This window comes from Micromys minutus (assembly GCF_963924665.1).
Source record: "Micromys minutus genome assembly, chromosome: 29".
In the NCBI taxonomy this organism is placed as follows: Eukaryota; Metazoa; Chordata; class Mammalia; order Rodentia; family Muridae; genus Micromys; species Micromys minutus.
The window spans coordinates 25,850,376-26,104,828 of NC_137964.1; the positions used below are offsets into that span (position 1 = coordinate 25,850,376).

General features: G+C 44.6%; 9 protein-coding genes and 2 pseudogenes across 15 annotated transcripts; 5 read left to right on the plus strand and 6 right to left on the minus strand.

Moving 5' to 3' along the window:
• Positions 1-37,387: 37,387 nt before the first annotated feature.
• Positions 37,388-82,662, plus strand: ATP2A2 (ATPase sarcoplasmic/endoplasmic reticulum Ca2+ transporting 2). 2 transcript variants are annotated; one of them, XM_080940819.1, is made up of 21 exons: positions 37,389-38,017; positions 38,553-38,570; positions 38,671-38,753; positions 47,437-47,541; positions 50,126-50,264; positions 64,325-64,405; positions 66,089-66,174; positions 67,820-68,284; positions 69,810-69,898; positions 70,479-70,581; positions 71,173-71,304; positions 74,255-74,377; positions 74,456-74,674; positions 75,360-75,695; positions 76,115-76,335; positions 76,673-76,875; positions 77,796-77,881; positions 78,045-78,178; positions 78,583-78,700; positions 78,785-78,905; positions 81,865-82,662. In XM_080940819.1, exons 1-21 carry the CDS (start codon positions 37,900-37,902, stop codon positions 81,876-81,878), a joined length of 2,994 nt encoding a protein of 997 aa, XP_080796945.1. In that variant the 5' UTR covers positions 37,389-37,899; the 3' UTR covers positions 81,879-82,662. The 2 variants fall into 2 exon arrangements, with proteins under 2 accessions (XP_080796944.1, XP_080796945.1); XM_080940818.1 differs by lacking the exon at positions 81,865-82,662 and having other exon boundaries at positions 37,388-38,017; positions 78,785-81,853.
• Positions 82,663-86,431: 3,769 nt separating this feature from the next.
• Positions 86,432-86,653, plus strand: LOC308439497 (small ribosomal subunit protein eS28-like; annotated as a pseudogene). Its single transcript has one exon. The product of its transcript is annotated as a small ribosomal subunit protein eS28-like (transcript).
• A 4,765-nt stretch (positions 86,654-91,418) lies between these two features.
• ANAPC7 (anaphase promoting complex subunit 7) lies at positions 91,419-115,156 on the minus strand. 2 transcript variants are annotated; one of them, XM_080940594.1, is made up of 11 exons: positions 115,005-115,156; positions 110,667-110,853; positions 109,899-110,018; positions 104,705-104,816; positions 104,024-104,177; positions 102,352-102,494; positions 99,823-99,940; positions 96,231-96,427; positions 95,482-95,706; positions 94,266-94,416; positions 91,419-92,084 (listed from the first exon to the last, which is right to left on the minus strand). In XM_080940594.1, exons 1-11 carry the CDS (start codon positions 115,103-115,105, stop codon positions 91,895-91,897), a joined length of 1,698 nt encoding a protein of 565 aa, XP_080796720.1. In that variant the 5' UTR covers positions 115,106-115,156; the 3' UTR covers positions 91,419-91,894. The 2 variants fall into 2 exon arrangements, with proteins under 2 accessions (XP_080796720.1, XP_080796721.1); XM_080940595.1 differs by having other exon boundaries at positions 110,765-110,853; positions 115,005-115,030.
• A 9,819-nt stretch (positions 115,157-124,975) lies between these two features.
• On the minus strand, positions 124,976-139,676 carry ARPC3 (actin related protein 2/3 complex subunit 3). Its single transcript, XM_080940622.1, has 7 exons — positions 139,548-139,676; positions 135,271-135,370; positions 130,756-130,832; positions 128,445-128,513; positions 127,583-127,709; positions 126,375-126,469; positions 124,976-125,711 (listed from the first exon to the last, which is right to left on the minus strand). The coding sequence occupies exons 1-7, from the start codon at positions 139,551-139,553 to the stop codon at positions 125,649-125,651; spliced, it is 537 nt and encodes a 178-aa protein (XP_080796748.1). The 5' UTR covers positions 139,554-139,676; the 3' UTR covers positions 124,976-125,648.
• A 1,297-nt stretch (positions 139,677-140,973) lies between these two features.
• On the minus strand, positions 140,974-150,067 carry GPN3 (GPN-loop GTPase 3). Its single transcript, XM_080940675.1, has 8 exons — positions 149,859-150,067; positions 148,352-148,460; positions 146,153-146,320; positions 144,991-145,115; positions 143,787-143,902; positions 143,561-143,657; positions 142,876-143,004; positions 140,974-142,789 (listed from the first exon to the last, which is right to left on the minus strand). Exons 1-8 carry the CDS (start codon positions 149,904-149,906, stop codon positions 142,727-142,729), a joined length of 855 nt encoding a protein of 284 aa, XP_080796801.1. The 5' UTR covers positions 149,907-150,067; the 3' UTR covers positions 140,974-142,726.
• Positions 150,068-150,263: 196 nt separating this feature from the next.
• Positions 150,264-158,992, plus strand: FAM216A (family with sequence similarity 216 member A). The gene is made up of 7 exons (XM_080940606.1): positions 150,264-150,593; positions 151,700-151,758; positions 152,588-152,709; positions 155,683-155,812; positions 155,892-156,063; positions 157,008-157,090; positions 158,468-158,992. The coding sequence occupies exons 1-7, from the start codon at positions 150,529-150,531 to the stop codon at positions 158,590-158,592; spliced, it is 756 nt and encodes a 251-aa protein (XP_080796732.1). The 5' UTR covers positions 150,264-150,528; the 3' UTR covers positions 158,593-158,992.
• A 1,185-nt stretch (positions 158,993-160,177) lies between these two features.
• VPS29 (VPS29 retromer complex component) lies at positions 160,178-168,358 on the minus strand. 2 transcript variants are annotated; one of them, XM_080940666.1, is made up of 4 exons: positions 168,275-168,358; positions 163,167-163,358; positions 161,150-161,385; positions 160,178-160,654 (listed from the first exon to the last, which is right to left on the minus strand). In XM_080940666.1, exons 1-4 carry the CDS (start codon positions 168,287-168,289, stop codon positions 160,537-160,539), a joined length of 561 nt encoding a protein of 186 aa, XP_080796792.1. In that variant the 5' UTR covers positions 168,290-168,358; the 3' UTR covers positions 160,178-160,536. The 2 variants fall into 2 exon arrangements, with proteins under 2 accessions (XP_080796792.1, XP_080796793.1); XM_080940667.1 differs by having other exon boundaries at positions 168,287-168,351.
• Positions 168,359-168,554: 196 nt separating this feature from the next.
• On the plus strand, positions 168,555-194,724 carry RAD9B (RAD9 checkpoint clamp component B; the record flags this gene model as incomplete). Of its 2 annotated transcripts, XM_080940664.1 has the most annotated exons (12): positions 168,555-168,591; positions 169,320-169,390; positions 170,149-170,298; positions 170,474-170,588; positions 176,024-176,123; positions 180,774-180,880; positions 184,626-184,732; positions 184,820-184,884; positions 185,814-185,933; positions 187,262-187,490; positions 194,149-194,247; positions 194,656-194,724. In XM_080940664.1, 12 exons carry the CDS (start codon positions 168,555-168,557, stop codon positions 194,722-194,724), a joined length of 1,269 nt encoding a protein of 422 aa, XP_080796790.1. The 2 variants fall into 2 exon arrangements, with proteins under 2 accessions (XP_080796790.1, XP_080796791.1); XM_080940665.1 differs by lacking the exon at positions 194,656-194,724 and having other exon boundaries at positions 194,149-194,259.
• Positions 177,949-178,380, minus strand: LOC308439066 (large ribosomal subunit protein eL29-like; the record flags this gene model as incomplete). Its single annotated transcript, XM_080940668.1, has 1 exon — positions 177,949-178,380. One exon carries the CDS (start codon positions 178,378-178,380, stop codon positions 177,949-177,951), a length of 432 nt encoding a protein of 143 aa, XP_080796794.1.
• A 1,070-nt stretch (positions 194,725-195,794) lies between the features above and the next one.
• Positions 195,795-234,609, minus strand: PPTC7 (protein phosphatase targeting COQ7). Its single transcript, XM_080941137.1, has 6 exons — positions 234,084-234,609; positions 209,945-210,124; positions 205,345-205,543; positions 202,147-202,270; positions 200,345-200,474; positions 195,795-199,291 (listed from the first exon to the last, which is right to left on the minus strand). The coding sequence occupies exons 1-6, from the start codon at positions 234,307-234,309 to the stop codon at positions 199,233-199,235; spliced, it is 918 nt and encodes a 305-aa protein (XP_080797263.1). The 5' UTR covers positions 234,310-234,609; the 3' UTR covers positions 195,795-199,232.
• On the plus strand, positions 230,365-230,632 carry LOC308439083 (large ribosomal subunit protein eL37-like; annotated as a pseudogene). The gene has a single exon. The product of its transcript is annotated as a large ribosomal subunit protein eL37-like (transcript).
• Positions 234,610-254,453: the final 19,844 nt, after the last annotated feature.

The window sequence follows — 254,453 nt, forward strand, 5'->3', positions numbered from 1 at the left end:
ATCCTTTTGGGGTTTAAGATCTCAAAGGGGCCAATTCAGAAACCAAAAGGAAGAAAAGCTCTTTTGGCTGAGCAATCTGAGGCCTGCCCAATGGAGAGCAACACCCATGATTCCACCTCTTCTAGAAGCACATGTAGACTTTGGCTTGGAGAGAGGCAGGGACTCCAACGGGAGTATGAAACCTGCAGAAGAGGGAGAATGCCCTGTGGTACTCGCCAGAGCCTGCCAGGGATGAGGAAGGGGCTGCTGGAAACCGGATGTCGAAAGCCCCGCACTGCAGCTCCTGAGCAGATCCTGTGATGTGCAGCTCCTAGACTCTTGTGGTCTTGGTCTCCAACTGTCCCAGCTTCCTTATGGGCTGTTAATGAAATGGGAGTCTCTCTATGTGAAGAAGAGCACGTGATCGTCTGGGTGCTTAACCAAAGTTGGGGGAAAGCAGTATAGACAGTCAGCCAATTAATTTGTTTATTATATTAAGGGGGAGAGTATTTTCACACCAATATGAAGACCCAGCCTTTAAGGAGGTATCAGCCAATCTTAAAAAAAAGAAAAGAAAAGAAAGAAAATGATACGTAACAGTTTGTTTTTTATTGTGTGTGTGAAAAAAGATTTGATCATTCTAAAGAATTTCGCTGAGGAACTATCTCAGAGGGATATTTTTGTTGGGAAAAGATTTTTATAAAGTTTATATGATTTCCTGTGTTTAAAAAAGCAGTCGGAGCTGGTGTTTCACAGTGCTTGGTTTCTTTCCCTTGAGAGTCAGGCGAGTTTTCACTGGGACAGTCACGGTGCTGCCAGGGACAGCCTTAGCCATCAAGAAGACCACTTGCCAGGAACTTGGCCGTGCCAAACAAATGTTCAGCCTCTATTCTGACACTTCTCGAAGAATTTGATTGAAACTATATATGTCCAGATAACACTCAGCAAAGTGGCCTTCTTACATTTGTTTCAAGATATATTTGGAAACAAGAGATGACCTTGGGCTCAGCTGCTTTTCCAATTTAGGACTTCTCCCTGGGTCTACTGAACGATACTCCCCAACACTGCAAATTCACCGAATGGAAAAACATTCTTGTTACTCTGTGCCGTAAGTCCTGGGATGAAGGACATTTCCCCCTAGCAATATGTTCTGCCTTTAAAGATAGGCTATATTTATCCACAAACTCTATATTAGCTTTCTAACTAACCATCTACTTCAAAATACAGTCAGGGAGCACATTTGTTCTTCATCAGAACACCTTTTTGTAATCTAAATTGAGCTGTCCTTGGTCTTTAAAATATTTTAGCTTCTAAGAAATAAGAAAACAGACAACCTTAACCCTCTGCATTTGCTTTCTGACATTCAAAATCTGGTTTGAAGCCAGAGTTCATTGAAGCTTGATGTAAGTTTGTCTAAAAGAAGACTTTGAAAGTATCAATGGCCCCTTCCAAGGCTATGACCACCTGTCCCAGATGGTGGTAGAAATCCCACTGGTCCAGCTTCCAGCTGTACCTGCAGTTAGCCCATGGAGGCGGATGGCTGATCCTCTCCTCACAGAGCCAGCCTCTCAGGTGCCATTCTGCATATTTTGAAGGCAATTACATTTTTAATTGTTGTCATGGCCTTTAAGACTTCTGTTTAGGTTTGCTTATTTTATTTTCCATGGTTTAGTGTTTTGCCTGCATGTCTGTCTGTGAACCACACAGATGGGATTGTTGGAGCTCCTAGTACTGGGAATCATGAGCCACCGTGTGAGTGCTGGGAACTGAACCCAGGTCCTCTACAAGAGCAGTCACTGCTCTTAAACTCGCAGCCATCTCTCTTGCCCCTTATCATGGTTCTAATTGGTGATATAGATAGCCTCCTTGATAAGGTGTATTTACTTTTAAGCAACTAAGAATTATTGTTTTATCTTACTTAGCGTATCATCAGGGATGGTACCATCTATTTCCGTATGGTTTCCTAGTGCTACAGGCAACCAGAGCATTTAAAGAGGTCGTTATGTTGTGAGCAACGGTCTCCAGCACACACAACATGTTAATTTCCACTAAGATGCTGTGCACACCCATATCACATGTGGAAATAAAGACGCTATATTATAATATTTTAAGGATAACTTGTTCTCAAGAATCCCCTGTTGTTTGCTTTGGAATCTAGCTTTACGTCAGTTGTTAGCCACAAGGTAAATGATTCTGACTGAAAATAAAGTCAACACAAAATTCATACCTACGATACTTCTGAAGATGACCCTTCCCATCTGATGACGGGCTCGTCTGCCGTGCTTAATTATTATGGATTGTTACATCAGCCTTACTTTGTAATTCCCTAACTCAAAAGCTGAAAACATTTCTCGTTTAATCCTTTCCTCCTTTGCCGAAACAAGCTTTGCATGGCGGCTGCCCTGTGTACATTTCCATTATTGCGTTGATGTTGAACCAGGGCAGCGGCTAAAGTCACTCCACTGACCCAATTAAGCAAATAAGAGCTTGGTGCCCGGGCTGATTGATTTGTACAGGATAAGCAGTGAAGTTTCCTTTTCCTGGTTCGAGAGAGTCTCCTCCTATTGCATAACTTCTGAACTGTGATTTTAGCGATACGGAAAAGAAAAATAAAGATGTTCTACAAAATGTTCCCAAGATCTGGAGTGCTTAAAGGAAAATTTTCCTAAGGAGAATGCCCCCAGAGGAAGAGTAGAGTTTCATATGACGTCAGAAAGATGCGACTTTACCAAGTATTTTCAGAAAATGTTGATTTTCAAAAGTATGAATTTTTCTCACCGAACCCAGGATTTCACACCTGCTAGGCAGGTGCCCTATAGTCTGAGTCACATCCTCAGTCCTTCTCATCCTTTCTCCAAAAATACACAGGGCTGAGGCTGACGTGGGTCTGGAGTGTTCTACAAAATGTTCCCAAGATCTAGACTTTGTGCCCAAGGTCCTGGGTTTGATCCCCAGAAATGGAATAAACAAAAAAAAAAAAAAAAAAAAAAAAAAAAAAAAAAACCCTTTAAGTCTAAGACTTGGAGCCTTACCGGCTTAAGAGGTTTGTCTGTTTCAAGGCCCCTTTCTTCAGCCCTCCTTGTTTTCAGATTCTTTTGGCCAAGTAGGTATTGTCAATATTCAAGGGGACCCTGCTCCTTGAGAACAAGCACCTCTCTGTTACCTCCCATCTTGTGATGGGGCAGTTCCAGAACCACAGGATGAACCCTGTATCTCTAAAGCCATTTAATGTGAGTCTTCCAGAGATGGAACCTATGCAGTCCTCCTCAGATCGGTGCAGAACCCGGTTTACCCAAATATTCAACACCCTGCCTAACCAATGGTGTCTAAAACGTTTTTAGATTTATTTTACATGTATGAGTGCTTTTGCTTATTGCGTGTGCATCACGTGTGTATCCAGTGCCTTCAGAGGTCAGAAAGGGTGTTGGATGGTCGTGAGCCACAGTGGGTGCTGGGAACCAGATCCTGGTCCTCTGGTGCTCTTAACCACTGAGCTATTTTCTAGAGCCCCAAAGGTTTCTCTCTCTTTCCCTCACCTTGCCTGTACATTTTATCTCAGTCTTTTGATACAAAAGTCCATATGTGTTTATTTAAGGAGGCAGACCTAAGCACGTTCATTTAAAAATATCCTAATTTCTTTTCTGACCCTTTCCATCTTTTCTCTTTACATGCAGTTATGGGTGGGTTCAGGTGAGGTCATGTGGGGGGAGGGTTGCATAAACATGCAAGTTGAGACCAGAGGTCACATGACTGCTGCCGGCCAGACTCAGGTCCTCAGGCTTGTGGGGCAAACCCTCTGCTGACAGACTGACCTCCCAGATGGAACATCCTTTGGTGGTGGTTGTTGCTTTGGTTGATGTTTTTGTTTTTTTACTCTTGTATTTTTCCTCCCTGTTCACATGTATCAACTGGTTTTTATAATTCAACCCTTTCTGACCTTCTCTCTGTATACACCCCCTTACAGCTTAAGTGACTCGAACATCTCTCAGAAATGTTTTCTATTTTTAAGGACATAGAAGCCATGTATGGTGGTGTACACCTGTAAGGCCGGCACGGGGGAGACCGAGACAGAAGGATTAGCACTTTGAGACCAGCACTGGGCAAGACCATGTCTCAAAAACAATAAACCAACCCCCAAAATGAATGAGATCCCTGAGGAGGCCTGTGCAGCTCTGACTGTTCGAAGAGCACAGCACATGTGCACATTAACAACCACTTTTAAGGGTGAGTCAGTTCTGTGAGGTGAATAAAACTTAAAAATATATGCTCTGTGTAACAAAGTTCAGATAGCAAAGAATATGTGATTTTTAAAAGGTGGGCTGTAGGCCAGGTGTGATGGTGCACACCTTTAGTCCCAGCACTCAGAAGGCAGAGGCGAATGGATCCCTGTGAGTTTGAAGGCTAGCCTGGTCTATATAGCAAGTTCCAGGACAGCCAGAACTACAGAGACTGTCTCTCAAAAGACAAACAAACAAACAAACCAGAAAAGAACCTGGGCCCAGCCACTCAACATTGCTGAGTGTCTAAGAAGTGTTTGCTGTGCAAACCTGGCAAGCTGAGTGGGATCACCGGAAGCAAGACCAAGGTAAGAAAGAAAAATCAACTCTACCGAGTTCCCCGCTGAGCGCTGTGCCCACGCTCAGCACTCCTGTCCACGTACACGCAGTATTCAATTCAAATTTAAGATTAATAAAATTCTAACAATGTGCGCACGGTGGCTCATGCCTGGATTGGAGAGATGAGGTGGTAGACCCTAGGTTTAAGAGCACCCTGTTTGGGAGGGGAAGGGGAGGTGGATCTGTATAGAGTTGGGGGACAGGCAATGTGATCAAAACAGATTCTCAAAGAATTGATAAAAATATTTTAAGACCAAGTGATGATGACGCAAGGCTTTAATCCCAGCACTCAGGAAGCAGAGGTAGCTGGATCTCTGAGTTCAAGGCCAGCCTGGTCTATGGAGCAAGTTCCAGGACAGCCAGGGCTGTGCAGAGAAACCATGTCTTAAAAAAAAAAAAAAAAAAAAAAAAAAAAAACCTTAAAAAATATTTTAAAAGGAGCATTCTGTCTCAAGAAAAAGATAAACATTGCCAAATTGCCACTCAGAAAGCTGGTGCCAATTTGCATTTCTGCCAACTGAGTATTACAGTGCCTCGTTCGCTGTCAGCTTGCCTAGGCAAGGTGTGCTAATGCTACAGTGCCTCTGTTAGTATCATAGGGTTACAGAATTGTAATCAGCCAAGTGTGGTAAGTCCTGCCTTTAATCCAAGCTCTTAAGAGTTCCAGGCCAGACCCTGTCTCAAAAAAACCAAGCAGAGGAGCCAGTGACCTGTAATCTGGCTCAGAGGTCAGCACAGTCTGCAGCTTTGTTCCCAGTATTCCTTCCATGAAATTCATTTTTAATAAATAATGAAAGTAGGTAGTGGTGTTGCATTTTCAAATAATGTATTTTTATGATAGATCTAAAAGAGAGAGAAAAGGTTACAACTGAGCTACTTGGTGAGCATTTTCGATTGAGGTGCCACGTGAAGGTTCCTCTGCTGAGCTTTTGAGATGAGCATTAACATTCTTGCCTGACACTGACTGTCCCTTCCCTCCCAGCTCTCAAACTAGAAGGATCTCCTAGGAGCCAATAGAATCCTAGGATCGGGTGGAGCCGTGGGTACACACGTGGAAGAAAGTACCCTGCCACATACATCCTGTTAAGTGTGTCCATGTGTGGTCATCACATGCAGTCGTAATACACACAGAGACATAGAACAGTAGACGGGGACGCCGGGAACTGTCATCAGACAGTTTGGTATAAACAAGGGAACTGTCAGCCAGTGGACTCGAGATCAGCCATTCCAAGCCCTGCCCTGTTTGGTGCCTGAGTGTTTCCTTATCTAACCCTTCTCTTGAATTATAAGCACAAAAAGCAGAATCGAATTCCTGGGTCTGAACAGGCAGATGGGCTGCTTGGTCAAGAAATACTGGTAAAATGGAACTACATGGCCTTCTCTTCATCATGTCTTTCCATGACCAAAAACTCACTGCAAAGATTAAGTCACGTAACCTATGATGGTGGATGAGACTGGATGCCCTGTGCCAGCAAACAGCATCATTATTCTTGCATAGCTAAATGCAGTTTTTACTCCGGCCCCTGGCCAGAGAGATCTAACTGTGTAACACACCCTAACAAGCAGTTTCTTGGCTAACCTAATGGGGAAAAATGTAAGGTAGCTTTATAATTAAAGAGAATCATCCCCGGCCTTTTATTTTCTTGCAGGTGGGGTAGTCTCATTGAACTCACTATGACCTTGAGCTCTTCCTCTTGCCTCTACTTCCCAAGCGCTTAGATTGCAGGCTTGCACCACCATGCCACAGCTGGTTTGTGTCATGCTGGGCATGCAGCTGGGACTTCATGCATGCAAGGTAAATACGCTGCCAAATGAGCTTCACCCCCATCGCAGTCAACCCCTAGTCTTTATAGGCAGTTGACAGCCTACATAGAAACACAAATTTATTCTCTTCCACAGAGAGAAGAGGCAGCCAATGCTCTTATTTACCAGAAAACAATTAAACAGAGTCCTGGTTCTCAACCCTCCTAATGCAAACACCATTTTTTTTTTTTTCTGGAGCTGAGGACTGAACCCAGGTCCTTATGCTTGCTAAGCAAGTGTTCTACCACTGAGCTAAATCCCCAACCCCTACTGTGACCATTTAATACAGATCCTCATGGTGAGAGGACCATAAAATTTATTGTGAGCCACCATGTGGTTGCTGGAAATTGAACTCAGGACCTCAGAGAGAACAGTCAGTGCTCTTAACCACTGAGTTATCTCTCCAGCCCCCCCCCCCCAAAAAAAAGTATTTCCTTGCTACTTCACAACTGTAATTTGCTACTGTTATCCACTGCAATGTAAAGATCTGTGTTTTCTGATGGCCTGAGGCAACCCCAATGAAAGGGTGTTCAACCCCACTAGGAGTCACAGGCTACAGGTTGAGAACTGCTGTAGTGCTATGTCCTGTGAACTTTGATCATGTCTAACAGTGTATATTTGGGGCTAGAGAGCTGGCTCAGTGGCTAAGAGCCCAGAGTGCTCTTTAGAGGAACCACGTTTGGTTCCCAGCACTTACATCAGATGGCACACAACCTTCTGTAACTCCAGCTCTGAGAGATCCTGTGCTCTCCCTTGGCCTCTGCAGGCACCTGCATGTTCACATGTATGTGTACGCACACGAGTACATAAAGACGTAGGAACATAGACCTAACTAAAAAGAAAATATTCTTTTAAACTATGTACAGATTTAACACTAGAAGACCCACCAGGCTTAGGGAACGTTTATAGAAATGGATATTACCATGTCTTTAAGACATTTAGCAATATGTAGATGGTTATTGTTCAAACACGGAACTGATAAGTCAGAAATTGTGTGGTATGTATCGTGTGATGTGTACAGAACATGGTAAGTGGCTGTTCCCAGAGTTCACCTACTGCCCTGGAGTCATGATCATCTGTCCTTTTACATGTGTCTTGGGTCAAGTATTTTGGGAAATGGTTACATTTTGAAGTCAATGTGACAAATTTTTTTCATCTAGGCAAGATTTTGTGTTTTACTGAAGATCGATTCTGTGACCTTTTAGGTTTGTTGAAAGGAGAAAGTATATCTAACAGTTCAAGTACAAGAAAGTATCTACTCCGGCTGGAGAGATGGCTCAATGGTTAAGAGCACTGACTGCTCTTCCAGAGGTCCTGAGTTCAATTCCCAGCAACCACATGGTGGCTCACAACCATCTGTAATGGGATCTGATGTCCTCTTCTGGTGGGTCTGAGAAGAGTGACAGTGTACTCACATACATGAAATAAATAAGTAAATCTTTAAAAAAAAAAAAGTATCCACTCTCAGATATGAAAGAAGAGCTCTTATCTAGTAGTGAACCCCCCAGATCCAAGTTTACTTAAAGAGAACTTTTTAATGAAAGCATCATGTAGACATGAGCATGGTGGTGCTCATCTGTCTATAATCCCAAAATCTGGGAAGCAAAGGCAGGACTGCCTCAGCTTTTAGTCCTGCCCGGGGCCTTAGAAGGCCAGCCAGACTACATAGTCCGAAACTGTCAAAAATCACCTTGGTGGGGGCTGGAGATCCGAGCATGCAGAGGATCTGAGTGTGGTGTCCAGCACCCACATCCCGTGTCTCGCTGCTGCCTGCGGCTGCAGGTCCAGGACATTCAAAGGCGTTGGCCTCTCGCAGCACCTGCACATATGCCGTGGATATAACCTCACAAAGGCACAGGCACACATGAATATCTTTTTAAATCTTGATGTAAGTGGAAACATTTCTCATTCCTCTTTAGTGCAGTACCATGAAAATAGTAGATTGGCACATGAACTTTTTTTTTCCATTTGTAACCCCCAGGATTGCATAATCAGGCAGGAATCGGGAAGTAAAAACAATCACAAAATTAAACCAAGTGGCCTGTTTCCATAACTCCATCACAAGTTTAAAAGAATGATTTAAAAAGACAAACACATCAGCAGGTTCATCACATGTAAGGATTCTTTCCAAAGAAGTCATAATGACAATGAAACCAAGCCGCTATTCAGGTTTCTAGCTCCGTGCTGCACTTTAAGTCCCTGTGAAATGTGGCAGAAACAAAATAGCCCAGGCTGGCCTCAACCTCACCCTCCGAAGTGCTGAGGTGACAGGCCTGAGCTCTGGACTCAGCATCTCCCTGCCTCAGCGTCTGCTCCCTCCCTCAGTGTATCCTGTGGACATGTCCTGCATGTCGACCCTCCAAACCTTCCATCTTGCAAGAAGAAACTCTTGAGATTTCACACCCTCGTTCCCTGCCAGCGCCAACCCTGTTGGTTTCCATCTTCCTGTTGTTGACACATGGGTATCTTGCAGGTGGCATCATGTGTCTTTTCTTGACTGGCTTCCCTCTCACAGTGTCCTCCAGGTTCCTTCTCGTTCATCAGTGAGACTGGACACTGTCCTTCCACTTTTCCCCTTTCCCCAGCTCCGTTCTCTTAAGCACAGTCAAGTCAGTTGAGGTAGCTGTATTCCTGCTCTCAGAGAGCACTCTTTCCTGTCCCGACAGCAACAGCCTCACGTTCCATCTTCCATTAAGAGAGAAAAGCTTGCCAAACAAAAACAGAGCAACATTTAAAGGAGACAGACTTCGTACTTCTGTGGTCTTCCTACTTTAACTTCAGCATATGATCCAATGGGGCTATGTTTTTGTTTTGTTTTGTTTTTCTCTTTTGTGAGGGTTTCCCTGTGTAGCCAGGGCTGTCCTGGAACTAACTCTGTTGACCAGGCTGGCCTCGAACTCAGATATCTGCCTGCCTCTGCCTTCTGTGTGCTGGGATTAAAGGTGTGTGCCAGTGGAGCTCCCCTCCCCCATGACATCAGTATTATGGCTCTCCTGTGGGGCCAGAGGACAATTTCAGTTTGCTTCTTCTATCACATGGTCTCCAGAGGTCATGAGTCCAACCAAAAGCACCCTTACCTGCCAGTGGGTGTTGTGTTTTTTCATGTTTGTTTGGGGTTTTGCTGTTTGGCTTGGGTTTCTGGTTTTGCCAGGTTTTTTTTGTTTGTTTGTTTGTTTGTTTGTTTTGTTTTGTTTTTTGTTTTGTTTTGTTTCAGGCAAGGTCTCATTTAGTACAGGTTAGCTTTGAACTGACCTTGGTTGTTGGATCTTCCTGTTTCTACCTTGGGATGGCAGGTTTGGGCCACCAGCCCAAGCTACTGATATTTGTCATTGCCCCTCTCGTCATTAAAAGTTGACTTGGGAGGCAGCTGTGTTGTACCTTGACCTCTCCCCAGATGTTGGTTTTCTTTTTCTTCTTGTCCAGGCTAGAAACCGTGGAACAATGTCAGACAGAAGTTGTGGGCTTGGGTATCTTTGCTCCTCTTTTGCCGTTAACTAGGATGTGAGCCGTGTGTTTAGTAGACAGCTTATCAGACTGGAGAACTCCTTCTATTCCTGGAGTGTCTCTCTCCTAAATGAATGTGTGCACACATGGGGTATGTGTGTGTGTGTGTGTGTGTGTGTGTGTGTGAGAGAGAGAGAGAGAGAGAGAGAGAGAGAGAGAGAAGGAGGGAGGGAGAGAGAGACTGACCTATTGCTATTGCCTCAAGCGTGTGGCCCTCCTATCAGCTTCCTAGGTGCTAGGGTTCCTACCTTACCTTTGATCCTTATTTGTCCCTTTTATTAGCTACACAGGATGGTTTTTTTTTTTTCTTTTTTTTTTTTACTCTCATTCATCAGCTTTTTTATGGGACATGTGGTCTATGTTGGTCTTGACTGTGGGTGCTGAAGTCTCGTCTAGTGGGGGAGGAGCCCTGTTCATCTCTGGAGCATCCTCCCAAGTGCAGCAGACACCAAGTGATCGGACCGGGTAACCCTCAGCCCTGTAAGTCCACATTCCCCTTATGCAGTTTCTCTGAAAATGGATCATTTAAACCTAGACGGTGAGTCATAAAACCAGCATGGGTAGTAGGTTGAGCCTTTCTCACAGGCGTGTTCTATCTGGTGCAGGGACTTGGAGGATGGAGGAAGTTCTGTGTGTGTAAGGACCAGCAAATGCCCACTGTGGCCAGGGCAGAGTCCGGATTATGAAGGATGAAGCAAGAGGAAGGGAATCATATTCATGGGGGAGGGGGTGGTAGCACCTCGCCGTGTAACCCAAGCTGCCTCAAACCCATGACAGTCGTCATGCTTATCTCCTCGGTGTGGAATTGCAAGCATGAGCCACCACACCTGTCTACACTTCATTTTTAACACACTGATGTGATATTAAATGCTCATGAGCAGAGGGAGCACATAATCTGGTTTGAATCTCATTTTTCTTATTCTTATCTTGACTTTCTCTTACATTTATGAGTGTTTTGCCTCATATACATGATGAATGTACACCACGTGTGTGCCTTGTGCTGCTAGAAGTTAGAGAGTGTTGGATCCTGTTCAACTGGAGTTAAGGGTGGTCATAAGCCATCATGTGGGTGCTGGGAACCAAACTCAGCTCTTCTACAAGAGCAGCAAGCTCTCTTAACCACTGAGCCATTTGTCTAGCTCCCTTGCCCAATGTTGAAGAAAAAGCTTTGCAAATCAAAAAACTGGATCAGAGGGTTGGAAATATTTGTGTCTGACCACAGAGTTTCAGTTATCAATAGATGTTAGATAACCTTGGTAATTAGAAACCCTGTGGGGAGCCCAGAAAGTCAGGGAAGATTCTGGGGTGATTTCACATCTCTGTGTGTGAGTAGGATGCCCTGCTGTCCCACTTTGGGTAGTAGTGTATGCATACTGTCAGATTTCTAGCGGGGGTGAGGTGGGGCACATTTCCTTCATTTGCTGGTAGAGTTCTGTAGTCTGATGAGAGGTTATTAAGTAAGGTTTAGTTTTCTTTTGTGGCCGCAGAAGTGGGAGCACTTAGAACAGTCTTGCTGGTGAGACATGGGCTGACATCCTCTCACCCCATAGGAATCCAAGGACAGAGTAATAATACCACCAGAACCCAACCTGGTGAACCAGGGAGTCTGTTAGAGGTTACTTATAGGACCATGAATGACTCAAAGACTGCTTCATCACCAAAGGCTTGCCCCAACTTGAGTGACAGCCAAAAACAAAAAAAAAAAAAAAAAAAAAAAACAAAAAACAAAAACAAAAAAAAACCCCTGCTATCCTGGAACTGTCTTTACAACCCTGGAGCTTTCAGTTTGGCAGAGGGGAGAATCTCTTCCCCTCAGCAGCCCTTGCTGCTTGTGTAACAATAGGAAGGGAGGAGCCTTGAGATTCTGGTTAGTTTTGGGTACTTCTTAATACTTGTGAGTTGTTTGCATCCCTATCAGAGGATCCCTCCTCTAGAAAAGACTTTTTAACTTGGAGGAAATTGTTACTCAACTAGCGTCTTGCCACAGTATCCATCCAAGAATGCGAGAAAGACAGCCCAGGAACTGGAGGCTCATAGCCTCCTCACCCACAACTCATTCATGATGTGTCTACCACAAACCTCTTATTTTTGGACTCTTTATCAGGTGTTTTATAGAGAGATTCTGGGGACATTTCCCACCTGCCCTTTTGCCCCAGTCCCCATTTTCCCATGTCCACTTCTTTATATGTGGATATGCGCACAGCATTCAAGGACATTCAAACGTGAATACTGTAAATACTTATGACCAACAGTGTCATCTGAGATCAAATTATTCCATTCTCTTGTTTTTGCAGTAAACAAAGGGGCATCCTTTCATGAGAGTCAGAAATGAAGGTGGCCCGACAGAGCCTGTCTAGGTCAAAGGTCAGAAGACTGGTGGCCATGAGCTGAGCTCCTTAACCTCTGTGTTGGGTGCGCTGGTTGCAGAGACTTAGCAGCTATTCAGTCCTTGGCATTGACTTTGTGGCGTCAATTAGCATTGCTTCTGAAGTTAGACTCCAGGATCTCTCAGAATAGTGGAGGAGGAAAGGCAGCAGATGCTGAGAGAGAAGCTAGAAAGGGAGCCATGTTGATACTGGTGGGAAACTCTCTGTGGGTTTATGTGCATGTATAGAGCACACCTGCCTTGACCCCATAGTTGTTTAGCAACATCCCTCCTCCCCTGACTGCCTTCTAAACACACACACACACACACACACACACACACACACAGAGAGAGAGAGAGAGAGAGAGAGAGAGAGAGAGAGCGCAATGTAGAACCCTCCTTAGCTTGCAAAAATCTTCCTCCTGAGACATCAGTAATGACTTGTAATGACAGATTTAATGGCTTATATTTCTGCTGGGACCACCTACCCAGAGGCCACTCCCTGTTGACCTGCACAACCAAAGACCAAGCCTGAGCTCTCCCGGGTCCTGTGGAGCTGGGAGAGCTGCAGTCTGCTTTGGTTCAGCCTAACTTGCCACGTGACTCTGGCCGTGTTACTCATGCTCTCCACAGTTCAGGACTCCAACTTGTAACACAGGACTGATGGTTCTCATCTCCTAGCAACGTAGGGAGAACAAAGTAAATTATGGTCTTCAAGTGCATACACATCCAGGGGACAAGGGGGCTCCAAAATTCCAGTGTTTTCCTCTTGATTTGGTTAAGGTGTGAGGGTTTTATGGACTCTCTAGTGCAAGTCCTTAGGAGGCATTTACTCAGCAGCCTGAGCAAAGGCGAGCCCGCTTACTAAGGAGAGGACCTGCAAGTCTCCCTGCTTGGAGAATCTGCAGCGACTGGCTAGCAGCCTGGAGTGGAGGTGGGGCTGGCTAGGTGGCTTGTTTTGCTAACTTCTGGTTTCCCTTTCCAGTCTGGTCTGTTTCTGGGTCACTAGTTGGATGGGTCACAAGTTGCAGGAGAAAACACAACATCCCAGCTGCCGAAGGCTGACAGGTGGACACTGTTGACCGGCCTGCCCTGCCGGCAGGTGAGAGGGAAGTAGTGAGTGAAGAGGGCGGGGAAGACAGAGCATTGTCTTTTTATTACTGAGAGATTCTTCAAGGGAGACCGTTGGCCTCTGTGAGTCTGCCATCTGTACATGCTAAAGAACGAACGACAGGTCTCTTGTCTTCATCGGAGTGCCTCGGGTTCTGCTTCTAGCATTGTGTTTGTCACCTGATGTTGCTATACAAACATCCAACTTGACGGTTTAAAACAGGACTGTAGCTTTAAATTTCTAAGGCTGAAAATCCAGAAGTCAAGGTGCCCGATTAGCTATGTTTCCTCTAGGGCCACAGAGGGCTTCCATCTTGCTTTTCCAGCTTCAAGAGGCTAGCACATTCTTGCTTGATACAAGAATACAAGACTCCCTATCTTGGAGCCTCCGCCACGTGATAAGTCACGACAAGCTCTGGCCCCAGACTGTCCTATCTCCTGCTCTCCATCCTGCCGGCGTTTCTTCCTTGGACTTTTTCTTTCTAAACTTGGTGTTTTGTCTTGTCTTAGTCTGTGTGGATCTCACTGTGTAACTCCAGGCCGGCCTCAATGTAGTGACCCTCCTGGGACACTTCCGAATTCCCGGGTGTGCATCCCTGTGCTCAGCTTCCTTCCTAGACCTGCGAGGGACACCTTGGCATGGGGGGTTATTTCATGACAAGAGACAAAGGGCAACTACACTGTTTGTCAGTCTTAGGAAGTTTCCCTAGAACAGAAGAGCATCTGAGTTTGGGGGCTGTGGGCACTGGAAAGACAGAGTCCAGGCAAAGGAAGAAGGGGGACCCAGTGTGTCTGGTCTATAGGAGACACGGAGAACTAGGGCACCCGTGGCCCACATGCTGATGTGACAGCCTTCTCCTTCTCCCCTTCGCCTTTCCTGCAGGGCAACTTCACCAGAGGCCACAATGCTTCCCAGTCGTGCCTTTATTTCTAGTTTGGGGTATTTTCTATTGTTTGGAGGTTGCCTTGCAACCCATTTGCCTGGAGGCTTTAAACAATATAGAGTTTCTCTGCTGAGCAGCAACAGTAGCCAAGAGAGACCGAATATAAACTTTTAAGTCTATTTTCTCAGCGTTTGTACATCAGCAATGGCTTTAAACAGAGGATTGCACGCCCCCAGCTTGCCTCTCCTGGGGGAGGGCAGAAGGGTGCCGGGTGCAGAACACTGTGTGTACTCTTATCGTCTGTGCAAACGAAGGGACAAGCACCAGAGCAGGAAAACAAAACATCTGCTATTAATACACCCAAGTCCTCTAGCACATGGATTGGATCTGATTGTTTGTGAAAGGGAAAGATACTCTTTGACCCTCCAGAGCTCTCTTGCCAGCCAGGACAGAACTGGCAGAGGCAGTGCCCTCTATGATGGGAAAGGAATAGGAACCCAAGCTTAGCTTTGGACTGGAAAGAGAAGCCTTCAGACTTGCCTGGCTCAGTATGTCTGAAGCCCTGGTGGCTTCATTCAGAATGAAGAAGGAAGAAGGCCCTGCCCACTCAGAGGAGAAGAATGGGGGAGGGAGGTCATGGAAGGAAGGATTGTGGGAGGGGGCAACCAAGAGAGGGGCAGTGAGCAGGATGTAAAGTGACTATGTTTAAAAAATGGGCAATAAAAAAATAAGCGGCTGGGGGGGGGCAGGCTCAGGCAGAAAGCTAGGCAGGGAAAGAGCCAGAGCACCCCACCTCTCCATCAGACAGGCTTCATCGACTCTGCCATGTCTGTATTCAACTCCAGGAGCCAGGGATCCAGGCAGCCTTGCCAGGATCCTTAACCACTTACTTGGCAGTGAGCAAGGCTAAAAGAGGACAGAGCTGGGAAGAGACAAGAATGCTGTGGGGAGCAGACACAGGGTCCCCTTAGCCCTTTCTCCTCCCTGTGACAGTGTCCAGGCTGGCAAGAGTTACCTAGGTGTCTAGTTAATGATAAGCCTTTAGCTGGCAAAGAGCCAGAGGGAGGGGGTAAGGGTGGGGGACAGGAGTAAACACAATACCTAGTCCAGTAACTGCTGTGTCACCCCAGAGGCTCCACAGTGTCCTAACTGCCTGAAAGGTCCCCACTTATCAACCCACCAAAGTTAGGCTGCTGTCTTGGGCCCAGAGAACATTTGAGCAGCCAAGAGCCCCAGGCAGACACTGAGAGAAGAGGGCAGCGCTAGGAGGGCCAGCCCTCTCCAAGAACAAACAGGACAAAGGTCACTGTACTCACAGCCGCCCCTCCCATCCTGCCTGGCTCCTGTGCCACATGCCGCAGGTCGCCCTGGCATCGACACGCCAGGCAGGTACCTGCCGTTTCCGTGCCTGTTCGTCACCCCAGATCTCCTTCCCCAAGTGGGTCACAGTGCCATCCTAGTGGAAGCGATGGTGTCCAATCATTTTAAAACAGGAAAGCCATCATGTGGGAACCTGTCGAGCTACGCTTGCTTGCGACACCTTTCGATGGGAGTATATATGAGAGGAAAGAGTCTTTTAACAAAAGCCAGCTCCCTGGCCTGCCTGCAGAAGTAGCTCCCTGTGGGAAGGCGGCTCTCTCCGGGCTCCCTTAGAATCTAAACTGACTGACACAGCCTTGTTCTGCCATCCAGGCAGGCTTAGATTTGTCTCTCCTCCAGCAGCTCCAAATATCCACCGGGCTGCTCGTCGAGAATCCAAATAAGTTGGAGGCCACAGAGTTTGGCAAGAGTAGACAGACCTGGCACTAGTTAGCCGGAGACAGAGTAAGGGAAAAAAGGCTTGGGCATTGTGAGCCGCTGAGGTCCTGGCCCACGGCCTTCTCACTGGGTGGGTATGAGGAGACTTGCTGCTTTTTCTTGTCTGAGGATGGCCTCCAGGCCCTGAGATGATATGGGCATGTAGCCACAACACTCACCAAATACCGAACACAACACACCATGTGAATTGTCTCTTTGTTCTGTTGTTGTTTTAATTTATGTTTTGGAGACAGGGTCTCCTGTAGCCCAGATTGGCCTCAAACTCACAACATAGTTTGACCTTGAACACCTGGTCCTTCTGTCTCCATTTCCCAAATGCTGGAATTACAGATTTGCCCCGTCATGTCCAGGGTGGCGCCTTGTTTAACTTCCATGCTACCTGTGAGTTAGGCATAGCACTAACCCACCAATGAGTGAGGACGGAGACTGCCAGAAGTGGGCCAGTTGCATATGTGCATGCATGACCTGTCACTGTGACTTAGCCCCCTCTCTGTGAGGACAGGATTGGAGGGCAAGTCTTGCTGGGCTGTGGCTGTGTGCAGGCTTCTTAGAAGCTATGGCTCCTGATTTATGCTCCTCAAAGCTGTCTGAGGAAGTTGTTTAGTTTCTAAGGTGACAGATGATGAGGGCTGGGTCTTCTGTTTGCAGAACCTAGGGCGAGGGTAAGTCAGGACAGTCTCTCTCCTCTGGTCCCCATCGGCTCCACAGGCCAACTGCTGGGCAGTGTTTATTTCATCATTTTTAAGGTACTGGTCTTAAGCACAACCACTCAAAACTAATTAACTCCCTCCCTCCCTCTCTCTCTCTCTTTCTCTCTCCTCTGTCTAGCTTTCTTTCCCTCTCTCTCTCTCTTTCTCTCTCTCTCTCTCTCTCTCTCTCTCTCTCTCTCTCTCTCTCTGTGTGTGTGTGTGTGTGTTTGTCGATTCCTCCAGCTATCCTCCTTGTGGAGAGAAACCAAACAGGAGCACTTCCCACCCATTCCCTTTGACGTAATCAGCACCAACCAGAAACCTAAGACCCAGCTGAAGCCTGGCTAATGCATGTTCCTGTAGACACAAACACCTCCAGTGGCCACACCACCTTGGGTGGAGGGGTGCTCTGCACCCCTGCTGTGACCCCCAAGGAGCCAGCTAGCTGAAGCACTTATTGTACAGATTGGAATGACCACAGCAGCTTGCTCAGAGCGTGGGAAGAGGATGCCTGGGCTTAGAGTGTTTGTGTTCAGGGCCTTCTCTTTAAAAGTCTCTTAGCAAAGGAGGAGGGCAGAGGCGTTTCTACAGATGGGGAAGAGCCTCCCTCATGGGTAGCTCTGAAAGGGAAATTTTAGTCAGGTACCTCATCCCTGCCAACAAGTGTGCCACCAGCTGCCCCAGAGCCACTTAGGGTACTCTTGTCCCCTTCTATGGGTATGCAATGCTGATGGAGGACCCTGGTTCCCCTGGCTGTCCCCAGGAGCCACAAGACCACAGTCTAATGTCCCAGCTGGCCTGTCAGCCTTGCCCACACTGCTTCTGAATTATACTCACTGGCCACAGGCCCCAGCTCTCCTGTCCCTGTGCCCTGATGTTCTCTGGTTAATAAGCAGCTCACTTAAAGACACTGAGGACGCTTTGGAGAAGCAGAGAAAGCCTGTGGTTCCCTGAGTGCAGACCAGGAAGCCTGGACTTAGCCCAGGATCTCGGGGTTTGTTCATGTTCTCTACCCTTTGTAGCCTTCCTTGTGGGCTACAGGGGATCCCCACCCAAAAGCCGCAGTAGACAGCTAGGTGAGGCAGTGAGGTAGTTATTAATCACGGGAGGCGTGCTGAAGCCTGAGGTCCCTTCCTGGAAGAACTTTAGTTCTCTTTCCTGAGATACCAGATCCACGAGCTCCCTGAACTTCAAGCACTAACCTCAATCTCTCCTCTCCAGGCCCTAGCAAGTGCTGGGGTGGCTCTTCCCACATGCCTACTCCCCACCATCTGCAATCCAACCCCAGGGCTTTTGGATATGACCTTGAGAAGTCTCCATAGAAGGGAACACTGGGAAATGTGTGACAGACAACCCCCTAGTTACCACTTGCTAGCCCCTCCCAGGACTTGCCTATTCTCAAGGTCTTGGTCACCTTTAACACCTCCTGCAGGGATCCGCATTGCCAGCAGAACTGTTTTGTTGAAGCCCAGCAACAGGACGGCTGAACGAGAGATCTCTTGACAAATGCGTCTTACTTAATCCTCCCTGACTTGGCCTCAGGTTGCTTAGCCAAATTTATCGGACTCGGCTCGTGCCCACAGGAAACATTGCCTTTGTTCCAGGCATTGTGTCTGGATATGGGAATAGGGTAAACAAGGTGAAGGCCCCCGTCCTTGAGGATGGACTGCTCAGGACAAGATGGTCCACAGGTAAAGACACTGGCCACCAAGCCTGATAACCTGAGTTTGATCCCCCGAGCCCACGTGTTGGAAGGAGAGAACTGGCTCCCAAAAGCTATCTCATTTTCATTCATGTACCTTGACATATGCACATCTAAACAGACACATCCACAAGAAAGATTTTTTTAAGTTGGCCCACTGGTTAAGAGCACCAGCTACTGTTCCAGAGGATTCAGGTTCGATTCCCAGCACCCACATGGTGACTCACATTTGTCTGTAACTACAGCAACAAGGGACTAACGCCTTCTCTCTTCTGGCCTCCACCAGCACTGTGTACATGTGGTGGCCAGACCTTCAGGCAGACCAACCTTCAGACCTTCTATACACACACACACACACACACACACATACACACACACACACACACACACACACACATAAGCTAAAAAAAATTTTTAAATAAGAAATGAAGGAAGGAAAAAAAGAAGTAGAAAGAAAAAAAGAAAAAATTAAATTGTTAGTAGAGTCTAATTATAAAGGCAACCTGGAACTCACTATGTAGACCAGACTGGCCTTGAACTCACAGAGATCCACCTCCTGAGTGCTGAGATTTAAAGGCATAAAGGCACCATTCCTGGCAGAGATGGCATACAGAGCTTGGTACATAGGGCTGGGCCAATGATGACTACATTTGTTTTCTCAGAAGGATAGCATTTGCCAGCGAGCAATGGGTTAATGAAATAATATGGGGTCCTCGTTCTTCTATACCAACAGCTGTACACATTTGGCCAAAGTACCTCCTCGAGCAACATCTTCATGGGTAGCAATAACTCACTTAAGAGTACCTAAGGATGGGAAGACGCTCAGTTAGTGGGATGCTCTCCTGGCAAGCATATAAAGACCTTGGTTCGGGCCAATGAGATGGCTCAGAGAAGTGCTTCTCAAACCTTTTGGGGTCAAACGACTCTCTCACAGATGTCGCATATCAAATATCCTGCAGGTCAGATATGTCTGTTAAGAGTCATAACAGTAGCAAAATTATGAAGTAGCAATGAAAATAATTTTATAGTTGGGGGGTCATCACACCATGAGGAACTGTATTAAAGGGCCACAGTGTTAGGAAGGTTGAGAACCTCTGGCTCAAAGAGTAACGGTTGCTGCCACTAAGCATGATGGCTTGAGGTCAGTACCCAGGACCCATACAGGAGAAGAGAACCAACACCAAAAATATTCTTTCTGCCTCCATACATGTAGCGTGGTGCATTCATGTGCATAAACGCATACACAGGTAAATATAATAAAAAAAAGTGTTAAAGGCCAAGGTTTAATACCCTGCACCAGGAAAACTAGATGTATCAGCCCATACCTAAGCCTGGCACTCAAGAGAGAAAGGCAGGAAGACCAGGCGTTGAAGGCCATTCTCAGTGACATATCAAGGTGGAAGCCAACTTGGGAAATAGAAGACACTGTCTATAAGTTTATAATAATAGGGTTGTGTTCTACAAAGTGTGAGATTCTGAATACTATCCCCAATACCACAGATAGGTTGGTGTATGTATGTATGTATGTATGGATGGATGGATGAATGTATGTATGGATGTATGTATGGATGTATGTATGTATGGATGGATGGATGTATGGATGGATGGATGGATGAATAGATGGGTTGATAGCCATTAAAACCCAAGACTCATAGCAAGAGTTCAAAGTGTGCAGCCCCTGGGAAGCCCTGAAGATCCTGAAGCTCCAGGAAGACAGAGATTATTAAAGAAGCCAGTGTGCCCTTTATTAGTAAGGGCCCCATTGTCTCAGCTAATCCTTGAAGCTTGACCCTCTCTGGCTTGGTTCACATTCTCCCAGAGAAGAGCATTCCCTGATAAAGTGTTCCCTCCCTTGGTCCTCTGTGCCTCTTTATGGAGTGCTGGGAGGCACTGGGGCTGTCCACACTTAAGCCTCACCTGCCTGAGATGGGCATTCAGCTCCCCCTAATCACACTGCACAGCTCAACTGGCTCCTGACCACCCCCCCCAACCTCCACCCATCTCAGGCTTTGTTCCCTCAGCTCGTTAATCAAATTAAGGGAAAGGAGGGGGTTTAGATAGGGTTACTAAATATATTTCTGCTCGTGGGATACAGAAAACGAAGAGCTGGGGAGGAGGGGGGGTGTGAAATTCCTTAATGGAATGTGTCCTGATCCTCCTTTCCCTAGAACGAGCCTGCTTGGATCACCTCTCTGTGGTAAAGTATGGCCACTATCTCCTGAGATAAGGCCCTGTGGCATTGAGCCCACCCAGGGAAAGGTCTACTGAGGCCAGCAGACCCTGTGAGCTGGTCTGACCCTGGTCTATATATTTCACAGGACACCTGGCCCTGCAGGGGTGACTGGGATCTCTGTGGATGTGACATCAGCAGAGAAACAGCCAGAGGGCACAGGCCACAGGGTACACTGTCCCCACATCAGATCTTTTGGAATTTCATTTGGAATGTCTGTTTCAAATACATTAAACTGTAAAGGGGGAGAGAAAAGCCACCATGATTGCTGCCTAGTCTCTAGTAATCTGTCTGTGAAATACCTGCATCTGCATGCTTATTGGAAAGTGGGCTCACACACACCCACAATGCCTGTATACTTCTTATATATTTACCTTAACACTTTTGTGTTCCGTTCGCCAACATTTCTTCAGAAATACCTCTTTCTGACTTTATTTCACATTGATCTTGGGGTGGATGGATCCATGAGCCACAATGAATGGGTAGTGCTACCATGACCTTTACCATGTAAAGGTCAGAGGACAACCTGAGAGTCCAGTTCTCTTCTTCCCCCACGAGGGTCCTGCGCATCAAACTCAAGCCCTGCAGCAAGCCCCTCTTTCTGCTAATCCACTTTGCCAGGCTGTGGAAATAATTTCTAAAAAAATCATACTTTGGATCCGTCCCTTATCAATATTGCTCACACAATCTAGTCTCAGAGGCCAGGGACTGGTAAGAATGTTACGTACCATGTGACATGAAATCTTACAGTGACTCAGGCTAAAAGTAAGATGGTGAGGCCCAGGGAGGTGAAGGAACTTGTCCTTAGTCCCTAGGATCCTGCAACATGGGCACAAACTTTTAAATTAACATACCAGTGGCTTTTTTGTTTTGTTTTTCCTTTCCCCAGTGTTGGAACTAGATCCCAGGACCTCATGGGTGTCAGATAAGACGGTTGATACCAAGAATCTGTCTCCAGCCTCTCATGGCCTCTTGTGATATCTAAGTAAAATTCTCCATGAGTTTTATCATGAAGAGTAATTCTCGTACTGTTGGACATTTAACCCCTACCCACGCCTCTCCCTCCCACCCCTGCTCCCTGCCTTGTATGATTATCTTAGCTTTAAACCACCACAGTTCACATCACTTGCTATTTTTTTTTTCAGAACCTTTTCTTAGACTTGAGATGACTGAACGGTCCCTTTAACAGCCTCGTTACATATTACCAAGTGCCCTTCCCAGAAAGCCAGGGTGGCACTCCCACTGACTTGCGAAGTGCAGAGGAGATGGCCTTCTTTAAAAGCAGTCCCATTTGGTAGGTGGAAGTTCTTCCCCTCCGCTGTGATTTGCATTTTCCTTGATCTCCAGTGAAGCTGAACTTGCCTTTGCTCATTCATTAGTCAGTCATCTCTCCAAGAGAGTACTTGCCACGAGGCAGCTTTGTCACCACTGCCTGGCTCTCCCTCTGTTCAGTCTGCACCCAGTTACTCTAGGGAGCCCTGTGAGAAAGAACCCTTTTCCACATTCCATATACCCTGCAGAACTTTGGTCATAATATGGACATGCGCCATGGTTTAGACTTCTATTTCCCCCAACCCCACCCCAGCCAGCCACACCTGACTCACTTCGGGGCTCCTGCTGCATTGACACACCTCAGAGACAAAAGGGTCAGAGTGCAAAATTTCCCTTCAGCCTAATCTGCCATCCCCCAGGCCATCTAGAGGAAGGATTGATTCCCCCCCTCCCCCCAGGCAGCGACCAGGCAAGAGCCAGCAGGCCAGTGCCCTTGGCTTTCTCTTCCCAGGAAACTTAAATTCCTATTGCTCTCTGGGGAGGTGAGAGAGCAATGGGGCCAAAGAGAGGACCTCAGTTTCTCATGAGCCTGTGGCCTCAGCTGCCCAACCTCCCTACTGAGATTCCAAAGGGCTCTCCTGATCTTTAGAGAGGCCTGCCGTCCTTGGCAACACAGGGGCGTGTGGCGTCATCTCCCTTGGGTGTGTGAGCCCCTTCCTCTGGCTGATGTACAGTTGGTACAGAAGACACCACCCAGTGCTGAGATCCTCAGTGTCCAGCAGAATACATAGGGATTCCCCCCTCCAGGCTCCAGCTGAATGCCTGGCAGTGTCCCCGTGGGTGTGGTTCCTAAGCACAGTCACCCAGTCTTGTCTGCTACACCTAGAATTGTTAGCCTCAAGATTGGACAATCCGACCTTGATCTCTGTGGTCTACCAGATATATCCTCTCAGTTCCTTAGGTGGAGTCCGGGGTCAAAAGCCCATTTCTGTTTTCCTCGCCTGTCCCAGCCTGAGAAGACGAAGGGACTGGAGGGTGTTAAGTGCCAAGAAAAAAAGAATGTCAGTTGGGGAGGGGCAGGAATTAGAGCATGACTCAGCTCACGATGGCACCATTTTGCCAACACAGCACCAAGAGTGTCAAACATCCGAGTCCGTTCTCTGGCAGAGCAGCCGTTACACATCAGGGAAACAAAGGCTCAAAGCTCCATTCTGACCTCAACCATACAGGACAAAGCTGGGCTGAAGGGGCAAATGAGTGGTCACACCGCAGTTTCGTGCAGCACACCCGTGAACTCTGGCTGACCCAAAGTGATTGAGAGGCCTCACAGGGCATGAGCTCTCACAGGTGGAGTCTGCAGGCAAGGATGTAGATGTGAGAGGGATTTGTGGGATCTGATGTCCTCACAGTCCCAAAGCTGGAAATGCAGCAGCCGTGGTCAGGATCCTTCAAGCTACTAAAGAAGGCCTAAATGGGCAAGGTACCTAGTAGACTGACGGCCTGCAGGAGACAAGAGATAAAGGGTCATCCCAAACGGCTGGTTTATGCAGTCTTGGGGATTAGCTGGGAAAGTCCCGTCCACTGGCCTGGAAGCTCCCAGAAGCTGTATCACACTGGTGACGTTCCTTCTTCAGGGAAGCCTTGATATGATGTCAGATTATAAATCCCTTAAACTCAAGTGCTTATAGACACTAGTCATCCACAAGGCACACGTGTGAGCGGCAGAGCAGCAGTTTGAGGCTGACATGGGCTGTGGAAGTCAAGGAGGAAGGAAGAAGGACAACCTTACATAAACTTGGAGCCTTAATCCCAGCACTCGGGAGGCAGAGCAGGTGGACCTCAGAGTTCAAGGCCAGCCTGGCCTACAGAGCAAATTCCAGGACAGCCAGGGCTATACAGAGAAACCCTGTTTCTACTAGACACTATATTCTAAGTGGAGATGAAGGGTGTAAATAGGATAAGCCAAGAGAAGGAAACCCAGTCAGTGTGTTAGACTTGTGCTGTGGAGTTACTTTTCCTGATGCCCATAGTCTCCAACTAGGACTGAGGATGTAGCTCAAATACTAGATTGCTTACCTGGCATGTCCCCCAGCTAGGCTTGACCATCCCACCCCCAGCCCCAACACCACATGAACGTGCTCTGTGGCAAAAACTGTCACAGCAGCAATCTGAAGGTACAGGCCAGAGAACCTCAAGTTCAAGGTCATCCTGAGCCAAGAGGCACAGCTTCAAAAATGATAGAATAGGTCAAACTCTCCATAGGAATGCTCCTTTGTTTTAACCTTGGGAACCAGGGAGGAAGATGGATTTGTCATAGATTTCTTCTGTGGTGACACCTCACTTTCCCAAAGCTGATTCAGGACAGATCAGTTTGTTGACAGGTCCCACCCACCCTTGTTTCCAGCTGGAGTCAACCAGCCGGAGAATCCTTGGGCCAAAAGGAAGAGGGAAGTTTCTGCTTGTCTCCTTCTCCTTCATTAATTCTAGCCATCACTGGGACCATAGGTAACGCTCCTAAGGAAGAAGAAGAATGACTGATGGTCTCCCATGGCTCCTTCCATGCCTACCTCCATTCCAGCAAGCACCAGGGAACCCCAGAATATCCAGAGGTCTAAACCCCTGGTAGGGGCTGGAGAAGATGCAGGTGCTGGCCTGACTGACCCGGGTAGGAAGATGAGTTAGAAACACCATCCCAGGACTAGCAATGAGCCGACTCACCTGTCCACAGGGACACTGAAAGCAAAGGGTCTCCAGCTTTCTGGTCTGATGTGACATACAAAGGGAAGGTGTCTTTCACACACCCTTTCCTGTGACTTGAAACACATGTGACCCCGGAGGACAGAGGCCCCGACAGATTCCTAGGGTCACAGGCAGCCCTGAGGCTCAAAAAAAGAACCAAAAAAACCCCAAGATGACGTTTCCACAAAAGATGTAGATTCTGAGCACCTGCTCCTGGCAGAGCCAGCTTCCTCCCTTCAGTGGCCCCAGGAACAGAATGACAGAATGAGGTCGCTAGCTCCTCCTGACAGTCAGATCTCCCTCCAGAGGAGAAAGAGGAGGGAGAGAAGGGGAAAGTGGCAGTACCTTCCAGTGTTAGGGAGCTGAAGACAACCAGCCCAGGACTGGAGAGGGTTCAAGCCTTGGACGCTCCATCCTGAGCCTCAGCTGGGCTCTGTCTTGAAGCACCCTGGGACGCCTGACTAAGGGATGCACAGGGTGGGGCTGCCAGACTCAGGGCACGAACTCTAAGGAGTCAGAGTTGAATTGCAGGAAGGCTAGGCTAGCCCTGGTGGTGGGGGTAAAGGTTAGAGGCAAGGCTTATAGCGAAGGGTGGGGTACGGTGTTGGAAATCAAGAGAGAAATATCAGCCTGGTGGCTCAGGACTGTAATCTTGGCTGCTCGGAGGCTGAGACAGGAGGATCACAAGTTCAAGGTTAGCCTAGGCTAAAGGCTCTGTCTCAAAACATTAAAAAGGGTTGGGCTATAGCCTGGTGATAGAGAGCTCACCTAATGTGTGAGAAACCAAGTTCAACACCCATGTTGATGATGAACATTATACACACACACACACACACACACACACACACACACACACACACACGGAACATGTGATCTAACAATCCCGTTACTGCATACCTGGACAGAGAACCTAAGAGCAATGCAAGCTGCCTTGGAGAGGTGCCCATATAACCACCTCCGTTACAGTACCACTCACAATAGCTCAGAGGGAGAAGCCATGTAAGTGCCCGTCAGCAGATGGTTAAATAATAAATACCGGGAGACTCCCTCCCATTACTCCAGGGAAAAGTGATTCTCTTACCCATGTTTTAGGGATAGGGTGCTGAGGGTGAAACCCAGAGCCATCCCCCAAGCCTCTCATCTTTTTTTTTTAATGTATATATGCATGTATGTGTGGGTGGATGGATGGATTTTGAGACAGGGTCTATGTATCCTGAAACTCACTGTGTAAACCAGGCTAGCCTCAAAGTCAGAGGTCTGCCTGTCTCTGCCCACAACATGCTGGAGTTAAAAGTGTGTGCCACCATATAGGGTCTGTGTCCAGTCTTACTGCCTCTTGTTATGCCATACTCAGGACATCCCTGGGAAGACTGGAGGAGCAGTGAATCTGGGGGAGAAGGGAAGTGAGGGGTTGGGGTGGGTGGGGTTAGGAAGAGTAGAGGGAGATGAGGCTGTGGTCAGGACATATGAGAGGATACATAGGGGGTGGTGAGGGACACAGGACTAGTTTTCAGCAGTGTGTCCTCTTTCCTGGCAGGGTCTCTTGTTATCCCGGCTGCAAGTCTGCATCCTCCAGCTCCCAGCTCATCCTCCTGTCTCTGTCTCCCACCTCACGTCAGGGTGCTGGAATCACAGACACAGGCGACCTCATCTGGCTCTCCCCGAGGGCTAGGGTGGGCCCACACGGTTGCTCCACAAATGCTTTTGCCGCTTGTCTATTTATTTATGATTTTAATCTGCTGGGCTATCTCACTATCCCCTCGGACAAACTAGGAAGTGTGAACAGGGTTTAAATCGCTTCCCAGGAGGACCACACACGGTCGACTTGCAATGACTGCCGTTCTCTTACTTTGTTTCTCTTAGCCTCCAAAAGGTGAGCGTTTGGGGTTAAATCACCCAGCTGAAGAATATGCAGCTCACAGGATCGAACACCCCTCTGTGGATGAGGGGACATCCTCTCTTGAGGCTCTCCCCCAGCCTGCTCTTCTCTAGGCTTTCCCCTCCTCCTCACTTGCTCTCTGGTTGACATTTGGCTGTCTGTCACAGCTGCATTTCTTCTGAAAGAAGTACCTAGGGCTCCTGACCTGGGGTCTCGGGGAGGTAGGGCCTCTCCTTTCTTGGATTTCTACCAGGTTCTCATTAAGGTATTGTTCCTGGGTACAATGGGCTCCATGCTCACACCTTGATGTACTTCCCTTTTGGGGGCACATGGAGCTAGCTGGGCATTCATCATGCCCCTTTTTCATTGTCCCCGGAGTGGGAGGTAATCAAACCCTCTACTGGAACCGCAGGGTGAGCCAAGGTCACCAAGATGTGGTGGCATTGAGATGCCACCCCGCGAAGAAAAAGGACTCCATGGCGGCTCACCTTGTTTGGGGCTTTGTTTGCGTTGCCGTGCAATTGTAATGGAAAACGAATAAAAATAAAAATCCCAGGGCCCTTTTTGGCCAGCGCTTGGGAAGTTAATCCCATTGTCCTGGCCAAATGCCAACTCAGGTCCACACAGTCTGTCAGCCACTCACCCCTCCCCACCCCCACTCCCAACCCCTAGCTGTGATTGCAACAGCTGTCCATGCCCCACCCTTGGAAGAGGCTGCATTTCTCCAGGACTCTAAGGGGACCTCTCTCTCCTGGCCAATCTCTGGGAGGAAGGACAAGACCTGGGGTCAGGAAATTAAACTGCTGTTTGCTGCAGGGGAGATCTGCGTCTGAACTCTTTCACACACCAGAGTCACTGGCTTCTGTAGTAAACCGGCTTTCTGGAATCATGAACATCTTCCCAGAACTTCAGCATGGAGTCCCTCCCTTTGTTTTAGGCAGATTTAAAATGTTTCTGTATCTAAAGTATTTGGAATTTTTCTCCATAGGGCGTGCTGTTGTCTTCTGATGGCTTCCCTTAATGCTTAGCTCTCTTTCCACTATGAGATTTGGTTTATGATATGAGGAATTGATCCATACAAATTCCATACAAATGATCATCACAAATTCCACACAAATAATTATTGTGTGTCCCCAACAATCGGCCTTGGAGGAAGCAAATAGAGAAAAATGGAGAAATATTTTTTTCTCTTTAAAAAAAAACACTTATTTTTATTTTATGTGTATGATTTATTTGCTTGATTATATTTCTGTGTATCACACACTCGCATGGAGCCTGCAGAGACCGGAAGAAGGCAGGGGATCTCCTGGAACTGAAGTTAAAGTTTCGTGTAAGTCGCCATGTGGAACCCCGGTCCCCTACAAGAGCAGCAGGTGCTTTTAACCACTGAGCCAACTGTCTCTCCAGCACCAGCCCCCATCTCTTTTTCTAAACAGGCTCTTACTCCGTAGCCCAGGATGGCTCGGAACTCAGAGAGTAGCTTAGGCTAGCCTCAGACTCACGACAGTCATCCTGCCTCATCTTAAATGATGTGACCACATGTGTGTACCACACCTGGCTCCTGGATAGTGAGTGGTTTTTAAGTATGGGACTTTGACAAATGGTAACCGATCTGAGAACTAATTATCAGATTCTGGTGGTGGCGGTGGGAGAATAGAAATGACAATGACACCCGGCACCTGGTCTTAAGGATGGAAGGACATGACACGTGACCCATGAGCCTACCGCATAAGTGGAGAGTTTGCTAGTGATAACATCTGTCTTCCCAGCTTCTTTTCCCTTTTGGTCTTAATTAGCCTGATTTCGTGCGTATTTGATTGTTTGCTAGAATTTATGTGTCATTGAAATCCTTGCTGGAATGTCCCGTTTCTAGCTCAGGTTTTATATTAAGAAGCCAGTAACTTAAAAAAAAAAAAGGGGGGGTGAGATGGGGGTGGGGACACAGTTCAGCTGGTGAAGGACTTGCCCAGCATTCACAAGACCCTTGGTTTAGTTCCCAGCTCTGTATGAGCTGAGAATGCTGGTGCATGCTGGTAATCCCGGCACTCAGAGGGTAGAAGCAGAAGGGTCAGATGTTAAAGGGTAGCCTTAGCTACCTAGCACCAGCCTGGGCTACATGAGATCTAGTTTAAAAAAAAGAAAAGAAAAAGAAATATGCAAATAAAATCAGGCTAGGGAAGAGGAAGTGGGGACAGGTATTTTTCTTGACAACATTCCTTATGTGGGTACATGCTTGTGAATGTTGGGCTGTACCTCCAGCTCCTTCTTGCCTTTCCTTGGGTCAGAGAAGGCTTTTCCAGGATGTGCTTTGGCCTCAAAAAAACGTCCCTTCCGTCAAGTTGCCAAGGCTGATCTTGGGGGGGGGATACCTGAGATTAGAAGAGAAAGGTCTGCGTGAGGACTGATTACTTGGGGGTGGGGGTGGGGGCTGGCCTTGCTTTTACTGCCTTCCAGGAAGAAGGAGGGGCTCTGCGCTCCTCTGATGAGTCATGGGAGAGAAACTTCCAATGTTTGCAAACATCCCCAGGCCAACCCTCTGCTTCCCAAGGCTCTGTGCAGCCTGCAGCAGGGCTCTCTGGGCCCACCTGAGAGGACCTCAGGAGGGAAAGTCAGCCTGTGAGAGGTTCTGTCTCCACCGGTGGTGGGAAGCAGCCAAGGGAACAATGGAACAGTTGTATATCTCGGGACTCCAGCATGAGAGGCACAGGAGAGAACCTTCTAAAGGCGGTTCCGTCTACAAATCAGGCCCTGCCTGGGGTGGTACAAGAAGGTCATGGGCAGGGAGTAGGCTTTTGAGGCAGCTCAGTTGGCGAAGTACCTGCATCGTAAATGAAAACCACAAATTACCCTGCCCTTTCCCTAGAGGCCTGCCCTTCTGCAGGTCTCCAGTGGATCCCAAACCCCAAAGTGGATGACTAGACCCACGGGTGAAGGGTATCACAGAAAAGAAGGCAGGACTCGGGAGGAGGAGTCTGCAGGGGTCTTCCTCTCCAGGGGAGATGAAGGAGAAGGAGACTAGAGAGGAGCTGGTGGTTTGCTGGGATCTGCAGTGCCTCAGCTCCACAGACTGCTGGAGCCAGATGGAGCTCATGATGCAGGCACCCAGATGGAACGGATCAGGCATGTCAGACACACTTCTCTCAGGATACACAGTGTTTCCCTCCTTCCCTCTCGTCAAAATGAGGAATCACAAGGTGACTCGGGCCGGCGGCCAGACCCCTGGGATTTGTGGAGAGCTATCGGGTGGCTAGAACAGGATTACAATAGACACCGAAACGCGCTCCCGGGTCTACCAATCACTCCGCTATTGTGGGACATCCAGGGAACCAGCTGGTCAACCTTGGGAAACTGTCCACAGCAACCCTATCTGTTGCTTGCTCTATCTGTCCTTGGGTTCCTGCCAGCCTGAAACTCTACCTGCTCACTATTGCTACTCCTGCTGGGGAGCAGGGCCTTGGCCTCAGCAGGGCCCCCAAGTCTCCAGCCTACCTTGGAGAGTCTCATCCTTCGCTAGCGACACACACGCTAGCGAGTGTGTTCCTTACTTTTCAGTTGGGCTAGTAGACTGAGTCCTCTCTACACTTAAAGAATTTAAACAGTTAAGGTCTAAGTACCCTGGGAAAACTAGAGGGGAACACTGGACCAGGTTTGGGGGGGCAGGATTGAGAGGGGCAGGGAGGACAGAGGAGAGAAACTTTAGAAATGTTTCCACAAAAATCAAAGAGCCAGCCGATGGAGGCGGGAATTGTCGCTATATTTAAAGTGCATTGCCCCGTTGGGAGCCAGAGCTTTAAAACCCGTCCCACAGTACTTTGCTTTGCACTGCCCTCCCCCCTTCTCCCCCCTCTCTCTTTCTCTCCCTCTCTCCCTCTCTCCCTCCCTCTCTCTCTCTCTCTCTCTCTCTCTCTCTCTCTCGTTCTTCTCTTTTTCTTTTTCTTCCCGAAGATGGCAAAGCTTTGGGCCACCCCACCCCCACCCCCAGAGCAGCAGCTGCAAAGAGAAAAGGATTTTATTGATTAATTAGATAAGTGCTGGTACCTGTGGCCCGATGGGTGCTGTGCTAGATGCTGAGGACACCAATGGGAGAGCAGTAAAGGCTCTCAGAAACAATGGTCATCATACTTTTTTTTTTTTAAGATTTACTTATTTATCATCACATTTTTAAAGAAAGATTTACTTATTTATTACATATAAGTACACTGAGGACACCAGAAGAGGGCATCAGATCCCATTACAGATGGTTGTGAGCTACCATGTGGTTGCTGGGAATTGAACTCAGGACCTCTGGAAGGGTAGTCAGTGCTCTTAACCACTGAGCCATCTCTCCAGCCCATCATCACAAGTTTATCTGACCACTTATTATTACCCACAGCTCCTGCTGTCCTGCACCTTAAAACTTATTGTGAGAGGTGACGATGGGTGACATGCTATATTATTATTCACACGTGAGTGTGCCCATTTGCTATTCCTTCTGCCCCGAGGAGGCTGAACTTCTTGGCCCCGAATATTCTGTATTATTTATGGTTTTCTTTCCTAAAGGACATGGCCTCTCACTTACCCTTGTCACCCTCACATGGGGGCCCATGGCTTGGATTCGTGGAGATGTAGGCTGGCAGCTGAGCTTCTCAGTCGGGACGTGGAAATGTGTGTGTCATGTGTACGTGGGTGGGGTTAAAGCAAAGTCAAAAGGAGGGGTTGAAGATAGTGAGGAATGGCAGGCCCCGGGCCTTGGGACACCAGATATTCAGAGTTAAGGAGGGAGAGAGGAGCAGGCTGAAAAGGAGGCTGAGTTAGTGTGTTGGCATGGGTACCTACTATTGTGTGGGTGAAGCTCTATGAGCCGAGGCTAGCCTGGTCTACACAGTGAGTTCCAGGATAGCTAGGGCTACCTTGAGGGGAATCCTGTTTCAAAAATAAGTAAATAAATAAATGTATAATTTTGCTAAACTAATGAGTTACAGACTGGAGTCCCTAAGAACTGCATCTGCCACCACCCGAGACAGCCAGGAGGTGGAGGTGACTTTGCCTGTGTAGTCAGTCTGGACTCCCAGGAAGTCTCACGTCACAAGCCTCAGCTGAGAGGTGGAGTTTCGAACACTCATCCATGAAAAAGACACTCAGTGATGCCCAGGGTGTGGGTCTGGGGATTCCAGAGAAGCTGTTCTGGTAAGTTGTTCAGATATCTTAGATGTTAGTTTTTGCGGCACGCAGAAACAACGGCGGTCACAAAGCGTGAGTGTGTGTTTGGTGGCACAAGTCATTCTCGAGCGAACATGTCTGTCTCCACACAAAGCCTGAGACAGTGGCGGTTTGGAACCTGCTGTGGACAAGGACTCCTGATTAAATTCTCTCGTTAAATTCTTACGGACACCCGAGAATGGTGGCACCCATTGTGAAACCTAGCATCCGGACCCCGAGTCCAAAGGACCTCGGATCTGCAGCCGGCCAGCGTTTCCCCAGCCACCATTTCACCCAAGCACGCAATCGAGAGGCAGCAGATGGGATCCCGTCAGAGGTCTTGGCTCCTTCTGGACTCTCAGTGTAAGCATTTTATGATGCCAAGTTTGGTCCTGGTGCTTAAATGGGTATTTGTCATAGAATATGACCTTCAAGTTACATCAACCAAGGGAAGGGCTCCAACATTATGTGACAGACCGTCAGGGGATAAGTAGGCAGAAACACTCTTAAGGATCCTTACTTTCTTGGCTTTGGAACTTCTGGTCAAGATGACTTATAACAACTGAATAATCTCATTCAGTTGATTAACTTTTTTTTTTTAATTTAACTTTCATTTTATTTGCTGTGGTGGTTTGAACATGCTTGGCCTATGGGAAGAGGCACTGTTAGAAGGCGTGGCCTTGTTGGAGGAAGTGCATCACTGTGTAGGTGAAGTTTAAGGGCTCCTAGTGCTCAAGCTCTGTCTATTGTGGAAGAGAGCCTCCTCTTCTTCCTGGTCCTTTCCTGGCTGCCTTCAGATCAAGATGTAGAACTCTCAGCTTCTTCTTACCTGTATGGTCCCGTGCTTCCCACCATGATGATAATGAACTGAACCTCTGAAACTGTAAGCCAGCTCCAATTAAATGTTGTTCTTTATAAGAGTTGCCTTGGTCATGGTGCCTCTTCACAACAGTGGAAATTCAAACTAAGACATAAGCATTGGTTTGAGAATGTCAGATCCCCTGGATCTGAAGTTACTGACAGTTGTGAGCTGCCATGTAGTTGCCGGGGATTAACTCGGGACCTCTAGAAGAGCACCTAGTGTTATCTTTCTAACACCTGATTAGTTATTTTTAATCTGGAATGAGTAGCTAAAAGATCTGTTGCATAGTGGCACAGTCATCCTGTTTGTTAAATTATATGTAAATCAAATTTGAGGTGTATCACTAAAACACTGTTTGGGGTTAGGGTTGGAGAGGTCTCTGAGTGGTAAAGAGCAGTTGTTGGTCTCTTCACAAACAGTAAAACCCTAAAAACACATCTTAAAGGCAAGACACGCATACACAAAAAATAAATCTTTTTTTCTGGTTTTTCTTTTATTGAGAATAGATTTTTTTTCATACAATATATCCTAATTATAGTTCTCTCCCTCTACCTCTCCCAGTCCCCCCCCACGTCCCCTGCTCTCCAGATTCACTCCCTTTCTGTCCCTCATTAGCAAAGAACAGGTTTCTAAGAAATAGCAACCAAACATAACAAAGTCAAATATAAGATGAAACTATCATTTAGAAAGTGGAATGTCTCACAAATTTGCATGTCATCTTTGTACAGGGGCCTTGCTAATTTCCTCTGTATCCTTTCTACTTTAGTATATTTGTTGCCAGACCGAACACAAGTCTAAAAATTTTTAGAGAGAGAGATAAACAATGTCTTGCAGAGGACTTTTAGTTCTTTTACCAGCACCCATGTTGGATGGCTCCCAACAAGCTGTCTGGAGGACCTGATGCCCTCTCCTGGCCTCCTTAGGTACCTGCACTCAATGTGCACATATCCCTGCACAGATACACACACAAACACTAAATAAACCTGGGGGCTTCAGACGTTAAGAACACTGACTGCTCTTCTAGAGGACCCAGGTTCTAGTCTCAGCGCCCACATGGCTGCTCACGATCATCTGTAACTCCAGTTCTGAGGACTCTGACACAGCCTTCTGGCCGTCACGGTGGTACCTAGGCATATGCGAGCAGAACATTCATTCCCATCTTTAAAAAATCTTTTTTTTTTTTAAAGACTGCTTGAAGATAAGACTAAAAAAGATCATAATAAGCACAAAAAAAACATTCAATTATAGGCAGGGCTCAGTGCCTGGGACAGAAAAATCAACAAGCTAAGTATACCATAAATAGATTTAACAAGACTGTGATTTGCACGAAGACTACTTGGTTGGAGTTCACTGCTAATACCGTGTAAGTGGAAGAACAGAGGTGGGTCAAGCTCAGGCGGGTATGCTCAGCATTGGCCATGTCCAGAGAGGCTGAGGGGCTACAGGAAAACAGCCCAGTGCCCAGCTGCTCTTTTTAGTTAGGAAAGATCTGGAAATACTCAAAGGGATCATATAAAGAGGGATTTAAGCTTGTTCAAGGTGGTTTCGGAGATCCAAATAAGAACGGATGTAGCTAGGAGAAGGTGGACTTGGCCCACAATGGGGCTGCTTTAATGATTGGAGCTGTCCAAATATGGAGCAGGCTGCCTCTTGTGGCCCCCACCACCTCCCAGGAGGCCTGCAGAGGGCTGAGACCTGGCCAGGCCTCTTTTGCAAGTCACCTCCTGGCTTTTCTATCTGAATGGCTTTTTTAACTAACCTGCTTTTTGTCAGCTAATGTCCTCTTTTATTCGTGCCTCTGAAGGTCTTTGATCACACTTCATCTTTCTGCATTGCATGCTGTGCCTTTCCATCTCTTCCTGTCCTCAAGTGATTAAGTATGTGGTTATGAGCCTTGTTGGAAGACAGTAACCTTTCTTATTAAACCCTTGCAAACAAGGAGCTGAATACAGCATTGCACATGAAACAAACTGAGCCCCAATTTGCTTGCTCTCTCTCTTTTAAAGGCAGGTTCTCACTAAGCTGGCCTGGAATTCACTATGTAGAGCAGGTTAATCTAAACCTTATCCTCACCTGCCTCTGCCTCATGAGTGCTGGGATTACAGGCGTGTGTGACAACACCATGCCCATTTCTTCTTCTTTTTAAGTCAGATAAACCCTTTAATTTGTTGCTCCCAACTTTATCTCTACATAGAAGGAACCAGGGACTCAGACTTTAGGAGTCTGGGTTCATGATCAGTTTTGCCAGCTTCTAAGCAAGAGGTCTCAGAGATAACAAGAGGCTGAGGAGACAAAGACCTAGCCCGTATGATCATAAGCCTGGGGCCGATGTTGAGCTAAAAAAAATTATACTATTAGTTTAAGAGAGCATTCCAACCTTCAGTAAAAAGAAACAACTTGCAAAGAACATTCCAGAAGGGTAATGGAATATGGTAGCAGTACCCATGAGACTATAGGCCTCGTTTTGGGGAGCCCGATAAGGCAGTTTTGCCTTCTTTTTGTTTTAAACCTAACCTTCACAGCCATTCTCATAGGCGAGTGGTCCAGAGGCCAAGATAAATAGTTTATTCATGAATGGAAAAATCAATAAGCTGGAGTTGAGCAGACATTTGCTGAGGCCTTTGTGCTGGCACAGCCCCTTTGCAAGTTACTAATGGGTTGAGGAGGGCGGACTCTCATTCATTTAAACAGTAGGTACTCAAGAAATGATGAGCAGATGCTGGGGACTATGCTTTGTACTGAGTGTGGACAAGCTTTGTTCTCATGGATCTCAAATCCTGATGTCCTACGATAGGAGGCAGGCAGTGAGCAACTAAATAAAATACACAGCATATATTCCATAGATAAGTGCTGGGGGAGGAGGGGAGATCCTTGGATAATGTGATAGTGGGCTTACTGGAGAGGGGAGCAGCTTTAGACAATAAAAGCATCTTTCAGGAGGGGACTTATAGATGAGGAGGATGGCCCCAGGGAAGAACCAGGAACTGGTGTTGTAAGGTGCACCCTACAGCCCGGAAAAGAGGGGGCTGCAACAAAAAACACACAAACAAAAAAGGAAACCCAGTGAGCATCTCAAACTGAGGGAGGTCATGACCTTCCTGCTCTCAGTGCCTCTTGCTCTTGGTGTGATAACCAGGAAGGCAGGCAGAACTAGGAGGAAGACCCACCAACTCTCCATCACCACACCCCCATCTCCCAGTCACCTGATCCTCCTGAAGAGGCTGTGACCCAACCAGTTTCCACCTTGCTTCTAGGGAGTGTATTGCTATACACTAGAATTTTTGTTTGTTTGTTTCGTGTAGGGTTCTGTTGGTCCTATTCCAAGTATCAATCAGAATGGCACGCCAGCCTCCACTCCTTGGAAATAATTAAATGAAATGACGTACTTGATTTTTTTTTTTTTTTTCAGCACCGTGATTTGCATCTGTTGAAGGAATCTAAAGTCTTGAGGCGGAGCCTTGTGGGACGTCTCAAGTGATGGGGGGGGGGGATGCGCGTTGCTAAACACTCTGCTTTATTTTGCAATCTATTTCCTTTGTGAAGCCGCTTTTTGTGAAGATATTCGTGAATTCAATTCAAAGGTCCTCCTCCCTGTTAAGTATGACTTCCCATCTTCCTTTACTTTTTAATTTTATTTATGTTTTAGACCAGGTACATCGTCGAAGGCTGGTTCAAAACTCCTTAAGTGTCTGAATATGACCTTGAACTCTTGATCTGGTTGCCTCCACCTCTGTGTGCTGAAATCACAGGCGGGCACTACACTTTGGCTCCGAATGGCCTCTTTATATTGGCAAAATTACCTTTCATGCTAGGTTCTGTACAGACCTCACCGACACAACAGATGATCTGTAGTTTAAGAACAGATTTGGGAATGAAGGTTCCTTCTCTCCAATTGGGGGAAGTGGAAGTCTATAAAGCAGCCTTCATTTTGAAGCCAAAGCCAAGCTACCTAGCATAGGCGTAGCTGCTACAGCATAACCTGTGACTTCTATGCAGACGTGTGTCAAAGGCTGTGTGAGCTACTAAAAACGAAATAAAACTTCCTCCTTCCTCCCCCAAGAGTGGGATTCCCTGTCGGGGCACAGAACCCACAGGGGAAGGAAGGTCTGGTGTTGGCGTGCGATGGAGATGGGGCTTTCTGTTGGGGGTGTGGAATGCGGTGTTCCCGAGGCGACAGATGAGCGCTTTTGGCTGTGTGGGAAGGGAACTGCGGAATTCCTCCCCTCGATTGCTGAGGGGGGCTCTGAAGAAGACATTAGGATGCAGAGCACGGCTCGCGCAGTCCAGGGCGCGGAGGCAAGCCAAGGACACCACTCGGTGCGCGCCTCAGCCCCCGGCGTTCCCGCGTCTCCCTGCCACCGCGCTGCCCCAGGCAGTCCCCCTCAGCGGCGGGACAACCAGCATAAAAAAGCGCCCACCCGTGAGCTCCGCGCTCTTCTCTTGCGCGCGTACTAAACGGGAAAGACACGACCTCGGAAGGTCGGGCTCGCCCTCCGCCCGCCCCGGCCGCAGCAAGCACAGCGCGGACGCGGAGGCGGCCTGCGCGCGCACATGCGCGCGGCCTCGATCCGGGTTACTGGGGGCGGCGCGCGGGAGGAGGCGGGGCCTGCCGGCGGCGTGGGCGCGCAGCGCGCGCGCGGGAGGGCGCCGGGGGAGGGGGCGGGGCTGCGCCGCCCGCGCCGCGCTGGGCTCTCTCGGCCAATGAGCGGCGTCCACATGCCGCGGCGGCGGCGAGAGGGGAGGCAGCGGCGGATAAATGCTATTAGAGCAGCCTCCGCGGAGCCGTCCCCGACGCCACCTCCCGTCTCCTCCGCCGCAGTTTCCTCTGCCGCTGTCGGGGGTGCAGAGCTGAGGGGCTCGGGCAGGCGCGCCGCGCAGCTCCTCTCCCGTCGCCTGCCTCACTGTCCTCCGCGCCGAGGGCTCGGCCGGGCGCCCCTCCTCAGGCGTGCGGGGTCTCCTCAGCGCAGCGCCGCGGCCTGTGCTGCCTGCGGCCGGCTGGTAGACACTCGCGGCGGAGCGGGAGGCTCGCAGCCCCTCGGACGGGCTCGGCGAGGCCCGGCCGCGTGCGGCGGTTTCTGGGGGTGGGGGCTCGGGTGATTCAGCGCTCGGTCAGGCGGAAGCGGCCGCCGCCGCGGAGGAAGAAAAAAGAAGAGGGGACAGCTGTCCGTGCCCGGGCGCCCGCGGTGGCACGAGCCCGCGGCCCGAGTGCGAGGCGGAGGCGAGGAGGCCGCGGGGACGCGAGGCGAGGCCGGCCGGGGCCCCCGCAGCCATGGAGAACGCTCACACAAAGACCGTGGAGGAGGTACTGGGCCACTTCGGTGTCAACGAGAGCACGGGGCTGAGCCTGGAGCAGGTCAAGAAGCTCAAGGAGAGATGGGGCTCCAACGGTAGGTGCGGGGCGCCGGGGCTGCAGCGGCGCGGCGCGGGCCCGAGCGCCAAGGAAGATGGCTGACCCGGCTCCACCTCGTGGGGCTCGGCTCGGCTCGGCGCCCGACGGCTGCGAGAGGCCGGGCGGTCCGCGCGCGGGTCCGGGCCATCGCTGACCTCTAGGGGTCTCGAACCGGTGACCTTCTGGCGCTCAGCAAGCCAAGGTGGGAGGGAGGGAGGAGGCTCCTCCTGCGGCTGGGCTGAGTTCCCCGCGGATTTATGAGGCGTCGGTGTTGAGAAACCCTCCGACCATTTCTTGTACTCCCCAAAGTTGCACATCTGGCAGAAGTGATGACCCAAGCTGAAATGACTGCATGGTCATTTCTCGGGGTATCAAAGTGGAGAGAGATCGTTGAACGTTCTTATCCCTATATCTGCCTATCAGACAACGATGGTGGTGAATTTAGCAGTTTTTATAGAAGAGCTAATAAAATGTCTTCATTTTTTTTTCCGTTTTCCTCCTGACACGTTGCCTGTCGAATTTCGGCATTCTAGAATTACCGGCTGAAGAAGGTAAATACATATTAACATGTTATTTTAGAGAGATGATGTGTGTGCAGACGCCAACTGATTGATGTTGGACAATGAAACTTTTTTTTTTCTTTTCTAACAGGAAAAACCTTGCTGGAACTTGTGATTGAGCAGTTTGAAGACTTACTAGTTAGAATTTTATTGCTGGCAGCATGTATATCTTTCGTAAGTATTTTTTAAAAATTATTTTATCTCCCCTAAGAGTTGAAAGTATTTCGTTGGTACACCAGAAAATAAATAATGGCCACTGAGTTTCCGTGTTTAAAAATAATAAAACAAAATAATCCAAGAATTAGAGGAAAAGATGCTAGAAGCTGTTTTGATAAGGTAATACATGCTTTTACAGCACAGTGAGAAATGGTCCCTGACTGCAGGGTCTCTGAAATTCTTTTGCCCTACCAGTTTTTAGTATCAGGAAGTTTCTCATTGCAAGGCCTTTTCATTGGGGTTCTTCCATTTGCTATCATGTAAGATCACACTAAGATGGTGTTGGGCACTTTGTAAGTAGAGCGTACAAAAGGAATATTCCAGTTCTGCCTTCCTGGTAGTGGCAAGGTGACAGTTGTTCCTGACAGTGACAAGAATGATGACGGCAGTGATGGCACCACTGTTGACCAAATTTGGTCACTGACCTTTAGGGTGGCATCTAACCTGGACCCCTGTCTTGAGTTATTCCTAGACTGAGAGAACAAAGTTCAGTAGTCTTGGTTTTAAATATTAAAGAGGGAATGAAGGCAGAGGTGGGGTTTTTTGTTTCTTTTTCTTTCTTGTTCTGTATGTGCTTGAGCCAGTGTGGTTGCTAAGAAACTAGTGAAATGCAGAGAAAAACTAAGAAAGGTGGCATTTTACTACCAGCATTTTTTCCTCTGGGTAGTGGACTTTATAGTTTTTTTTTTTAAATGGTGATAGTGGTATCCAAATGTTCTTAATCTTCATAACACACACAAAACTTCGTCCTTAGAACATTGTATTCTTATACTGTGACAGGAAGTGAAAATCATACAGTACTTGTATTAGGTTTCACAAAACTGGTAACTGTATAGTTTCAATTATGAAATCACACGTGAGTCTGACCCAGAGGTTCTGTGATCATGGCCTCTATGAAAACATTAGCATAGAGATTGCTTAGAGAACTTACTGAGCTCAGGTAAAGGGAAGATTAATTTTTAGTTATTTTTAAAATAAATATTGGCAGCAAAGGTGACCTTTAGGAATGATTGTGTACATGAATTTTGTCCTGAAACCTCAGTTTGTCCTGTTATCTAAGTGTTGTGAGGCCACTGAAAGTTCAGCTATTAAGACTCTTACGTGTGATTTTCACTGAATAAAATTTAGACTCCAATAGCAAGTTATTACTCTGTACTTCTTACATATGTCTTTTTGTGGTTAATTTTTTAAAAAATATAATTTTTAAATGGTTGATTCATTTGTAAATAAGATAAATGAAGCTGATTATAGTTTGAGCATGTTGCCATGTGCTACACTAAATTATATACTTGGGGGTTGTTTAAGGTTTGTATTTATGCAGGCTACATAATTCTGGAAGTCTGCTTTGGCAGTTAAATGTTGGCATTCACTAAGGCCATCAAGGACATAGAATTAGAAATTAACTAGCTTGGTAGATACAAGCTGTAGGCAAAATGCATCCTCGCTGGTTTCTTTCGTATTGTTATTTGAAGCAGCCTTAGAAATGTGCCTCTTTCTAGTGAACAAGTTACTTGCTATTGGATTTCAGAGGGTTTCAAATTCTGAGTAGACATTTTGACTTTTTATCAAGCAGAATTAATGATTATATATACATTTTACATTGGAGTAATTAGGAATTTATTACTTCTAATCATTTTCAAATTTTAAGTGTTTTGACTTTTTTTGTAATAGTAGACATTGCCTGTTAGTACTGTGTTGGTAGATATGAGTTCATTTTCAGTAATTACTTGGAATTCTTGCTCAGGAAATGAACTGTTACATTTTTGTGATATGAGTTGTTAAATGGCTAAAGAATAAGTGTTTAGGAAGTGCTTTTAATAGAATTCACTAATTTGCTTTAGTTTATTTGATCAAGGTTGTGGGTAGATGAAGATACTCTTGAGGCTGCTCTAAATTCTGTATCAGCTCTTGACCTTTAGTGTCCATGCTTACGTCTATATTAAAGCCTTTAAAAATAAACTTCAAGGTTGCTTTATTTCAAAAGAAAAAGTTCAGGAAGCTGAGGCATCAGTACAGCCTGGGCTAGAATGAGACTATCTTAAAAGATGGGAAAAATGAAAAATTGTGCTCTAGAAGATGGGTTTTGTTTGTGTTCTTTATTGAGGGTTGATGGTACTACATGGTACTTGATCTGTTCTTTCCTTTTTTTAAATTCTGTTACTGCCCATGTGTGTGCGTGCATACACACAATGATGGATGGGTATGCTTGCGTGTGTGTGTGTGTGTGTGTGTGTGTGTGTGTGTGTGTGTGTCTGTCTGTGTGTGTCTGTGTGTCTGTGTGTGCATGCAATGAATGAGTTTACTTGTTCGGGTATGTGGGTGTGCTTGTGTGTGAATGTGTGTGCAGAGGCCAGAAGTTGACATCAGGTGCCTTGCTTAATAATTCTCCTCACCTTATATACAGAGGCAGGGTTGCTGGATTAAACCCAGAGCTTACTGATTCAGCTAGTTTAGTAGCCAGCCTGCCTCTGCCTCTTGAATGCTGCAATTACAGCCAGGCTATCATGGCTTGCTGGCCTTTATGTGAATACCTGAGGTCTAAGCTCCAGGCCTTAAACTTATATTGTAAACACAGCCTGCCTAGTCAATTTTCAGTCCTTTTTGTTTTGTTTTTGTTTTTTGAGACAGGGTTTCTCTGTGTAGTCTTGGCTGTCCTTGAACTCACTCTGTAGACCAGGCTTACTGCCTGTGCTTCCCAAGTGCTGGGATTAAAGGCATGCGCCACCAGCATCTTAATATATCTTAGACTGGTCTCAAGCTCACTGTGTACAGCCTAGTCTTACTTGATCCTCTTGCCTCGCTTAGCCTCTTAGAAGTCAGGATTATAGCTTTGTGCCACCAAATTCAGCTTATTTTCATAGCTTCCAAATAAGAGCACTGAGTTATTTGTGGTAGTCAGTATATTCTTGCTGGCATAAAAGGAAAATCACAGTTGAATAGTCAGGTTCTTTTGTAGAAGTGAACAGGCAGTTCTCATAAATCATCAGATTCTCCTCAGGTTAAAAAGATATTAATGATTTATTTCAATTATCAGATTAGTAAACTGTTAACTACAGTTAATGTTTTGCTCTGGCTTAAAAAAAAAAAGCTGCATTAATGTTTTACACTTGTGGCCCATGGGGACATTTTAATTTTTAGTATCCACCAAAATTGTTTCTTTTAAAAAGGTCAATTCAAACATAGTAGTGTGTGCCTATAATTTTAATTAGTCTTTAGTAGCTAAGTAGGTGGGTTAAGAGTTCAAGGCAATCCTTGGGTATACAGTGAGTTTGAGGTTAGCCTGCAGTATATAAGACTGTCTCTGCAAAATGCATCTCCTTTTTCACATGGGTTAATTTGGAACCATTCATTATTTTTGTCTCATTTGGGTTTCCATTCTCTTAGGTTAGTAACCTTAAGTATTCTGCATATGGTTGCCTAATTGGAAAGCCTGCTCACTCTTCCCCTCCCCCAATTGAACACCTGACATACACACTAGGGATAATGGGGAACATGGGGTCTGTTGTCTTGAAGGGTACTTTTGAGAAAGTAAAGCAAAGGGGCTGTGACAAAGAAGTTGGCTATAGGGGAGAGAAATGCAGGCTTTTAGTGGGTGGTTGTGTAACCTTCAAGATCTGAAGGAGAGGCAAGTGTCTTTAGGGCTATGTTGGCATTAGCTGATCGGTCTAGACAGTAGTGGTACCAATGATGAAAATCTACGTATGTTTCTTTACTTGTTGCCCAAATTCCTATTTTACACTACTTAGATTCTAAAATACTCTTGTTATTGTTGAGATAGGATCTGTCTTTGTAATTCTGACTATCCTGGAGTCCAAGACTATAAAGACTATGCTGGCCCTGAACTCGAGAAATCCTCTTACCACTACTGGGTTGTATGTATCTTCAGAATCTTACATATAGAAATGAATTTGTTTCTAGGTTTTTGAGACATTGATGGAATATGCTATCTAGTTTTATTTGCTGGTTTCAATGATCTTCAGGAAACGTTTGTGCATTTTATGGTAATTGAAATTTTAAATTTTTCTTAAAATATTTTAAAAGTGGTTTGAAGAGGAAACATTAATGATTTTCCTCACTTTCCCTACTATAGGGATATACTCCAAGGACTTTGGTCCTCTGGGATCACAGGTGTGTATGGTCATGCTTAGCTTTTTGAAGTGTACAGAAGAAAATGAATTCTAATTCATGTTAGGGCTTTTGGTTTTGTTGTTTTGACTGAAGGGATTTTTGAATGTCACCCAAGATACTTAGCAAATCATTTATTGATAAATCTTCTGTGGTGTTTTTGTAAAGTTTTTAATTTCCATGTCTTTTTTTTTTTTTTTTTTGAGACAAGTTGTCTCTGTATAACAGCCCTGGCTGTTCTGGAACTCACTCTGTAGAACAAGCTGGTCTTAAACTTACAAGATCTGCCTGCTCTGCCTCCTAAGAGCTAGGGTTAAAGGTGCACCACTATGCCTGCCTTCTTACAACATTTTTAATATAAATTTTATTTACTGATTCAAAGTTACAGTACAAGTTTCCTAAGGTATAAGAAAAAAGTGCTTTTGATCTTTCTTACCCTCAGCATATGATGCTGCCATTTAACCTGAGTCCCTCCCTCACCTGATATGCAATTATTCTCCCACTAAATTATACTTCAGCTTCTGTGCTTTCTGGGTGGTCTTGAGAGTACAGCCTTAATTGAGTGTGGTGATACACAATTTTAATGCCAACACTTAGGGGGTAGAGGTGGTGGAATGGGTTTGTGGGAGTTCAAGGCCAACCTGGTCTATATAGGGAGCTCCTGGCCAGTCAGCCAAAGATATATAGACTCTTGTCTTGGGAAAAATAAGAAAGGGGAAATAAAAAAAAGCTCAGTCCACAATCCTGTCATACTATGACAACCCTCTTTCCCATGTATATAGCAGAACATGGCCCTTTTTGTATTAGAACAAAATTTGCTTTGTTCATTATTCTTATTAGAATTAGTAGTGCCAGGTAAAGTGTGACATGCACATAATACCAGTGTTGAGAAAGCTAATGTAGGAAGACTAATTCAAGTTAGAGGTCAGCCTGTCCAACAAAAACAGGGTAGTTAGGGGGTCTGGAGAGATGGCCTAGTGGTTAAGAGTACTTGCTACACTTATAGAACCTTCTTTAGGTGGTTCAAGCCATCTGTATTTCCAGTTCTGGGTGGTCTGACACCTTTGGGTTCCATAGATACCAGCACATATGATGTGCATATACATGTTCTCAGGCGCACACACACAAAAATGTATGGACATTAGTAGTGCCATAGTGTCAGGCCATTTCTTGTGATTTTGGATGGAATCCCAGACCCTCACATCTTCAAGGAAAGTGCACTACCACTGAGATAAACATTAATCCAGAGACTGATCTGTAAATTAATGTCAGTAGCAAGATCTCTGTCCTATACTGCTTCAGCTTAAAATGTGCTTAGTGACTTGGGATAGAACTGGCAAGTTTGAACCTTTGAATTTACTGCGGGGAGAAGGCACTGTCATTGTAACAACATAGTTTGGAGGGAAGAAGAAACTTTTTGTCTAAAACTACTGTTCCTCCTTTTCTTTCGGGTAGAGTGTTGGCTGCCTTTTACTCAGAGGCTAACCTAGCCTTTGCATTTAACTCTCTGAGCTCTTGTGTCATTGTTTCCTCACTTGTCTGGTATCACATAATGAGCATCATGAATGCACCAGAGCATCTTCTGAGCCCCTAGGGATGCAGCTGTAGACAAAGTCCTTAATGTCCAATCTAGACTCAAAGATTATTATAGACATCTTTCCTTTTTTGTGTAAATCTATTTTGTTTAACTTAGGAAAACCCATAATTATAACTAAACTGACCAAACCGTAAGAGAGCATCTGTCTGGTTTTTCTTATACCTCCTCCCCATCAGTCATTTGTCAGGACCGGTTGCTCGTGATTTCTTATCTATAGAGCATACTGTAGACACTGAAAAACACATTCTGAAAATAGATTTGTTTATCAGTTAAATGTGATTGATCTTCAATTTGAGGTGTAGGATTTGAGTTTCTGGGTTATTATTTTACAGTAGACTTTTTATCTTTAAGAACTTTTTAGATTATGTATAAGTTTGACTGTATGTCACGTTGTGGGCCCTCTGGAGGCAGGAAGAGGATCCCTATCTCCTAAAGCTGGAGTTACTGGCATTATGGGCTGAATTGGAGTCCTGGAAGAACAGCAAGGGGCTCTGAACCACTGAGCTGTCTCTTCAACCTCAGTTTTGTTTTTGTTTTTTTATTCCCTCAACCCTTGTACTGGATGTAGACTGACCCTAGGGCCTGGCATATATTAAGCAAGGTCTCTAGCCACTGAACTTCCTTGCCAGCTCTGAGTGGATGGTCCTTAAACTTTAAATAGGTTTGGGTGCCATTCTTAGTAGATTTGGCCACTAGTTTCTCACCCAACAATTACTGGTATCTGTAGACCGTTCAAGTGTGGGTAGCCTATGCTTTCTATTCAACAGGACACAAGGAAGGCAAATTTAGTGCACCGGTTAAATTAGGATTCTTGAGTTTGATAAATATTAGTCGTGAGAATAATTACATCTCTTGACTACTAAAGGTTTGTGTTACTCCAGCAATTCTGACACTGCTCACCCTTTCCTTTGAGCCAGCTGTTAAGGGATGGTGCCCTGAGTTGTCCCCAGCATTGGCTGCCAAGAAGGAAATTCATACCCACTTTAACAAGGTGTGAAGCTTATCTTAGAGTCACTAATGCCTCACTGACCTTTTGGAAAAGGCCCTAGTCACTCGTGAAGTTGAGCAATTTTTCTTCTTTAAGAGCTAATTAAATTTCTTATTCTGATATGTTCTCCTTGGCAAATGTTTGGAAGGCTGTATCAGCAGCTGTGATCCTGCATCTATCAACATTTATAACTTCCTAGAGAAGTTTTCATTTTGGCAGAGATCCTGGCCTTAATACTGGGAATGCCTTGTTGAAAGCTTGCAGTAGTTTATCGCATTCATTCTGGTTTCCTCCGGCCCTACTTGTCAATGATAATTGACATGTGTCAGAGCCTGTATACTTTTTCTTTGGTTTTTCTTTGATACAATTCTTTGCTAGTTCAATGTTATTTCTCTTTAGAGTTTCATATTGTCTTAATTACCTCTTGTGCTATTTGTGAGGTTTTTTTTGTTTTGTTTTTTTAAAAAACCCCATTGAGAATAAATGCTATATAGACTCATTATTTCAACTTTATTAATTTTACTTATAGCACAGGGTTATATATATATATATATATATATATATATATATATATATATATATATATATATATATATATACATACATACATACATACATACATACATATGTTTACACACACATTATGTTTGCTTGTTTGGAGATGGTCTCTTTATTATGTCCTGGAACTTGCCTTATAGACCAGGCTGGCCTGGAACTCAGAAACAGCAGCCACTAGCTCCTGAGATCTAGGATTAAATGTGATTGGAGGGGGGTTGTGTGTACACAGAGGTCACATAACTTACGGAGTTGGTTCTCTCCTCCCACTTCTATGTGGGTTCCAGAGATTGAATTCAGGTTGTCAAGCTTGTAGAATAAGTGTCTTTACCTGATCAGCCATCTTGCTAGCTCCTAGATAATCTTGTAAAGAAAGGGTCTTTATTGTGAAATGTGCTCATTTTAAGCAATATAACCTCCCACTGCCACAGGCAAAGCAAAGCCCTCCTCCCAGATTCAGTCATTCATGTTGGCAGGTTTCTGATAAAATTGCCACTGACATTTATCAGGTTCTGGCCCTGGAAAATGGAAGGGAGCTTATGTGCATATGTGACATGGACATTGTCGTATGGAGGTCAGAGGACAACTTTCAGGAGTCAGTTGTCAAATCCTTCCATTGTGAGTTTGAGAATTGAATTCAGATCATCAAACTTGCACAGCAGGTCCTTTTACCCACTCATCCTGGTTAACTTTTAACTCAGATCAGTGATTCTAACCTGTGGTCCTGACTCTCGTGGGGGCTCGGGAGGGGGTGAATGAGACCATCAGAAAACACAGTTATTTACATTATAATTCATAACAGAAGCAAAATTATAGTTATGAAGTAGCAATGAAAAGAATGCTATGGTTGGTGGTCACCAGAGCATAAGGAACTGTATTAAAGGATCGAATTGGGAGAACCACTGCCTTAGATGTTCTTAACTTAATTAACTCACGATGTCCTCTGGATAAGCAACCGGTGTTCTTAACCTGAGTCATATTCAGTGTTGGTATAGGTGTTTACCTGTTCACATTTTACTGTAATAAAATCAGGATTTTAAAGTTTTATTTATTTAAAATATTTACCTATGAAGTGAGTGAGATTCATTCTTTCCACAAAAAAAAAAAAAACCCTACTATTTGTGTTCTGAAATGCCATTTTTTAAAAAAACAAAACTTTTAGGAGTTGTTAAGAAGTTAAATAATCTTAACTCAGGTAAGAAAAGGATATAAACCAATTGTTTCTGTTACTACATTTTGCCTTATTTTTACGATGTAAGAACAAGGGATTTTTATTTTCTGTATAATAACTTCCATATTGTGAACTTCTTTTATTATGAAAGTAGCGTAATCTAAAAGCACATAAGCAGGTCTAATATGTGCCATCTTTCTTTTAGGTTTTGGCTTGGTTTGAAGAAGGTGAAGAAACGATTACAGCCTTTGTAGAGCCTTTTGTAATTCTGCTTATATTGGTAGCCAATGCAATTGTGGGTGTGTGGCAGGTAAGCAAAAACATTTCTGCAGCAGCATTAAGTGTTACATTGTAGTAATCTGGTCATTTTTCTAAACATTAGCTTTTTTTTCTTTTAAAATTTATTTTATGTATGTGAGTACACTATAGCTGTCCTCAGACATACCAGGAGAGAGCATCAGATCTATTACAGATGGTTGTGAGCCACCAGGTGGCTGCAGGGAATTGAACTCAGGACCTCTGGAAGAGCAGTTAGTGCTCTTAACCACTGAGCTATCTCTCCAGCTCCATCGTTTTTTTTTTTTTTTTTTTTTTTTTATTTAAAAAAGACAAGGTCTATTTACATAGCCCTGGAACTATATAGACCCAGGTGGTCTGAAACTCACAAAGAGTCCAGGTGTGGTGATTCAGGCCTTTAATCCCACACAGTACTTGGGAAGCAGAGGCTGGTGATCTTTGTGAGTTCAAGGCCAGCTTGGCCTTAAAGAACAAATTCCAGGACAGCCAGAGCTACATGGAGAAACCCTGTCTCGAGACCGGGAGTAGAGAACTGAAGGTAAAAGAAAACAGGAATGAATATGGATGAGAAGCTGGGTGTAGTAGATCTGACCTTGTAGTAGATCTGAAGAGCTGGAGGCAGGATCTTTTGAGACTTGACTGGGCAACAGTAGGAATACCCCATTTTCAAAACAAAGTTGGTAATAGAAAGCTTCAGAAAACCAAAGAATATGAGGAATAATCTGCCTTTATATTTCATGATGATTTTTGAAGATAAACTTATTGAAAATGACTGTTTTCCCCCTTAGATTGCAGAATAGGGAGGAGGGTATAAGAATTCTTAAAACCTAAATTGCTTTCAATTTCTCTCCATTGCACAGGCGTTGTCTGCACATAGGCTGAAAGCTTATTTACTATAGAACAGAAATTGTATTCTTGAAAATTGCACTACAGAGATCTACCTCAAAAAATGCCAATGTTTTCCCTAGAGTTTGACAAGGAACGCTAATGTTTCAAATTCCTTTTTGTTTTTTTATTAAACAAATTTATTTTAAAAAACAGATAAATGTACAAATTTTAAAAGAATTTTTGCATAAAACTATATGAATATATTTTTTGACAGTACTTGATTTTTTTTAAAGGTTTGATAGAATGTATTGAAAACTTACTAGTTACAATTAGCATAAAATACATATAAAACAAAACGTAACATGGAAATAGTCAAAAAATTTTTGGTGCGTAAAGATTAAACATGATTTTTAAATAACAAGGTTTGCCACCAGGCTGCATTCTTAGCTCTTAAATTATTAATGATTTAAGGTCTATCAAATTCACTTTCAAGTTGGGCTTTTCCCCTTTCAGGTTTATGGTGTTCTTACTTTTAGAAGTGAAGTAGAATACTTGACATTCTTTGGTTGACTTTAAAAAAAAATTTATGTATTTTTGGTAACAGCATTTTAGCCCAGGTTAGCTGCAAACTCAAGAAAGACCATTCTGTGTCAGCCTTCCAGGTATTTGGGATTACAGGGGGAGCACTGGACCACTTGCATTGCCCTCAAGCATACTTCACAAACATCCTGGGGTGGGTGACTTGTTTGTATCACCAGCTCTCAGGAGGTGCAGGCAGAGAGAGCAGTTTGCTGGCCTTTGTTATTAAAACAAACAAACCCATCCCCTTTCCTCACATGTTATAAATTTTGAGGTAGGATGGTGGCCAGGCAGGCGTACCTGTTTCATGAGACTCAGTTTCTAAGAATTTTTTTTCTTTGTTGTCGTTGGTGGTGTAGTCTTGGATGTTTTGAAATTCACTCTGTAGACCAGACTGTCTTGAACTCTGATATGTTGTGTTGTTTTTGAGGAAGTAGCTCATAATGTAGCCCAGGATGGCCTCCAATCCCCAGTTTTCTTGCCTCAGTCTCCAAACTGCTAGGATTACAGGTGTGCATTACCACATCATATTTATTTGTTTGTTTATTTATTTGTATAAGTACACTGTAGCTGTCTTCAGACCCACCTGGAGAGGGCATCGGGTCTCATTACAGATGGTTGTGAGCCACCATGTGGTTGCTGGGATTTGAACTCAGGACCTCTGGAAGAGCAGTCTGCACTCTTAACTACTGAACCATCTCTCTAGCCCATATTTATTTTTGAGACAGGGTCTTACTAGGTAATTCTGTCAGGCCTAGAACTCACAGAACTGATTGCCTATGCCTCCTGTGCTCATTAAATTAAAGGTATGTATCACCTTGTTTGGCCTAGCCTTTTACTGTATAAGTTTGTAAATGTTTGTATTAAAATGCCGATTATTGGGGCTGGAGAGATGGCTCATTGGTTAAGAGCACTAACTGTTCATCCAGAGGTCCTGAGTTCTATTCCCAGCAACTGCATGGTGGCTCACAACCATCTGTACTGAGATTTGATTCCCTCTTGGTGTCTCTGAAGTCTGAGCACTCATATAAAATAAATAAATGTTTTTAAAAAACCAGAATGCCAATTGTTTAGCACAGATGTCATTAATATGCTTTTTAATAGTAAGATTGTAAGTTTTAGTTTCTAATCTAGAAATACTTAAATACTATGGCAGGCTGGTTTATCATATTAGGTTTTTCTTTATACAGGAAAGAAATGCTGAAAATGCAATAGAAGCTCTTAAGGAATATGAACCTGAAATGGGCAAAGTATATCGACAGGACAGAAAAAGTGTGCAGCGAATTAAAGCTAAAGACATAGTTCCTGGGGATATAGTGGAAATTGCTGGTGAGTTGAGTTTGTTTTTATTTATTTTTAGATTCTATTTTTAAGGTTATTTTTTTCAGGGTTCAGAATTATATTTAGCTTTTTGTGTTTAAAGATTTTTTTGTTTTGTTTTTTAATTTTATGCATATGGGTGATTTGCCTGCTCAGGACTGCCTGTGCACTGCGTGTGTGCCTGGTGCCTGTGGAGTCCAAAAGAGGGCATTGGATTCCTAGGAACTGGAGTGAGTCGACATGTGGGTGCTGACTAGCCATCTCTCTAGCCCTGTTTTTGTTTTGTTCTGGTTTTCCATAATTAAATTTTTTAACAAGTGGGTCTCTAATTCTCGTGCCTTCTCCCTCCCACCTTCCTACTCTATCCCCCCTCCTCCATTTTATTTGTTCATTTTTCATGTGCTTGGTCTGCATGTTTGTCTTTGTGAGGGAGTTGGATCCACTGCAACTTTTAGTTACAAACATTGTGAGCTGCTATGCAGGTGCTGGGAATTGAACCCTGGTTCTAGAATAGCAACCAGTGCCCTGAACCACTGAGTCATCTCTCTAGCCCCCTGTTGGTTTTTTGTTTTGGAGTTTTTTTTGTTGTTTTGCTGCTGTTTGTTTCATTTGTTTTTGGAGACAGGGTTTTGATGTAGACCAAACTGGCCTTGAATTCAGATATCTATCTACCTGCCTCTGCCTCCTGAGTGTTGGGATTAAAGGTATTTTTAGTATTTAAAAAAAAAAAAAGGCAAGCTAAATACTCAAAAACCTAAGTTGAATATTCAAAAAAAATAAAAAAGATGAACTTTAAGATTTGAATAAATATAGTCAGTAGTCATTCCCTACATTGAAGGCTGTTTGTCTGACCTGTTTCTGAATCTTTCCTGGCAGTGCTAACACCTGCTTGGTGGCCACTTTTGCACGTGCATTGTGGAAAGCTTGGCCAGTGCTTTGGCCTTGTGCAATGTGCTTGCTTCTTGGATCTTGATCATTCTAAGAGATGTAGAACAGAGATTACGACTTTTTACATAGATATACTTTTTAAACCTCTTGTACTCCTTTATTTCTAGGCATGTCCTAAGCATCCTGTAATGTTGACCAAAGCATGTAATCATACGTATGGGGTAGATGCAGCTAATAAACATTTATCATTTGCTCTGCAGGACAGATCACAAATGTGTTCAGGAATAGGCACTTAAGTGAGTGGATGTTTTGACAATCATACAAATGTTTGGTTTATAGCCACCAGCCACTCCTGTTCACCTTCTATAGTTGAGGGAAATTAATCACTGTAGTTTCTAAAGTATATACATGATAAACATATAGTATGTACATAAGTTACATTTCAATTTGATGGTGGCTCAGGTCACTATTTTTTAGCATCTTAGTGATACATGGTTGACATGCCATACACCCTTCTCTTCCACATTACAAAGTTTTAGCCTGTTCAGAGTTCTGCAGCCACTGTTAGTTCCAGCTTTTCATCCATTCAGAGAAATTCATCTTTTGTAGCAACTGTTCCTTGTCTTTTTTCCACTATTCCCTAACAATAACTTGTTTGGATTTTTATGGGTTTACTTATACTAAGATGTTACACACAATATATGGTGCTTTTATATCTAGATATACATAGAAGTAAAAATAAGTTTTTTTAAAAAGAAAATGAAATTTTAATTATGAGCTAATAACTTTTGTAAGGAGGGTTTGTGTGAACATTACAGATGGCTTATGTAAACCTTTGAACTATCTACAACACATGGAGTCATGTGAAACTGACTTGGCAAAAAGTAAGACAACTGCTCTCATTCGCTGTTTCTTCACTATTAATACTAGGAAGATATTTCTGAAGTAAGGAAACAAAAAGTAGTTGAGCTGTATGTACTTCATCTTACAGTAAGGGAACTTCAGTGGTTTTACATTTTCTATATTAGTCTATATTACAAATGCAAATTGAGTGATAATAGCAAAAAAGTCTGAATTTAGAATTTGGCAGTGGCTTTGGTGTATTCAAGGGCACTGTTTTCATTACTGTTTTGGTAACAGGGCTGATGATAGCACAGAGCATAAATATGCTCCTGTCCTGGAGCATCCTGGAATGAGCTCTACTTTAAGGTTATTATGCAAGTGATAAAATGACACAATCTTAACAAAAAATTGCATTAAACCTTTCGTAAGAAATAGATTTTATATTTCCTAAAATGAAAACTAATTGCTCAGTAGTGGGGACTGCATGTTCCAGATTTATTCAGTAATAAAGAGGAATAATTCTTAAACCTGACTATTTAAAGAATTGTAATGAGATTTAGTAATATAAAGTTAGCTTCGTGTGAGGTAGCTCACACCTTTTCTTCTAGCACTTGGGAGGCAGAGGCAGGAGGAATCTCCTGAGGTTGAGGCTAGACTGACTGGTCTATATATTGAGTTCCAGGACAGACAGAGCTACATAGTGAGACTGTCTCAACCCCACCCCCACCCCCAAGCCACCTCCCTCTTGCCACACATACTTATATGTGACAAGGCAAGGTTATGGAATAGATAACCATAAGAAAACTAGCATCAACTTCCTCTGATTCACAAAGGACAGCGAAAATTCAACACTACAGAATTAGGCAGTTAAAGTGAATTGAATTTTTTAGAATAAAGCCTAGGTTAGTCATAAGTTCATGAATTATCCAAGTTGGGCCTTGAACCTCAGGTGCTGAAATACAGATATGTACTGCCATTCCTATCTCTATGCATAGATTCTAAGGAACTTTGTGAATCTAAAATACATCTAAATTGAATAGTTGTGACCATGAGGCTTGGTTGTTGGGTTTTTTTTTTTGTTTGTTTGTTTGTTTAGATTTGTTTCTTCAATTTCTTTTAGGAAGCTGTCAATGTTGTGCAGCCTAGCTTTGTATATTTAACAAACACCTAAGCCATGAGAGTAGAGAGCAGAGCTGGACATGGGATTTTAAGCTTTGGCCTTTTATAGGTCCTTACTGTAGCCCAGGCCAGGTTTGAATTCAAGATCCTCTGCCTGCCCCAGCCTCCTATATACTAGAATTACGTATGCGTGTGAGTATGCCAAATTGGCAGGCTTTGGGGAGTTTGGGGGGGGTGGTATAAAACCAGATGGTATTTTGAGCTTTGTGTCATTCATAGCAAAACCTTTTTTTTTTTTTCCTTTCTTAAATCACTTAAAAGGTGTAAAAATAACATGGAGGTTCATCTCTGTAATTCAAGCACTTAATTTACTACTAGTTTGGGGAGGGAGGGTTAATATTATTGTTCTTTGTTTTTTTCCAGACGGGGGTCTCTGCATAGGCCTAGCTGTCCTAGAACTCTCTATAGATGAGGCTGGCCTGTGAATTCACAGGTGCCTCTACCCCCAAGTGCTGGGTTTAAAGGCATAGACTACCATGTCCCACCTGTTGTTTATTTTGCATTATGAGTAGAGAGGTGACCGTTAAGATTGACTACAGCTTTTGCAGAGTACCAGAGTTCAGTTCACAACTTCCATTCTATGGATTCCTCTGGCCTTGTGGATAGATACCTGCATGTACATGGTGCATATAAATTCAGACAGGCATATATGCAAACACACACAGAAACACAAACAAAGGAAAAATTAGTTTTTCAAGATAAGATTCACTGTTTTGCCCTGATTGTTCTGGAACACAGATTATTTGCCCTTTCTAGAATATAAATGTGTGTTTCAGCGTGCATATCACATTAAAATTTTAAGTATAGTTTAAACAGTAATTATCCTGTTTAAGCAATTTGCAATTAAGCAATTTAATGAGATACCAGTTTTTTTCTTTTAAGAAGTTGAGATTTAGTTCTTTATGTAATATATATTATAAAGTGCATATATGTGTATTTTGTGTATATACATATGTATGTATATATATACCTACACACATGTATGCTCTCACACCAAGAAGGTCTTCTGATCCACCATATGGGTGCTTGGATTTGAATTCTGAATCAATGAAGGAGAAAACCGGTGTTCTTAACCTCTAAGCCTCCAGCATGCAGGTTTTTATGTGTTTATTAGTTGTCTAACTGGACCAGAGAGATGGCTCAGTGCATAAAGCACTTGCTATGCAAGGATGAGGACAGGAGTTAGATGACCTGCACCCACATAAAAACATGGGGGTGTGTGGCCTCTCCTAATCTTAACACCAGCAGGTAAGCAAAAGGAATCCCTATACCACCAATTGGCATGGCTGCATTAGTTGAGGTGAGCTCTGGGTTCAGCATGGGTTGCACTCGGTAAATAAAGTGGGGAATGGTTGAGGACGACATCTGATGTAAACCAGGTTTCCTCGCACATCTGTCCTATCCCCAAAGTTTTTTAAAATTTAAACTTATACTAAAAAACAAACAAAAAACGAGAAACAAAAGAGCACATTTGTTTTCCTTTGGCTTTTGTCCTCTGTGAAGTTGTTTTGTAGTGAGGGATGTGAGAGACCAGTTACCTAGAGATAAAGGTCTGGGTATCTAGATTCAGGTAACATTGGTTCTTTTTAAAAATCAAGTCCTAGTTCTTCATGTTAACGTATATATTAAGCAAAGCAAAGACTGGAGATGAGCTCAGATCAAGTCATACTCTTAAAAAGATCCACAATAATCCTAGCACCCAGCTCAAGTATGTCACAACTGCCTATAACTTCAGCTCCAGGAAGATACCATACCTCTGGTCTTCTCAATCACCTGCATACAACACATAACATACACATAAATAAAAATGAAGCTAAAAAAGAAGAGCTGGGACTTCCAGTTAGGAGCACTGACTGCTCTTGCAGAAGACCCAGGTTCATTTCCCAACATCCATATGATGGCTCAGGAAAATGTAACTCCAGTTCAAGGGGCTCTGACACCCAGTTTCAGAGGATCCAACACCTCTTGGCCTCTGCAGACAGACAACAGACATACATGAGGTACATATAAATACAGGAGAAACCCACCCATATACATGAAATAAAAGTGAGTCTCCTTTGAAAGGGCAAAACACTTAAAAATTAGTGTAGATATATTGAACAGAATGTTTTATGGTCAAGACCCTTTAACACTGAGGGTAGGTAATAAGACAGAGAGGTGAAGCACTATGGGAGGTTCTCCCACTCCCTCAGACCACGACAGACCAGTTGATCTTGAAGCTTGACCTGATTACATGGGGCTGGCATTTCCTGATTCCTGTAATCACTCCTCCCCACTGCCTGATGCAATAGCAGTCGCAGTGTCAGTCTTCCCATTTTTGACTGGGACTAAAACCACAGGAAAGGGATCACTTTTTCTAAGATTGTGACTTGAAAAGTACAGTGTTTAAGCTTTGCTTGTGCTAGAACATTTAGAGGATTGGGATTTGGGGAAAGTGGCCTGGATGAGAATAGAATGGTAATTCCTGCTTCCATGAATTATTTTCTCTCCAGAAGGAAAAGATAGCTTAACATTTGAGTTAGGGCTCTGCCTGCTGAGCTACATTTCCAGCCCACTGTTTTTATTTTGAGACAACTGTCTCACTCAGTTGTCCATGTATGCCTTGAACTTACAGTCCTTGTGCCTCCTGAGTAGATGTTGTTACCAACCTGTACCACCAGGCTGGGCTTCTGGAAGTCTCTTAAATGTATGTTGTATTCATCAATAAACTATTTAGTTTCCTCTAGGTGCCAGGTGTGGTGAAGCAGTAAGGATAGTAAGAAGCTATTGAAATATTTTTATAAAGCCGTTACTTCATATTTGTGTTTTTAAAAGAAAACTTCTCCCGAAAGCCATCGTGGGAACAAATATATAATGCTGTAGTAATTTGGGTCATTTCTTACCTGCTCCTGCTTAGATCTGAAACAGTTTTAATTAAGAAAATTGGGCTTTCAAAAGTAGAGAATTCCATTTTTTCTGCATAACTAGAAAATTTAAGAAATATAAATTAGCATTCAGGAAGCAGAAGCAGGCAGATCTCATGAGTTCAAGGCCAGCCTGGTCTACAGAGCAAATTTCAGGGTAGGCAAGACTGCAGTGAAACCTTGTCTTCAAAAAACAAACAACAAAAAATTTATTACAAGCTTATTTTAAGAGCCATTTAAACTCAACCAAGAATGATGTTTATAAGACAGTTTCTGACCTTTTTTTCTTTGAAAGGGCTTCTTAAAGTTATACATATACATTTTAGTGTACATAAAATTGATTAATAAAAGTTTGGTGCTGCTAAGCCTGACAACCTAGTTGGATTTCTGAGGCATGATAGAGAGAATTTACTTCTGTAAGTTGTCATCTGACTTCTACTTAAAGACACAGCACACAACTACATGATAAAAATTAATTAAAATTTGTTTTTCATCAATCAGAGTTACTTGGTGGAGCCCTGGCTGTCCTAGAACTCACTCTGTAGACCAGGCTAACCTCAAACTCAGAAATCCATCTACCTCTGCCTCCCAAATGCTTGGGACTAAAGATGTGGGACACCAAACCCATCTAAAATAAAAATACTTTTTTAAAAAAAAATTTATTTATATATTATATGTAAGTACACTGTAGCTGTCTTCAGACACACAAGAAGAGGGCATCAGATCCCATTATAGATGGTTGTGAGCCACCATGTGGTTGCTGGGATTTGAACTCAGGTTCTCTGGAAGAGCAGTTAGTACTCTTAACCACTGAGCCATCTTTCCAGCCCATAAAAATACTTTTTATATACCTCATATGTGAATACTTAAACTATTTTTCTGTGTGTATTATTATTTAACTTAAGTAGAAAAAGATGTTTAAGTGTCCTTATTTAAATGTTCCTTGTAATGTAAAGAAAACTTTAATTCATTTGTAAGTTTTTAAAACTGACTCTTAGCTGTATTCTTGTTAGCCTAACCTTTAAATTGTATTTTTGTTCAGAATGAAAAATCAGTATTGTTATGGAAAGGAAAGAGCTAAGAACTTCAGGAGCCAAGAACTACATGTGAGCAAGTATCAGGTGTTAAGCAAAGGGAAGGAGGTTTATAACAGATACTCATTCTTCCTGCCTCAACTCAAAGAGAGGAAAAAAAACGTGGAGGAAAAAATTGCAGAGCACTCCCTTGGCAAGAATAAGAACTTTCCACTACCACGTGCCCTTAGGCTCTGACAAGCCCATTAGGGAACATTACTGGATGTGATCAGCAGTGTTGCCTTGCCTGCTTCCCAGGCATAGCCATCTGAAACTCACAGAAGCCAGTTGTGTAAAGGAAATTGATATTTTTCCTTTGAAAAAGTATTAGACAGGTCTTTACTTTCATAGATGTTTTTTAAAAACTTCTTAGGAGATCTGTCCTGATATGCCAACCAAATTGGCCATTAGCAAAAGATGTGAAATAGTCAGTTATAGCAAGTTAGAGGAAGTCTTTCATTAATTGAGCTTCCTGAAATAAAACCTCTCTTTACTTCCTGGCCTTGGCAAAACAAGGTCATGGGTTGGCCAAGATGATGCAAAGGTTCTCTAGCTAAGAGAATGCTAGCACAGGATAGGTTATAAGAACTAACTTGGGCATACTTCTTTCCTGTCTTTCCACAAAGACAATCTTGTAATGTGAGCAGCACAATCATACAACTTTGAGATAGTCACTTTCTAAGTGCTAAGCAGTTGGGCTTTCACTCTGGAAGCTAGTATTTCTGGTATGCGAGAAAATGTAATCAAGACTATCCTAAACACGCTCTTTTCAGAATCTGTAGTTATGAGTAGTTTTCCCATATTTTTTTTTAATGTAGTGTGTGTGTGCTCGCTCATTAGAGAACAAGTTAGTTCATTGTCTCCTATAGTGTGGTCCTGGGGATTAGACTTCCAGTTGTCAGGCTTGGTGGCAGTCAATTTTAGCTGCTGAGTCATTTTGCTTGTCCACCTAATACTTGATCTTAGCTAAAAGGCTGAGAGGTGATGTAAAGAGTAAGTCGGCGGAGGAAAATGAACAGATTCAATTTAGCCCTGTCTGTCCTGAAACTATGTAAACCAGACTGTCTTTGAACTTCATGGAGATCCACCTGCCTCCCAAGAGCCGGGATTAAAGGTGTGTGCTACCATGCCTGGCATCAGGTGTTGCCTATCTATTCATGAGTCTGATGTATATTTTTATTTTCTCTTAAACTGTTAATTGAAGTTTTTTCTAGATCAAACCACTGTCACCATGATACTACACAAGATGAATTAAAAACAATACTCCTTTCCTAGTGTGATGATGCCTGTTTAATTTCAGCATGGCAAATGTAGAGTCTGGCAGATTTTTGTGAGTTCAAAAACAGCTTAGTCTACCTGGTGACACTTAGGACAGCTATGGCCCATGTCTCAAAAACAAACAACAGTGCTCATAGGAAGTGGTGAGACAGAAAACAGCACTCTATAGTTTTTAAATATGAAGGAGTTTGGAATAAAGGACATCCCTCACCCAATAAATGGGGCCATAAAACAGTCCCATGGCTTCATAAAATCTGCCACCCATGGAATTCTAGAAAGAATTAAATCATTGTTACACCCTGGAGTTTGGAGGTCCAAACCAGCCAACCTGACTTAGCACCTAATCAGCAGCTTACAAAGAAAGCAAGCAGTTTCTTTGCTTGGTGAGGTCAGCTCCCATACTCCCCACTACAAAACTGATTCTCTCTAGGTGTGATGGTCAAGCATATTTTTTCATTCCAGCAGTTGGCAGACAGGAAGGTGAATCTCTAGATTTGAGGCCAGCCAGGACTATACAAACAGACTGTGTCTCAGAGGGGAGAGGGAATTAGAGAGAGAGAGAGGGAGAGAGACAGACAGAGATATTGAACACCCAGAAGGTCAGTTACTCCAGTCTAGTACTAAAACAAGACACTTTTAAATAAAGTTTCATTATACATATGTTTTAGAAAGTGCATGTAATTGTTAATCTTTGATCTTAGACACGGATACCATATACATCACCTTAATTTCATCCTTCACATACCTTAAATAAATTACTCAAAGCTAACTACTTTTTCATTCTGGAAACATCCACCAGTATAGATTTTTTTTCTTCATTAAAATCTTTTATTAAAATATAGTCTTTTAAACATTTTGTTTCCTGGATTCCTTTCTTAACATCACAAGGAAATAGAATTAATTATTTCTGTTTTTGAGAATTTTTTTCTGGGGAGAGGAAGATGACTAAGCCATATCTATCACCATGTGAACCAATGTTAGGCTACTTAGAATTGACAAGAAGTTTACTAAGAGGAGTGCAGGTAACCTAAAAGTCATGCTGAAATGTATGTATCCCCCCAGGATGTAGTGGGGCTTTCTGATAGCCACATAGGGTAGTTCTCCTTTCTTTAGGCTTCCCAATCTATTACCCTAGATCCTCCTTAAGATCTTGAGGCTTTGTATGATTAAGGTCTAATTATAAAATTGGCTGGGATGGCCCTGTCCATGTTCTCCTTTAAATGTCCCAACAGTAATCATGAAGACAGCATTTGTTTAACTTAGAGCAGAAGCCCTGTGTTCTAAGAAATAGAAACGTTTACTTTTAACTTTATCTGTAGGACCGATGACCTGCTGTCAGAGTTTTACAAGTTTTCTATGTTAATGTATATATTAAGTATGATGTAAGCACTCTAAACACTCAATGTTACTTTGGTTTTTTTTATTTTTTAAAAAACTCAGTAACCACATAAAACGACCATTTTCTCTTGGGCAGGAGTGAAAGGCTCCTTCGAGTGAAAAGAGTTCCAGATTTCAATTGGACCTTTGGTGCAACAGAAAAAGATCAATGAGTCATTCATTTGATTCAGCCCTGAGGCATTGAGAGGGCAAGCTGGGGACAGGCAAGAAGAGAAAGAGCAATGTTAGATAGTGTAGATGGGGCATGAAGGAAGAAGTGTGGAGAAAGGCAACTAGGAGAAAAATTTGACAGAGAGGGGGCACATATATTGTAGAATGTGTCATTGGAGACCTTCAGTCAGCATTGTTTGCTCAACAGTTCTGTGAATACAATATAGCAGACTAACAATCTTGGGAAGAATAGTTGACTTTATAATGCTTTAAGAAACATTTTCATTTAGCATGTATGTTTAGGTATTGGTTTTACCTTTCTCTAATGTTGTTTGTGTTATTCAGAAATTTTACCGTGGGAATTTATTGCTAGGTGTGGAGGCACAGGCTTATAATCTCAGTATTCTGGGGGCAAACAAGAGAATCTGAACGGAGATCTTGTTTCAGGAAAGGATTTGTAGTGGTTCACTCAGCAATGCAGAAGAAAGGCCTAGCATATACATGGCCTTGGGTTAATCTTCAGCACTATTAAAATGTAAGTAAGTAGGGTTAGAGGTGGCTTGTCAGACACCACCTGCTCTAACAGAACCAAAGTTAGATTCCTAGCTGGCACCTATATTGGGTAGCTTCCAACCATCTGCATTCTAGCTCTAAGGGATCTGATGACTCTTCTTGACCTTTATGCACACACATACATAAGAGCATAGACACACCCCACTTCTCTCCTCTCACCTTTTTGGGGGCAGGGGAGGATAGGGTTTCACTATGGCTATCTTGGATGTCCTAAAACTCAATTGTGAGAAATACGTTGACCTTGAACTCACAGAGATCCACCTGCCTCTGCCTTCTGAGTGTTAAGGTTAAAGGCATGTAGCATCATATTTTGCCCTTCTTATTTTATTGTGATTATGTTTCGTGTGTGTGCGCGCGTGTGATGTCTCAATATGCTACATAGTGTGGAAGTTGGCTCTCTTTCTCTATTTCTAACATGAGATCCAAGGATTAAACTGAGGTCCTCAGCTTGCTCTATGAGAACTTTGCATGATGCCATCTTGTTCGCATTAGATGGATTTTTCCCCCCTTTTTTAATTATCTATATAGGTGTTTTGCCTACTCATATGCCTAATCATCATATTTCCAAAGAAGCCAGAAAAGGGCATAGGATCCCTTGGGATTGATGTTAAAAGCGGTTATGAGCGAGTCACCATGTGAATGTTGGGAATCAAATCCAGGCTCTCTACAAGAGCAGCCAGAATCCTTAACCTCTGAGTTCTAGCTCCCCTAGATGGAAATTTATAAATACAGTTACTGTGTACCCCATCAGTCACAGTGCAGAGTCATGAATGACATCAGCTATAGATTGCTAGCATCTCTGTACCTCATTGGACAAAAGTCTTGTCTGCAGCTCCCATGGGATCATTATATAAATCATCTCAGACATCAAAGGAGCATTTGAAAGTTTTCCATTTAGAATTATAATACTTCTAGTTGACCTTGTACTTATTTCACAATGTTGAAAGGCCCAGAGAATCAGATTAATTTATAATGTGCAAAAATAATATACTTAAAACAGTGGTGTTGGCATACCATAGTTTTTGTTTGATTTGATTTTTTTGTTGTTGTTTTTGCTTGTGGGGTTGTTTTTGTTTTTGAAAGAATATAAAGTTGGTGGGTAGGGAGCTAGAGAGAATCTGAGAGGAGAAAACATAATCAAAATATATTGTATGAAAAAAAATTTAATCAGAAACAAAACCAAAGTCACCAAGATGGATTAGCAGTAAAGGTGTCTGCTACCTTCTGATGACTTGAATTCAATGCTTGGGACCCACATGATAGGAGACTTCTGAAAGTGACCTTCATTCACACAGGGATGTCCTCACACACATACAAAATAAGTAAAAATGTAATACAAATTTTAAAGCCTAAAACAAAAAACTAGTGCATTTACAATTTTTTTTTGTAATTTTTATTGATTTGTTTGTTGAGACAGGGTTTCAGTACTTAGCCCTGACTTGCCTGAAATTCTGAGATCTGCTTTTGCCTGCAGAGTTAAAGGCATGCAACTGTCACTCCTGGTCTTAACCTTTCTTGTTTTTGCTTTTTGTTTTAATGTCTTAATTATTTGGATGTGCTTCCTTTGGTATACCATGAACAGAGTAATGTTAAAGTGGAAGGTTTGTTGTATTTGGTTGGAATGTTGCTCCTGGTTGCATAAGCATTTCCAGCAGGAATTCTACCTACACCTGTGTGTCCCTGTAGTCAGATGCAGGGATGATCTTTATCCCTGGAGATTGTGGACCTACTAGCTTTGTGTGCTGCCTTGCTCTCTTAGGCATAGGGTCATTTCATGCACTAGAACAGCAGGGGTTACATGTCAGATACCTTGCATATAAGATATTTGCATTACAATTTCTATCAGTAGTAAAATTACAGTTATAAAGTAGCAACAAAATTTTATGGTCGAGGATCACAACAGCATAAGGAACTGTAGTAAAGGGCTTAAGCATTAAGGTTGAGAAACACAGCAGTAAAGTCTTTAAAAGTTAGCTGTATTCTCCTTGGGTAAAGCTGTGGAGAAGGCCTAACAAGTGCAGAGCCCTTGGATAGGATGGCTAAACCACTTGGTTTGCCTTTCAAAACATCCTGGGAAGTTCCACTCTTCTGCTGGAGGCAGTCCCAGGCTCTGCTAAGCAGGCTGTCTTCTGAGCACTTTTCTCATGCAGATGTGCATTTCTTTGGTACTTTTTGAAGACTACAGCTGGGTACTGTTCTCAGGAAGTGCATGGAGCTTTAGTTTTGTCTCTTGCTGGATATATGATAGCACTTTATTTTATACTCACAAAGGGCTCAGCCAGGAGCCCTTTGGGGCTATTACAGGAACTTTACCCAGGAAACAAATTGTTGACTGAAAGATTTTCAGGTTATGCAAGAGATTTATTTATTTGATAATTTAAAGGGTACCAAAGGTTATAGGGTGAAATGTTTCTCTCCACTGTGGCCTGGAAACCCAATGGTGCTCATTTGTTACACATTCTACCCCTAGCCGCGCTGTGTGTGTATGTGGTTGATCTCTTGTGATTTCCCATGTGATGAACAGGTGTCTTGGGAAAAGCGATCACAGCTTTCGTTGCTTACAAAATTTTTGAGCAAAGTCATAAAATAAGCTTTATAAAGTTTATAAAATAAGAGCAGTGTATGTTGGAGCTTTTAGAGGGCGACAAAAGTTCTGACCATGTTTCATTTCCCTTATGTCCTGTATTTCAGTGTCTAGAAGCACAGATAAACTATGATAATAAATTAGCTAACTATACTTTGTGACTTAGAATATTGGATGGTGTCATTATGTACATCTTATATTGTCTTTTTTAGCACTGGGACTGGGAGAACTTTTATTGATTTCTTCATTTGTCTGATCATATGCATCACCTGCTTTTTACATTTTTATTTGGAGGTCTGGTGACAGCTTAAGGCAGTCTGTTTTCTCCTTCCATTTCAGGGATCAAACTCTTAAGTCTTCAGATTTGCCTTTAAGGGCATACCCACTGCACAGCCTTACTGACCTATGTGTTTAGCTTTCTACTTAATTTATGTGTGATGTGGAGAAGAATGGACAACTTTGGAGTTGCCCTTTCTCCCATTCTTGCCCCACCGTGGGTTCTGAGAACTGAACCCATGGAACCAAGGAACTCTTGTTTCTATACTTGCATGGCAAACTTTAACAACCTTTCCCCGGCCTTGTTAGTTCTTTTTTTTTTTTTTTTTTTTTTTTTTTTTTACCCCATATGGAAACTGGCAGATGTTTAGATCTCAAGAAGTAAGAATCATACTACCATATATTTGTGACTCAGGACTATTTTCTTATTTCTTGCCACTTTGAAGGTAAAATAGCATTTCTACTGCTTTGTATTTGTGTTGTGAAATAATTGGACTTTTTTTTTCTTGTCTGTTGCTTTTTTGATAGACCTTCCTGCGTTATTTCAGATCTATTCAGTGTATGTGTGCTTGGCCTCAGATTTCATTGTACCGATGTGGGACCTTCCAGTCTTGGTCTTCTGGTGGGAATTACCTATGTTTACCTATGTTTGTACTCTGTTCTAGGGACCTCACCCAGTCTCCTGTTTACCACCTGACCCCTATCCCCCATCTAGCTTGCTTTAAATATGAACTACATTGTAGTGTACATTGGCAGTATTCTACCCTTAATCTGTTCACTCTGCTCAGAAATAGAATCTGTTGTATTGAATGAAAGGTATTTGGTTTTAAAAAGCATGTTTGATTCCATATTAAACATCTTTAGGTAACCACAAAAGTTGCTCATTTTAACTGCCCTCTCTTTTTTTTTAAACCTCTTAATTAGTTGGTGACAAAGTTCCTGCTGATATTAGATTGACATCCATCAAGTCTACAACTCTAAGAGTTGACCAGTCAATTCTTACAGGTAAGTATTATATGTTGGAAACTCAGTCAAATTTTGAAGCCTCTTATCTCTCAGCTATATGTATAGTCAGTGCCTGCCATCTCTTTATGGCACCCTACCCCAACCTTCTCTGAGATAGTTAATTTCTTAGAATTATTATGATCTAGGATGGAATGATGGCTGCAGGCAAGGTTGTCAGGTTTTAAAAGGTGTTGGCGACATGGCACCTTACAAATCCAGCACCTTCACATGGACATACATGGAGAAAAAAAACAATGCATGTGGAAAAAAAGAAAACCACACAAAACATTACTGTTTAGCTGGGCATAATGGCATACACTTTTAATCCTAGCACTTGGAAGGCAGAGGCAAGCCAGATCTCTTGAGTTCAAGGATATCTTGGTCTACAGAGCAAGTTCAGGGTTACAGAGAAAGAAACCCTAACTCAACAAAACAAAACATACACATATATTTTCTCTTCCCACCCCCACACATCCATTTAAAAACAAAAAAAAAAAAAAATTGTAAGTGCTAACCTGAATCGCAAGTAAATATGAATTTTAAAGGCTTTGTAGATTTATTTGGGTTCAGTTTTTAAAGTAAATAACTTTATCATGATACAGTAGGTTCATGCCACCCAAGGCTTTTTTTTTTTTTTTTAAGATTTATTTATTTTATGTATATGAGCACACAGTCACTCTCTTCAGGTATCAGGTCTCATTACAGATGGTTGTGAGCCACTATATGGTTGCTGGAAATTGAAGTGAGGACCCAGAAGAACAACCATTGCATTAACAGCGAAGCCATCTCTCCAGCCCCCAGCCACCTGGGCTTTAACATTTGACTTTATATAAACTGCTTAACTAGTAAAATTCCCTTTATTAACATCAGCTTCAAGTTAGTTAAGCTATAAAATGTTAGGGAAATGATTGGGTTGTATCCCTGAAATCCTCAGGGTGTGTCTAGAAATAAACGAAAAAGTTAGCAGAATTTTGAAGGGTCCTTTTTTTTCTTTTGGCTTTTTGAGGCAGGATATCCTGTAGCTCAGACTGTCCTCTAACTTGGTGTATAGCTGGGGATAATCTTGAGCTGCTCTTTTTACTGTATATACTTTACAACCGTTGGATTGAAAAGCATGTGCCACCACAGCCAAGCGTGGTGCTGGAGATTGATCCCAGATTTTGCATGCTAAGTAAGCACTCTGTTAACTGAACTACATTCCCAGCCCACTGAATGTTATACTACAGTCATAGGTCAAATAAATAATCATATCTTTGACTATTACAGGAAATATTTCAGGATGATATTTCAAAATTAGTCTTTATTTTTAAAATTATACTTTTTGTGTTCTTTTTACTCTAGCATTATTTTCCATTATACAGTTTTCCTAGTTTGCCTGTTTTGAATAAATTGAGCCCTTTGTTTCTTTTCCCATATTGGTAATGAGTATGTACTTTTTTTTTTTTTTTTTTTTTTTTGCTTGTTTTGGGACTGGGTCTCACTGTGTTGCTCATCCCTCAAACTGGATATGTAGTACATGGTGACTGAATTTGGAACTTTACTTGCCTCGTTTCCTATGCATTGGGAATTAATGTGTGTTACCACAACCACTCACATTGGCAGTGATAAACAGTGGGAATGGGGTGGTGTGGGATTGGGTATGCCTCAAATAGAGCTAACCATCCTGTCTTGTAACGTGCATAGGTGAATCTGTCTCAGTCATCAAGCATACTGACCCTGTCCCTGACCCACGAGCTGTTAATCAAGACAAAAAGAACATGCTCTTTTCTGTGAGTACTTTTATCAGATACTGGGGGTAGGGTTTCCTTGGGGTTGAACCCAGGGCCTTACCTAAGAATGTAATTTTATTTAGAGATAGTCCTTGTCTTAATTAAGGTTTCTATTGCTGTGAAAAAACACCATTATCACAGCAACTTTTTTTTTTTTTAAGATTTATTTATTTATTTTATGTGAGTACACTGTCGGTGTCTTCAGACACACCAGAAGAGGGCATCAGATCCATTACAGATGATTGTGAGCCACCATGTGGTTGCTGGGAATTGAACTCAGGACCTCTGGAAGAGCAGTCAGTGCTCTTAACCACTGAGCCATCTCTCCAGCCCCACAGCAACTTTTATAAAGGAAAACATTTAATTAAGGGTGGCTCACTTTCAGAGGTTTAGTTCATTGTTATTGTATCAGGAAGCCTGTGGCATGCAGGCAGGCATGGTGCTGGAGAGGCAGCTGAGAAGAGTTCTACATCTGGATCCTGAGGAAGGAGGAAGAGAGGATGAGCCAACTAGGCCTGGCTTGAGCTTCTGAAACCTCAAGACTATACCTGTTCCCCTTGGTTCCACTCCTTATGAGCATATGGGGGTCATTTTCATTCAGACCACCAACACACCAAAGTTCTGATTTTTTTTTTTTTTTTTTTTTTTTTTTTTAAAATCTGGCCCTTCTCAGTTACCAGACTTCAGAAAATATCTAGTTATTCCAAAGATAATTATCATTTACTGTGTGTGTGTGTGTGTGTGTGTGTGTGTGTGTGTGTGTGTGAGCTGTCAAAGAAACAACACAACTGGTTTTGAAACAGTGAGGTACTGAAGGCACTGGCAACAAAGCCAATAACCCAAACTAGAAACTGTAAGGTGGTGGCAAGTATGACTGGATTTTTGTTTCAGTTGCCAGCTATGAAATGATTAGTGCAGACATGTTTAAACTCCGTCGGTAACAGTTGAGAAGTAACCTGTGTAGGAAAGTCATCAAGCCTAGAAATGGTGCTTTTCACATGATATGGGCATTGCTGGTGCTTGTGGCCTATGATTTAAAAGAAATCCTTGTTTAAAAAGAGCAAGCATGGTATACACCATGTGAGTCTAGGTGAAAGCACATGTGTGTTTATTTTTTGAGTTGATAATGAAATTTTTTTCAAGTAGCATAGAAATGCATGTGTTCTGATTGTTTACAGTCTAACTTTGTATTACAAGGGGCAGGCTTTGCTTGGTTAGTAGAAGAGCCTAACTACAGCAGTAAGTATACTGGTTCCAGTGAGATAATGCTGCTCTAACTTCCAACACTGGACCTTAAAGAGGAGTAAGGTGAAAAGAACACTCACATTTCACATTTGATTTCAGTGACCTCAATACTGGTAGAAATTCTGAACCAGCCAGCAGGGCTGAACATTTTTAGATGTGACAGAGTGGAGTGAGAAACAAAGATAAAAGAATACATAGTGCTGAGGGCTTCGGGGAATTTGAAATTAGAAAAGTTAGAGAACTGCTAAGCCCAGAGCAGGTCTGTAGGCCAGGTTCCGTCTTGTGGGGAGCTGTCCCGTCCCACAGAGTAGGTACTATGTGGAATCCAGTCAGTATACCAGTCAGTATTTGAGTTGGGATGTGCTGGTGACCTTATGACCAGTTTTTCTCTTCTCTGTAGGGAACAAACATTGCTGCTGGGAAAGCTATGGGCGTAGTGGTGGCGACTGGAGTTAATACTGAAATTGGCAAGATCCGGGATGAAATGGTTGCAACAGAACAGGAGAGAACACCCCTACAGCAGAAGCTAGATGAGTTTGGGGAGCAGCTTTCCAAAGTGATCTCCCTAATTTGCATTGCAGTATGGATTATCAACATTGGGCATTTCAATGACCCAGTTCATGGTGGCTCTTGGATCAGAGGTGCCATCTACTACTTTAAGATTGCAGTGGCCCTGGCTGTTGCAGCGATCCCTGAGGGTCTGCCTGCTGTCATCACCACCTGCTTGGCTCTTGGAACTCGCAGGATGGCAAAGAAAAATGCTATTGTTCGAAGTCTGCCTTCTGTGGAAACCCTTGGTTGTACTTCTGTTATCTGCTCAGACAAGACGGGCACACTTACCACAAACCAGATGTCCGTCTGCAGGGTGAGTAAGGCATGTCCTTTGTGAGTCTTGCATGCAATCTGTGGGCAGTCCCACTTGGTGTAAGGAGAGAACTAGCTCCTGAAGTTTATCCTCTGACCTCTGCATGTATTCCCGGCACATAACAATACATGTTTAAAAACTAATAATTCTCAACTGTATTGGGAAATACAGAATAGCTATAAGGCTTATAAATTTTTATTGAAGAAGTAACTGGAGGTTTCATCCTCTGCTCTAGATGTATGTGTTCAAGAAGAAACAGGTCGTTACCTCTGCTGAGTCAGTTGCCATTTCCATAGCACACTAAAGGAAACATGGTTTCTCCCTGACACATATAAGCAGATGTTTGCTTATAAGTTGGTATTTTCTGTCAGGTTAGCCTTGCTTTCTTCTCTTGTTAGAACGTCATTTGAAGTAATATAAACCTTCTAATGTGCTCAGTAAGAACTGAAACTAGACACAGTGACCCACAGCATAATTACAGGTTCTGCAGGTGAGGCAGCACGATTAGGAAGTCAAGATTATCCTCGGCTACACAGTGAGTTTGAGGCTAGCCCAAGCTAAATGAGACATTGTCACATTTAAGGAAGAAAGCAGAAGTGAGAAGCTAGGTGTTACGCATATGCCTATTTGAGGCTGAACAAATAGAATCTTAAGTGATGTGTGAGGGTCAAAAATCTCAGTAAAAGGTCCAGTTAGATTTTCTCACAGAAAAGATGGAGATTAACTCAGGCTTTGCTGTCTAGTTATTTGTGTGATCTTGAGAGAACCTATTTTCCTTTAATTTTCTATAAAATGAGAGTGTGCTCCTGTGAGTGCACACACAACACGCACACACTTAGTGGTGCACATCTTTAATCCCAAAACTGGAGCTGAAGCAGCACACATCTGAGTTTGAGGCCAGCTACATAGTGAAACCCTGTCTCCAAAAGAAAGAGATAAAGAGATGGGGGAAAGGGGAGCAAGCAGGCAGCTCCTGCACTGACTGATCTGGGCCTGGATGGGAAGAATATACCAGGTACTCTGCTGTCCTACTTTACTTGAGTGTTTGACTCTGAACTGTGAGTCTCTTCTCCCTCCCTGAGCTCTGCCTGTTTTTAAAAGCAAAGCTGTAATGATATTCTCTCAGCTATTTGATATAGAATTCTAAGCATTTGAAACAATGGTCATTTGCTGACTTCTTTATTTGGGTTATCTTAGACTGCATCACACTTAGGCCAAATGCTGTCTGAGCTCTTGAATAAGAACAGTGCTGTGAGGGTGAACCTGGGTGAGCATTGTTAGGACTTCCTTTATTTTTGAGACAAGGTTTCTCTGTGTAGCCCTAGGTGTCCTGGAACTCTGTAGATCAGGCTGGCTTCAAACTCACAGAGGTCTACCTGCTTCTGCCTCATGAATGATGTGATTAAAGACCTGTACCACTACCACCTAGCTTACACCACCTTCTTAAATGTCAGGATTTTTCACTGTAGACAAGGAAATATTGTGTGTATATCTTATAAGGACTTTATTCTGTATTTCCTTATAGATGTTCATTCTGGACAAAGTGGAAGGTGATACTTGTTCCCTTAATGAGTTTACCATAACAGGATCAACATATGCACCTATTGGAGAGGTGTAAGTAAGCTTCATCATCTTGGTCTCTGTCATTGTAGTGACTGGTATTTAGGTCATGACGAGGGATGGATCGTCATAGATTGCTGACTGGCTCAAGTTAGTGGTTTTTATTAACAGAACATCTTTTGAGGCCTAGACTTTCTGGTGAAGGCTTTGTTTTATTTTTCATTTATTGGTACATAGTGGAGTTTTGGTGAGAATTTCTGGTCATTCAAACTTTTTTGAGTCTATTCCAGTTTGTTCTTCCTAAACTTATATTTTTATCCTTGGGGGGCTATTCCATGCCTATAGAAGTTCACGACCATCCTGGGATAGAAAGTGAGGTCTAGTTTCAAACAAATTGGGAAATAGAGTTAAAAAGCACTTTATCTGTAGGTACTAATGCGAGTTCTATCTGAAGAACCTTAGTGGTGGAAGGAGAGAGCCTTCCACAATTTATCATCCCACCTCCTCTATACATATGGTACTACATTATGGCACACAGCCTCTCACACGGAGAAAAGTTTAGGTTTTGTTTTGTTTTGTTTTTATCTTAAGTTGAGGCAAGCTATGATCCAGAATTGTTTTTCTCGTTTGATAGGCAAAAAGATGATAAGCCAGTGAAATGCCATCAGTATGATGGGCTTGTAGAGTTAGCAACGATCTGTGCTTTGTGCAATGACTCTGCTTTGGATTATAATGAGGTAAGACTCCTAGTAAATGTCCTAACCCTGGTTCAAGGATAGGGCGAGTGGAATTTTAAAAAGCTATGTTCTTTACTTTGAAAGATTAAGTTGATTTTATTTCCCCTTTCTACTCCATGGGACCTGGCTGAAAATAGCTAGGTGCCCTTCATAGACCTGCAGCTAGGCACTACAGTTGTTTTATTAAGATAAATAGTGTGTCATGATGCTCTGACCACTGACGCACCCTTTAAAGGTGCAGAAAGGCTACAGGTCTTTCTGAGATTGAGGGTGAGGGGTGTACTTATAAACGTGGATTGCCATGTATCCTCTCACACAGTCTGAAGCTTAAAGGGTTGTTTTGGTGGTAGTAGTGAAGAGTAATAACCTAGAGAAACCTTATAAAAGTTCAGTAGTGGGGTTATTTGCTTTCTTTCTCAAAGGTCAGGCCTCTGACAGAGAGCGTTAACTCATTAGAACAATAAACAGTGACCTGGAATGATCTAGGACTTTAAATGAGAAAACACTTTAATGACTCAGTTTAGTGTTTTTCTCACATGGACTGGGGAGGACAAGCTGTTCTGCTGACATTGACTTCTTTCGACAATGCAGGCGAAGGGTGTGTATGAAAAAGTTGGAGAAGCTACAGAGACTGCGCTCACGTGCCTGGTAGAGAAGATGAATGTATTTGATACGGAACTGAAGGGACTTTCTAAAATCGAACGTGCAAATGCCTGCAACTCGGTCAGTATTTGCACTTGGTGTGTTGTCTCTTAGCCATCCCACTTACATCCACTCTCCTCCTTTCCCTGCCTCCTTGGCCTCTATACCGGTCTTCAATGTTTTTCCTGATAGTCACAGTCAGGTAAGATGGTCTCTCATGCCTATATTCTTGGCACTCAGGATGCGAATACCAGGAGGATTGCCACACAGTGTAGAATGAGACACTCCTTAGACAACCACACCACATTAAAGAACAGAACAAATCAGCAGTCATTAGTAAATGTCATAGCTGTGTCACAGGGCTGCCTTTTCCAAGGAAAGCTGGAAGCCAACTATCCTTAGTCCTGGGAAAAGCCAACTCTTCCTGCCTGCATTTCAGTTCCTGTCTCTGCTGGCTCTCCAGCAGCATAGAGAATATAGTTGTATGCTTTTTAAACTTAGAGTATTCCTTGCCCTAATTTTCATTTGACATCTCATTTGTTTAACTTGGTGAAAAGAACTGTTGAGTATTCTTTTTCACCTGTTTTCTCAAATCCATTCTACTCCACTAACTAGCCCATCAAGACCTCTTCTGAATCACATAACATTGTGCTAAACCCAGCAGTTAATTTGTTTATAATTGTTAATGTAACAAAATTCACAAGTCAGCAGTTGTGGATTTTGGAGCTGGAGAGAGAACTTCATGCTTAAGAGTACTTGGCTGCTCTTTTAGAGAACCTGGATTCGACTCCCATTACTCACCTGGCAGCAAAGAACTATTTGTATCTCCTGTAACAAAGGGTCAGAGGTTGTCTTTTTCTGATTTTCGTGCACCAGGCATAGACGAGGTGTACAAACATACCAAATTAAAATGGGAAGGTCTTGGAGAGATGACTCAGCAGTGTGGTTAAAAAGTAAGGGCTGCTCTCTCAGAGGACTAACCCAGATTCTTATGCATGCAGGCAGGCCTACATTTAAAAATTAACATTAAAAAATCATTTCAAAAAAGGAAAAATAAAACAAAGCTAGAAAATGGGGGAATCTGATGTATCCCAGAAATCAACCTAATAACTGCTGAGATGGAAAATTGATAAAAGATTCAGAACATTTGAACAATCACCAAAACTTGTTACTTTTTTTTTTTTTTAACTATTTTTCTCTTTCTCTTTTATTATTTTGTTTTGTTCTTCCATGACATTTTTTTCTCAGTGTAGCCCAGGCTATCCTGGAAGTTGTTCTGTAGACTAGGCTGGCCAGAACTCAAGAAACCTGTCTGCTTCTACCTCCTAATTCTAACCACCAAACCTAGCTGTTTTTCTTTTTCCTATTTTTTAGTTGAGGCTGGGGTGCTTTTTATCATTTTCAGAAACATACAAATGACTCAAAGTAAAAAATACTGCTGTTCATGAAGCAAGGCTCAGTAATCATGCAGACTACATTTAAAAAATAAAGTCAACCAACTCTGATGATGTTGAAGTGGGCATTGATAACTATCAAGTCCTCCATGAATTTGTTTTTTAGTGTATACTTCATGGATGGAAAAGGCCAGCAGCATGCCTATTGTTGTTAGCATTGCTTGTCAACAGGACACAACCTGCAGTCACTCGGGAAGAGAATGTCAGTGAAGAATTATCTAGATTAGATTGGCATTTAAGGAATTCTCTTGAGTTAATTGAAATAAAAGAATTATGAATTGTCCAGGTAGAAGGGCGTGCTAAGGACTAGTGTATATGCATTAGCTCTCTGCTCTTGACTGTGGGTGTGGTGTGTCTAATTCTATCAAGTTCTTGCCATAGTGATTTTTCTGCCAGGTAGGCTGTGACTTGAACCACATAAACTTCCTTCTCTTAAGTTGCCATTATCAGAATATTTCATGGCCAACCAGGAAAGGCAGTAAGGTACCTACAACCAGGTTGGGAGGCTCCTGAGTTCATGGTTACTTATTTATCAAGACACCATCTCAGAAGTGATAGAAAGTTAGAAATAAACACTAGAAGTTTCAGTTGCAAGAATGTTAAAAACTGAAAACTAATAATACAGAATTAGAATTATAACTCAGCACGTGTTTAAGGATGCTTAGCACCCCCAAAGCGGTTATAATCTATCAGTAAACTCAACAGATGAAAAGTTGACAGGTTATCTAGTAACTTTCAACACTATCGTAAGGAAATTTTAATAGTGCTTAATTAGAGACATTGAATCTGTAAAGTATTGGTTAAAAAACATTCTCAACTCACTCTTCTTCGTAATCCTAATGCCAAAGGTCATTCAATGTGGCAGTGGTGGAGGATGCAGAAAGCAGCCATGAATATTGTATCAACTATTCTTTCGCCTTGAACAGAGCCATAAGTTAGCGTAGCATGGGAAACCCTTCCTGTCCAGGAACCACAGTTGTGCGCCTCTGGACCATCATCATACCAGAGCTGCCCTTCTACGCTCTTTTTTGGCTTCTCATGACCTCATGAGACCAGCCAATCTGAAGCTGAATAAAACAATTTTGTGGCTGCTGACAGACATTTGCCACCTAGTCATTCTCTAGCACTAGGGTCTCTATAGAAGGTCAATTCAACCTGTCACTGTTTGGCTCAGAACCTTACGGAAGAGAGAGGAAGTCGCTCAGTGATAATGCACTTGCTTGACTGCACTGGGCCTTTATCCTGCTCATGTAGAAATGTTTATGTGCATAAGAAATGATGTACAGACAGGAGTACAGTGGAGTCAGTATGTCAGTCAGCAGGAGGCTATTGTTGTCGCCCTGCTCAGTTCCCCCTCTGTGGCCTTCAGTATATCTTAGTTTCACATTCTGATCTACTCCCAAACCAGAGGACACTTATGAAGGTAAGAGCTTGCTATCTTGTTCTGCCATACTTCCAAAGGACCGACGTGAACAGGGGCAGGCTCTATCATATAATGAATGCCTAATGAGTATCCAAGCAGATATAAAATATCTGGAAATAGTAATCCAACAGCGTTCCTCTCTGATCCCCTACAGGTCATAAAGCAGCTGATGAAGAAGGAATTCACTCTAGAGTTTTCACGTGATAGAAAATCAATGTCTGTTTATTGTACACCAAACAAACCGAGCCGGACGTCCATGAGCAAGATGTTTGTGAAGGCAAGTGCTGCATAGACTGACACTTTGTTACCAGGAAATGGGTGGATGTAGTTGCTGACTTATGTCTCACGTTCTCAGGGTGCTCCTGAAGGTGTCATCGATAGGTGCACCCACATCCGAGTTGGAAGTACCAAGGTCCCCATGACTCCAGGTGTCAAACAGAAGATTATGTCTGTCATTCGAGAGTGGGGCAGTGGCAGTGATACTCTGCGGTGCCTGGCTCTGGCCACTCATGATAACCCACTGAGGAGAGAGGAGATGCACCTGGAAGATTCTGCTAACTTCATCAAATATGAGGTACCTGCACCAGCACAGCACTGTCCAGCCTCTGCTGCCAGAGGACAGGCAGATATCCTTGGCTTAACCACAGGAGTCACCCTTGTTTGGATTGCTGCTTCGAATAGAAATAGTTAAGGATTTAATAAATCTGCTTTCAAAGTTGAATAATCAAGACAAGTTCAGACAAGCCTATAAAAGTCTGTTAACTAAGTTACTAATGGATATTATAAAAATATTAAGTATTGGTAAAAAGCTGAGAGATTTCATTTCCACTTCTTCCTTAGATCAAAATTTTATATTGAGGTTGGAAGATCTTAAACAGAAGGAACAGCTTTGTCATGTCTGAGTCTCTTGCTTTAACACTTGGTTCTGTTCTCCCCCATCCTGCCCCATGGATACATTTTTAATGTGAGCATTTAGACCAGAATAATTTGATTTGAGTGTGTTCTGTTGAAAACAGAGTGAGGGTGTTGTTCACCACTACTTAGCATGATCAAAGCCCTGTGTTCAATCTCAAATTCCATAACACAGGCCAGACATGAAGACACGTGGAAGCATCAGGACTTTATCTAGAGAGAGACCTTGTTGCAACCAAGGGAAAACAGAAAGAGAAAATGTCAAACTTAGTTATAGCAAGGTTGAGCTGCCAGGACTCTCATGGTGGGGATGAGTTGTTGGAACTCATGTGGCTCTCTCACTTTAGACCAATCTGACTTTCGTTGGCTGTGTGGGCATGCTGGATCCTCCCAGGATTGAAGTAGCCTCTTCCGTGAAGCTGTGCCGGCAAGCGGGCATCCGAGTCATCATGATTACTGGGGATAACAAAGGCACTGCTGTGGCCATCTGTCGACGCATTGGCATCTTTGGGCAAGATGAGGATGTGACATCAAAGGCTTTTACAGGGCGAGAATTTGATGAATTAAGCCCCTCAGCCCAGAGAGATGCCTGCTTAAATGCCCGCTGTTTTGCTCGAGTTGAACCTTCCCACAAGTCTAAGATTGTTGAGTTCCTTCAGTCCTTCGATGAAATCACAGCTATGGTAAGGTTTTAGACATGAGCAGTGGTTTACATAGCACAAACAGTGTGTGCGCCTATAGTCCTAGCACTTAGGCTGAGGCATGCCTGTGCTACCTAGTGATATCCTGTGCCTAAACACTAAACCAAAAAGAATGGCATGTTTTTAATCTATAAAAAATAGTATTTGAGTATGTGTCTGGAGTGTCTAAATGACCTTAAATTATGTGACCACACCATACATGGCTTGGGGGTTTTGAGTGTTGGTGGTGTAAAGCAATATAAGCAGATGTCCAATCCCCTTAATTCTGCCTTCCTCTTTGGTAAGCTGCTTTTATATTTTTTTGGTAAAGTATTTGACACCAGCTACCGTTCTGTCCTGTTTCCTTCTACATCAGTCTGCCACATGGGTAATATATGAATCAACTGTGGCTTTCCTTTCAGACTGGTGATGGTGTGAATGACGCTCCTGCTCTGAAGAAATCTGAAATCGGCATTGCCATGGGTTCAGGGACTGCAGTGGCTAAGACTGCCTCTGAGATGGTCCTGGCAGATGACAACTTCTCCACCATTGTGGCTGCTGTGGAGGAGGGGCGAGCCATCTACAACAACATGAAGCAGTTCATCCGCTACCTCATCTCATCCAACGTGGGGGAAGTGGTCTGGTGGGTGTCTGATTGGAACTGTACTGGCTTTCATGGCTGAGGCCGGTGTTGAGCTTTCTCAGATTGTTACTTCTGTTATAGCAAATTTAGTTGTTAGCCTGAGAGAAGAAAAATCTCATGGGGCTTGTCTGCAGATGTCTAATGGTGCAGATAATATTCCTTAATAAGGAAATTAGTTTCTTCAGTAGTTTAAAGTCACAAAAGTCTTGTTGGTCCTCTATCTAATAAGTTTCATATGAACTTTGACAGATGTTTGCTCATGGCTTAGGGAGAGAAGTGACTTCCATGGTTTCAAAACTCACTGAGTTCTTTGTCTTCTTCCCTCGGATGGAAACAGTATCTTCCTGACGGCAGCCCTTGGGTTTCCTGAGGCTTTAATTCCTGTCCAGTTACTCTGGGTCAATCTGGTGACAGATGGTCTGCCTGCCACTGCGCTGGGGTTCAACCCTCCAGACCTGGACATCATGAACAAGCCCCCACGGAACCCAAAAGAACCGCTGATTAGCGGGTGGCTCTTTTTCCGTTACCTGGCTATTGGCTGTGAGTACAATTGTTGTTTGTGTGGAAAGATGCTCTGTGTGATGCAGGTCACTAAAAGCCTCTGTTGAGCATCCTGTCCTTCCTTGGGTTATAGAGAAGGAGCAGTTAAGATATCAGGCTTTTGATACTTCCTAGCACAGAGTGATAAAAATACTGATATGCCAGGGCCCTTCCCTGTTGAGAGGCTCCAGGCTGAGATTGAATGGATTATTATAACCTAAAGAAAAGAAGAGTTCCACTAGCAGAGGCTAATACCACTTTCTGTCATAGTTCTGTTAAAGCACAGTCCAGAGCAGCTTGCCAGTTCTTCTGGCTTTTATAATATTTCATAGACCATCTCCTCTTTGGGCGCAAAAAAAAAAAAAAAATTCCACTCCCTGTCTTTTAACCAGTGCCTTGGTGTACCATTGTAGTTCCAGGTTAGCTGTGTGCTTTGCAGTTAGGTGATGATGACCATGGGATAATTTATTCTCAGCTTTGTAGACTTCCTGAAATTGATGCAGAATGGCCTCTGCCTTAGACCTAACACTGCTGCTGAGGGCGGCTTCCAGCACTGTAATGGCAGTTCTTTGGAAGGATTCTGCTTGGCCCTGACTAGAACAATCCAGCTACATAGTGTCCAACAAGGTCACACGGGTTTACTTATAAACTGTGATGTGACTTGGTTCCCTTACATTGTGTTTTCTATTTGATGGGATGTACCTGTACAACACTTTTTGTCTTGAAGCTCTGGCACATTGTGAAGGGTGTGTTGGGTTCAGCAGGAACATTTCCTCACAAACTCCAGAGAGATTGCCTAGTTCCTTTTTAGACCAGAAACACCCCGTCCGTAGTCAGTTACTCTGGTCTGTGTGTTAACCTGCTGTTGGCAGTGCTGTCCACCGCCTCAAGTATGTCAGTAACATCATGTTTGTTTCCAGGTTATGTTGGCGCTGCCACTGTGGGTGCTGCTGCATGGTGGTTCATCGCTGCTGATGGCGGTCCAAGAGTCTCCTTCTACCAGCTGGTATTTAACCACTTTTTAAAAAAACCCCTGTGTAGCAGGGTGGAGTCTTAAGAATCCTTGGCCTGTCAGGGCTTCTGCTGAGCTGTATTCGTGTTGGTGTGGAATTGGTGTCTAGGTTTGGGAAGTATTCCCGGCTGATGGAATGTTTGGACTTTTGTTGCAGAGTCATTTCCTACAGTGTAAGGAGGACAACCCAGACTTCGATGGAGTGGATTGTGCAATCTTTGAGTCCCCATATCCAATGACAATGGCACTTTCTGTTCTAGTAACCATAGAGATGTGTAATGCTCTCAACAGGTTAGTGAGTCTTGTAGGCTAATGTCCTAGGGTTTATGAGGGTCATGGCTCTTCCTTCCTAAAAAAAATTAGTTTTAAGCTATTGCTCCCAGGAAGCAATGGTGGTTGTCACCATCATGGGTTCCTGATATGGCAGGGTATGTGAACGGGGCCAGCAATTCAAACTGTGCCTGTACCCTAGGGAGTAAAGCACCTAAGCCACTGAGGAAACTTCAAATGGCTCTATCTTAGGCCATCACTACTAGCAGCTTTGAGCTGCACCAAGGCCTAGAGCTCACTCCATTGGGAAATCCAGGCCTTTAAACAGAGTTAGGTCAGAACTCCATCACTAAACCCTTGCCCCCTTCTGTGTCACTGACATACACCTTTGCCTCTGGTGAGGTCACCTCTCTTCTCACCTGTAGCTTGTCTGAAAACCAGTCTTTGCTGAGGATGCCCCCCTGGGAGAATATCTGGCTCGTGGGCTCCATCTGCTTGTCCATGTCACTTCACTTCTTGATCCTCTACGTGGAACCTTTGCCAGTGAGTCATGGTGGACCCCAGGGTGGGTCTGGTGTGCTTCCTCTTGGCAGGTTCAGAAGCTTGACACAGCCTTCTCTGTCTCAGCTCATTTTCCAGATCACACCGCTGAATCTGACCCAGTGGCTGATGGTGCTGAAAATCTCCTTGCCTGTGATCCTCATGGATGAGACGCTCAAGTTTGTGGCCCGAAACTACCTGGAACCCGGTAAAGAGTGTGTGCAGCCTGCCACCAAATCCTCCTGCTCCCTGTCGGCATGCACCGATGGCATTTCCTGGCCGTTTGTGCTGCTCATAATGCCCCTGGTGGTCTGGGTCTACAGCACAGACACTAACTTTAGCGATATGTTCTGGTCTTGACTGACAACGCTACATACAGAAGATGTTTAACTTAATCAATTAATTTTTTATTGTTTAAAGCAACTGTCTATTTCTGCTGAATTTTCACATGAACATATTGGCTGGTGAAGGAGGTTTCATATCTAGATTTTGTTTTGCTTTTTCTGACTCCAGTGGGACAAGATTTTCCTTTTTTTATACACATAATTAAAGTGTCCATTGACATGTACAGAGAACTAACACTATTTTATGCAGATATTTTTTTGTAGATGAAAAAGCATGTACAGTGTTCTGTTTAATACTCATACTTGTACAAAGATAGTTGAGCCAGCAGACATTGTCAGCAAATTAATTGGCAGCAGACTTAGGAAATGAATGTGTGTGGTTTTTAAAAGAAAAAAAAAACTAAATAGCATGTATTGTGTCTTTTGCATGATTCTCTGGATTTAATTTGGTATCACAGTCTAATTTTTATTCATAAGCCAATTTTTCTGCACTGAGCAGAGTCCTGCTACCTCAGTCAGTATTTTTGGTTTGCCACTTCCTGCACCCTCAGCCTCTGTCACCCCCAGCCCACCCCAGCCTGCTCGGCTTCTTCTGTAGGTCTGATGGTTCTGTTTACATCCGTCTTCACGAGGTTTGCCTGTCTCGCTTGTGCAGAAAACATTGCTCCAGATTCAATCGACTGGGTTTCTGTCCCTTCGCCTAGTTTTTAAGGTTATTTATTTAAATGTCTAATGTATTTTATTGTAACAGACATTGTTTTGCCAACATTGCCTATTCAGTGGCACTTCACAAATCTAGTTTAAAAGAAAAATAAAACATTTTAAATGGACAGAGAAAAATAACTGTCTTGTTCTTAATGGCCTTGAACTACCTATAATCAGTTCAAATTTCTGAGCTTCTCAGCTTAGAGCCTTAGTTTCCTGTTCTTGAGAAGAAGAATCCTGTTCTGCTGCATAGTAGGGTTTTATTTATAATGTATAGGCACGTTCTGTCATGTGATATACATTTACCCAAGTTTCTGCTGGCCTGTTGTATGTAGGTTGGTGGAAGAGCAAGTGTGTGTGTATGTGTGTGTATGTTTTGTAAAATCTGTAAATAGCACATGACCAAATGAACATATTGTATAGAAATATTTTTATTTGAATATGGCACTAACCATCACCACCATGACTGATGAACGTTTGCGCATGTTCAAGGTCAGTCTTAACGGCAGTGTGAGTCATTAACAGTCCTAACTGTGGTGTTTTCCTCCAATGCCTTCCAACATCCATCAACTAACGTGAGTATCTTCCCTGTGGGACTGGGGTGCTGTGGCCTGTGTACAGATGGTGCCACTGAATGAGATGGCTCCTGTTGCTAGTGAGCTGCATGGCTCCTGTGTCCACCAGGCAGCCACTTCCTAAGGAAACAGGGGTGTTAGCCGCTCACTACACAGGTTACCCTAGTGTAGACACTGACCAAGACAGTGATTCTTGTGAGCTGTGGGAAGAAGGGTCTTGTGACCTGGCTGATCTTGGGCTGAAGGAGCTAGTACCAAAATGAGACTTCACACAAACTATGGCACATTTTCACTGGTGTAGAAAGCTAGCTGACCCTGCATAGGCAATTTTGTCATCTTTCTAGGACATGTCCTAACCCTCTGTACAGAGGTCTGAGAGAACCCAGCAACTGACCCTTACTTGGAGGCCTCTGGGTACTGTAGGAAGCAATGTTTCCCAGGAAGCAGGCAGATTTTGCCATTTTTAACAAGATGGAGTAGGTCAAACACAAAGGTACAGCTGAGAGACTAAGCCCCTCAACTGTTCCTAATGTGGTCCTTAGTTCTGTGATGTCTACAAATGAGTGGGCCCCTAAAGGAGATAATTCTCATCCCTGATAGTCCTGTATCTGTGTCCACAGAGGCTATTGGGACGTGTTCAACACCAACAGATAGAACAGACTAGATCACTGCTTTCCTGAGCCGCAAGGATAACATGTCCTCCCCTGGAGTCAGCACAGTCACAGCCACAGGCATCCTGCATGTACTCATCCCTGCCCTCGCCCAACACCCTCAAGAAGGGACCACATTTGTTGAGTCAGCATCATCCTCAACCCACTAGGTCAGGCTAGCCTGAAACTTAGCCTTGAGCTTTTTTTTCCTGAATGGCCTCTTCAGCAAAGCCATACAAAGGTTCCACCCTGCAGCCCACTCAGCAACATTCAGGTGGTGCCCAGTGAGCTAGCAGGGCTACTAAGGCTGGAGAAGGCTAGCCACCTCACAGCAACTGCTACCATAGCACCTCAAACTAGGGTCTCAGTCCCAACAATGGCACAGGCCTCAAGAACAGCATTGGCTCGGTGCCTGCAGAGCCTCATAAGCCAAGAAGCATGATTGCCCTTTGTCATGAGCTGCCACATTCTATCAAGACCAACTTCTGTAATTGGGAAGCTTTTAACGCAGAGCTGAGCCCAGGACTGGCTGCCATAGAGAACAGGGAGGGAGCAGGAAGACCTTCCCTCCCCTGGTGCCATGCCACTCACTGCTCCACCTGCCTCACCCTCTGCATGGCTCTCAGCCCTCGTACCTGACATGCCTTCTGGTTCCTGCCTCCTGGAGCTTTATTAGGAATCGGTGATAGGAGACAGCCCAGGGCAGTCACCAAGCCACTGCTTCTAGATGTGCCTGGGCAGCAAGCACCTCAGGACACTTAGTCAGAAACGCTGGTTTTGCATCTAGACCAATTGCAGTGTTCTTTCTGTTTGTGCCTGTTGTTGTGTCTTGGGAAGTTGTTCTAACATTGCTCTGTTTCAAAAAGCTGATTTCCTCTCTCTTTCCTTTTCAGCTATACTGGAGTAACCGCTTCCTTAAACCATTTGCAGAAATGTAAGGGTGTTCGGGTGCGTGCATGTGCGTTGTTAGCAACACATCTACCAGCCCTCTGCATGACTGAGGTTGGGGAAAAGAAAAGTAGAAACAGTCCCCAACTCACTGTGTGATGTGGAGGAAATGTGTATTACCAGTGGGGTTTTAGCTGTTCAATCAAAATAACAAATGTACAATTTAGCATTATGAATCAGACAGCCTCTCCAGAGAAGTTGGTTTCTTTGCTGCAAGATGAATGGGGTTCTGAAACCTTATCCAAGAACAGAAGCCATCAGCCAAGTCTCCACATTTCTCTGCAAAATGTCATAGCCTCTATAACTGTATGATAATTGTAATGCATGCCTTCAATTGTAAGTGGCCAGATTGCTCTACAGTGACATTGAAACATGCTTTCTAATTGGCCCTGTACAGTTTGCTTATTTATAAATTCATTTAGAACACTACAGCTGTTGAATGGTTACAACATAGGCCTCTGGTCCTAACTAAAGTTGTTTTTTTTAGGTGTGCAGCCAGCTGTTCCACACTGTATTATTGTAACTTATTTAATGAAGTCAGAAGCAGTAGACAGATGTTGGTGCAATACAAGTATTGTGTGCATTTATCGTAATAAAGTGCTCAGCGTCAGTTCAGTTCCTCACAGCTTCTCACAGCGCATGTTTGACTGTAGTCTGTAAATAGAGGTCAGTTTCTGTGCTGGTAACAGGTATTGCACAGACATGATTTCAGGTAAATAAATCTATTCTACGATAAACCCTCAGCTGAGCGGTGGCTGTTTTATAGGAGGGTGGGATTGCGCAGTGAGGCCTCTCTTGGGAGACTAGTTTTGTACTTAACCAACCAGGAGGGAAGCAGAAAGCATGTCACCAGTTGGCCTTCAGCAAAAATCAGGCCTTTCAGCTTAGTAGGTTCTACAAGTGACCAGCCTCAGAGTTGTGTGACTGCTCACAGGCCAAGTGGTTGTGTTGTGGTTTCCGTTTAAGACAGAGACAAATGAAGTAGACCTGAAAGGATCCTGAGTTCTCCCTTAAACTGCCATCTGTCCTTACTCACCAGAGAGGCTTCGAATGAGGCTCTCTGTTCCCTAAAATGGTCTTTAATCATAAAGTCCTGGCAGCTCCTGGAATAAGAACAGCTCTTTGACAACATCTAAGGCCAAGATGGCTCAGCCTTTGGCATACAATAAGCCTGGAGGCTTGAGTTTGATTCCCAGAACCCATGGTGGAACTGACTACATCCACAAAGTTGCCCTCTGACTTCCACATCCTTGTTTTTTTTTTTTTTTAAAATACAAGAGGGGAACTTGGCATGTTCTGAAACCCTGACCAAAAAAGACAACAATCCTAGCCTAAAGGCAGAGGTGATCAGAATCTCTAACACTACATTCTAGAGTCAAGAAAATAGATTTCTTGTACCCTGAACAGAGTAGTATTCTACTGGTATTAAAGGTATGTCCTGTCTGACCACTCGAGGGGTTACTTATCCCCAGACCCCTGTGTTTGGTTTTAAGTCTCATAACTATGGTCTAAAACTCAAGTCAGGCTGGCCTCAAACTTAGGAGGCGGAACAGGCTGTTCTGCCTCCCAGGTGCTAGAATTAAATGCCTGTATCACCATGCCTAGCTTTAGATCTATTTTTAAGTGTCCATACCCAACACTTCAGTCTGCAGTTTCCAAATATGTTCAGACAAGAATAATCCATTTTAGTTTTTTAGGTAGAGCCTCATAGCACAGGCATGCTCCGGCCCAAACTCAGTATCCAGCTGAACCTGCCCTTCAACTGTTTCTGCTGCCTCCACCGCCCACCATACAATGTTTGCCTGCTAAAACTGGAAATAATTGGCTGCCACCAATAAACAAGATCTAGGGCAGAAAAGATCTAATGCTGTATCACTTTAATGTAGTTCCTCACGTGGTGACACCCAACCATAAAATTGATGTCACTATGTCATAAACCGATTTTCCTAGTGCATAAATTATAAGTATCTGATATGCAGGACAGTCTTAAGAGACTTGTTTCAACGGGTCATTCGACACCCTCAAAGGGATCAAAGTCTACATGTTGGGAACCACTGATGTAGAACATCCAAACCATGGAAAAAAACAAGACCTGAAAAGTCATCAAGAAGCAGTGAGTGATGCACATCCTGTCTAAAATAGCTTGGTGCAGAAGGCTGGTTGCACATTTCTAGAGTCATGTGCTGCACAAGTTCCAGGCCAGCTTGAGCTACGCCAGGCCTGCCAACCCGAGTTTTGCTCCCAGATCTCTTAGTAGGAGATCACCAATTCCTATAAGTTGTTCTCTGACTTTCACATGTGCTGTGCTTAAATGCACACAATCACATTTTCTTTTTTCCTTAAAAGGGGCAGAGTGGTTGAGAGCACCAGTTCTGGGTTATCTAACGCCCTCTTCTGGCCACCATAGGTATTGCATGCAGGGGTACTGTCATACATGAAGCCAAATGATTTGGTTTGATTTTATTTTTTTTCCAGACAGGGTTTCTCTAAGCTCTGTCCTGGAACTCAAGAGCCCCACCCCCCTTAAAAAATCTCTTTTAAAGGAGACAAAAACTAATTAATGGTTGTAAACAAAGGGCTCCAGGATACAGGTAGCAGATTACAAAGGCATCAGGGTGGGGTGAGGATGTCAGAACTATCAAGTCAAGTACTGAATGGGCACGGATGAGTTCTGGCTTAGCTCCACCACAGCTGGAGCACAGTAAGCACTTGGAGGTTCCTGACAGAATGTCCACCTAGCAGCAGGGATCAGAAATTCTCCCACTCAGGCTTCCTAAGACTGGTTCCATGGCAGGCTCTAAACAGCATGGGGCATATCAAGACACAATCAAGTGTGTCATAATAATCATAGGTTAGCATTGGCATGAACAAAGGTTAAAAGGACACAGCAAAAGCTGTGTAGCTCAGATTCACCAGCAGTGACTGATCTCAAAGGAGGCTGGACACTGAACAGGGAAGGCCACCAAGCACAGACCGGGCAGGTACTACTTCAGTCAGGCAAGCAGATTACGCACCACAGTGGTGGGGATATCCTGAGGGAAGTGCCTTTGGTCCCTAGAATGCTTCACACCTCAGGCAAATAATCAACCAGGAAAACATCTGACAAAACTCCAAAGAAGAATTCCTGATGAACACCCCAAAACCTCAAGATGATCCAAAATGCTGATGGGGTGACATCAGACAGGTCAGCAACTAATGTTGATAAGAACTAATCAGAACGAAGCAGAGACCACACAGACAGCTGGATGCAGGTGAGAGCATCAGACATGTTCTTGCCACTTCTTTGTGAGTTGGGAAGCTGTATCCTTTGAACAGATAATGATGGGGAATGTTCCAGAACTGGTAAAAGACCATGATCCTTAACTGGAAGAATCTTAACTTCCAGACAGGATTCAATAAACAAAACAATGCTGAGACATAGCAAACTGCAGAATACAGTTCACAGCTGAGGGTGGGAGGAGGAAAAGGAACCCTTTGCAGGAATGGGGTGAAGCCACCAGAGGGGATTTCCAGCAACCTGAAAAGACTACACAAAATTAATGAACCATAGTGACAAGGTGTTCCAGACAGACTTAGTAATTCAGGTGGGACAACAGGTGGACTTGAGGTGACCTGAGACCTCTAATCCAGGACAAGGAAACAACAGTTTCCAGCTTGGACATCTATGTTGCCGTCACAAGGGAGCTGAGGGAATGGAAGCTGCTGTAGCCATGGATGTGGCTGCAGGATGCCTAGGAGGACCTGAGCAAGAGGTTCCGATGTGACATGCTCTCTGAACTCCATGTCCACAAGCCAGATATCACTCTAGAACCAACAAGCAAAGCCCCCAGCACTGGCTCCTCAGTGCTCCAGAGGGACACATCAGTGTGTGCTTGGAGCCCCCACCATTGTGTAGAATGAAAATTAGTAGCAACTATAAAACGTGTAAGTGAAAATGTCCCCAAGTGCTTGATCTGTAACCCCTGTATAGCTTGACTTTTATAATTCTTTCCTATGTACAAATGACAGATAAGAATCAGGTTTGGTGGCCAGTTGTGGTGGCACAAGCCTTTAATACCAGCACGCAGGAGACAGACAGGTGGATCTCTGAGTCTGAGGCCAGTCAGGTAGTTTATGTGGTGAGTTCCAGGACAGCCAGGGCTATGTTAGAAAGACCACCCCCCCCCCCAAAAAAAATAATAAAAAACCAACAAACAAGAAAAGGACACAGCTGAGACTGAGTATGGCTGCTGCTTCCAGAGTCACTGAGGTAAGATGCCCAAGTGTGTGGCTAAGGACTTCTATATTCCAGGCTTGCCTCAAATTTGCTATGTAGCTGAGGATAACCCTGAATTTATATATTTTTTTCCACTTTAAGCCGGGCATGGCTGTACTTTTAATCCCAACACTCAGGAGGCAGGGGCAGGAGGATCTTTGTGAATTTGAGTCTAACCTAGTCTACAAAGCAAGTTCCAGGACAGCCAGGGATATACGGAAAAACCCTATCTCAAAAATCAAACAAGTCTCTGCCAGATGGCCGCCATCATAGACACGAGTCGCGTGCAGCCCATCGAGCTGGCTAGGGTGACCGACATGGCAGGCAGGAGCAGTTCGCAGGGACAGTGCATTCAGTGCGAGTGGAGTTTATGGATGACGCCAGCTGCTCTATCATTTGAAACCGTCAAAGGCCCTGTTCGAGAGGGTGATGTGCTCACCCTACTGGAGTTAGAAAGAGAAGCTTGGAGGTTGCGCTGACCTTGCTGCTGGGCCCTGGATATCCACTACCCAGTCCGTGGAATGCCCTGCAACTGGGTCTAGCTGGTCCTTGGGAACCTCCACATTGCCACGACCTCTCACCTCCGTCCTCTCTAAACTTCTATTTCTAGAACCCTATTACTATCTCCCAAATGCTGAGAATTAGAGGCATCTTACCTAACTACAACTTTATTTAAAGAATAAACACTGTCTGGATGGCAGTGCAACCTTCAGTCCCAACTCTTGGAAGGCAGAGGCAGGCAGATCTCTGTGAGTTTGAGGCCAGCCTGGTCTACACATGAGATCCTATCTCCAAAAATAGAAAGAAAACACAGTGCATCCACTGGGAAGTGGTTATCTGGACTCACTGGAAGGATGCTCTGTGGTAGCAGGCCCAATCTGCCTTCTGAGGAGTAATGCCTATTCCAGCCTCTTGACCATCAGGGCAGATTATTGCTCTCTCTGGTTCCTTAGGTAAATCCCTGCTGTTTGTGGGCTCACAGAGGCAGCACTTTGTGCCGAGAGGTTTGTATGAGTTGTTGTAAAACTCAGGTTCTGCAGGCCTTGGGTCTGGCTAAAGGCAGCATCATTAAGTGCAAGGAGATTTGAGCCTTTCCCAAAGCAAGGCAATCATGTCCATGGGCAGCTAAACCCCAAAGGACCAGCCACATGTTCCAGCCTAGGCCTCCAGGGATGTGTTGGCACACTGAGAACAGGCAGAGGGAACATAGGCATAGAGAACCTAAGGCTGTGGCTGAGATCCAAAAGGAAGGAGGAACCTTACCCCACACACAGAAACATCAGGAGTCACCCCTCAACCTTTAGGAAAGGTGGTCTGACTTTAGCACCACCTTAGACTAATGAATTCTTCCAAGACAGAGCTAGGCACAAGGAAGTATTCTGACACCCCAGGTCTGAGAAAAGTCACCACTGGTTCCCAGCACCAGTGAAAAATGGCTGTCATTTCAGACAGGGTCCTCGTTCTTAACCCTAACCTGAAGCTTACGAATGAGTACCTACAGGGAGATGGGACAACTGGAATAGGACACGAAGGGGACAGGTCCAGCCTGAGCCACCATATTCTTATAGAGTGGACATCTGGCCAGCCCCCTGGAAAGTTCCAAGAAGGATCACTCCACGCTCTGCAACAGGCTGCTAGAGATTTACCCAAAGAAGGAAAAGCTGGGAGCTGAGAGAAGCCGCCAGAGGGCTGTTTATAAAGACAGGCTCTAAAGATCTAAGCGGCGGGAGAACCTGTCTCAAGACACCACCACCCTGGCCAGACTGGCAGGCAGCCTGAGTGCAGGGAGGCTGAGCGTGACAACTGTTCAGAAAACAATGCGAGAGCACTAGGGGTGAGAAGTAGCCTGGGTCAGAAGATCCACACAGCACATGACATCAGGGTTGAGCTGGTGCCAGCTCAGAGGCCCACACATTAAATGTCTGGTGAACCCTAAGCCAAGGCAGGTTGGGTTGTCCCGGGGCAGCAAGAGTTCTAGTCTGTCACCTGAGAATGACTGCCAGCATCCATGGTGACCTCATGACATATACCAGCCCACAAGAAGGTGACCTTCTCCTGTCCTGGGGCTGTTAGACCAGAAAATGTCTCTGACTTTACAGACGAGGTTAAAGTCAAGCATCCAGCAACAGCAGAGACACACAGGGGCTCTGCACACCATGTAACAAATGTAGCACAGAGCAGCCCAAGAAACCCAGGTCCAACAGAGCTGGGTTTTCGTTTTATACTGTGTGCTAGGCACAGATGTTTTGTTTCTGATTGCATTAATGGTTTAAGCTTGAGGATCACAAATTATCTTTATACATTTAAGGGTAAAATACTCAATTTGCTTTTAACTACTTTTCAAAGCATTTCCTAGGCATGAGCTACAGTCTTTGTAACAGCCGCAGCCCCTCCGCCCTGAGAAGGAACTTGACTCTTCCAGGTGCTTGGGATGAGCAGAACCAGTGCATCAGCTGCCCCGTGCCTGGGTACTTTCCTCTAGTGTAATTCCTCAACTGCACTTGTGGTTTCAGTTTTATGGCTACATGGCAGTCTACTGTTTCGTACCTGGACCACATCCTGTGTACACATTCTCAATTGGAAGCCTGGGTTGTTCCCACCTCTTGTCAATGGTGAACACAGGTGTACAGTCCCTATCTGAGCTTTTATTCCTTTGGCATCTACCCAGAATTGGAATGGTGGGTCTAAGTGTTGAAGCCTTGGGTCCACCAGGCTTTTTTCTACATGGCCACTTTTCCATCCTACCAACAGACTAATACTGTTCCTTAGAAATCACCATTTCCTACTGATGACCACTAAGGAAGGCAATCTGTAAAGTTCTGGATTCTTCTTGGACTTGTAAATGCCGAGTGGTTTGTAAAATAAACTCTGTTCCATGAACATTTAAGAGTCTAGGCAAACCCCACGCCCTGGCCCTGGCCTCCAAGCACACTGGGCTTGTCTACTGCTGATTCAGGCATGGAGGGAACTTGATGACAAAAGTCAGCCCTTTGTGCCCCTCTACCTCCCCAAGAAAGTGGTGGCAGCTGACACCTCACCCTTTGCCCCAGGGGAAGGAGGCTCCTGGGTGGGTGGAAAGTCTGAACAGGATGCTTGCCTCAGCAGCTTCCCCAGAGGCCACAATGAGGTGTATGTCCAGTCTGGCCTGTGTCTGTCATCAGCAAATGATGTGGGCCCTGAGAACTGGTCTCGGCAGAGCTTGCAGTGGCCATGTTGGATTTACGCTGGCAACAATAGCCTGACACTACCAGCCCGGGCCTGCTCCAGGTGAGCTGTGTTTAAGCAGTAAGACCCGGATGCCACGGGCAAATCCAGTTAAGGCCCATTTTCCCCACTCACAAATGGCTACAGGATGGAGTTCCAGGACCTCTCTGAAGTCAGGCTAAAGTTCAATATGCTTACCAACAACAGCAAGTCGGGAAGAGTAAAAATGCCCACTCCTCAGTCCAGGGTCCCTCACCTCAAAGTCTGTGGTGCTGAGAACCATGCCCATGTGAGGCTAGCTGGACAGCAGAAGCTGCAGCTGGTTTTGTGTTCCCAAGGCAGGCTCAGACAGCTGTGTGGCTATCACGGGTTCAATGGATGGATCCCATGTATCAGATCCCTAGGCCCAGCAGAGATTCAGCAGTGGGGAGAAGTCCATGGGAAGGGCAGACCTATAGCTTCCACCAGTAAAGATTGGCTGCTGGCATCTCACCAATGGTTATCTGTTGTGATTTTACTAAGAACGGCCACCACAGGCAAATACATTTTTAATGCTTAGTTAACCAGGGAATGGCACTATTTGGATGGATTAGAAGGACTGATCAGGTGTGGCCTTGGAGGAAACTCATGCTAGGCCCAAGCTCACTCTCTGCCTATGGATCAGGATATAGCTCCCCAGAATTGCTGCTCTACATAGCAAGGTCTCAAAAATGCATAAATAAAATAAGCCAAGCCTCAAAAACCTGCCTGCTGGCACACCCCCTGCTGTGACAATCTGGACTGAACCTCTGACCCTGTCAGCAAGCCCCCATTAAATGTTTGCTTTCTTAAGAGTTGCCATGTTCCTGGACTCTTCACAGCAACAGATAGTGACTGAGACATCGCCAGAGCTCTGTGCCAGCGTCTAGTGCTTGCTGAATCCTAAGCCTCGGAGGAGTCAGACTGCAGATGTAAGCATTCAGAACCGCTGTCACAACACTCTAGGTGGGGAGTGAGAGAGCACACTAAAGCCACAAGGTCCTTGTGGCACTCATGCATGTGAAAGGACACCTCCACTCAGGTTATCTGGCTTCCTAGCACGATGTTCAAGTGGACAGCCACAGGGCTCCCAATCCTGATGTTGTAACCATGAAAAAGCCAACACTATCCTTTGAAAGGGCCAAGTATCTCAGAGAGGTGCTTCCATCCCATGTGGCCACTGTGTTCTTTCCACCTCAGCTGGAGGGGTATCTGTGGCTCCAGTCAGGTGCTGTTGGAGTGGAGGGGTCACACAGGCCTAAAGGCTCCTGGTAGCAATGAGTGACATGCAGGAAGGGGAGGAATTCCAGATCACTGAAGGGAGCTGAGCATGCAGCCTGGCATGAAGATAGGAGGGTGGACTGGGTTCAGCTTGTGGCTGAACGGATTTTGCCTTCTCTCTCAGCACTGACTGGTCAGTGGGACTGCTAGCAGGGCCAAGTCAGGAAAAACACCACCCATGTGGTGCCTAAGGGGAGCCTCAGAGATGGCTCAGGACAGCTAGTGTGCACAGGCTGAGGCTCGCACTCACACACTTTCATGAGACCTGGTCCACTTAATTTATTATGCATCTTAAGACAAATCTTGCTATGTAGCCCAGCACATCTGAACTGTCAGGCCTCTGCCTCCAAAGTGCAGGCTTCCAGAATGTGTCTCCACCAGACTACCCTTGCCCACCTTTCACTGCAGTGACAAATGTTCTGAAATTGACTATGGAGTGTTTACAATGAATCTTTTTCATCTCTAGCACCTTGATCTGCATCTTGAAAGGCATCACACCTCCAGACCCAGGATGGAGGGCAAGTCGACCTGTTCCCAGTAGCTGAGTGACAGATACTCCAGGCAGATGCTGAAGCAGACCCTGCCCTCGGGGACTCAGTGAGGAGCCAGGCTGGTTCCATGTGACATGCTCCAGGCTCCCAGCACTCGGGAGGAAAGGGTGTATGTTTATGTCATACTGTCTAGGCCTACATGACTGCTTCTGACTAGGAGGAAAAATGAAGAATCTCAAAGGGTATCCACTGTGACATGTGACACCACACTGAACAGTTTTATTAGTTGAACCTGTCCTGTGTGTGGCCATGTTCCCATCATCTGCTTCTCAGATCTGCCCACTGAGGCCAAGTGCTGCTCTGCAGTCAGTGAAGTCTGGTAACTGCATCCAGAACATTGTGACTACAGGGAGTGTGGCAGTACCAGGACCATGACTCCCAGAAACCAGATACCTCTGACAGGGCCACCCAGGTGCATGTGCCCTTAAGAGGATGGTTCAGTTCTGTATACCCGTTCATAAAGAGAAAAAAGTGTCTTCCGTTGAGTACATCAGAACCATCCAGAATGTGAGCCTGCAGCTTGGAACTCGCTCAGTCCTCAGCAAAGCTGACGGATAGACATCAGTGCCGACTACCGCTCGAGGAAACTGGCAGGGAGCCCTGCTGTGAGCACACTTCCGACAGCATCTGTCCACTCTAGAAACACAAGGGGCTGCCACCGTGCCTTCACTGCATGCCGAACCACTGCTCCTGATCAGCCCACTGGGCTGCCTCACTGTCGCTGCCTTCCAGGTCCCCTTCTTCCCCACTCCCCTCCATGTCGTCCACATCTTCCTCCTGAGTGGCATCCGTGGGACTCTCCTCCTTCTCCATCTTCTGCATCCCCTCTAGAGACTTCTGGTCATTGGGGTCCAAACTAAGGAACAACAAAACAGAGGAGAGTCCTGAGTCTCTGCCCTGCTTCCTGGGACTGTCACTGAGCTGGCCCAGCAGTGAGACGACTAGGTCAGAGTGTGGCTGCCATGGCTGGATCCAGGGACACTGTTCAAAGTCTTAGAATTGATAACTTGCAGGGGCTGGAGAGGTGGCTCAGTGGTTAAGAGCATTTGTCGTTGGGTTCAGTTCCCAGCACCCATATGGTGACTCCAGTTCCCAAGTACCTGACACCCTCCTCTGGCCTCTCTGGGCACCAGACACATAACATAGTTCACAAACATACATGTAAGCAAAATACCCATCTACATTAAATAAATAAACAATTCATTTTAAAAATGGCAATTAAAAATTCTAACTTTAGATTTTCTTCCAAAAAGCTTTTAAAGCTCAAGTACCAGCCCTAGCACTCTGCTGGAAGTAGTGGCCACACAGGAAAGAGCGGCAGTGCTAACAGACAGGAGGCCTGGTGCTCACAGGACACAACCCAGCACATCTAGGAGGGAAACAGATCAGGATGCCAAGGCCAGCCTGGGGTCCATGAATGCATGCTCCTGACTTAGACATGCCACCCTTCCGTGTAGACACTGCTCCACGTTATGCCATGGGCTGTAGGGAACTAGAGCTGTCAGTCATGCAACACTATAGGGCAGATTTTAAGTCCTGAGGATAGAGCCAGCTCCAAGATGCTTTCATTAGTGACAACCCTAGGAAACCCTGAGCCCCAGAATCCTCATTTATTTGGCTCCTAAGACATCTTTAAAAGAAAATAAGTTCTAGAGACTGAAGCTCAGGCCTTGTGCATACTAGGTAAGCACTCTGTGCAAGTCTGCAGGCACCAACAGCCTCTTTGCCCAGGCAGTGGGTCAGCAAAACTCCCTAAGGAAACCTGCTGCCTGATTCTCACTCCAGGCCATGCTGGGTCCTGTTCCTGTTCACACACAGCAGTCTGTTCCGTTTGGTATCCAAACCTCCCACAAAACTCTGTCTACACAGAGGGTTCCACACTTTAGCCCAGCCCTGCGGACTGCTAGGAGGGTCTGAGCACTGAGTGTCACTGAGCGCCCAAAAGCTCAAAGGCGCTGCCTCAACTATCTCCTTCCCTACGACATACAAGTCTCAAAGAATTGCTTCTGTGCTAAGCAGTACAAATACCTGTATTTACTACTTACTACACACCAGGCACAGTGCTAAAAGCTTTCTTCTGAATACTCTGAATCCTTATCCAGCCATTTATTTATCTTAAAAATTAAATTTATTGGGCTGGAGACATGGCATGGCAGTTAAGAGCACTGACTGCTCTTCCAGAGGTCCTGAGTTCTATTCCCAGCAACCACATGGTGGCTCACAACCATCTGTAATGGGATCTGATGCCCTCTTCTGGTGTGTCTGAAGACAGTGACAGTGTACTTATATATAAAAAAATAATTCTCAGAAATTTTACATTAAAAAATTAAACCTATTATTATTACTGTGTGCCCGCACACACGTTTGTCTGTGCATTGTGTAAAAGTCATGGCACACATGCGATGTCAGAGGACAACTTTGAAGTCAGTTCTCTCCTTAAACCTTTACATGGGTTCTGGGCATCGAACTTGGGTCTCCAGAATTATGTGACAAGCACCATTACTTTCTGAATCTACATACCCCTAATTAATGCTCAATGAAGTAGGCACAGACAAGGAAATTGGTTTGTATTTTCACCAAGATATGAGGTAAAGGCTGTATTCAAACTTCAGAATTTAGGTTTTTAATTATTATAGTAGACAAAAACACAGCAACATACTTAGCAATGCTCTGATTTAAAAGGCAGAGTGTAAAACATACACTAGGCATAACCCTATGAAGTCGTGGGCGTGTGGTAAGGCACACATCTGTACAAGGCAGTAAAACATACACTCGGCATAGCCCTATGAAGTGGGGTGTGTGGTAAGGCACACATCTGTACAAGGCAGTTTGGGTGTTACTCTTATGTGGGCTGAAGAAGAATGAGCATCTTTAACTCTGCTAATATGCTTTAGGAAAATATGTCAGGAGTCATGAATTCACAGATACCTTCTCTCAGTACTATTCTTAGGCTGCCTTCAACTGTGGGCACACGTGCTGCAGAAATGCCACACAGGCCCTGCCTCTCATCACCTCCCCATGGAGGCTGAGCACCTACCTCAGGGCTATACTGTACTGGTCCATTGCTTCCTGGTACTCGTTCACGGCTACTAGGAAGTCCCCCAGGATCCGATGCAGGACACAGTCGCTCTGGTTGGCCAGTGCATTTCTCAGCAGAGCAATTCCATCTTCATATTTCTGTTCTCTGCCTACAAGAGGAAAGACAATCTTCACTGCTCAGCTAGTGCATAAAGTCACTCCCACTATGACATGACACCCTGGGAGTCACCCTCAAAGGGCGCTGCAGGGCTTACGAGGGGAATGTGCATGTGCTCTCTATTTCATCGGGAAACTGACATGAGCACTGCGTCTTTAAAAACCATGTATTACATTAATGCATACAGAGGGGGTGAGCATGCCACACTCGGCACGAGGGAAGGTCAGAGGACAGGCTGCCAATCTTATCACATAGCTCTTGAGGACTGAACTGAGATCATTAGTCTTAGTGGCATCTTTACCCAAGCCATTGAGCCTGTGCCCTGAATCTTTAAAAAAAAATTTTGCAGACCAGGCTGGCCTCAAATTCAGAGATCCACCTGCTTCTTGAATGCTGGGATTGAAGCATGTGCCCCAACTGCCCAGCATAAATATGCTCTTAAATTTAACAGAAAAAAAAAATAATAAATTCAATTTTATTCCAAGCTCGCTCTCTCTCCTCCACTTCTCTTGACCCTGACTCCTGTCCCATTGTTCTATTAAACCTCTCGATGTGGGGGAAAAATTTTATTCCAAACCAGCAAAAGCACAGGAGTTTATTGTGGATCAGAACAAACATCTCTACTCATGTGATGGCCTGTGCTGCCTCTATACTCTAGATGCTAGCAAGAAGGCCAGCACCAGATAAGGCCGATCGCCCTGCACAAGAACCCTGAGCCAAAATACCCTCTTCATAGCATCATATAAACTTATGAATATGCCAGAAGCAAGAGGAACAAAACTAAGAGAATCCAGATAGCTCAGAACCATTCAAACTGACTGAAGTCAGCTGTGTCAGACTAAACTAATTCAAAACTACACCAAACAGAGATGAGGTCAACAGCTACCAAGTTATGTTAGCTGGTTTAAACCAACACAAGCAGGTCTAAGCCACATCTGGCTGTGATATATATAAAGCACTTCAAGCAGGCTCAGACCTGCTCCCTCATCTGTAAGCTTCAGAGAGATGAGGGTGTTGAGGGTGAGGACAACTGAGAACACGCAAGTGTGGCACTCACTGAGCAGCTCTGCTTTCTTCACCACGGCCTTGACGTAGTCCGGCCTCTGGGCCAGGGCTTTATCTAACAAAGTTTTGGCTTTCTCCTGTGTCACTGGATCTTCCAGACACACAGTGGCTAAGAGGGTAAGTGTCTGAGCATTTGCACCCAGAGTCTTGTAAACGTTGTTGGCCATCACCATTGCCTCCCGAATGCTGTTAGAAGCTAAGTAACATTCTATGAGACCTGAAAAACAAAGAAGAGAGATGTCAGCCGGCAGGACGCCCACAGCCCTCCCAATGTTCCACCACTGAGCTGCGCCCTTCCCATCCCCCAGTGCCTCCTCCCTTCCAGAGCTCTAATGGGCACCCAGCGGAGCCCTCGATTTATAAGCAGACTTTCCTTTTTCCCAACTTCAAATTTGAACTCATCTTCCTGTTAAGAGACATACTGAGCTTATTTTTAAATTCCTATAAAAATGTTTTAGAGAAACAGAATCCTGGAAGAGCTATTTCAGTGTCAGTGACTCAGTCACCAAATGTTGCTAAACCTGGCACAGCTCCACGGGCTGCAGTGACATCTAGCCTTGAAAGAAATGTTAACAATAAAAAAATGTTTTAAAAAGCAACTCGTCTATCAGTGCTGAAGAAACTCAGTTTGGTTGTCATGCCTCTAGTACACAACAGAGCCGGCAAGTTCTGACGTAACAAAACCTTCCACCTCAGTGCAGCTTTCAGGCCTACAGCCACATTGGCAGGTTCCTCTCTTACCTTCGTAACAGTCTAAGCGACAAGGCGCAAGCCTTATGGCCTCCCGAAAATGTATTATAGCTTCCTGGACTCTCCCCATGTTTCTAAGCGCTGCTCCTTTGAGTAATAAAGCTTGGACACTGTTGCTATTCAGTTGAATGGCCTTGGCACCTAAGTACAGGGCCCGAGAGTAGCGCTTGCTATAGAAGCTGTGGCATCTAGGGAAAAAAACACAAGTTATTTGAGAGAAGCCTCTAAAGAAGGCTTAACACCAGACTGCGTAGAGAATTTCCAGAACCCTAGCACTTGGGAAGGTGACAAACTGTCTTTAAAAAAACAACAAAAACCAAAGGGCTGTCCAAATGGCTCAGACAGTAAAGGTGCTTGCAGCCAACAAGGTATTGACACACAAATGTCTTTAGCTTCATCTACAATCAGAAGTCTGTATACACTTCTTCATTGGGAAAACACCAAATGGTGGATGATGCCAGTGCAGCAGGAGGGCCTGGAGGACCTGGGGTCCCAGAATTAGGAGGCCATGGCAGCTTCCACGGAGGACTCAGGGGCCACTATCTTAGGGGCTGAGGTCATGGTTGAGGTCGCAGGGCTCATGGAGGTAAAGCTGAAGACAAAGAATGGATCTATATCACCAAGCTGGGCCAAGCAAGGTCTGGTTAAGGACATGAAGATCAAGTCCTTAGAGGAGATCTACCTGTTCTCCCTGCCCATAAAGGAATCTGAGATTATCGACTTTTCCTGGGTGCATCTCTAAAGGGTGAGGTTCTGAAAATCATGCCAGTGTAGACATAGACTAGGCTAGCCAGGTTCAAGGCTTTTGTTGCTACTAGGGACTAGAATGGTCACACTGGTCGTGATGTTAAGTGTGTCAAGGAGGTTGCCACTGCCATACAAGGGGCCATCATCCCGGCCAAGCTTTCTGTGGTCCTTGTGCAAAGAGGCTACTGGGGGAACAAGATTGGCAAGCCCCACACTGTCCCATGCAAGGTGACAGGCCGCTGTGGCTCTGTGCTGGTGCATCTCATTCATGATCCCAGAGGCACTGGCACTGTCTCTGCTCCTGTGCCCAAGAAGCTATGGATAATAGTATAGATGACTGCTGCACTTCAGCCAGAGGCTGCACTGCCACCCTGGGCAACTTTGCCAAGGCCACCTTTGATGCTACCTGACTCCCTACCTCTGGAAAGAGACTGTGTTTACCAAATCTCATCAGGAATTCACTGATCATCTTGTGAAAACCCACACCAGTCTCTGTTCAGAGGACCCAGGCTCCAGCTGTGGCTACCACATAATTCATTTATACAAGAAAAATAAATGAACCAAGTCTGTTATAGAGAAAAGAAAAAGAAAGGCTAGAGAAATGGCTCTGTGGTTAAGAGCACTGACTGCTCTTCCAGAAGTCCCGAGTTCAAATCTCAACAACCACATGGTGGCTCACAACCATCTGTAATGGGATCCAATGCCCTCTTCTGATGTGTCTACAAACAGCGACAGTGTACTCACATACATAAAATAAATACAATCTTAAAAAACAAAACAAAAAACCCATCAGTTCAAGGCTAGCTAGCCTTGAGTACACAATAGCCAGCCATAGGGTACATTAGAGTGTCTCAAAGAAACAAAGTCCAGCCTAGCATAGTAACACACATTTTTAGTCCCAACACGGATGAGGCAAATAGAGGATCTCTTGTGAGTTTGAGCCCAGCCTAGTCTACAACAAGTTCTAGGACTACACAGAGACCCTGTTTCAAACAACAGCAGCTCCTCAGTCTCAGCAGTAGGAAGAGGAGGAAGGATGGCAAACAGCATCCTTTGCAAAGCATTGCAATGACGTGCACATGTGCAGCTATGGTTCTAAGGCCCACCACCCACAGAAGTCCAGGCATCAAGAGAAAAGTATAACTAGAGGCCCAGGCTAAGAGACGGAACACTACCGGGATTGGGCCAGTGAGGCGCCTAAAAATGTCTATCCAAGATTCAGACATGGATTCTGTGAAGAACGACACCTAAACCCAAGAGGGCAGCTATTGCATCCTCTAGTTCACCTGGAGGATTTCAGCAGTCATAACATAAATGTTCTGGGTAAAAACGATACACACATGTGCGTGCATGCACACACACCCTGAAAAATCTGGATACCACACACAAAATGATCCAAAAATAAAAAAATAAGAGGAAACAGAGGGAGAATCAACAGTTCGATATCCAGGACACAGACAGATCATAACTGCTGTTAATTTCAGCTCCAGAGATTCAACACGCTTTCCTGCCTCCGCAGGCACTGTACATACATGGCACATATTCACACAAAGAGGTAAATTAAAAAAAAAAAATCAAAATCAAGGCTGTCTTGAAGAAAACCCCTGTTCCATTCACCCACACAGCAGCTCATCTGCAACTCCAGTTCAGGGAATGTGACCATTCTTCTGGGCGGCCTCTTCTGGCCCTGCAGGCCTAGGCACTCATGTGGTACAGACGCACACACGGGCAAAATCATCTGTACACATTAAATAAAAATCTTAAAAAAATAAAGATACATCACAGGACTAAAAAGACATTCTGAGGATTTACTCATAAAGCTACATTATTACTATGGTGTGAGAGGCCTACTAAGCACAAGGCACTCATTCTTTGCCTGACCCTTATCTTGGTCTCCAAACGGAAAAAAACAAAACAAAACAAAACAAAACAAAAAACCCCAAAAAAAACAAAAAAACAAAACCACCTCAGGTGAGTCAATAAATGCTTACCCTAAGTCAGAACCATCCTGATTTGAGTCAGGTCTCATGACTTATAATTTCAACTTACGTTCTCTCTCTCTTCTTGTTTTAACAAAGGGTCTTAATTGTGAGGCCCTGGCTGACTAGAACTCGCCATGAAGACCAGGCTACCCTGGAACTCACAGACATCTACCTGCCTCTGCTTCCTGAGTTCTAGGACCAAAAGCCTATACTACTATGCCTGGTTCAATTTAGTCATTCACCCATCCTATCTATCACCCACCCACCACCCACCCACCCACCCACCCATCCATCCATCCATCCATCCATCCATCCATCTTGTTTTGTTTTTCAAGACAGGGTTTCTCTATTGTAGTCCTGGAACTTACTCTCTAGACCAGGCTGACCTGGAACTCACAGAGATCTGCCTGCCTTTGCCCCCAAGTACTAAGATTATAGGAAAGCATTACACTGTGTGGCTCAAATCAATCAGTATTCTCTCTCTCTCTCTCTCTCTCTCTCTCTCTCTCTCTCTCTCTCTCTCTCTCTCTCTCTCTCTCTCCTTCCCTCTCCCTAAAGATCTATGTACTTATTCCTTTATTTCTTTACTTATTTGTTTTTGTACGTACAGTGTTGTGCCTACGTGTATGCCTGCACACCAGAAGAGGGCATCAGATCCATTACAGATGGTTGGGAGCCACCATGTGGTTGCTGGGAATTGAACTCAGGACCTCTGGAAGAGCAGCCAGTGTTCTTAACCACTGAGCCATCTCTCCAGCCCCTAAATAGTCTCTTAAAGAAAAAAAAATCTCTTTTCAAAAAGAGATTTAAAGTCTATTTAAAAAAATGGGAGAAAGGAGAGTGAACAACCATACCCAGAGACCACCCAGGGCTCTGCATGCTGATCAGAAATGTTGAAAAGGCGGCAGCCAAGGTTCTCCACATCTTCCAGCCGCCCTTCTCGAGCCAGGAGGTAGCCGTAAACATCCATCCCTGAAAAAAAAAAGACACAGGAAAAGGCTTTTCTATCAAAGCAGGAAACTTCCTGAGAGGCAGAAAAAAATGGCTCAAAGGTAAGAATTCTTCTGGCAGAGGGTCTGGGTTTAGATCCCAGCACGTACACTGTAGTGGCTTACAACCACATGGAAGTCTAGTTCCAGGCAAATGACTTCCTTTTCTGACCCTGAAGACATAAATTCACATGGTACATATACACACATAAAGGCAAAACTCTCACACATAAAAATTAAAGAAAAAAGTCAAGAGAAGAGTCTGTGAAATGGTTGTGGGTAAGGAAAACTGTTACCAAGCCAGAAGAATCAAAGTTTAATCTCCAGGACCCACATGGTACAGACAACCACTTCCCAAAAGGTACCATCTGACCTACTATGTATGCGCACATATATAATTAAGATTTCAAAAATTAAATAAATGCATGAAGATGCAGCTCAGTTGGTAGAGTGCTTATCCAGCATGCACACAGCTCAGGGTTCAATCCCTAGGACTATATAAATTGGATGGTGGCATGGGCCACTAATCCTAGCATTTGGGAGTTAGAAGCAAGACAGCAGATACTCAGGATCAATCTCAGCTACAAAGGGAACTTGAGGCAGACTGGACTAAATGACACCTTGTCTGTTGGTGACTACATGAACAGCAAAACCACCCAAAACAAGAAAGACCCTGTTCTGGCCTCTATGGGCTTCTGCACACACATGCTGAACATAAACTTGCAACCACACACAACACACATAAAAGAATGAGAGGCAGCCAAAGGAGGGGCAGGTCCTATGTCAGAACTTAAAATGCCAGTCATGTCAAGAACTGTCTGTCCCTAAGTCTGCAGTGTGGTGAACAATAGCCCAGAAAAGTCATCCCATAAATGTTGGTATTAAAAGAGCTCTTAGCCCTCGGTACATGTTTACTATGCTAGCAATGCCCAGTCTCAAAAACAGATGGTCTATGCCCCCAGATGCTATAGTTTCATTGTAGAATGCCAGTCCTAACATTACTCCCTCTCCCAAGCCCCTTCCATTTCTTCCTCATGGTTTATGAGGCCCCACACTGGCTCTCATGAACCTCTTCCTACCGTTCTCCTTCCTCTCCATCTCTCTAAATCTCTATTCCTCTCAGAGCAAGTTCACAGCCACATCCCTGCTAGCATGGGCCTGGGTATGAACATCCAACACCAAGTTACCAATGCCACCAGGCCAGTGTGCCTAAACACTCCATCTTTTCCCTCCTTTTTCTTTTTTGTTATTGTTGGTGGTGGTGGTGGTGTTGATGTTGGTGGCGGTGGTGCTGTTTCCAGACAGGAGTTCTCTGTATAGCTGTGGTTATCCTGGAACTCAACTTTGTAGACCAGGCTGGCCTCGGACTCCTGAGTGCTCGGATTAAAGATGTAGGATGCCACTACCTGGCTTCTCTGTTTCTTTAGTGGTAAGTTGTTAGTGGTAGGTCAAACTTGAACCTTTGATTCCTTTTCCACCTCCCAAGTGCTGAAATTACAAGTGTGGTGTGGGTAGTTGGAGAAAGAGGAATATACACACAGCAGGGGGAGAACCTGTACAAGAATACTTTCTAGAGCTGTCCCACACTCAGTCATCCTTGGTGTCTGAGTCAGGGTTTCCCTGTGTAGCTAACACTGATCTCACAGTCCTGCTTCAGTCTGTTAGAATTATTGGTCACTTATTCTTTAGAATCAAAAAGCTTGTGTATTGCCCTGAGGTGTATTTCTCTGGTGATCTCTGTTGGGTCTTTACAGATTTCACTTCCCTCTACTCCTGAGCAGTCAGCACTTCATAAACTGCTGGCCCCACCAGCTTCTCAAACTCCTGTGCTTTGCTCTGATGACACGTTAACCACCTTACCTCTCGCTCCATATCCATTCCTCTAATTCTTCACACCTATACTAAGGACACAGTAAAACCAAAGTTCCCAAAAGGATGTTAGGGTTCTGCAGATGTCCTAAGTGAACCACATCATAAATTTATTAACTCACAGAGAGATGTCCTTAAAAAGAAAAGACTGAGCAATGGTTTGTGAAGAGAAACAGTGGAATTCAAGTCAAAACAACTACTCAGAATAGAATTACCTAAGTGTTAAAGACATATGAAGGACAGGAAGGAGCTGCTCCAGTAAATGAGCCTTACAAATGCAGCTTGAAAGCCAGGAGCAGAACTGGGCACACACAGTACAGGCCTGTGAGCCCAGCATGTGGGCTACATGAACTATGTTTTCAGAAACTAAAAAACAAGGGGCTAGGGAGATGGCTCAGCAGTCAAGAGCAAGTACTGCTCTTTGTGGACCCCAACAACCACCACAGCAGGGTCATAACTCTGATTCCTGGAAAAGCGATGCCTCTGGCTTCCAGCCCTTATAGTCTCTCTCCAGCCTGAACTCACCTTTTATCAGGTAAGGATCCAACATCTGTGCCTGCTCAAACTTGAGGACCGAGTTCTTGTTGTCTCCTGCTCTGAAGTACAGGTCTGCCAGGCTCCCCAGCAGGTCCACATTGTCTCGCAGTAAGGATTTTTTCTCTAGTGAACTTAAAAGATAAATACTAACCCTTAGACTCTGTTACAATCTGTTTTTAATCATTGCATCTGGAAGTGGGCATACTTTGCATTATGGGTGAAATTTTTTATAAAAAGGCTTTTGGGGGTTTTATTTTATTTTTAGAAGATTTATTTATTTTATATGCATACACTATATCTGTCTTCAGACACCCACCAGAAGAGGACATCAGATCTTATTACAGATGGTTGTGAGCCACCATGTGGTTGCTGGAATTTGAACTCAGTACCCCAGGAAGAGCAGTCAGTGCTCTTAACTGCTGAACCATCTCTCCAGCCCTGGTTTTTATTTTTTAAAGTAGGGTCTTACTACATTATCCAGGTTGGCCTTGAACTCACAATCCTCCTACCTCCACCTCCCAAGTGCTGACAGTATACAGTGGTACTACAACTCCTAACTATAATAATAATAATTAAAGAAACTTTAGTAAGCCAGTGAGATGCCTCAGTAAGAGCAGCACTTGTCACCAAGCCTGATGATCTGAGTGTGATTCCTGGAACCTATGTGGTGGAAGGAGAGAACTGACTCCTCCAAGTTGTCCTCTGACCTTCGCACAAGCACATGTGCCCACATACAACAAATACATACAAATCTAATTTTAAAAACTTCTAAAATCACTTAAGCACAATGGACAATAACTTTAGGGCTTCACTGCAGAGCCCTGGCAGGCCTGCCTTAGCCTCCTGAACATTGAGATTAAAAGTGTGCTCCTCCACACTCAGCACCATTATCACTTTTAAGAAGACAATGGCTTTTACTACGGCATCCACAAGTGATAGCTACTCATGACAAATAGGTAGAGAGGTATATGATAGATGATAGGTAAATTGATAGATGACAGATAGATAAATAGGTAGTTAGATAGACAGACAGACAGGTAGGTGGATGATAGATGGATATAGATAGACAGATGAATAGAGGGATAGATAGATGGATAGATATGGATGGATGGATAGATAGACAGACAGACAGATGAATGGATGCAGCCTTTGGTCCTAGAACTTTGTTTAAATAGAAAGAAATCCCTAACTGCAAAGAGGTATAGCCTATGTCAAGTATACAATAAACATGTCTACCAAGTCAAAAAGGCATCAACATAACATTCTCAGCAGTTTGCCTTTAAGGAAGACCACCTTCACATGAACAGAGCAGAACTCAGTCCAGCTGTTCATGCTTACAGGCTCCAACAGTTTATTACATTGCAACCACTAATACATTAGAAAAAACATAACCCAGAGACAACTGATGAAATGCCAAGTAGTAAGCAGCACCTGGCTTTTCTGAATCACCAGATGTATTACATCTTTAGACAAGGAGAGGGCCAAGACCCTTGGATTCAGCCAGGCTTGGTGGCTCATGCCTATAGTCCTAACACTAGGGACGTCCACGTTGGAAGACTGAGGCATATCAAGGGCAACCTGGGCTATGTAGTAAGATCTGACATATCTCAGACAGTGCCTCCCACCAAAATAATTACTGAGTTGACATCTTGGCTCTCACCAGATGGTGTTGATTGCTCTTGAGTTGTCGCCAGTGTGCACAAAGGCATAAGCTTTAATCCACACGGACAGCCAGTCCAGGTTGGGCACAGTCTGGATCACATTCATGGTCATTGACGCCACCTCTGCACCTTTCACAGACAGGGATAACAAACCTAACCCCAAAAGCAAGAGAAACATGAGGCACAGCATTCTCCTCCCACAGCGCAACCAACAACAGGCTACACAGCTGCCTTCTCGCCTCTCAGCAAGATGCACGCAACTCAAAGAGGTCAGAGCCTCAACCATGCTAAAGCATGTGCTGTAACCTATCCCTGGAAGATAGCCCTTCCTCTTTTTCATAAGTGACAGTATTCAGAATGCTTTAAACCTACTCTAGGGGCTGTAAAAACAGCTCAGTGGTTAAGAGCACTTGCTCTTATTGCAGAGAATCCAGGTTTGATTCCCAGCAGTCACATGATGGTTTACCACCATCCCATAATTCTAGTTCTTGGGGCTTTAATGTCTTCATCCTACCATTATGGGCACTAGACACTACATACACATAGACAAAACCCTCATTACATTAAGGTAAAATTAAAATCCAAAAAAAAGCCCTACTCGATCTAATGCATAGTCATAATTGAGAACTATCATCTTTGACTGCAAACACCCTGGGAACCAGGAAGAAAACTTTCTGTACCTAGAATGGCGTCAAGGGCCAAAGGGCACTGGCGTAGGACCTCCTTATAGCTGGTGACTGATGGGCGTTCCTGACCAGCCTTCTTGTACAGGTTTGCCAACATCATGTTTATCTACACACAAAACAGAGGACAGTAAAGCAAGTGTACCTGCAAAGGAAGAACCTCACCATCAGCAACCTTAGTTTTGATTCCCAACTACTATTCTGTTGTTAGAAAAACCAACCCTCAGCCCTGTGCAAATAAAGACTGATTCCTCAAAACAAAGTACTATTATCCTTGGTTTTCTTAGCCATGTTATTCTCCCAAAAAACCTAATATCTGAGCCAAAGATGCTGCCTCTGGGATTACCATGGACTTGAGAATGTTCCAGATTTTAGACACCTTGATTTTTGTTAAGATGAATGATCCCACTAGCCTTCAGGTCTCAGTGTGTAGACCAGGCTAGTCTGGACCTCATAAAAATCCACCTGTCTATGCCTCCTAAGAGCTGGGATTAAAGGCAGTGTCACTATGACTGGCAAAAAAATTTTTTTTCCCAGATGGGGTCTTCTCTGTGCAGCCTCAGCTGCTGTGAAACTTGCTCTTAGACCAGGCTGGCCTCCAGATTCACCTACCCTGCCTCCCAAGTGCCAGGAATAAAGTACCACTACCACCAGCCAAGATTTACTATTTTTAATAGTGCTTATGTGCTGTGTGTGTGTGTGTGGATGCCTATGGAGGCCAGTAGAGGTAGAAGACTCCCTGGAACTGGAGTGGTAGTGTGTGAGCTGTTGATATGGGTGCTGGGATCCAAACTCTGTCCCCAAAAGAAGAGCAAACACTTTAAACTCCTGAGCCAGCTCTTGAGCCCCTCCCTCTGTATTTGGCTTTATGAGACAAGATCTCGAGTAGCTCAAGCTGACCACATACCAAGGACAACCTTGAACTGCTGACCTTCTTGTCTCTACTTTCCAAGTGAAGGACACATGCATGTATCACTACATCATCTGGCTGTTTCTTATTAGCTCAGCCAGGCCTGAACTCACTATGTAGATCAGGCTAGCCCCAAACTTACAACAATCCTTCAGCCTCATTCATGCTGGGAATGAGCCATACAACAGTGTGACATGAGCCACAAAGCCCAGCTTAGATCACATGAGATAGCCATTTAACAATCAATTGAAGTTAAAATACCTGGCTTTCAATAGACCAGTAGCTGAAATTTGGCCTATTTAATACTTCAACTCTGACTCACTAGAACTGTCTACTCGCTAAACTAAGACAAAAATCAAACTCAAAATGGCCTTCAAATGACTCAAACAGTAACTATACTATTTAAATTCAAGGAGATAAGACAGCTGCATTTCAATAAAATTTAAATGCTATTTTGTTGGTGGTAGTTTTAAATTTCTGTGTAGCTTTGGCTGTACTGTCTCTATATACCAAGCTGTAAATACCTGACCTTGTTTGTACACCATGTTAGCCTCCAACTCACGAAGATCGCCTGCTTCTGTCTTGGGTGCTGGGATTAAAGACATGAGCTGCCACCACCTGGCAAAAAACCTTTCTTTAAAAAATGTATTTGTATGCTAGGTATGGTGGAACATGTCTATAACCCCAACAAAGGGGAGGCAGGTTCAGAATGTCACTACAAGTTCAAGGCTAACTTGGGTTGTGTATTGAGAACCTAGTCTCAGAAGCCCCAAACCTGGGAGCTAGAAATGGTTGAATGGCTGAGAGTTCTTACTGCTCTTACAAAGAACCCAGGTTTGTTTCCCAGCATTCACACAGTGGTTCACATCCATCTGCAACTCTATCTTGGGGATTGGATACCCTCCTTTGACCTCCAGGGGCACCAAGGACACACGTGGTGTGTGCACACACACACATTTAGAAAAAGAGCCAGGTACTGGTGGCATACATCTTTATCTTTAATCCCTGCACCCAAAAGGTAGAGGTTGGTGTATTTCTCAGTTTGAGGCCAGCCTGGTCTACAGTGCAAGTCCTAGAACAGCCAGTGCTATAAGGAGAAACCCTATCTCAAAAATCAACAACAAAAAATAAAAATTTAAAATTAGCCAAATAGTGATGGCACATGCCTTTAATCCTAGCACTTGAGAGGTAGAGGCGGATGATCTCTGTGAGTTCCAGGTCAGTCTGGTCTCTAGAGTCCCAGGACACTGAGAAACCCTGTCTTAAAAAAAAAAAAAAAAAGACAAAACAATAGGGCTGGAGAGATGGCTCAGTTGTTAAGAGCACTGACTGCTCTTCCAGAGGTCCTGAGTTCAATTCCCAGCACCCACATGGTGTCTCATAACCATCTGTAATGGGATCTGATGCCCTCTTCTGTATGTCTGAAGACAGCTACAGTGTGCTCACATACATAAAATAAATAAATCTTAAAAAAATAGATATATAGATTGTTAGACAGACAAACATCAGACATAAGTTGAAAATAAATAAATAAATAAAAGGAAGGAACCTAAAGTGACACTCCTATACGAGGCCCAATACCTCAGAAGGAGAGATTAAACACAAGCTTCCTCCCTGACTGCTTGTCATTAACAACCTGATGAGCCATCTGTCTCAATAAACACAACTTCCTTGAGTTATTCAATCTTCACTTTGGTTTTGTTGTGTGTTGTGCATGTGAAGTCAATGTCCAGGGTCTTCAGTTGTTCTCCCCCCACCTTCCGTGTGGAGGCAGGGTCTCCTGCTGAAGCTGGAGCTCACAGCAGGCTAACCTGAGGCAGCTTGTGATCGGAATTCTATGTCTGCTTCCCAAGTGCTGGGTTTGAAGGGCTCCAGCACAGTCAGGCCAGTTTGTATGCAGGTCAGTTCCCCACAGCAGTGCAGCAGTTAGCTCTGCACTAACAAGGGGCACCCTGAACCTTAGCTTAGAAAACTGTAGAGCCCTACCACACTACCTATCAACAGTCTTCAGTTCCTGTGAAGTAAGGAATATCTGCTAGTATTTGGCCTTAAAAGACAAAGATTTGCCAAGATACAATAATCCACTCCTGTAATTTCCCTTTAAAATGTGAAGTAACATGTGGCAATATTTAATTCATTTTAATAGATGATTTGATTTACTTCCTTTTCTCTTACATAGACTTGGAATCTAGTTGACTCCCTAACATACAGAACAACTCTAATTACCATGGGTTCATTCTGAGGCACATGCTTGCCTTGGCCTCCTGAAAGATGTGCACACTAACAAACACAGCCTCTTAGCCCCTCTGAGAATGACAGCTGAAAACATCAAGTACTGGATTCCACAAAGCTGAGGGGTTTTGGTTGTTTAAATTTAACCCAGGGTTCATTTCGAAGTTCCCACAAGGCAGCCCTCAGCATCTGTCGCTCCAGTTCTGAAGCGTCTGTCTAGTGCCCTCCTTCACCTTCCACGGGCCCCAGGCAGACAAGTGACACACAGACACACATGCAAGCAAAACAAAATGCTCATAGGCATAAAATAAAAATGCTATTTAACCAGAGGGGGCAATGAGTAGGATGTAAAATGAGGAAGTAATAAATAAACAAGAAATAGGATAAAAACTATTTAATTTTTACTCTTCTAAAGTGAAATTAAAAAAATAATTTAGCCACCTAAATTATTATTGTTTACAAGACAGATTTTCATCTTTTTCATTTTTCTTTCTTTCTTTCTTTCTTTTTTTTAAAGGACCAGTACTTTAAACACTAGTTTTACAGCTAGGAGTGAAGCTAGTGGTAACATGCTTGCTTGGCATGCACGAAGCTGTAGGTTCAATCTCTAGTCCAGAAAAAAAAAAGTTATTTACGAACTCTCTGGGTTTTTACAAAAGTTAACAAAGAAAATGCTGTTGTCCACATTAAAAATTAAAAAACTAAAAATCACAGATTGCTAAGTTGCCCTAGCTGGCAGTACCCACAGGTCAAATATCTAACCTCAGAATAGATGCCAGAGTTTTCAGTTCTAGTTGAAGGCACACCTGTTGTATATGTGTTCATGTATAGATGCATACAAATGTGTGTGGGTACATACATGTACGTGTGGAGATCCGAGGTCAATGTTAAACGTCTACTGAATTAAGTGTTTCTCGCTCAGATTAGAGGGTATAGACTTATGCTCCAACAGCAGGCTTTTACATTGGTGCTGAGAATCCATACACCATTGCGCCAACAAATATTTTCAAAAAAGGAAGACTCTTAAAGAAATTATTTTTGCACCTGCAGTACTCTTCAGATTATTCCTGATGGAGAAAAATGTCAAAGAAGGTTGAGAAACCCCTGCACTAACATGCACACACCACACACAAATAAAATAAATCTCTTTAAAAAAGAAAAAAAAAAAAAAAAAAAGACAAGAGAGGAAGGAAGAAAGGAAAGGAAGGTAGGTCAAGAAATAGCTGGCCCTGGTAGTGCAACCCCCTTAGGTAGGGCTAGGGTAGGAAGAGTCAAAGCCCAAGGCATTCTGGGTTATACAGGGTACTGGCCTGAATAGGAATGGCCCCCATAGTCTCCTGTGTCTGAATGCTTGGCCCACAGGGAGTGGCACTATTAAGAGGTGTGACCTTGTTGGAATAGGTGTGGCCTTGTTAGAGGAAGTGTGACACAGTGGGGTTGGGCTTTGAGATCTCCTATGCTCACATCAACGTGGTGCACAGTCTCCTTCTGCTGTCTGTGTAGAACTCTCAGCTCCTTCTGTGGCACTATGTATGTTTGCCTGAACAAAGCCATGCTTCCCACCATGGTAAAATGGAGTAAACCTCTGAACTATAAGTCAACCCCAAATGAAAGTTTTCCCATGGTGTCTCTTCAAAGCAATAAAACCCTAAGGAAGACACATAATTTAAGGACAACCTGAGTAAGTTAGTGAGCCTGTGTCTCCAAGTGACATTTGTAAATGAAAGGACAAGGGTTGAGGCTGCTGCTCAATAACACAGTGCTTGCTGAGCATGCCTGAGACCCTGGGTGGGACTCTAGTACCACAAACTGAACCAAACACTTCTGTTTTGAGACCTCATTTCCTGCTTCTGCTCCCCAAGTGCTGGGATTATAGGTAAGTGTCGCTACAACTGGCTGAATTCTCTAGGTTCCTTAACAAAGCAAACTCATTTTCTGAACCCTAACTCCACTGGGGAAAGTTAAAAGTTCAGACTTCCTGAAACATGGAGAACAGAGATGATGGGGCAGGGTCAACAGCAATCGGAAGAAGAAAAACGGTGAGCTTACTTTGGGAGTTCTTTGTCTTGAAGGGATCCCGTCAAGTATAGCGATGGCATCTTTATCTAGTTTCAGCATTGTGTAACACTCAGCCATTTTGTATTTCACTTCAATTTCAGATGGAAGACACTAGGAGATAAAAAAACACCTTTGAAATATAATCTCAACAGCGTGACAATTCTTCAAAATAAGAAGAATAACCTTATAGCAATTCTGCTCCTAGATATGTAATCAAGAAATGAGAACAAACCTGGCAGTGGTGGCATACACCACAGTTTAATCCCAGCACTCGGGAGGCAGAGGCAGGTGGATCTATGAGTTTGAAGCCAGGCAAAAAACAAAGGGAAAAAAATGAGAATAAGCTCACCCAAAACCAGGACACAAAACATCACAGCAGCGTAAGTCATGATGGACAGGCAGAAGTTACCCAATGTCCACTAATAAAAGATGAAAAGCAGCATGTGTGTAGACCATAAAGTATCATGTGATAAGAATAAAAAATACAGAACTGTTTCATTCTATAACCAACCAACTCATCACTGAAAAAAGTACTTCAACCTTGTCTCTTAATATAGGTGTATACATACATAAACATATAAACATATGTATACACATATATGCATAGGTGAGGCAGTGGTGGCACACCCCTTTAGTCCCAGCACTTGGGAGGCAGAGTCAGGTGGATCTCTGAACTTGAGGCTAGCCTGGTCTACAGAGTGAGTTCCAAGACAGAAAAACCAAATGAATGAATGAATGAGTCTGCTCTCTCTTAATCACCTGGCTCTGTGGAGTAGATGCGGAATTTCCAGTTGAAGGTCGCACTTTTGAAGTTTTACTTAGGGCTTTCTTCTGCTGTAAAGCCATGGTATACTTACTCACAGCATTGCGGTATTCCTTATCGTGAAAGAGAGAATCTGCATGATACACCAGAAGCTGGTACTTCTGAGATGGGGAAAACAGCTCACTAGAACATAAAGAAAGCAAATCCTGCATGGGTTATTCTGAAAATCAGAAAAAAAAGCTAATATTCCTTAAATTTAAGTGGCATAACGATAGCGTATCTGACTAGTATCAGGTATGACCAGCACATCTAGGACACTATCTTACTGTATTTTGGTTTTGTACAATTTGTGGTTTTGTAACATAGAAGCTAATAATACCTATAAATCAGATATAATAAACAATAAAGAAAACACTCTCTTTCCCATTTTAACTCCTTCCCTCCTTTTCTGGCTTTTGACTCACACTGTAGTCCGGGTGGCCTTGAACTTACGGCACTCGTCCTGCTTCTGCCTTGAGAGTGATGGATCACAGGATGGATCGCTATGCCTACTCAATAAGACCTCTTAATTTAGCACTGTTTTACATACACCCATATTACCTTAGGTTAACATCAAATTTTAGAGATAAGATTGCCAAAGGATAGAAATTACAACTTGACTATTACCAAAAAGCTAGAGACTCTAGAAAGGAGAAAATTTACCACTTTAAATAGAATTCTTTTTAGAAAAACTCAACAAAAACAGGCACCTAAAAACATCAAATATTGAAGGAAAAAAAAAAACAGTGTGAGAACAGGAGGATTAGTCTTAATGAGTCTTTTTAAAGAGTCATTATTATTTATATGTGTATGCGCACCTGTGCACACTGCTCCCCAGAAGAGAATACTGGATGCCCTGGGAGGTACTTGACATGCACACTGACAAATTCAAGTCCTCTGCAAGAGCAGCAAACATTCTTAACTATGGCACCATCTCTCCAGGCCCTAAAGTCTCTTTCAATTTTACAAAGATCGACGTGACAGCACCTGGACTCTCTAAAGTCAATGTGTGGGAACCCATGTTTCAAACTTCCCTTTCCTGTTGTTTGTTTTAGTGCTTCACATGGTGCACAAAGGCCAGGCAAGCCTGTCGGAACTTCATCCTCTACCCACATAAAGAAGCAGAAGTCCTCATGAGCAAAGTTAAATGCAGAAACACTGCTTTGCTTTTTGTCCCGCATAGGGCACAAACCAAGGCCTGCATGTTATACAAGCTCCATCCACAGCTCTCTCTGCAACCTTGGTTACCATGCCTATGTTTATTCCTCCAGTCCTACTCCTTCCCAAATTAAGAGATGTTTATAATTTCTCTCTGAAAGGTAAAGAACAGACTGAGACAAGCAATTCTATAAACAGAAATTTATTTCGTGTTATTATTTTGTTTTGGCTGTTTGTTTAAAGACAGGATCTCACTATGTAGCTCTGGCTGTCCTGGAACTTGCTTTGTAGATCAGGCTGGCCTCAAACGCAGAGAGCCTCCCACTGACTTCTGAGTGCTGGAATTAATGGTGTGAGCCATCACACCTGGCCTAACTATTCTAAACACAGGGGAAGCGATATGTGGTGGTGTAGGCCTTTAATTCACAGAGATTCAAGAGGCAGAAGCAGAAAATCTCTGAGTTCAAAGCCACCTGGTCTACATAGCCAGTTCCAGGACAGTTAGGACACTACAGACACCCTGTCTCAAACAAAATGGGAGAGAAATTTTAAAAAAGCAAACAACTAGGTACCACTGCCAGGCGTGGTCATACACTCCTAGCATATAAAAGCAGAGGCAAGAAGCAATTCAAAGAGCTATCTCCCCCCCAAAAAAATCAGCCAGGGCTATGACCCTCTCTCAAAAAGGGGGGGTTAGAAGGGCTCAGCAGTTAAGAACATGTAGGTTTGCAGAGGATCCAAGTCTAAATCCCAGCACACACACATCAGGCAGCTTGCAACTGCTTGTAACTCCAGCTCTGACATCCAAAGATGCCTTCTTCTGGCCTCCAAATGCACCAGGCACATAAACATAAAAACCAAAGTAATTCCAAGTCTATTAGCAGTCATCCCTAATCAGATTTCACTTGGTAGGGAATAGTCTATAGTACCTTCATAAAAAATAAATTTTAATATTATGTATGTGTACTTGGATATCTGTGTACATGTACATACAACAAAGACAAAAAACATTCAAAAAAGACAAATGTGCTAGAACACGTCTATCATCTCAAAACTTGAAGGAAGAAGCAGTAGGATGAAGGTTCAATGTCAGCTTCAGCTTTACCAAGACCCTGGCTGGCTCACTCACCATTTAATTCCAACACTCTGTAGAGTCAGAGGCAAGTGGATCTCTGAGTTCCAGGGCAGCAGGGCTACACAGTGAAACTGTGAGGTGGAGGGGAAAATGGCAAAACAACAGAACATTCGAAGAGCATAGAAGAGGCCAGCAGAGCACTGCTTCCTCAGTTTTAACCTTACCCGACCACCTTCCTTCTCCAGAGAAAGCAATTATGTTTTTCATGTATTATTCCAGAGACACATATGTTACAATGTATAAACATCTGATCACTTCGAGGGGAGAGCAGTGTCTTATGGCATCCTGTGCTCATTTTTCAGTGAATACATATAATCAGGCCTTCGAAGAATCTGTTTTTCTTTGGCCATGCTATAAACTCAAGCCTGGGTCTTACACATACCAGGTAAGCTCTCCAGTCTGAGATATGACTCTAGCCTCAGGAAATCTGTCACAAATCACTCCATCTGCACCTTCCATTTCTTGTATTTCCTTTGTAACTTTATGCACATTGTTTAACCAACTTGCCCTTTTTGGATGTATTTTGGGTAGTGCTAAAGATGAAACCAATGGTCTCAAACATTCTACGTAAAAATTCTACCACTGAACTATGTCATCAGTCTTTTATTTTTTAACAGTGTGTACACTGTTCAACAAATATCAAAATATAAAGGACAAACGTTAGAACTTAAATACTTCCTGTAGTTAAGAAAATGCCAATCTAACCTAATGTGAAAAAGCATGGGTTAGCCAAATTCAGTCTGACTAGAGAAGCAAGCTCTAGAGCATTCAAACAAAGCTATAACATTGTCAAGACCCAAGAGTAAAGAGTAGGGCATCAATCCCCAATATAGCAACTGTTTGCTATGAAGTCCTCAAAATCAATGCAGAAGGCTGACAGAGACCAGTGTTCCTCATGTCACACTAAGAAGATAGTGATCAAATGATGCATGTGACTAGTAGTTCCAAAGCACACTAATGAAGTGGAATGGGGGATAGTGACTGAGTTACAGTCCCCTCACAGCCCTTCTTTGGCTGTCTTCATTTGACTAGCTTCAGACAAGCCAAATGCAAATGTCTGCACAGAGTAGACTAATGTTATTTGGAAGCACTAGTCAGTGGAGGACTGCAATTTTCAAGTTCAAGAGTGCTTCTCACACACAGAAACTGCTCTCTTTCAACAGATAGTTAGAGTGAAGGGGAAAGATCAAAATGGAGAGGTTCTGGTGGTAGGAGGTCCGTTTAAGAAGAGGCTTCAGAGCTGAACACTGAAAAAGGAAGCAGTTCTAAAGTGAAGCCTGGAATGAAGAACTAGCTTGTGTTGAGAGCTCGGGCAAGATGAGAAATCAAAGAAATGAATGAATAGGTGGAGCCATTTCGAAGACTGAGCAATGCTGGTTTTTAAGCAAGGCCCAACAGGCACTCAAGACCACAACTGTCTCGCGCTTCTACTGAGATTTAGTAAACCGGGCTAGAAATGTCACTTGTTTGGTAGAGTTTGCCTAGCACGCATGAAACCCCGGGTTCGATCCCCAGCACCACATGCACACCGAGCACAGTGGAGCAAACACCAGCGACCCCAGCTTCTGGGAGGCGTAGGCAGGAGGTAAGAAGTTCAAGGTCTTCCTCGACCCCACTGCCTGTTGCAGGCTAGTCTAGGCTATAGGAGACCCTGTTTGTAAACAAACCAAACCACACTAGTCACTACACCGCGGCTGCGTCAGGCCTTACAAAAAGGCTGCCACGGTCTTTTTAAAAAAGGCGCCACTACGCCCGCCAAGGTTGCTCTCGGTCTCGAAAGTGGGGTCCCCTCCCTACGCCTGAGCGGAACCTCCATGTCTGACTAGGTGGACTGGGTCTCTGAGAGGCAGCAAGAGGACTGCGTTTCTCTGGAAGGAGCCAGTCTCCGAGACCACCATGGGGCGGAAGAGGCCCTCGCCGCCCGCGCAGCCTCAACCGGACCACACCATCCTCCACCACCTCAGTCCCGGCTCCCAGACCGCCGCTCCCCGCCTCCACTCACGGGTTGTTATTACTCATGGTCAGCAGCAAGCTGCTGAGGAGCCGCACGTTGGAGTGCAGCCCCGCAGCCGCCATGTCCCGCACATGATCTATCACACTCATCCTGCCCGGCGACACCGTGGCCCAGCAGCAGCTGACAGAATTCCCAGGAGCGGAGCCCAGTCTCAGGGAAAATTCCAAAATGGCGGCGGCGCTGGGGTCCTTCCGGTCCAGACAAGGCTACGCCCCCGAAAATATAGGTAGCTATGGATGTGCCTGCGTAAAAAGAGGCAGCCTTGAGGCAAAAGGGATTTCTCCATCATCATCTTAAAGGATAAACTTTATTGAGGACTGACTGCACTAGAAGGCATCCCAGTAGGAATAGTGGTTTCGTTGAGATAAAACAGCCTGAGAGGAATGGATGCCTCTCAGAGGTTTGTGACAATGTACAGGGGTTCATCATAAACAGCAGAGGCGGAAAACTGACAGTTAAAATTGAATTTTTGAATCAGGCGCCCAAGGGCTGGCTTTTACAACTACGCGTGCGCTCCAGGAGGTGCCACGCCCCCTCATCTACTGGCTTGCGTTCCCGTCACTGTGCGTTGATTCGCTGGTACGAGGCATGGTTTACTAATTAAAGTGACCCGCTAGATCCAAGTGAGTAGGATAGGTACAGGAATGAGCTGGATCTCTGATAGCTCCACTGTCAACACCTCAAGCCGTTACGAACTTGTTACAACATTGCATATTCACAAACTGCAACGCTGGAGCCATTCCCATAGAAGAAGGAGAGCGGACTCAGAAGTTAAATCTGCATGCTCCTCTTGCAGAGGAACTCAGTTCCTAGCATCTATCTGGTGGCTCACAACAGTCTGTAAGTCCAGTTCCAGGGCATCCGACTCTGTCCTCTGGTGTCCATGTGCACATGCATGTGGTGCACAGACATACACTCAGCATGCATGATACTCATGAATTTTAAAAAAATAACAATTGGGCTGGAGAGTTGGCTCCGTGGTTAAAAGCATTGACTGCTCTTCCAAAGGTTCAATTCCCAGCAACCACATGGTGGCTCACAACCATTTGTAATGGGATCAGATGCTCTTTTCTGGTCTGTTGGAAAACAGCTACAGTATACTCACATAAGATAAATAAATCTTAAAAAAAGAAAAGAAAAGGAAAAAAAGAAAACCAAAAAAACAAACAAACAATTTTGTCAGGGTGGTGGTTTAATACCAGCGCTTGGGAGACAAGAGGTGGGCAGATCTCTTATGAGTTCGAGATCAGCCTGGTTTATAAAGTGAGTTCCAAGACAGCTAGGGATACACAGAGAAACTGTGTCTGAAAACTCCCAAAACAAATAAATACTCTGAATTGTCATTCCCTATTTGCCAACGAAGAAACCAGAACTTTCAAATGCTGAAGCTGAGCAAGCCTGAGAGTTAAAGCACTTACCAGCAAAGCTAAGCCCGATCCACTGTGTCCAACATGGTGGAAGGAGAGAGCTGAGTTCTTCACGTTGTCCTCTAAGACAACAGCATGTGTCTCTCACTCCACAAAATGAGTAACTACATGCAAATAAAATGTAAACAACCGAAGACATTTGCTTAAATTTGAGATTGGGGTCTTTTTAAAGATTTGTTTTTGTGGTTTTGTTTTTTATCAAGGAGTGTGTGTGTGTGTGCACTTGTGTATGTGTGTGTGCTATCTACGCACACGTCTCTACCTGTCTCTCTACCTCCCCAATGCTGGCATCACAAGACAGCCATTATTCCTTGCTTTCTCACGTGAATGCTGGAATGGAACTCATATTCTCATGCTTGTGTGGTATGGTGTTGATCTGAATGAGAATCCCCCCGCCCCATAGGCTTGGAGGCTCAGATATTTGAATGTTTGGTTCTCATTTAGTGGATTGTTTAGGAAGGATTAGAAGGTGTGATCTTGGAGGAGGTATACCTCTATGGCTTTGAGGTCTCAAAAGCCCACACCATGTCCAGTCTTACTCCCTCTCTGCCTTCATCTTTCAGATCTGATGTAAGCCCTTTGCTACTGCTCCAGAGCATGCCTGCCTGCTACCCTGCTTCCCACTATGATGATCATAGGCAAACCCTATGAAGCCTCAAGGCAGTCCCCAATTAAATGTTTTATTTTGTAAATTGCCTTTGGTCATGGTGTCCCCTCACAGCAATACCATCTGTATCTAAGCCACACGGCAAGCACTTTACCAACTGAGTCTGTTCACATAATTTTAAAGAAACAGATGCCAAAAAAAAAAAAGTTTTATTCTAAGAAAAATCATGATGGAAACACACACATACAGGAATGTTCTGTCTGCATGTACAACTAACTACATGCCAGAAGAAAGCATCAGATCCCTTTATAGATGGTTGTGAGCCACCAATGTGGTTGCTTTGAACTGAACTCAGGACCTCTGAAAGAACAGCCAGTGCTCTAACCACTGAGTCATCTCACCTACGACAGAAACAAACATCTTGACTCCAAACTCATGATCTTCCTGCACCTTCCTCCTGATTGCTGGATGTACAATACCACACCCATCAATCCAAGTTTATTTCTCACAATAATTTTGTTATGGAAGAGAGAAGGCTTTTTTTTTTCAGTTTGATCTTTTAATATTTAAATACAAAAAGTGGATGCTGACTTCCTTTTTTTTTATACACACACAGGTCTAAGAGCTAAAATGTGCAGAAGGAATGAATGCCTGCTCTGCCCAGCCCCCCTCTGGCTAGAACTACAGCCAGCCTCCCTCAAAACCACAGGAAGATCAGTCAGGGCTCTCAACCACTGAGCCATCTCTCCAGCCTCTGCTTTTTTGTTGTTGTTGTTCTACATTTGGAATATTTCATAATTAAAACCAAGTCTGGCCAAGTGTAGTGGCACATGCTTGTAAACCCAGCAGCAAGAAGATTGCAAGTTCAAGAACAGCCTAGAGCTACATAGTAAGTTTCAGGCCAGCTTGGTGTATATATAGGAAAACCCATGTCAGGAAGAAAAACTTTAGACGCAGCACTTGGGAGACAGAAGCAGATGGATCTCTGTAGGTTCAAGGCCAGCCTGGTCTACATTAGTAAATTCTAGGACAGCCAAGGATACATTGTGAGATCCTGTTTCAAGACAAACAAAACACATCCCACTTCTTAACAGTAACCAGTAATGGAAATGAGTCTTGAGCAACCAATGAAGATACACTCATACAATGTAACCCTGCCGAGGAAAAAGAAGAAAAAACACTGACCATGAAATAAGAAAAACCAGTCTCAAATATATCCTGCTAAAAATAAAATTCCCCTAGGTGAAGGAGGCCCTATGGAAAGTGCTTGTGAATGCCAACTCCACTTGTACGAGTGTCAAGACACAAACAAACCCGGAGAGCCAGGAAGTCATCAATAACAACAGGGCTCTCGGTCCTGGCCCTAGCGTGTGAGGACTGTGGGGGGCTGAGGAAATAGAAGAAGCCAGAAGGGGAACTGAGAAAAGCTGTCCGAAGACGGGAGAAGAAAATAAGAGAGGGTGGGGCTAAGAGAGGGTGGGGCTAAGAGAGGGTGCACTGACTCCAAGGTAGAAAAACCGCAATCACGGAAAGTATAGGTCAGCTTGGTCTACAGAGTGAGTTCCAGGACAGCCAGGGCTACTCGGAGAAACTTTGTATCCTGTCTTGGGGGAGGTTAGAGGTGGGGAGGGGATGATAGAGGGGAAGGAGGGGAGACATTAAAACAGACTGGAGGGTGTAGCACTCCTCCCTCACCTTGGCAGGGGCATTTTTGGTGTGGTGGTGAAGATTAGACAGCTGGTGCTGGGTGTGAAGAAGTATGAATAGTTCCCTTTGTCACTAGTGGTAAAGGCCGGGGACTCTCGATGAGAGACTGAACTGAGACCATTAGCCAATCCCAGAAGCTCTTCAACATCAGAAAAAGAATTCAGAGCAAAGTACGGAGTTGGAAGAAAGTTTAGCACAGGTTAGCCCATACCACGCTATGGAGCTGAAGCTGGCTATAAATGTCTACTTCTCCTGCCTCCACTTTTCAGTCAGTCCTACACCAAGTTTTCAGATGGATTGAGGCATACATGCACAATAGGGTCAGGGAAATTTACAAGGTTCATGACATGGAGAAGCCATTTGTAATACAGAGGACAGCTACTGGTCATCTTGATCCCCCATGTGGAGTGTTTTGTTCCGCAGCTTTCCCCTATGACTCTCTAGCCTACTTCACTTGAAGCAGTCTTTTCCTCCTGTGGGTGCTACGGCCCCGGTTTAAGGTCCAGGGGTCGGTGAGGGAGGCTTCCATAGGGCTCCAATAGTATGTCCGCTAGCATACCACGTGACACAAAATAGAGACTCCTAGGATAAATGGAACCTCAGAATGGGCCTGGAACAGGGTGGTGGTTGCTTCCCCGTTTTCACTGAAGTGCTGATAGCCTGGTACCTCCCCACAGTGCCAATGAGATGGTTGGCTACTCCACGACTTATGTCGGTTCCCCGGTTCCCCACTGTTGGTATCAGGAACTGCTTTCGCCTTCGAACCCAGCAGCAGCAACATCGCCCATAGGTGTCAGGGAACTGCGCATCTGTTGCCATGACAATGGCCATACATTCCCAGCATACATGTGGTTCAGCTCCCACCTTTGCCTGGGAGCAGTTACATCACAGTTAAAATGAAAGGCAGACTCTTCCTACCCCCTTCCTCTTTTTCTTCTTTTCCCTTTTTTCTTTCTCCCTTTTGTCTCCATTGTCCTCAATAAACCTCTTCCATGTGGAACCGTATTGGCCTGGAGTGGTCTGTCCACACAAGAGCCACGATTCTATCACAACACCCACTGGTCCAAAGGCTGTATTTAAAAAAATGATTGCTGCTGGGTAGTTCAGTCGATTTGCACTCTTACTGGTCTCCAGAGTCTGTTTCCCAGGTTCCAGGAGAAGGGTTTCCCTGTGTAGTCCCAGCTGTCCTGGATCCAACTCAGAGATCCACCTGCCTCAGCCTCCCAAGTGCTGAGATTAAAGCGGTGCACCACCACGCCACACTACGTTAAGCGTCTTGCTGCTCAGTACCGGGTGCTGCACTCAGGATGGTTTGGAACTCTGGGCAATAATTGCTAATATTTTGTTTATAAAGTTGCAACAAATTTGAAGATCTAATTGGTGCAAGGCAAGGTGGCGAGGGCTGTAATCCCAGCTCCTGGCCGTGGGAAAAGGGAACATCTAAAACAGGCCTCTGCTACGGAGTAAGATCAGAACTAGTCTGGATATCCAAGTGAAACTCTGTATCTTTTCTTTTTTAAGCAGTGACTAGAGAATTGGCTCAGCTGCAAGGAGCGGTTGTTGCTCTTCCTATGACGTTGTTTAGGAAACAAGTCACATTTTGAAGGTCTGGCTGAGCTGGAACTCAGAGATCTTCTCTGCCTCTCAAGTGCTGAGACTAAAGGCGTCTCACAATCCCAAGCAAAAACTGAAAAAAAAAAAAGTAAAAATAAATAAGTAAAAGTTTGGCTATACAGTGAGAGCCTGTCTCAGACACAATCACCAACGTCTAAAAGGTGTGAACTAAAAAGCCACATGCATATTGAAGATTCCACGGGCTGGCTAGTTGATTAGGTTTCTATGACTGTGGCGAGCTACAGTGTTAAAGATCCAGAGCCAAAAATCACATACACACACACATACATATACCTGGTAAACTTGTGCAAACCAAATTAGTCTCAAACTCAGACATCTAACTAACTGCCTCTGCCTCCCATGTACTGAGATTAAAGGTGTGTTATTATTAATATTTTAAAGATTTATTTCATGTATGTGAGTACACTGTAGCTGTCTTCAGACTCACCAGAGGAGAGCATTGGATCCCCGTTACAGACAGTTATAAGCCACCATGTGGTTGCTGGGATTTGAACTCAGGTTCTCTGGAAGAACAGTCAATGCTCTTAACCACTGAGCCATCTCTCCAGCCTTATTCTTTTTTTTTTTTTTTTTTTTTAATGTTTATGTGTGAGCCCTGCACGCGTGTCTGTGTACCATGTGCCTGCCAGAATGCCAAAAAAGGGCACCGGAACCCCTGGAACTGGAACTATAGCCCGTTGCGCCCCATCATGTGAGTGCTGTCAACTGAACTCGGATCCTTTGCAAAAGCAACAAGTGCTGCCGTTAGCCTGTCTCTCCTGCCTCTCATTCTTCTTAGGCAAGGAAAGAGGCTCCTTGAGGGGCTGGAGACAGCAACAGTGTACTCATACACATTAAATTAATAAATACATTAAAAAGAGGCACCCTGAACTTTGGATAGGTCGCATGGCAGCCCAGTGTGAAGGAAACGCACACACTCCGGGCCATTTCCCCGTGAGGGAACAGCTCCCCCAGATGTGTTTCTTGGCTGTCCTTCCCACAGAGGAAGAACACAATACTGTAAACTGTCCCGAAGGAAACGCAGCTTGACTCTTCTAAGTGTTCAGCTTCCCACTAGTGGAGAAGTAACTTCAGGACAAAGAATTTGCCTGACCAACAGCAGGGGAAGGGATAGATCACACCACCTCCCCAGCCGTCTCTCTTCTCTTGGAAGGGACTGGACCGCAAGGCAGTACTTAGGGCTTCTCAGATGCCCCAGTGACACCTGTGCAATGGACAGACAGTGATAATGAAAGAGTTAAATTTTTCAGTTAGCCCCACTAGCCCTGCCTTGAGGACAAGTATGTCTCAGGCTGAGAACAAGAACTGCAGACCACCTGGTCTCGATAAGGTCTGGCTCTGCAGTCCTGAGCAAAACAAGTATGAAGGTCAGTGTGCCCCAAAACAGGGTGGCCTAGAGTTGAACCATGTCCAAAATAGGCAGAGTGTGCCAATTTGAGTGAACCAATAAAACTGCTATGTGCCTATTGCTAACTGCTTATGTAATTTTTTCCCCTATAAATATGTCCCCCTAATTGAGTTCGGGATCGACTCCTCTATCTCCTGCATGAGATATGTGTTGTCCCTAGAGTTCTGGCCTCCCCTTCCTCCCCCCCCCAACTCCCCAATAAACCTCTTGCCTGATTGCAGCAAGACTGGCTCTCCGTGAGTTCTTGGGTTTGAGTTTCCCAGTACTTGAGTGAGGGGCTTCCCCAACTTGGAGGTCTTTCAATTCCAGGCAGCTTTGAGACAGGCACAACATGGGGTAGCTTGGTCCAGCCATAGGCCAGTTACCAAGGCCCTGGTAATCCTGCCTCTCATGGGCCACATCCATCAATCCTCACCTCCTCTTTCCTGAGCCCATTTGTCTCTGAGATCTTAGTCTCTGGTCCATTAGACCTCCCATCTGTCAAATCTATTTCCATGGAATAAACCACAACTGGATTATAAGAGAAAGTGACTATGCTTGAAATATAATACTAAGATGTAAATGGCAAACTTAATGATACAATGATACATTTCTGTCTTTTCTATCCTTTCTCTTTGGAGAAAAGGTATCACTGTGTAGCCTTGGCTAGCCTGGAACTCATGAAGAACAATATGCCTCTGCCTCCTGAGTACTAGAATTAAAGGTTTACACTGCCCACACCTGTAAAAACTGTTTTGTTTGTTTGTTTGTTTTGTTTTGTTTTGTTTTTTTTTCGTGACAAGGTTTCTCTGTGTATCCCTGGCTGACCTAGAATTCACTTTGTAGACCAGGCTGGCATCCAACTCTAGAGATCTGGCTGCCTCTGCCTCCTGAGTGCTGGCATTAAAGGTCTGTGCCACCAAGCCTGACTAGGCTTAAACTGGATGTTAAAGTCTCAGCACACTGCAGGTCACCAGTGAACTGGAGCTGCAGAGCCAAAGCAAAGGGCAAACCCATGGCTGATTGGCCTCAGAATCGATACAGATGTGGCCTGGAAATTACGCCCTCCTAGTGGGAGTTACAGTTAACATCTGTAAGCACAAATGAAAGACAAATTGCTTTCAGCTTGAGTCTTTCTGGATCAAGAGCCAACTGGGATTTTTTTTTCCAGGCCTCCAGTATTAATAGTTTGTGGAAGAAGAAAAGTCAGAGTAAAAGAATTCCAATCAATCTTGTCCTAGTATTTCTATGCACTGTGACCTTTTTTTACCCAATGACAAGTGGCAGCAATTAGTGCCCTACTAAAGTAACAAATGGAAAGAGCATACTTATGAGAAAAGAATATGGTGACCAGATTCTTTAAAAATTATTGTTATTGTTATTACTATTACTGAGCTGGGAATTCAACCTAGGGCCTTGTACGTGCTAGTCAAGTTTTCTCACACTGGGCTATAACCTAGTTCCTTTCTTCTTTCTTTTCTCTCTCTCTCTCCCTCCCTCCCTTTTCTTTCTTTCTTTCTTCCTTCCTTCCTCCCTTTCCTTCCTTCCTTCCTTTCTTTCTTTCTTTCTTTCTTAGACAGGATCTCAAGCAGTCCCTGAACTCTATGTAGCTGATGATGATGGTAAACTTGGTAAACTTCCAATCCTCCTGCCTCCACCTCCTGAGTACGAGCATTACAGGCCAGTGTTGGGAATGGATTAGAAGAGACAGCTGGTGTCTTTTCTGGTGGATTTTGTCATTATAGAACAGTGAATTGGATAGAAGACACTATTTAAATATCTGACAGGGTTGGGTGCTGGTTAGCAGTACTATTTTGGATGCCTATTGCTAAACTATCTACCTTTAAAACCTTCAAGTGGGGTGGCACGTCTTTAAACCCAGCCTCGGGGAGGCAGAGGCAGGTGTATTTTTGTGAGTTCAAGGCCAGTCTTAATACCATGAGTGCCAGGCCAGCCAGGGGATAGATGCCCTCTTCTGGTCTCCACAGGCAACGGTATCCATATGCACTTCCCTCCCCCACATACAGATACATTAAAGAAAAAATAATTTCAAATTAATAAAATGGGCTAAAGAACTACACGTTAGAGCCTAGACATAAAATCAGCACAAATAACTAAAGAAACAGACAAATGGAGCAGTAATCAAAGTCCAAAACTGTTAAACTTAACAGGACCCTATGAGCAAAATCCCCAAAATGTGAGAAAGGTTTTTCAATGAAAAGGGTCTAGCAGCCAGAATATATAAAGAGCCCTTATAATTCAATAACAAATGTAGCAGAAGTACAACTTGGTCTTCATGCGGGTCTCCCAACAACTGGAGTAAGGGTTGTCCCTGACTCTGTTACCTGCCTATCAAGCCTGTTCCCCCAACTGGTCTGTCCAGCCTCAGTGGGAGGGGATGTGCCTAGTTCTGCAGAGACTTGATGTCCCAGTGTTGGTTGGTATCTAGGGGGCTTCTCAGAGAAGGGGACTATTCATGGGGGGACTGGGAGGTAAGGGGCCTGCAATAAGGATGTAAATAAATAAATGGGAAAAAAATTCAACAACACAAAGGTTTAAGCCACTTGAAAAATGGTTGACTCACTAGGCAGTGATGCACACCTCTAACCCCAGCATCTGGGAGGCAGAGGTGGGCAGATTGATCTCTGTGAGTTCAAGGACTGCACACAGCAACCCTGCCTGGAAACTCTCTCACCCCTCCCCAGAAAAAAGGAAAAATGGACAAAATCTACACAGTGTTTGGAGAAGGTGTGTGTAAGTGGCCACATGCAATGCAGTTCACCATCCTAAAGAGAAATACAGATTCCACGTCATAGCCCCTGGGAGAGGAAGGGCAAGCATTGGTGAAGTGTGGACGAAAACAGCAGTCACAGTCATGGGTTGACATGGGCATGCAGAACAGTGCAAGTGTGGAAAAGACACTCAGGCCTTCTCCAGTTCCCATGTGACTCCGAGGTTGTATCCTGAGGGAATATAAGAAGCAAGAGAAATGAAAACCTGTGTCCACATTAGAAACGTGCACATGGCTGTTCTTGCCAACAGTGTTTAGTCAGAGCTCCAGGACAGAAACAACACGAATGCACACTGGATGAGGGATGAATGAACATGGGATCTGTATCCAAATGGAATATTTATTACTCAGCCATAAAAAAGGAACGGCCTATGCACAGATGCAACATCACGGGTGAATGTTGATGTTGTGCTAATGTGAAAGAAGGCAGACTGGAAGGTTCCATTATATGACATATATAGAAGAAGCAAGTCTATGCAGACAGAGAGTAGATTAATCCAGAAGTGGGGGAGGGGGAGAGAGACTTATGGGCAAAGGAGAAAAGTCAATGCTAAAGGCACATCTTTTGGGGTGATAAAAGCATTGTAGAATTAGATGTAGATCATGGTTGTAAAACTGTACATATATACTCACAACCACCGAACTGTTTATTTTTTGAAAGGATGTGATGGAGCCTGGCATTGGGGTTTAAGGCTTGCTTGAGCCTCAGGCTAGCCTGGACTACACAGCGATGCTGTCTCAAAAAGGACAAACCAACCCATAGAGAGAAAAACAAGGCCCATCCTCAATATATCATCCTTTCCCATAAAAGGTACAGTGCTGTGTAAGCTTTTTCTCAAAACTGTTTTAATTCAATGTCTAACATAAGCAGCGACATTTATTACATAGTGAGTACCAGCTTGAAACTGCCAAAAATTCAAATCACCCGACACCCACCCTCCAAATTCTTGACCAAGAGCATTTCTGGCAAAGGCAGGCTCTGTCCTCTCTTCATGACACATGAACGGACACACAGGACTGTGACAACTTGATGTGACGCTGCCCATGGCTCTGCAGGCAGTGACTGCCCAGGCTCCGCTCACTGCCCAGGCCCCGAAAGACTCTTGTTCATGAACTGTCTCTTCACAAAGCAAGTCCACCACTGTCAAAGGCACAAGACAGAGAGAGTATGGTCAGGGCTCAGCGCAAGTGCCGGGGCAGGCCAGCATTCCAGGCACTTTACAACACACAACAGTGTAAAGACCTGGGCACCTTCCATTAAACTCAAAGGTGACCCCCAGACAGCAGGGAAACATGTCCACCTGGCCCTCCACAGGCGTGAGGCTCGAATCCACCCAAGGGTAGGAAGGCATGCGAGGCCGATGCGTGCCTGTGCACTGCAGAACCCAAGGCCGAGGTAAAAGGGGTGAAGGTCATCTGTGACTACACGGCCAGCTCAAGCCCAGCTTGGGCCACTGTCCCCCCCACCCCCACCCCCGCCTCCAACCAAGGGGCCCTGGCACATACTGAACACACAGAGAGAGTGCACTGTAGGTGTGGGTAACCTGGGGCCTCTCAAAGCCCACAGAGGACGCACACAGGTCATAGACTAATGCCATGCCATCTCCCAGAGTGTGGATACATGGCTACCAAGGAACGACCACACATCCCATAGACCCGGCTCATGGCTGAGAGGGAGGCAGTCAAGTCTGCGCTAGCCTTGTCTCCCCGGTCAAACGCTCTTGTGACAGCAGATGTCAGTGATTTAAAAGGCAATTGGGCAAAGGCCAAGCCCCAATTAAACAGGCAGAAGGGAGCATCTCACCTTGCTGGGTTTATCATTCTGAGGGTCAAAAACTTTCTCACAAAGCCTCAGTCCGGTCTCTTGCCTCAGCTGCTGTAGGTACGCCCGCATCATTTCTGCAATACGAGGAAATCTGTGAGTGAGGCGGTGTCCTAAACACAAGGCCTACCTGTCTAGACAGAGACCTTGGCAAAGTATTTGTAACTATTCAGACAGCTTAGGAAAAGAATGTTCTAGATGATCTTCTTACATTCATATCCCCCCTTCCTTCTGTGTGTGTGTGTGTGTGTGTGTGTGTGTGTGTGTGTGTGTGTGTGTGTGTGTGTATGTGCATGCACGTGTGCATACACATAGACTGATTCCTGTCTCAGGACTCAAACCCAGGCCATCAGGCTTGGCAGCAGGTGCCTTTACCAGCTGAGCCACCCTGCTGACTCAGAATGGTTTTATAACTACATTCATTTTGGTTCAAGAGTCTCTGCATGCTACACTTGTTAGCAAGCTCTTGTGTGAAGTAAGGCAACACACGTGTGCTAAGCACCCCACCGGTTCTGAGCACCAGTCAGCCAGCTGGGAGATGGTTCAGAGGAGAAAGAGCCTGCCATGCAAGAGAGCCAGAGTTAGAATCTTCAGGATCCGCACAAGAACAGAGTGGGAACAGTGGCTGTCCTGCAGTGCCAGCCCTTAGGAGGCAGTCAGGGCATCCCTGGAGCAAGTTGGCCAGTTATAGCTCAATAAGTGAGCTCCAGGTTCAGTGAAAGAGCCTGCCTCAATATGCAACATGGACAGTGATCAAAGACCTGACATCAACCTCTGGCCTCGGAGCACTCATGCACGGATGGGCCCCTGCCCACAAGCACATTCACACCCACTTGACTAGTCCACACCACAAACGCACAAAACATTAATACCAAAAAGTCAAGAAAATGAGTGGGCAGAAAGTGAGTGGGAGAAGCTGGACATAACCCGGCGGCAGAGCCTTGTCATCTCAGCACCTAGGGAGCTGGGGCAGGAGGATTGTTGAGTTCAAGACCAATCTGCACTATAGAGAGAGATCATGTCTAAGAAACAATCAAAAAAGCACACACCAATACCAAGAGTAGGATAGAGACGGGATGGCTACACACAGGTATACTCGAGCGCGCGCGCACACACACACACACACACACACACACACACACAGACACACACACACACACAGACACACACGCGTGCAGTCCTGTTCTCACCATCCTCCTGTTTGCTCGCAGGTTTGGCATAAATGGCATTGAGAGGAAAGCCAGGCTCTCCGGGAATGGGAAAGTTGGTGATTCCTAGCGTGTACATTTCTTTCTCGCCTTGGCTCTTGGAATTGCACTAAAATCAGAGGACACAGTTAATAAGAAAATGTGAGCGTCATTCCAGAAATGCAACCTTTTCACTGCAAGCTGCTGCCGGGAGTGTGTGGGGTTCTGTGAACCCGCAGCCCTCTTTAGCACACTGCTCCCAAGGAATAAACCCAGAGAAATACTACAGTGAAACACAGTAGTTTAAATGCTAAAAACCAAACATGCCATATAGGCACACATTTCTCTTCATAAATGCATACGATAGTATCTTTTATTTATTTTTTAGTCTTTTTAGACAGAGTCTTAGCGTATTACTTTTGCTGTTTTTGAACTCCTGATATAAATCAGGCTGTCCTTGAACTCACAGGAGATCCGCCTGCCCCTGGCTCTTGAGTGCTGAGATTAAAGGTGTGCACCTCTACTCTACAGTAGGGTCTTACTAGTTAAATTCTGAAACAGTGATGAACATGACATATTTCAGTCAGCTCTCTGCAATACCCGAGGACTGAGCCTGTAAGTGGGGGAGACGCTAACATGGCTGTGCTGCTGCCCACTCCACACCTGATGCCAACGCCCAACTGTCCTCAGAGGATAAAGGAGGCTCCTGTCCAACACCTCCCAGCCCTCTGCTCCGTGTCAGTCCCATATGGAATCAGAGATCCACAGTGAAGACCTTTAGCTTGTCCCAGGTGGCTGCGAGGGGTAGCCTGGGGTAGCCTGTTGTCTCTGTTGTCCCCGTGTGTGAGAAGCCAAGCTTCATTACCTTTTGGAGCTTCTTTAGACACTCAGAAATGTAGAGTGTGATGTAGATCAGGGTCCTGTCTGCTTCATTCTACGAGGGAGAAGAAAACAACACAATACCACATGAGATGGCTCCTTCAGAGCATCTCTGCTGGCATCCAGAGGGGGCTCAGTTCCCCAAACCCAGCTGTGTGGCTGCCCTGGCCAATGGCCTTCCTCACGTGTAAAGTGGAGAATGGGGAGCTGGGGTAACCACGTTTTTTTTTTTTTTAAAAGAAAAAAAAAACCTTTTCCCTTGGTGTCTCTGAGAACGGACACATCCCTTCCTCGGCAGTGGAAGAAGCCACTGCACATGTGACAAGTCCTGGGAGAGTTCCACAGGCCCAACATCTCCAACCGATTGGAAGAACTGAAGACAGCTGATAACTACGAGTTGCATGTGTTTTACGGATACAGTCGGAACAGGTCACAAGTGCCTCCACTCTGTTTTGTTCTGAGATGGGTCTCTGCTCCACAGCCCTGGCTGGCCGCTCACTCTTGAACAATCTTCAAGCCTCTGGCTCCTCACAGGCGAACCCTACGTCTAGCCTGCCCCTGTCATACCTCTCACAAACGCAGCACAGGCTGTTAGTTACAGAAGTGCTGCTCAGCACTGGACAGTCTACCCTGATGGATCCTGGCATCCCAGAGTGGCAAAGGTGAAGCCACATTCACTGCCCTTCTTTGTGCCTGCCTCACCACGGTAGCCCGGGAGATAGATGTTCGTCTTGTGCCACCCCTTTACGGTCAGGCCCTCTACTCTCTCCAGGAAGGACCAGGGCACTCATTTTCCCTGCCCTCCATCCCAGGTCCACCACACAACAGTGCAGTAGACCGCCTGCAAGGCTTAGGACCAGAAGTGGTCCAGATACCAGGATAGTCTGGACTTGGGGATATCTGCACAGACTTCACTGAGGCTGAGGCAGGAGGATTACCCCAAGTTCCAGACCAGCTCTGCTGATGTAACAAATCCCAGCCAGGGATAATAGCAAAAGCCTGCCTCAAATCAAACAAGCAGCCTGTGAGACGTCTGACCAGTTCTCCATGATGTGGGTCTGGGTCATCATGGTGCTTAACCATACTGAGTAAATACAGATGTGTCTAGCCTGGAGCTGGGAAAACTCTCGCAAGGTCGGAAAATAAGCTGGTCAGGCTCTATGGCTGATGACCAGTGATGACTGGCCAGCCACTGGTCAGCGTGGAAACAGAGGCAGAGGGTCGTTTGGCGTGCACGGCAGTAAAGTGTATGGAAGGGAAAGAAAGAAAATGAACAGAGAGGTGAGGGGAGGTGAGGGCTCAGCAGTCCAGAGCAACTGGGTCTGTCCCAGAACACACATGGTAGCTTACAGTCATTTCTAACCTGAGTTATGGGAGATCTAACTCCCTCTTTTGGCCCCTAAGGGCACTGAACACACACGCACACGCACAGACAAATGCATGCACATCATACACTCACTAAATTATTTTTCAATTTTTTGATTTTTCTAGACAAGGTTTCTCTGTGTAGCCCTGGCTGTCCTGGAAATACCTCTGTAAACCAGGTTGGCCTTGAACTCACAGAGATCTACCTGCCTCTGCCTCTTGAGTGCCCAGCTATGATAAGTAATCAGAAATAAGGAAAGCAAGCAAGGAAGGAAGGAAGGGAAAGAAACTGAAAGACCAGAATAAATCCTGACCCCCTAACAGGTAAAGTAGAAGACCCCTAGCAGGTAGAGTAGAGCCAAAAATGTAGGATACCAGGTTCAGTGACTCTGTTTCAGGAACTGGCTGACCATAAAACCATAAAAGTTAAATAACACATCATAAACAATCTTGAGAAACAGATGTTCCCCTCGCGATTCTTCACTGGTAGTTTTCACCTTATAGGCAATCTTGAGAAGCCAGGCATTTCCCTTACGATTCTTCACTGGTGTTTTTGGTATTCTTCAATGACGTACTCCACCCCCACCCCCGTTGTGGTTTGTTTCCTTTAAAACCCCCTTCTCCCAGCCCTTGGGGTCAGACTCCTCTACTCCTGTGTGGGATATGAGTCTCGACCCCAGTGCACCGGTCAATTAAAAAACCTCATGTAATTGCAGCAAGGACGGTCTCTTGTGAGTTCTTGGGGGGGTCGTGTTATCCTGAGACTTGACTGAGAGTCTCCCCTTTGTGGGGGTCTTTCAAAACTAACACAGCATCCTCCTCAGGCACTGTCTCAAATTCCCCAATCACCCTCACCATTTATCCTTCGCAGCAACCCTGACTCAGGTGGATATCTATCCCCGTCTAAAGACTAAGCATTCCCTGGACGTTACCTTAATCTCATAGTTCTTGAAGAAGACATTGGCCTTGAAGTAATAGATTGCTTCGTCCACAATATCCGTGTCTTTTGCTATACAGAAACAAGAACGAAGGCAGAGATGGTTACCTCACACACAGAGGCTGTGAGCACATGTGTTCAAACCTCATTATCACAGATCTAGAACTGGATAAAGGAAACCAATGCGGCAGGTTCTCTGCTGGTTCAGTTCCTGGGGATCTGGCTCCCTCTGCTGGGCTCCCAGGGCACGGAGCAACACACAGTCCATGCAGGCAAAAACTCATATATGCTGGGCAGTGGTGCACACCTTCAATCCCAGCACCCTAGAGGCAGAGGCTGGTGGGTCTCTTGGTTGGAGGCCAGCCTGGTCAGCAGAGTGAGCTCTAAGACAGCCAGAGCTACACAAGAAAACCCTATCTTGAAAAACAAAACAATGGGCTAGAGATGGCTCAGTGGATAAGAGCACTGATTGTTCTTCCAGAGTTCCTGAGTTCAAATTCCAGCAACCACATGATGGCTCACAACCATCTGTAATGGGATCTGATGTCCTCTTCTAGTATGTCTGAAGACACTACAGTGTGTGTGTGTGTGTGTGTGTGTGTGTGTGTGTGTGTGTGTGTGTGTAATAAATCTTAAAGAAAGAAAAAAAAAAAGAAAACCAAACCAAAAAACCGCAACCAAACAAAATCCTACATGTGTATCTGTATGGATGCCACATACGTGCAGATGCCCAAAGGTCAAAAGAGGGCAACAGAGCCCTTGGAACTAGAGTTAAAGGTGATTTCAAGGCCAGTGTAGGTGCTGGGAACAGAACTCTGGAGGAACAGGAAGAGCTCTTAACCTCTGAGCCATTCCTTCAGCCCGAACACCATGTAACAAAATGTTCCATATAATTTTATTCGAACCCACACACTGTCATTTCAGGAGAATTACTGAAATCATTTAGGAACATTAGGGACATTTCCTTCCTTTTATGAAAACTGTGGCTTGGATACAGCATGTTCTAAGTCACCACAAACTGAGGGAAGCCAGAGCACTCTGTGACAGACGCACATCTCATCACACAATTTCTTTGGCAATCTGTCCTCTCTTTTTTATGTTGAAAGGTCAGACTTCCCAGATCTGACGAGCAGCAGCTGGCTACATCAGCACCACTGACATCCTTGGCCTGGACTGCTGCTGCTCTCGAAATGTGCAGCCCTGTGGCTGCAAGTTCCTTACAGCCTTGATGGTGCCTCAACTGAGGGTCCCATCGGAATTTTAACTCTAGCTTCCTGTTCTCAGCATCCTGCTCCTAAGATGGCAAAGGAGCAGAGACTTGGCAGAGCTTGGCACAGAGGCATGAGAAGGATCTTTCTACAGCTGAGGCCTGAACCCAAGGCCTTACAGTGCTACACACAAGCTCCATCACAGGGCTGTGCCTCTGCCCCAGACTTCAGCTCAACTCGGCTCACGACATGACATCTACTCCAACAGTTCCAGCCCCTCTGGGAAGAGAAACAGTCACCCTCACTTGTTCAGTCCCTCAGGGTCTCGCTCTTCCTCAAGGGCTTAGGTGGTTGGTGTTCTCCATTCTGGGTCGGCTGTATTTTCTAACGCAATGTGTTATCTGTAACTATGTGACAAAGGGCTCATTGACCAAAGCCTGTAACTTTTACGTATTGTTGTTCTCAAGTCTGTCTTTTTCCAGCTGCTCCCTGTTCTCAGAATCAAGTAAGCGCTGTGGTGACTTGCCAAATCTATTGAATTTAGTTATATTTCAAATTAATTTAAGAGGAAGGCAAGTCAAAGAATCTGGCAGAAGGGAGGGCAAGGGGAAGAGGACACAGGTGGGAACTGTAACTGGGGGCTTGGAAACCATGAATGGAACTTGGGCCAGACATTTGCAGGGTCTGAATGACAGTGTTGGCTGACCATCTCAAGGCATGTCAGTGTTGGAAAAGTGGCTTCAGGAACAGTGAGAAATTGCCTCAGAAATCGAATGGGGATCCGTGCGGCTGAGGGCAGAGTGGACGTTGCACCCTGATAACTACAAACAATAACCACAGGTAATAAAGGCAGATAACCCCAAAATTCTCAGACCAGACTGGGAAACAAAGCTGTGATCAAATATTAAAAAAAAAAAATCAAAATACAGCTGGGCAGGGTAGTTTTAATGTGCATACCTTTAAACGATGGAGGCAGAGGTAGGCAGCAACTCTGTTTTGAAGCCAGCCTGGTCCACAGTGAATTCCAGGACAGGGAGGGCTATATAGAGAAACCCTGTCTTAAAACACACACATACACATGCACACACACACACACCCACCCCTAAAAACCAAAAACTTAAACAAAAACCACACAAACAAGACCACCAACTACCAATCAACACATGGCCAGTAACTATTTTTTAAAGTGTTCAACATGCCCGGTTTCAGGGATACACAAATTTAAACTGCTCTGAGACACTACCTCACCCCAGCCAGAAGGCCCATCATTAGGAACTCTGCCACAAGTGAGGTGTAGTGACCAACCATGACTGTACAGCAAGACCCTGTCTTCAAAAAACAACAATGAAGTCATGGGCTGAAGAGATGGCTCAGTGCTTAAGAGCACTGGCTGCTTTTCAGTCTGGAGGGTCCTCAAATGATTAAAGACAGAATTACCATAAGACCCAGCTATTTTACTCCTGCCACAGTCTTATTTACATAGACAGCAAGGACAAGGAACCTGGCTAGTTGTCCATCAAGGGATGAGATAACGAAAATGCTGTTACATACAAAACACAGCATCACTCCGCTGCAAAGGTACATGAAACCATGAGTCTGTTTTTTTAAGATGTATTTATTTAATGTGCACTGCTGTACTGCTGCATGCATGTCTGTGTGGAGGGAGGGAGTCAGAGCCCCTGGAACTGGAGTTACAGACAGATGTGAGTCACCAGGTGGATGCTGGGAATCGAACCCAGGTCCTCTGGGAGAGCAGCCAGTGCTCTTAACCACTAAGCCATCTCTCCAGCTCCCTGATAATGAAATCATGAGATGTGCAGGAAAGAGGATAGACATGCAGAGTAAACCATCAAGGTGATCCAAACTCAAAGCAGGAGAGAACACACGTTCTCCCCATTCGAGGATCCTAGCCTGTAACATCCTCAGGTAAGCAGGTGTAAGTGTGCGTGCAGAGCAACATGTGTAAAGGAGACCAAGAACCATTAACATCAGTGACGGGGAGGACAGACAGCAGGCAAAAGAACATAAAGCTATTTTTTTCCCCATTTTCAGCTCTGTCCTTGGTAAAAGTGTAAAACACTAAAGCCCCACGGCCTCAGAATGGCCACTCTAATGACAGAACATTCACAGAGGCTGACAGAGTTTGAGTGACTTCCTGAAACCAGCTGATTGATTGTTTTTGTTCTAAAGCAAAATTAAAAAAAAAAAAGAAAACAAAACAAGCCATCACCAAAAACAAACAATTATGGAACAAACAACAAAAATAAACCACTAGAAAAGCAAAGAAATAAAATTCAGAAAAACAAAAGCAGGCACAGACATAAACTGGTTCAAAGCACTCAAGAGACTTATGACTGAAGTGTGGGAGCACACGCTGTTACCCCAGCCCTGGGGAAGCGGGAGGGAGGAGCACGGCAAACTGAGGCTAGCTTAGTTTGACCTCCAGGCCCACCAGGGTTTCAGAGCCAGAGATTTTCTTCTCATATATCCAAGCAGGGTCTAACAACAGGTTTCAGCAGATAAGAAAGCCAGATCACCTGAGTTCAGACCCCCCGGGACTCATGTAAAAACCTGACGTGGTTTATCATCTTCTCCCCTCCAGTCGTGTGCTGTGCCTCACGTGGGTCCCCACACACAAATCAGAATCAAAAGCAAGTGACCACTTTCCTTTAAAGTTGACCAAAGAAGTAATAGCTTTCCTTCTGTTTTGGGGGACAGCTTTCACCCTCGCTTAGGCAGGTCTTGAGCTACCAGACTCCAGCCACCTCCTACCGCAGCCTCCTAGGTACTGCCCACGCTGTCTGTTGCTTGTTTTGTCCAGCATGCTGACAGAAGAAGGCTGGGGACCTGACATTCAGTTAGTCCCTGTGCAGTTCCTGTGCAGACCGTGGCCAGAATTAAACACATTTCCTCTTTTTTTGAGACAGAGTTTTACGGAGCCCAGGCTGGCCTGGAACTTGCTGAGAATGACTCTGAACCTCCTCCTAAGTGCTAGGATTACATGTGTGCGCCACAACACCCAGCTCTCAGTGTACTGGGGACGGAACCCAGGGTTTCCTGCATGCCAAGCAATGTCTCTATCAACGGGGCCACGCCCCCAGCCCACAATTCCTTTCTGCTCACGAAAACGTCCCTGAGTTCCAAGTGAGAAGGCAGTTTCCTGTGGAGTGCAGCAGGCACCTGTGATGCTGCCCGGTAAAGAGTAACAGGAAGCTGAGGAAAAGTGACTCCAGCCAAGCTCTTCCCCACTCTCAAGTCTAAATGTCTGCTGTGAACCCAAACAAAAGGACACTGAGACTTACTCTCTCGAGGGGCGGGTCCTTTGAACTGGCTTCGGATGGGCAACAGTGCCATGTTGCCGATGAGCTTGGTGTCAGGGTCCATGAGAGAAGAATGGTAAGCCTGCAGGGCCAGCCAGGGAAGAAAGAGGAAGTGTCACCAGGAGACAAGGCTAGTCCCCGAAGGAAAATACCCTCAGGACCAACTGTGGGAGGAGGGCTGGCAGCAGCCATGGGGAGACAGCTCCAGACTCAAGAGAACCAATTGGTAGATTCTGAGACATTCTATCAGCTGGTTAGTAAAGCCTAGCCACTCCCTCAAGCTGAACTGGACATGCAAAACAAAGGTGGCGCCTAAAACCTCGTCATTTAAAAAAGTATACTTTACTACTGTCTTTTACTATGTCTTTTCTCTTTTACTACATTTTACTAGTATTCTTTATTTTTGGTTTTGTTTTGTATGTCAAGACAGGGTCTCACTATGCAGCCCTGGCTGTCCTGGAACTCACTCTGTAGATCAGGCTGACCAGGAACTCAGAGATTCACCTGCCTCTGTCTCCCGAGTGCTCTACTATGCCTGTCTTTATTACTTATGTTTTTTAAAAAATAACTTATTTGTATTTTATGTACATTGTTTTATGTACATTATTACATGTCTGTGTAAGGGGTGGGATCCCTTGGAACAGGATGCTGGGAATTGAACCTTGGCTCTCTGAAAGAGCAGCGAGCAATCTTAACTGCTGTGCTGAGCCATCTCTTCAGTCTCTCTCTCTCTCTCTCTCTCTCTCTCTCTCTCTCTCACACACACACACACACACAGAGTTTTTTGTTACTGGGTTTCTTTGTCTTATTACTATCGTGTGTGTGTGTGTGTGTTCATGAATCTGGGTGCTCACGTGTGCAAATGTCAGAAGTCATCGTCAGGTGACTTCCTCAGCTGCTTCTCCACCTTTATATTGAGGATAGAAGCTATCACTGAACCTGAAACTCACCACCTGGACAGACAGACAGCAAGCCTCAAAGATCCTCCTGTCTTTGTCTCCTCAGCACTGGGCTTACAGACAGACACCACCACACTTCCATCAAGTCTGGGACTGAACTCAAGCCCTCCTGCTTGAGTGGCGAACACTTCACCACCTGAACCTTTTCTCCAGCACCAGCTCTTTTTGGGACAGGGTCTCACTAAGCAGCCCTGGCTGGCCTGGGACTCCCTAGTAGACCAAGCTGACCTCAAGCTTACAGAGATGTCTGCCTGTGCCTCCTGGGATCATATCCTTAGGTTAGAGATCCAGTGTGGAGGGGTGTGCTTCCTCCAGCTCTGCGTTGGGTGATATAACACACAGCAGCTGGCAGGCACATCCCATGACAGAGACCACACAAAACAGGCTTCCCACCCTCCAGCCAGCCAGGACCCAAGCCCTAGTTTTGAAATCTGCCACTTCCTACCTTATGACCACAACATGACTCTTTCTTGAACTCGTTTCCCCACCCCCTCCCCCTTCAAACTCAACACGTAGCCCAGGCTGGCCTGGGTGAGGATGACTTTGAACTTCTTATCCTCCTGCCTCTACTTCCCCAATGTACTGGCAATTAAACCCAGGGCTTCGGGGATGCTAGGCAAGTGCTAAGTCTTTTTCCCACTAGCCTGCTTCTAAACGTGTGACATGAATAAGGCGCACGACACCTTTGGTGAGTAGATATGAGCTAAACGTGAGGGGACCTGTACTGATATACTTACATATAATAAATGAGTAAACGGTTAAAGAGTGGTCTGAGAATGCTGGGGAATCCCCTATCGACGGTAGACAGCCCTTCAGAAGCCGTCATTCTGTAAATCTAGTAAAAACTTTCATGCACATCACTTTAAAAAACTTTACTTATGTATTTTACGTATGAGTGCTCTGTCTGTATGTATGCCTACACACCAGAAGAGGACATCACACCCCATTATAGGTTGTGAATTGCCATGTGGTTGCTGGGAATTGAACTCGGGACTTCTGGAAGAGCAGCCAGTGCTCTTAACCACTGAGACATCTCCAGCCCTTATGCAGTTTTTAACCTCACCACCTGATAACACTTCCGTTATCCAAAGGTGCAGCAAGTCAATGGCCCGAGGGGCCCACCTTTTGCCCTTTCTTTCACCTCCTAAGTGAAGATCCCTTTAAAACTAGCCAACCACGAAGGACTGTGAGCTGGACCCGACAACGGAAACAGAATAAGAACTACATCAGCTCCCCAGGCCAGGGTGCTTGCTAGCTCAGTCAGGGTCCAGATCATGTCATGCTGTGTCCTTTTTTGGCAAAAAGAAAACTGCCTTGTCAAGTTACTTTTGCAAGCTCTCTTAACTGCTGAAACCATCTCTACTGATATGAAATCATATGTATATATATGATGTTTCCAGCTAACAGAGAAAGGAGACATAAAATAAGTAACCATAGGTTAAGTTCAGAATGCTCTGTGCCAACACAGGGCTTTTCAGTTCTGGCTTTAACTTTGGCTTTACTACTCATGAGAAACATTGCACAAGGCATTGAGTTTCTCTGAGCCACAATTCCTTCAGCACAACATTAATACTATGGACATCTGTTGTATAGTGTCATCCTGAGACTCAGGGGCTCATGTGGACAAGAACTCTGGGTCTTCACATAAACTTCAATAGTCAGTAACTGTAAGAATCATATATCTTCCAGAGCTAAACCTGGTGATGCCAGGCAGGCTTGTGATAGCAGCTGCTTGGGAGGCTGGGGCAGGATGATCACAAACTCAAGGACAGCCTGGGCAATTTTATGGGATCTCTTTTCAAAAATAAAAAAGATGTGGAAATATAGCTCGGTAGTAGAGCATCTACAAAGCATGCCATGAGGCCCTGAGTTCAATTCCCCACTGCTGCCCACACACACAGAGCTCAAAGTGATGTTTGCTCTCCTGTTCATTACTAATAAGCCTTATCTATGCAAGCCTCTTGCCCATATCCCCGGGTCCCTTGTTCCCCCAACCCGTCACCAGAATTGATTTGGTTTTACTTCTTGCACAACATGCTTGCACTTCTCTGTGTGTGTATGTGTGTGTGTGTGTGTGTAATGACAGAGGTCATATACATCCCCAGCTCTGAAACTGCAGACAGGAGATGCCTTCCCTGACTGTTTTACTTGGAAGTGAGGCATCCAAACTCAGGTCCTCATGCCTATACCGCTGAGACACCTCTTCAGTCCCTAGTAGGATTTTAAAAAACATTATTATTATTATTATTATTATTATTATTATTATTATTATTATTTTGTGACAGTGTCTCTCACTGAACCCAGAACTTGCTGATTTTTGTTTTTGGTTAGGCTGACTGACCAATGAGCTCGGAGGATCTGCCTGTCTTTGACTCCCCAGAGCTGGGGTCATGAGCATGAGTTGCTGTACCCCCTAACCCCAACTCCCACACAGCAAGATCTTTCCCAGCCTCTTCTACCCCCCCCCCCCCAATTTCTTTAGAGACAGGCTTTAGAGCTATGTAGCCCGGGCTGGCCAACTCACTACACAGTCCACATTGGCCTGAAATTTGCAATCCTCCTGCTTCTGCCTTCAAAAGTTGGAATGAGATAATTGCCACCATGGGAAAGCTAGCTGCCATCTATTTTTTTTTTTTTTTCACAGCGTTTGTTAAGATCTGAGACGACTTCCTATTTATATTTACATGGTTACTGTCTGCCTGTTAAAGCATAAGCCTTAACTCCTTGCGTGGGCCTTAGTGGCTGCTGTAAACAGTGCAGGCTTCACAGGGAGAGTTCAGTAACACTTGTCCAACGTAGGTAGACGTTATTCGAGCGTCCTTTTACGAATCTGCAATCAGCATCAATTTCCTCCCACTGGGATGCACACAAAAAAGGAACTCCTGAAAACCATCGCTGACTCGGTGGTGGTCTGGGAGTCGGGTGAGTTACAGTAGGGAGGACCATCAGGGAAGTGGTCTGACAGGTGACTAGTAGCAGGCCGACTCTCTTTCCTGGGGCGGAGGAGGAAGTGGAAATGACAAGTGGGGAAGAAAAAAAGGAAGCTGGACCCTGGATTTAAAATAAGTTAAAAGCTATCGTTCTTAGGTTTGAAGATCCAGCGTGGGATCTGGGAAGACTGCATGACTAGCGGGGGAAGCAGCAGGGTGAGAAAGAGAGCCAGTGCTGAAGGCAAAAAGGGTCGAGGCTAGAGAGAAGGGCGGAGGTTTCCTCTCTCCCAGGCCTTCTAACAGAGGTCTCCCGCCTCCCCTCAGGCCCTCGTCCCGCTCGCGCCCCCGCCCTTGGGGCGCGAAGCCTTACCGGCATTTTGACAGTGTCCGGATTCGATCCAGAGAAGCTAAACGAAGGTGAAGCACAGTAGCGTTTCCGCCGAACTAGCCTGGGTGGAGTGGGCGGAAGTGAGCCGGAAGAGGCAGGCGAAGCGAATAAACGCACTTCCGGCCCCTCTTCCGCTGTTTGCTACGGCTGCGCTGATCGCAAGAAACGCCAGGGGGCGCGCCAACAGAAAGCCCTGAGTGTGGCGCATGGGTAAAACGCGCTCGGAAAAAGAAACAGGGCTTTGGAATTGCAAAGTCTGTCTCAAGTGATCAATAATCAACTCCTGTTTTCCCTCAATCTCTGGCTTCAGTTTCAAATCCAATATCACTCAGTTCCCTGATTTACCCTTCTGCTATGTCTAGTTTTTTGTTTTGATTTTTTTTTTTTAACCCCAGTACATGTGGGGCAAGTCATTTCTTTCCACCATGGGGCTCTGGGGATTAACTCAGTCTTCAGAAACTCTTACACAACCATCTCGGCGGCCGTTACTTTTTTTTCTTTTGTTTAGAGTCAAATGAAGTCCAGGCATATATATACATACATATATATAAATATATATATGAACATTAACATATCCATCTGACTCCATTTGTGCTCATGAATTACAGATCTGTGCTTCCATCACACCTGTTTTGTTTTTTCTGTTTTATGATGCCTACAGTGGTGTCTCTGTCTCCCTATCTTCCTTGTCATGGAAGACCGTGAGGGACTACCACAGGGGTAAAGGACAGAAAAGTCCTGGGCCTACCCTTTGACCTCTCTGTCACCCACTAATGTGTATCATAGACCATTCCTACTCTTTCAACAAGGTATGGTGCACGTTTTCCCCGATCACGACAAGGACTAAGTGGTCATGAAAACCAATTGTATTTAAGGGCCTGGGTAATGGCACGTGTCTGAAGTGTGAAGACAAACCACACCACTGACACCCGTCATATACGTGTCTAAGTATAGATTTTGAGTAGCCATGGCTAGCCTGAAACTTGCCTTGTAGACCAGGCTGGCCTTGAACTCTGAGATCCACCGGCCTCTGCCTCCCAAGAACTGAGACTACGGTATATGCTACCACCATACCCAGCCAGTCACTTTCTGTTTTTGAGACAAGGTATTACGTGGCCTAGGCTGGTATCATACATTTCAAATGTCTACAATGAACCGTTGAGGAACCAGGTCCTGGGTTTGAATCCTAGTTCTAACATGACTAGCTGTGTTATTCTGGGCAACTCAATTTACTTCTCTGTGCCTCTGTTCCTCACCTAAATTTGAGACCACAGTATTTACCTCATTGTTCAGGGAGGCAGAAATGAGCTACAAGTAAAGTATTCAGAATTAACATGTCTAAAACATTCTTTTTATTTATTTATTTATTTATTTATTTATTTATTTATTTATTTATTTATTGGTTTTTGGAGACAGGGTTTCTCTATACAGATCTGGCTGTTTTGGAGTTCACTCTATAGACCAGGTTGGCCTCCAACCCAAAGATCCACCTGCCTGTGCCTCTTAAGTGCTAGAATTAAAGATGTGTGCCACCAGTGCCAGGCCTGAACGTTACATTTAAAATTACTTGCTGTATGCAAGCTTGTCTGGAGGTCAGAAGGCAATTTTTGTGAATGTCTAACTGCACTTTATGAGATCCAGCCTCAATCTGCCAGAGCCTGGCCTTGGAGGGATGCAGGAGCAAAACCTTCCAGCCAGCTGCTCCTCATGACATGCACCACACCTGCTGCCAATGGACTCGGAGAAGCTGAAGGTGATTCAATATAAGTTAAAAAGAAAAATTATTTCTTCTGCTTCAGGGTATGCAGTGTTCCAGAGAAATCTAAGCTTTTATATTCTCAGAGAGAACAAACAAACCAAATTTTCATCTTTTGTTTGTTTTTCTCATTGTGTTTTCTGGCATTGGTCTCATGACAATCCTACCTCCACCTATGGAAACCTGGGACTACAGTCACAGGCTACCATGCTCACATAGACACACACTAGATTTTTAAACAGTCACTGCCAACATTTTGACCTGTAAGATCCAAACTGAGTCTTATTTGAGGCTCCCATGAATGAGACGAGAGATCACGGATGCACTGGGGTGGCCTACATCTTAAGGAGAGACAACCTTGAGCTTCCCGGTCAGTAGAGTTTTTATACACTTAGTAATGGGTGGGCTACAGCAATGGTGACTAGGCATGCAAGCATTGGTGGGTTTAGTTGACTTTTAAATCAATTGGCTGCTGCCAATGTGGGTTGCCTATGCCAATCCAAGGGCCTATCCCCTTCATTCCAGGGCGCCCAGATAACGTAACTCTCCCTGGGAAGTGTTGTGCAAGGGTCATAACTCTTCTCCTTCATTCCAGGGCTACCCAGATAAGGTAGAAGCACTTCTCTGAGGGTGTGGGACTGCAAAAGCCCTCAGTAGGAGAGGGAAGCTGTAAGGTGGGTGTGAGACTGTAAAAAGCCTTAGGGTCCCTTAGACCCCTGGGGAAATTAGTCTGTTTTAAGAGTTTTTCTGGAATATGTATTTCACAGTCAGCCTAGAAAACAAGAGTGTAAAAAGGACCTGTTTCTTTCCTATACATACACTCATATATATACAAATATCAAACACAGTTTTCATTTTTAATTATATAAATAATACATATTTGGTCTGGGAAAATAAGATTTATATATATCCTTCCATTTTTTTTCTATTTTGATGTAGATCTATATTTTTTGTTACAATAATTTGTTCCTCTCCAAAAACAAACAAGTCAAAAGAAGACCCCCCTCAAAAAACAAAAATCCAATTTTAAGAATGAAGTTACACTAGTTCTAATTATGAGCACATGCGCGCGCGGAAGCATACACATACACACACACACACACACACACACACACACACACACACACACACGAGATGTATGTGTGTGGCTATGTTGATTTATATTATACACAAGTCTTTGTGCACTAATCCAAACAACAGTGTCAGGATGAACCCTCCTGAAAGAGGAGCCATTTCAGAGCTCAGAGCACAGGCCAGGCTCGCTCACTCAATCCTCCATCACTGGCTCACCCGAGAGCCTAGTGTTCTTTACAGACACAAGCAGCAGGTTCCTACTGTGACATCCTCCAGGAGAAGAGCACTTCAAGACTTGGCCACAAGCTGGATGGTGGCTTTGTAGTGAACCTCATTCATTCTGCCGTTCTTGAAAATACTCATCGAACATGGAGGAAGACTCTTCTTCATGCTCCTAACACAAAGGAAACACAGAACAGACAATGCATCCCCTCCTCTCCAGACACCTCCTGGGAGTTCACACAGCGAAGCCCAGGTTACCTTCGGCTCCTTAAACTCCAAGTCCTCCCCATACTGGATGGCGAAGTCGATGTGCTGGAGCACTATGTTCATGCTCTCCTCATCTGACTGATCGTACGGCAAAAACCGAACCATGCTGTAGTCATCCACCTAAAAATGCGGGTTTGGAGAGGTGGGCTCTCGGACAGTGCAGTGCACAATTCCCACTGCAGGTCTGTTTTATAATTATTTATACTTCTCCTTAAAAGTACATGTGCTAGGCTGCCAGGATGGCTCCAGGGAAAGGTGCTTGCTGCCAAGCTTAACGTTTGATCCTCAAAATCCACATGATGGAAGAAGAGGATACTCAACTCCTGCAGACTGTCTTCCTGGCATACTTGCACGCATGCACACTCGCAAGCATGCTTGCACACACACAAATAAAGGAAAAAACCAAGCAAGCAAACATTCAGATGCACTGGCCTAAGAAAAGGAGCCCTGGAGATAGACAGCACCACCGATGGCCGACCCTTTTGAACTCTGACTTGCTAGCACTGAGATGTCTCAGTAGTATCTGTCCAACTGCCTGAACTAACCATCAAGTCCCCCACCGCCTTAGGGAATAGCACTGGACTGTGCGGCCCACACAGGTGGACACTGGCTGGCCATGGGCAGACACCTAAGGAATCAACGTGGAAGGCCTTAAAGGAACCACTGGGATGCTCACCAGGCCGCACACAGCCTTCGTCAACTTCTTGAATTTTTGGCTTCTTAAATCACCTGTTGAATCTTCTAGCAGAGAGTACATGTCTGGATCTAGAAACCTTTAGAGTGAGAGGGAGACAGGGAAGGAGGAGTACATGAGGGAAGAGACCACACCCGAGCCTGTCTCAGGGCAGAAGGCTTGCTCACCCCCACAGAGCCCTGCTTCGGACAGAGGGCCCTGAACTCACTTCTCAATTTCCTTCTTGGCTTTCTTACTCAGCAGGTCCATCTTCGTCATGATGTTAACCTGTGGGATTTCCAGAGAGATCATAGCACTCAAGGCTGCCAGGATGCCAGAAATAAACTGGAGAAGGAAGAGAACAGAAAAGACCAGTTATTGCCAACAGGAGCCTCCTGACCCACTGGAAGGATACTGGTACCCAAGTCAAGATATTAATTTTATAGGGAAAGACACTTGCTTAAAAAAAAAAAAAAAAAGTGGTGATGGCGGAGGCCTGGTCTGCTATCTATATACCGGAGCGGCGTGGCAGGCCTTTAATCCCAGGTCTGGGCCGGTCTTTGCTATACACAAAGACTCTGTCCCAAACCCATCAATGAGTCACCTCATCTACCTTGATCACAGCTCTGGAGTTTGACATTGGCCTTCTTTCCCACTGACACCCCTCACAACTCCTAACAAGAAAATGGAGTCGATAATTTCTAAAGGGGACTAAAGGTCCTCAGAAAATTAAAAGTAGATTCTTTTTCTGCTTATTTCTAATCTTCACATTTGGGATACTGTCTCACTCTGTAGCCCAGGCTAGCCTTGAACTTGCAACAACACTCTTGCCCCAGGCTCCAGAGTCCTGAAATTGTAGGCATGAACCACACATACAGAGCTCTATCTAATACAACACCCATTTTGCCTCAATTCTTATTTCTTTTTTAAAAAAAAGTTTTATTTATTATATATATATATATGAGCACACTGTTGTTGTCTTCAGAGCCATCAGATCTCATTTCAGATGATTGTGAGCCACCGTGTGGTTGCTGGGAATCAAACTCAGAACCTTTGGAGGATCAGCCAGTCCTCTTAACCACTGAGCCATCTCTCCAGCCCCTCAATTCTTATTTCATAAGCAGCACCCCCAATCTATTCTTATATGTTTGAGACAGGGAACTCTGGCTAGCCTGAAAGCTGATTTATAGACAAGGCCAGCTTTGAACTCAAAGAGATTCTTCTGACTCTGCCTCCTGAGTGCTAGGATTAAAGTCACCACAGCCAGCTAAATCTATCTCTTAGGTAAACACACATTCACATAATAATTTGAGAACTGAAGATACTAAGTAAATGGAAGAGCCTATGAAATGTGGAGACTCGCACAGAATGAGCAGACTGTCACTTGCTTTCTACCCAAGACTGAAAAATCTACAAGAGATTCATCCTCAGACCTTGAATGACTCCACCATGAACTGAGAATCAACAAGGAACACTCCGCACACTCGGAACTCCCACTGTTCAAGCTGCTGGACCAGCTGCTTCATCACAGGCAGGTGGGTGTAGAGCTCAATCTGACCTGCAGGGGGAGCACAGAACAGCAGTCAGGAACAGGGTAACCGCGTACAGGGCACACAGGATGCTGCAGAGATGGAGTAAAAGTGGGAAGGGCACAGTGAGTTCAAGCCCCAGTATTGAAAGAGAAGGATGTCAGATCCTGCTACACATCCTGGTGTTTTGTGTCTATTGTGGTGCTGCGGACTGAACTGCAGCCTTGTGCATGTTAGGCAAACATGCCATGACAGTCCATCCCCTCAGACAGTTCTTCCCTCTGATTTTTGTGGTTTTTTTTTTTTTTTCATTTTGTTGCTGAGCTTTATTGTTTTGATTCATGTATGTCTGTATGTCATGAATTTGCAGGTGCCTATGAAGGCCAGAACTTGCTGGGAACCAAACTCTCATCCTCCGGAAGAACAGCAAGTGTTCTTAAACCTCTGGGCCACCTCCCCATTCCCTGCACAATGAGGTGGCTTGGGGAATATTCACACTGCAATACACGCATGTATGTATACATGCATGTGCATGCAGGCTTCTGAGGGAATTCATGAGTTTAAGTAAAAGCAAGAGAAAGAGAGCAAGTGAAGGCCGCACACACGAGCAAGGCTGGCCTGACTCTACTCCACAGCTCACACGTCACCTGCCAAAAGTATTAATCATGGGATGACTGCTTATCCCAGTTGCCACTGGGCCATAAGCTCCACAGCTCTGGCCCTGGCTCCCTTATTCTTTTTTTTTTTCTTCAGTTTTTTATTTATTACATATTATTATATATAAGTTCACTGTAGCTGTCTTCAGACACACCAGAAGAGGGCATCAGATCCCATTACAGATGGCTGTGAGCCACCATGTGGTTGCTGGAGGAGCAGTCAGTGCTCTTAACCGCTGAGCCATCTCTCCAGCCCCCCATTCTTAAAGTTGTTCTCAGTGAGCACTTGATAATCCCAAGGGATAAACTGGAGCCAACTGGGTTCCGCAGTGTAGTTGTTCATTACTGTCCCCATGGGGACACAGTGTCAAAGCTTTAGAGCACACAGTACATTCAAGTTGTTGATGTACCTGGACAGTCAAAAAGGATGTAATCGTCCTCGACGTGGCCCAGACAGTTCTCCAGCCAGTCAAAGTTATTGGCAAAGTACTCCATGCAGAATACCAGTCCTCCGTTGGGACCAAACCGCAGAGAATCGTCCTCCATCACATCATCCACCTCAATCAGTTCCCGGATGTCTAGAGAGCCAGGCAGGGGCCACAGTGAGTATCCACTTGGAAAACTCAAATCAATGAGTGTACTAAAAAACTCACACACGGGGTAGGGACCACGGCTCAGTGACTAAGAGTGCTTGGTACACAAGCGTGAGGACAGGAACGTGAGTCCGTGGCACTCGGGTAAAAAGCTGGGTGTGGCAGCACATCTGTAACTGCGGTGCTGTAGGCACAGACGGGAGGGCTGCTGGGGACTGTGTCCAAGGTTCAGTTTGAGACCCTACCTCAAAGGTGGAGAATGAGAGACCAAGACAGCTGACTGAACACCACCAAGCATTACTACAGAGACAATCACACAGCACAACACTATGCAGACAAGAGGGGAGCTCTTTTTTGTGTTTGGGTTTTTTTTTTTTTTTTTTTTTTTTTTGAGACAAGGCCTTAGACCAGGCTGTCCTAGAACTCACAGAGATCTGCCTGCCCCTGTCTCATGAGTATGGGGATTAAAAGCGTTCGCTGCCACATCCGGCTTGGAGGGGAAGCTCTTTAAGCTCTACTACTGAATAAACTTCACACACTTTATACACTCAGGTTGGATTTCAGATGTACAAGTTGTTTATGGAGGAACACAACAGAAGACAGCAACACTGGCTACCTAAAGGAGCAGGCTCGATTGCTGGGCCACAATTCAGGAGATTTTTCTGTACACTTCCTCCTCTATGTAACTCACATCTTTGAACTATTTGGCTATGTAGTGCCTATATCAAGAAGTAAGTTTAAAAAATGCCATCTTTTAACTCGATGACGAAGAAGCCAGCTAACTCCGGAGCCTGATTACAAGTTGGAGATCGGGAGGGGAGCACTGTCCTGAGGTGAAAGGCTCGGAACTGTGTGACTGACCTCCAGAAAGGTATCACATCTAAACAGATCAGGGAGTTGCCCTCTGAGGGGCCCCCAGGTCCTTCAAACATCTTGCTGCTTAATGATAGCCCACATGATCCCAAAGCAGTAGCCTGCCTTTCTCTCCAGAGACTCCTGAGGTTTCCACTTCCTCCTCAGCCTGCTTCCCCACTCCACTTACTAGAGGGCCATACTCTCCTCAAGAGCACATCCCTAGTTCACATCTGTGATCCCAGCAATCAAAGGTAAAGGCAGAAAGTTTAGAAATGCAAGGCCATCCTTGGCTACATAAGGAGTTTGAGGGCAGCTTTGGCTATGTGAGACTCTATTCCACACTAAAATAAAAATATTCCACGGCAGTGTCCACACTGCAGAACCTCCTCCCCCCCCAGCCCCCACCCTGACCCCTACCAGCTGTCGGTCCCACTGAGCTACTGATCCACTGCTAACTCTGGTCAAAGCTGCCAATGTCACCCTGTCCCCACATCGCTCACCATCTTACACAACTGCTTGGTTGCTTGCTTTCTTGAAAACTGCCCTTGTCCTTTCTGAAGCTTGCTGATGTGCCTCCTCTAACAGCCTCCAGAGAACACACAGCTTCAGGGCTCGGCCTCTGTCCCTGCTCTCTAACCCTGAGGCCATAGAGCCTAATGTGCTGAGATTTTCTTTTCCTGCTGGCTCAAATATTTGCGTCTTCCATTTAAGTAAGCAGTTTCTGAGGTTTACTGCTTTGTTTCACTGAGCACTGAGGTTACAAGCGTGTACTACTTTGCTTGGTATTATGTGGTGCTGAGGATAAACCCCAGGGCTTAGTGTACCCTAGGCAAACACTCCAATATCAAGCCACACCCCAGCCCTGCGTTTCACCTTTTTAAGCCAGCACAGGTGCTGTTTATGGTGGAAAAAGGGACAAGAGGGAAAGTCAGGGAGGCAGGAGCCCACTCACCTTGGAGTCTCCCAGTAAAGACCAGAAAAGGAGGTCATCACACCCACACCCTCAAACACCACCACCAAATGGCCCTTGGCCTCACCTCACTCGTCCTGAAACCAGGGCAAGCATGTAAGTAACCGAGTGCCAGTTCCTGGGCTGAGCAGCTTCCAGTGCCTTCTGAGCCTTATACTGTGTCTGAAGAAGGTGGTCCCGCCAGGACTTACCAGCCATCACAGGGTAGCTGAAGTGTTCTGCCGCTGGGTCCAGGTTGACCACCTGCACAGATCGGTTGAGGGCTTCACAGTGCTGAACCATGGTCGAACAGTAGGTGCTCTGTAATGTAACGAGGTGTGTGTGTGTGGGGGGGGGTGAACACCCAAGGGAGTATGGTGCCACCCTCCACACTGCCAAACACTTCTCCCCTCTCTGAGCCAGTGTTCACCCAGGCCAAATTTCCCAGGAAAACCCTGGGAAGGCAGTGAAAACAGAGCTGCAGATCAAGATTCGGGTTTGGGCTCAGGGAAGGTTTTTCTTTCTTTTTTTTAAACACAGTCCACAAATGAACTTAGATTATAAAAATCACCTCTTCCATGCTTCCCTTTGACATCCTGTTCTCCCTAACTGGGACAACCCCTCCACACAGACGCACTGTAACTGACAGGTGAGCTATGTATGTGCCTTCCTGATCAGGGGCCCTGGTGGTAAACACCTTTAATCCTGGCAGGCGGATCTTTGTGAGTTTGAGGCCAGCCTGGTTTACAGAGTGAGTTCCAAGGCAGCCAGGGCCACACAGAGAAAAAAAAAAAAAAAAAAAGCTGAACTTAGTGGTGCACACTTTTAATTCCAGCACTTGAGAAGGCAGAGGCAGGCAGATCTCTGAATGCCAGACTAGACAGCACTATGTATATAATGAATTCCAGGCCACTTAAGAGCTAATAAGATTCTGCTTCAGAAACAAAGGACAACAAAAACACCCCCTACACGCATACACACAAGGAAAGAAAGCCTGCTATAAACATTCTTTGGGGACTGGAGAGATGGCTGAACACTTGAGAGAATTTGCTGCTCTTGCAGAAGACCTGGGTTTTTTACAAGTGACAGCCTCTTCTGGTCTCTTTGAAATGGTTCATATATATATACACATATACACGTATCAGAAACCCATAATCCAACTTTATCCCCACCTTCTGGTGTTGGAATGGAATCCAAGGTCCAAACTTCTGAGAAAGAGGGAAGAAAAGACCCTGTACTGGGTGTGTGGCAGAGGGCCTGTTCTGGAGTTGGACAAAAACAGGCTCAGATCCTGGGCAGAACTAAGCGTATGATTCTGAAGAAAAAAAAAAGCCTTCCTGTGTCTGGGTATTCTACAGATTACAGATCAGGCACACGGAGAGATTATGAAAACACCTGGGACGACCAGGGCAGTACCTGGAGCAAAGGTATCCTACTGCTATAGTTTTAAAGGTATGTGTCGTGTGTTGGTATGTGCACGTGAGTGCCCTGTTCGTGGAGGCCTGAGGTTAACTGCTGTGTGGATACTGGGACAGAACTCAAGTCTTCTGGAAGGTCAGAACAAGCAAGCTCTTAAGCGCCCGGCCAACTCTCCAGCCGCCCAGTAACTATTAAAGCTTCTATGCCCCCAAAAACAAGGTACAAGCAGAGAGCGGAAGCGAATTACCCAGGGTTCCCCGGGGCCCAGCCGCCCACGAGCCGCAGCTCCTCGAACCTCACCTTCCCGCTGCCCGCGGGGCCCATGACCAGCTGCGCATACCGAGGCATGCCGGCTCTCCGGGTTCACACAGCCGACTTCCACAGTCCCTTCAGCCTTCGCGCGACGGCCAGAGTTCCAGGAACGTGGGTAGGAGCCAATCGCAACCCAGATCGCTTGTTCACCGCTGGTATTTACTACACCTCGGACCACGGAGCGTCCCAAGGGCCAAATGCCCTGTGAAACGCGTACCAAGGAAAACGAGGAGGCGGAGACAGGAGTTCACGCGTGCGCAGAGAGAGAGAGCTGCGTGCCGCTGTCCGTTGGCCCAAAGGCGAAGGCGGTTGCCTGGGTGATAGCGGATTGAGAATAACGCTCCGCGCCCCAGGGCCGGAGCACTGATTCTTGGGTTTAACTCATAGGGTTTGCAGATCCTCTGAGGGTCTAGAATATTGAGGGGGAAGACACCTTTTGCTTTAGGGTGCGTGTGTATGGATTTTCCGTGACGCGTCCTTGTCACGGAGAGAGATGCCAAGGCGCAGGAGCCTCGTTACCTGAGGTCTCCTCCGCCTCGGGTCTAGTTCCAGGATCTCAGGTCATCCTCCGCCCCTTTCCAGAGTCTCTTGAGCAGGGCCGGAGGGTACAGCCGGAGGTCAGGGACTCACGGCGGAGCAGCGCACGTGTGTGGACGGGATGCCGAGCCGTTGTCCCGGGGTCGCGGGGCCACCCGCCTTGGCCCGGATGGAAGGCGGCGAAGGGTGAGGCCTGGGAACCCTTGCTGAGGAGGCGCGAGACGGGGAGAGGGCTCTAGTGAGGTCCGGACTCGGCTGCCGAGGCGGCCCGCTCGCGTTTTCTGCCCCTAACCTAACGAGGGGAGTCCCGCCTAGGGACTGGGAAGGCTTTAACTAGTCCCTAAGACGGTTGAGGACAGGTGACTTCTGATGCCTCAGCTGGATACCATGCTTCCCTGTTCACCTCTGCCTCCTTCCTTAAAATCAAGAGCAGGGATAACTAGGATCCAAATAGGCCCATAACCATGGCTCTTGTTGAATCTGAATCCGTGGCCATGAAATAAATATATTTATCTAAATACAATTCATTTATTTATTAAGTATATATTTACTGTTATTAAATGTACATTGTATTGTACTTATACATTTGGTACTAAGACTTCTTAAACATGCGATGGGATTTCAGTTTTTCTTCCCTGTTCTTCACAATGGTTAGAAGTGTGCTGGCTTAGCAGATTCACGTCACTGAAACTACAGGGAGCAATTTAATTTTTTGAGAAAAGTAAAAAGAATGGATACAAAATTGGAAACACTACAAACCAACAACTAGTTCCACCACAACATAATTACTCTTTTTCAGTACAGAAATTACTTTTATTAAAGAACAAGAAAGATATCACTTGGATAAGTACAGGAACCAAACTACACCCTTGATCTCACTGTAGGATTAGACTAGGAATCTATGAGACCAAATTTTTAATTAAGTCCTTTCTGGTAAAGTAAGAATTGGACTAGGGATACAGCTTAGTGTTAGTAGAGTGCTTGTATAGTGTGGGATAGCCTGTTAGAGTACTTGTGTAGTGTGGGATAGCCCTGGGTTCTATCTCCTAGTAACACATACACTCACACTTTCATCCTGCTATGATAAAAATCTGACCACTTACTTAGAAAAAAGCTTTAGTCATTCTTTTTATTTATTTTTTGGTAGCCAAATTAGAGGGGAAAAAAACTGTAAGACATTGGTAAAAACAGAAAACAGTAAAGAGCACATGAAGCTGTCTGTCATTAGACAGTCAGTCCCCAGTGGCTGTCAGACTGCCAGGTTACATATTATATGTGTTCTTTTCTAACAGATCAGCTGGACATTCTTATCACCTGAATTCCAAAGGCACTGGTGAGCAGCATAAAGCAGGTAATGCATATGGATTGCAGATTTGAGAGAAACCAGGTTACCTATAACTAAGTACACAGTGGACTTTAAACACTAGGCTCAAAGGACTGGCGAGATGCTGTAGCAGCTCAGGGCACTTGCGGTCAAGCTGGATACCCAAGTTCGTTTCCAGAACCCACAGGGTGGGGGAGAATGCTTTTTGAGTTGTTCTCTTTTAAGAGTTTCAAAGATGAACTCTACCTTTTGTTAATATATAACAAGTTTTGTAAAGTACCAGTGACTCGTAAAAGAAATATGTTGAGAATTAGCAATGGTTGGAAAGCATGGGGCATACCTGTTGTTTACACAGGACTAAAGGGAAGAATCCTGCATTAGTAGCTTCAAAAACCATAAACTATTTTTGCAGGGAGCACTTTCAAAATACCTCTTTTCTGAAGAAGTTAAGAGGGAAAAAAAAAAAAAAAAGTCCCTAAAGGTCTCTTACTATTTGCAAGAGGGTTAGAGTGTGCTGGCCTTGGTGACTTGGGTGTGTGTACAGGGGGTGTCAGGACAACTCTGTCCAGACACTTCTCTCTTTTATAGTCCAGGAACTGGTCTCATTACCAGACATGCTGGGCAAATCCTTTATCATCTTGTCAGGCCTGTATCTCATGTTCATTTGCACTGAACTGCTGATGAGTGACTCTGAGCATCTTTTTATGTGAGACATGTTGATTCCAGATGTTTGTGTGCTCTAAAATAAAGAGCATATTATACATTGTCTCAGTATTTAATTCTGATTTAAAATTCTGTAACTGTTTCAGGAGAATCATTGGTAGTCCTAAGTATTATTAATAATCTTTGCCTACAGACAGGATCAAGGAGGGACCCAGAATGTACTCACACATTGTCAAACTGCAGGAGTTATGGAAAACTACTCAAATCCAAACAATTCATATCCCTAAATCAATGACAGATGCATCTTTTCTAAAGGTAAGACAATTTAATTTTTAACTATGGTGTGTGTGGAGGTCAGAGGAAATTTTGTAAGAATCCGTTCTCTTCTTCCACCCTGTGTATCCTAGAGGTCAAAGTCAGGCTGTCAGGCTTGACAGCAAGCACTTTTGCTCACATTGCCAGACCCTGAAATGTCTCTGAAGGATGTCTAATACTAGGTTCAGGGCCTTATACATCCTAAGCAAGCTCAGCTACCAAGCTACAGGCCCAGAACTTGTGTCTGAAGAAACTACTAAAATAGAATTTAAGGCCCTGCAGACTACATGATATACCTAACATACTGTCAGTGATTCCATGGAGGGAACTTCCTGCAGAGATGTGGTGATATAACACTGTGGAGCCTGCCCACTTCCTTTTTTCTTCTAGCTCCTTTGGATGTTGGCCAAGGCCCAAGCATGCTTCCCCTGGCACTCTAGGGTTCCTCACTGCATCTCTGAACTTCTTCTTAACTTGAAAGGCATAGATTTTTCTCCATCTACCTCCTACTGGCAGCTGCTGGGATTTTCAGTTTGCTTGGCCTGTTGTATTTTCCCTCAAAATTTAAAAAAAAATTTAAAAATTGTCCTCAGTCTTCAAAAGCCAAACAAAAAAGAGTAGGAATAGGCCTTATCCCAGCACTGGAAAAACAGAAACAAGTAGATTTCTCTTTTTCTCTTGAGTCTGAGGCCAGCCTGGTCTACATAGGAAGTTAGAACCAGCCAGGGCTACTTAGTGAAGTCCTGCTTCAACAAACAAACAAGCAAAAACAAACAAACAAAAAAAAAAAAACCCAAACTAAAACCCACTCACCCCCAAAAGAGTCATTAATTAAATATGTCAGATAAATTCATGAATGACTTGAAGATTACAAATTAACAGTCACAAGATTCTTTCCAGGTACTTCAGAGCTAATCTATTTCTATTAGAAAGATCAAAGTGCCAATCACTAAGCACTCCCAGGAATAAAAGCCCAAATTCAAGGTCTTCACTCAAGGAGTTCAAAATTAGAAGCAAGCAGTAAAGAAAATGGCAATGAGGATTTTACAACTATGGACTTGTGTTCTCCATGGATCTGGGGAGGTTGTGGCAGAGGGTGGTTGCGAGCCCAGAGGCTGAGACAAGCCACGATGACATCTTGTTCAAACAAGCAAACGGACCAAAACTAAGGAGTAGTGAGTGGTTCGTGGCTGTAATCCTAGCCCTTAGGAGGCAAGAAGATGGGGAATTAAGGTCTTGGGCTTGATAATTTGAGGCCAGCCTGGGCAACAAGAGACCTTGTCTCAAACAAAACTTCCCATAGCAGGTTAAAGTCTCATTTTAAAGTATTGTAGATTATGTGAATTCTAGTTAGTAAAGATTTCTTTAAACTGGTAGTTTTTTCTGGCCAAAATTCCTACTCTTCTTTAGGTTAATGACCTATTCAATAATGTACATTTTATGTGTACATATACATGCATGAGTCTTACATCTTAAGGATTTTTTTAAGAAAGTATATTCAGTGACAGTTTGATTAGAGAAACCTAGTACAGAAGTACACACTTGTATTCCTAGTGTTCAGATGGAGGCTGAGAGACCAGAAATTCAAGGTCAATCTCAGGTATATATCAAGTTCAAGGGCAGCCTGGAATATATGAAACCCTGTTTCGGGGGCAGGGGGGAAACTGGGGCTGAGGAGATGGCTAAGAGCACATACTGCTCTTGCAGACACCTGAGTTAAGTTATTAGCACCCAGTCAGGAGGCTTACAATTGCCTAGAACTCCAGCTCCAGGGGGTTGATGGACAGACACCCTTTTCTTGACCTCTGGGCATCTACACTTATGTACCTCCCCACACATAGACACACAATTCTTAGAAATGTAGGTTGGAAACTAACAGTCTGTTTCACAGACATAGGTATTTTTCTGCTTCTGGAAAAGGTGTTTCTTTAGTTGAGACAGTAAACTAAGGTGTTTCAGGTACCATCTAAGACCTCAAAAATCATAGTAAGAAGGAAAGTGCAGGGGAGATGACTCAGCTGGTGAAGGTGTTGGACACCAAGCCTGAACCTGCATCAATTCCTGAGATCCACAGAGTGGAAGACAACCAAAAGCTGCCAACTATGCCCCCAACCTACACATGCACACAAAAATCAAGCAAGCAAGATGTCCACCTTGAGAAGGCAGATGGGAGCTAAAACTTATGGACAGAAATCAGAACCCCTCTTTTTTTAGTTCTAGGTTCTTTTGGTTCTCAGAGCTCAGAAGAATATGAATGTAGGTGGCAGCTACAGCCATTTGCTTATTTTAATAAACTGTCATTTCCTTTGCCTTTGGGCAAGTTGAGAAAACCGAATATGCTTGTGAGAACCATCAAAGATGAGGTGGGACAGCCCTCAACATCCATCCTTCAGTAAAAAGATTACTGACTGCTCTGCAGTGTCAGGGGTCTGCAACCACCAAGGGCAGCACTATTATGTCAGTCTGTGAAAGATAAGGCAGTTCAGTTCAACACAACTCAGTAGCTGGTGTTGGTTCAAACTTAGAGAGTTTTACCTTGAGTAGTTTATTTTAGGCATATGTAAACAGCACAATTTGGGGAAAGGTGTCCTGGTGATAAATAACTCAACTCCATGTACACAGAAAGGTTTAAGACATGACTACATCAAAACTGTTTGTAAAAGTAGAAGATAGGTACTGTAGATTAGGTACTAAGGAAAGACCCTTGAGCCTCTTTCTTCCGCAACTCTCCTGGGGGGTGGAGGGGCTCTTTCCTTGACAAGAGTCTGGAGGAATATTTGGTGTTGTCAGGCAACACAGATAATGCAGTGGTCACTAGGCTATTAAACGTAGGTTAAATATATACATCTCTCCCTTAGAAGAGATGACCCTATATATTTGACATTCCTACCTTTCCCAGTGTTGATTTGTGAACACAAGGACGTACCTGCTTTCTACACTACTTCGGTCAATAGCCCCCATTTTGTCTTTCAGCATCCAGAACTCACCTCAGGCCAGAAGCGCTATTTGTACAGCATTGCTAAGATCTGTAACTCCAGCTATCTGAGGACCTTAATGAAGAGGCAGTACATGCATCTGTTACATCACAGGTCACAAAAGCCAGGCAGGTGTATCTCCACTTGATTTCTATTCAGTTCTTAGGAGAAGTGAGAGTATCTTCTAAAAGGTGATTTGTGTTCCAGGTGTCCTCACTCACCACAGAAGCCATATCAGCTCTCGATACTCACAGAAACAGCATTCCCCCTGTACTACATGGAGACACCATCTGGAGAGAGAAGACTCTCTGAGCATTGCAGCTGAAACACCTGAAATGATCATACATTCCCTTTGGCGACCCCTGAGACACAAAGAAGGGTCTGTCTGTTTCTTGAGTTTAAGAAGGAAATGTACCTAGTTCTGTGTGAAGGGGATTCTCCCGAGATTAAAACTCCCATTTCCTAGTACACTCACTCTGCTAAACTAAGATGAGGGAAGCCACTTCCTCTCCATTGAAGTGTGTGGGATTTGAATCTCCATGACAGGAAATATAGTCCAGGTATGCCTCAAATACAGGGTAATCTCTTGCCTCAGCTTCTCACATGCTAGCAGTACAGGTGTGCCACCACACCAAGGATTCCAGTATAATCTGTGGATTTATAAACATTTCTTGATCAGGACAAGGAGGTTCAGCAAGTAAAAATATTTGCTGTGCATCCCCAACAACCTGTGTTTGATCTCTAGAACCCAGGGTAGAATCTGGTAGAACAGATTCCACAAAACTATCCTCTAACCTCCATATATGAACCATAGCATACACACCCATATTTAAACACAGAATAAATAATAAACAATAAAAAATCCTGGATCAGCTAGAGATAGACTGCATTTCCCATTCAAATTCCAAATAATGCAAATTTCTCTAGAAACATGTAGTGCTCCTGCAGAGGGGGGAGTACTATACACCAAGGAGGAAGAAGAAAAGCAGCTATCAGCAGGTGTAGTGGCGTAAGTCTGTACTCAGTACTTGGGAGGATCAGAAGGTTAAGGGCATCTTGGCCTACTGAATGAATTTGAGGCATGCTTGGACTAAAATTCTGTTTCGTTCAGAAAATAACCCACAGCTTACAACACAAAAGTATCAGTATCCAAACTGATGCCAGTGTTGTGCTTCAGTTAATGATCTGGATGATCTGGGGAATGAGGGTCTTTGGTAATCCCAGCAGCTTAAAAAAGAACCTTATTTTATATTATCTTATATTTGAGACTGACAGCACTGTTCATTTTACTGTCTCTAATTAAAATATTTCCCTTTATTACAGGTTAAAAATTGGATATGCATCTAAAACAAGATGCAAGTCCCTGAAGATTTTTAGAAGACCAGGCAGACTGTTCTTGCTACCAGGTAAATGTGGAATTAGACACACACACAGAGTTATGGATTTTTGTTTATGAAATGATCTCAGAACTGATCCTTCTGTCTCTACCTCTAAGCACTAAGATTATATAGATGGGCAGGATTACAATGCTTGCCTTGCACTGTTGAACACTTTGCTTAAAAAATACTAGACCAAATACAGTCATTTTAATTAAGTCTTAATTAAACATTTTAAGTGTGGTGAGCTCTAACCATGGCGGTACATGACATAGGTCCCAGGGCAGAAGCAGTGAATCTGTGAGTTCCAAAGCAGCCTGGTCTACGTAGAAAATTCAAGACCAATCAGAGCTGCTCAATAATACCCTATCTCAAAATTCAAAACAGCTAAACATGGAACGGCTTATACTTCCATTCAAAAGAATTAACTGCTCAAGAGAATGAGGTTCGAGTGTCTTTTTTTTCCTGTGGTAGGCATGTGCTCTTTACACAGACCTTCACCTAGAGTCTTTCAGGGTTTGTTACTGTTGTTTCACTTTAGGCAGGGTCTCTCTCTCTCTCTAGCACAGATAACAAAGTGCTGGAACTATAGATGTGTGCGGTATACCCAGCCTCACATGTATTTTGTAGATGCTTGCCAAGTGCAAAGTCCTATCCCAAGACATCAGGGAAAGGGCAGGGAGGTTAAGCCTGGTCTAAAAAGGCCCAGGAGACCCTGGCAGAGGAAACATTTCTGAGATGCTCAAACCATGAAGCAAAGCTAAAGGATATGGAGACACTGAAAACATAACTGATTCCCAATTCCCTCAACAGAAAGACTTTAAAATCAGTGGGAATGGTGTTGACTAAGTGTGTTACACACACTTACAGTACTGTGACTCTACCATAAAACAATACTAGGGGAATTGGAAGGTAACTAAGTTGAAAACAGTAGGAATTTTGTCTTTGCCAAAAGCTTAATAAGCTGGGCCATTTTGGAGTAGTGATTAGAATTTTATTTCCAGGTATGTGTGTTGGTGCACACCTTTAATCCCAACACTCAAGGAGCAAAGGCAGGTGGATCTCTGAGTTAGAGGGTAGACTGGTATGACATATCAAGTGCTAGGACAGCCAGGGCTACAAAGTAAGACACTGTTTTAAACTATAAGTGAATGGTACTGGAGAAATGGCCCAGCAGTTAAGAGCACTGACTGCTCTTCCAGAGGACCCATATTCAATTCCCAGCATCCACCACTCTAGTTCCAAGAGATCTGATGCCTTCTTCTGCCACCTGTGGGCACCAGGCATACACACACAGTACATAGACATACATGCAGGTAAAACACCCATATGCATAAAATAGTAATAGTAATAAAATTAAAGAATTTTATTTCCAGAACTCATTATAAATGCTTATCTTCCCTTCAGTTTCTTCTAATGATTATCAACCATGCATGAATGAAGAAACAAAGGAAGAGGATCTACTGAATAAGTGCATGCAGTCCATGTCCATTCAAGAACAAGGCTCATCTCACGTCAACCTAGCAGTCTAGTGCTCCACACCAAGTGCAGCCTTCAGCTAATAACCAGAGGCTGAGCCTGGGTGGACAGGGACGAGTTGGGATAATGCTAGTAGTTGCTGGTATGTTATTTTGGTTGTTGAGAAATTTATAATAGCCTTCTTCGTCTAATATATTTCCGTGTTATATCTGTGTAATGTATGCTAGAACAATTAAAATTTCACTTGCCACATAAAACTTAATTTTAAATTATCTTTATTTTATGTTGCATTTGTGCTTTGTCTGCATGGCTGTTTGTGTGAAGGTGTTGGAACTCCTCATAGAGCTGGAGTTACAGACAGTGGAGGCTGCCATGTGGATGCTGGGAATTGAACCATAGTTCTAGAAAAGCAGCCAGTACTCTTAAACTGCCACTGAGCCATTTCTTTAGCCCCCTGATTTTTTTTAATTTGGCAAATATATTATGTGTTCTTTTAGTTTATAAGTTTGTACTTTATAAGTTTACATATACATATATATAAATAAAAATTGATTATTCCATAAGGTTTCTCTTGATTAAACTTGAAAACTGAAAAATATTTATGCTGAATAATATTTGCAGATCTCACCTTGAGAAGCAGATTGGTCAATATGTGCTACTAAATATAAATTAAAAACCTTTTGATAAGATAGGCATGGCATACACCTTTAATCCTAGTGCTTGGGAGGCAAAGATAGACAGATTTCTGTGAATTCCAGGCCAGCCTGATCTACACTTTACTTCCAGGTAAGCAAAGGCTATATAGTGAAACACTGTCTCAAAAAGAAATTGTTAAATCCAGACACCATACATAGTACTACCTGAAGACATAGCACAGCTGTTCCACTCCTGGGCATATACCCAAAAGTCGCTCCAACATATAACAAGCACACATGCTCCACCATGTCATAGCAGCCTTATTTATAACCAAAAGCTGGAAAGAACCCAGATGTCCTTCATCAGAGGAATGGATACAGAAATTGTGGTACATTTACACAATGGAGAACTACTCAGCTATTAGAAACAATGACTTTATGAAATTCCTAGGCAAATAATGGAACTAGAAACTATCATCCTGATGCAGTCAACTATCAACACTGGTGCAATAAGGCTTAAGAATCACTGCTGTGGTAGCCACACCTTTAATCCCAGCATTCAGGAGGCAGAGGTTTGTGTTACCCTGGCTGTCTAGGAACTTATTCTGTAGATCAGCCTGGCTTTGAACTCAATAGATCCACATGCCTGTCTAATGTCTGTGTTTTCTAATGGTCTCAGGTGACATCTATAAAAGGGTCATTAGACCCCAAAGGGGTCTTGACTCATAAGTTCAGAACAACTGCTCTAACACATCTGCAGCTGTGTGCCCTTCACCCCACCACATCTGCAGTTGCATTTGACTTTTCATTTTTTATGTTCTTTTGTTTGTTTAGCTTTTTTTTTTTTTTTTTTTTGAGACAGGATCTCCTGTGTAGCTTTGACTGACCTAGCATTGACAATGCACGCCAAACTGGCAAAAAATACTTAAGAGATCCACTCACTTCTTGCATACTGAGATTTCAAGTCTATGGTTTTTAAATTAAACACAGGCTTTCAAGAATGTCTAAATGGAAGGTACACATTTATTACCAGAGAAGAAAAAACATACACACAAAGTCTGGATTCTTTCTCTTCATGCACTAGTTTCTAATGACCAAATACCAACTAGGGAAATATTTACAAGGATAAACTTCCTAATGTGGCCCTGCACTTTGGGGTGGGCTTCTTTTTCTAGAAACCGTATACTGCGAACAAATATATTCTTATAGTTTACAAGAAGCTTTAGAGCAACTATGTATTAACAGAGAAGACTTTTTAGTGCAAAATATTATAAAAGTGATACAACTGTGTGCCTCTTAAGTGTTTAATTATTTGATTTGAACAAGGAAATGAGAAAAAAAGTGGTGGAGACCGGCCTGGCTTTATGACTTTTTATACTCAATTCGTTCTACTTTCACGTCATCTCCAATTAGCTGATAGACATAAGTGACGACAGTAGAAGCCTGGATGTCCATCAGCACAAATGATGGAATAATATTTCTGGAAGAAAAACAAACAATGTTAGTGTTTTATACTAAAGCAATAGCACTGTAAATTTCAGTTCAAGGCGCCGAATACAGGAGAAACCCAATTGTTACCAAGAAGACTAGTAGGTGGGCAGTGGTGGCACGGGCCTTTGATCCTGCACTTGGGAGGCAGAGGCAGGGAGATTTATGTGAGTTCAAGGCCAACCTGGTCTACATAATGAATTCCAGGACAGCCAGGGAAACCTTGTCTCCGCCAACCCCCTAAAAAGCCTGCTGATAAGGACTTGTTTACCTCTACCTATTTAGTGTGTTATCTAAGACAAGATCTCATTATGTAGCCCTGGCGGGCACTGAACAGAGACCAGCCTGCCTCTACCTCTGGAATGCTGTCATTGAGCTTGTGCACCACCACACCAGCTGTTATTTAAACATATTTCTCTTTATGAAACGTCAGGCATGTAATCACTACCTTTTCTAAAGCTCTAGATGCCTACGTTGTGGTACTTACGTTTCCAAGGCATTATAGGCCCCAGTGGCAGAACCTGGGTTAATGTAGAATTTATTTTCATGCTCAAATGCTTCAAATTTGTGTGTGTGTCCTGAGATAAGAATGTCCACATCAAACTGCCTCTGCAGCAGGGCTAAGCTAGCCATGTCTCCCCACGGAATAACTTGGTGGCCGTGGATCAGACCGATCTTGAACTGCCCCACAGTCACAACCTTCTGTTCTGGATAATTCAGATTCTAGTACAGAAAAGACACATAAAGAAAATGCAATGAAACTCAAATATTCAACCTCATATAGGTATTTTAAGACAGCACTCTACAACAAACACACTTAAAAAAAGCATATCAACCTGTGATACTGCAGTGGTACTTAAAACAATTCAACTGACGTAAACTATAAGCTGTCAAACTGCTTTATTGAGTTAATTTCTATAAGGGTTTTTCAGGGCATGCTTTAAACAATAATTATTCCTAGGCTGGTGAGATGGCTAAACAGGTAAAGGTGCCTGCCAACAAGCCTGGAATCTATCAATCAGTGGATCCCACATCACAGAAAGAGGGAACCTATCTCTACAAGCTGTTGTCCTTTGACTTTCACTTAAGCACTGGACAAATGCTTACATGGACAAGGATGTACAAATACTGTAATAATCCCCTAAACTTGTGATTTTTCACAACTTAAGGTACACAACCTATAACCTGGGGTTTATTTAAATTATATCCCAGGCTTTAATAGTCACAATACCCATTTTATAGATGTAGAAACTAAGGCACAAAGCTAAAATAACTTGCCTAAGGTTATATGCCAATATGTGGTTGAGGTGAGATCCAAACCCTGGTTACACGGCTCTAGAGTTTATGCATTTAGCAAACTAGAAATGAAATTTAGCCTTGTTAATTAAGCTTTTTAAACACAAATAGAGAGGACTTAATGTATTTTTCTTAATAAACTAGACCTACATTCTAATTAACAAGTAGGCTGTCAATGAGCAGAGGTGGCACACACCTTTAATCCCGGCACTCAGAAGGCAGAGGCAGGTGGATCTGTAAATTCTAGGCCAGCCTGGTCTCCAGAGTGAGTTCCAGGACAGCCAAGAGTAGACAAACTCAAAAAACCCAAAGAACAAAACCAAGTAGGCTGTCTCCCTAGTCTTTCTTCACTGTACTTAACCCCAAACCTTTCTATATCTGCTAAAGAATGAACACTGTATGTTCATTTTGTGTGGTATAAAGAAGCTCTGGGTTTTTTTTTCTTTTAGTTTTTAATTTTCATTTTGTGTTGTCAGTTCACATGTGCACCTGTGCCATTATACACATCTGGAGGTCACAGGACAACCTGCTGTCAGTTCTCTCCTATCATGTGGGTCCTGTGGACCACACCAGGCCATCAGGCTCTAATCCCTTTGAAAGCACCAACCAAATGGAATAATTTTGAAAAGCTTAAGATTCCTAGAACACAAAGTAATTTCTTCATATTGGGATCAGGTTTATTCTTGTGAATGATGCAATTCCAATCATATTTATTGAGGGTCAGAAGAAAAACTTGTCAAGAATCACATTATTTAACTAAAAGGCAAAGTTTAAATTTAAGAACTTTCTTTCCCCATATCCTACTTCCTATTTCCTATCTTATTTCATAGACCTAGCTAGACTGGAATCCATGGTGTATCTTCAGGATATGCATATAAGATATATAGGAATGAAACAAAAATGAATTTAATGTTTAGATCTGGCTCTTATCCCCAATAACTCATTATATATGTGCCCAAGTCTGAGAATGCTTGAGTACAGTACACTTCTAACTGCAAACTAATGGATACTTCACCCAAAATTGTGATGCTGAGGACTGAGTCCAGGCATTGTGTATGCTTAGACAAGCATTCTACCACTGCATGTCCAATTCCTAAAATGAGTTTTCAAAGGGTGGGGGAGGAAGAATGGAAAAGCCTGAGTTAAAGGATAAAGCTACACAAAGAGCTAAGAAAGGAGCACAGATGGGAGGGAAAGGAACACGGCACCTCATCAAAGTCTCCTCTTACGATGTGGACATCACCAGCCAGAGTCTTGAGATAGTCATAGCTCTCCTTGGTGCAAAGGTTTCCAGTGCAGAGAATGTGCTGGATTTTTCCTGGCACCAGGAGTTTTTTAAATTTGGCCGGCAGGCTGTTGCACCGGTGTGGAATGTGTAGATCTCCTAATACCAACACCAACTTTCAGGGGTCAGAGTGAAAAAAACACAGCATTAAACATGTTGCCAACCAACACAATCCTCCCATCACCACCCTTTTAAACAGAGATCCAGAACAGAGCGGAAGTTACTCATACAGTTCCTATTGTGGGTCAACAAACAGTTGGTACCATATTTATGTTATTTACCAATAAAAAAATAAGATAAAATCAAGGATTCTAAAGTGATTCATTAGCCAGGTATGAGAGCAAGCATCTATAATCCAAGCAGACGGGGTAGGGAAGAGGTGTAAAAAGACCACTGCAAATTCTAGGTCAGCCACCACTATATACGGATCCACTCTCAGAAAAAGTAAAAAATAATTTTAATTGTTTAGAAACCTATAAATTATACTGAATAAAATGAAAACTTCAAAATGAATAATATACTACTGGAATCTACAGAATTTGGTAGTTTTGATGAATGATAGTAATTCTTATCTCTGCAGCTATACAAGTATTTAACTGAAAAAAGCATTGTAAAAGGCAATTATTGGAAATGAAACAACATGGGCCTAGAGAGATGGTTCAGATGTTAAGAGACCTGGCTGCTCTTCCTGAGGTCCCAGGTTCAGTTCCCAGTACCCACAAGGCAGCTCAGAACCATTTGCCTGGGTATGGTGGCTCACACCTTTAGTCCCAGCACTTAGGAAGCAGAGGCAGGTAGATCTCATTAGTTTGATGACACCTTAGTCTACAAAGAGAGCTCCATGCCATAACACAGTGAGATGAGACCCTGTCTCAAAAATGAGAAAGAGGGAGAGATGAGGGGAGAAAAGGGGTGGGGAGAGAGATTGATTGATTGATTGATTGTGTGGGGTATGGTGTGGTTCATGCTTGTAAATCCAATACTCAAGAAGTTGAGACAGGAAAACTACTACTTCAAGGCAAACCTGGGCTACATGGCAAGCAAGTTCCAGTTCTAAGCCAACCAATGTTGCAAAGTGAAACTATCACACACACAAAACACACACATCAATATATATACAAGTATGTATATATACAAATGAAATAATAGAAAAATGAAATAGTAGGAAAAATGTTAATTTTATACTAAGAACTCTTTGGAGAACATTAGCCAAAAATAACTGAATTTGTTACTTCAAACTCTTAGCACTGTGTTATAGGGCACCAACACCTATGCTTAAGAGTCTCAGTAGATGCATAGCCTCATCTGACTTTTAAGTCTGTCTTTGCTTTCTTACACTAGAAACCACCACTGTCATATTTGTATAATCTGGATAAAACAGCTTCTTCCACCGATTAGTATAGTTTGTAAACTTAAAGCAACACTTTCACAATCATCCATGTGCATCAGAGAAGTAAAACGGAGTGAAGAGTTTAGTAGGAGGTAGTTGGGAGCTGCCATATCTCAGATGACAAAAGTATTATCTGCTCTGAAATGTTAAAGAATTAAAAAGGAGGAAGAGCCAGGCAGATCTCTGTGAGTTCAGGACCAGGCCAGGCTACAAAGCAAGTTCCAGGCAAGCCAAAGCTACACAGTGAAATCCTGTCCAAAGCTTGTGTGTGTGTGTTGGGGGAGGGGGGCAGTCCTATGAAACTTAAAAAAATTTCAAGATTAAACAAAATAAGACAAGAGAATTGTTTAAAACTTCATTTAAGGATAACACATGTTCTCCTGAGAGGAACAGAAGCCTTTCCCTGTTGGTTAGTATGAGCACCCCTTCCAGGATTTCCTCAGACTTCCCATGCCTTGGTGCACATATTCTTTACTTGCTGTTCAAGGCATGGCTATCCCTGAACAGTACCAAAGAAAGCATTACGTGTTTAATATAATAAAGCAAATAGTTTTGCCGCCATAATGTTAAAATTAATTTAATTAAATAATTAATTTGGTAGCTGGGGTTCGGTGGTTAAGAGAGCTAACTGCTCTTCCAGAGAATCCAGATTCTTAGCACTTGGTGGCTCACAAATGTCTGGAACTTCAGTTCCAGGGGAGCTGACATCTTGGCTAGCCTTGGAGGGTACCAGGCACACATGTAGCACAGACAGGCATGCAGGCAAACGTGTCCAACATAAAATAACTGAATACAAATCTTAATTAAAATTTAAAATCAATCAAAAGCTAAAATGTGGCTGGGCAATGGTTGTGTATACATTGACTCTCAGCACTCAAGTGGCAGAGAGGTGGCTCTCTGAGTTCGAGGCCAGTCTAGTCTACACATTGAGTTCTAAGACAGCCAGGGTTATACAGAGAAACCCTGTCTTGAAAAACCAAAATAAACAAAACAAAAAAAAAAAAAATGTGTGCAATGAAATGATTACAAAAACAAATGTAAGTAATCTCATAGCAAAACCAAAAGGAACAGTTATCAGGACACAGAGTAGGTTAGGTGTTCACAAAATGAGCACGCTTTAAGGAAAACCTTTGAAAGCTAAAACTACACATGTGCCTTGACACACACCTTCTTTATTTTAGGAGGGAATGAATCTCTTCAGATTTGGTTTGAAGGACAGATTATTGTGGGATGCAGACATTTGAGGAAAAGTGGGGGAAAAAAAGTCTGTATTAAAAGAACTCTGAACTCATAAGAGGGTGTATGTGTAAAATAGGTTCAAAATCTCTGGGACTAAAAATGAATTGTTTAGTCAGAATGTACCAGAAAGAACACAGGTGAGACATAACATTGTTATCCTGATTGAAGATGTCAACTCTCTAACGTGCCACGGTCTCCTTGACAATTCGTGTGTGACCAAGTTATGGAAAGCAGAGTTACATGACATGTCAAGTGTGCCCTTGCCTCCACTGCGACAAATCAGCTTAGACGGACAGTAGAGGCAGCAAAGGATCTGGAAACCAACGTCTTCTCAAATTCACATATAAGAAACAACCGAAACAACATAGGGATTTGGTTACTCCCTAATTTGACAGAGCTGAAAAGGGTGAGAAGCCAAATCAGTTATCAGCCACCCAACCACCATTGTTAGTAGGAGCGGAGAAAAACTTACTCTGTGCCCAGCCTTAGTGGAATGAAGAAGTTGATTGCAGACAAGGGAATGGAAAAAAAAAGGGGGGGGGGGGGGTGAAACATGACCAATGTTAAAAGAAAGCAACAAAAGTTAAAAGAAAAAAAAACAAAATACAAAAGCAAAAACCCATACCAAATATGCAAAAATTGTTAATGATTTCTGAGTGTTATGGAAGGAAATGTTAAAAATCAGCTGTGTTGAAAATAATTCCAAAAGAACTACTCACTTTCTTTTTAAACACAGGACCAACACCCACACACAGCAAACTGTCGATGTCGTTCTATATTTTCTAGTCTTGCTTTGCACACTGACTCCTGTCCCTTTATTTCTCATTTTGTGTACACTTTATAAGATTCAATATTTATAATTTGAGGAATTCATCAGGAAGAGGTTAAGGTTAGTATTTTCTCATTCCTGAGGTCCTGTTATCTCTACATACACTGTGTATATATATATATATATATATATATATATATATATATATATATATATATATATATATATATATATATAATTTATTTATTTATTTATATTTATGTTTGAGGTTCTAGCATTGAAAAAAAACATGCTCCAGGATAAGTTGTTTGCTGGAGAGGACATTACTAGCATGAGACTAGCATGAATACTTTATCACGTGATGAAAATGTCAAGGAAAGATCAAGACTATAAAAACACACTCAGTGTGCTGGCACACTCCTTTGGTGCCCACACTCAGGAGACAGAGGCAGGCAGATCTCTGAATTCCAGGCCAGCCAGGGCTGCATCATAATAACAGGATTTAGGCTGGAAGAGATGGCTCAGCAATTAAAAGCACTTGCTAATCTTACGAAGGACCCAGATTTGGTTCACCAGTACCCACATGGCACCTCACAACTGTCTATAACTCCAGTTCCGGGGGAATTCCAAGACCTCTGGCCTCCAGTGGCACCTGTACTTATTTGGTGCACATAAACTCATGGAGAGACACACGCATAAGAGTTAAAAATAAAATTTTAAAAGAAATGTGATACACAGCAGAGCAACTGCCCTTAAACGTAAGCGTTCGCCTCTCAAAATGACTTCAGAGACAATTCAGAATCATCCCAGCAAATTCTTCTTCCTTGCAAGTGTCTCCAAATTGCCATCAATGAACTAGTCTACTTTAAACTGGAATCTAAAGCCAAAAAATAAAATAAAATCGCTTTTAGAAGCCAAAACCCAGTTAATTTAAGTATGCATCTCTGGAACGCTTATAAAGCCATCTTTTGAAAGGTTGCCTGCACACAAGTAATCTGTGAAAACGCAACGCGTGCCCATCAGCCAGAGAGATGCCTTCACTTCAACCTTCATAGGCACAAACAGCAAAGGTCAACAGAAACCCCCCCCCCAAACTTTAGAGAGCAAAGAGTGCCTTCGAAAATCTGGTCACAGGGACGTGTCTGCTCCCCAAATTTCACACAGGAAAGTCGTAGGGGTAGCACAATCTATTGGGGGCAAAGGCCTGATACAGACTGGAGAAGCTAAGGCTCTCCGCAGACTTCAAATGATCCCACGAGTTCGCTCTATGGGGTCGCAGCGGCCACAGCAGTCCCTTTCCGGGTCCCCGTCCGGAATGGCCGGTGCAGCGTCTACTTCGCGCTCTGCACCGTGGCCGGCTAACTCCAGCAAGCCGGGGAGGAACAGGAGGAAGATGTGCGGCCACACGGACGGCCAGAGGCCTCCCCCGGCCGCAGCGATCCGATCTCGTGACAGGACAGGCGGCCGGGTCCGCCTCGCACGCCCTCTGGCCGCTGGGGCGAGGGGCGACGCCAGGCCGAGCCGCACCCGCGGCCAGATGCGGTCCTCCCGTTCCTCCTCCGCGGCCCCTCGGATCCTCCTCGCCCCCCAACCGGACGCCGCAGCATCCCGGCCCGACCCGGGTCGCCGCCACCGTGGGGCTCACCATCCTGTCACCGGGCTCCGTTCAGTCACCACGAACGCCGCCGCCCTCTTCCTCAGGCTCCTCGGTGACCCGCCCACCTCTTCCGCCACCAATGAGACGCGGAGTTTGCGAGAGACTGTCCTACGGGGACCCGTAAGGATCCTTCCCCGCCAGAAAAAAAAAACAAAAAACCGGTGCTGTGAGAAATTCCTCAAGGGTGGGGCAGGGTAACATCCGGGCACCTGCGGCTGGCGCGCTTCCGCCCGCCATGCCTGCTTTTCCCGTAGCCATGCTGAAGTGCGCGATGACGGGCGGTCAGGTGAAAGGTGGAGCGGCCTTTCTTGCTTTGCTACTTAGAAGAAGGAAAGTCTAACTCCTGTGAAGGGTCTCCATCGTCCTCTTAGGCTTCCTCTGCCATTCTTCGCCACGACTGACAACTCGAAGCCGGGCCATAGCGCCCCTCACGAGGGCCCTGGTTGGCTTCGAATAGCATGCCAGCTCCGTTCCTTTTATTTATGCCTAGTATTTCACTTGGTGACCAAGTAATGAATTGTGGCATTGGGCTTTAAGCTCGGATTGATGAGGGCTAATGTGGGGAAAATAATACTTGACCAGCAAAAGTAGCTTTGAGCTGAGGAAAAACAGCTTGCTCTTTATTCGAGATTCTTTATCCGAAGACATTTTTTTGTAGTTGGTTTTTGTGTTTGTTTTAATATGTGATCTCGGACAAGCCTCTGTGCCACTCAGTTGAAAAATGAGACTAATATTAACTAACACCTTCGTTGATAAAGGTTGTTAGAAGCATGGGCTAGGAGTAGTCTCGTCTCTGCAAAACCAAAATCCCCTAGCTCCATCTCTGGCAGTCTGACCCGAGTGTTAGTAATAGAGCTCAACAGAAGAATCAATTGATTTTTGACAGGCCTGGTTACGTTGTTCAGTAGACCCCACCGCCCTTCCCAGTTTCCACTTGAGTCCTGTGTGTGCAGAATTAGTCTTGTGATTTATCTTTACTTCTTGGGGAGAATATGAACAGCGCCTTTCTCTTTTTCCATAGTATTTGGAAGAGCAATTCAAACTCTATCACGAGTGAGCGATGAACTGTGGCTAGACCCATCTGCAAAAGGTGTAAGTCAATGTAAAATGCCAGGTGTGCCTCAACTCCCATCACTAAGGAGGGAGGCAGAAGCAGGGGGATCTCTGTGAGTTTGAGGTCAACCTGGTCTATAGAGTGCATTCCAGGACAGACAAGGCTACACAGAGAAACCCTGTCTCAACCTCTCCCCTCCCCATCACAAAAACAGGTGTAATAGCACAGGCCTATAATCCCAGCACCAGGGAGACAGAGGTCAGTCAGCTATGTGTGAAATGTGAGACCAGTTTGAACTATGAGAACCTATCTTACAAGCCATAGTAATTTAAATTTAAAAGAATGTTAAGTGATTGATCACATATTAAAGCCAGAGAGGATGTTTTAAAAGTGCTAAGTCCAAGCAAGGTGTGGTGGGTAAAATCTCAAGCACTTAAAAATTCTGAAACCTGACAGTTACAAGCATGCATTCCCAGGATGGCTGAATTAGGTGATAGCTTCTCCCCTTGGAAAGGTCTGAGGTCAGTCAGTCAGGGCTCTTCTCTGTCACTGTCCACACTTCAGGCATTAACATTATTACCAGGGACATTTACAGTTTTATGGTACCAGGCCTTTAGATTATAAATTTTGTATGTGTATATTCAATATGGATAGATACATATCTGTAAGTACCATGTGCAGATTCAATGCACATGATTTTATTTGAAAGTGTGTGTGGTATCATATTCACAATAGGATCGACTCAGGATAGAAGTTGGTTTTTTCTGAAATAGCTAACTGATCTTTTTTTTTCCAGCTTGCTCTGAGATCTGTGAATTCTTGTCATTCCACATATGGCTATGTCCTGTTCTCGTCTGTGTTTTTTCAACATTATCAATGGTCCCCCTCAGCCACAATGAGTGATAATGACATACCTCTGAATTTAAATTGCAAACTGGCAATAAAGGTAAAAACAGTTATAGGGGAGAAATACTCCTTTTGTAGGACTTAACAACTGTACTATACTGAATTGTTTCGATGCCATTTATGCACACACAGACTTTCATCTGTTGGTTTTTTACAGTTAATGGGACAGCCATACTAAGTGCGTGTTTAATGTTCACAATGTATTTGTGTTGCAGTCAATTCTGCCCATTTTTAGATGTCTGAATTACCTTGAAAGAAGTGTAGAGAAGTGTACAATAGTCGCCAGATCGGATAAATGCAGAGTCGTCATCCAGTTCCTCGGCAGGCATGGTAGGTGCGGCAGAAAGCATCATGCTTCTTAGTGTTTTTATTTGTATAGTCTGCAGACTACTGTGACGTGGGTTCTGTACAGGGATGTAGTGTGGCAGGTGTGGCACTCCTTAATTCCTCAGGACTAAGTGGCACAAGCTCATCTGTATGCAGAACAAAGCAGCCCTTTCAGATGTCCAACCGGGAGGTAGATCAGTCAGCCTAGCAAGCAAATGATCTGATATCATGGTCAGAATCACGTAAGAAAATGTCAGTGTGGTGGCACATGCTGGAGTTTCAGTGCTGCAGAGGCAGGAGCACGCAGGTTCCTGGGGCTCAGTGTCCCACTAGCCTAGCCTGCTTTCAGAGCAGTGAGGGGTACCATCTTAAGGAAAAAGGACCCTAAATGATAGACAGGCCCCAAGGAATGACACCTGAGATTAACCTCTGGTCTTAAGTCTCACACACACATGGCACATGCTCCCTACACAAATGTTCAGTTGAACTTGAACTGATTTTTCTTTTTTTATTATTTATTTATTTATTTATTTATTTATTTATTTATTTATTTATTTATTTATTTATTTATTATATGTACACTGTAGCTGTCTTCAAACACCAGAAGAGGGCATCAGATCCCATTTCAGATGGTTGTGAGCCACCATGTGGTTGCTGGGATTTGAACTCAGAACCTCTGAAAGAGCAGTCAGTGCTCTTAACCACTGAGCCATCTCTCTAGCCCGTGAACTGATTTTTCTAGCTGAACACAAGGGCATATATCTCTGAACCTAGCACTCTAGTGGCTGAGGTAATAGGGTCAGGAGTTTGAGGCCAGTGCATAAATATAGCTAGTTTTAGGCTCTCACCTATGGAGTGAAGTCCTGACTCAGAGAAATTAATTCATACTTGTAACATTGGTCCAAATCTCTGTGTTCAGGAATGATATTTTGGAAGGTGGTGGCTTTCCACTCACTTCCACACAACTGTTATAATCCTATTTCTTCATTTTGACTAATACTTAATCTATTTTTACTCCAGTGTGTGTTTATAGCCATTAGATTTTTCTCTATAAGTACTAGTGATGGAGTATTATTTCTCCTTTCTTTGAATCTAAATCCACATAATAGCAAACCATGCAAAGAGTGCATTTTAACAAATGCAAGGCTGATTGTCACAAAATATAGCTGTGAATTCTGTTCCATGGCCTGTCAGCTTTATGGAAGAGCATAAGCTGCAGGAGCCTTCCCTTTCTGCTGTGTACACTACGGTGGCCTTGCCCTCATGCTACAGGCCACCATGGGGAGAAAGTGATGTCTTACAGGGACAGGCCTGGGCACAGAACCTGTTGCAGAGTGAGCGCAGGTAGATTTCAGAGTCAACTGTTGAGTACCTGAATTGTCTCAGACATGGCTCTGTTAGAACTAATAGTCCTATTCCCAGTAACTATTTCTGTACTGGGCTTATAATAACATTGGCTGAGGTAGGGGTGAGAGTTTGAAGTTACACTACAGGCATGGTTCAGTCCAGGCTGCCCCAGCTGCTGCTGCTTCTGTTTTAGTTCCTTCTCTCCGCTCTTCTTTTTCTTCTTCCTCCTCTTTCCTTCTCCTTCTTTCCTTCCTTTATCCCCTCCCTCCTCCTCTGCTTGCTCCTCTCATCCCTCTTCTGCTTCGCCTTTCTCTTTTTTCTTCTTGTACTTCCATTCCTTCCTTACTTCTTCCCTGACTTTTTCACTCACAGGGTTTGTTTCACAGCACACAACATGAGTAACCCCACAACAAAACTCAAGAAAGTGAATTCCTTGGCAGCAGGAACTAGATGCTTCTTCCACACCAAGAGCTTCCTAAAATTTGCCTTGTACATTGCTTGACACAATGTTTGATTCTGCTGTGACTAGACCAACCTGGACTCTACCTGGTAGCCTGGGGGCAGTGCTGTCATCCAGTTGGCTAGTTGCCACATCTGGACCGAAGGCAGGACTATGGCATGGATGCTGCCCAGTCCTGGGCTAGTTCTCTCCATGGCTGCAGATGTTTGCAGTTATGTGTGCAGAGTCATGTCAGTCATCTGGGGGAGAAATGCTGTTCAGGTTCAGTTGAGAAGTCTCCTGAGAAGATACTCAGTTGGCTGCTGGAAATACAGATTGGGACTTTGGGGAAAAATTAAGAGTTAGTGAAGTCAGTTTAGTTCTTCTGCTAGTAGAAAACAATTGCACAGACCTGAACTGCCATGATAAACTCAACGACTCAAACCATAAACAGCCTGCAGAAGGACGATTGCCCACCACTCCTGAAAGGAAAAGACTTTGGTCCTGAAGACTGTCCACCTGTTGCTGCTCCTCACAAAGCTCTGTTTCTCTGTTGCACTCTGGCCACAGAGTTGCTCAGGGCAAATTCTACAGAGCCCCTGAAGAATGTGTTCTTCACATAAGTTCTGTGCTAGCTCAAGAGGCAGGCCTGCATAGAGGGGCTTCTAAAGGGTTCTGTGAGTCTCAGAGAATGAAGCCCTGATTCATGCACATGTGTTCAGGAAAGTGAAGGCTGGGGTTGTTGCAACCTTTAGGTGTGCTAGTGATTTAAAGTTGGTTAAAAAAAAAAAAAGAAAGAAACACTGAATAGCCAAACCACTTCTAAAGGTGTTCCTACAGTTGAAAGCACAGTTCCACAGATAAAGCAGCTGTGTAAAATGGCGACTCCTTAGCTTAACTGTTCTGGTGTCTCAAGAGTTCTCTGGAGCTACTGACAGTCTTAACTCTATAGATGAACCTAAAGCACATCTCCCAACAACTATAACCAACAGCAGTTGTTTCTATGGGATAGTTCCACTGTGTGTACCATATTTGGTCAGCATAAGTGATGCAGATATACTTTTATAGCAGAGATTTGAGCTTAGTGTTTTCCCAAAACAGCAGCCCTGGTGCTTTCTTTAAAATAGGTTAGATGAGGCATGGTGTCTTTAATGCCAGCTTTCAGGAGGCAGAGGCAAGTAGAACTCTGTGAGTTGGAGGTTAGCTGATCTGCATAGTGAATAACAGTTACAAGACAGGGATATATAGCTTGTCTCAAAAAAAAAAAGAAAAAAGAAAAAAAAAGCCATGCTGTTGAGTGTAGTGATGGAACATACACCTAGCCTTCAAAGGCTGAAGCAGAGGATTTTAAGTTAGAGGCTAGCCTGGCCTACATAGTGATTACTAGGGAAGCCAAGGCTAAATGTCAGAACGCTGTCACACACAGAGAAAGAGTCAAATGACTGATTATATCATTTCAGAGTTCAAAACTCTGAAATATCTTCTCATTTACCCAGAGACAGGCCAGTGACCTTCAAATGCCCTATACCCTTGTCCAGGAACCAAGAGCATGTTTCCTAGTGTGTATGTTCAGCTCCACAGCCTCTTGTTTTACAAGTAAGACAAGACAACAGCAGAAGATCCTGCCCATTTCATAAGGTGCAAAGGGCCAATAAGATGGCTTGGCAAGTAAAGGTTCTTGCTGCCAAGTCTGATGACCTGAGTTCAGTCCTTGGAACTACATGGTGGAAGGCGTGGACAGACTCTTAAAGTTATCATTTGACCTCCACACACATGCCATGGGATATGTACTCGCCCCACATACAAAACAAACAAAAACAAATACTGAAGAAAAGTTAGTGGCTAGAGAGATGGGATAGAGGTTAGGAGCATTGGCTGTTTTTTAAGTGGACCAGAGTTCATATTCCTGCACCCACATTGGGTAGCACAAGCACCAGGGCATCTAATGCCCTTTTAACCTTCTTGGGTACATCCTTGAACATGCACATACATACATACATATAAATAGACAATTTTTAAATAGAAAAGGTCTAAGAACACAGATCTTATCTGATTTGCTCTCTGCTAGTGTTACAGAATTAATTTGCCTTCCCAATGAGAAATCATGTCAGCATTTAATAAAGGAAAACTCCTAATAATAGCAGGCGACTGGTTCTGGCTAGTATACAAAAGGGAACGACCCCTGAACAAAAATCCCATCAGCTTACATAGTTTCATGGCCCCAAATTACACTTTGCACAATAAACATGCACAATAAATAGTTATTAGGACAAATAGAGAGGCAGAGATTTACAACCTAAGGGCTGCTTTTCCAGGGCTGTAGTTCCTCAAGGCCATCCTGCCTGGCTGGAAAGAATTATGCTGTTTTTGCTAAGAGAACGTGGACCCACACTGGCTGCCCATGTTGAAATGCACTACAGAAGCTCTTTGATATGGGAAACGAACATAGGGGCCAGCTGTAGACTAGGAGCGGCTCCTTTTGTTACAGGCATAGAGCCTAATTGGAGGCATTCTTAGTGACCACATCTTACTGGAAACAAACACCCAGCAAGCCTACACTTCGGTTATGTTCAAGACCAACTGTTTCCTCCATGCAGGATCTACAGAGCATGGTCACTACTGATCATCCATGAGCCCTGTTTTAATGAACTTCTACTTTGTGTAACTTAGTATTTCCCAAACAAGCTTCCTGGATCCTTTATAACCTCAGTTTACCATTCCAGTTTCTCCTATATCCCTAGTTCAAGAGCTTAAAACCATCCCTCTGTGGTCGCCATCAAAAGTTGCCCTATTATCTGTAGCCCCTCACTTCAAAGTCTGTCTCCCCACTTTGAATCTCAGTGTGGTTTTCTTTCTTTGTTGTTGCTTTGTTTTAATGTATATGAGTGTTTTGCGTACATAGATATGTCTGTGTACCATATATCTATGCAGTGCTTGAGGAGACCAGAAGAGGGCATTGGGCCATCTGGAACTAGAATTATGAATGGTTATGTTGCCATCATGTGGATTCAACCCAGGTCCTCTGGGAGACCAGCCAGTGTTGTTAATGGCTGAGCTGCCTCTCCAGCTCCAGTGGTCTTACTTTGATACCAGCAGTGGTTTGCCTTGGTTCCTAGCCTGGGCCTCCCAAGGCTGTCGTCATCTACACTGCCACAGAAACATCTCTACCAGCCAGAGAAGCCAGGGATAGACTTCTGGGATAGATGATATGGCTTTAGGCACCCTTATTGCTCCTACTGAGGCACTAGACAGACATTGAACTAACCTCCAGTTTTCAGAGTGCTTGCTTATCATGCAAGAAATCTGGAGCTTGACTTCCAGCACTTGAGCATGATGGTGAATGCCTGTAATCCCAGCACGTGGGAAGTAGAGGCAGGAGCTTCAGGAGTTCTAGTCCTATCAAGTTTGAGACCACTGGGCTGGGTGAGACCTGCCTAATTTGCTGAGATGTGACATGTTGCTTCTTGTTCACTAGGGGGCGACAACATGCTTCTTAATTAGGGCCCTATTCCACAGCAGGCTGTATGCACCTGCCACACAGGAAACATTACTTTATAATTTTATTGCTTTAATTTAGCTGTGAAAGGCAGGCTTTTAAAGCCTGTTCATTTTGCACTTACAGTTATTAAGAGGTTGCTTTGTTCTCTTTAAGGTATTAAAAGAACTCACAATGTGTATTTCCAAGACAGCCAGCCCTTGAAAATTCTCTTTGAAAAAAGCTTGTGTGCAAATATCCTGATGATTAAACCAAGGTAAAGGGTCTCCTGATGGCTCTTTCTCTTCTGAACATGGTGTTCTCATACACTAACAATTCACCCTGGAGCTTTTCTTTCCTTTTTGAGATTATTTTTAAGTCAGCACATAAAAATGCTGGGTTCTGTGTGACATTTCATGCTGTGTACATTGTACTTTGGCCACACTCACCCCGGTACCCTGTCATACCCCCACTTCCGCCTAGAGCTTCCTAGCCAGTTACACTCTTTACAGAGGCTAACATGTGACTTAGAACAATCACTGACACTGTCAGGAAGAGACTTTAGAAAGATAGGTAACACACTACTTAAAGGCAGCAAGTTAGTGGCCAGGAGCTCTGAATACCCCACCCATGGCTTCACACTTCAGTGCAGCCAAAGAGGAACCTCTATGGTGAGACTTTACACCTATACAACTTCCCTTTGAGCCCTAGGACACACAGCCTGAGGACATTTACACATTTTTATGAAGATTGATTTTCTTACTGAGTTATTTTCTAGGTAGTGGGGTGAGCTATATTTGTCCAGGAAAAGGACACTCATTCAGTTCAGTTGCAGCATTGATTATTAATTATCATGAGTCTGAAGCAAAGCATATTTTATCCTACTGCTTTTAAATTACAAAAGGAATCCTTGTTCTCTGCAGCACATGTTCTGAAAAATGCAAGGGACCATGACCCTTGCTCCTCTGCTGTCCTCTGTGGCTCTGTTAGCAGCCTGGTGACTGTCCCTGCAGCACACATCTCCCCACCACCCTGGGTTGTGTGTGAATGCACATGCCACTGTGCATGTGTGGAGGTCAGAGGGTGACACATAGGATCAGTTCTTTTCTTCTACCACGTGGGTTCTGGGAATGGATGGAGCTCAGGTCATCAGGCCTGGCAAAGCAAGTGCCTTGACCTGATGGGCTACCTCTCTGACTAGTGTGAGGGACTTTATGTCAGTTCACTTACATCAATCTTATTTTGAGTAATTGCTTTTTTCTGTACATTGTGGGTCTGAGCTACAGTTTTCTACTGATGACCTTACAAGGAAACATGTAGGTAGCTTCCCCATTTCAGATGTCTAGTGCTCAGATTAGTATCTGTTGTCTACTCCTGTGGAACACATTTTCCCCAAATGTAGAACCTTCACAAATCAGGCATTTATTCATCTGTTGAAATAGCTGGCTGTCATCCGGATGTTCCTAGAGTTAGAAGACAGTACCACTAGGACCACAGTGTCACCTTGGGGAGGCACTGCTGAACTCACAGGCGTGCCTGCTGGACGCTGGCCTCACAGTGCCGATAATGATGGCTGCGGGCTGCCAGGACAGAGGCTTCAGGGCTTCTACCCTCTCTGGTCAGAACTGCTATCCCACAACTCCTGCTACTTTTTCTCTGAATGAGTTTAAGTCCAGCTCACACTCCAGGGAAGGGATTAGGGAACAAGGACAGGAAAGTGAGGATCCTTAGGGCTCTGGTACAGGGTGCCCAACAGAGTCGTAAAATGAAGTTTGTGAGTCAAAGGCTGATAAACTTTAAACTTCTGTGTGCTCTGACAGCTGTCATCATCTGAACAGTTTGTTACTTCACACTCTGACCAGTGCAGAGTCCTACATGAAGGACATAACAAATCTTTACAAAGTCTGCCAACCTAACAGGCAAAATTGTTGCATTTTCATTCTTTTTCTCTTCTTGTCTCAAGTTTATTTGTGAAAACAGCATAGGACACTGAACATCTGCAGTAGTGTGTAGGTGGGTGTGTCACAGCAGTCCGTCTGTCTTCACGCTGGCAGGAGCCTTCTCTATGGGGCCTTCACAGGGGCCTGGGCACCTTTGCGAGCCTAAGCTGGAGCCGAAGCCTGGGTCTTAGCTGGAGGTTTGGCCTCTGCCTTGGTTTGAACCTTGGGCTTTGGTTGGCAGAGCCTGAGACCCTTGGCCACGTAGCTTCGAATCCTCTTCCCAAGCTTGGGGTGAGCGATGAAAGCCAGACGGCTGAGTTTGCGGCTGGGGCCCTTTGGCATCTTGGGCTTGATGGCCTCAGGCTTCACAAGGGCCTTGATGGCCTCTGCACGTGCACTCACTGCCTTTGCATTGCTGGCCTGCATCTTCTTCAGGACTTTCTTGTTGTGTTTCTTGGCAAAATGCATGTTCCTCAGGAACTTGGGAACAACCCCCTTAAGAGATTCATATCTTTGTGACCGTGGTTTCTTGATGCCATTTCTGTGCCATTTGCGGGACTGGTTGTGTGTGGTGTGGTTCTTGGACTTGGCCATGTCTGCACGGTAACCTGCAGCTTCCCAAATTTTCATTAATAGTTCAAAATTATATATTTATCCACAGTTTATATTTTCTGTTTTTTAAAACATGTGTACAAGGTCAGAATTTTTAAAGAATTATTTCTTTATTTTATGTATATGAGTACACTGTAGCTGTCTTCAGACACACCAGAAGAGGACATCAGATCTTATTACAGATGGTTGTGAGCCACCATATGGTTGCTGGGAATTGAACTCAGAACCTTTGGAAGAGCAGTCAGTGCTCTTAACCGCTGAGCCATCTCTCCAGCTGTTTTTTTTTTTTTTTTTTTTTTTTTTTTTAAAGACTTTTGAGACAGGGTCTCATACCTGAAGCAAGCCTTGAACTTAAAAGTGTCAGTATTATAGGTGTGTGCCATCATTAGCAGTTTTCTTCTGCTTTGAATTACACATTCATGTTACCTTTTAAAATCAAGGTTATATTTGGTATCATGTTGTCTGGGATGTAACAAATCAATAGAAAAAACTCTTGCTTGACATGTACAAGTCTCTGTTTCTATAAACACAAAAGGAAAAAGTTGCTTGGAACCTCAGCACAGGGAAAGCTGAGGCAAAGGAAGCATGAGCTCGAGTCCAGCCCGGGCTACACAGCAAGGGTCAGGCTCAGAACAAGTGTATGTGGCATTTGTTTAATACCTCCACTTTAAACAGGAAGAAGTCCCCGAATGAACCTGATAGATGTTCCTGGCATTGTGGCATGAAGATGCACTGTTAACTAATGTCTAGCATCAGGCTAACAACTAAGGCTGCATGAATTCTAAGAAAATCATTTTTATCCCACAACACCTCAAGTTGGAGAGGACAACAAAACTTGCAGTTTCTATTTTTTTATATAATGCAGTCTCGTTTTATTTTAATTTAAAACATTGTATTTTTTTATATATGGAAGTTTTGTCTGCGTATATGTCTAAACACGTATATGTGCATACCTGGCCCTCAGAGGACAGAAGAGGGGCTTGATCTCCTGAAACTGGAGCTACAGATGGTTGTGAGCAGAGATGTAGATGTTAGGACTGAAACTTGGGTCCTCTACAAGATCAGGCAGTGCTCCTACCTGCTGAGCTGTCTCTCTAGCAATCCAATGAGAAATGGGTAGAGAAGACCTGAGCGTGCACAGAGAGCACAGGAAGGTGCTCAATATCATGGTCACTAGGGGAGCAAAAGGCAAACCTCAAGTCTGGGTCCGACCTTGAGTTCTCCATAAATGCATGTTTTATTCAAAAGGGAGCATAATTATACCAAGCATAGTAACTCTCGCCTGCAATACCCTCAGGAGGCTGAGGCAAGAGGATTACCTTGAGTTCCAGACCAGACTAGGCTACAAAGTGATGAGACTTTGTCTCAGAAGAAAACAAAAGAAAACAACTCAAAGGGGATCTATAATAAAAGGGTATTTGGATGTCAGGAGAACCATGAAGTGACTGGCATTAATTAAATAGTCCAAGATCATAACAGAAATCCAGGTCATAGGCTGTGTGGGATCCTCTACTTGTTAGGTGGATTAGTTACTTTGCAGTACTTGAGACAAAACACCATGACCAGAGCAGTTTATCAAATAAAGTTGTACTGGGCATGGTAGTACACACCTTGAATCTCAGCACTCAGGAGGCAGAAGCAGGAGGATCTCTGTGAGTTCTAAGCTAGGGTTGTTGACACAGTGAGTTGAGTTCCAAGACAGGACAGCCAGGACTCCATAGGTATACACTGTCTCAAATAAACAAACAAAAATTAAGTGGACTTACAAATTCAGAGGGTCAGAGTACACTGTTGCAGCAGGAACATCTGAGATCTCATATGTCAGAACTACAAGTAGGAGGTAGAGAGAGCTAAGTGCCTATGGCACCTGTCTTTTGAAACCTCATAGCCCACCTCCAGTGTCACAACTCCTCCTCCAAGGCCACACCTCCTAATCCTTCCCAAACAGTTCCATTAATTGGAACCCAAGTATTCAAACACCCAAGACTTAAAGGGACCATCTCAATTCAAACCACCACATAGATGTCTAGCTTAGTTCACCTCTGCTGTATTTGAACAGCTCCATCTTCTACTGTCTCCCTTATGGCATGGAACCAGAATGGAAGATGCCATCCCTGCATTCTGCTCACATTGCAGCCTCTGCATGCTTTCCCAAGGTAGTACTGACATCTCACATGCCCTAGATTCCTAAGCTTTTTTAGTTTGCCTGCAAATGAAGGTATGATTTAAAAAAACAATAAGAAAGAAGGCCGACCTTTGAAGGAAGTCTCTTAAATAATAAACAGGCCTGTTTATTTCCAGATCCAAGACTTGAATACCAGTAAGGTCTTAGATGTTTTTCAAGTAATATTAATACTTCTCATCACGTTTTACAGACTGCTGGCTGAGGCCATTGCTCTTCTGACATCAAATCTAGAGGAAGTCACCTTCTCTGTTACGCCAGGGAACTTTTGCCTCAAGAGTTCGAGTGAAGAATCACTGGGTAAGGCTGATGTCTGCCTTGGGCTGGGCTGGGCTGGAATGTAGTTCCTGCTTCTTCCTGGCTCCACCCTGAGTGCTGTCACTGCTGTAGTAGTAGCTTCCCTCTGAGGAGCAGCTAGACAGAGAACAGTGGGAAACTGATGGGCAGGTCTGGGAGAGTGACAATTAAAGTTTTGAATTTTCAGGTTACTCTAAATGAGTGGTTATTAAAATAATATATTTTCACGTTAGGGATAACTTCCTGTTGTTCCCCCTCCTATCTAGCTCAGGTTAGCTTGGAACTCACACTTCTGCTTCAGCCTCCCAAGTAGCTGGGATTGCAGGCTCTTTCTAACATTCCCAGCTTTGGTTAAGGTTCCTAGGTCTGTGTCTCACCGTTTACTGTCCTAAGAGGCCAGAAATATAACTGAGACTACATATAAAGAGAGAGTGCCTGAGAGTTAGAACCTTACAGTTGGCAAGCACCTAGGGCAACATGTGGATACTCCCTAAGTCTCAGTCAGCCCTTCCAAGACTGTGTAGAAGGGAACTTTGGTGATGAGACCTGGACTTGCTCTGTGCAGTGCCTGCACTAGGGATCTTCCATCCCTCGTGACTTTAGGAGCTCTGTGCTTATCTTGCTGTACTGCAGAACTGTTATGGGCCTCATGCAATCTGAGAAGGGCTTACACTGGGTCCAACCACTGTTGTGTGTACATAGTACACCTCAGGGGTCACTTGGACTGTGAGGAGGTGTAGTTACTGACATGAAAAATGGAAGCACAGAGACCCATGAGACCTGCCTGGGTCACATTTCATAGGTAGCCTAATGTGTAGATACATGAGCTTCAGGGGATGGCTCCTGATCTTGTGACTTTGAAATGGTTTCCTTTGCATGGCCTGGAAAAGGCACACATGGCTGGTGAAAGATCTGCCTGAATGGAGGTGGCTGTTGAGTAGCTCATAAGCACCGCCCAGAGGAGTTTTCTGAGTGGCTACAGCTGTGTTGCCTGCCACTGTCTAATCTCATTACTAAGTTTCCGTGCTACTACACTAGCTGTGGATTGAGCCTTTGTTGAGGTAATCATAAAGCACCTTCTGTACTTGAGACTGCACGCCCAGGAGCCTGGGTGAGGCATTGCAGCACTAAGACATGTTAAAGGAATCTCTCTCTCTATGAATATGCTTCTCTCCCCAGACCCCTGTATTATGGATACTTACTAAACTGTCTTTTTGTTTCTTTGTTTTGAGATAGGACCTCAATATGTAGGTCTGGCTGGCCTAGAACTTTCTGAGTAGACCAGGCTAGCCTTGAACTCATAGAGATCCACCAGCTTCTGTCTCCCAAGGGCTGGGGATTAAAGGTTGAGCCGCCATATCCAGCCAACCAAAGCAGTTTTGTACTGAAAAGCTTAAAACGCCAACACCTATATAAATTACTATAAAAGAAATGTACTCTCTTTTGCTTCCCTAGGCCTATTGCAGCTTTGCTCTCCCACCCCTACCTCTCCTCTTCCCCTTCCCTTCCCCCCTCTCCCTCCATGTGCTTATGGCCGGCCTCTACTCCTCTATTTCTCTCTCTCTCTCTCTCTCTCTCTCTCTCTCTCTCTCTCTCTCTCTCTCTGCCTCTACTACCCTCTTAACTCTCCCATGACCTGAGTAAACTCTATTCTGTACTATACCGTCCTGTGGCTGGTCCCTCAGGGGGAAGGGGTTCCCAACATGGACCCCCCAGAGGCATCTCCCTTGCCCCCAGGCCTTGCCGCACCTCCATAAGCCATATGCCCCCCACTCTCATCATCCTTCCCCTAACAGCAGGGAAGAAAACCCAAAAGAAAACCCAGGACTCTGAATTTATCTCAATCCTGTTCCACTTGATTCTCTGAGCCAAGCACAGTAGGAGATGTTTGCCAAAAGCAGGGACATTTCAAAAGGACATCAGGATAACCCCAGGAAGCAGGAACAGTGCAGGCCCCGAGTGGGCCCATCCTTCAGCCCATGGTGACGACAGTGACAAGAGGGACAAGGACATGGGCGTTTCCAGGAGGGTGAGCTGCTGACAGCTGTGTCCTGAGTGGAGACAGATGCACAGGAGGACACAGAACCACATGAGAAGAGGACTCTTGTCTACAGGGTATCCGAGCTGCAAAGAGGACTTGGGACCAGTCCAGCTGCCTGAAAGAAGCAGAAACCAGCCACGCTGCTTAGAAGAGGTTTCAACTAATCACTTGGAAACCACTCTCCAGCTTTTTGAGTTGCCTGCAGGCTCTGCAGTGTGTTCCAGGTCCCCAGCTTCTGTGACCCATCACACATTCTGGAGAAAAGTCTCAGTCATACAACACTGGTGACGAAGAGATAATGACGGGAAAGCAGGTTGGACTCTACAGCGTGTCTTGGAGCAGAGTGGAGCCAAGAGCAGGGCTGCCTGGCATGGAGCGCAACGAAGGGCTCAGCTAAGCATGGCAAGCGTGGCTCTGGAGGCCTTACCTCCCCCACCCCTTCCCTCTGGCCTGCTAAGAACCATTAGCTCAGCTGGGCAGTGGTGGGGCACACCTTTAATCCCAGCACTCAGGAGGCAGGGGCCAGTGGATTTCTGTGAGTTCGAAGTCAGCCTGCTCTACAAAGAGAGGTCCAGGATAGCCAGGAACCAAAACCAAAACCAACCATTTGATTCCATTCCTAAAGCTGGCCACCAAGTTCTGTCCCCTTATTTGGCCACTTCCTCCTTCTGAGGTTGACTACCAAGGTCCAGCTATCAAAAGCCTCCTTTGTTTTACCTAGTTAACATGGCTCATGAAAGTTTAAACCCCTAATCCTAAAAAAAGAAAAAGAAAGAAAGAAAACAAAAGAAAGAAATGTATTGCTACAGGCAATGTTGTCAGGAACTGATAAGAAATGTTAGAGAGGATGTGGAGAAAGAGAAACCTTATTCACTGCTAGTGGGAATGCACACCAGTATGGCCATATAGAGACCGGTGGAGGTTCTTCAGAAAATTAAAGATAAACCAGAAAGTTATGGTGCACACCTTTAATCCCAGAATTTGGGAGGCAGGCAAATCTCTGAATTTTAGGCCAGCCTGGACTACAGAGCAATTTCCAGGATGGCCAGGGCTATACAAAAAAACCCCGTCTCAAAAAACAAACTAACTATAATTAGTTAGCTTTAGCTATATGTGATGACCCAGACCTGTAATTCCAGCAATTGGGAGGTGGAGACAGAGGATTAGGAATTCAAGGCCACCTTTGGCTACATAGCAATTTTGAGGCCAATCTGGGCTACATGAGACCCTATCTCTCAAAAACATTTAGATAGATAGATAGACAGACAGACAGACAGAAATAAATGAAGTAAAAAGACGGTCTTCTGGTCATTGCTGATAGCAAGCCATTCCAAAACATGGTATCTGGGACAGAACTTTCTACTCCTCAGGACTCTGCAGGCTGATGGGACTGAGGGGGGTGGTTGCCACTTGGAGCCTCACCAGCTGTGGTTAGGTAGTGATGAGCTAGAAGCACCCAAAGGTTCGAAGGCAATACCTGGGGCATGCCAGCCACTGAGACTAGGTTGGCACAGGTGGTGGCCATGATTTTCCTTTTCTTGCTGATTAGAGCAGTCACAGGGCTACCCAGCTCAGGGGTAGAGTGTCCCTTAAACCCCACCTTCAAGAAAGAACAAAGACTCCCCTCTATGATAAATTATGGTTACATGCTTGTGCTGAATATTAGCACATGCCCATTTATAATCTTTATTTTCCTACATCAAACAGATTTGACCAGCTCTGTGTACAGTGAGATGTCTTTTGGCCCAGAAGAGTTTGACTTCTTTCAGGTTGGACTTGATACCGAGATAACATTTTGCTTTAAAGAACTGAAGGTAAGCAAACACCAGTGTCAGAGTTGAAGTCAAGTTTTCACTAGTTCTATAAAGGAGTGATTTGTACCTGTGCTCATCTCCCTGCAGGGGATCCTCACCTTCTCTGAAGTGGTGCACGCACCCCTGGCTGTCTACTTTGACTCTCCTGGAAAGTAGGTCCCTGAGAACTCTGGGTTTGTCTCTTTCCTTGTGACCCTAACAAGCTCCTTTGCAGCATGGGGACCCTGGTGTTGCACTCCATTAGCAACACTTCTCAAACCGAAAGGTTGAAAGGTACCATAGCGTGGTGCACATGTCTACAGTCCTGGCACATGGGAGGTTGAGGCAGCAGAATCAGGAGTTCAAGGCTAGCTTTGGCCACACAGTATGTTTGAGGCAAGCAAGTACTACTAGACTTTACCTCAAAAAAGTAAAAACAAGTAATTTGCCCTGGGCATTTGGTGCTATACACCTTTAATCCCAACACTTGGGAGAAGAAACAAGCAGATCTCTGAGTTCTAGGCCAGCCTGGTCTATAGGATGAGTTTCAGGACGGCCAAGAGAGGAAACATGTTTTGAAAAAATATTAATAAAATAATAATAATAATAATAATAATAATAATAATAATAATAAGCAATTTGGTACTTTGACTAGCTCCTGACAAAATTGTCTATACAAGGCAACTCTGTGTGTGTAAACCTTTAATGTAGTTTAGAACTAAAACTGAGTGCTGGAGAGATGGCTCAGTGGCTAAGAGCACTGACTGCTCTTCCAGAGGTCCTGAGTTCAATTCCCAGCAACCACATGGTGGCTCACAACCAGCTGTAATGGAATCCAACGCCCTCTTCTGGTGTGTCTGAAGATAGCAACAGTGTACTCATATACGTAAAATAAATAAATAAAATAGAACTAAATATGAATCAGATGGGCTTCCTGTGGTTGCTAAGGGCTTCCCAGCTCTTAGGACCACCAGTCAACCTGTGGAAATACTGAAGGAACACTTGCTCATGCTTTTTCTTTGTTACTACGTTGGTGGTACTTGCTGATATGTTTCTAACACTGGACAGAAATGAGCATGGTTTGTGCTAATTGTCCTTCTAGACCAGTTGTTTTGAGTGTTGAAGACATGCTCTTGGAGGCGAACTTTATCTTGGCAACATTAGTGGATTATCCAAGTAGAACATCTTCACCACAGTCACTGGGCCTTTCTCAGGCAAGAAGGTGAGGCTGGAGGCTTTTTATTCTTCTTTCTTAAGATTGGGGGATGGCACATGCTGCCATCCATCTTTGAAGTCAAAGGACAGCCCCAGGTATTAGTGCTTGCCTTCACAGTTGCACATGGCAAGCTAGCTAGCCTGTGACTGGGAATTCTCCTGACTCTGATGAGAACACTGAGATCACTGATGCGCATGACTGAGCCCAGCTTTAAACAGATGCACATTCAGGGTCTCCCATGTGTGTAGCAAGTGCTCCCCCTTAAACAATTGAATGAGACACTGGAGAAGTGTTACCACAACTGGCTCACAGCCGTCTTCTTAAAGATCAGGGACATGTTGTATCCTGTTCTCTCCTTGACATACATATTGCAGGCATGTTCCAGTGTCATGATTTATGATTTGAAAACATGCATTCTCATGACTTCATTAAGCTAGACACCGGCCACCAAGCTTGATAACCTGAGTTTGATCCTTGGGTCTCACATGATGAAAGGGAAAAAGCAACTCTTGAAAGTTGTCCTGTGATATCCACACACACTGCGTCTGAGCATGTATGTGTGTGTGCATGCCTGTCATGGCACACATGCAGTCAGGATCCCAGGGATCAAACTCAGGTTATAGGGTTGGTACAAGTACCTTTACTACTGAGCCATTTAGCAGGTCCACAGCTGAATTTGTTTTATGTGATCTTATTTTTTTATTGTTATGTTAAAACAACATGGCTAAGGCAACTTATAAAAGAAAGTGTTTAATTGGGCTTATGGTTCCAAAGGGTTAGTTAGAGTCCATGATGGTAGAGCAAAGGCATGGCAGCAGAACAGCTGAGAGATCACATGTTGATCTGCAGACAGGAAGCAGAGAGTGCTTCCTGGTGGGAAGCTTCTGAAGTCTCCAAGCCCATCACTTGGACATACCTCCCCAAACAGGGCCACACCTTCTGATTCTTCCCAAACAGTTCTATCAACTGAGGACCAAGTATTCAAACAGATAAGCCTATGGGGGCTGTTGTCATTCAAACCAGCATGAATCCTTTGAGCATAATCCATGTCTGCTAGGTGTTGGGTTGCTGAACTCACTGGGCATTTCTAGATGACCATGTACATTAATCTTAGCTCTCAACAAGTACTTTTTCTCACAGACTTCTTAATCCACAACTCTCATCACCACTGTTCTCCTAGTTACAGGAAGTGTATTCCCAGGAAACAACTCCATCCAGTTTCTCTGAATGCCCCAGGTCAGACCCCACACAGTCTGTCACCTCCTACTGCTCTCCTAGTTATAGGAAATGTATTCACAGGAAACAACTCTATCCAATTCCTCTGAATGCCCCAGGTCAGAGCCCACACAGTCTGATGCCCAGGAGGGTCAAAGCCGAGTCAGCAAGACCCCAGAGAGCATCTCTAGAGCAGCACCCAAAAGGCTGTTTCCCAAGGATCCTCCTGCCAGCAGCTCTCCAGCAGAGACCAAGAGAGCCAGCGCCAGCCAGGATGACATCTCTGAAGTACCTGAAAGTGTTGTCAGTGACATGGAGGAAGGGCCAAGCCCTTCACCTCTCAAAAAGGTAGGAGAGCTGTGCCAAGGTTGCCAAGGTAGCCCAGTTCTCAAGCATCTACCTTGTAGACCTGGTCTGGCCACCCTGTTTCATGATAGCTATTTCTTTCAAGTATAGTACATTCTTTGAACAAATTCATCCCTCTCCCCTTTGCTTCCTCTACTGTCCTCTTCTTCCACCCTCCTCTCTGCTCCCTCCTGCTAGTCTCCTTTCTTCTGCCCTTTGCTTTCATGCTTGTATATATGTGTGTCATATGTATTGTTATGTGTAAGCATGATCCACAAGTGAAAACATGCCATGTTTATCTTACTCACTATAAAGACCTCCATTTACATTCATTGTCTAGCAAATGTCATCATTTCACTTTATGACTGAATAGGATTTCTTTTTAAATAATTTGTTCTTATTTTGTAAGCATAGGTGTGTTGCCTGCATGTATGTCTGTGTGAAAATGTCAGATCTTGGAGTTACAGACAGTTGTGAGCATGTGGTTGCTGAGAATTGAACCCAGGTCCTCTGGAAGGGCATTTGGTGCTCTTAATCTCTCCAGTCCCACAAATAAAATCCCATTGCATAGATATACCACAGTTTCTTTGTTCACTTATCTGTTGATAATGTGGCTACTATAATGTAGTGCAGTAAATATGGGTGTCCAGGCATCTCTGGGGTATATTAAGTCCTGTAATTGTACAGTCACAAGCATCCGGAAGTGATAGTTAGGGCATTGATATGGTGATAGACATTTCTTGGGCTTTGTTTTGGAGAGTCTCTCGTAGCCCGGGATGGCCTTAAACTCCTTATGTAACCAAGGATGGTCTTAAATTCATGATACTTTTGTCTCTCCCTCCTAAGTGCTGGGATTACAGGCATATGCCACCACACCTGGCTCTTTTTTGATGTTTAGACATTTCTTGTAGTCCACATTGGTTTTGAACTATATAGCAAAGGATAACCTTGAAGTCCTGGTCCTTCTGACTTGCCTCCCAAGTGCTAATTACAAGCGAGGCACCATGCTTAGCATATATTTGTATTTCTGAGGAATCTCTGTTCTGATTGCCATGGGACCTGGATTAGTTTACATTCTTACCAGCGTCCTTGCTGGCATTTGTTTCGACTTTTTGTTTTAGGTGTGTGTGTGTGTGTGTGTGTGTGCGCGCGTGTGTGTTGTGCCTGAGTGTATGTATGTGCACCAAATGTGTGTGGTGTCCATGGAGTCCTGAGTCAGGGGTAACAGTTCTGGGAACTGAATCAGTTCTCTGCAAGAGTGACAAGTGCTGTTACCTACTGAGCCCTCTCTCCAGCTCCCCGATGTTTCTTCTGTCTGTTTTCACATTTGTATGTGTGTATGCACATGTAGAGGTCAAAGGACAATTTGCAGGACTCTGGATTGATCCCAGTTCATCAGGCTTGGCAGAAAGTTTCCTCTTCTAATTTCACTTTTTGTTTAAAGTCTTAAAATTTGTGTGTGCACATCTGCACACATGCCCCAGCACACAGAGTGGTGTGTGGCCTGGGAACAAGTTGCTGAAGTCGGTTCTCTCCTCCCGCTCTGTGGGATTGAATCTGGATCATCGGCTGGACAGCAAGTGGCCTTACCACAATAATAAAAAATGTTATTGTGTATGTATGGCATTGTATGTGTTGTCTGATATGCACACCTGTGCTTATACCTACACATGTGGGCACATGGAGGCTCAAGGTCAATTCTAGGTAGCTTTTTTTTATTAAAAATATATTTGTGGAGGCTGAAGAGATAGCTAAGTAGTTGAATATGCTTGACGCTCTGGCATAGAACCAGACAGTTTGCTTCCAAGCACTCAAAGTGTAGTATAGTAACTCACAATTGCCTGAAACCCCAATTCCAAGGGATCCTACACTGTCTTCTATCCCCTGCAGGCTCCTGCATGAATGAGCACATGTGTCTGCACATATGCACACACACAAATTTTTACAAAAAAGAAACCAGCAACTTTAGAGTGACATTCGTGTGTGTGCATGCTCATGCTGGGGCCTAGGACCCAGGCTTTGGCTACTGAGCATTTCACTGGTCCTTTATCTTTACTTTTTGAGACAAGGTCTCAGTGGACCTGAAGTTCATTCCTTCAGTTAGGTTGGCTGACCACTGAGCTCCAGGGATTGGCCAGTCTCCACCCCCAGCTCTGGGGTAACAGACATTGCCCAGATTTTACCCCAGTGCTGGGATCCAAACTCAGGTTCTCATGCTTGTGCACCAAGCACTCTCTCTCCTTCGTTATTTTTTCTTTAGTAAATGAGCAGCTGTGCATACTTTCTTTCACAAGCACTGCTTTCCAGCTGTTCCCTGCACCACACACGCTGGGAAACACTGTTTTCCACAGAGCAGCAGTGTTGTCTTCCCTGTGAGTTAACCGCTCTAAGTGACTCTTTGTGCTCCCACAGTTTCTGCAGTTACTGAAGGGTCACAAACACTCGGGAGGCAGAGGCAGGATCTTTGAGTTCAAGGCCAGCCTGGTCTATATAGACAGAAGTGTTTTGTAAAACTCTGTCTTAACATTATTACAAGCTCCAAGTACAAACTGGGTCACACATGTATCTCCTATAATTTGTGCCCTTAAGGTAAATTCCTTCTAAAAGTGTGATAACTGAACCAAGTGTGTGCAGATCTTTGAGGTCCTGCCAGTGTGTGCTTGCTGCAGCAGTGAAGGGGAGTGACAATTTCCCCGTCTGCAAACAGCTCGTGCTGCCAAACTTGAAAAAAAAAAATCATTGCCAAATTTATAGTTCAGAATTTTTTTCTTTTACAGTATTTTATGTATATGTGTTTGCCTGCATATATGTATGTACCTGGTGCACACAAAGGTAAAGAGTTAGATGTCTTTGAACTGGATTAGTGATGATTGTAAGCCCCTATGTGGTTGCTGGGAACCAAACCTGATCCTCTTTGAGAGCAGCCCTTGCTCTTAACTAGTCATCTATTTTCAATTGTTTCCTTTTGAGCAGGGTCTTTCTAATATATGTCCTACAACTCACTATGTAGTCCAGGATGGCCTCAAAATCACAGATCCACCTGCTCCTTAGTTTTGGAATTAAAAATAATTTGTTTTTTATGTGTATGCCTACCACATGTATGTAGTGCCCAGAAATAGGAAGAGGAGTCAGATCTCCTGGAACTGTAGTTACACCCAAGTTCCCATCCATCTTGGGTGATGGGAACTGAACTCAGGTTGTAAGAGCTTGTAACTGCTGAAGCATGTCTCCACTCTTCCTCAATATGGTTTTAATTTGCATCTCTCTGATTGTGAGTGAAGTGAAATAGCTTCAAGTTTGCTTCTTGGGCCTATGGAAGACCAGCCAGCACACTTACCAGCTGCACAGTCTACAGCTCTGGCCCCTTTGCATGTGCTCACTGCACACAAAGGCTTCTTAGCCACTGTCTGTGATGTTTGATGTACTCAAACACTTATATTGGATTTCTTTTGTTGTTGGTGGTGGTGGTAGGTTTTTTTTTTTTTTTTTTTTTTTTTTTTTTTTTGTTTTGTTTTGTTTTTGTTTTTTTTTGTTTTGTTTTTGTTTTGTCCATGCAAAGCCTTTTTCCTTTACATAGTAAAAAATTTTAATTTCAAATGATTTTTGAGCTCAATTAGAAAGCTTTTCCTACATTGGTTAAAAAACCCACCCCTTTCCTATTATGTTTACTTGCTATGCCATCTGGAGTTTCTCTTCATGCTGTAAATTATAGGTCTAACTTTGTCTTTGCAGCTACCCCAGAAGCCTTTAAAATTATAGTCTGCCTTCGCCCAGGGCTCTGGTGCCTCCTTTGCCATGTTATAAACCTGGTATTCTTGTGCCAGTCTCTGGACTTGCTGCCGTCCACCCTTAGTGTCTTCCTTATTCTCTGCCACTTCATTAGTGGCTTTTAGTTTGGGGGAATAGTGGCTTTTTGCAGACTTACCTTTTTCTACTGTGAACATTTACTTGTAACTAAACTTTAGTAACTGACCCATCTCCCTAAAAAAGTGTCTGTTGGTATCTGAGTTACTTTACGCCTCCCTTAACTTACACAAAGGACTGTTATTCTATCCTGCCATCCACCTGGAACCAGGCGATGTTTCTCTCTTTAAGCCTACTTGTGTCTTTCAGGACAGTTTTAGAATTCAAACTTTAAAAAACTGTTTTTAAGATAGGGTCTCACCTTGCCCAGGTTTATCTCAAATCCCCTTTGCAGTTGAAGGTGGACCCCTAGCCTTTCTCCCAAGAGCTGGAATGAGCACCACACCCAGCTTTTCCCTGTGGGAGGTGGTGCAGTGAAGACAGGGTCTCAATATATAGCCCAGATGGTCCCCATGCCCCAGCCTTCTGAGTGCTAGGATCAAAACAGGCAGCACCACATCCAACTTCTCATAGGAGTTTGAGTATCTACTGTGACGTGTATTCCTGGCTGGGGATGGGGCACATGAGGGTGAGGCCAGATCCTGAGTTCCAAGCCAACCAGCCAACTTTAGAGATTCTGTCTCTAAATAAAAAATAAAGGGAACTGGGAGGCTAGGGCTATATCTTACTTGATAGAAGGCTTGCCTAAGAGACCCAAGGTTCTGGGTTGAATCCCCAACATTTAACGAGCCAGGTGTGGTGGTGCACAACATAGTGAGTTTTAGGCCAGCTTGGGCTATGTGTCTGTTGCCTGCTGTAGATATTTTTATCATTTGCATGTACAGCTAGCTATTCTGTGTATTGATTTTCTCTCTGCTAAACTGTCCTTTTTCTTTCTTTCTTTGAGACAGGGTTTCTCTTTGTAGCCTTGGCTGTCTGGCTGTTCTGGAACTCTCTCTGTAGATCAGGCTGGCCTGAAACTCAAAGAGATCTGCCTCTGCTTCCTGAGTCCTGGGACTAAAAGTATGTACCACCACTGCCTGGCTGCTGAATTACCTTCTTGATCTTGGTAGGTTCTCCCAGCATAGCCAGCCCCATGTAGAGGTAGCCTTATTTCTTCCTCAGTGCCAGTAACTGAGTCCTCATGTCCACTGATCCTGTAACTCTGTTACAGCCAGAGTTGAGGATCCTGCTTCATCCCTGTATTAGCAGGAAGGCGTGGTGACATTGCTTTCTTAATGTGTTGTATGAGCACTGAATCAACGGAGGCCAGAGTTACTGTACTCCAGTAGCCAAAGGTACATAGGCAGTTGTGAGCTCACCCAGCACAGGTTCTGGGAAATGAATTCAGGTCCTATGAAAGAACAGCAAACACTTAATAGTTTAGCCATCTGTATAGCCTCTTTTGTTTTGTTCTTGCTCAGTGCCTTACAGCGTCACAGGGCCAGCATCTACCTTCCTTTGCTTTGAGGTGCTGAAGACAGAGCCCAGGTCTCTGGCACATTAGCAGAGTGCTCTACCATTGAGCTCTAGCTCAACTTTCTTTCCTCTGTGTATGCATCGTTCTTGCTTTAGCATAGGAAGGGCAGTTAGCCAGCTACAGATTTTAAGCCCTGTAGAGAGCAGGAACAAGGGCAGCAGGCAAATAGCACTCACCCCACAGTAAAGTCAGGCAGTGCTCAAACACCAAAATATTTTAGCCTGAATTCTGCAGCTTCAGAGGATACCGTAAAAACTAATTCCTGAGAGCTACTGCTCAGGGACAGTAGAGCCTGCCTAGCCATCTCTAGCCTCAGGACCTTGACCTTCCTCAAGGCCAGACTCCTAAAGAAGCAAGAGACTGGTTCCAGCTGAGCTCAAGGCAGCTGTTGCCCTTTAACAGGTGACCACAAATTTCACTGCAAGACAGCACAAGTGTGCTCTCCAGTTACAGAGGTCAGAGTGTGAAATGCCTCTCTCTCTCTCAGGGCTAGATATCAGAGTGCCACTTAGCCTGTGTCTTTCAGTTTACTCCATGGCCAGAGTCTAGCACCTTCCTGCATTCTTAGGCTCTTAAGTCACCTTCTATCTCCCAAGCTAGGCTTGAAGTCAAGTTTGTACCGACTGGTAACATCAGCTTTGCAAACCAATCCCATCACTACCTACCTATATGATGGTGGTGGCTGTTCGCCTTACTGCAGCTAATCTGGGGTTAACTGCAGTAAGGGATCATAAGCTGCAGAAGACATCTTCTCTCCAACCTAGATCATGTCTTCTGCTACAGGAGACTGCTTCAGGCACGGGGCTCATCCTTGGGAATTGCTGAGGTCAAAAGCTTAAGATAGGGTAAGGAGGAGGATGAGAAGTCTCTAAAGTACAGACAGTTACTTCTCTGTGACAGAGACGAGGCAGCAGCTGGAGTGGGTGAGGATGAGACATCTAAGCATCAGCAACACCAAGGCTCCCCTTCAACACAGCAGTGGGTTGAGATTAGGGGGTCATCAGCTTCAGTGTCTGAGGGCAGATAAGGGATTGGGAGAGAAGAGCCAGCTATTGAGTTCCTTAACTGAAGAGACCCTTTGCCTCTCTCAGTCCTGGTAGACATTTCTGTAGCTCCAGGAGAGATCACAGTACACTACTATTCACTAAGGTCCTGTCTTGGTCTGGTGGTGGCAGAAGAGGCTCTGGCCTCTTCTGTTCAGCAGGTAATGGTGTCCACAATTCATCACCATCAAAGAGAGTGGCAACACATGGCCAAACTCAGAAAAGCACCAGCTGGAGCCTTCAGTGTGCAGGCTTTGTCTTCAGAATAAACTATGTCTTTTGTTTTCCTTTCTAGTTTTCCTGCATGTTCTTTGGAGCAGTATTTTGTGAACAGCAAGAGCATGCCAGCCACCCCTTGGCCAGCCTGGCAACAGCAAGTGACAGTGAACAGGACATAAATGGATGATGCTCAGTGATAGTTGCACCAGGTGCTTAGCTCCCTGAAGACCAAGTAGAAAGTGAGCAAACTGTCCCAGGATGCTCTTGGCTCTTGCCAGTATCACTGTGCACTAAAGTCCATGCATGTGCCACGTGGGGGAAAGAGCTAGCAGCACAGGAATGAGCCACCAGGGTTTAGATGCCACTGTTTACCCTGCAGCCTTGACATGTCCTGTGCTGGTCCCTAAGGCAAACTTTTCTCAGCATCGGGGTGAGGTGGAACTTCTGTACTTGACAGCAGGCATTCCAGCTTATACGATGACCTGACAGGTTTTGTTCATTGTTGTTTTTTCAGAGTAAAGGTTGTGAATAAAAAAAATGTTAACTTTTCACTTTGTTATTATTATACAGTTTTACTTCCCAGCCCTCAGCTGCTCTAGTTCCTGAATGTTATGCAGTAGGATGCAGAAAGCATGCAGTGAAGTCAGTGTGAGTCACTGGCACACAGCAGCCCCTGAGCTCAGCCTGGAGTGGAACAAGGTAAGGGGGCAGGGGACAAAGCCTGTCCACTGCTCCTCTCAGGTCTAGCTGCTTACATGCACAGATTTAAAACCTGCCATAAAACATACTTATGTAACACAGTATGGTGTATGACTCTCTCCCCGAAACTGTGTACAGCCAATTGCAAGCAACAAAAGGAGCCTTCAGGAACATCTTATCACTAAGTCCTTGGAAAAGCATCAAACCGTAAGAAATGTTAACCAGCAGGCTACTGTACTTTAGACTCAGTGCTGCCTACATGGATTCACATGCTTCAGAAGTGTGAGCAGAATTCTAGCTGAAACCAGAATGACTAGGTTCTTGTAGCTTAGCAATAAGTCACAGCTGCCCACAGTAACCTAATAAAAACCCAACTTCATCCCAAAATGTTCCTCTGTGAATGAAAATGTGCTTTCAAGAAGCTTTTTGTGGAAACCGGCAATACCCACCTATCTCAGCCTTGTCCTCTGTTGTAGGCTGAAGACTTATGAATCTCATGTTTACACTGATAACTGGATTTCAGACATTCCTACCCGGCACAGATGGCTGCAGAGCAACTCTGTAGGTCTCCCTGCTGAGGATGGCCTGGGCTCACACACCAATGCAGCTTCCCAAGCACCTTGCTTGAACTTCCAGTGGAGCACAAGGTGTGTGGGTGTGTGTTGCAGAGATGGAATCTAGGGCCTTGCATATCATCTTAGGTCAGTGCTTTGCTACTAAGCTCCGCCCCCAACCCTGCTACAGCAGCGTTTTTGGTAGCTTCTTCACTCAGTACTGTCTGGAAGGCATAACGCCCCAGCTGCAAACCCTCTATTTTACATTCAGTTATCAGTCCATTTTGGCGAATTTCTGAGGAAGAGAAGTACTGTTGATAACTAGCCAAGCCGGTTCAGGCTCAAATGGTAAAGCATAAAAGACACAGCTCTGAAGTGCTGGCTCACTGTCAGCTTTGAGTTGGGGATGTGACAGACGATGAATGTTGGTGTCTTAGTTCCTAACCATGAAAACCAAAGGAATGGCAAGTAGTATAAATACTATATTTATTAAATATCTTTACAGTTTATTTAAATGTATTTACAGAACTATTCCTGCATAAGTTATGTTTCAGACATCGATTCAGGTCATTGCCTCTGGTAGGACACACAATGATAGTCTCAACAGAAGAGCAGCTCATTAGTATACACAGACTCAGATTCGCTTTGTCATCACTCACCGTTGCCACAAGCTACTGCTAAGTTACAATTTGACGTAGACACTGCTTTATTGAGAAGTTCAATTTTGTGATAAATTTACTTTTTTTGAAAGAAATAGAATTGAAATGTCTTCCATTTTATATTTTGTTTTATAAGCAGATTTTTGCAAAAATTTTTTAATGTAAAAATGTGACAGTCTCTAGAGAAACTGAGTGTTACAACTTTGCCAATGAGAGCTGCTGTACAGTGACGGAGCCATGAGCCTACTCCAAAGTACAAACACGCACGGCCTTAGCCAACCCTGCCAGCTGCCTCCAAAACACCCATGGGGAGGGCAGCCCTGGGTCTCCCATCTGCTGGCTACTCTATCCAGAACAAGGGCAGCAGCAGAGGGCACTCTCCTGCCTCGGAAAGCCCATACCCAGTCTCTACTCCAGACACAGCCCAACCCAGACACACACCTGGAATGGATTCTTCGTGAGTTAGTAGCCTATCGATCAAGCCAAGCACGCACAGAAACTCAGGATACGTAACTTGTTTTTCCCCTCATTTCTTTCTGTTTTTAAGAGCCTAGGGACTCTAGCTACTTCATCTCCACTTGATAATTTAATATTTTTTGTGCGCAGGCAGCTTAAGTTCATAAGAAGAAATAAGGTTCTGATATGTTTAGAGTGCACATTTTTAAAACAGAACAAAATAAAAATTTCAAGCATGTGATAAAAATAGTGATTTTTTTATAATACAGTATTGCTTTATAAATATAGATGGAAAAGCTATAAACTTTACTGGTCTTTGGTGCATCCAGAGGAATAAATAATTTGCCATTTGTAAATTAAAACCCAAATTTTCTCTTTTGTTATAAAAGTTCACTCTGTGAGGCAAATATGAGTGCTTACATTGCTTGAGTTAAAATACAGTGCACGCACACACCAGGTTCCAGATCAGACCCAGTGAGGGGTGTGTGATGGAGCCCCTGGCCACCGTGAGTGTGAGTAGCGCTTGCTCTGCCTGACCTCTGACAATTATAAAAGTGTGTGTAACAAAAAGGACAGGGAGAAGCAAATAGAATATTTAATGTCACTCACTAGTCCATACACACCAGGCCTGAAGTAATTTCCACTGAATCCTGACGCCTGCCTCATGGTTTTCAGTTTACTAAAACAGCCATACTGCCTGTCCATTTCTAACAATGACTGCTCAGAAAAGTAAAGATAAGTTGTCTAAAACAAACCAATCCACTTTTATAAACATTAGTTGACGGGATAAATGAGAGCAGAAAAAGCCAGCAACTTAACCAGCTCTGCTCTTAGCAGGAATTAAATGTCGGCATTGGAAAATTAATGCAAAATAAATCCAGATTGTAAGGCTACAACACCTCTGACCAAAAACTAATTACAAGCCACACAGAAGAGCTGAAGTACTCAGTCCTAGAGTCACACACCCCATCTGGATGCAACCTTACTGTTTTAAACTCAGATACTGCAAAGAGTTTGTGCAAAATAAATACCTACCACGTGCCCCTCATGCCTGGGATCAACAGAACGAGACCTCTCCTCATTTCAGTCTCCCTCCATACCCGGCCCCTGTCTCTCCTCACCAAGAACTCAGTGTTGTCAGGTTAGGGTAGTTAAGGCATTCTGACATGTAATTAAAGGTGATTCAAAATAGGAATCTAACATTATGCCAATTTAGGAATAGTAGATAAATTACTGAACAGCTTACAAATGAGTAACTCATTCTTATAAATGAAATGCCTGTTACAAGCATGATGCACTGAGAGAGCACTGACATGTACATGGTACATGGTAAACAATTTAAATAAAACAAGAGACAGCTACTCAAATATACAAATGCACAGACAAAACCTTTAAAAACAAGTTGAGGTAACCTCAAACACAAGTTCAATGCAATAACCAGGGAGCCAGTGTCTCCTGCAGAGGAAGGGCTGTGCAGCTGCTCACAGAATCTTCACGCCAGCATCATCTGACTTGCACAGAAAACACGGCTTTAACTTAAGGGTTTCTAAGTATATATGGTTTTTCTACCACCAAGTTAATGAAGGAAAAGAACGGACCCAAAAATATATATATATATATCTTTACAGCAGTCATTTGTACATAAACCTTAAAAATAAGTCTGCGCTCGCAGGTAATGGGAAATTCTGAGGAGGAACGTTACCTACTGCAAATGGCTATTGGAACTGTAAACATTAAGCTGGACTCAGGGCCCCACACTCAGCTGTGGTCACTTTGAATGTCAGGTCACCACTAGCTTTCCTGTGGGCTCTGGGAGATGCAGCTACCATGCCACCACACCATCACCTTGAGGACACAACACAGGTGAGGCATGCTCTAAGGGTGAAAGGCTCCTGAGGGAAGGAGCAAGGCTGTCCACAGACAACCCCATTCCAAGCTGCAGCTGCATACTCTAGCCCAGGAAAGCCTGTGGCATCCTTATACAGGCAGCTCGGATGACTTCAGCTACAGCATTTGATTCCCAGGCTTTGAGGACTTCTGAAATTTTGTGTAGTATTTTCATTACTAGATTTTGGTAAGGTCTCCTTCCCCTGTCCCTTTCGTAAGGGCCAGGCCTCTAGCCTGTGACCTGGACAAATTACCAGACTGCCACAACTGTAGTCACAGGGGCACAATTAAGCATTTTTTAAAAAGCACAAAATAACTGCATCCATAGAACAAAAATTTTCTTCTTCCAATTTGTAACCAAACCCATACGCTGCTGGGGTTGAGGTGCCATAACCCAGCACAGGATTAGAGCAGGATTGTGGGCTCCTGAAAAACAGGAGTTTATACAGAAAACACAAAGCCACACCAGGTGCAGAGACTGTACCTGTGGGACACAGGGCTTCTCCTGGGATGATCCGTGTGTTTTCTGGTAGAGGTGTCACTATTTACTATTTGTTGAATGTTAACATCCCTTTAACACACTGAAATTTTGAGTTCACTTTACCAACATTACTTATTTTCAAAACATCAACTGCCTTTGAAAAGTAAAAGGCTTTGAAAACCTCCAGGAGAAGGGAGAGGGCGGTCACCTCGCCTCTCTCAGAGGGTCGCCAGCAGGTCCGGGCTAGCGGATGACAGTAGTGGTTCTCAACAAGGATCTCAATGGGTCTCACACATGGGCCAGAGCATCCATCATTGGCTACTGAGATCAGTGGCAAAGAAATGTGGTCCTGCCAGCAGGATCAGCACACATGGCAGGGAAAAGTTGGGGACAAGGGAAAGGCAGGAGTCACCAGCATGGCCAGTCAGTCTGTGTACTCAGCCACTATTGAGAGGAGGACGGTGATGTCATCTGGTTTTCCACCTAAAACAAAGAAACTTATCAGTGTGTTTGAAGGAAGTCAATCAAAGATGTGGCTCACATAAGCACTGCAGACAAGTGCTTTATCTGCGGGTTTGATCTGCCAATGCACCAGACTGTGGAGTCAAAGCTGCAAGATCCAGTTTTGGGAAGATTAGGAGTTCAAGGTCATTCTCAGTTACAGAGAGTTTAAAACTCAGCCCAAGTTACCCGATGCCATCTCCCAAAGCTAAAGTAAACAAGACACAGTTATATAGCACCAAGGCCAGAGCATGGTGGTGCAACCTATAATCCCAGTACTTGATGAGCTGAGGCAGGAGGATCACCACATACTTGAGGCCAGCTTGAGTTATCTACCTTATTTCAGAGATGCACAAACAAAACAGTGGTTTTACTGAAGCTTAAACCCACCCTGCTGCTTTCCCACATGGTGGCTGTAGTCTGCCCACAACATCACAAGTGCAGTAAGAGTTGGCAGGACAGCTCCAGCTCAGCACTCACATACAGCACTGTCCTAATTTGGACAAACATGTCCAGTGTTTGGAAACTCAGAATAGCCTGTATTCTAATCTGCCAAGTAGCTATGGCATGTGCTTTTCTCTAGTTTAACATTTCCTCAGCTCAGATGTGCTCAGAATGTTATAATATTACACCAGCAAAAGCTGGGCAGCTCCACACAGCTCTGATACCAACTTCATCCAGCTAGGACTGGCCTAATTCCCTGGTCACATCATGGTGTCGATAGAAAGACATGACAATCAAGGGCAATGTTGTCCAACTTCCCTCTGCAGACTACTGTGGCAGTTTGAATCAGCTACTCGGGAGGCAGAACGTTAAGCTGCTGGGAATGTGCCCTGGGGTAAGCAGGACAGTGGTGGAGTATTAAAAAAAAAAAAAAAGGCTTCAGGTTTTCAGGTTCCACCGCACTCTCATCCAGTCAAAGTTGGTTCTGAAGGGCACCTCAGGAAAAAGAGCTGTTACCCTTCTGTCCTTGCAGAGAGGACACACACTTACACGTTTTCCCCCAGAGCTCAGAACCTTCCAGACAATGCTTACCTCTCACATTTAATCCGTTGTCACATGCAAACTGTGCAAAAGGTGACATGTAATTTGGGTCATAGGCCAGCTCGTGTGCTTGCTCAGCAATGTTTCTTGCAGTCCGCTGTATACTCTCATAATTTGAATTCTAAAATGAAGGACAGAGTTGTTCTTACCATGGTGCCATGCCTCGAGTGAGTTTTGCATGAAAACACTTCATGCACACGGCACCATGAGGCAGAATGCTCACCTGAGCATTTCCCCCAGCACTTAAGTTTACTCCAGTTAGAGAGGACAGGAGACAGGCCACAGGGAACAAGCCCAACAGATCAGGGCCCTGCTTGAGAAAGCCTTTGGTTGAAATGGCTCCATGTCTTTATTAAGATTTTCATTTTTGGTTTTCTGTTTGAAAATTTTAAGGTATTCTTGCTAAAATGAAATGGTCTGAAAAGGTGGGTTTGGGCCACATTTCCATGGTGCCTCAGAAATCCCCATATTTGGGAACACACCTAGCTAGCCATATTTGCTTTTTTCTGAAGTACAAGGTGCCCTGGTACTGGCTATGCAGAAAATGGCTTTGAGGCTTTGTATCCCATAGAAGACTCTTGCTTTGCTGCCTGTTCTTTGGCCACGTCCTGTTGAAACTGCTTTACCCTCCTCAGCTATAAAATGGGAGCTGCAGGACAAGCCTCCCCTGAGCCCTGATTTCAAAGGTTCTAAATCTTTCAGTCTAAATGTCAACCAGCAAAGGGGCTAGGGCAGCTGAAGACATGGCTCCAGAGATTAAGAGTACTGGTGTTCTCGCAGAGGACCCAGGTTTGATTCTTAGCACCCACGTGACCATTCCCATCGGTTCCAGGAAATCCAAAACTCTCTTTTAAATTAAAAAAAAAAATTAAGATTTATTTTATTTGTGAGTACACTGCAGCTGTCTTCAGACACACCAGAAGAGGACATCAGATCTCATTACAGATGGGATCTGTGAGCCACAATGTGGTTGCTGAGAATTGAACTCAGGACCTCTGGAAGAGCTCTTAACCACCAAGCCATCTCTCCAGCCCCAAAACTCTCTTCTTGCCTCCACAGGCACTAGGCAAACACCCATACACATTAGATTAAAAAAAAAAAAACAAAGTTCATAATGAAATTGAAAAACCAACAGGTCTGTGCCTCTAGGCCACCTCCTTACAGGGGCCTTCCCTAGCCAATCTAGGATAGCAGTCCCCTCTATTTCTAACCCTTCCCACTTGTCAACAGCCTATACTATGTATCCATCTCCTTACCAGCCACTCTCTTCTGGCCTGAGAGCCCTGGTGCTTTCTGTTTACCACAGTCAGCACACAGTGTTCCAGTACATGCAAACACCACAGGGCAGGCATGGTGTTAGGACTCCCTTCCCACCCTGAAGGATAAGCCTTCTCTTTCTTCCCAAATCACAGACATGGAGGTACTGCTTGGACAGCAGAAGAAACACTCCAAACCAATCGGTAAGGAGCTGGGTAAGAAGGCCAGTTTCTGCGCCACCCTTTCACTGGGCTAAGGGAATCTGGAAAGCCCTGTCACCTTTTGGTCTCTCCCTCAGTGGCAGCTCTGGTCAACACCCACACTCCTTGCTGCCTGGTCTCCCTCCTGACCTTCCAGCCTCAGCAGCAGCAAGGTGTGTGGCAACAATAAAAGAAAGGGAGAGGCAAGTGCATAAAACACCAGGAAAACCACAAACCCTCTCCAGCTCGCCTGAACCATCCCCTGGAGGAGGGGCTTAGCCAAGGGCTTTCCTCCGAGTCCTCTTCTAATGTTCCACCAGCCTCCAGGTTGGTTACCTTCAGTTTTTTCAGCTCCTGGAGGATCATATAATCAGGCATGTTGTCAAAGAGCCCATCTGTTGCTGTCAAGATGATATCTCCTAACTGGACATCAAAAGACGTGCTATCAGCAGCATCAGGGCTGTGGCAAGGAGAAAGGAGAAACAGCAAGGTGAAGGAAACTCTGCAGATATGTGTCAAAAGTCCTACTACCCGAATTTTACAATGTAATAAGACTTTTAATATGGCATCAATTAAAGAAGTGGGGCTAGTGAGATGGTCAACAGACAAGGGCAAAAGCCAGCAAGCCTGCTGATTTGAGTTCCCCATCCTAAGAGTCCACATGTCAAAGTGAGAGAACTGACTGCCACCATTGTCCTGTGACCTCCACCTTCCTGCTGAGGCATTAGCCCCACCTCACAACACAAAGTCATAATAAAATGTCAATCCTGAGAGAACTAGCTGACAGCATCATCTGTATGTTTCAAAGGTTCAACAAAAGCCAAAAGGCTCACATGGCTCAAAAGGAAGGCTCTCCTAAGGCAGGTTTAACCCTCACTATGTGGAAGGGAGTGCTCCTGTCCAGTCTGCAGCCTCAGATCCCAGCATTTCCCATCCATACCACTGCACTCTTCCTGCTCGCAGGAGGCTAGAGAACATGAACTCCTGTAGGAATGATGACTCAGGGACAACTAGAGAGGCTTTAGCACAGTCAAGGACTATGTATCCCCCACCCTGTTCAAGTGTGACTGACATGTAAAGCTTCAAGAAAATGGTAAATGACATACTGTAGAAACTGAGTAACCACCTGGATTGAGAGGAAAATCTTTAATATGTTAAAGAGAAAAGGCAGGAGTATGTGGTAGATACAACTACCTCTGTAAGGAGGTGGGGAGACACACTGGAGATTTCTAAGCTTAGAGCATCAGTCTGGAAAGAAGTTAGCCCCAGAGCCTCCTGCAGAATGTGTGGCTGCACCAGGGGTTAGAGGAAAGTTGCTTGTCTTTTGGTTTACTGGCACAACTTTTCTGTTCGTTTTGGAGAGAAGGTCTCAACATCTAGTTCAGGCTGGCCTTGAACTCATAATTCTCCTGCCTCGGCCTCCTAGGTGCTGCGATGAGAGGTGTGTGTCACTATGCTCAAGCTATTTTCAACTTTTAAAGAATGAGACGGCAGGTATTTTTTCTGACAAAGCCTAAAAGAAGCAGATCTAACACAGGCAGGAGTTCACAGCCCCATAAGGCTGGCTCTGACACTCCTAAAGGCCACCTTCACTGTTTCCCAGCCCGAAAGGGCAAGCAGAGGAGACGCCTACTCATCTGCCTGACCCTGTGGTTAGAAATATAACAAAAGGAAGACTTAGAAACTGACCAAGAGAGGGGCCAGGCTTAACAGAAACCCCACACTTGTATAGTAAGAACTGAGACAGAAAACACATGGAGAGAAACACAGATTAAGGCTCGTACATGCCGGAGGGTCTACACAGTGCTCCAAGCAAACTCCTGGCTCAGCTTTGCATGGCTGAGGGAAGGAGGCAGCGCACATCCAAAGAGTGACAACTAAGGATACATAGCAGGAAGAGAAAACCACCATCGTACTGGTGGGAACTGGGTTAGTTTAGTTTCTTCTGCAAAAATCAAGTGGCCATGCGAGACTCTGTGTCTTTGCAAGTGCATTGTGTTCTAGAAGTACAGATGAATGACCAGGTTGGCACAGGGGGTGGGGGTGCTCTGTTTTATGCTGAGGTTTTTCTTTCCCCACGAGTGGCCTTTGCCATTCTGCCTGTGAGAGCCTTACTCCTATTGGCCAGTCTGTGCTCTGCTAACACTCCCACCCACGAGCTTGGTGTTCCGCCAGCTGCAGCTCTGCCCATTCTGACTGAACACACTGTGCCACTGGAAACTCTCAACCACACTGAAACACAAGCCATAGTCACATGCTGGTGAGCTGGGCTCTGCAGGCGGCTACCTCCACCTCACTTTGGAGCAGCAGACTGTGCTGCTAGCCTGACTGTCCCAAATCTTGCTTGGGGATTTGGTACTCAAGAGGCCAAAACAGGCAGCAGCCAGTGAGGAAAAGGAAGCATCATGAACTGGAAGCTGTCAGCTGAGGCCTTTACTCCAAATGGCTATGGCTACCATGTATTACAGCACATTCAGTAACACAAGAAAGCTGGCTCCGTGAGATGGCTCAGGATGGCGTCTGCTGCCAACCTGACACCTGAGATTGATCCAGGAACCCACATGCTAGGAGAGAACTGACCTGCACACCTGTGTCATGACACACACACTACCCTCCACAAATGCACAGTAAATGTCTAATCAGATGATTTTCCACCTAAGGCAATCAGCAGACCCAATAGCTCAAAATACTTCCCTCTCTCAGCAGCAACAATCTAAGTTTTTTAAGACTGGATCTTGCTATATATAGCCTAGGCTGGCCTCAAACTGGTAATCCTCCTGCCTTAGCCTTCTGAATACCAGGATTACAGGGGCAAACCCCATGCCAAACTAGCAAGCAGATTATTTAAATGAACACCAAAGAATTATATACTATCTTTGCTCCAAAATCAAAGGTGGCAGAAAACCTGTTTTATGTCAGTTTGGCCTTGAGATTTAGTTCACCAGGAGTTAATAGGTAGAAAAAAAAAGATTTAAGCAGAAAGAGCATTTGCTATGAGCCTCTTAAGGGAAGAACCCCCTCTCAGGGGTTGCCAGTAAGCACATGCAGCCCCTGTAAGGTGGCTGAATAAAGTGTGGTACAATTCTTAACCTTACCAAAGTCTAAGAAAAGCAAAAATTAAAAAATAATTTTAAAGTGTTCCACTTGTTTTGAAAGGTTCCTGGAAGTTTAAAATAAACTTTTTTTAAAAAAAGACATTGGCAATAATCAAGAAAAAGAGAACAACCTAGTGACTCCATTATTGACAGAGGCAGGCATGGCCACTTCTCTTTGCATGTGTGAAGAGGACACCACTCTGAGTGGAGAAGTTATTCTGACAGGAAAGACAGACGTCTGTCAGTGTGCTGCTGCTTGAAAACATGACTGAGGGAAGTCAGATGGGCCTGTGCACAAAGCTTTCAGCTGACTGTGTTTAGAGCAACTTGGCTTGGTTGTGATACCCACTTTAAACCCACTAACTGGTCCTGTGGGTGGGTAGTTTCTCAGGCAAGAGGACAGGAGGGAAGTGTGGTAAGCTACATTCTGCTTGGTTACCTGTCACTCAGGACAACGCCCTCAGCTTCAGGAGGAGCGATGGAGAGCTGGAATGGAGTGTTGAAGTAATGCTGCTGCTCATCAGATCGGTGCACAACTTCGCCGCCCCGGACCACCAGGAAGCCCGAGTCACCCAGGTTTGCTGTGTGCAAGCGGTGGCTACTTCTGTCCAGCACCACGATGCAGGCTGTGCTGCTACCTACAAACAACATGGATATCCATTCACTGTCTCCCCTGGGCTGCTGCCCATCAGCACAGGGAGCAGCTGTGATGAGAATCTTTTGTTTATATATAGGACCATCCAAGTTTGCCCCTCACTGGAGAACCCTGAGGGGGACTGAGGTGCTGAAGACAAGGCAGATGGAAACATAGCAATCAAGATGGACTCTCGTCCTCCTATAGAGACGGGATGCCAGGCCCCACAGTAGGTTACTGCAGATGACACTTCTTTAGTTAGGCAGTGTGACTTCACTAAACTTACTGACGTTTAAGACAGGGACATAACCAGCCTCCTTAACCAGGTCGCCCTCTGCTGAAGCTATGAAGCACTTTCCAGAGACTAATGACTTACTATGAGGTCACAGGACCAATTTTTGCAAATGGCTTGAACATCAATCTGTTCACCTTCCAGAGGCTGGTACACAGGAGAACAAGCCTTACCTTGCCAGCAGCCAGCAAGCACCCCATGCAACCACTGCTGTACAAGGCCCACAGTCTCTGGCCTGGCTGACTGCAGCAAAAACTGCACCTGTCTCCACCAGAAGAATAGGCAGCTCACCAAGAAACGAATGGAGCATGCCTGGTTGTGTGGACTGCTGGCAGCCAGTTCTCTGAGATTATTAACAAGAACTATAAGAAGATAACAGGGCTGGCCAGAGTGCAGGGAACCCGCTCACTCTTATTCTGGGGATGCACTGGGTAAATTAATCTGAGAGTCACACAGTGCTGAAAACATATATATTCTTTATCTAGCAGGTCTCCCTGAAAGAAGCCATGGAAGAAGATCATAAGAGAAGCAGTCAGACTGAAAGATAAAAGCACTGGTTAGGAGCCAATGACCCCGAGTGAGCTACACACCTCTGCCTGTGCCACTAGAGCAGGCCCACAGCCACGTGGCAGAGGCTTTGCTAGCATGAGCACAGTCCTGCACTCAAGTCTGAATAGCTGAGTACTGACTGCCACATACTCAAGAGCATGAACTGAACCTCAGGGGCTCCGCCATTTTGAAGCTCTACAGTCCAGCTCTGTGCTCAGCTTCCTCATTCACAGAAACAGGACTAAGTAAACCCCTCACAGAGGGGTGGGGGGAGCGCACACCAGGAGGGGAAAACCAGTTAAGTCATGGCAAACACCTAAAGTGGGTCATCTAGTGAAAGCCACTAAGGGAGTGTGTTAAAGAATCCACTAGGAAAGGAAAGGTAGGTGACATAAATAGATTAAAGCTAGTCTTGGGGGACTGTAAAGATGGCTCAGTGGTTAAGAACATTAGCTGCTCTTCCAGAGGACCCAGATTCAATTCCTAGTGCCTACATGGTAGCTCACAACTATCTCTAACTCCAGTACCAGGGTACCCATCCAACACCCTCTTCTGGCTCCTGTGGATATATATATACACTCAGGCACACACATATATGCTTAAAATAAATAATTTAATTTTAAAAAGTATTAACTTGAGATGTCATTCAACTGCCTTAGTGCTCAATGCATGCACCACGTCCCGAGCTCATTCATAAGCATCACACAAAGCAGATGTAGTGGACCACAACGGTGACCCCACTACTCAGGACATGAATGCAGGAGGCTGAGAAGTTCAAAGTCATCCTCAGCCACACTGAGTCTGAGGCCAGCCTAGGCTGTATGAGAGCCTGTCTCTTAAAGAATAGGAACAGCTAAAGCAAGCAGACTGGAGACATCAGTCAGTCCCAGGCACTGCTTTCCAGATGTGCATCTGGCCTCAGCCTCTAGGGCCTCAGCGTCTTCTAGCCAGCTGTGGAGAGAGTTCCTATGCACCTGCCTCCCCCGGTGTGTAAGCAAAGCATACTCAAAACCACAAGCCACTCCCCTGTGCAGACGCACAAGGAAAACAGAAGCACGGCAACTATAGTCACTGGTTTCTCAGTGGCAGTCTGATATCCTGTTCTAATGAAAAGACATAATTGTAACGTAAAGAATCAATGTAAGCATCTTCCATCATTAGTGTCCAGCAATTCGGCTTCCTTATATTCTGAAGCAGACTGACTAAAAGTGACTTTGACACCCCTTTGGTACCTACAAAAGGGAAAATGTGGGTGCTATGCCAGCCAGGGGTGCCATCAGAACCTGCTCTATGGCTGCTGTGCAGTCAGCTTTCCTTCCTAAAAACCTCCAGCTACTCAACATTACAAAACGGCCACACAAAAGATCTTCTGGGAGCTCATGAAATTAAATCTTGAGAGTGAGAAACAACACGGCCTTGGAGCTGCTCCTCAGGAAACACCCGATGACTCACTGTGAAAACCTCAAGCCACCATTTCATGCCCCTCTGGAATCAAAATGGTCCTTGCAAGTCTTGGGGCTTTCATAGTCAGAGCAGGAACAATGAAGGAAGGCTCACACAGCCTGGCAGCTTACACTTCTCCCCTCTTCAAGTGACCCAGCACACATATGAAGATGTGGGTCGGCTGTCCAGATGACTGACCCACATCGGCAGGGGCCTGGACAAACCTCTCAGGTTAAAGTGGAATTATGTTTAGCACTCAGCCAAAGAACCTTATTAGGTCTGACACTTCAGCTTCCTTTCTCCTGTGTTGCTGGCGACTGAAGGTTATTGTGCTTGATCCCTGCTCTACTACTGTGTTGAAGCCCCAACTGCAAGATCCTTTTTTTTTTTTAAAGGCAAGGACTCACTGTGCAGCCCTGAAGCTGGCCTGAAGCTCACTCTGTAAACTAGGCTGGTCTCAAACTCAGAGATACACCTGCCTCTACTGCCCAAATGCTAGAATTAGAAGGTTCCATGGCAGCAACCCTTTGGATTCTTAAGAACATATTAATGTATTTAAGGGATTCTGAGGACACATGTCAACAATAAGCCTTGCCTTCTAGAGTACTTTTTGCTTTGTAAGCTTTTTAACAATTGCTGGATTAGAAAGCAAAGACAGGCTTTGGAGAAGGCTCAGTGGTTAAGAACACCTTAGCTCCTAGCACCCACGCAGAGTGGCTCCCAACACCTGTGTAACTCCAGCTCCAAGGGATCCAGTACCCTCCCCTAGACTCCACGAGCACACACACATATGACATTCACTAAAAGTATTAAAAGACTCTTAAAATAAAAGCACATTCTAACCACTGTGTTTACAGTTACACCCAACCATGGTTCTGCAGATTCACAGTCCAATTTAGTTGCAAACACTGTGGAGGTGTGTGGGTTAGGTTAGGGAGGTATATGCATGCCAAACATGACAACAAAGAATCATTTCAGTGGGTTTTAGAAGTGACAATAATCTCAGCTTTGTAAGTAAACCTTGATTATGTCCTTAAATTTACTATCTCTAAGTTATCTTGGGTGAATGGGAAGGAAAGAAAATGTATAGGGAAAATAAAAAGAAAGAAAAAAGACATCCCCCTTCCTACCCAAATCTTTTAGGCAGAAGGGGGGAGGAGCAGAACATTTTGCAATGTAACTGGCTGCTCTAGGCCCAAGTAAATGCCAAGGTAGGGGAAATGGTGCCCGCAGAAAGTGCTGGAAGCTGTCTAGAAAACTGCTTCCCACTCACAGGAAGTGATCTGTTTACAGTCACAGCTCTGACAGAGGTCCTAGGACAGAACCTAGAACATCCCACTGACCCACAGCAGTCTCTGACAACATCAAGAGAAGCAGGGAGCTGGTCCAGTAAAGGCCCTGCCAGCCTGCATCCTACTTCCAGGACCCAAGTACTGCAAAGAGAACATTCCAGGAGGGTGTCCTCTAACCTCCACACTGTGCTGTGGTACACCTGACCACACACGCAGATTAAATAAATGAAATATAATAATAAAAAGCAGTCAGGGGACTGTGAGCTAGCTCAGCAGGTAAAGTGTTTGATGCCAAAGCTTGACTATCTGAGTCTGATGCACACGGGAAAGGAAACAATGGACTCCCCACCTGAGTTGTCCTCACACTTCCATATCCACTTATGCGCACACACACACACACACACACAACTACTACTAACAACACAATGAACCCTTTAAATGGAAGGAAGAGAGAGCTCAGTGGGAGGAAGACAGAGTGGGCAATGAGAAAAGAACCTCTGTGGAGGACTCCGAGGGACATCGTATGTCACTGAGCAGACACTCACATAAACACTTTAAACATAGGTGTGAGCAAGAGGGGCACTCTAGTAGCCAGAAAGGTTCTGGCACTTAAGATCCTGGGCATGATGGATGGCGTACACTTTTAATCCTAGCACTCAGGAGGCAGGGACAACAGCTCTCAGAGTTCAAGGCTAGCCTGGACTACTGGCAAAATCTTGTTTAGCTATCAATGAATACTGAGTTTGAGGCTAGCCTGGACTGTGAATAAAATCTGGTTTGGTTAGCTATCAGTGGGCGCTATAAGGAGGAGACACAGATGTCTACTCACCCAGCAAAGGTACTTTGTTTTGCAGCAATTCACAGTAGCTCGTGGTGAGAATCCCAACAGGATTGCTGGGGACAAAGCGTCCTTCTTTGACTAACCGTTCACATGTTCGCATTAAAGTCCCTGAGAACTGAGATGGGTCCACTCCATAGTCTCTCCACCCTCCAACGCCATCCGCAACTCCTGAAAGAGAAAAAGTGCTCTTAAGACCATGATCATTGGACTGAGAACATAGCTCAGCGGCAGAGCTCCTCCCTCCCATGCACAAGGCCTTAAGTTCAGTCCCTAGTACTGCCCAAAACAACAAAACCACCATGACCTACTTCCCTGCAACCCTAACTCCATCTCTTCCTAACAGCTCACTGGTGCGGTACACACTGGAGTGCCTATTCACATTCTCATTTATGAGCATCACTGCACAAACTAACATCTTAGTTCATGCAGCCAAACCGTCTGCTTACTATCTGGTCTTTTGAAGATTCATGAATAACTGGTGGCACACACCTTTAATCCAGCACTCAGAAGGCAGAGACAAGTGGATCACTGTGAGTTTAAGGCCAGCTTGGTCTATAGAGTGATTTCCAGCAAGAACTACATAATAATGAGACCCTGGGATAGAGAGTGCTGAGATATTTATGTGAGGGTTGTCCTAGCATCATTTGCTGGCTGTCTGCAGAGGGCAGAAGAAGACATCGGATCCTCTGTGAGCTGCTATGTGGATACTGGGAACTGAAATCAGGACCTCTGCAAAAGCAGCCAGTGCTCTTAACTACTAAGCCACCTCTCTAGCCCCTGGCTTTTTTCCTTTAATTACCAGTGTTAGTGATGATAACTTTTGGGCCAGAGCTGGCAATCAGTAGAAAAAAAAGCAGAGCCAGGAAAAGTACTCAGGCACACAGAACCAGATCTCAGAAGCAAGAAACATACATGTAATACACAAAAATAACAAAATGTCAAAAAAACGAAGAAAAAAATGGAAACTACATTCCATCCCTTTCTTCTTCCTTTAGGGGAAAAAAAAAAAAAGCTGTCCTGTACAACTGGCCAGTGCACTCTAGGAAAGCTGCACACTGAGCTTTGCTGAGTGGACTGTGAAAACTTAGAAGGAACAAGGGAGGGTGTTCTCACATTGGGAGCTAAGCCTGGTAGTATATAGGGCCATAATCCAAGCTACTCAGGAAGACTGGAAGTGTAGGCTAGGCTAGACAATTTCTTGATTCTGTCTCACTAAGTCAGAAATGGGCTGGGAGATAACTCATGAGTAGGGCTTCTGCCTAACATTTACAAAACTCAGTGCCTCAAACAAATAGCTTTTTGGTAGAAATCACTAAAGAGACTGATTTCAGTTTTTCCTTTATCTTTTCCTTCCCCTCCCCCCCTTTTCTTTTTGAGACAAGGTGTAGCCCTGGCTGTCCCGGAAATCATGCTGTAGACCAGGCTGGCCTTGAATTCAGATTTGCATGCCTCTGCCTCACAAATATTGGGACTAAAGGTGTCTGCTACCACCACCTGGCTTCACTTTTTTTAAGGTAGTTAAAATCAGGCTTGTGGCTCACGTGTTGTTCTACTGGATAATAGTGTAAACTTCCCCAGGTCCATGGGGCTGTTGGTGTGTGCAGAGTCTGCTCTACGCTCCCTTTAGCAACAGGAAACAAATGTTCAGTCAACAGAACCTGGACGTCACTGTTGTACCATCTCCCATTGCACCCCTTGCAAAACATCATGCTTCTTAACTCTTTCCAAAGGTAAAATCAATTTCTGCCTGCTGGCTTTAAAGAAACAGCGAAGTGTCAGACATCTACACATTATTAAGGCTTTCTATGGCTTTTCTAAAAGGAGCTGTAAGAAATATGAACAATAGTTGTTTTAAAAATAAGGAACTGGGCTGGAGAGATGGCTCAGCAGTTAAGAGCACTGACTGCTCTTCCAGAGGTCCTGAGTTCAAATCTCAGCAACCACATGGTGGCTCACAACCATCTGTAATGAGATCTGATGCCCTGTTCTGGTGTGTCTGAAGACAGCTACAGTGTACTTATATATAATAAATAAATGTTTTTAAAAAAGAAAAAGAAAGAAGGAACCGATTTCTAAATGTCTATGGCAGTGGTTCTCAACCTGTGGGTTGTGACCCCTTTTGGGGTCAAGCAACCCTTTCACAGGGATCTCCTGAGACTACCAGAAAAGATACTTACATTATGACTTATGAGGGTAGCAACATTACAGTTATGAAGTAGTACTAGAATAATTTTATGGTTGGGGGTCATCATAACACAAGGAACTGTACTAAAAGGCCCACAGCATTAGGAAGGTTGAGAACCACTACTCTATGAGTAACTGAGTCACAGCTCAATGGGAAGAATATTTGCCTGGAATGTGTGAACACTATAACGAACATACCATTTGGTACTATTTTTATCTTTTCCAAAAGCATGTGCCTCGGGCTGGAGAGATGGCTCAGTAATTAAGAGCACTGACTGCTCTTCCAAAGGTCCTGAGTTCAAATCCCAGCAACCACATGGTGGCCCACAACCATTTGTAATAAGATCTGATACCCTCTTCTGGTGTATCTGAAGACAGTGACAGTGTACTTATATATAATAAATAAATCTTTAAAAAAAAAAAAAGCATGTGCCTCAGCTTTCTCTTACTGTGTGCGTGTTATGCATGTATGTGAAGACTGGAGGTCAGCAACGTTCCACCATACCATCATCTTCATGTATTAATATGTGTATACATGCTATGTGAGGAGTGTGTACCACAGCATCCTAATGGAGGTCAAGGAACACATTTGCTAGGTGGTTTTCTCCATCCACCTTGCTGGCCCTCCACCTTACCTTACCTTCTGAGACATGTGTCTCTGAACTTTGAGCATGCTGACCCAGTGGGGCAGTCCTCCTCCCCAGAGCTGTGATTATAGCACACACTGCTACTGTACCCTTTTGTGGGTGCAGGAATCATACTCAGGTCACCATGTTTATGCAGCGGGCACTTTGCCAGCAATCAATGCAATCATCTCCCTATCTCTCCCCAGATTTTATTTTTAAATTTAGTGGGGGGGGCAGACAAGATGGCTGAGTGGATAATAGCTCAGCAGAATTTATTTTTAATTATAATTAATTAAGTAAACAATTAAATGTGGGAATAAAAGGGCCAAGCACGATGGCTAATACCAGTAATCCCAACACTTGGGAGGTGAGAAGCCAAGAGCTCAAGGTCAACTGTTAGCAAGTTGGAGCCCAAGCTGAGACACACACACACACACACACATACACACATACAGATGTACACCCACAGGCACATAAAACATGCATACACACATCTAAAAGAAGAAAAAAGTAGGGTTGCTTTTTAAAACTTAATTACATATTTGTATCGTACGGCTCAAGCACTCTACTACCTAGCTACCTACATTATGAGTATGAAATACCCCCTCCCGTACAACATTTATATTTGTGTACATTTATCCGTCACAGGCATCTTCACAGAACATACGTGGACAGCATTGCCTTAACAAGATGAACACAGGAAACTCTCTGGTGGAGTTAATAGGAAACAGAAGAAAGACAATGGAGGAGGAAGACAATAGCAGCAGCTTCCTCCACGGTATGTGACCACCAGCAAGCCAAGCCTAGCTTTGGAGCAATTCCAAACCAGCTGATGGGATGGGATGAAGCCTGGCATCTGTTTCAAAATAACTGGGGGTGGAGGAGGGGGCGACAGAGGAGAGCAGAGTCAAGCCTGGTCATGAATGGAGTGCTGTTGAAACTGAATGAGAGCTGCACTCGCCTCTACCTTGATAGACTGGAAATTTTCCACATCACCAAGTTGAAGTAAAACGATGGCAACACTAACAAAGTCAAAGAAAAACCACCCTTGTGCCTGCTTTGTGGAAGAGTCCATTTCAGAGTGAGCTGCCAGGTGAGATTTGCAGTCATGGAAACCTATGAACTTAGCAGCAGGCTGGGGGTGCAGGCAAGAGCCACAGGAGACACCCCTCATCTCACAGGAACCAATAGCAAATTGTACCCTGATCCTCAAGCAGGTGTTTACGGGAAAAACAAAGAAGGGGAGAATGCTTACTGTCATGCTTCTAAGGAACTCTTACTTCACAGGGCTTATGTAACAATTTATGTTAAAACACAGAATCGGAGATTCCAGTCCTGGGCACACCATCTGATGATGAATCACGAATTCTCTACTGCATGCACAAGGAAAGAATTTGCACTTATCCAGGCCCTGGTCCAACAACTACAATTAACTTAAATTACAAGTTAGCAGGCCGAGTGGCTGGACAGTCCTTCCACACCAGCCATCTCCTGGAGCAGCATAACCTTTTAGGTACCTGTTGCCTTTAGCAGACGGATCCCGGGCAAAATGCCATGGGCTCAATCTCTTGAGGGGAAAAAGAAACTCAACATTACTTCAGCTTTCCAATAAAGCCAAAAAGAGAAATTTACATCTGGAGATTGCTCAATAAGCTATCAGGGGAAGAGGTGGGCGCAGGGCCAGAGTCGAGCAACAGCCAGAGTAACCTACACCGCATGTACTTCTGACACTCAGACCACGAAGAGAAGGCGAACCAAGACTGAATAAAGTTGTTATTCAAAATGCATATGTAAAAGACAAAACCCCCAAACTGCTAAAACTGTGACCTGGAAGACCCCCAAAGAAGACAGCACAGTATTACCCAACAGCAGCAGCTGGGGACACAGTGTGTAGCAGCCCTGTGTGCCTGTATTAGGAACTAGAGTCCTAGCATGAACGGAAAATGTTTACAGGCCGAGGGAAGAAAGCAGGTCTTCTTTGTAATGCCATTTGGCTTTCCTTAGAGGGTCCTCTCATTTTCACAGAGAAGGGCATGGAAAGAGACCTGTCTCACAGGGAACTGATCCTCCATGTGACTACCGAGTGTGCAGAGATCTGCTTGCTATGAAATGTAAGACGGTCTGGATTAAGAAACACTCAGTGCCAGCAACAAGAATACTGTACAGCGGTCTTTGGGGTTTGCTACTAAACACACAGAAAAGGTCTTCGGGTCTAATGCACTGATCTAAATTTTATTGCATTTTAAATTGGGGGTGGGGGAAGATGGCATGCTAACGTACATGAGTGTCAGTCACAGAATAATATGTGGGACTCCAAAGTTCTTCTCCCCCCCCCCCCCCCCCCCGTGTTCCAAGGATCACGCTCAGCTCAGGCCATCAGACTTATTTAATGCCTCTGCCATCTTTCTGGCTCTCTGTCTCCACTGTTTTCCCCCAAGGTCTAGTCATTTGTGACTCTTACTTATTTTGGACTAGACTCAGAAGTAGAATTGCTCAGCAAGCACAGCCTACATCTCCTGGTACTCTGTTCCTGGCAGTTTTCTTTGGCTTCCTTCATTCTCTTGGCCAAATATTTATCCCGCAGCCTCCTAGTTTTCCTTAGTGACTTGTTTCTTCAGAGCAAGAGGTTTAGCTGCAGGACCCATGTAATAAGATGCTGTCTGTATCTTGAGTACATTGGTCCTGGCCTCTTGTTTTCTTTATTTAAGAGCTTCTGATGACATGTGGTGGAGATTATCTCCTTTAGAGAGATTAAAAAGCTCGTGGATTCTGCTGGCTCTTTTGGGCCCCAAATGCTAGGGAACAGTAGTATCTGTCAGTCCAGGAATATCCTTCCCTGTCTTCGGTTTTACAGTAACCTCAGGTTGGCTCCCACAATGCACCTGCAGACAGACTGGTGCCTTCTCTCTCCAGTTCTCTTCTCCCCTAACTCAACAGCAGGAATGTTCTCCCTTGGGTCAAGACTGTTTGCTTCAGGGAAAAACTGTCACCCATGCTTTGGACCACATGGCCTTCCACTCTTCACCCAGAATATCGGTGGCTACTCCTGTGGCTCTGCGCTATGTGAAACGTGGGCAGCTTTTCCCCTTGTAGATTAGTGAGCAATTTCCAGATGTAAACTAAGCTTTTTTCTCTCTATGGCTTTATTGGAAAACCTGAAGTGCTGTTTGAGGGTTTCTCCCCTCAAGAGATTGAGCTGGTGGTATTTTGCCTGGGATCCTTGCAACAGGTCTCTAAAAGGTAGTGCTGCAGGTGTTGAAGGGCTGTCCATCCACTCATACTGTGCTATCCCACAAGAAACTTCATTGTCCATTTCAGGGAGTTTCTGATAGCCAGTATCTGGAAAGGAGATATGCGGCTTCACTTGAAACAGCCGAAGACCTAGAAGGTGCCATGGAAAAAAAAAGCTCTTTTTTTCTTTTTGTTATTGTTGTTATTTTTTGAGACAGGATTTCTCTCTGCAGCCCTGGCTGTCCTGGAATTCACTATGTAGATTAGATTGGCCTTGAACTCACAAAGACCCACTTGCCTGCCAGTTCTGGGATTAAAGGCTTGGCCACCACATCCCAGTGACCTCCATCTTTTTGAAACAGATTTATACCAAGTTGCAAGGCCAGTCTCAAAATCCTCAGCTCATGCAATACTCCTGCCTCAGGCTCTGCAGTGGTCGAACTGTAGTCCCAGCTGGCACACAGCTCCTTAACACTTAAAATGTAACTACTAAGAACTCCAAGACTGCACAGGAGGCTTGTGGAATTGTGCCACTGAACAGCACTACACATACAACAGAAGGTCGCCAAGGCTCCCGAGGAGTAAAGACAGAAGCAAAGCTACGTTTTTTAAAGAACAATCCTCAGAGCAGGTATGAAGAATGATCTGCAAGCAGAAGTGGAGGGCTGGATACAAAAGGTAAGATTTGGGGCTAGAACAGGCAATTACTGAAATAACTAGAAAGAGACTCCTGGAGCCCATGGCAGCACATTCTACATCAATGTGTTTCTGGGGTTTGTTTGTTTTTGAGACAGGGTCTATTTAGTCCCAGTTATCCTAAAAATTGCTATGTAGGACAGACTGGTCTTGACCTCACAGAGATCCTCCAGGTTCCTTCTCCCAAGGACTGGGATTAGCATATACCCAGCCCATACCAGTAGTTTCGGGACTTAAGACAGTAGTGTTGACCACACAATGTACATATAGCTGGAAGGGCTTGGGGAGGCCTCTCCTGGGATGTGTGTTAAGTTCCAGGGCCATCGGGCATCATTGTAGAAGTGTCTGCATGAGACCAGGAACTGAGCTGGATGAGATGCGACCGACCCACAGTGGTGAGTGAGAAGCTCAGGGAAAACTAAGAAATTGCAGGAGTATGTGCTCAAAGTGATTTTATTTTAGGAATGAGAATCCTGCCAGACAGCTTACCCATTTTATATCTTGTATACTGTCTTACATCAAGCAACAAGTGATTGAGATCAAGGAAGTACCATGTGCCAGCCTATGATCTACTCTCCATCATTAGAGAGAGGCTGACTTATACTGAGTGGCCCTTCATGCCACCTGAAGTCAGCGTGCAGAAGGTGCCTTTAATTCACTGTAGCTATCGTATGTCTCCAGTAGTAATGTTAAGTGAACATATAGTAGCTCAAGTAGCTCCGCTGACCCCAAATCCAATTACAACTACTATTAGATTAAGATAATGGTTACCTATCAGAAGAGCCTGAGACAAGACTACTAGAGAACACAGAAGTCTTCTAATTCCATCAATATGTCCTGAGTTGGAAATGATCAACTACAAACTACTCAGACCATTAGACTTGTGGTTTGGTTTTTGAGACAGGATTTCTCTCTGTCACCTAAGGTGGTCCTTGAAAGTGAAGCAATTCTCCTTTCTGTCCTGACCTCCTGAATCGCGGGAGCCACTTATAAGATGCAGATCTTAGGAGTTTAAAAACAAACAAACAAACAAACAAACAAACAAAAAAAAAACCTAGTGTTAAATTTTCCATCCACTGATTTCCTAAGCAAAGAAATTCAAATGAAGCAAAGCTAACTCCGCCTGGCCTCCCATTATTTGAAGGTGTCTGTTGTGAACACTGCTTTTATAGAGCCTCTCTCCCACTCTCAGTGCTTTCTTTCTCACCTCTTCTTAACAAAGTATTCTTTGTTCTAATTACTTTTTAAAAAAAGATTTACTTATTATTTTATGTATGTGAGCACACTGTCACTCTCTTCAGACAAAGCAGAAGAGGGCGTCTGATCCCATTACAGATGGTTGTGAGTCACCATGTGGGTGCTGGGAATTGAACTCAGGACCTCTAGAAGAGCAGTCAGTGCTGTTAACCTCTGAGCCATCTCTCCAGCCCCTCTAATTACTTTTACAAATAGAATTTTAAGTAACAAGTTCTCATTTTTAATATTAGAATGCTTTTACTTTCGCCAGTTACAACCATGCAAAACTGTTGTTGAAGGTTGAGATAAATGGAATGGAGTTCAACTGCACAGGGCAACTTCAGCAAGCCTATGTCCTGGGCTCACTCCTCAGCACCACCAACAGGCAAAGCTTTGCATTAACTTCATATAATAGTTTTGTTCTATTGGGCAAAAGCCCATGGAAGAAATGTTTGGTCAATAAACTCAAACTATGGCACTTTAAAACCATCTCCCCAGCTGCTCACTGTGACTCTGCAGAAGACAGACAAACCTGGGAAGGCCTCTAAACTAAGCTGCCACTGGCATGAATGTCAATAGCCCACTACATTCCCAGCCAGAGCAGGTACATGTTGAGACTGCTTTTCTTTTTTTAAGGTGTGTGTACATGCCAATGCCACATGTGTGCAGGTAGCATCACAAAAGGGAATATGTCTCATTGACATGGACCCTTACACTTAGGCAAAGCAAGTTGCTTCCCAGGGGGTTGTTTTCTGTCAGTAAAATACATCTCATGTGGCTTGGATGGGAGTATCTGCTATGAAGGGAAACTCCAGAACAAAAACCTATGACTCAAGCTGGAGCTAAGAGCTGAGTAACAAACAGGCAGCAGGAGCCACTCACAGTCAGGGCGTATCTACTGAGACAGCGCCTAGTGTATCTCTGCCTCTGGAGAGATGGAGACTCTCATCCAAGCCAGGTCCCCCCTGCAATCCTGGCAAGACATCACAACACAAAGACCAGGATCAGATAAAATGAGATGTAAGCACACAGTTGACTCTGTGTCAATAGGAACAGGTCATATTTACACCAACGTTTCTGAAGCTTCAACTACTAGGACATTGGGGAATACTCCCCTGTGACTCAGGACTGAGAAATGTATCTGCAAATGATTATCCCAAAGGGAATGAAAAGTGAGATTGCTGGACAAATATATTCGCCCATTAAGTTGCTGCAGTCCCATGCTCTCTAACTCCTCAGTCCTCTAGAGGAGGAATCACAGGGACCACGACATTCTGCCTGCCTTGATAGGCCAGGCATTCCCTCTGCACAAAGCTTCCTCAAAGAAACCGCTCTGCATCACTTTCCACTCCAGAGACTGAGTTTCCACCAAACTCTCTAGATCTCTAAGGAGAACAGCTAAGATTAGGCTCAAGGACAGAGAAGAAGAAACGGTCCATCCTCTGCCAAAGAAATGGACTGCCCAGGGCAACCAACCATCAAGAGACCCAAGCATGAGCAAACGGCCTATTTTAGAGGTTTCAGAATTAGAGTAAAACAAAAACAGCCACTTATTCCTTAGCTCAGAAAACATGAAGACTACTCAGTAGTCAAGCTAAAAATGTGCACACCACACACACACCAACATATCTTTGTTGTTTTAGTCAGTTGCCTTGTCTTTAAAAGAGGGTAAGGAAAAAGTGTTAAGAGAAAGTTGAAATAGAAATAACGTGTGTGTGTGTGTGTGTGTGTGTGTGTGTGTGTGTGTGGTGTGTGCCTTCCTCTGAACTCTCCACCTTAGTTCTTGACACTCTGTTTGCTCTATAACTTTTGCTTCCCATAACCAATAACTCAAGCTCCAGTGGGATCAGACTTATCTGGCTTCAGAGAGCATCTGTACTCTCTCCTGCACATTCTCTCTCCCCAGATCCCTCAGACAGACAGACACACACACACCTCTAAATTAAAAAAAAAAAAAAGCTACAAATCTTAAAAAAAGAAAAAAAGCAACTGAGTGTGGTAGTACCTGCCTTTAAGCCCAGACTTGGGAGACAGAGATAGGTGGATCTCTGTGAGGCCAGACCTGGATGGAGGCTAGCCTGGTCTACATAGTAAGTTCCAGGATAGCCAGTTACATAGTAAAGCCCCTGTCTTTAAAAAAAAAAAAAAAAAAAAGCAAACATTGTTACTGTGGAATTATCTACTCTAGCTCAGATGCCAACTGCAGCATGGGGGACTGGCTGGTAGCTTACAGATTTAATCTGAATCTCTAGCCAGCCAGACTCTCTCCAGACACTACAGAGCTAAAGGCTGTCTCTCTGAAACCATTTCATTTCTTTCTGGCCTCCAACACAATCTTCCCCAAATGTTGAGTGTTGTTAGCTATGCTCTCTGGTCTGGAGGAAGCAGCCAAAAGATCACCTGGGAGGAGATCATGCCTATGGTCAGTGCTAGGACTAAGTGTACAGAGTTGGCCTCTGGAAGAGCTGTCCATTGGGTACTTCTCTGTATGGCATCTGTTGGCCTGTACTGGCCCCTTAGGATAGATGACAGAAGGGTTCTTCTTCTCTTTTTAATTTATAAGATTAGATCTGGACCAGTGACTCTAAGGGTTAACCTAGTATTTCTAACAACTGAGCATACCCTTTCCTCCTTTCAACCCTCTGCCCCAAAGTCTGGCAGTCTAGTCCTAAGCGCATTCAATCCTCCTGCCTCACCCTCTTCATAAGCATGTTTGACCTGATCCTAGTATTGCCCACTTTCTTCACCCCTCTGTAAAATAAACAGCAATCCCTGAGAAAGGCTGGGTGCCCCAGGCGGGCCTTGTAATGCTCCCCTCAAAGCCCCATCCTCTGAGCTGGAAACATGGATCAGCAGTTAAGAGCACTGGCTGCTCTCCCAGAGGACCCAGTTCAACTCCCAGCACCCACAAAGCAGCTCACAACTGTAATTCCTGTTCCAGGAGATTTGATACCGTTATACAGACAGACACAAATATAGGCAAAATGTTAATGAACATAAAGTAAAAATAATTTAAAAACACACACACCATCCACCAACGGTTGGCCATGTGCAGAGAGGCTTCAATGCCAACCCTGTCTGTATCAAACTCCATTGTTGCATTAAGTGGGCACCTCAAGGTGGCCAGGAAATGAATAATTTTTTCTTTTTCAAAAACATTTTAATGTTTTGTTTTAAGATTTTCATTGTATATATCTGTATGTGTTTCTGTGTAATCTATATGTAATCAGGTGCTTTCAGAGGCCAAAACAAAGGGTAGAATCCCCTAGAGCTGGAGTTACAGGCAGCTGTGAGCCTGATGTGGATACCGGGAGCAGAACTCAGATCTTCTGCCAACACAGTTAAGTGCTCTTTAGCACTGAGCCATCTGTGCTGGATAGTTTGATGTCAGCTTGACACAAAATAAAGCGATCCGAGAGGAGGATACATCAATCAACAAATGACTATAGGGGCTGGAGAGATGGCTCAGAGGTTAAGAGCACTGGCCGCTCTTCCATAGGTCCCGAGTTCAATTCCCAGCAACCACATGGTGGCTCACAACCATCTGTAATAGGATATGACGCCCTTTTCTGGTCTGTGGGCATACATGCAGGCAGAATACTGTATACATAATAAATAAATCTTTACCAAGAAAAAAAAAAAAAAAAGAAAAGAAAATGCCTCCATAGAAGCCAAATATGGGCCAGGCAGTGGTAGACAGGAGGCAAAAGCAGGTCAATCTCAGAGTTTGTGGTCAGCCAGTTCCAGGACAACCAGAGCTACACAGAGAAACCCTGTCTCAAAACAAAAACAAAAACAAAAAAATAAAAATAAAAAGGAAAAAGAAAGAAAAGAGAAGACCTCTATAAGATCTAGTCATAGAGCACTTTTTTTTAAGTAGTGATTTTATGGGGGAGGGGTACAGGCAGCTTTTGTGAGTGGTGCCATCCCTGGGCTGGGAGTCATGGGTGGTTTGGCAGACTGAGCAAGCCATGGGAAGCAAGACAGTAAGCCATACCCCTCCATAGCCTATCAGCCCCTGCCTCCGGGTTCCTACCCTGCCTGAGTTCCTGTTAAGACTCCCTTCAGTGATGAACACTGAGGAAGTGTAAGCCGAATAACCCGTTTCCTCCCCAAGTGGTTTCGGCCAGGGTGTTTATCACAGCCACAGTAACCCTAATTAAAGCACCATCTCACAGATCCAGGTCAGTTTATTAATTCACTGTGTGTTGTGTGCATGTGTGTGGGAGAATGCCACAGCTCCCATGGAGGTCAGAGGACACCGTGTGGGTGTGGGACTCCTTTCCTTTCACCACTATGGGAAGTCTGGGGATAGAACTCAGGCTGTTAGGCTTGGCAGCAAGCTCCCTTACTTGCTGAGTCATCTCTCCAGCCCCGAAAAATTTATGTTTATCCTTTTATGCCCTATGCTTTCAAGATTTTTAATAATAATAATATCAAGACATTTTTGATAATTAAAACTATATAAATCCAGTTAAAACTATATCCTACACTTATATTCAACACTAAAGTTATTTATTCAGCACATTTATCAACATCTACTACATGCAAGGCACTGTTGTAAAAGACAGTTACAGGGATTTCGATTTCTAAGAATTTCCACCCATGGAACACACAGTGAAGCAGTTGCTGTGCTTGGGTGGAGGGTTAAGAGATTTAGGATAAATTACTATAATACAACAAAATAGACATAAACCAGTATGATATTATAAGGTAATATAAACAGGAACAACAAAAGCAAGAGGCAGCACTAGAGCATACTGGTATAGCTCTAGCACTGAGTGAGTAGAAGGAGGAGGAGCTCAAGGCTAACCTGGGCTACATGAGACCCTGTTCCTTTTTGAAGGAAACTACTCAAAAGGCAAAAATTAAAACTAAATCCTAAACAGATTGTGTATCTAAAGAAAGGTAGGGAAAGTGTCAGAAAGGTGAGTGGGAAGGAGGATGAGATGTTCCTGCCATTTTCACCAAGAAGGATAAAGTACAAGTCAGGAAGGCTCAGAGAGAAAGAGTCCCATGTGGAGAAACTTGGCCTCCAGGTAAATGCTTCCTGAACCCAGGCCAAGAACCTCTCTCACCATTAATCAGTCCCAACAATGCAGCACAGGAGCCAGGGCACTCAGGAGATCCCCTGGAGGGAAAGGCAGACTTGCTGCCACCAAAGTCAACACTAGGTTCTTATTTGCCTCAATCAAGGGCTGTGGCCTACTATTAGCTTAGGTATAGCTGCTACCTACACAGTATTCCGACTCAACAAAAATCACCTCCAGGAGAGAAGTTACCATCAATCTCCCTTAAGCGGCAGTACACTGGGCCAGGGTAGGTTCAGAGGCAGAATTGAGCAACCCCAGCTAAGTCTTAGACTAGGATGAGTGTTGAGAAGCAGCCTCAGCATCTTCACTCACCTGTGAGAGGCTCATACCATGACCCGAGGACAGCAGTGTACTCCACTGACCTGTCAGAGTGTAGGTGCACGGAAGCCTGTGGGGTCACAGTGTGCTGCTCACAACTGGCTGTGAAAAAAGCCAGCTACTGTATATCATGGTGCACACCAGTAATCCCAGCATTTGAGGGAAAGAAGGCAGAAGGATCATGCATTCAAGGCCATTCTTGGCTTCATAGAGTTCAAGATCAGCCTGGAATGTGTTAGATCTTGTCTCAAGCAAACAAGCAAACAAACACAAAAAAACAACAATAGGGGTAGGGAATGGAAGAAGCTCAGAGGTAGAGCTGGAAGAGATAGCTAAGTGGGTAAGAGCACTTGGCTATTCTTCCAAAGGACCAAATTTGATCCAAAGCATCCACATGGTGGCTCACAATTGTAAACCCAGCCCCAGAAGATCCAATACCTTCTTCTAGCCTACAAGGGCAGCATATACAGGCATACACACAGGAAATATCCAAGCACATAAAGATTTAAAAAAAAAAAAAAAAAAAAAAAAAAAAGCAGTACAGAGGCTGGTGCAGTCTACAGTGAACAGTGGGGGGGCATTTGGAGCTTTTCTGCCTCCCGTTCATAAACTGCCAGTTCTCCAGACACTGGTCTGTGGTCACAACCAAAAGATAATGTCCACTTACAGATAATGTATAAAAGATGAGAGTGGATCGTTTGGTTCTCAGTCAACTCTCCAAGCCTGTCATTCAATAGCTCATTAAATATTAAACAGTGGCATTTGCAAGTACTAAGGAAGAAACATTTGTCTGCAAAAAACACAAAGGAACAGAAAGATGCACCTGCACTCTGATGATGTGAAATGCCTTTTCCCCAGAAGCAACTTCATTTAACAAGCATCTCTTAGGCACATGCTGCCTGCAGTTTTAAATGGGAATTCTAGACAATGAACAATATACAAAGGGCTAACCATTTTCTTCAGTCACTGTGATAACTTCAATGGCTGCTAACATCTTCTCACTCCCCGTCTGGCCAACCCTTACTACAGGATCCCAAGCTCTTACTACAGGCTGAGATGTCCCTCCAAGCCCTGGCCCTCAATGTCTGCACAGCACAGGTGACTCTCATAGGTGCTGCTGTCCCAGCACTCAGCACACCACAAACCCAAAGATTCTGCCTCCAAAAGACACTAAGCAATCCTACCTTTCATTCCCAAACTGGGCCATTCCTCTTGCCAGCCCTTCAGCCTGCACTTCCAGCATAGAAATCCTGAGAATCTGTTGGGTGCAAACCCAGCTCCCAACCCTTTCTCACTCCCGTGTTCTACTGATTCTGTCTGCACAGCCTGGAGCCCAGTTCCTTCCAACTGCCCCGGATACAACCCTGTGGAGCTCAGCTCTTATAGCAACTCCTGTTTTATTTCAAAGCATCCATATGCTGCTACCTCACTGCCTCGTCACATACCCCTTCCGTGGATAGGCCACACTTACTTGCTTGTATATGTGAAAGAATTCTTTAGGACACAGGTACTAATAATGGTGCTTGCCTCTGGAGAGAGGGGTTTCAAAGAAGAGGCAGGGAGAGGGGCTGACTCTGGGCTCCAAATCATGCTGCCTGGATAAGGAAGGAGCTGTTCAGAAACTTCTGAGAAAGCAAGACGTGAACTCGCCCTACCCTCTGTTTCCCACACAACTTTTTATTTACTGCACAAAGTAGTCTTGAGGCAAAGGCTCCATTTTCTAGCTCACACTCTCTTGGCCTTGTCACAGGGCCACGTGTATATTTTCAGAGAAGTGTCAACAAGGCTCAAGAAAGTAACTTTTTGGTGACTTAGCTAAAATGATGAAAAGCTTTTTCTACACTAATCAGTTTTGAATTTGAAGTCACCCAGTACCCTGTGAAGGAAGGCTCAGGACCCTGTGAGGACATTCCCGATGAGATCTCATTTCACAGGAAAACTCGGAGACCTATTACCCACTCGCGGCCAAAGCTCAGGTCCAACTTTTAGGAAACAGCTCAAGCCTGACCTGACCCAGAGCTGCTGTCCAACACTTCAGTGAGAATAACAAGCGCTTTTCTGTTTGCCTCACTCTGTGCAGCCAACCTTCAGCAGCTCTGATTCTGAGAAGCCAGGAAACAGAAACGTTGCTAGATGATGGTAGCCTTGAAAGGTCAAAACAAGCGGTCAGTAAAATGGTCTGTACATCCCTGGACCTGCCACAACACATTTGTAAGAAGTCACTTTTGTGGACCCTGGCAAAGCTGTAGTCTTTCAGCAGTCTTTGTGATTCACACCAAGAACAGATATAAATTGTGGACAGCCCAGTAAGTATATACATGTTAAATGTTGACACCCTTCAGGCTGACATGAAACTTACTGGGCACACTAATCCATAGCACCTGGATCAGCATCAAGCACACAACCTTTCTGGAGAGTTTTTGGGTGCTACATGCAACAGGACCTTATGCAGAGCTCCTCAACCAGCCCTAAAGAGCTATTCTAAAGAAAGAAAGGCTCACCTCATTGTTACTTCATAGCAGGAAACTGAGTACAACCTAAATAATAAAAGCAGAGGGCCAACTCAGTAAGTCCTAATGTGTAATGCAGGAGATGTGATGAACTCTACTCGTCAGTATAGACACATCTACACCAAGACATGGAATATAAGCTAGCACACTGCTCAGTAGTGTGCAATAGCAACACTGCCCAACAGTGAGGAAAGGCCAGGGGGAGCAGTGCTGATTACAGCCAAGGTATGTGCTACGGGTGTTTCACACGTCTTTATGAGCAGGTGCTATTTTATAAGCACAAAGCTGAAACACTCATTTAAAAGCACTAGACAATGCAACAGAGTCCTAAGTTCGAGTCTAACTTCAACATTAACTGCACCAAACCTACAGACTAGTCAACTTTACAGACAAGAAACAGAGCAGGTGACAGGTTGGGTGCAGCTGTGTCTGGAGCCACACAGATTTCAAGAGCAACAGAACTTTCTGCCATCTACAGTGCTGCTTGCAGGGGAGGCGGATGACTCCTGGACTCAGCAGACTCCTGAGTCAGGTATAAAACACTGCATAAAGGAAAAAAAGGAAGGTCTTCCCTCCTTACACAAAGGACCTGTTTGCTCTTCCACTCCACCCCCCAGGCCCCAGTTGGCATTTTATGAAAGCATTTAGCCCCTCTTTTCTTCTGTGATGAGCTAAAGCTAAACTGAAAGGGCCATGCCAAAGGCCAGCTCAAGTCCAAATGACTAGTGACTTGCCTGTTACTAGCGAGATGTCCTCTGCAGCCTTTGCAAGGGCTCTGCTTAGGACAGATTTTATGAACTTTTAGCAACAGGAAGAACACAAAGCTCATGCCTATAAGTGTTCCTAACAGCAGCAGTGAACAAGAGGCCAAGCACTGCTTCTCAAAGGGATGGGAAGTTAACACTCATTTCAAAAGAAACTCAGGCATTATTTTCAACGGACTAAACAAAGTTCAATTTCTTTAGAAGTAAGATTCAAAAAATATACAAAATATTTTTTTTCTATTTTCTTGAGAAGTCTGAATCTCATGGCTGAGGTACAGCCACAGAAAAGACACAGGGAACTACATAAAGGAACTTGACATTTATTTAGCCTCAAGTTGACGAGTATTTGCTCTGCCAGAGGACTTGGTTGTAGGTCACATTCTGACCTGGTGTAGTGTTCCTGGAGTCACACACCAGCACCGAGGCCACCTGGACACTGCTGTGGCCATTCAGAATCCATGCTGCCCAGTTTAGTGATACCTCAGCACCCCAAATCCCTCCCCAAAGGAAGCCCATCTGCACCCTACCATCCCCAGAGATTTAACAAGTCTTTGCAACTATCTATCTAAAAAGTATAACATTGTGCTTCTAAAATTCAATGGTTTACTCCACAGAAAGATTCATCCAGAGCCCTCTAGAGATTAATGCCTTGAGGGAAAAGCTGAAAGTCAAGACAATGTCAAGTTGAGCCCAAAGTCTCCAGATTACAAACTGGTGGCCAGGAAAGGTAGCTGAAGGCAATGGGTGAAAGTGAAGGTGTCTCATAAGCACCTTACCCAAAGTCTAACTCACCCACACAGCAGGGCGGGAGGTGCAGAGCTCAGCAAACAGCAAGTATCCTCTCCATCAACCCTATCATCGGCCAAGACTCTGGAAGCCACACAGTAGATAGTCAGCCCTCAACAGCCCTGTCCTTAAATCCAGAGTTTTCCCCTCTCTCAACAGTTCAGTCTTTCTTTTCTTCTTCTTTGTCTTTTTTGTTATTGTTGTTGAGGTAGGGTCTCACTATGTAGCCCTGGCTATCCTAAAACTCACCTTGCAGCCCAGGCTGGCCTCAGATTAACAGAGATATATGCCTGCCTCTACCTCTCAAGTGCTGAGATTAGAGGCCTGTATTCTAAGCCTAGTGATGTTTTCTCTTGAAAATAAATATATTATGTGATAGCCATATTTAAAGAACTGATTAATCTCAGAACTTATATATTTAATTACTGCAATTTAAAAGTTAATTTTTTTATAAAAATAATTATATTCAAACTATACCAATTTATTATATGTCCAAGTAACTCCACTCCCAGTTTTACACCTGGAAAGATTAAAATTACATGTGCATAGCCAAGTGTGGTGGCATGTGCCTACAGTCCCAGCACTTAAAAAGCCAAGGGGAACTGCTGAGAGTTCAAAGCCAGCCTGTGTAGTAAATGCCCATATACACTCCAAAATAATATATAACACCTGCTCACACAAAGGCTTATATACAAATATGCCAAACATTATTCACAAAATCAAATATGTGAAAATAGAGACTGATACCAATGGATGAGCAGATCAACAGAATGTAGTATACCCCAGAAACAGAATATTACTCAGCCATGATAAAGGATGAAGCATTGACTCTCCGACTTCAACTTTGAAAACAGGTAAAGCAGAAGAAAGCAGCACGGAAGACTACATATTCTAGGATTCCACTTACACACAATGCCCATAACAGGCAAACTCAGACAACCAGCAAGGGGGTGGAGGATGCAGCAGATTCTGGACTCAGGAAGACTGTACAACCTTGTGAATAATAAGTATACATATTTAAAAGGTGCCATGTCATCTCGTGTGACTCTGTAACTCAGTTTTGGCATTTGTTTGTTTATTTATTTTTGATGTGTATTACAGAGCTGGAGTACAGAGGTCAGAGGTCAGCTAGAGGGATTTGGTTTTCTCCTTTTGCCACACAAGCCTCGGGCTCAAACTCAGGTCATTAGGCTTGGTGACAAGCACCTTTACCAGCTGAGCCATGTTCCAAGCATCAGAAGTTCAGCTTAAAACAACAAAAGATTCAAGGTCATCAACAGATTGATTTGACTTTTAAAAAAATCCTGACTACGATAGGAGATGAGAGAACAATGTCCTGGCAGGACCTGAGATTCAAGAGAGGATGTCCTGAAACACTGGTGTCAGTGTACTCTCCAGTGACAACTTATGCACAAGTGTTTATCAAGACTGGAAATATCAAACTGGATAACCTATGTACCCAATGCAGCTCTACACATTCCTCACCTGAGCTTCATTCGCTAAAGTTCAAATCTGGGCATGGTGGCACACACCTTTATTCTAACCACTCAGGAGACAGAGGCAGGCAGGTATCTTATAAATTTGATAAGTAAGTTCTAGGTCAGCTATGGCTACATATAGTGAGGCTGTCTCAAAAACAAAACCAGGGCCAGAAAAAACATGGTTCAGCAGCCAAGAGCCCTAGCTGCCCTTACAGAGGACCTGGGTTTGACTCCCAGCATTCACATGGCTGCTCACAGCCATTCAGAATCAGTCCCAGGGAAGCCAGTGTCCACCAAGGACATCAGTCATGTATGTGATGTATACACAAAGGCAAAACACCCACACACATAAAATATTCTTAAAAATTAAAACACCCCCCACACACACACAAAACACCACCACCACCAACCACCCTACCAAAGAATATTTTTAAGATTGGCAAGGCTCACAGAAACACTTCAGAATCTTGGCCCAGTAAAAACTCAAAACCAAAGGCTGGAGTAGAAAACTTTTTTATTTTCATGTTTAGGTTCCAAGTTAAACCAAGCTTAAACAAACACCCCTTTGGCTTTTTAAGAGTGGCTTCACAGCTCAGTATTTAGAGGTCAGAATTTATATTGCTCAGACCATGCCTGCCATTTCCAAATAAATGGTTTTCTGTAAGCTGTGTTTAGCATGCAGGGGAGTTTTGTTACTTTTCAGTTATGAGTCAGAGAGAATAAAGTGATTATAAACACATTCATATGCTCTCTCACTCTCTCTCCCTCTCTCTCTCTCTCTCTCTCTCTGACTCTTCCTTCACCCCTGTCTGCCAATAACTAGCAGTGCTTTAAAGTTACCTAAGCATCTGAAGGCCTCTGCCTGCTCATCATCAAAACATGGAGAAATGAACCTCAAGGTTGTGAAGTCTTAAGCTCTCAACAGCCTTTTGATGCTGCTGTTGTGGCTGGGGACACGAGGTGGCTCTCATGGTTCTGTGTACGTAGGAAGGCACAGCATGTAAAGGAACAAAGCTCAGGGCTAAGCTACAGGGAAGGAACAAGAAAAGGCCACACAGCTCGCGCCATGTGGGCTTACTCCTGCTGGCCCAACGGAGAGAATGAGCCCCTGCCAATTTTCCACGGGATGGGAGTGGTGCTTGGTCTCACCACACCCTCCACAGCCAATTTTTCCTAAAAGAAATCCAGTGGGGACAATAACAGTGTGAAGCATCAAGTACTCTTTATCATGACTAACAGAACAATTCAGTCCCAATTTTATCTGTCTGTCTGTCTATCTATATATTGACAGTTTCTCTGTGTAGCTCTGGCTGTCCTGTAATTCACTGTGTAGACCAAGCTGGCCTTCAACTCAGAGATCTGCCTGCCTCTGCCTCCCAAGTGATGGAATTAAAGACATGGGTCACTATGACCTGTCGATTTCAATTTTTAAAAAATTAAAATAAGCTCTTCCGGTCTCTATGGCCTCGCCAGTAGAAGCAAGATGACAAAAGGAACATCATCCTTTGGAAAGTGTAGCAATAAGACCCACACACTGCTACCGCTGTGGCTCTAAGGCCTACCACCTTCAGAAGTCGACCTGTGGCAAATGTGGCTACCTTGTCAAATGAAAGAGAAAGTATAACTGGAGTGCCAAGGCTAAGTGCATGAGGCACCTAAAGATTGTCTACCACAGATTCAGACATAGATTCTGTGAAGGAAGGAAACCTAAACCCAAGAGAGCAGCTGTTGCAGCCTCCAGTTCATCTTGAGGGTTTCAAACCATCATAAAATAAATGTTCTGGTTTCAAAAAAAATTAAAATAATTCATTGGGCTGGAGAGATGGCTCTGCGGCTAAGAGCATTGACTGTTCTTCCAGAGGTCCTTAGTTTGATTCCCAGCAACCACATGGTGGCTCACAACCATCTGTCATGGGATCTGATGTCCTCTTCTGGTGTGTCTGACAGCTACAGTGTACTCATATACATAATTCTTTAAAAAACTTATTTCTCATACTCTAGCTTTCATTCCTAACAGTTGAAGAGAAGCCCACAGTGAGTGACCAAACTGCAGAGATACTTAGCAAGAAAGAATGTCAACTCAGAGACAAGGTCTCCTTATGTAGACCAAGCTGGCCTTGAACTCGCATAGATTTACCTTATCGTGATTCAGCTTATAACTTCTATCAGTTCAGCCTGTGACGGGATAGTGTCCATAAAGTGGAAGGCACCATCTGGTGAACTGGTTCATGGCTGCCAAGGATCAAATGAGGCCAACTTAGAAAGTTGTTTCAGGTGACTCCCTGGATGGTTTTCCGGAAGAGCTCCTCCACAACAGGACAGTCCTGGAGAACCTGTTCCTCACTGTTCCCATGCCCACTCCCCCCATTTGCAGGTGTGTGTACGCAAGATCTTTGTCAAATCTGACTGGCTTCTTCTTGGTCATATAAGCAGCCGTGTGTGGCTGTTCTACGGCACTCCTTCCAAGAGAAGGAGCTGGGATCTCCAAAACACTCAAGCATGTGCCTTCGGTGGCGCGTGGTAAGCTACCTGCAAGAGTGAAGGCTGGAGTCTACCAGCCTGCCTCAGTGTTCTCTTCTCCAAAGCAGTCCCTTCCACAGCCAAGGCTCCTTCAGCCAGTAAACCAAGGTAATTTAAGAACTGAGTGCTCAATGCTAGATACGAAAGAGAATAAATCTACCAAGGTGTCTGTATGGATATGTTCTAGGGACAACAGGAAAATGTGACTATCTAGTCAGAGCCTCCACGTTAAGTCTGACAGCCCACTCCTTTCATCTTCTCCAGATAAAGAAGGCAGACTCAGGAGTCCACCCAAGACCACAAATCACAGAGCTACCAAGTTGCAAAGCTTAACCTGAAACTAGGCATGGTTTCTGCCAGAATGCCGGAGCATAAAATTATGTTTATGCTTTTTAAGAAAGGGTCTGACCAGTATCTCCCATACCCTTGTAAATATGCCACAATACCAAGATAGCAGAGTGTTAAAAATCAGCATAGGGACTTAATACACTCATATACAGTAGTCCCCTTTCCTCCTGAGGGATACATTCAAAGCCCCTAGTAGATGCCTGAACCTCAGAGAGTACTGAAACTTCTAAATACTTTTGCAAATACATACACAGCTATGATAAAGAATAATTTATAAACTTATAAAATGTAACTTATAAATTAGATACACTAAGATAGTAACAATATTTGCTAATATTAAGACATATTTCAGTAAAAGTTATACAAATTAGTATCCTACATCTTCAGCTGATGGCTTCTCAGTGACAAGCTGGTGGAGGAAAGAAAGTGGACAAAACTAACAACAAAAATACTGTACCTTTAGACTTAACACTCCTAGGACTCAGGAGGTCTAGGCAAGAGGGTTTAAGACCAGGAGTTCATGACCATCTTGGGCTATATAGTAAGAACCTGTCTCAAAACAAAACAGTAACAAGACCTCTGGGTAGATGTACAAGATTCTGTCTCACTACTCAGAATGGCAAGCAATTTAAAACCTAAGAGTGGTTTACTACTGGTATTTTTTCAATTTAATAGTCTCAGACCTCAGGTCTAGAAAGTACTATACTGCCAATCAATCAAACCACAGGTTTCTCACAAAAATAAAATCAAAACCAAAAAAAAAAAAAAAAAAAAAAGTTATACCCAGTTTTATAAAATGAACTTTACTAGCACGTTGTCACTTAACTTGTTTGTATGACTGCAGCTCATGATACCTTTTTGGTGGTATTGGGCCTCATGCACCAGTGGCAAGGAAGCAGTCTACAATGGCCTACCCACAGCTAACTGTAACTTCAAAGGCAGCACAGATCCTAAGTTCCCTAAGCAAAGGGCTGCCTCGGTGACTCGCAGAAGCAGCTAACGGAAGCCTCTCAAAAATGACCCTGAGTCTAGGTGAATTTGTATACTTAGAAACCTAGGGAGGCTCTCTGAAAGCTTGGTATCAGTGGTGCTGTCTAAATACAAAAAGCTTTTCTCAACATAGATAATGGGGTTATTCACCAATAAAAATGAGAACCACCTTCTCAGTATCATGCTCACAAGCACTACATGTGACAAAACCACAACTTACAAGGTTACTCTGGTATCTGATTTTAAAATGTCATGGGCTGGGAGTTATGGCACACACCTGTATCCTCAGCACCTGGGAGGTGGAAGCAGGAGCTGAAGGTCAGCCTCCACTAAACAGCAAGTAGGCTACAAAGACACTGGTCTCAAAAAAAAAAAAGAAAAGAAAAAAAGAAAGAAAAACAAACAAATAATTACTGTCACAAAAACTACTATTTGCTCCAATGCCATATTTTGTCTAAGCGTATGAAGCTTTAAGTAACCAAAAACTCAATGTCACCGGAGAAGTGAAACCAAAGTGACATTTGAACCTAGGAGCCAATGACAGCATGTCCTTCAATATCAAAGGAAGAGAAGAGCTTCAGGAACTGAAAGACCTTTAGTGGCATACACAAACTCTCCAAGGGCATACACTAGGTAAAGTTTCGACAGCTTGTGCATTGTTTAGGCCTTTGGACAGCTCTCTAGCTTCTCTTCCCAGAGGAGTAACTGGGATAGATCTTAGGACGCACCTGTGGCCTAAAAAGCTGTGACTGAGTCTCAAAGCTCTTTTTGGCTGCAGCCTACAAGCAGGTCCGGCCATTCTATTTTGGGTCAAGGAGACCTTCTGCCACCCCAAGTGACCTCAACTTTGGTTTGGGAGAAAGCACTGCTAGAATTTCTAACCGGGCCAGCAGTCCACCCTCAACCCAACAGCCCTTCCTGAAAAGGATGGAAATCCGGGGACGGTCCGGGCAGGGGGGAAAATCCCACAACGGGGCTGTGGCGTCAAGAGCTCGCCAAGAAGCAGGGATTTCCCGGGGCGCACAGAGGGAGGAGGGAGCGAGGCAAAGCGAGGTTAGCAGCCTGCAGGTGTCGCCGAGCGAGGAGGACGAGGTCGCGTGGGGGCTGTGACTAAGAAGAGTGCGGTTCTGCACCGGGACAGGCTGGACACATTCCCGAGGCGGTGACCTTGGGCACGTGGCTCCACCGCTCAGCCCCTCAGTTTCACCATTTCTAAAGTGAGGGGATCCTGAGGCAAAAAACGCGTCTCGGGGCGCTTCGCAGGGCGCTGCGCTCAGCGTAGGAAGCAGGGAAGCCTCACACTCCGGAGTCCCCAGGAGGCGGACCTGGGGCCGGGGGACTCACCCAGCACGTCAGCAGAGCGGTGGCGGGCCACGAAACACGCGTCGTCCCCGTAGCACGCGCCCTTCTTGAGCAGGCCCTTACGGAAGTCCTTGCCGAAGCCGCAGCCCGCCGTCACCAGCCCGTAGTCGCCGCTACCGCTGCCGCCGCCCGCCCTGGGGTCGGTCTGCGACAGACCGCCGAGCACAGCGCGGGCCACCAGCCGCCCGTACGACAAGACCGAGAACATTGCCGCCGCCGCCCCCACGAGGAGGCGCGGGGCCCGGGGCGCCGGGGGACGCCGAGGCCCGGAGCCGGCTCTCTCCTCAGCCGCAGCAGCGCCGCCGGGGCGTTCCTCAGGGCGGCGCGCACTAGCCACTGCCGCCCCTGCCCGCCGCACGGGGCCTCGCACACGCTCTATTGCACGCACTGGAGCCAGAGCGAGGTCAGAGCCGGCGGCTCCACCGCCTCAACCAAACTGGGGTCCCTGCTGCAGTCGCCGCCGCCGCCGCCGCCATCTTCCGCTCCACTAGCGTGTTCCGGGCCGCGCCGGCAGCGCCGCCCCCTCTCCAGCACTGCCCAGGCCCCGCCCCCTGCTCACGGCTCAGGTCCAAGCCCCGCCCCTTCGGACTCGCAGCCCTATGTAGTCACTGAAATCGAGCGTGCGCAAAGGGTGGGGATGCAGTGTCTCCTGGAAGTCGTAGTTAAGCAGTTGTAGTCGCTTTGGGCTTGGCTACTTGTGATCCAGGAGTTTGATTTCCCAGAGGACTGTAAATTATTGAGAACGACGAGTAGACTGGTTTTTTTTAGGGGTAGGTGGATAAGGGCGGGGGTCCTGTTTTGTGGGGTTTTTTTCTCTCTCATTATCTCTGTCTCTTTTTTTCCCTCTTTTCTGATTTTTTTTTTAACCTCAGACTCACTCTGTCACCAACGTTGGCCTTGAATTCCTTCTGATCTTGCCTACAGCTTTCCACCAAGTTCAAGGATTACAAATTATGTGCCACTATATCCTGTTTAACTTTTTCTTTCACACACACAAACACATATACACACACTTCCTTTATATAACTGTAAGAAACCAAGGTTGGGAGTCTATGCCGTCTGGTATACTCTGTGAGAAACATTAGTCCTAACATTTCTATAATTCATGTGTCTTGAAAGTTCCATGTCTAAAACGTCTGCACCCTAGATCCTAAGCGTGACAGTCACCCTGACCAAGCGGGTCTTTTTCCCGCCTCTGATTTGGAAGCTTTCAGAAACTGTGGAGGGCTGAGAACTGCCAAGAATGGAACCCCTTTCTCCTTCCTGTCACAGCTGCCTTCTCCAGAGGGCCATCCCTTGGCAGAAAAAAAGGGGCCAGGTGTGATGGCATATATCTCTAATCCCTGGCAATTCGGAGGCAGAGGTCGGCAGGTCTGTGATCTTCAGGTCAGCCTGATCTAAACAGTGAGTTACATGCCAGTTACATGCTACATAAAATAGACCCTGTCTCAAAATATAAAAAAAAAGAAGGAAGAGAGTGTGAGAGAAGGAAGGGAAGAAAAAAGGAGGGGCACTTCTATTTTATTTTATTTTTCTCTAAAGCTCTTGGCCTACTTTGAACGAAGATATGGAACAGCCTTCCCCAAATATTAACTCTTGTAATATTTCGGAAATTATTTCAGTTGGATAACAGCTAGGATCCTTTTTATTGTTATTATTAACTCTTCTTCAGGGAACTTTTAGAATATATTTTTATTTTTTCATGTTTTGTCTACATGTGTGTCCAATGTCATGTGTGTGCAGTGCCCAGGGGAGCCAGAAGATAGCATTAGATCTCTTAAAACTGGAGTTGTGAACAGCCTTATAGGTGATGAGAATCGAACCCAGGTCCTTCAGAAGAGCAGTCAGTGCTCTTAACTGCTGTCTCTAGTTATTTTATTTTAAAGACACGATCTCCTGTAACTTAGGCTGACCTTGAAATTACTCCTGTTCTTGCTTGTTCTACAGGCACATACTTATAAACACACACTAGCATGCCCATAATAGCTTATAAATAACGTTGGTGTGTATGCATGAATATATGCACATTAAGGTTTCATACACTAGCCAGTGGGGTTGGTTTATAAATGATCTAGGTTCCAAATACTTTTTCTACCCATTTGGTGTTTTGTTGCTGACTGGCCTCCTACCAAAGCACACAGCTGACCCAATACCTTTGTCTTTTTTCTTCTTCTACCAGTTAGAATGGAATTTCATATCTAAGAGTCCTGTGTTTTCTGTTGTATTCCCAGATCATGGGGATTTCACTACAGTTCGGGTTCTTCAAGAGTGGGGGTAAACTGGCATCATATTGTCAGGATTTAATCAAATGTCTGACACACAGGAGGAGAGTTTGTAAATGTCTGATCTGTTTGGTAAAAGAAAGAACAACAGATTGGAAATCATACATTATATCAGGAAGGAAGAAATGTTTGAAAAGGTAGAATTGGGCTGGAGAGATGGCTCAGTGGTTAAATGCACTGACTGTTCTTCCAGAGGTCCTGAGTTCAATCCCCAGCAACCACATGGTGGCTCACAGTCATCTGTAATGAGATCTGATGCCCTCCTCTGGTGTGTCTGAAGACAATGTCTGTGTACCCAAATACATTTAATTAATTAATTAATTAATTAGAAGGTGGAATTCACAAACATCAGAATTGGCCTTTTGGTAATCCAGTATGAAATAATTTCTAGTTTAAGTTATTATTGTGTATAAGTGTGTGTGTGTGTGTTTATATATGCACACTTGCACATCCAGGGTATAGGGATTGGGGACATGCCATATGTATACAAGACAGAGGTCAAAGGACAATGATCAGGAATCACCTATCTCCTTCTGCTTTTACACAGGCTCTAGGGATCAAACTCAGGTTTCCAGGGCTTCACATAAAAAATATCTATATATCATCCAGGAATATTTGTTTTTTTCTAGATTCACTTCGAACAGGAGATTCCCATTAAATGTTCCTTTTTTAAATACACCTAAAGACCTTGCCAACTAGACACATGTCACTACGTCACCTAATTACTCTCGCCCTTAAACACTTCTGCAGTTCACAGCGTGCCAAGTCCAAGCTACTGCAACTCAAAGGTTTTCCATCAGAACTGAGCCTGATCAAATCACTTCCTATGGTGAGTAGCATGTGAGGCTGGATACACAAAAAAAAAAAAAAAAAAAAATAGAAGTTCACTTTTGGGACTAAAAAGGAAAGCGTTCACGCCATGCTGTGTATTCATGTGTGTATGTATATGTGTACATGTAACCTATGTGTGTGTGTTACAATACAACAATTGGCACATGTCCAAAAGAGGGAGCAGCGCCTCTCTGGAATCCTCGGCTTGGCATTTCCGTCTCTGCCAACTGCGCTAAAGGTTGCTCTTTAAACCACACGAGCCACTAGCCAGTCCCAACCAGTCAGGTAATCCTACCCCAAGGACAAGCTTTTTTTAAGATGGTATGTCAACCCGTTCCTTGCCTTGTCCGGCTGCCACAGACCAATCAAACTTATTTTCAAGGTATGTATAATTGCCCAATTTCCGTGTCAGTCAGGAGAACCGGTTGGATTGGGTCAGTGGGAACACAGGTGGCTCACTTGCCTGGCGTTTGCCATAACCTATGTCCCCAGTAAGTCGGCTGTGGTGACTTTGGGTGTCCCGTGCCTTGAGTTTCCAGCCACTGAGATTTCTGCCTACTAGTTGCTCTCTGAGGCATGTGGCAAACAGCTTTCTCAAAGCTCCTGTGTGCTTTTTTTTCCCTTGCATTGTGGGGGGAGGAGGGTGTCAGGGGGACAGGGTTGAGGGGTAAAAAGAGGTTCCCTGGAATTATTGGTTCTAGAGCCAGCTCTGAAGTTTCATCAGAGAAGCCAAAGGAAAGGACTTTGCAAAACACCTCCTGCTGTCCTCCCCTAGAGGGACAATTAAGATTTGACATTTTGCTGGACTTGAGAAACCCTGAGTTTTCCTCCTTAGGCGAGTTAGTTACATTCCTAGCACTTCAAGGATTCCTGGGAGGTCAGTTGCTGCTCCCAGAGGCCAAGAAGTGGTGAAAATACCATCCAGGCTCTTGGAGCACCTCTGTGGCATTAGGAAAGAGCTTTGGACAGGGATCACCCCAGCCTCGGCTACTGAAGGAAGAGAAAGAAAAGCGACCTGTATTTTCTGATGAGAACTTCCTGCCAGGCCAGGCCAAAGATCTCTTCTGATTTCTTTTTTGCTAGCCTAAGGAAAAGGAAGACTAGTTATTCATTGGTGCTGGGCTTTCTCAACATTGATACTATTGACATTTGGAGACAGGATATGTCTTTGACAAAGATGCTGTCCTCCTCGGCACTAGAGGTGACTTGGCAGCATCCCTGACTTCTATCCACTAGCTGCTGCCACTCCCAGAAGGATAAATGTCTGAGATGTTTCCAGATATCCCCCGGAGGGTACCGTCACTCCTGGTTTAGCACTAGCAAGTTATGGCAACACCGGGCAAGTGAACAGGTAATTAATTGTCAAGCATTCATTAGGTTAAAAAAAAAAAGTCATTGAGTCTAGAATGGGAAGAAGTTAACGCTGAGTGGGGAGAAAAAGCAACTGCTATCAGTCAAGTAAAGGAAGTAGAATTAGGAAGTGTGCCCAAAGGGTGGGAAACACCAGGTCAGATGAAGAGGTAGCATTCTAGGGGCTGGGGCTCAGTGGAGAGGGTGCTCAACTACTGCACACAAGGCCCCCCGATTTGATTCCAAGCACCACATAAAAGTGCAATTATATGCTCCAAACTCAGGAGATTGAACACTGAGCATCAGGAGTTTAAGGCCATCCTCTGCTATAAAATGAATTCCAGGCCAACATGGGCTGCTTAAGACCCTTTCTGAAAGAAGAAACAAGAAAAGGAGAAATTGATATCCCATTAGGAAGGCAGAGTGTACCTGAGGACAAATGGTCTAATGTGGATTAAAATGAATCGCAGAATTTAAAAGAAGACCAGTGACCTAGAGTGACAGAGTCAAGATGTACCTACCTGCTGGTCATGAAAAGGAATTATAAGAATTATAACAGTGAGGATGAACTTCAAAAACCCTTGTAGTGAAAGAAGCCAAGGCTTCCAAGATGGCTCAGTGGGTAAAGGTACTTACAGCTAGTCCAGACCATCTGTTTCAATCCCTGGAATTCAAATGGTGGAGGGAGGGAATCTGTTCCTGAAGGTGGTCTTCCAACTTCTACCTAGAGAGAAACTCTGTCTCTCAGACAGAGGGAAGGGGGCAAGGGGGAGGGGAAGAGAAGAGGGAAAGGGGGAGGGGGAGAGAAGAGGAAAGGGGGAGGGGGAGAAAAGAGGGAAAGGGGGAGGGGGGGAGAAGAGGGAAAGGGGGAGGGGGAGAGAAGAGGAAAGGGGGAGGGGGAGAGAAGAGGGAAAGGGGAGGGGGAGAGAAGGGGAAAGGGGAGGGGGAGAGAAGAGGAAAGGGGGAGGGGAGAGAAGAGGAAAGGGGGAGGGGGAGAGAAGAGGAAAGGGGGAGGGGGAGAGAAGAGGGAAAGGGGGAGAGAAGAGGAAAGGGGGAGGGGGAGAGAAGAGGAAAGGGGAAGTGGGAGAGAAGAGGGAAAGGGGAAGGGAAGGAAGAGAGGGGAGGGGGAGGAAATGGGGAGGAGAGGGGAAGGGAAGGGGAGGGGCCAGATACCAAAGGGCAGCATGTCCCACACCCAGTTCAGAACAGACCAGGCCATCAGTGAGAAAGCATATTAAGCATATTAGTGTTGCCTAAAGGGAGAGGACGACACTGAATAGTGGGTATGAGGTTGCTCTGGGGGACTTCAGAGTCTGGAATCACACAGGGACAGTCTGTAATGGCCATTGACTGCCTACTAGACTGTAAGAAGAAGAATTTCATGGAGGGTGAATCATTATCTCAATTAAAATGGCCCTACAGAGGATCGCCCATGCCAGTGTGGGGTGGGAGCAGGGGTACACAACACCAACCCGGGTGCCACCACATGCTTCATTTATCTACCCGGATTCACAAGCTCTTGGGCTAGAGTTGGCTCCTGCAGGCTAGATGTGATGCTAATAAGGTGGGAAGCTCCACCCTAAAGGAGGAGAGGAGCAAACCTGGTTCCATAGGGCTGACCTCCCACGCTGAATAAAAAGAATGCTGTCAGCCAGCACTGTGCTCATCTCCCTCCCTCCCTCCCTCCCTCCCTCCCTCTCTCTCTCTCTCTATCTATCTCCCTGCTTCCTGACTGCAGATGTCAGGATTCTCAGCTCCTACCATGTAAGTCCCAGGGATGGAACCAATGCAGATGCTTAGGTTTTACATGCTGAGCCACCTCCACCAACCACCCATGGATACAGCATGACCACACCCACCTCCAGCTCCTTCTGCCCTCAAGCTCACCATGATTTCCCACCCAGGACGGGACAGAACCCTCAAACCGTGAACCCAAACAAATCCCTCTTCCCTGTCTGGTATGTTGGTAACTAATATACTAAAAAGTGTCGTCCCTCTGGGCTACACCCCAGACCCCTCCCCTCTTTTTTGTTTGAAACAGGGCTCTGCTGAGTTTCCCAGGCTGGCCTTGAATCCACAGTCTTCCTCCCTCAAACCTCCCGAATAACTGGGATTGTATGCCTGCATCACTAGACCCCGCTACTAAATGCTTTTACTAACCTAGTGGACAAATTTTAAAATTTCAGGGCTGGAGAGATGGCTCAGTGGTTAAGAGCACTGGCTGCTCTTCCAGAGGTCCTGAGTTCAATTCCCAGCAACCACATGGTGGCTCACAACCATCTGTTATGGGATCAGATGCCCTCTTCCGGTGTGTCTGAAGACAGCTACAGTGTACTCATACAATAAGTGTACTCACATACAATAAATGAAAATCTTAAAAAAAAAAAAAAAAAAAAGCTAGGGCCCCAAACCAGTGGTGGATTGTTGTTTGTCGGTTGGTTGTTGTTAGGTAGTCATGTACAAAAGGAGAAAGAAGAAATCAGATATCCTGACATGGAAGATCAAACTTGTCCCAGGGAACTCAATGCCCTGATCAGCAGGAAGTAGTCTAAAGACAGCATTGATCCCTCCCCCTCTATCCTTTTGTCTCACCTCTCTAGCTTTAGGGGGTCAAAAGGATGGAAGTATGAAGAACCCACAAAGTAACCAAAGGTAGCTACACGTGCCCACTCTCACTCTTGAAAATGCTTTACTTCACCCTATAACAAACTGTGGACTCTGTGCCAAATAAAGTAAAATGATAAACCAATCAACAGAACGGTCTGGTCCCAGCTGCTCTAATTAGTCTCTTTAGTGTTTGGACAGGATAGAAGTTCCACAAGAACGGGGGATCGTAGCCATGGTATCCCTTCCTTGTGGCACTTTGCCCCAAGGGTCCAGCAGAACATCTGCTATTTAACAGACACTAACTTAGAGGTGAGCTTTTTCGCTACACCGCTTTGTGCTCCAAGTAGGTTGTGCTTCCAGCCACCTGCCCAGGGAATCTTTGGATCTGCGAATGAAAGATACACACTCTAGCTTATTTTTGAAATGCCTTGGGTACCTCAAATGGTGGGCACTCCTAAACCTTACCCTGTTCCCCAGGCCCTATCGGAGAAGTGGCCAGTAACCACCCACCTAAATTCTCACATAGCTGGTTGGCTTTCTCTCCTGCAGCTCCTGGCCCCATCCTTCTTCCCCAGGTCATGGCACTCCTCCTCCTTTGTCCCCTCTGCATCCATGCTAAGAGTCCTGCCCCATGACCAGTCACTGGCGGATAGCATCTTTATTGATCAAAAACCAATTGGGGACAAGGACCATTAGTGTCTGGACACACAAATTTCAGATTGAATCAAAGCATTAGAACCAATCTCCAACAAGTAAGTAAACATCTGAGGACAAACCAGACTTGGTAAAAGAACCTTTGAGGTCACACAGAACAAGCAACCTCTTTTACAACAGAGGACAGGGTCTGAATAAGAAAGTCTATGCCAGGGGCTGGAGATGGCTCAGTGGTTAAAAGCACTGCCTGCTCTTCCAGAGGTTCTGAGTTCAAATTCCACATGGTGGCTCACAACCATATGTAATGAGATCTGATGCCCTCTTCTGGTGTGTCTGAAGACAGCTACAGCGTACTTATATGTAATGAATAAATAAATCTTAAAAAAAAAAAGTTTATGCCACTTCATTGTAGAGGCACATGTTTGTAATCCCAAGGCTCAAAAAGCAGAGGCATATCTCTGAGGCATATCTCCAAGGCCAGCCTGGTCTACATAAAGAATTCCAGGGCTACATAGAAAAACCCTATCTTGAAAAAAAATTTTTTTTAATTAAAAATTTTAGGGCTGGAGAGATGTCTTAGCGTTAAGAGCACTGACTGCTCTACCAGAGGTCCTGAGTTCAAATCCCAGTGACCATATGGTGGCTCACAACCATCTGTAGTGGAATCTGATGCCCTCTTCTGGTGTGTCTGAAGATAGCTACAATGTACAATATACATTAAATAAGTAAAATGTTTTTTTAAAAACTTTTTAAAAGTGAACAAAATCTGGAAAACTTTTAAGAAGACAATGGGTAGTTGGGTGTTGCCAGTTTGAACTGGAGACCTGGAGAGGTGTCTCCAGGAAGCCAATGGTTAGGTAGGAACTAGGTGCCATCTGGTTTTTGTAGTTGGCTCACATTGCTTTGCTGGGATGGGTGGTCATGTGCTCCCCTCCTGAAACCCATTACCTCCTCTCAGCTCTCTGAGAATAAGAATTTGGTTCTCTTGGAGGAAAAATAATCACCATGCCTGAGATTTGCATACTTGGACCAGTGTCCCAAGAACCGACATGCTGGAAATGGAGAGATGGCTCATTTGGCAAGCATGAAGACCTTAGTTCAGAACTTCAGCGCCTACATTAAAAAAAAAAAAAAAAAAAAAAAAAAAAAAAAAAAAAAAAAAAAAAAAAAAGGTTGTGCATCCACCAGTGCAGAAGAGGTAGAAACAAGAGGCTCCCTGGTGCTTACTCGTGAGCTCCAGGTTCAGTGAGATACTATCTCAAAAATAAGACGGGATCGATGGAGGAAGACACCTGATGTTAACTCCTGGCCTCCGTACACATATACAATGCATGTGCACGTGCTTTTGAACCTGTGCACACATACGCAGAAGTATGTCAACTCGCCTGCTAAGTGCAGACGTGACCCAGCTGTGGCCGATCAGCATCATAGTCTCTTGGTCATCGTCACTGGTTTAAAGAGGAAGGACCCTAACTAGTGTCAAACCAATGAAAGCGATTTTGAGATTGTGGAGAAAGTTAAGAGGAATCGATGCCCACCAGGGCTCCAGAGCAGATGGGATGCAAGCTAGGGTCTCTGAGAGCGGTCACCTAGGCCTCTTGGGAAGAAAGAATTTGAGCAATATTCACTGAAGACTTCTAAAATCCAGCCGGTACTCGAAGGCGGATCAGTCACAAAAGAGTTCCCCCTTGGACTTAATCCTCAGGCTTTGACTTGCAAAACAAGGCATCCTGACTGACACACCACGTGACCAGCTTCCATGACTACGCTAACAGTGTCAAGAACAAAGTTCCTACAACAAAGGCGGCTGTGCTGAAGGAGCTGCTCTGCTTATTTGCATAGAGAAGTGGGAACAGGTGCCTCTTGGCCCAGAAACCACTGAAGGCAATTTCTGACTTCCGGCTTCAGTTCTCTGCTCCAGATACAGACGCGCTTGATTGGAGGGCTTGGACAAGATGCAGGGTGTGTAGCCTCTTCCTCCTTTATCCTCGTTGTCTTTCCTTCAGACACGTGCATCCTGTGGATACCCGTGGAACCTGTGGATTCCTGGTTCCTGTAGTAGCCCGGCCCGGGTCTGGCAAAATCAGTTCCATCCCGAGAGGCTCTTTCTGACCCAGCTGGGTCTCCTATGAGATTTGCGCACAAAACTTAGATGTTAGTGTCCTGATTTGCACAGCAATGTTACCAGTTACTGACAAAACTCCAAAATGCTCGCCATTGTTTCTCTTTTGGAGAGCTTTTAGAGGCAGACATGAGGACCGACTTTGAGAGCCTAAAATAACACATGAAGGTCAGATGTTTTGGTACAGTCCTGGGTGGTTTGAGATAGCTGAAGTTGTTCTGCCGGGTTTTAACTGGCAGAGACCTAAGGACAGTTTCTGCACTGAGAAAGCTATTCCCATCTCTTCCTACTCTAAACAGACCAATAAAAGAAAAGTCGGCTTTTGCCCTTAAGGTGGGTATATGTTTTCATTTTTTTATTTACCTCTGCCAGTTTAATTCCTTTTTTTTTTTTTTTTTTTTTGAAGATTTATTTACTATACTACTATATACACTGTTCCTTTCTTCACACACACCAGAAGAGGGCATCGGATCCCATTACAGATGGTTGTGAGCCACCATGTGATGGCCGGGATTTGAACACAGGGCCTCTGGAAGAAAAATCAGTGCTCTTAACCACCAGGCCATCTCTCCAGTCTGCCAATTTAATTCTTATTATGTGGATCCCAGGGGTCAAGCTCAGGTTATCAGGCTTGGCAGCAGTCTTATTTACTGAGCTATCTCACCAGCCCTACTCCCCCCTCCCACCTCTCTGGGGATTGAACTTATGGCCTCCTGAAAGCTAGGTAAACACTGTCCCTGTACTACTCCCAGCCCCTTCTGCCTAAAAGTAAATGAATTGATTAAAAACTTGAAATTTAAGAAATAAAAAGGGTGAGATGGGTGGCTGGTAGGAAATGTCTTTAACCCCAGCACTCAATGTTGTTAAAAGATGACGTCCTGGGTTTCAGCACCAATGTAAGGAAAAGGATGAAGAGAGTGGGGGGATATGGCCCATTGAAGTGCAGTGAGGCCTGGGAGCAAGGGGGATGCCTCTGGGGGGGACCATGCTGGGAATCCCTTCCCCTGAAGGACCAGGCACATATAGTACAGAATAGAGTCTATTCAGGTTATGGGGGAGTTAAGAGGGTAGTAGAGGCAGACAGAAGAGTAGAGAAGTAGAGGAGTAGAGGCTGGCCATGAGCAAGTGGGGGGGGGAGTGAAGGGGTAGAGGAGGGGCAAGGATGGGAGAGCAAGAGAGAGAGGAGGGGCAAGCAGCCCTTTTATAGTGTCAGGTAACTGGGGCGGAGCATACCTGGGCTGTTGCCAGGTAGCTGAGGGGTGGGGTTTACAGAATCCCAACACTCAGGAGGCAAAGGCAGGCAGATCTCTGCATTCAAGACCAGCCTGGTCTACAGAGCAAGTTCCAAGACAGTCAAAGCCACATAGGAAAAAAAAAAAAAAACCTGTCTCAAACTCTTACCCCCAATAAAGACTAATGAAAGTAGAGACTGTGTCCTTGACTTTTGACATGAAGAAGAAAATGAAAACCCAAAGGTTAGCCGAGAGAGAAGTGGGAGAAACTGAGGCCCTGAGAGCCTCAGGCAGATGAAGGCAGGTTTGCTCCAGACTTCAAGGAGGACTTGATTTGCTCTGGAAAAGAAAAATGTTCCTATCACCTGCCAGATAGAAGCCAAGAGCAGAGAGAGCAGCTACCCAGGCTGAAGAAGCAGATGTTCAGATTTAAACTGAAATCTTGGGCGACAGCCTCTGCAGGTGTGAGAGGGAAGGAAGCATCTCAAGGTGCTCTGAGAGGTTTTAAGGGGGAAGAACAACCCACAAGTTTAAGAAACCTGAGAAAAGCTGAGTGGGAAGAAAGTTATTATTACTGTGTGTGTGTGTGTGTGTGTGTGTGTGTGTGTGTGTGATTCAGGGAGGTTAGTCATCCCTTTGGGAAGATCTAAACTGGGTTTTGTGGTGCATGCCTGTAATTCCTCTCTCTGGAGGCTGAAGTAGGAGGATCCAAAGTTCAAGAGGAGAGCTAAGAAATGGCTCAGCAGATAAAGGCACTTGCTGATAAGTCTGATAACCTGAGTTTGATCCTGGAACTTGCAAGTTGTCCTCTGGTCTCTGTATCTGCAATTTGCACTATGACACACACACTCACACACACACACACACACACACACACACACACACAGAAACAATATTGCTTTTTTTCCACAAAGAATTCAAGGTAGCCTAAGCTACATAGTGAGACTCTTTGTCAAAAGAAAATCAAGTTAATTTGATCCTTGACTTCATATACAAATTCCGCAAGATGAAGGAACAGAGGAGAGAATAAATTCCAGGCAGCAGATTTCTAATCATTTAAAATTTTAACGTATTATTATGAGTGTATAGAATGTGTGTGTGGGTTCATGTGTGGGGGTGTACGTGGGGTTGGTTCTCTCCCACCTTTATTTGGGTCCCAGGGATCTAACTCCCTTTGTGGAGCTTGTCTAGCAAGCTCTTCCCCATCAGCCATCTCAACTGCTCGTTTATTAAAATCGTTATTTATTGCTTGACACATCCACACACCTAGAGAGTGTGCACATGTGCATTCACATGGGAGTTTGTATGTGCGTTCGATTTCTCCTTCCACCATGTGGGGTTCAGGAATTGAGTTCAGGTCACCAGGCTTATATGTCAAGTGTCAACCTACTGAGCAAGCTTGCTGGCCCACAATTTGCTTCGTGTGACCAGGTTTCATTATGGAGCACAGGCTGGCGTAGAATTCTATACAGACTGGCCTTGCCTCAGGCTCACAGAGATCTGCCTGCCTCTACCTCTCCAGTGCTTGAATAAAAGATGTGTGCCACCACATCCGGCATAAACCTTTCCTGAAAATTACATTTATTTATCTATTTGGCACATGTGTATGTGACATCGTATGTATAGAGGTCAGAGGAGAACTTGAAGTAGATTTCCCCTTCTGTCTTCGGTTGGCTGTTTTGTTTTGTTGAAACAGGATTTCTTTGTATATGTAGCTCTGGCTGCTCTGGAACTCACTCAAGGTTGGCCTTGAACTCCTCTGCCTCAGGAGTGCTGGGACTAAAGGCACGTGCTACATCTCCTCAGCTCCTTCTGTCTTTATATGGGTTCCAAGGATCGCCATCAAGTCACCAAGCCTGAAAGAAGGCACCTTTACCCACTGAGCCATCCTACCAGCCCCAGTGGTTTGTTGTAAAGTTCAAACCTCAGGGCTGGGAATGGGACTCAGTGGCAGAGCACACTTATCTAACATGCATAATCATCGGCTGTTGTCCAGCCCGAGGGACGCAGTGCGCATGTACCACGCACGTCACAGCCCACTCTCAAGGCATGCTAATGAGATACCGGAGGGCGCACCAATCAGGAAGCGGCACAAGTCTCCTGGGCTTATATAAGCAGTGCACTTTTCTTCCTCAGGGTCCCCTGCTCAAGAGTTCCTTACAGGAGTTCGTTACAATAAAAGTTGTTCACAGAACGCGCGTCGTCCTTGCTGGCGAGACGTTAGGTGTGTGACAGGTTTTTTGCTTTGTTGTTTGTTTGTTTTTTGAGACAAGATCTAACTCTATCCCAAACTGGCCTGAACCTCACTATGTAGCCCTGGCTAGCCTCAAACACATAGCGATCCTCATCTCAGACTTCAGTGTAATGTGGAGAATGGAAGCTGAACAGCATAAGGGCCAGAGTTTGAGTCTCAGAATCTACATAATTAGAGCTAGACAACCAGATGTGGTGGCTGGTTGTGTTGTAATCCCTGAGACAGGTAGATTCCTGGGCTTCACTGACCAGCCAGCCTTGCCTGCTTGTTGACAGTGAGAGGCCCTGTCTCCAATAACAAGATGGACAGTGCCTGGAAAATAACAACAAAGTGTGAACACACACACACTCACACACATACAGACACACACACACATACACACAAATGCACACATACACACACAGACACACACTCATACACACAGAGACACACACACACAAACACACATAATACACACACACAAATGCACACACACATACATACAAATGCACACATACATGCACACACACTCACACACACACAAATATTGAGAACTTTTTAATGTCCTGGAGAAAGAGCATGTTGGCACATATCTCTAACCACACACTCAGGAGACTGAGGATTGTCTGAGAGTTTGAGGCTGGCCTGGACTATCTAGGGTCCTGTAGCAGTTTCTTTTGAGATTAAAACCTTCTGTTTTAGGGGGAAACTGCTTAAAGCATGGGATGTTAAGTAGATAAAACACTAGGATATTTTAAAGCAGGATGTTTGCTGTGTGTGTGTGTGTGTGTGTGTGTGTGTGTGTGTGTGTGTAACAAGATAGTCCAAACTGAAACATTTTATCCTGCAAGGAAGCTCATTAAGTCAGAAAGTAAACAATTCAAAATATCTTCAGGAAGTCCCTAAGACTGACCAGATTCACTAGACTCCTCCCCTCATCCCCAAGCATACATAAGCTTGCTGAGTCACTCAACAGAGTTTCCTGAAAAAGATACTTTCTTATCAGTAGAGCTGCCAGTAGGCTGTGTACTGGGAACTAGGTTCTCAGCTTTTTGAGCTGTAGTCCATGCTGGGTTGGGCCTTGGTGATACAGCCGTCTTTGAGTCATTTCTGCTTCTGTAAGTAACTCCTTTTCCATATCCCTATAAATAACCACAATAAAACCCATTGGTTCACCAAGTTGGACTTCTGCCTGTCACTGGTGGCCCTCCAACCTAGGGTGATAGGAAGTTCAGTCTGTCATTGGTTCCCTCCCTATGTAGGGTGAGTACACGTTTATTCATAAATTCCGAGGAATAGTCTCACACTACACACAGGGAAATCCCTGTCTCCAAGTAGGGGTGTGGGGTGTTGGGTGTGGGTGGGTGTAAGGGGTGTGGGGCGTGGGGTATGAGGCGTGGGTGGGTGTGAGGGGCCAGAAGTTCAGTTCAAAAATGAGGAAGTAAACCTAGGCGAGGTTGGGCAAGATGAAGGAACTTCTATCGGTCACCTGGGGATCACAGAAAGAATTTGGCCTATTTGGGGTGCGGAGTGATGGCCAATGTGGAGAAGTCACATGATTTTGATTTGCTTTTTGGTCCTTGCCTCTTTTCGCAGGACCCAGAGACCATCCTTCAACATCCAAGGACATGGCACGAGGAAGAAATTGTCTTTCTTTTCTTTTTTAAAATTTATTATATATAAATACACTGTAGCTGTCTTCAGACACACCAGAAGAGGGCATTAGATCCCATTACAGATGGTCATGAGCCACCATGTGGTTGCTGGGATTTGAACTCAGGATCTCAGGAAGAGCAGTCAGTGCTCTTAACCACTGAGCCGTCTCTCCAGCACCTGGAAAGAAGTTCTCAAATCCCCCTTTCCTTCACCTCCCAGACCCGTTCTTTGTCAGTTAATAGATCTTACTGTTAATTACCAGGAACAACAGAAGAGTGAGAAGTCAGATTGTCCTTCATAACTCACACAGATGCACCTCAGAAAGGTGTTCAGTTTGTCAAAGCCCAGACAGTTAGTATGGGGACACTAGCCAGGTGTGGTGGCCAAGACTTTTGATCCCAGGACTCAAGAGGCTAAGGCAGGAGCCCTGTGAGTCTGAGGTTAGCCCGATCTACACAGTAAATTCCCAGACAGCCAGGACTATGGCGAGGAACCGTGCCTCAAAAAAAAAAAAAAAAAAAAAAAAAAAAAAAAAAAAAAACAGGGCATAAAAATGGATGTCATGGTAAATAATGTCCTTTGCAGACTTTTTTTTGTATGTAAAAAACATAAGGCATTTTATTTCTGAGGGAGAACCCCAGTTAAGCCTCTGACTCAAACTAACATTGTGCAACCGAGTAATTTTCTAGGGGACCCCTCATCTTCCTTGAAAGAAGACTTTAGAGCCCTTACCCATGGTAAGTTCTAAGTGTCTTTAAAACTCTTATTTCTTCTATATTGTGGCGGAGGCATGTGTGTGAAGGTCAGAGGACAACTTGTAGAATTCCATTCTTGATTTCCAACTTGTGGGTCCTGGGGCCGGAACGCTCTGGCTGTCAGGCCCTGGGAAGAAGCGTTTTCCCACTAGGCCATTTCCCTGACCATTAAGTGTTTTGGTTTTGGTTTGCCTACTGTGCTCTCACTGGTTCTCCCCACCTATTAGGTGCTTGGCTAACATTTGCTAAATATGGAGCTAATGGGGAAAAAAAAGTTTTTCTTCCCCTTGGAGACGAATAATTTTAATGACAAACGCTGCCACCTGCAGGTCGAAGGTGGAAGTGTAAGGTTCAGAACAGCAAATGTGGAAACCTTCCACTTCACGCAAAGGCAGTATTACATTTTCTCTAGTTTTATGTGGACTCTGTAATCAGCCGGCACCTCTCCTTTCCAGCTGGGGAAGTCTGAAATATTGTCAGGCCTCTTGAAAGCGTATTAAGTGGCTAGTGCCATGCCACACCACATTTTACCACTGTCACCAGTACAGGAATCCAACACAGAACAGCACAACCAATCACATTGTTAGAAGGTGGCAGAAGTAGGGGGTTCGAACCCAGGCACTGCTCTGAAATGTTTCTGAATTTTCTTACTTTTGTTTTTCTGCGAGCGTGTGTGTTGTGTTGTTTTATTTTATTTTCTGTTTGAGATAACAGATAATAATATTTATTGTTTGAGATAATATCTCCCTAGGTAGCCTCAACTGGTTTGTAACTCTCTATGTAGGTAGAGTTGGCCTTAAACTCACAGAGATCTACCCGCCTTTTTCTCTTGCCATGATGCTAGGTTTTAAACAGACGGCCACCAAGCCTGATTTTTAATCTATTCTTGAAGGCTAGCAAAACCAAACAGAAGGTGGAGTGATTTTACCTGTACACCTCCTGCCTCAGCCTTGTATAGCGCTTCTCCTCATAAAATGCTTCTTATCATCTTCTGTCTGTCCAGTGTCTGATACAGGGATGTTTCCTAAAACAGAGAAACAATGGCAGACAACATGGCCATGGTTGTCACTTTTCAGAGGCTCACTCCTAAAATGATGCTAAAGGAATCGAAAGGTGAGCACGGACAGAGGGGTGGGAGTGAAGGCCGCTTATCAGACATCCTGGGTCTTTTCTGAACGATAGGACCAGCAGTCAGTCTGAGTACTGAGTTCCTGAGAACTCCAAGCTTTGCTAAAGGAATTGCTGAGTAGTAAACAGCTGGAGTCCAGGAACCCCAGAAAGCTTTCTGGGGTGAGACTAAGGCCTCTAACCCAGTAACTCGTGGGATGTAACACAACATCAGGAGCCAATGACTTATTATCCAGTCTTTCTTCTTAATTTGTAAAGAAGTTTAGTGCCCCTATGGTATGAAGAGACACCATGGCCATGGCAGCTCTTATAAAGGACAACACTTCATTGGGCTGGCTCACAGTTCAGAGGTGTAGTCCATTATTATCACGGCAAGAAATGGTGGTACACAGTCAGACATGGTACTGCAGAGGTAGGGAGAGTTCTTCATCTTGATCCAAAGACAGAAGTGAACTGTGAGCTACTAAGCCTGGGCTTAAGCATCTGAGACCTCAAAGCTTGCCCCTGTAATAACACTTCCTCCAACAAGACCACACCCCCTAATAGTTCCACTCCTTGTGGGCTAAGCATTCAAACACGGGAGTCTTTGGGGGCCATTCCTATTCAGACCACCACAGTTTGGTTCAGGGTTCTGGGAGATTTGTGCTTGTTTGTCTCTGAGATCATCACTATATGACCTCTATGACCCACACTGGCCTAGAACCTGCCTGCTCTAGAGTTTTGAGTGCTGGGATTATGGGTGATTATACCATTGCCTGGCTCCTCATAGACTGTACAATGACCCATTAACAGTACATTTTTATGATTTCTTTTGAGGACTTATTAATTATGTGTGTGTGTGTGTGTGTGTGTGTGTGTGAATGCAGGTGCCAAAGGAGGAAGTCCAGTCTCCCAGACTACTCTTACAGACTGTTGTGAGTCACCTGGAGTAGGTTATAAAGACAGAATTCAGGTCTTCGACAAGGTCTGAAAGCATTCCAAACCTCTGAGTCATCTCTTCAGCCTCAATTTTGCATTTAATTCTGCCCATTCTTTCCAATAACCGGGGAGTCATTGGTAATGTGCATGTGCTGTAACACAGGCTGCAGAGCAGGGCCAACGGATGAGGCACCGTTGGGCTTCAGGAAGAGGTGACCGAAAGAGGAACTTCCTGCGGGTCCCCAGAACAAGGGTGAAAACATGTTTGCATCACAGAACTCCAAATAAATAAAAGTTGGGAAGGAAAGAGGAGCAGATCTCAAGTGGGCTAAAGGTAGGGAGGGAGCTCAATTCCATTTTGAAGCTTGATTTCCATCCCGTGTAGACTATTTAACCTTGCTATGCAGCTGAAGGTGACCTTGAACTCCCGATCTTCCTGCCTGCCATCATCTCCTGAGTACTGGAAGTATATTTGATTCCTTCCCTGCCTTTTTTCTTTCAGACAAGATCTTTTATGTAGCTCAGGGTGGCCTTGAACTTGGGGCTGTTCTCCTGCCAAGAATATTCCAAGTATCTACTATACCTGGCCTCAGACTGTGTGCTTTGGTAGCCCAGAGTTAAACTACAGAGTCAGTGGATCACTGCATGCCGATGGGATATTAAGAGACAACTGTAGGCTGAAGGTGCACACGCCTGTAGTCCCATTACTAGGGGAGGCTGGTGAGAGGGGATGGAGGACGCACAGTAAGAAAAACCAGGGCTGGGAATATGGTACACTTGGTAGAGTGCTTGTCTAGGATGAATGAAGTCGAGGTTGGATCTCTAGGGGTGTGCATACACACTAGGTATAGCAATGTGCACCTTGCATCTCATCCATCCACTTGGGAGGAGGAAGCAGGAAGACCGGAAGTTCAAAGTCATTCTTGTTTACATAGTGAGTTTGAGGCCAGCTTGTGTTACACGAGAGACTTAAAAAAAAAATCCGACAGTGAAACACCACCACAGGCCTGTCAGGTTAGCCAAAAACTGAAATGGAAATAACATTGGGAATGCCTAAACTCCAGTGTTGGAAGAGCATCTGAAGCTTGCCAACTCCATTGGTGGGAAAAGGAAACTGGAGAATGGCTCTGGAGACAAGTTGGGTGGTTTCTTATAAACTTACAAACACACGAGACAATAGAATGTACTCCTAGGAAGGGCATCCAAGAGAAACTAAAATGTAGGTCCACTTAAAGTCTATAGTGAACCTGTTAGAGTGGCTTTAATTGAAAACCACTGGGGCTGGAGAGATGGCTCAGTGGTTGAGAACACTGACTGCTCTTCCAGAGGTCCTGAGTTCAATTCCCAGCAACCACATGGTGGCTCACAACCATCTGTAATGGGATCTGATGCCCTGTTCAGGTGTGTCTGAAGACACCGACAGTGTACTTATATATAATAAATAAATAAATCTTTAAAAAAAAGAAAAAACCCACTGGAAACTAAAACTAAACCGAATTCTACTACCCAGTAAACGGATGATACTTGTTGCCAATAAAAACGTTGGCTGGGAAGAAACTCCAGCATAGGTGACTAGATTGGTTTCTTTTATATATTCAGTTTTGAATAATGGAAGTGTCAAATTTAGATCTGTGCTTTTAATTGTGTGCACACATTGACTCAGGTGCCCCAGGGGCCAGAAGACAGTTTACATCCTTTAGAGCTGGAGTTACAGGTGGGAAGCCACCATGCCAGTGCTGAGAACTGAACCCTGGGCCTCTGCAAGCAGCAAGATGGCCTTGTCATCTCTCTAACCCCTAGATGGACTCATTGAACTATGACTGAAAACAAAACAAAACAAAACAAAACAAAAAACCAAACCCTAACAAACAAGTTGCAAAATGTAACATATGAACAGATACAGTCTATACCTTGAGTTTTAAAGAAATCAAATGTTAAAAAATTTACATTGGGGCCGTCAGGGCTTGAGATTGGGTAACAGGACTTTGAGAACTTTACACAGAATGATTCGAAACATAGGACTGTAAGACTTGAGAAGGGGTCGGAGAGATACTCGGCGTTTGAGGGTTCTGGCTGCTCTTTCAGAGGTCCTGAGTTCAATCCCCAGCACCCACATGGCAGCTCGTGACTGTCTATGACTGTAGTCTCATAGCATTTGATGCCCTCTTCTGGTGTACATGCATACAGACATAACACCACATACAAAACAATACATAAATAAGCCTTTTTTTTAAAAGAGAAAAAAGAAAAGAAAGACCTGGGAGGTAGAGGCAGGTGGATCTCTGAGTTGGAGGCCAGCCTGGCCCACAGAGTGCGATGTGGTACAGCCAGGGCTACAGATAGAAACCCTGTCTCAAACTCCTCCTCCATCTTACCCTCCCCCTCCCCGCCAACACACACACACACGAACAAAATACAAGGAGAACATCCCAAATGATCTAATTATAAAGGCAGAAATGGAAGATGGATGAGGTTGTGCATTCCTGTCATGAGATACTGAGATAGAACTTCCTTGTGAATTCGAGGTTAGTCAGGCCGACACAGAGAGATCCTGTCTAAAAGAACCAAAAAGTTAAGAATTCTT

Coding starts and splice junctions, on each gene's coding strand:
- ATP2A2 (XM_080940818.1), top strand. CDS start 37,900: ATGGAGAACGCTCACACAAAGACCGTGGAGGAGGTACTGGGCCACTTC. Junction 69,899..70,478: donor TATGCACCTATTGGAGAGGT/GTAAGTAAGCTT, acceptor CTCGTTTGATAG/GCAAAAAGATGATAAGCCAG. Junction 74,675..75,359: donor CTAACTTCATCAAATATGAG/GTACCTGCACCA, acceptor CTCTCACTTTAG/ACCAATCTGACTTTCGTTGG.
- ARPC3 (XM_080940622.1), bottom strand. Junction 127,710..128,444: donor GTCTAAAGAAGCTCCAAAAG/GTAATGAAGCTT, acceptor CTCTGATTTTAG/TGCAATTCCAAGAGCCAAGG. Junction 125,712..126,374: donor AGAATGATAAACCCAGCAAG/GTGAGATGCTCC, acceptor TGCCTTTGACAG/TGGTGGACTTGCTTTGTGAA.
- PPTC7 (XM_080941137.1), bottom strand. CDS start 234,309: ATGTTCTCGGTCTTGTCGTACGGGCGGCTGGTGGCCCGCGCTGTGCTC. Junction 202,271..205,344: donor GGCGTTGTCCTGAGTGACAG/GTAACCAAGCAG, acceptor TCCTTGCCACAG/CCCTGATGCTGCTGATAGCA. Junction 200,475..202,146: donor AGGAGCTGAAAAAACTGAAG/GTAACCAACCTG, acceptor CCTTCATTTTAG/AATTCAAATTATGAGAGTAT.
- ANAPC7 (XM_080940594.1), bottom strand. CDS start 115,105: ATGAGTGTGATAGATCATGTGCGGGACATGGCGGCTGCGGGGCTGCAC. Junction 104,178..104,704: donor GGCCCTTGACGCCATTCTAG/GTACAGAAAGTT, acceptor TTTTGGGGTTAG/GTTTGTTATCCCTGTCTGTG. Junction 92,085..94,265: donor CAGTACAGTATAGCCCTGAG/GTAGGTGCTCAG, acceptor GTTGTTCCTTAG/TTTGGACCCCAATGACCAGA.
- GPN3 (XM_080940675.1), bottom strand. CDS start 149,906: ATGCCTCGGTATGCGCAGCTGGTCATGGGCCCCGCGGGCAGCGGGAAG. Junction 148,461..149,858: donor GCCCCGCGGGCAGCGGGAAG/GTGAGGTTCGAG, acceptor GTTACATTACAG/AGCACCTACTGTTCGACCAT. Junction 143,005..143,560: donor CGAAGGCTGTGTGCGGCCTG/GTGAGCATCCCA, acceptor CCGCATTTTTAG/GTGGATGACTACAGCATGGT.
- VPS29 (XM_080940666.1), bottom strand. Junction 161,386..163,166: donor TAAGAGGAGACTTTGATGAG/GTGCCGTGTTCC, acceptor TTTCTGTACTAG/AATCTGAATTATCCAGAACA. Junction 160,655..161,149: donor GCCTATAATGCCTTGGAAAC/GTAAGTACCACA, acceptor TTTTTCTTCCAG/AAATATTATTCCATCATTTG.
- FAM216A (XM_080940606.1), top strand. CDS start 150,529: ATGCCGAGCCGTTGTCCCGGGGTCGCGGGGCCACCCGCCTTGGCCCGG. Junction 151,759..152,587: donor TGGTGAGCAGCATAAAGCAG/GTAATGCATATG, acceptor CTTTGCCTACAG/ACAGGATCAAGGAGGGACCC. Junction 156,064..157,007: donor CCCCTGAGACACAAAGAAGG/GTCTGTCTGTTT, acceptor CCTTTATTACAG/GTTAAAAATTGGATATGCAT.